This window comes from Vitis vinifera, chromosome 9 (genome assembly GCF_030704535.1).
Source record: "Vitis vinifera cultivar Pinot Noir 40024 chromosome 9, ASM3070453v1".
NCBI classification, from domain to species: Eukaryota; Viridiplantae; Streptophyta; class Magnoliopsida; order Vitales; family Vitaceae; genus Vitis; species Vitis vinifera.
In genome coordinates, this window is record NC_081813.1 from 7310894 (window position 1) to 7599251 (window position 288358).

General features: G+C 33.6%; 12 protein-coding genes and 1 non-coding gene across 27 annotated transcripts; 4 read left to right on the plus strand and 9 right to left on the minus strand.

Moving 5' to 3' along the window:
• Positions 1–13278: 13278 nt before the first annotated feature.
• On the minus strand, positions 13279–13394 carry MIR396A (microRNA MIR396a). The gene has a single exon (NR_127815.1). It is a non-coding gene; the product is annotated as a microRNA MIR396a (primary transcript).
• Positions 13395–34317: 20923 nt separating this feature from the next.
• LOC104880267 (zinc finger BED domain-containing protein DAYSLEEPER) lies at positions 34318–43733 on the plus strand. Its single transcript, XM_010656509.3, has 2 exons — positions 34318–34551; positions 41389–43733. The coding sequence occupies exon 2, from the start codon at positions 41411–41413 to the stop codon at positions 43478–43480; it is 2070 nt and encodes a 689-aa protein (XP_010654811.1). The 5' UTR covers positions 34318–34551; positions 41389–41410; the 3' UTR covers positions 43481–43733.
• A 267-nt stretch (positions 43734–44000) lies between these two features.
• Positions 44001–46741, plus strand: LOC100249083 (putative pentatricopeptide repeat-containing protein At3g15930). The gene has a single exon (XM_002264087.4). It carries the CDS (start codon positions 44448–44450, stop codon positions 46704–46706), a length of 2259 nt encoding a protein of 752 aa, XP_002264123.2. The 5' UTR covers positions 44001–44447; the 3' UTR covers positions 46707–46741.
• Positions 46742–47074: 333 nt separating this feature from the next.
• LOC100266426 (Hus1-like protein) lies at positions 47075–49977 on the minus strand. Of its 2 annotated transcripts, none has more exons than XM_010656510.3 (2): positions 49873–49977; positions 47075–48467 (listed from the first exon to the last, which is right to left on the minus strand). In XM_010656510.3, exon 2 carries the CDS (start codon positions 48428–48430, stop codon positions 47459–47461), a length of 972 nt encoding a protein of 323 aa, XP_010654812.1. In that variant the 5' UTR covers positions 48431–48467; positions 49873–49977; the 3' UTR covers positions 47075–47458. The 2 variants fall into 2 exon arrangements, with proteins under 2 accessions (XP_010654812.1, XP_002263600.1); XM_002263564.4 differs by having other exon boundaries at positions 47075–48472; positions 49873–49975.
• Positions 49978–52999: 3022 nt separating this feature from the next.
• LOC100244087 (protein FAR1-RELATED SEQUENCE 6) lies at positions 53000–57090 on the minus strand. Its single transcript, XM_010656511.3, has 2 exons — positions 56950–57090; positions 53000–55195 (listed from the first exon to the last, which is right to left on the minus strand). Exon 2 carries the CDS (start codon positions 55193–55195, stop codon positions 53195–53197), a length of 2001 nt encoding a protein of 666 aa, XP_010654813.1. The 5' UTR covers positions 56950–57090; the 3' UTR covers positions 53000–53194.
• A 20351-nt stretch (positions 57091–77441) lies between these two features.
• On the minus strand, positions 77442–82987 carry LOC100853055 (protein FAR1-RELATED SEQUENCE 6). Of its 8 annotated transcripts, none has more exons than XR_009466554.1 (5): positions 82615–82903; positions 78566–80583; positions 78372–78435; positions 77860–77955; positions 77442–77778 (listed from the first exon to the last, which is right to left on the minus strand). XR_009466554.1 is itself a non-coding variant. In XM_002263943.4 (3 exons), the coding sequence occupies exon 2, from the start codon at positions 80581–80583 to the stop codon at positions 78568–78570; it is 2016 nt and encodes a 671-aa protein (XP_002263979.1). In that variant the 5' UTR covers positions 82615–82987; the 3' UTR covers positions 77442–78435; positions 78566–78567. The 8 variants fall into 8 exon arrangements, 2 of the variants coding, with proteins under 2 accessions (XP_002263979.1, XP_059595601.1); XR_009466553.1 differs by having other exon boundaries at positions 78186–78435; XR_009466556.1 differs by lacking the exon at positions 77860–77955.
• Positions 82988–103695: 20708 nt separating this feature from the next.
• On the minus strand, positions 103696–108453 carry LOC100249256 (protein FAR1-RELATED SEQUENCE 8). Of its 4 annotated transcripts, none has more exons than XM_010656512.3 (3): positions 108316–108447; positions 108103–108168; positions 103696–106184 (listed from the first exon to the last, which is right to left on the minus strand). In XM_010656512.3, the coding sequence occupies exons 1-3, from the start codon at positions 108382–108384 to the stop codon at positions 104088–104090; spliced, it is 2232 nt and encodes a 743-aa protein (XP_010654814.1). In that variant the 5' UTR covers positions 108385–108447; the 3' UTR covers positions 103696–104087. The 4 variants fall into 4 exon arrangements, with proteins under 4 accessions (XP_010654814.1, XP_010654816.1, XP_059595602.1 ...); XM_010656514.3 differs by lacking the exon at positions 108103–108168 and adding an exon at positions 106416–106637 and having other exon boundaries at positions 108316–108400; XM_059739619.1 differs by lacking the exon at positions 108316–108447 and adding an exon at positions 106416–106637 and having other exon boundaries at positions 108103–108217.
• Positions 108454–114980: 6527 nt separating this feature from the next.
• On the minus strand, positions 114981–169316 carry LOC100263001 (uncharacterized). The gene is made up of 8 exons (XM_059739620.1): positions 169194–169316; positions 155347–155455; positions 149317–149386; positions 148302–148558; positions 136525–136641; positions 124938–124989; positions 117577–118130; positions 114981–115483 (listed from the first exon to the last, which is right to left on the minus strand). The coding sequence occupies exons 2-7, from the start codon at positions 155440–155442 to the stop codon at positions 117592–117594; spliced, it is 1131 nt and encodes a 376-aa protein (XP_059595603.1). The 5' UTR covers positions 155443–155455; positions 169194–169316; the 3' UTR covers positions 114981–115483; positions 117577–117591.
• Positions 169317–172583: 3267 nt separating this feature from the next.
• Positions 172584–187016, plus strand: LOC100250971 (uncharacterized). Its single transcript, XM_002263670.5, has 12 exons — positions 172584–172935; positions 174979–175054; positions 175158–175243; positions 176742–176835; positions 176939–177015; positions 177209–177336; positions 180088–180159; positions 183026–183096; positions 184162–184237; positions 185701–185844; positions 185926–186045; positions 186773–187016. Exons 1-11 carry the CDS (start codon positions 172612–172614, stop codon positions 185963–185965), a joined length of 1188 nt encoding a protein of 395 aa, XP_002263706.2. The 5' UTR covers positions 172584–172611; the 3' UTR covers positions 185966–186045; positions 186773–187016.
• Positions 187017–187765: 749 nt separating this feature from the next.
• Positions 187766–191313, minus strand: LOC100256124 (pentatricopeptide repeat-containing protein At4g14050, mitochondrial). The gene has a single exon (XM_002263637.5). It carries the CDS (start codon positions 191119–191121, stop codon positions 187855–187857), a length of 3267 nt encoding a protein of 1088 aa, XP_002263673.2. The 5' UTR covers positions 191122–191313; the 3' UTR covers positions 187766–187854.
• A 672-nt stretch (positions 191314–191985) lies between these two features.
• On the minus strand, positions 191986–218241 carry LOC100261209 (formamidopyrimidine-DNA glycosylase). Of its 3 annotated transcripts, none has more exons than XM_010656518.2 (10): positions 217722–218241; positions 217319–217370; positions 215314–215371; positions 201476–201544; positions 201249–201374; positions 195414–195464; positions 194425–194502; positions 194220–194319; positions 192761–192795; positions 191986–192672 (listed from the first exon to the last, which is right to left on the minus strand). In XM_010656518.2, the coding sequence occupies exons 1-10, from the start codon at positions 217948–217950 to the stop codon at positions 192241–192243; spliced, it is 1230 nt and encodes a 409-aa protein (XP_010654820.1). In that variant the 5' UTR covers positions 217951–218241; the 3' UTR covers positions 191986–192240. The 3 variants fall into 3 exon arrangements, with proteins under 3 accessions (XP_010654820.1, XP_010654819.1, XP_019077947.1); XM_010656517.3 differs by lacking the exon at positions 194220–194319 and adding an exon at positions 194063–194165 and having other exon boundaries at positions 217722–218220; XM_019222402.2 differs by lacking the exons at positions 194220–194319; positions 195414–195464 and adding an exon at positions 194063–194165 and having other exon boundaries at positions 217722–218235.
• A 27510-nt stretch (positions 218242–245751) lies between these two features.
• Positions 245752–258416, plus strand: LOC100254354 (protein REDUCED CHLOROPLAST COVERAGE 3). Of its 2 annotated transcripts, XM_003632768.4 has the most exons (23): positions 245752–246388; positions 246490–246551; positions 246665–246757; positions 246887–246959; positions 248234–248524; positions 248624–248688; positions 249144–249275; positions 249387–249428; positions 249526–250059; positions 250379–250533; positions 252173–252665; positions 252903–252965; positions 253058–253159; positions 253391–253708; positions 253784–253876; positions 254028–254129; positions 254221–254325; positions 254793–254926; positions 255156–255339; positions 255436–255567; positions 255957–256069; positions 256158–256239; positions 256472–258416. In XM_003632768.4, exons 1-23 carry the CDS (start codon positions 246319–246321, stop codon positions 258140–258142), a joined length of 5109 nt encoding a protein of 1702 aa, XP_003632816.1. In that variant the 5' UTR covers positions 245752–246318; the 3' UTR covers positions 258143–258416. The 2 variants fall into 2 exon arrangements, with proteins under 2 accessions (XP_003632816.1, XP_019077763.1); XM_019222218.2 differs by lacking the exons at positions 245752–246388; positions 246490–246551; positions 246665–246757; positions 246887–246959 and adding an exon at positions 247887–247909.
• An 8181-nt stretch (positions 258417–266597) lies between these two features.
• Positions 266598–267564, minus strand: LOC100244079 (VQ motif-containing protein 11). Its single transcript, XM_010656520.3, has one exon. The coding sequence runs from the start codon at positions 267241–267243 to the stop codon at positions 266683–266685; it is 561 nt and encodes a 186-aa protein (XP_010654822.1). The 5' UTR covers positions 267244–267564; the 3' UTR covers positions 266598–266682.
• Positions 267565–288358: the final 20794 nt, after the last annotated feature.

Consider the following 288358-nt stretch of genomic DNA (forward strand, 5'->3'; position numbering starts at 1 on the left):
TGGATGATTTTGGTGCATAAGTAAAAAATGTAATGCATGAAAATCCTAGTGCACCAACAACCTTACAAAGAGATCTTATGAAGCTTGGGTCTTTGAAAAACACTTCTCTTTGAGATGGTCTTTTTCTTCATGATTTCTTCTTGGCTTGATTTGTCTTTGTGATTGCCACTTTGGAAATCGTCTTGCCTAATCACACTAATCATTAATTCTAAATCTTATTTTGTTATCATCAAAACCCAGATTAACCAAACATTAGTTTCATAATCTTGAAATATCATAATGTTGTCTTTAAAAAGTTTAAGCAATAGAAAATTATGATCAAGAAGTATATAGGAAAACATATAAAGAACTTGATGACTAACAATGATATGGAATTTTGTGGGAAAGAGTTCAATGAGCTTTATAACAATAAAGATATTTTGAGACAGTATATGGTTAGGCATACTCTATAGCAAAATGGTGTTGTTACATAACAAATGAATAAAACTTTTTTAAAAAGAGCATGGTATAACTTTTGAATTCAAGTTTGTCAATGAAATTTTGGGCTTAAGTAATTAATTAAACTTGTTATATTGTAGATAAATCTTCTTGAACTTTTATTAATTATAGAATTCTTGAAGATGGGTAGTTCGGTTCACTTGCTAATTATATAAATTTAAGAAGTTTTTTTTTTTTTTTTTTTGTCCTGCTTATGCTCATTTAAATGAAGATAAGTTAGAACTAAGGATAAAAAAAAGGCATATCTATTCTTAGGATATTCAAATGGGGTAAAAAAAAAAATTACTAGTTTTGATGCTCAAATTCAAAATCCTCCAAATTTCTAATTAGTAAGAATGTAAACTTTGATGAGTTTGCAATCTTAAGTCGTAGGAAGGAACAATTTGGCACTATAAAAAAACCTTATTGTAAGAGAAAATCTACAATTTAAGTCTAAACATTAGGAAACCATAGACAAGAATCTTTTAATAAATTCAATAAGGAAGAGGTGCAATATCTTGATGATAAAAGGACAAAAAAAAAAAAAAACACCATAGGAGAAATAATATAGTTTCACCCATAGACCTAATGAAGAGACAAATTAAACCACGACCTTAAAGATATGCCAATGATAATTTTGTTACTTATGCACTTAAGGTGGCTAACACTAGTAAAAAGATCACTATAGTGGAGAGTCAAGCAAATGAGATTACTTAATTTGTTCTTATATTTAAGCTTAGGGATTGTTTGAACTTAGTTGGTGGCTACAAGATTTAAAGACCAAGGATGTGAAAGCAAAGTGACAAGGGACACTTTTGATTTTGTTTGAATCTTAAGAATTTGAGCCAGGATAGAGATTATTGGAAAGTGTCTTAAATCCTCTTTTGATTATAAGTCTTTGATATTTTCCTATTCGTATATATTCTTGTAGTAAACTTTTCTATTATTACAAAGGAAATATTTTACTATAACAATTATTAGGAGTAAGTATTTTTTATAATTATGCAACTAGTTTCTTATATAAAATATTATTATGTAATCAAGAAGAGTATAGAAAGAGATTTTGCAATAGTTTCTTATATAAAATATTCTTAAATGATCAAGAAGAGTATGGAAAGAGACTTTGATTGAAAGATAATCATTTTATTTTTGTGTGTACGTGTGTAATTGGGGTTTTGAGATTGAGACTTTTAGGATTGTAATCTCCTTCAATAATAATAGAAGTTCTTCATTTTCACTTATGGTTTAGGTCAAATCTTGTTAATAGTTGCATGGTTTAGATGTTTTTTATTTTCATTTTCTTCCTTATTATTATTATTTGTCATGTTTTTGAAGTTTTTCACAATAGACTTTTTATAATCAACATTCTTCTTGGTGTCTTCTTGATTTGGGTTGTCTAATTGAAGTAGTGTCAATGTGAGTCTTGTCTAATGGGGAGGCTAAGTGTCAATTTGAGGTTTGCCTTGAGGCCATTATTATTGAGTTGATCTTTGCTTTCAACATACACTTAATAAATAAAAATATCAAAAAATAATTAACTATATTAATAAATATTAAAGATGGATATAAAGAAACAATAAAAACAATCATTATATCTTTAATATACAAGATTAGAACATGAATGACTGGTGAATAATGAAAGCCTCACTTGCAAATGAGAGTGTGTAACATGACATTCAATAACAAACAAAAAAACAAAAAAAACAAAAAAATGATTGATGTTTTGTAATGAATACATATTGACAACTGCAATAATGAGACAACTAGAATGGGATAAAAAAAAATGGTAGCACTAAAAGCTAAATTGAAAATCAATTCAAATTTAAGCCTCAATGTTTATGAGGTTGGAATACAATTAAGCTTCATTTGGATATAATTAGTATGTTTTATTTTTAAAAATAAAAATTTATATATAAAAAGTATGAACTTTTATGCAAAAATTATGGACTTCCTATAAATCTTTAAAAATTACTTTAATTTTTTTTTAAATTTGTGATAATAAATATTTTTTAATATCTCAATTTTTTTAATTAGATTTTAAAATCATTATATTTTTATATAAGCATTTAATAGTTGTTATCTTTAATATAGAAGTTATTTTTATTTTTTGTTTTAAAAAAAAATATAAAAATATATATCTAATATATATATAGGCTTTTCCGACGATATGATCATAGTTAAGTAATTGGTGTTCTATAAGACCATAATGAAAACACAAATTTTTGTTTTTCTTCTAAAAAAATACGATCTTGATATTTTTTCTTGGAGCATGATTGGTTTCTAAGATCACTTTGACTCTATTACTAATGTATTTTTTGTTCAAAAAATATGTTCATAAATGAATTCCAATATGTATATACAAGATGAGAACATAAATGACCCACTTGCAAATAAGAGTGCATCACATGACATTTAATAACAAACAAAAAAACTTATTAATCTTTTGTAATGAACTTGACTATTGCGGTAATGAAACAACTAAAAAGGAATTGGGTAAAAAAATGCTAGCATTAAAAGCTAAATTAATAATTAATTCAATTTTAAGCCTTAATGTTTATGAGGTTATGACACAATTAAGCTTCATTTGATATACTTCATTTCTTCTATTTTTAAAAATAAAAATCTATATATAGAAAGTATGAACTTTTATGCAATAATTGCAGATTTCCCATATACCCCTAAAAATTACATTAAAATTTTTAAATTTTATGGTAATAAATATTTTTTAATATCTTAATTTTTATAATCATAGTTAAAAATAATTACATTTTTAATTTTTATATAAAAGTTATCTTTTTTTAAAAAAATATAGAAAATAAGAAGTGTGTCCCGTAAATACTAATATATATATATATTTTCTTGTTTTACATTGATGAAACAATTGATAAAAATAAAAATCATAAAAGAAAATTTTGATGACAACTCAACTTAAAATTTAAGCAGAGTCTGCGGTTCAACACAATGGCAACTAAGAGATCTTGAAGTAAACAAAAAATGATAAATAGTTGTTAAAAAGTGGCTCTGTCCATTTTTATTATTATCCATAATATTCAACAAACAAAAAAAATGGTTGGAATATATAAATTTTAAAGAAAAGGTGTGTATATTTCCTTTTATCTATTAAAAAACAATACGAGAAGTAATATAGTAATTTTGAATCTTAGAAATCTAAAAAAAATTGGAATTCAAAAGGTAAAAAAATCCACCAAATTATCTTGCAATTTTCTACAAAAGAAAGATAAGATAGGAGTTAACAAATTAGCAATGTTTGAGTTTGACTTGTGAATGCTAGTTTTGATGGTAGATCTTTTAATTCTTCTCTACGTCAATGTACCATATCTATTGATTGTAGGGGTATTGACCAAGTGTAATTTTAAAAGAATGCATCAATCTATTCTCCGAATGATTGTGGGAGTGAGAACACATCAAAATTCATGCTTGGTGGCTTTTTATATATGACGTAACAAACAAAAACCATCATAACCCCTATGTTTTATCTTCATGGTAAGCTTCAATTTTAGAGAGCTTGATGATTTGGACAAGCTTTTTTTTTTTGTTAGTATGTTTAGGAATTATTTGAAACCATTTTATGATGATTTGTGTGGACATCCTACACGTATGCTCATGGTTGATCAGGCTCATGTACTATGGGTTGAATTAACTTCTCTATGAGTGATAGATGATGAAGGATACCGCAAAGGTTTGTCCATCTCTTTATTCTTACTCATCATGTTGCTCTTCTTCCCCTTGATGCTAATGGTCCTCCTACTATTCTTATTATTGATGCCCTTAATGTTGATGTCCTTACTATTGATGATGATAGTGATGAAGATGTGTTGAACTTTCATTCAATGTTTAATGATAACATAAGAGTAAAAATAATTTGGATTAAATCTATTTAGATCTTTGGGTCCTTTCTTTGGTTATATCACACACACACACACATAGATACCCTTACTATTAATGATGATAGTGATGAAGATATGTTGAACCTTTATTCAATGTTTAATGATATCATAAGACTAAAGATACTTTGGATTAAATCTATTTAGATCTTCAAGAGCTGTCTTTGATTATATAACACACACACACAAGAATAATGTCTTTAAGAAGTTTAAGCAATGGAAAACTATGATCGAGAAGTAGATGGGAAAACAATTAAAAACTTAATAACTAACAATCACATGAAAGTTTGTAGAAAAGAGTTCAATGAGTTTTGTAATGAAGGTATTTTGAGACACCATTTAGTTAGGCATGCTCTATAACAAAATGATATTATATAACAGATGAATAGAATATGAATATATATAAGAATAATGTCTTTAGGAAGCTTAAGTAATGTGTAGACCTTCCATTTTGTCCTACTAGCAAATGTCCTATTACATATTCATTTGGTACTTTACAATAATTCCCTGGTGGCCCATTAGACACCACCTTGAAGACTTTGGTTGAGGTATTTATCTGACCTTATTGTGATTCTAGGCAGCCTTAATCTAGACTTAGGTTTTTTTCCTTCCTTATTAAGCCCATTTAAATACCCTTGGCCCTTTAGGCACCACCTTAGGCCCACTTAGGCACCTTAGGCCCATTTAGACACACTTGGCCTATTAGGCACCACCTTAGGCCCACTTAGGCACCCTAGGCCCATTTAGATACACTTGGCCCATTAGGCACCATCTTAGGTTCACTTAGGCACCCTAAGCTCATTTAGATGCACTTGAGGCCCACTTAGGCACCCTAGGCCCATTTAGATACACTTGGTCCATTATGCACCATCTTAGGCCCACTTAGGCACCCTAGGCCCATTTAAATGCACTTGGACCATTAGGCACCACCTTAAACCCACTTAGGCACCCTAAGCCCATTTAGATGCACTTGGCCCATTAGACACCACCTTAGGCCCACTTAGGCACCTTAGGCCCATTTAGATGCACTTGACCCATTAGGCACCACCTTAGGTCCACTTAGGCACTCTAGGCCCATTTAGATGCACTTGGCCTATTAGGCACCACCTCAGGCCCACTTAGGCTCATCTAGGCACACTCTATCCCACTTAAGCCGTCTTTTAGGTAATTTTGGCATGTTTGCATGGCTGGAATGGATTGCATGTTTGTATGGTTTACATGGTTGCATGGCATTCTTGCATGACTTACATGATACTTGGTTTTTTTTTTTTACTTTAATATATTTGTTTTATTTATTATGTTATTTATTATTTTATTTATTTTTATTTGTTTTATTGATTTTTATTTTATAATTTTTCTAAAATGTCTTTTTATTTATTTATTAAATCTAAAAATTATATGTTTCTATAGGAAACTTACCAAAGGAACGACTAATGGAGAAATGAATAGGAAATTTGGATTTTTTGGAAAGCATGGAAGGTTTACACGACTTCAAATTTGGTATTTGGAAAGGAATGATGGAGAATCTTTTGGTGGAGGATTGAACATGTTGTTTTGGGTTGTTCAAGTTGTCTTTTTTAGGAAGGTTTAAGCATGTCTTTTAAAAGGATTTCAGGCCATATTTTAGAGGGATTTGGGGTGGCATTTAAAGGATATTCAGAGACTGCCACAAAGAAAGAAAGTAAGCACTTTTTTTTGGAAGCTTGAGACCACACCTTGAAGAGAATTTCATCGCATTGTAGAGGATATGATTCGGAAGATGATGGAAAGGATTGGAGGAGATCTTTGAAGGAAGGTTGGAGCGGGTTTGGAAGAAGTGATGTGATTTTTTTTTTAAGGAAAGAGGAATTACCAAAGCTATTGGGCATAGAAAAAAAGGAAAAGGCAGCATGTATGTGGACGGATCTATTCTGGCCTTAGGGGACGCACGTGAAAAATACGGGTCCACACAATGGAAAGTTATGATCAAGAAGTAGATGAAAAAACAATCGAGCACTTAATAACTAACAATCACATGGAAGTTTGTGGGAAAAAGCTCAATGAGTTTTGCAATGAAGGTATTTTGAGACACCAGTTAATTAGGCATATTCTATAATAGAATGCTATTGCATAACATATGAATAAGACTTTTTTAAAGAGAACATGATGTATGTTCTTGAATACAAGAGTGTTTAAGAAATTTTAGGCTTAAGCAATTAGTTCAACTTGTTATCTTGTAAATAAATCTCCTTCAATTTTTATTAATTGTAGAACTCCTAAAGAGGTGTAGTTTGGTTTACCTGCTAATTATATAAATTTAAGAATTTTTTATTATCCTACTTATGCTCATGTGAATGAAGATAAGTCAAAACTAAGAGTAAGAAAATGCATTTATATTGTTTTAGATATACAGATGGTGTAAAAAGATACAAATTTTGATTCTCAAATTCAAAATTCTCCAAATTTCTAATTAGTAAGGATATAAACTTTGATGTGTTTGCAATCTTAAGTCATAGGAAAGAACAATTTGATACCATAAAAGAATGGCGTGAGAGAAAAGGTATAATTTGAGTTTAAAACTTCATAACCCGCCATAGAAAAAAATTTCTTAATAAAGTCAAATAAGGAAGAGGTCTAATATCTTGATGATACAAAAAAAAAAAAAAAAAAAAATACCATAGGAACAACAATATAGTTTCACTCGTAGATAGAATGAAGAGACAAATTAAACCATGACTTTAAAAATATGCTAGTGATTATTTTGTTACTTATGCACTTAAGGTGTCACTAAAGTGGAGAGTCAAGCAAATGTGATTACTTAATTTGTTCTTATATTTAAGCTCAGAGATTGAACTTAGTGACGGCAATATTTAAAAACTAGGGACTACGAGCAAAGTGACATGAAAGTCTTTCAATTTTGTTTGAATCTTAGAAATTTGAGCCAAGGTGGAGACTTAGTTGGTGACTACAGTATTTAAAGGCAAAGGATTGAAAGCAAAGTGACATGAAAGAGTTTGTTTGAAGCTTAGACATTTGAGCCAATGTAGAGATTATTAGAAAGTGTCTCAAATTCTCTTTTGATTATAAGTTTTTGATATTTTTGTATTAGAATATATTCGTGTAGAAAACTTTTCTATTATTACAAAAGAAATATTTTATTATTATTGGAATAAAGCCTTAGAAAACATGATATGATGTAACAGTTTGAAATTCATTAATAAATTTATTTTATTTATATTTCTTGTTTCCTTTCCTATCCCATATGCATTAATTGGTTATTTGAGCATACACACCCATATCACTTATATTACACATAACTTGAATAGATTAGGAGTTGCACAAAGTAAACAAACCATAAGTTTCTTGCAAGATAATAAGTTGTTCATAGTTGGTTCATAGATTTGGACAATCCAGTAGAGACTTTAATGAACCACCTCTTAATTGAAAAGATGACTTGTCTTAATTGTTGAGATGAGTTTCCCATGGTAAGGGCACTAGTGTGTACGGTTTACACATTGGATAAGACATACAGTGAATCATGACATAAGACTATTGATTATCATGATTCACCAAACCACTGTACTACATGGACTCTTAGCATTAAGAGGATATTGAGCTTATGCCAAGATCAATAGGAGGCTTCAACTTATGAGTGAAACTTTAATGTGATCATATATCTTTACGAATTTGGTCACTATTGATGAAGACTGATGACAATAGATATTCTTAATAGAAACATCATGATATCTCATGGAATTGAGACAATTTGTGCTTAAAGTGATCTAAAGGACATGTGATTGAGAAGACTATAGTCATAATATTTCCTTTAATGGAATTTGACATTTATTCTTTAAAGTTAGAATATGTCAATTAATCATATAATAGGTGGATCCATAACTCAAAAATTGGAAAAGTAATCTTGATAGGTTAATAACACTATCTTATTAGGTTATGGACACCAATTCATGGGGAATCCACATACAATAGATAGTAGGACATAGACTCGAGCTTTGCTTTGTTGTAATTTCATATAATACTAGAGCGTGGTTGATTCTTTTTACTGGAATGTTGAATTAACTTCAGAATTGGATTTTGAAGGATTTAATATTTTCTTATGGGTCTCAATGGTCCCTACTCGAACTCATAATTCATGGTAACACATTGTTAGAAAGATTTGGGTTTCAGGTTTATAAGTGTGCATAATGGTGTTTTAGTAAAAGTGCAAGGTTGCATTAGATCTTATGAATTATATTTTTGAATTGGGCTAATTAATTCATTGGAGCTCAATATGGTTAATTAATTAATTAGAACCCAAGTGAATTGAATTAGATGACTCAAGCCTAATTTGAGTTCAAGTCACTTTAACCCACTTAAAACCCTATAAACACCCTCTTAGGGGTTAGGATTTCAAATTTTTGTTTGTCATATTCTAGAGAACCTGCAAAGAAAAACCTTAGCCATCTTCTATGTTTAGATTCGCTCGTAGATTGATTGAATGAACAAACACCGAGTAGACAAGCTTCATAGTGTTTTCTATGATTTTAGAATCTTTCTTAACAACTTCATTGGCTCGAAATCGATTTGGGAACATCCAAATCAAATGTATGTTCTTTCTACCTCTAGATCTAGGTTATTTTATGGTCTTTGATACCAGCTTTTCTATTGCATTAGATCCAAATAAGCTTAAGGTAAATAGCATGCACACTATACAATCCAAGGTTAGGGAATAGAGTGATTCAGAGTTCCTGACAACCATAACATTTTAAAGGAATAAGTATTTTTTATAATTATGCAACTCGTTACTTCTTTGAAATATTCTTATATAATCAAGAAAAGTATAGAAAGAGATTTTGATAGAAAGATAGAGTTATTTTCTTTTTGTATGTATGTGTGTAATTGGGGTTTTGAGATTTGAAAGTTTTAGGATTGCAATCTCCTTCAACAATAATGAAATTTCTTCTTTGTTTTCAATTATAAATAGAGGCTTTAGGTCAAATCATGTTAATCGTATTATGATTTAGATGTTTTCTATTTTCATTATCTTGTATTTTTTTTTTTTCTGTTATTGTTTGTTTTTTTCATATGGTTTTTCACAATAGACTTTTTGTATTCAACATTCTTCTTGATCTCTTCTTGACTTAGTCTTTGGGTTGCCTAACGAGATTAATGTTAATTTGAAGTTTGTCTAATGGGGACTAAGTATTAATTTGGGGTTTGCCTTGAGGTAACTATTATTAAACTTTGGCCATTGCTTGCAACATGCGTTTAATTAATACAATATTAAAGAAAATATTAACCATATTAATAAATAATAAAAAATTGTGATAAAGAAACAATAAGAGCAATAATTATATCTTTAATATACAAGATGAGAACACGAATGACTTGTGAGGAACAAAAGCCCCACTTGTGGATAAGAATGCATTATATGACATTCAATAATGAACAAAAAGATGATTGATCCTTTATAATGAATTCATGTCGATCGTTGCAATGATGAGACAATTAAAAAGGAATCAAGTAAAAAAAGCTAGCATCAAATGTTAAATCGAGAGTCAATTCAAGTTCAAACCTCAATGTTTATGAGGTCTAGACACAATTAAGCTTTGATTGGATATATTTTATATTTTTTGTTTTTAAAAGTAAAATTTTCTATATAAAAATTATAGACTTCTCTTGTATCCTTAAAAAATTATTCTAAATATTTTTAAAATTAGTTATATTTATTTTTTATTTTTAAAAATAAAAAACAAGTGTATCTAAATGGATACTAATATATAATTTTTGTTTTTTTTAATTTGTTATATTGTTTTGCATTGATGAAACAATTGAAAAAGGACTGCATAAAACACTAGTTATCATACCAAGAAAAACTTGATGATGACTCAACTTAAAATCAAGCTAAGCTTATGGTTAAAGAGCATCTTGATGTGGAGAAAGTGATGAAGAATTACCTAAGAGTAGCACTGTCTATTTTCAATGTACTAAAAAAAAAAAAATTTGAAAGGCTTGGGAAAAGGATAAGATTCAACAAACAAAACTTGGTTGGAATTTGTTATTTCTTCAACAATGATGGAACAATAAATGAGGGGATGAGACAAGAATGCAAGTCATCAAACAAGACATGATTTGATAGGCAATTTAATATTTAAATATTAGCCAAAGTTAAAAGAAATGATACATCTATAACTTTTATTTTGATGAGACTAGAAGTTGACCTTAAATCACTTCCATGGGTTAAAAATGTCCCATTAACATGTCCTTATTTGAAATTCATCTTAAATTAAAAATAACTTTTTAGAATTAAAAATCATATGATAAAAACAATTAGACCAAAGTATATAAAAAAAAATTTAATATAAATAATAGGATCAAAGTGTAAAATAATGGAATCATGTGATAAAAGTTTAGACTTAATATAAAACATTGAAACCTAAATACGCATGTAACATAATTTGATTGATTGTATTTTTTTGATGCATATCGAATCAATACAATAATCAAACTTTTAATCATAAAGAACTTTTAAAATTAAAAATTAACACACATTAACCGCTCTTAGTGGCAGAACAACATAGGGCCTAAGAGAAGTAGAGAGAATCCTTTACCAAAAAAGGTTGAAAATTGCATTTTGTCATATATATATATTCATCGCATCTTCTTATACGATAACTTTATTGTTGTCCCTTAAAGTATATTCTCATATGTATTAGAATGCATGATATACATTGTAAGTCCACATCCCACAATTTTAAGCTTTTAAGAAAATTGCATATTTATTTATCCAATTTATTAAGTTCACGTGTAAGTATAAAAATGGAGGTTACTTACGAGAAAGCGTATTGGAGTACAAGATATACATTAAAAAGCCCAAAAATGAAGGCTAACTATGAAGGAGGGTATTAGAGTATATACCATACCTTATAAGTCCAAATCTTAATTACCAATTTAAATTTTTAGAAAAGTTGATTGTCCAACAATATATTTTTTTAGAAAATAACAATTCAATTTTTATTTTTTTTGTCATTTCTTGGTTGACAAATCTTATGATAATGAATTAATCATTTAAAACTTTTTTTTTTTACACCACATTGCATTAGCATGGATAGAGGAAATATTTTCTTTTTTATTTATTAAAGAAAATTTTAAATGTTAAGGAAAATGTGTGTATGTTTTCATTTAACTATTTAAAAAATGCAAGAACAAATATCATTATTTTGAATCTTAGAAATCTCAACTATTTAAAATTCAAAAAATGTGAGAAGAAAAAAAAAAAAAAAAAAGGCACCAAAATCATCTTACAAATATAGAAAAGATTGAACTTAACAAGTTGAGTTCATCCCAAGCTTACCCAAAAAGGAAACATCATGATTGCAGAGGATACGTATGATTTCACCCAATACTTTTTAAGATGTTTACAAGATAAAAATTATAAATAAAAGAAAGTGAAGCATATGATTGGGGAAGAGAGAGAGAGAGAGAGAGAGAGAGAGAGAGAGAGAGAGAGAGAGAGAGAGAGAGAGAGGGAGGAGGAGGGGGGGGGAGACAGAGAACAAAAAAACGAAAAAAAGAAAAAGAAAAAAAAAATGAAGGACCGGTAGGAACAAGTATCATTATTGATGATGGAAAGCAACAGTGTGGCAAGGAATCTTCTCTGCAACTCAACACACTGGCTTTCAGTCTCATCTAAAAATATCTTTTTTCTTCCACTTGTATATTAATTTACCAACCAGAAAGTTTTCTACTAATAGAATATGAATAGTAGAATTATAATCAACAATTATTCCTTGATCCATGAGAGCAACTGCTGAAGAAATTCAGTGGTTTTACAATTTTCTCAAATTTGACATCAACAATTATTCATAGTTTTAAATGGTCATTAGGAGTGGAATGTGATGATATTTTATTGCTAACATAATTACACATTTTCCAGGAAAATACAAAAAAAAAAAAAAAAAAAAAAACCTGCATAAGAAAATTCATCAAGTATATAATTATAATTCAATGGATAAGAAAATTATCATAAATGTTAATGAGATCAAGAAAAGAGTATGTTCCACACTCGCGTCGCTTTGAAGAGGTGCTTCTTCCTAATTCAAGGATCGTCGTAAAGCTCAATTTTTAAAGCGCAAAACAAGCTTAAGCCTTTCTGATCCCAAGTACCTAGATCCAAAGGGTTGGAAGGTCTCATTTCCCTACCAAGTCATAGTTAATAAGTTTTCTCGCTCTTCCGAAAAGATAAGATTTTCGTATTGACTTTACATCCACCAAACAGAGTTTTTGAGTATACTAAGGGTTACCCATATGGACAAAAGATGATGGACCAAATGGTAAAATGATCCTGAATTAATCATTAATTATGAGAATTACACTGATAAATGAATTTCAACCATCCACAAGGAGCAAAGCATGAAACCCCAAATTGTAAAATGACCTGAAAATTCATAATTTTGTACCAAATTCCTAGCAGAAAAATGGTTAGAAATTCAGAAGAAAATGATAATCAGGTATGAATTATTCATAATTATTGGCTTATTTTGCACAGCAAGTAACCAAGAACAACCATCACCAAAGTCCTAGGATCTGCATGCAAAACAACAAAACTATGAACTAATCCACATTGTCAACAAGCCTGAAGATCTCCCACCAAATTGGAAGAAAAAAAAAAAAAATATATATATATATATATATATATATATATATGGGAAAATGATAATATATCAAAATACAAAGAAAAAAAAGGTAGCTAAACTTTAGGTAAAAAAAAAAGGGGAAAAAAACTAAAACTGGTTTGAATTCTTTCAGTAAATATACGTATAGAATCAGCACTATAATAAGCACATGAAATGTCACCAAGAACTGGAGTAATAGATCTGTAAAATTGAGATAGTTATCAAACAAATGAAGAAGTCCTGACTTGCCATGTCCTCCCACAGCTTTCTTGAGCTTCTATTTCACACTCCTTATGAAGAAGATCATCAAACAGGTAGATGGAAAAGTAGTTCAAGAAAGCTGTGGAAAAGCATGACAGGACTTGCCCACTTCACATGGCCTCTCCCTTCCTCTTCTCTTCTCATAAATTACTCCCCACATCTTCAAAACCAAAAGGGTTTCTGAATGAATCAAAGTTTAGAAGAAAAGAGCTGGAGACTTGAATAATTCAGAGAGAGAGAGAGAGGGAGAGAGGGAGGGAGGGAGGGAGGGAGGGAGGGATGGAGAGGGAGAGGGAGAGGGAGAGGGAGAGGAGTAAGGTTGAGAGAGATGGGCATAGAGGCAATGAAAAAGGACCACTCTACACTGCATATATAACATATATTGTGAGTGCAACAGCTTTTATAGAATGATAAGAGAGTGGGGAGGCTGTATGTAGCATTCACCACATTCACAAGGTTCATTTTTACCAGTCTTCCTCCAAGCACAATACACCACAACTTTAGTAGTGGGTGCACCGTGGGATGAGGGTAGATGCCCAGCTTAAGTTGTGTGAAGACAAATACATATACATAAAAATAAAATAAAAAACCAATAATTATGAAAATAAAATAAAATAAAAGAAGAAAATTAGTCAGGAAAATTCTAAAAATACCCCATTCCAGCACATGCATGTGATCACATTACTCTTCTTTTTTAATTAAGGGATGGAGGGGGTTTATATAATTTTATGGCTTGTGTATGGTCCCCCAACCTCTATGTTGCCTCTCTACCTTACACGTTGTATTTTTAATGGAAATCATCTCCTTCATCTAACCATCTTCACAAATAAAATATGTACCACACACCTATCAACTATCAAGTAACTTGAGCAAGTTATTTGTTCTCCTTCATTATAGAAACATTAGGGTTTTTTCTTTTCTTTTTTTAAAGGCTATGTTTTGCTTCTAAAAAGTCTTTAAAAAAAAATATAAAAAATATTAAATGAAATGATTTTCTCATATTTGTTTTATTATAAAAAAAAGAAAAAAAATAAACATAATTAAAATTATATAAAATTTTATGTATTTTTAAATTATATAAAAAATAAAAATAACTCAAATAAATTTTCTGAGAACTAAACATAGCCTAAAAATAAAATTTAATCATAAGATTTTTTTTTTCTTTTATCAATTTTTTTAGAAAAACTGATAGCTTAAATGATCCATATTAAAAGTTTGATTAATTAAAAGTCTCAATTTCAAGTTTCTCCTATTATGTTTCTATAATCAAAGTTGTAAACTCCAAACCCTAATAATGGAGGAGCATATTGGTAAGATTATGCAAAGAAAAGAAAAAGAAAAAGAAAAAAAAACGGAATGGGAAGTGAAAAATCTTATACATTTTCATGATAAGAATGCTAGGTTTGAGAGAGATGAGAGAGTTTGCAATAGTGAAAGGATAGTAACAAGTCATGAGACTCATCTGTTGAATTACCCATATGGTGGGTAGAGAATAGGGTGGGAGCAGGCTACAGGCCATTTGGCCCCACCTAAATTAAACCCTAGCAGCATATCATGGTGGCCACATTTGTAAGGGCTTTGATGGGATTTGCCAGCATACCTAAACCCTAGGCATTTTAATGCTACCAAATTTCACACATGCATTTTTCAAAGGGACATCAATTTAAATTTGTACAATTCAACCGTTGAGACTATATATTTTTTTTCTTCTGTTTTTTTTTTTAAAAATAAAAATCTTGTTATTTGCTTATATTTGAACATAAATATCTTTAATTTATTGTTCATATTACCATAGGTTGTGACACTAAATTCCAATGAAAGAATAAATCCCCCAAAATCAAATATTAAGGCTATGTTTGATTCCCATAAAATATGAAAGAAAATAAAAAATAAATTAAAAGTTAATAAATTATTTTTATTTGCTACTTCAAACTCATTTTACTTATTTTAATTTATTGATATAAAAATTAAATAATTTTAAAATACATAAGTTTCTAACTAGTTTTAATTAATTTGATTTTCTTTTATATTTTTCATAAGCATCCAAATATGAAAAAATAATTTTTCTTGTATATTTTTTTCTTTTTTTAATATTTTCCGGAACAAACATAACCTAAAACATTTTTTTGTGTTACCAAAATAATACTCATAACCTAATTAATAAAAAGCCCTTTCATTAATAACACATGTATTATCTCATCTATTTGAATACACTTTCCATTTTTTGTTTTTAAAATAATAAATAATAAATTTTATAAAAAAAAATTTAAAAAACTTATACTAGATGAAGATGATGATTTTAAAAACTACTTAAAAAATCGAGGTATAAACAAATTTCTATTATCTCAATTTTTGAAAATTTCAAAAATAATTTAAAAAAACATAAAGTAAACTTATATTTTTAATATAAGATGTTATATTTTTCTATAAAAAAATTATAATTTAAAAATAAAAAGACAAAAGTGCATCGAAGTGGAAACTTAGATTTGATTTTCTATTTTTAAAATAAAAAACAGAGTATTTTCACATAACATCTTTTAATTATTATTATTATTTTTTAACTTTTTAAGAACTATTTTAAACAATGGTCATATAAATATGCATAATAATTGAAAGTAATGTTTAAAATATAAAAACATATTCATAATATTTTACTTTTCAAACAAACTTTTATTCTATAAAACATTAAAAAATGGTTTTAAAAATTATTTTTCTAAATTTTATTTTCCAAATAAATGCTAAACATATTAATAAAAAAATAAAAATAAAAAAGTCATTATAACTATCATATTTCGGGTAAATATTGTTTGCTTCGATGAGGTGATTCTTATCGTTGAATTATAAGAATGAATTGTTTGCTTAGCTCATAACCCTTTATGCGGAAGGGAGGAAGCCATGAATGGAAACATTGTATATGAAAGAAGAAGCTAAGAAAGCGTGGGAACGAATCCAATGAAAGAAATGGTGAAGGAGAGAGAGAAAGGCAGAGGCAGAGCATGAGAAATATGGCTTAGGCAGCAGCCCAAAGTTGCATACGAAGAAAAAGGAGCTGTTGTTGTAATAATGGTACGACACTTTGGCTCCATGCATGTGCTGATGGTGCAGTGGAGCCACCCAAACGTGTGGAGAATGAAAAACCCTTCATCAATTCATTGTTTTCCTTTTTCTCTCTCTCTCTTTTTCTCTGATTATCTCAGCCAATTTTTATCGATCATCCCGTTCAAGAAATGTCCACACATGCATCCGCAGTTTGTTGCTTTGGAAAAGGACGCCATTAGTCCACTGCTGCATCATTGCAGACTGTCGTTACTAGTGAATGTATATCATATATATATATATATATATATATATATATATATGATAGAGAGCAGCACGTCAAATGGTAGTGAATATCATATATATATATGATGGAGAGCAGCATGTCAAATGGTTAGGCCTTCTTCAGTAAAGCTATGTTTGGTGCTGGAAAATTTGAGGGAAAATGGGAGGAGAGAAGAAAATACAATGGAAAAATATAAGAAAATAAAAAATGAAGGAAAATAAAAAATAGATTAAAAGTTAATAAATTATTTTTATTTACTATTTTAAACTTATTTTATTTATTTTAGTTCATTGATATAAATATTAAATAATTTAAAAATACATCATTTTTTAACTAGTTTTAATTATATTTAATTTTTTTGATATTTTTTATTGGACAATCAAACATAAAAAAATCATTTTTCTTTATGTTTTTTTTCTTTATTATTTTTTGGGAACCAAATATAACCTAAATGTTTTTGGGTTAAACTAACAATTAGACGGAGTTTCAAGTCAAGTGATCGATCATATAATTAATCAGAACTAGCCATTATGGATAAAATACAATCACAAGTGTCTATTAGACTATATAAACCTCAATCAGTTGAGGTAAAAACTCAATTGCATCAAGACCATTAGTCATTGCTAACAGGAATGCACTTGTCCAACTCAATTGATTTACGTCGATCGAAGCAGCCTTAAACTTGCTCGATAGTACTTTTAGTAGAAGTGTTTTTATTAATTTCTATAGCACTTCAATGAAAAACACTTTTATAAAAATTAGGAAAAGTAATTTTAAAAGTGTTTTTTTTTTTTACAATATATCGTATAATTAAATACAAAAATGTTTTTAATATTAATAAATTACCAAAAAGAACATACAATTTAATTACAAAAAGAAAATATTGTAATAAACCAAAAACTTTTCATTATAAAAGAATATAAAAACATTTAAGAATAATTGTTTTTACAATTACAAGAAATTTAAAAAATGGATTAATAAATAAATATCGCAATTTCTCAAAATAAAACAAATTATTTGACTATATGTTAAATTAAAAATAATAAATTCTTATCACAGAATAACAGGTATAACTACTCAAGATTCAGAAGTTTTCTTAAATTACATTTGTGTAAATTTGAAAGAATCAAATGTTAAAACCTTTCTATATTCATGCCCTAGTGTGGGCTGTTAGGTTATATAAAAAAATAGCATATAATTCAATAAAATCATGCAATTTAATTTTAGTTAGACCTAAGTCTCTCTTAATTTGGATAAGTTATGTTCACTAAGGGGTTGTGTGAAAATATCTAATAATTGATCATTAGTGTTAAAATTTCTAGTGTAATGTTCCTTTTTATGCATGATCACTTCAACAATAATGCTTAATTTTTATGTGTCCTAAAGTATTGAATGAGATTTTGATGTTGTGCTCACATTTGATAAGTTATTCCAAAATCTAGCAAAGTTTATTTCATCCAGAGAATTTGTAGGTAACATAAACTTGGAGCTATGCATTCAACTTTTGTCATCGATAGTGGAACAAAATTTTGCTTCTTATTATGCCATGACACTAGTGAGTAATCACCTAGGAAGTGACAAGTGTCATAAGTGATTTTCCTATCAATTTTACAATTGATAAAATCGATATCCGATTTGTTAAAATTGGTATACTTAAAATATCACAAGCCTAACTCAATTGTATCTTTTAAATATCTAATGATTCTTTAATAGCACTAAGATGACGTTCTTTAGGATATGGTTAAAAATAAGAACACAAGTCAACACTAAACATGATATATGATCTACTAAGAATAATATATAACAAGGAGTCGATCATTACTCCATAAAGAGTTGAGTTAGTGGATTTATCTATCTTATCCTTATCAAGTTTGATAGAGGAGCTCATTGAGATAAACATCGTTTTTAGATTCTCTATCTTTAATCTCTTAAAAACATCTTTGATATACTTAGTGTGATTAATGAAGATTCTCTTATTTGATTTTTTGATTTGCAGTGCAACAAAAATGTTAATTCTCCTATCATATTCATCTCAAACTCACTATTCATGCTCTTAAAGAACTCTTCATATAGAGAAATGTTAGTAACACTAAGAACCCGTTTGATAGTGATTCTAGGAAGTGTTTTTAATATTTTTAATACTTGAAATTTTTTAGAAAGAAATTTTCATGCAATATATTCAATCAAACATATGAAACTTATGCCATAAAAATCATTTCTGAAAAATTTAGGATCATCTACTTACCTCCAGCCATTGTTTCCGAATTGTAGTTGATGAAGTCTTTTTTTTTTTTTTTCAAGCTCTAATCTCTCTTATGAGATGGTGTATTGCTGAAAAAAAACAGTTGAGAGACGAGTTCGGGACCAAGACTATTCTATATATATGTGGCTTCCCATCAAACCACGTTTTTCTTATTTGCCACCACTATGAGTAGTTTATGAAACATGCTCCTTAACCATAGGGAAGTGAGATGGTTGGTGGAGGACGTGGTCAAGGTGTTGGACCACTTCAAAGGATGTGAATGTGTGTGTGAACATGTGTGAACATGTAGCTGATAACATTCTCCCACTTAGTCCACACCTTTAACCTAATGTCCTATCTTAGTCCATCAATTATCCGTATTGAGTAACAAATACATGAATCATGGCGATAAGTCCTCTATATAACGAGTGTTACCTTCCATGTATTACAATGTATTCATTTCTTAACATTATACTTTGTGGCAATATTACTTAATGAATAAACCCTATGTTCATTCTTGGTCCAATGAAGTTGAATTTTCTCAAAATTAAATAAAGATGCACATCAATATGAGAAAACATCATAATAAGAGTTTGTACAATAGAAACTACATAAGAGAACTAGGTCTCATGTTCACTACATGATCCTTGAATTTCAACGATGGCATGTTCTTAGTCAAAGGATCAACAATCATCAATTCAGTGCTAGTGTGCTCAATAACCACTTTCTTTTCTTTAACACGTTCTCTTATGGCTTGATACTTAATGTTGATGTGCTTGCTTCAACTTCCACTTTTATTGTTCTTCGCCATAAAGACTATAGGTGAATTGTCGCAATATATACTCAATGGCCTAGATATTGAATCCATAACTCTAAGCCCGGAAATGAAACTCTTAAGCCATACACCATGTGAAGTAGCCTCAAAACAAGATATAAACTCAGCTTCCATAGTAGAAGTAGCAGTCAAGGTCTGCTTAACACTCGTCCAAGATATAGCTCCACCGGCCAATATAAAAATGTGTCCAGATGTTGATTTACGCTAATCAACATGGCCAGCAAAGTTTGAATCTGAGTAGCCAACAACCTCTAAATTGCTTGTCCATCTGTACATAAGCTTGTAATATTTGGTTCCTTGAAGACATCTCATCACTTTCTTTGCAGTTTTCCAGTGGTCCAAACCTGGGTTACTCTGATATAGTCCTAACATTCCAACAACAAATGCAATGTTAGGCCTTGTGCAAACCTGAGCATACATCAAACTTCCGACTGTAGAAGCATATGGAATGTTCTTCATTTGTTCCCTCTCAAGATCATTTTTTGGGCATTGGTTCAAATTAAACCTATCACCCTTCATTATAAGGGAAACACTAGGTGAACAATCCTTCATCCAAAATCTCTTTAAAACTTTATTGATATAGGTTTCCTAAGACAGGCCTAAGATACCTTGAAATCAGTCTCTATGGATCTTAATGCCAATGACATAAGATGCCTTAACCATATCCTTCATGTCAAAATTTTTAGAGAGGAATTGTTTCACCTCATGAAGTAAACCTTTATCATTGGTTGCAAGTAAGATGTCATCCACGTATAAAACAAGAAAACAAACTTGACTCCCACTGATCTTATGGTATATGCATTGATCCATAACATTTTCTACAAAAACAAATGAAGAAACTATGTTATGGAATTTTAAATACCATTGGCGAGATGCTTGTTTTAAACCGTATATGGATTTCTTGAGCTTGCAAACCAATTGCTCACCATCACTAGAGGGAAATCCTTCAGGTTGTTTCATGTAAACCTCCCCCTCTAGCTCTCCATTAAGAAATTGTTTTCATATCCATTTGTTGCAATTCAAAATCAAAGTGGGCTACTAATGCCAATATAATGCGCAAGGAATATTTCTTAGATACAGGAGAAAAGGTTTCCGTGTAATCGATTCCTTCTTTCTGAGTGAACCTCTTTGCAACAAGCCTGGCCTTGCATCTCTCAATATTGCCTAATGAGTCTTTCTTTGTCTTAAAAACTCATTTACAACCAATGACTTTTGCACCATAAGGCAACTCAACAAGATTTCAAACATCGTTGCACCTCATGGAACTCATCTCATCCTTCATGGCATTGTACCACAATTCTGATTCTTTACAACTCATGGCTTGTGAAACTAATTCAGGATCATTTTCGGCTCCTATACTACAGTAAGATTCTTGTAGATACACTAGATAATCACTAGGAATTGCTAACCTCTTAGTTCTAGTAGACCTTCTTAAGGTTGCACCATTATCTTCTAAAAAAACATGAGGTTCAACTTGTTGTTCAGAAGTGTCAGGCAACTCCTGATCAACTTGATCTATTGAAATGTTGTCAACAGCTTGTGGAACTTCAAAGACTGGTTGAACTTGAGGGGTGTTATAAACAACAAACAATCTATCACTCGAAGTGGAAAGTTGAGACTCTATATGATCAATATCAGAAACTATGTTTCTGAATTGATTGTCCCCACTAACCAAGTCATATTCAAGAAATTTAACATTTCTTGACTCCACAATCCTAGTGCTGTGAGATGGACAGTAAAATTTATACCCCTTAGACTTTCAGCATATCCAATGAAATACCCACTAATAGTCCTTGGGTCTAGTTTCTTCTCTTGTGGATTATAAATTCTTACTTCAGATGAGCATCCCCAAATGCGCATATGTCGCAAACTCGGTTTCCAACATTTCCATAACTCAAATGGCATCTTTGGGACAGCCTTGGTTGGACCTCGATTTAATATATACATTGCTATCTTAAGTGCTTCAGTCCACAGGAATTTAGGAAGTTTTAAGCTGCTAAGCATACTCCTCACCATGTCCAATAAAGTTCGATTTCTTCTTTCTGCTACACCATTTTGGTCTAGAGAACCAGGCATGGTGTATTGGGCAACAATCCCATGCTCTTAAAGAAACTTCGCAAATAGCTCAGGTGCTTGTCCATCTTCCAAGTATCTACAATAATATTCTCCACCTCTATCTGATCTCACGATCTTAATTTGTTTATCACATTGTTTCTCTACTTCTGCCTTGAAAACCTTAAAAGCATTTAATGCTTCATTTTTGTTATGAAGTATGTAGAGATACATGTATCATGAGAAATCATCTATGGAAGAGATGAAATATTTCTGACCATGAGAGTCCATGTCTAGACTACATATATCAGTATGTATGATCTCTGGTATGGCGTAACTCCTAATAGCACCTCTTTTTGACTTATTGGTTTGTTTTTTCTTAATGTAGTCCACACAAGTCTTAAAGTTAGTAAAATCTAGAGTACTAAGTACCCCATCATTTACCAACCTTTTAATTCTATCTATGGAGATATGACCTAATCTTCGGTGCCACAATGTAGAGGAATCTTCATTTATAACACATCTCTTAATGCCAGTTTGGACATGTAATGAATTATGAGTGGTATTATTTTGTAAGAATATGCAATAAAAACCATCAAACAAAATGCCATTCCCAACACAATCAGATTTATAAATCAAACTGAAAGATGTTTCTGAAAAACGAAAGGAATATCCAAACACTACAAGTCTAGAAACTAAAATCAAGTTTCGTGATAAACTTGGTACATAAAAGGTCTTTTGCAATTCCAAAACAAAACCACCATCTAAAGTTAAATAAGATGTCTCTATTGCTTCCACATGTGAGCTCATCTTGTTTCCGGATAAGATGAATTACTCACTTCTCACTGGCTTCCTTAGGTTTTGTATACCCTACAAGGAATTTGAAATGTGGATTATAGATCTAGAATCAATTCACCATGTGTTGGTATTTACATTAACCATATTAAATTCATAACAAACAAATGAGATAGGATTACCTTTCTTCTCAAGCCATTTCTGGAATTTCATACATTTCTTATTCACGTGTCCTTTCTTTTTACAGAAGAAACACTTTTCGTCTTTCTTAATGTCAAATTTGGGAGGAATTTGTTGTTTCCCTTTCTAACTGGCTTGAGATTTTCCTTTCTTTTCTTTCTTTTGCGTCACCATCATGGCACATTCTCCTTGTTCCATTATTAACCTCCCTTCCTCTTAAACACACATGGTCATCAATTCATTGATAGACCACTTATCCTTATGTGAATTGTAAGAGATTTTGAAAGGTCTATACTGAGGCAGAAGAGTGTTAAGGATAAAGTGCACCAAGAAGAATTCATACATTTCTACCTCGAGCTTCTTCAATTGAGCCACTATGTTCCTCATCCCCATGATGTGTTCGCGTACACCTCTTATATCGGTGAGATTCAGGGATGTGAACTTCATAATTAGGGTGTTTGCCAAAGCTTTATCTGAAGTGACGAATTGCTCGTCAATAGCCTTTAGCAATTCGCGGACATTTTCATGTTGCTCGATTGAACCACGTATACCAACACTAATTTTTGTCTTAATGCACATCACACTAAGGCGATTAGATTTCTCCCAACATTCATACAATAGAATTTCATCAAGTGTGCTGGTATCAGCGATCTTATGTGGTTCATCTTTCCTTATGACATAGTCTATGTCCATGCACCCTAATTGAAGAAGAATTCTCTCCTTCCATATCTTAAAGTTATCTCCCCTGAGTTCAAGAACCTCACAATGAATATCAGATATGTTATATAAAACTGCACAAAAAGATTACAAGCTTATTACAATTTGAGGCTTTAATTTAAATTCATGTTTTACCAATGTAGAACACGCTTAGAAATTGAAACTAATTTTATTAAAAATTGTCTGTGGGCTAATTTTTTTTTTTTTTTTTTCAAGCTCTGATATCTCTTATGAAATGGTGTATTATTGGAAAAACAGCCGAGAGACAAGTTCAAGACCAAGATTATTCTATATATCTGTGGCTTCCCATCAAACCACGTTTTTCTGATTTGCCACCACTTTGAGCAGTTTATAAAACATGCTCCTTAATTGTAGGGAAGTGAGATGGCTGGTGGAGGACGTGGCCAAGGTGTTGGACCACTTCAGAGGATGTGAAGGTGTGTGAACATGTCGCTGATAACATTTTTATCATTCAAGTGTTAGAAAGGCTTTCTAAAATCACTCTCAAACATACTCTAAATATTATGTCATCAACATAAATTTGACCTAAGAGCATATCATCATCTTTGGTCACAATGAAAAAAGTTGTAACAATGTTGCCTAATTTAAAATTATTTTTCAATAGAACTTGATTAACCTATTGTACCATGCCCCAAATGCTTGCTTAAGTCAATAGAGTGTCTTTTTGAGTTTAAAAAGTATGATTTGGAAATTTCTTAGGAGATTTACATAAAATTTCTCCATTATATATTTTTTTTAAGAAAACACTCTTAGCATCCATTTGATATAAAATAAAAAATTTACAATGTGCAATGGCTAATAGCATTCTAATGGCTTCTAGTCTAGCAACCCGTACAAAAGCTTTTTCATAATTAATTCCTTCTTATTGGTTGAAACCTTGAGTTTTCTTTGTTTTTTATAATTACTAGTTAGTAAACACGTGCTATGCCCATGAAGTTGCACACAGATAATATCGTTTTCATAACTTAATCATATTTTTGAATATTATGTATGTATAGTCATCATCAAATATTTCATTTTTATATAATAAATTTATTATAGAAAAGTGAAAATTAACATATGCTTTTATTTCTTATAGTCATCTACATTTTTATTTAGTTATTAATTTAACTAAGTTGTTTAAATCAAAATTTATTATGGTAACTCTAAATATCATATTATTTAATTTTTAATAGTTAATTGTGATTTGTATTAATCCTTTAAATTGGTGTCATTGAATGACTTTTTTAATACAAATGTTAAAACTAATTCATTAATATAAATATTAAAATTAAGTTAGTATATGGTATAGGTGAAATTGGCCAAGAAGAAATAAAGCTTCAAAAACTAATAAGTGATTATCAAAATGTGATTTTATTATTTTAAATGAATTAAATTTTTGTGAATTATTTTTTTACATATTTAATGGAATATATATATAAAAGAAAAAATATTTCCTTTAAACATTTTATAAATAATTTAAATTAATTAAAATAATATATTAATTTTCATAATATAATATTAATCAATAAATAATATTTACATATATCAAATATATTATCCAATTATGATATTAATATATAAATTGAAATTAATTATGATAATTTTATAAAGGTAAACTATCAATATTTTAATGTTTAAAAAATAATTTTAATAATTAGGTTGTAGTATTTGGTTTGAAAAACGTTTTTAATTTTTTTATTTTCATTTTCTGTTTTTCCTTTCTTGAAAACATATTTAATTAAGAAACGTGAAAATTATTTTTTAAAAAATAAAATTTTAATTATTTTTATTTTAATTTAAAAAATTATGAAAAAAAATATAAGCAAAATTTTATGTAATTTATATCTTAGTTTGTAAGATTTATTATTATAATGTATAATATGTCTTCTTCTATGATACATGTAATATGATGTCATGTTGTAATAATAATAATAATAACTTTTTTATTATCTTCAAAAAGCAATATTATATATATTATTAAATATAAAATAACTTTTTTTTTATTAAATATAACTTTAATAGAAAACAACATTCTTCAAACTCATTTTAAATTTTTTATTAATTTGATTCCATTGTTAACCAAATTTTGAGAAAAATACATTGTAGAATAAAATTAAATTATAATTTTTTTATTTAAAAAATATGATCACTTTTAGAGATAAAATGAAAGTCATCATGTTGTTGTCAAAGATTTTCTACCACCAAAATAATTTTATCTCTCATTATTTTAGTTTTTCATTCCTAAAACTCTTTTAGGACCAAATAATTTGAGCACTTATTATCATTCTTCCATCTCCAAATATTTTTTGCAATAAAATAATTTTATTATCAATTAAATTTTGTCTCCCAAAATATATTATTCGATTTTGTTCTTTTGTTGGGCTAAAATTTACCGTCGTAACGCACATACTCAAAATATGGTGGACATGATTTTGTACAACTTTTTGTAATAAGCTTATTATTTGTCTCCTAAAACTTTCTTTGGAGACGAAATTTTGTTAAAGAGATGAAATTTTGTTTGTACCAAAAAAAATTGTGTCAAAAATTATAATTTCTTGGGATGGATCCACCTTCTTTTGATGTTCATTCATACAGGGTGAGGTGTCCTTTGTCACATGGTAAGGGTAGTCCTATAAGTTTTCAACTATTTTGATGCCCTACTTGACCATAAAGCTCGACTGTCAAAGAAGGTACAACCAGCCTTACTAGCCATAGGTAAGGAATTTTCATATTCCCAATGGCCCTAGATGGTGAATTCTCCCTTGATATTTGACTACCATGAGAGTAGTGCATCTTGGAACCATAATAACCTATTCATGACAAGATGCAAAGGGTATCAATAAAAAGAACATGAAAACGTTTAAGTGTAATAATAACTTAATTTTTAAGGAAATTCAAACTTGATCAAACCTAACGCAACTAAACTAATAAGCCTACGTGATTATGAGATTATTTGTAATGACTATTTTCTCGTGTAATATTATTCATTTTAGATGCATAATAGATGATATATAGATATATATCTATACACACGAATGAGTAAATCATTACAAAAATAATTAAAATAGTGGCGGAGCCAAAAAAAGGTTTGCGGGGATAAATTATAACATCTCACATCAGATATGAGGAAAGTTTTTGACGTTATATAAGTATGAACTTTTCTTAACCTTATATGCGTTTTTTAAAGTTGTGATGGTTTATTTAACCTTCAAGTGGACAATATCTACACAGTTGTGTGCGGATCATTACAAATGATATTAGAATCAATCATCGACCCTAGTGTGAGGGTTTATTTAGTCTCATTAGAGGTGTTTGTCTATTTGATCTCACAATCTCATAGGACACAACGAACATGTTGTGTTTGCATGAGGGGTGTTTGCAATATCCCACATCTGTAGACACGTTTTAAAGCTATAAGAGTTTATTTGGGGACAATGTCGTTCTATAAACCTAGCTATTAATTTCAGGGAAACAAAAATTAAACAAAATGTATGTATGATCTAGTAGTAATAAAGGACTATTTACATATTCATGAAAAGTAATTTATATAGGATCTATCATGAACTAAAATATAAACAATATAACTAAGAGTCCGTTTGATAATAATTTTAGGAAGTGTCTCTAATATTTTTAATATTTTAAAATTTTTATTTTTTAAATATTAAAAAGATTAGAAACACTTTCTAAAATTAGTATCAAACGTACCCTTTTATATACATCACGTATTGTACATGTTTGATATTGTAGAATTTTCTTTTATTTCATTCATTTTAATAAAATATTTCTAAGTTTTATCTAAACATATATAAAAGTAATTATATAAGGTGACTTAACTTGAAAATCTTTCATCCACCATTTTCATTTATTCCGACCATACATTTTGAATTTTATTTCTTACTTCTCTCGATTTCAAACCCCATCCAACTTTTAAAATTTTCTTTCTAACTACAAAGAATGTTTGGAAGGTTGGAATAAAAAATTGGAAAAGAGAAATGAATTCCATTTCCAATTTAATAATAATTTAGATCATTTTTTAGAATGGAAAAATTTATTGTTATGAAAATAAATTAATAAAATTTATTTTCATTCTCATTTTATGCCTATTCATACTAAAGACATATTAGACACACTTCTTCTTTCTTCTATATAAAAGTCGCATCATCATTTCCTAAAATATTTTCACCACTCCCTTTCTATATATTTTTTAAAATTCTTAAATTTCTCCCATTAATATTCTCTTAATCTTGAAAATATAGAAAATTGGATTTTACATAAATATAAAAAATATCATACAAAAATTTTAGAAAAATAAATTTATACAAAAGTAACATAAAAAATATCATAACGCGCATACTCAAAATATGATCGACATGATTTTATACAACTTTTTATAATAAGCTTATTATTTGTCTCCTAAAACCTTCTTTGGAGACGAAATTTTGTTAAAGAGATGAAATTTTGTTTGTACCAAAAAAATTTGTGTCAAAAATGATAATTTCTTGGGATGGATCCACATTCTTTTGATGTTCATTCATACAAGATGAGGTGTCCTATGTCACATGGTAAGGGTAGTCCTATAAGTTTTCAACTATTTTGATGCCCAACTTGACTATAAAGCTCGACTGTCAAAGACGGTACAACCAGCCTTAGTAGCCATAGGTAGGGGATTTTCAAATTCCCAATGGCCCTAGACTTGATATTTGACCACCATGAGAGAGTAGTGCATTTTGGAACCATAATAACCTATTCATGACAAGATGCAAAGGGTATCAATAATAATAAAAAATGAAAACATTAAATGTAATAATAACTTAATTTTTATAGGAATTTGAAGCTTAATCAAATCTGTCGGAACTAAACTAATAGGATACGTGATTATTGATATTATTTGTAATGACTCATTTTCTATTGTGTAATATTATTCATTCTAAATCCATAATAGATGATATATATATATATATACACGAATAAATAAATCATTATAAAAATAATTAAAGTAGTGGCGGAGCCAAAAAAGGGTTTGAGGGGGATAAATTGTAACATCTCATGTCAGATAAGAGGAAAGTTTTTGACGTTATATAAGTATGAAATTTTCTTAATTCTATAGACGCTTTTTAAAGTTATGATGGTTCATTTAAACTTAAAGCAGACAATATCTACACAGTAGGGTGCAGATCGTTACAAATGATATTAGAGTCAATTTTCAACCCTAGTGTGAGGATTTGTTTAGTCTCATAGGGGGTGTTTGTCTATTTGATCCCGTAATCCCATATGACACAACGAAGATGTTGTGTTTGCATTGGAGTATTTGTAACATCCCATATCTGTAGACAAGTTTTAAAGCTATAAGAATTCATTTGAGGACAAGGTCGTTCCATAAATCAAGCTATTAATTTCAGGGAAACAAAAATTAAACAAAATGTATGTATAATCTAATAGTAATAAAAGACTATTTACATATTCATGAAAAGTGATTTGTATAGGATCTATCCTGAATTAAAATATAAATAATATAATTAAAAGTTCATTTGACAATGATTTTAGGAAATCTCTCTAATATTTTTAATACTTTAAAATTTTTATTTTCTAAGTATTAAAAAAACTAAAAACACTTCCTAAAATTAGTATCAAACATACCCTGTTATATACATTGTACATGTTTGATATTGTAAAATTTTCTTTTATTTCATTCCTTTTAATAAAATATTTTTAAGTTTTATCTAAATATAAATAAAAGTAATTATATAAGATGATTGAAACTTGAAAATCTTTCATCCGCCATTTTCATTTATTACGACCATACATTTTGAATTTTATTTCTTACTTCTCTCGATTTCAAACTCCATCCAACTTCTAAAATTTTCTTTCTACCTACAGAGAATGTTTGGAAGGTTGGAATAAAAAATTGGGAAAGAGAAATGAATTCCATTTCCAATTTAATAATATTTTATATCATTTTTTAGAATGGAAAAATTTATTGTTATGAAAATAAATTTTATTTTTACTAAAATTTATTTCCATTCTCATTTTATGCCTATTCATACTAAAGACATATCAGACACCCTTCTTCATTCTTCCATATAAAAGTCACATCATCATTTCCTAAAATATTTTCACCACTCCCTTTCTATATATTTTTAAAATTCTTAAATTTCTCCCATTAATGTTCTCTTAATCCTGAAAATATAGAAAATTGGATTTTACATAAATATAAAAAATATCATACAAAAATTTTGGAATTTTTTTTATACAAAAGTAACATAAAAAATATCATAACGCCCATACTCAAAATATGATCAACATGATTTTATACAACTTTTTATAATAAGCTTATTATTTGTCTCCTAAAACATTCTTTGGAGACGAAATTTTGTTAAAGAGATGAAATTTTGTTTGTACCAAAAAAAATTGTGTCAAAAATGATAATTTCTTGGGATGGATCCACATTCTTTTGATGTTCATTCATACAGGATGAGGTGTCCTATGTCACATGGTAAGGGTAGTCCTATAAGTTTTCAACTATTTTGATGTCCAACTTGACTATAAAGCTCGACTGTCAAAGACGGTACAACCAGCCCTACTAGCCATAGGTAAGGGATTTTCATATTCCCAATGGCCCTAGGTGGTGCATTCTCCCTTGATATTTGACTACCATGAGAGAGTAGTGCATCTTGGAACTGTAATAACCTATTCATGACAAGATGGAAAGGGTATCAATAAAAAAACATGAAAACGTTAAATGTAATTATAATAACTTAATTTTTAAAGGAAATTCAAACTTGATCAAACCTATGCAACTAAACTAATAAGCCTTCGTGATTATTGATATTATTTATAATGACTCATTTTGTCTTGTGTAATATTATTCACTCTAAATAAATATATATATATATATATATATATATATATGTGTGTGAATAAATGAATTATTATAAAAATAATTAAAGTAATAGTGGAGCCAGAAAAATGGTTTGAGGGGGTAAATTGTAACATCCCATATCGGATAGGGAGAAAGTTCTCAACACTATATAAGTATGAACTCTTTTTAATTCTATAAATGCATTTTAAAACTGTGAGAGCTCTTTTGAACTTAGAGTGGACAATATCTATATAATTGGGTGTGGGCCATTACAAATGGTATTAGAGTCAATTCTCGATTCCCGTGTAAGGGTTTGTTTGGTTCATAGGGGGTATTTATTTATTTGATCCTGCAATCTCATAGTACAGATATTGTGCCTCCATAAGGGTGTTTATGACATCTCATATCTGTATACGTATTTTAAAGCTTTGAGGTCCCCTTTGGACTTAGAACAAACAATATTTACATGGTTGAAAACATGTTATTCCATAAATCTAACTATTAATTTCAAGGGGACAAAAATTAAACAAAATGTGTGTATAATCTAGTGGTAATAAGGGACAACATCTCACATTTGTAGACGTGTTTTAAAATCGTGACTCCCTTTAAGCCTAGAGCAGACAATATTTACACGGTTGAGAACAGATCATTCCATAAATTTAGCTATTAATTTCAAGGGGACAAAAATTAAACAAAATGTGTGTATAATTTAGTGATAATAAGGGACTCTTTACATATTCATGAGAAGTGGTTTGCATTGGATCCATTTAGAACTAAAATATAAATAATATAACTAAGAGTCCATTTGATGATGATTTTAGGAAGTATTTCCAGTAATTTTAACACTTGAAAATTTGTATTTTTCAAGTATTAGAAATGCTAAAAATACTTCTTAAAATCAATATCAAACGTACCCTAATATATATGTGAGGTATTATACACGTTTGATATTGTAGAATTTTCTTTTATTTCATTCCTTTTAATAAAATATTTCTAAGTTTTAGTATGCTAAAAATATATAAAAGTAATTATATAAGATGGCTCAACTTGAAAATCTTTCATCCCCCATATTCATTTATTCTGACCATAGATTTTGAATTTTATTTCTTACTTCTCTCGATTTCAAAATCCATCCAACTTTTTAAATTTTCTTTCTACCCATAGAGAATGTTTGGAAGGTTGGAATAAAAAATGGAAAAGAGAAATGAATTCCATTTCCAATTTAATAATATTTTAGATCATTTTTTAGGATGGAAAAATTTATTATTATGAAAATAAATTTTATTTTTACTAAAATTTATTTCCATTCTCATTTTATGCCTATTCATACTAAAGACATATCAGACACACTTCTTCTTTCTTTTATATAACGCATCATCATTTCCTAAAATATTTTCACCACTCCATTTCTATATATTTTTAAAATTCTTAAATTTCTCCCATTAATGTTCTCTTAATCCTGAAAATATTATAAAAAAATGGATTTTACATAAATATAAAAAATATCATACAAAAATTTTGGAAAAAAAAATTAGGGGGAGAGAAAAAGGGATGTGACAATTCAGCATGAAACTTTTAATATCGATATCACAAAATGAAATTTGTAAATCATGTACGGGTATTTTGATTTCTTCTTTAGAATTTTTTTTTTGGTTTTCTTTTTACGCTATTTTGTGGATAAAAAAAAAATAATAATTATAAATTTTTTGTTAAAAATATAAAAAATAACATGACTATTTTTGTCCTTATTTTTATTTTAGCATGTAATGTACTTACAAAATAACGTTGTCATGCTTCATTTTAGATATGAGAAAAAGATATTGAAACATATAAATATGAATTTTTTTTAACCATGTAGACACAAGTCATGAGGGTCCCCTTTGAGCTCAACACTGAAAATATCTACATGATTGAGTGTAAGTTATTATAAATTGTATCAAAATCGATTTTGGATCTAATGTGACTGCTTGTTTGGCCCCGAGAGTTCCCTTTGAATGCATGTCATTATATGATAACTGTTTTTTTTATATATAAATAGTCTATCTCATAAAAAATATTATAAATAGTATATCTCATAAAAAAATATTTGTAAGCATTGCTCCATAAGTTTGTGCAACTTTTTTGTTTTTGGAGAGTATTTTTTTATAAAAAAAAAAGTTGTTATAAAAATAATAATAAATAATAATAATAAATAATAATAATAAATAGAAAATAAAATAAAATAAAACCAAAAACAAAACAAAAGGGAAAAATTGCCCAAAAAAAAAAAAAAATACTTAGCCATTCTTTGTCTTCGAATGGAATGCTCAAAGCAATAATTTTTTGTGGAGTAATACTTTTTCTTTCAAAATAATTATTTGGAAAATCTGATGCAATTCACACATCCTTCCAATTTTGGGAAAAAATTATGATTTATTTAATAAAAAATTGAAAAATTTTATTAGAAAATGATGTCATTAGATTAATATGAAATTTATTTTAAATGTTTTTGGGGCATTTGATTTGCTTAGGATTCATTTGATCTCATTCTTAAAATTAAAAAAAAATACACAATATAACGAAAAAATTTATCAAATTTAATTATTACATCACTATTTAAAAATAATTTATTTTCAAAACTGATATTGAAAAGTGCTGTCAAACACATTGTCATTTCATTTTCCCTTTTTTTTTTTTTTCTTTTCTAAATTTTATTTTTGGCCCTTTATTGAAAAATGGTGAAAGTGGGTTGGCATCCCCACTACCCAAACTCAGCCAAAGTGGAAATATTAGGATTATGCTTTTCAGATTCATTCACTCAATTGAATACAAGTTATTTTAGGGGTGTGCCCTACCCATCTTTTTCCCATATTGATATCATCCTATCCATTCATGTGCACCAACTTCATCAACCCTAAAAGACCCATCACCCCACCATGGGGCACATCCATAATTTGATCATAAAATCAATAGATTTAATGCCTTTGATTGAACAATATTCCTCTAGTGGGTCACCTTCATTGATGTTTATATGTATATTTTTGGGCATTTGGACCCTAAGACAACCCCCAAACCCATCAATTGCATGGGCTACCAACTCCACTGCCTACCTAGAAAGAGATGTGTGTTCATGGCAAGTTGAACTTCTTTTGGTATTCTTGTCACTTGTCATTTAAAAAAAAAAAAAAAAAAAATTATTAAAGATATATGGATTAAATTCTAATTTTTTTCTTACATTCTTTTTAAAAGTAGAATATCAATATTTTTGGATAAAAATGTGTGATTTTATAATTTTTTAAAAATAAATTAATACGAATATTTTTAATTTTATATCAATTACATCTTAAAGGAATAGAAAAGATGGTACTGCCATCCTTTAATTAAGGAACACTAACCTTAAAAAAATATTAATCCTTCTATATCTCTCCTTTCTTCCAAGTAATCTTATCCATTTTTGAAATTCTTATTGGAATATTCCTCAATATTCTTGATTGATCATTCATAAACTACAAGAAGCAAATCATCGTTAGTCTTCTTTTAAAAGAAATTAAAGAAAAAAATTTAAATTTTTTTTGACTTATACAACAACCTACAAATTAAGATAATATCAAAAAAATAAAATTTAAAATTTTGATATAATATTTTAAAAAATAATTAAAATTAGGATGAAAATAAAATCAATCAGATTTCACATGTATTATTCGTTATATTTAAATTTTATCATAATGTGATTTCATTTATTTATATTTTATTCTATGGGTTAGATTTCATAGTATGAATTGAACGGTTGGGATTGAGAATCTGAGGGGTTTATTATATATATTTTAAAAAAAATATTATTATTGATATTATTTAGGGGAAACCTTATCCTAGACCCACGTGTGTTGTTTTGAAACGCAAAAAGCCATTAAACCCTAGAAGGGCCCACCAAAAAGGACGGTTGTGATTGAAGGGGGAGGGCAAGTGGGCTGTTGGTACGGCCACAAATGGGGAGGAGAATTACAAAGATGGGTCTGATATAAAAATTGGACCTCAGAGTCCATATCCAAATCCACCTCTTATTTCCCTTTCTTGGTTTTTCACCCTTATTTAGCCTCCAAGCCCTAGCCCTCTATGGTCCATTAGGGTTCCCCCCAAAAGCCTCCTAAAGCCCATCAACTTCTTCTTCTTCCTCTTCAACCTCCCCATAACCATTCTGCAACCCAAACCCTAGACTTTGCAGTTGCAGACGGCTTTTCTTTGATTTTTTGATTCCGCAGATCTGGGCTTCACAGTAAGAATTTCTCTCCTTTTTCTCTATTCAGTTTTTTCTTACCGATCTTGTGTTTGGCTTTCACGTTGTTGATTTTCATTTGGATTTGATTATATCTGTTTGTTTTGATTGTGGGTGTTCGTTTTTGTGGATTTGCGATTGTGGTTGTGGCATTGGGGTGTGGGGATTTGGGGTTGGGGAGCCGTAGTTGCAGGGTGAATGGCTAGGGTTTGTGTGAATTTATGTTTAGGTTTAGGTTTTGCTGAGATTTTTGAGGTCTGAACGACTTTTGCTTTGGTCAGGGTACGTGCGGTTATGTAACGCTTTTGGGGCTTTATGCCACGTGGCAGTTGCTCTTCGGAATTGAGACTTCCATGGGATTGCTTGAGAGAAACTGAATGCCAGAAATATGAGATTGCCTTAGTTTTGTGGCAATCTTTCTCTCTACCGAATCAATTAACTTTCAAGTCTTAACCTTGGCGCCAAAGAGTAAAGGGCGAAAAGGGTAAAGGAAAGTGGTTTATTTGGATAACATTTTCTCTCTCATCAATTGACTATTAAGTTTTAAGTTTGGTGCCAAAGAATAAAGAGTGCAAGGGGTAATGGTTGAGTTTGGGTATCAATTTTTCTCTAAACTTAGATCAACTAACTTCAAGTTTGAACCTTGGGGCAGAAGAATAAAAGGCACAAAGGGGTTGAAGAAAAGTAGTTGTGTTTGCATATTGGATGGTAATTGAGTTTTTGAATGCTATTGGCAACTTGCCGTGTGTTTCTTCTATAGACTCAATGGTTGATATGTACCTTATCTAAAGTACAGGTCATTTTTTTGTTGATCTTAACCATGGCACAATGAAAACAAAGAGTGCAAACAATATAGGAAAGTAATTGAGCTTTTGAATGCTATTTTGTATTGTTTCTTTTATAGATTTAGTGGCATACCGTGTAATTTTGTATAAGAGTAGAGGGTATTTTTTAGAGCAGGTTTGATGGTTTTGTCTTACTAAATTGGTGCATATTTATCGATCAAGAGGGATCCATTAAGCCATTGAATCCATCCCACAGCATGTAGTAAAATATGTGAAAAAGATGATATCAGGCACTTGAAACCTTTTGGTTATTATTAAATTTTAGTATTTACATTTCTTTATGTAGCATCAATGGCTATTTGTTTACAATCCTTCTTAGGAAGGTTGACACAGGACAAAATCTGATAATATATGATTGTGTGGAATATTGAGAGTGCAAAACAAGGGAATTGTTTACTCTAGATAAATGTTATATCTACTCTCCCTGTAGGGGAAAAAAGTCTCCAATGTGTTCAGGTCCTTGCTTTAATTTCACCATGTTAGTACCCAAAAAGCTAGGCAGCCTGTTGTTACGTGAACCACGAAGATTACTCCAATGGAATAGATTTTAACCATTTGGTTTGTATATCCCTTTTCTTATTTTGAGACATTTTATTAGAATTCTAAAGTCTAAAACCATTAAATATGTATCTTTTTCTTTGGGAGATTTGGCTTTGTTTTGGTTACCAAGTGTCTGCTGACTGCTTGGCCTTTTTGGCCATGTTACATTCTTTTATCAAAAGAAATCAAATCTTGTGAGGCAGTGGTTCTTGCTTGAAAGCAGTAATCGTGCAAGAAATTGGCATGATTCATTGAGCTGTAACCATTTGATTTCGTGTTCTAAACAATTTCACACATTTTTTACCACTCAAATTTTAGTCAAATGGTTAAAATTATCTAATCATGCCAACTTTTGATTCAAGTGAGGATTTTATGATGATTCATTAGATTGTAGCCATCCATAGTTGAAACAAGAATTCCATGTGACCAAAAGGGCCAGACAGTACATGAACAGTCACGTGCTTCTTGTGACAAAGCCAAATTCTATTTTGACATGCTTACAACATCAGACCAACAAATGGTATAGTTGGATGTTTCCCTTTTTCTTTTTATATGATGAAATTTTAGGGGTATCATATTACCTTACAAGCAAAAGACTTACAAAAATAAATTTGGTCTCTACCATAGTTTTAAAAGACACAAGGTGCACTTAAGGTGCAAAACTTTCCTTCAGCTTAGGCCCAAGGCACAATTCACGGTGTATGCTTGAGTGAAGTAAAACATGACTTAAGATGCATATTAATTTTATAAAATATGATTCAAAGTCTAATCGAATCAATAAAAAATTTAAGATCTCAAACATTTAAAAGAAACATTCAACAAAAAAATAATGAAATTTTCTATGCTTTTACCTATCAAAAAACCAAAAAAGTAATGAAATTATATAAATTTCAATATACAATTAGAAATTTCAAGAATAAAAGTGTTTAAAAAGAAAAAGTAAAGTAGACCATGCGGGCCTCTTTAACAAGGTGCATGTTTTGACAAGCGAGTTGCTACAACTAGGGAGTGGTGCCTTTGGCCTAGTCGAGCTTTAATCATGCCTTTTAAAACTATGGTCTCTACTTGGCTTTACATTGATGTGGAGGAACTCCCTTCTGCTCATTATATGACAGAGTGATTGAGGTCTATTTCTTCTAATTAGACAATTGTATTATATGTTCCTTGGATTATGTCGTATAATCATAAGAATGTCCTTAAATATTTTGTGAAGGGTGAACATGTTTTTCTGGACTTCTGATAAAAAGGGTTGTTCTCTGGACCATCTAAGTTTAGGTTCCTGTACAATAATGTGGAGCCTAGTTTTCTTCTAAGAAGTTTATGCAAAATGAAGACAAGAACATTGTGATATTAATAGATAATCTTGTCTGTCCTGCACTGAAATGACTGGTAGAGTTCCTAAGTTTGTATATTTAAAAACATTTTTGTTTTGGTGGCACCGTGGCAGCAGTATTCGGTGTGGTTTTCATTAGAGAGATTATACTAGACTGGCTACAAGTCCTTGAATATGGTATTTGTGCACAGTCCAGATTTGGTTAGTGGTTCTCTCCAAGAAATGACCTGCAAATAACTGGAAATTATTGGGCTAAATAACCACTTTTCAAAGGGTCAGATGCTAACCAAATACCTAAGATAAATGATTGTTGGACCTAAAATAGATAAGAAATTGTACTACAAAAAAGGCTCAGGTTGCTTTTGTATGGCTATGGTGATGTTACTAAGATCAGCTCCATGGATAGATTCCTGAATCCTTAAAGCAGAACCGTGGTTAAAGATTTCATTAGGTTTTATGTGGCTTTAGGCTTTGGTTGTGCTGGCTCCTTGGCTATGACGCTCATTTTTTGATCTGTTCAAATGATTTAAGATTGTTTGAGAAAAATGAGTCACCTTTTTCTTCCCCATTTGTCAACATTGGAATTTTTCATTGTATATGTGATTGTTACTTCACCTATGTACATTTGATGCAAGTTGCAGTAAGGGAATCAACTGTTCTAGCTTCAGAACATATAGCTCATCAATGATGATATTTATTTCTCCATTCTCATCTTTTTATTTTTACTCCTTTTTTTTTTTTGAGCAAACATGTTAAGAATCACCATCAAGACCATCGTATATGGGAAGTACACAAGGAACTCCTGAATATTGTTCTTAGGGGTGAGCATGCAGAAATATTCATAAAAAGCTGTTAGTGGACTTACCTGGTGTCTTTACACAAAGCTTTTTTAGGATGTAATGGTAACTGTGTTTCTTGGGATTTAGGATGTCACATGCAGTATGTTGAGTTTAAACCATTGCAATATATATAGTGTTTTCTCAACATTGGATTAAAAAAACCATGTTTTACCAGGTTGTGTTAAATTTTCTCCATTGCCTTTTCAGGACAATCCCATGTTAGTTAATTATTTTCTGTCTAGAGTATAAGTGATTCACAATTTAGTAGATTTAGTTAATTATTTTACTAAATCCTTTTTGTTTTGTTCTGAGTTATTATATCATTCTTAGGTCGTTTTTATTCAAAATTTTAGGAGCATATGCCTTGTATGCTGTTTTGACAACAGAAACGCAATTGGTATACTGTTTAGTTGGTTTGTCTAGGCATGTGGCACATAGAACAGGAAGTATAACACAGTTTGGTGCTTGTACTCTAAAATTTAGTGCAATGGAGTTTAGATATATTTAGATCATCTTGATATTTTTTCTGTGGAAGAAAAAAATAGAGAAATCTAGGTTTTCATTTATGGTCATGTGCTAATTAGATGTGGAGTCAATCTTATGATTAGGGATGTCAGTGGGGTGGGTTTGGGATAGCTGGCTCTGTCCTGGGTTTTGGGATAGTTCACTCTATCCTGATCCCAACCTCTAAATCCTTTGTACATTCCCCATTCCTGGATCAAATATAGGTGGCAGGGTGGGTTGGGACCTTGGCAACAGGGGTGGGATGGGCTACTTACCATTACCAAAACTGTGGATGCCATGTTAGGAAAGGCTAGGGTTGATGGTGGAGAGAGCATTTGATTGAAAATATTGATGCTATGATCTCTAGTTGGTTGTCTTCCCATTGTGGGTTGATTTATGCTGGAGAGAGGCTTGGGTTTGAAGTTGTTACACCTGATTTTAGGATTGATCTGCTGCATTCATATGCTAAAGGTATGTTGATGGGCTTCCACTTCTGGGTTGATTTGTTCTGTCCACATCCTCTCATACCTTTATCCCATCATCTTCCTGGATTTGAACAAGATTATGATAATTATTAAGAACCTATTTGTGGACATTTTATGCAGGGAGAGATGCATGGTCATTTTAGCCTGTGAATGGTGTTTTGAGCACATGATGGTTTTGGAATGACGAGAGATTCCCCTTGCTTTGTTTAGGGTTAGGTTTGTGAATGACTAAAGTGATATTTTAATTAATTGAACACATAAGATAAAAGTACATATTTACCTCCAATCCAGGGCAGGGTGGGGTGAGGCGAAGAAAACCCTAGCACAGCCTGAATCTGATGTGGTTTTTTGGAATAATTCCCAAACCTGCCTCTATCCTGAATATGCTGTTCCCAAAACCCTAAAATAGGGGTGGGCAGGGCTGGGTTAGCCGATAACCCTGACCTGTTGCCATCCCTACCTGTAGTTAGTGTTCCTTAATAACCGGTTTCAATGTGCCGTAGTTCATGCTTGTAAAATTTTTTTGGAAGTACAAATTTAAGGAATATAATTTTATTTGGGTTTAATTAAATTTTTTTATAACTGCTACAAAAAGAATAAAAATAAAAATGGGAAATTACTGACTTACCCAAGAAAGAAATTTGCTTTTCTCCTATAGGGTAGGGAGGTATTAGTTTAATCTCTAACCTTTAGGCTAGTGAGAGGTATTAGTATTTAATCATATCCTTGGAGTAACCTTATGGATGTTGTGGCAAGGCCTGTGGAATGAATTGTCCTGCCTTACTGAGGCATAAAGCTGTGTTTGAGCCTCAATGATAAACTCTCACTCATTAAAACATTGCCAAGTACCTCAGTGGACATCTCTACCAGGGTATTACTTGTTTAGGTCATTGCTAAGCTGCAACCCTCGGCAAGTTGGCTAATTGATTACGGCCTTGTGGAATCAAGTGATTAGAGGGAAGTATGGAGAAGCTAGAGGGGGATGGTGCTCGCGGGAAGTGAGAGAGGCTCATGGTTTGGGTTTGTGGAAAGGAATAAGGGCGGATTGGAAGTTGGTGAGTGATAGGTTGGCTTTCATAGTTGGTAATGGGAGAAGGGTGAGTTTTTGGAGGGATAGATGGTGTGGGGAGTCTCCTCTGTGTATGACCTTTCCCTCTCTTTTTGCTTTGATGGTTGAGAAGGAAGCGTGGGTGGTAGATATTTGGGATCCCTTGGCTGAGGGGGGCTGGGGGGGTTGGAACCCCTGCTTTTTAAGAGCGTTCAATGACTGGGAGGTTGAGGAGGCGGAAAGATTTATGGAGAGGATTCAGAGTAAAAGAGTTATTGAGGATGTGGAGGATACGGTGTCCTGGACTGAAACCAAGAGTGGTAAATTCTCAGTCAAGTCTCTCTACATAGCTCTTGAAGCGGGTGGTTCATCTTTGTTTCCTTCAAGCTTTATTTGGAATGTGAATGTGCAGCCCAAGATTAGCTTCTTCGCATGGGAGGCTACGTGGGGCAAAGCCTTAACATTGGATATGGTTCAGAAAAGAGGATGGGCATGACGAATAGATGTTTTATGTGTCTTGAGAAAGAGGAGAACATAAACCATCTTCTTCTTCATTGTTCAAGAACGAGGGCGTTATGGGATCTTCTTTTTGCTTTATTTGGGGTGTCTTGGGTTTTGCCTTTTTCAGTTAGAGAGACCCTTCTAAGTTGGAATGGTTTTTTCCTAGGCAAAAATCGCAAGAAGGCGTGGAGAGCTGCTCCTCTTCACATTTTTTGGACGGTTTGGAAGGAGAGGAATAGATTGGCTTTCAAGGATGAATCGTTGTCAATTCAGAGACTGAAATACTCTTTTATTCTTACTTTATGGGCTGAGGCTAAGTTGTTCATAGACGATTGCCCTTTAACTATAGCTAATTTTATTGATTGGTTGGGTTTTAAGTAGGTTTGTGGTAATCGGTTCTCTTTGTCTTTTGGCCTTTTTTATGGTGGGTGTATAGGTATTGTATACTTAGAGTTGCTATTTTAGCGTCTCTTTTTTAATGAAATTCATTTACTTATCAAAAAAAAAAGTTGGCTAATTGATTACTTCAGAAAATTGTGGTAGTGTGTAGATTCTGACATGTTATGAATTAGAATTTTCAACTTTATCACTAGGATTGCATATTCAGAATTTCAGACTGGAAAGATTGTTAAATGATAAATGGTATTGGAAGTGTTCTGTGTATGCTTTTATGGTTGCTTTTCTGCTAGAGTCATTCTGCTTATTCTTGCTCTCTAAAAGATGTCTTTTCCTTCTAATGCAGGAATTCATCCCTTTCTACAAAGATGGAGGATACCTTTACTCCCAACAATGAGCAAGCCAATTCAGAAATACAGCTTAACAAGCGTAGGAGAAAGAAGTCCATAGTTTGGGAACACTTCACTGTGGAAACTGTTAGTGCTGGATGCACCAGAGCATGCTGTAAGCAGTGTAAGAAGTCATTTGCATATATTACTGGTTCAAAGCTGGCTGGCACCAGCCACCTGAAACGACATATTGCCTTGGGGATCTGCCCAGTTAGTCGCCGCAATCAGGAGAAAAATCAACTAACCCCGTATACACCAGCCTCCCAAGCTGGTTTTACTGGAAATTCTACTGATGCACCTAAACGACGCTACAGAGGAACCCCGGTTTCTGCAAACATCCCTTTTGATCAGGATCGTTGCAATCAGGAGATTGCAAAGATGATCATCATGCATGAGTATCCGCTTCACATTGTGGAGCATTCTGGTTTTATCAATTTTGTTCACACTCTTCAACCCCAATTTAATATGGTTAGCTTCAATTCTATCCAAGGGGATTGTGTGGCTTTGTTTCTGAGGGAAAAGCAAAATCTCTCGAATACCCTTAATGGAATTCCTGGGCGGGTTAGCCTTACTTTGGATATGTGGACTTCTGATGAAAATCTAGGATATGTTTTCCTAACAGGACACTTCATTGATGGTGAGTGGAAGTTGCACCGCCAGATTCTTAATGTTGTAATGGTACCATCTCCTGAATCAGATGATGCCTTTGCGCAAGCTGTTGTGGCTTGCCTTGCAGATTGGAGTCTGGAGAGCAGGTTATTTACCATCACTCTGGATCAATCCTTCTCTAGTGAAACAATGATGGGAAATCTTAGAGGTGTAGTGTCTGTCAAGAACCCACTTATATTCAATGGCCAGTTGTTAATTCGAAATTGTTTTGCTCGTGTTTTGAGTTCTCTTGCACAAGATGCACTAGGGGCAATGACAGATACTGTCAAGAAAATCCGTGAAAGTGTGAAGTATGTAAAAACCTCAGATGCTCATGAAGAAAAGTTCCTGGAGCTGAAACACCAACTTCAAGTCCCTAGCGTAAAGACCCTTTTCATCAATGACTATACAAAATGGAATTCAACGTATCATATGCTAGCTGCTGCATGTGAACTAAAGGAAGTATTTTCATGTCTTGACACTTTTGATCCAGATTACAAGGAAGCCCCATCCATGGATGACTGGAAGCAGGTAGAAACTCTTTGCACATTCTTGAAGCTTCTTTTTGATGCTGCCATTATCTTCACTGGAAAAACATACCCAACTGCTAATACATTCTATCATGAAGTGTGGAAAGTTCAGTTAGAGCTAACAGAGGCAGCTAAGAGCGATGACCCCTTTATTAGTAACCTAACTAAACCTTTGCAAGATAAGTTTGATAGATATTGGAAGGATACTAGCCTTGTCTTAGCAATTGCAGTAGTTATGGATCCAAGGTTCAAAATGAAGCTTGTTGAGTTCAGCTTCAGTAAGATATATGGTGCTGAGGCTGAGATGTGGATCAAGATTGTTGATGAGGGTATTCGAGAGCTTTTTGTTGACTATGTTACACAACCGCCTCTTCTATCTATACAACCTGCTTATGTTGAAGAAGGTACTGAAGTCATCTCCCAGACTTACATGGAAGAAGGCACTGAAGTCATTCCCAAAACAGAGATGACTGACGGAGGACCCCTTCTTTCTGACAGTGACAGGCTCTCAGATTTCGATGTATACATCTCTGAAATTTCGGGTGGCCAGGATATGAGATCAGAATTAGATCAGTATCTTGATGAGTCCCTTATGCCTCGGTCACAAGATTTTGATGTATTGGCTTGGTGGAAACTGAACAAGCTAAAGTATCCGACTCTCTCTAGGATGGCATCTGATATACTGTCAATCCCAATAACGACTGTTGGCCCAGACAATGTGTTTGACACGGTAGGCAGAAAGATTGATAGTTATCGGAGTTCATTGCGGCCTCTGACTCTTGAGGCCCTCATCTGTGCCAAGGACTGGCTCCAGAATGGAGCCACAGAACCAGATATGTCAGTCCCACCAATTGTGAAAATGGAATTTTAAGCTTTGTTTATTTTTCATCTTGTAGCATAGAGAGATACCCTTTTTATCCATGGAGTTCTAGACTTGATATATTTTTCGTCTTGTAGAAATAGGTAGATTTAAGCTCAAGTTTATTTGCCATCCTGTAGAATAGATACCTCATATCCATGATGGAATTTTTATGTGTTGAAAGAGCAACTCATGTCACAATTGTCTAATTCTTTCCTACCATGAGATGTATATCATCCTGCTCCAATTATTGGTTTCTTGTACAGTGGAACTCTCCTGTTAGTTTATTGCCTTTCCTTACCTCAATCTGAAGTTTCTGTTTTTATTTATATAATTTTTGGCTTGCATGTTTTCAGTTTCATCTATATATATATATATATATTAATCAGGGAACATGTTGAGACTTGAGAGTCAAACCAGGAGGAAACTGCCTTGTCTCTCTCTCTCTTTCAATTCTTCTTTCTGATTTTTTAATGAAACTGATTATATGCTTTGTCATTATCTTTCTTAGACAACTATTTCAAACAAATGATTTTAGAAATCTAACCATTTTTCTTTTCATATGTGCCTTGTCTTCATATTCAGCTTGCTTACATTCTTCTTTGATCGACTGTCATTGAGTACTTGAGCACTTTCATGAACATTTTCCAAAAAGAAAGCAGCAGCATTTTTTTTTTTGAATTGAACTGAATCATTTCAAATGATTTTTAATGATTTTTTATTTTTTAAGGTATTTTTAAAAAAATTGTCAAATACCTTTTTATATATATATATATAAGAAAATATTTCAAATATTAGAAAGTGCTTCTAATGTTTTCTAAATCACTTCATGTTACCATAAAAGCTTAAAAAAAAATGGGCACAATTTTGTTAAAAGGAAAAAAAGAATAAATCGGATTCCATGACTTGAAAAATAATAGTAGTATAGAAGAAACATGTCGTGAGGTAGAAGATGAACTAAGTGCTGTACTCTCTTTGTATGCCATTCTCAATTCCATTCAAGACCCACTTCCCATCCTCATCCCTAACCTCCGCATCTTTCCACCCTTCACTTCTTTGCAAAATGATCTCCGCCACCACTCTTTCTCCACCACCCACTCACCTCCCTTCTCTCCCACAAACCCCACCCCTTTCTCTCATCAAAACCTGCAAATCCATGGCCCAACTCAAGCAAATTCACTCCCAAACAATCTGCACTGGCCTCATATCCAACCCCATTGTGCCTGCTCAGATAATTGCCTTCTGTTGCAAGCATGAGCTGGGTGATATGGAATACGCCCGTATGGTGTTCGACACAATGCCTGGACCAAATCACTTTGTTTGGAACAATATGATTAAGGGGTATTCTCGTGTGGGTTGCCCCAATTCTGCGGTTTCAATGTATTGTGAGATGCTAGAGAGGGGTGTCATGCCGGATGAATACACGTATCCGTTTTTGCTCAAACGGTTTACGCGGGATACGGCGGTGAAGTGTGGAAGGGAGTTGCATGATCATATAGTGAAGTTAGGGTTTAGTTCCAATGTGTTTGTACAAAATGCTTTGATTCATTTGTACTCGTTGAGTGGAGAAGTGAGTGTTGCTCGTGGGGTTTTTGATAGGAGTTCAAAGGGTGATGTTGTCACTTGGAATGTGATGATTTCAGGGTATAACAGAAGTAAGCAATTTGATGAGTCAATGAAGCTTTTTGATGAGATGGAGAGGATGAGAGTGTTACCCAGTTCAATTACACTTGTTTCAGTGTTGTCAGCATGCTCCAAGTTGAAGGATTTGAATGTAGGGAAGCGGGTTCATCGGTATGTCAAAGATCTGAAGATTGAGCCTGTCCGTGTATTGGAAAATGCTTTGATTGATATGTATGCAGCTTGTGGTGATATGGATACAGCTCTTGGGATATTTGATAATATGAAGAGTAGGGACGTGATTTCATGGACTGCTATTGTTACCGGGTTCACAAATTTGGGACAAGTTGGTCTAGCTAGGAATTATTTTGATAAAATGCCTGAACGGGACTTCGTCTCATGGACAGCAATGATTGATGGGTACCTTCAGGTGAACCGGTTTAAAGAGGTTTTATCACTTTTTCGTGAGATGCAGGCTGCTAATATAAAGCCGGATGAGTTCACCATGGTCAGCATCCTTACAGCTTGTGCACATCTGGGAGCGCTTGAATTAGGAGAATGGATAAAAGCCTACATTGACAAGAATGAGATCAAGATCGATTCCTTTGTGGGAAATGCTTTGATAGACATGTATTTCAATTGTGGAAACGTAGAAAAAGCAATAAGAATTTTCAATGCAATGCCTCACAGGGACAAGATTTCATGGACGGCCGTGATTTTTGGTCTTGCCATAAATGGATATGGAGAAGAAGCTCTTGATATGTTCTCTCAGATGCTGAAAGCTTCAATCACACCAGATGAGGTGACGTGCATTGGCGTTCTTTGTGCTTGTACCCACAGTGGAATGGTAGATAAGGGGAAAAAGTTCTTTGCCCGAATGACCACGCAACATGGGATTGAACCCAATGTAGCACATTATGGGTGCATGGTTGACCTTCTTGGCCGAGCTGGGCATCTAAAAGAAGCTCATGAGGTGATCAAGAATATGCCAGTAAAACCTAATTCAATCGTCTGGGGATCACTTCTTGGTGCTTGTAGGGTTCATAGAGACGAAGAGATGGCTGAAATGGCAGCTCAACAGATTCTTGAGTTAGAGCCCGAAAATGGGGCTGTCTATGTTCTGTTATGCAATATATATGCAGCCTGCAACAGATGGGAAAAGTTGCATGAAGTAAGAAAATTAATGATGGATAGAGGAATCAAGAAAACCCCTGGTTGCAGTTTGATAGAGATGAACGGTTCTGTTCATGAATTTGTGGCTGGGGACCAGGTTCATCCTCAATCGAAAGAAATCTACTCGAAGTTAGATGAAATGTCGGTAGACTTGAAATTTGCAGGTTACTCGCCGGATACTTCAGAGGTGTTCCTTGATATAGGGGAAGAGGAGAAAGAGAGTGCCGTTTACCGGCACAGTGAGAAGTTGGCTATTGCCTTTGGGTTGATCAGTTCAGGACCTGGGGTCACTATTAGAATTGTGAAGAACCTTAGAATGTGTGTGGATTGTCATTATGTAGCAAAGTTGGTATCGAAGGTGTACAATAGAGAAGTAATTGTTAGGGATCGAACCAGATTCCACCATTTTAGGCATGGCTCATGTTCCTGCAAAGATTATTGGTAAGATTTCTAATAAAACATATTTCGAGTTTGGTAATCTATTCTTGCTTTATGGATCCAAAATCCGAATGTTGTGTTCCCATTGGGTTGGCTTAAGCTTAAGCTCGAGACTGTGATGCAAATACGTTGCTTGAAAGCTGAGGTACTAACATTTTTGGACACCCCACATCAAATAGGATAAGTTCCTAACACTGAATATACAGTGAGCTTCACTTAATGTAAACATGTTCTAAGATTATGAGAGCTTATCTGCAATCAAATGTAAACTGTGCAGAATTATTTGTTTGGTCCATAATGGATATCTGTCTGACATAAGGAAAGAAATTGTTGACACCATCAATGTAATGAACTCCACTTGACCATGTAAACACGTTTTACAACTGTGAAGATCCATTGGCCATTCATCTAACTACATATGAATTGAACTTGTCATTTGAAGAGAGACAATATATTGGGTTGTGCATCTTGTTGACCAACACTTCAATACACTAGCATTTGTAAGGAGAGCCACCAATAAAGAAAATAGGCAAAAGTGGAAAAAAAAATTCCCTACTGCATTTTGATGATCAACACTTCCCACACAACAGAAATGTACAAAGAAGATGAGCCCAAAAAGAAGTTCAATGGGCACCATGTGGAAACTATGGATGCAGAGAGAGTTACCCTGCAACTCAAACCATTAACTAAGCTGTCAAGAAACAACTGACCCTGTCACATTGCAATCAAATGCAGAAAATCTTTATCTGCAACTGGCCCTCAACTTGAGCCAGGGTCGAGAACAGGAAGCCTGCAATGCAAGCTAATTGATTTATCATTTTGCCGCGAACCAGGAATGAAGAACTGGAATATCACTGTCAAGCAAGCGCCCTCTTGGGCAATGCCATAGAAGGCACAATCTGGCTTCGCTAAGTGACACTGAAGACTCTTTGCAAAGTGCTTCATGCTCACTTGCACAGTTTGAGCATCTCCCCTCTGAACTGCCCTCTGGGTCCGTGACTGTGCACTCAAATCTCGATCCTCAGCTGGAACTTCCTCTTGTTCTCCAACAACCAGCAACTTGCGAAACTCGGCACCAAGCGTGATTAAAGTAGTTGAAATCTGTACATGTAGATCCCCATATTTGCTAATGGAGATGTTAAGCAAATCCCCTACATGCTTCATCCGATCCACATAGTTCTGCAACTGGTTCAAATCTGGAACCTGAACCAAAGTTCGAGGCAGATCTTGGGCCATATCAAGTGCAGACTGAAGCTCAAGAACATCAGCCCTAGACAAAGGTTTTGAGATGGGTACATCTTGGATCACTGCAGATTTATAACCTTTGCTCTCAAAGGTGAGGAAGGGCAGTGGTTGGTGAGAATTAGGAGGTAATTTCTTGACCAGCTTGATTTGGAGGCGATTTGAACCAGTGCCAACGTCATCACCACCACCCATTTCAGCATATATACTGACACTACTACGAATGGCACGTTGTAGGAGAGAGAGGTCAATGGTGAAGGCAATGCGGTCATCATTCTGGCTGGAGATTCGGTAGTTATCAAACAGAGCTTCTTTGCGGAACTGGGCAATGGATTGGACACCATCGCCATTGAGGAGGTTGTGAAGGAAGATTGTGTGGTCTCTAGTGAAGTAGAGATGGCATACCTTCCCCATCTTGTCTAGAGCTGGTAGGAACCTCTTTTCTAAGAGGCTGGTACCATTGTCTGTAAGAAAAGCCTTGAACTTCATCTTTGTCTTTCTGGCTCTTTCTCAGGGCTTAGAGATACTGCCCTAGGAAAAAAACAATTATAGAAAGCCAGAGGTTAGGGCATATGCAAGTGGCTCATAGTCTTTGGCACTCTGCAATGTGAATATTCAAGAATTCTGAAATGCTGACTAAAATTTGAATTGTCTATGGAACTCGAAAGGTTGTTGTCGGAGAATATATGACATAAAATCATAATCAATTGAACTACTTTATTAGCTGAAAAATAGTTTGTTGCTATAAATTGCAAAGCATGAAAAACAAAGTTCCATCCCTTCCTGATCGGATGATACCTATTAACTTTCAATGAATTAGCTTCCATGTTTTCATTAATGATCAAGAGGATAACTCAGAAGAGGATATCCAGATTGTCAATGTTGGCTTTGGCAAGGAGGTGACCGGGACTTCACATTGAGAAAACAAAAGAAGAAAACATGATAGAGCAGAAATTTCTTGTAGTATATGGATGCCAACCCATTTCTTTGAGTTCTCAGTGAAAAACCAACCAACAAAGCTAACCCATAAGAAATATATGAAATTATGAGAGCCCTAACAATACAATTCAAGGATACAAGAGAAGAATAGTGTCAAAATTCCCACAGATTATAAATCGGCATGAATTCAGAATCAAACATAGCCTAAGCCCATATGATAGAAAATCTTGTTCCTAGGAGGCTGAATTTATTATTCATTTAATTAGTTAGGGATTTGTGTGCTTGGTTTCTGAGAATACAATGGAAATGAGAATAAAATGTGACATCAAACTTATGTTTTACCTTGTTTTGGGTCATCCCAAGAGATAAAAACTCAGCCTTGTGCTAGGCTTAGTTGAATATTTGTTTTTTTTTCTACCCTTTCTCAGCAGCCTAACAGAGCCCTTTACTGGCACCTCTTATAGATCTCCAATTGTGATACATTTCCTCCATGGAAACAATAATCTAAAACAACTAAACCATAATTGAAGATTTATTTTTATTAAACATAGTTTACGGGGTTCTGTTTCCTGAACTCCCAAACAACCAAAAGAAAGAAAAATCTAAGATTCATAGTTTAGTTTCCTACATTTTCTAGGAAACCAAACAGAGCTTTTCCCTCCATTTGGTTGCTCAGAAAAATGAGGAAAAGGAAAAGGAAAAAAAAAATGAAAATCCTTCGTTCAGCCGGAGAGACCTCTTTCCTCTTCTGAAATACTAGGATTTATAATATCAATCTCTTGTCCTTTCCTCCCTTTTCTCGGCCACCAAAAGGAGATGAAAAGAGAAAAACGAAAAACCCAACTGAAGAAAGCCAAATTGTGGAATTTCCCTGGTCCCAAACAAAGGGAAAACGAAGACCCACATTTAAAACTAATCATGTCTCTTAAAATTTTCAACATTTTCTCGGAAACCAAACATAGGTTCAGAGATTTGAATTACTGGGAACGCACCTTAGATCGCCAAGAACCCGTTTTCGCGGTTCGAGAGCGAAGACCCAAATTGCTCTCATGTCAGGTTGGCGGTAGTAAATAAAAGATGAAAGGGATGAAATAATTCAAAATGGGATAACCATGTTTTTTCTTGAAAAAAAATCCTTTTTTTTTTTACATAAATACTTTTTTTTTCTTTAATATTTACATATAGGCTTTAAAAAGAGAGTTTTTTTAGAAGAAAATAATAAAAATATTTTTGTCTAAATGAGATAAAAAAAAAATGATGAGATGTTAAATTTCAAAAATTAGGTTTTCAAATACCTTTTAATCGATCCTAAATAAAATATGATAAAAGGGTAAATTTGGAAAACACAAATACAAATTTTTAAAATTGAAAAATAAATTAATTAAAAAAAATATATGTAAAAATAATTTTCAAATTAATTAATATTTTATTGCATATAAAACTTTCAACTACTAATATTTTATCAAGTTCAACTTTGGTCGTGTTTTATACTTTACCCCCTCTTATTCACCTCACTTTACCTCCTAAATTTATTTAAAAGTCAATAAATAATTAGTTAAATAAAAAATAATGTTAAAATGCAAAGACAAACATTTATTGCTAAGTTCGAAGTCATCACATTTCATAGTTGCATGTGAAAATTCTCTCCAAAATAAAAAATCAAAACTGATAGTTATTACATTTTGAAGACATATACGAAATTTCACTTCAAAGCTATTAATTCAAAGTTGGTTTTACCTAATTTAATAACTAATGTTTGAATCAAAGTAAAAAAAAAAAAAAAAAATCAATCTTTTTTGTAATTTCAGGTCGGGTTTGTAATTGGGGGTAAAGTGTTGATATTTAATAAGTTTAGAGAGCAAAATATTGGATTTTAAAAGTGTAGGGGTAAAGTGTAAAATACACTAAAGATTGAATTAACCCATCTTAAAAAATGCTTACCTTTTTTATACGAGAGCTAAAAACAAAAAAGTATAGTGTTTATTTGGATAAATAGAAAACAAAAAGTGTGATACAAAAACTTTTAAAAGTTCACATTGAAAAGATAATGATTCCAAAAACTATTTAAAAATAAATAAATTTGACCTCAAATTAAATTTTTTTTTTTCCTTTATGGTAGAGAAAATGCATCTTGATCTAGTCCATTGTCTTCCTTTTCTATATACTAATTATAGCAACCACGAATGTGGGAGGGATCTGAACTCTGAAGCTGGAGGCTCCGAACTACCCATCCAGGTTTGTGAAGTTAAAAGACTGATGAACCTGTTCAAACAGGGAATTACAGGTTTGATTCCCCTGTAATGGGAGCAAGAAACACATTCTATTAAACTTACTCCAAGCCATTCCTCTAGATTGTCCAGCTCCTTATCTAGTGGTGAGATTTTTTCCACACAAGGAGTTCTGCAGAAGACCCAGCCCTCTGCAGTGGGATGGTTCTGATATAGCATGAGAGTACTTAAGCGACCAAATAGCGTCCTACAAATGAAGAAAGTGAATCCCACTGCAATATGGAAATGGGGTATCAAGCACTCTGTGCTACTATAGAGGGCATTGCTACGGCTAGTGAGGATGACAACAGACAAGTCTGGCAACAGCCAGCCCTTTTCTCATCCTCATCTGCAAATAACAAGGGACGACTCCGCCCCGTTTATGTGAACAAGGCGGTAAGGGCAGCTGGGCAGGTCGGAGCTAAGCTCACAATCTCCAGAAATTTTCTCTTATGTAGATATACCAACAGGTTCACCAACTGGTTGAGGTTGTCCAGCCCTATCTAAAGCTTCCATCTCATCCTAACAAACTTAAGAAAAAACCCAATAAGTTACCAGCAAGATTGGCACAAAATGTCCTAACTCAGTTCTTCTAAATATCCCCTAATAAACACCTTAAATTATTTGTCACATCTCCTGAGACGCCGATCTTATTGCCATTTAGCAACCCTGAACTCTACTCAAAACCTCACAGGGGTTTAGGATAGACTTAGTTCAGTAACAAAGGTATTGTTGCATCATGGCCACAAGAAACTGACCTAAAACCCTGGACTCCAAAACAGTGTATCACTTCCACAACCATTATAGTTAATCAAACGACATTTTCAGTAATAATACATCCAGTAGTCAACAGACTTGCTTGCCTTATAGATAATTGAAAGCATGAAGTTCTAACAATAGAAAAAAATAATGTAATTGTCATCATAAACATCATGAGCATCTCTGTCAATGAGAGTCCATTCAACATGAACATAGACTCAAACCTAACAAAATTCAACCAAAAATATAGAACCCCAGATATCAGAATCATCTTAATTTTAACCATAAAGATGAAATAAGAGAGATCCTTTTCAACAGAGGCATCAATAAGATGATACATAATTTTCAAATGCCTAGAAGCTTTTCAGATTGTTAAAAGAACTTTTACACACATGGTTATAAGTCAAGCATTTCAAAGTAGAAAATGTTTTGAGGCATAAAGGCTCTTTAAACTTTATAATATAACCGTCAAACTCTTCCATCTTCAACCATTTGAACAAGGAACCATGTCACTATGAAACCCATTTAGCAGTTTAAATATCTGAACCACTAGAGGGGATAGCTGATCTTCTTTCCTGTGGTTTAACTAAGGGAGAATTTTTTTTTTAAAGAAATGGCAGTGCTGCCCATTGAATAACAAGTTGAAAAAGGTTTCTACTCTCCTGAACGGGGAGCTTTGGAGAACGCCCAAACTTCATGAGGTTTACCAACATTTAGTATGTAGTTCTAAAAATGTTGATTGCACAAAACCTACATCTACAGATGGCAGACTTTGCATTAAATTGCCATGTACAACTATTAGAACTCATCGGAGGTTTTCATTGTTGGACTACAGACTTGCCCCTTGAAATAGCAAAAAATTACTGGGAAGAAAACTATGGCTCAGTGACTCCTATGGTTCAGTGACTCTGAACTTGAAATTGGAATCAACAATAAATGTATAAAGAAATAAGGAAACAAAATTCTATTGGCATTGGTAGATGTGCAGCAATAATGTATTAAATGTGATAAAAGAATAAAAAAACAATCGATAAGTGTAAAAGAATAAAAAAATCTAAAAAAAACAATAATATAAAAATGTACATAGAACAAAGAAATGAACAAGCTATATTTTATAACACTATGACAACTAAATTTATATTACAAGAGCTACCAAGTTGTTAATGACAGCACCACAAGATCTGCATGTATAAACTATATCTAAAACTAAATAAGAGCAAAAAAACATCAAATTATGTGATATCCACAACCGTCAAGCAACATATGTCTAGGACCTTAATTTTATAAGCTACACTGGATGATCTTCTATCAGATGAACCTTGTTCAGTATCTCATCCAATGCCTGTATTGCATCCTTGTAACGATCTTGTGATTTCCTCGCTTCCTCAACAACTTGCACAACACATCTATATAAATGATCATACCTGTGTACTGGGTTATTAATATCGATGCCACTGCAACCATGATCAAGAACATATGTGCGCTTCGTGTCCTTTCTCCATCTTGACAGAATGTATTGAGGTGGGATCTCTTCCATGCCATTCTGGTTAAGCACAGTTAGCGCATGCCTGCATAAATATCCCTTAAAGTTGAATAAACCACAGACACAGAAAACCTCCATTTCAGAGGTGTCAAATGAAACCTCGTAATCTCTTGTCTCCCTCCTGTTTTCCTCAACTTCAACATGTTCTTTGACCATGTATGTTACGATTCGCCCATCAGCATGTATTTGTCTTGTGCTAAAACAAGAGTATATTCCCTCCACCTCTCTTTGGAACTTCTTAAATATGTCGTTTGTGTACAATTTTTCCAGCTGAAACTCAAAATAACATCGTGGCTTTAGCACAAACCTTGAGTTTCTCGACTCCAAATCTGCCAAGGCTTCTTCCTGCTGACTTGTTCGAAGAGCTTGATCATATTTATCAAAAAATTCTTTTAAAGGAGTATGTCTATGCAAATATCCATCAAAAAATGGAGTTACAGCCTCATTTTGCTGGTTAGGAAACATTCCTGCCAAAAATATATCCTTCAAATAAGCTGGAACCCATCGTTTCCGATCTTCATACAATGCCTGAAGCCATTTATGATCCCTAATTCCAAAATGTTGAATCATATCCTCCCAAGTAGCTTCAAACTCATCTGCTCTCAAGGAGTAGTAAACTGCTCTACTCAATGCAACTTTAATCGCTTCAAACTCTAGCAATCCTCCCAGTTTTTCTGGGATTTTTTGCATGATAAGTGATAAACAAAGACAATGTGAAGCTCTAGGGAAAACATCAGCTACAGAAGCTTGCAAGGTTCGACATTGAGCAGTAATGATAGTTTGTGGAGGGCGTCCTAACATACAAGTAAGCCATGCCCTGAACAACCAAATATATGACTCAATTGTCTCACCTGCAACTAAACCACAACCCAATAGAACACGATGTCCATGGTGATTCACTCCAATAAATGACACCAGTGGGACTTCATATTTGAAAGTCAAGCATGTAGTGTCAATTGCAACTACATCACCAAAATATCCAAATGCAACTCTAGACCTTGCATCTGCCCAAAACACATTCCTCAAACATCCTTTCTCATTGAGATCAATTGAGTAAAAAAAATTTGGGTTCATCAACTGTGAGCTGCAGAAGTAATTATGAACAGCTTGTGCATCTCCTTCTTTAAACCTCAATTGATTGGAGTGATCAACATTATTCCCAAATTCTCCTTCATCAACATCTGCATTTCCATCACCATCTGCATCTATGATAACTGTTCGGAACAATCTAATCGTTTGTACTTCTTCTGCAACATCTGACTGCAAAGGTCTCTTGGTCCCTAAACCCAAAGTCTTATGTGATTTATAGAATTTTCCACTTGTTGGACTAATCAAGTGGTTGTGCTCAAGCTCGACTTCAATAATTCTCCACCTTTTGGTCTCCATCAATCTGAATTTTATCATTGCTGGACAACCAGTTCTTGTTTCCGGTCTTGGCCGGTTTGCTTCACTTTTCTTTTTGAAACCTGCACTACTGCAGCTAAGTTTTCCTCTGTATCTTTCTTTACTCTTTCTGTACCATGTATTGCTCACTCTAACCCCAAATCCCTGTTCCTTTGCATAACAATTATAGAAGTAATAAACATCCTCGTAGGACTCAAACTCCATTCCAACAGCAGGAGGCAGGGGATTCTGAATTATGCCAGTTTGACCAACATATTCTGTCATTGCACAATCTCCTTCAATCTCAAATTCATCACCTTCATCATCATATACTGGCTCACTGTTGAGAGAAACTTCATCCATCTGGAACAGACAAGGAACTGTATGTTAATTACCAGAAGGAAAAAAAAAAGGGAAGGAACCAGGTAACCATTAACCAATAAAAATTGCCAGATGGAAAACCACAAAAATGAGAAAATCAAGCAAACCAAATGTTTTTATTAATGGTCTGCATATCCATTTTTTTTTTAATTCCATTTTTAAATTTTGAAATAAAAAAAATTAATTTAGGACATTTCAAAAAAGGAACTTCATTCCCACATGAGTTCATTGATTAGGTGGTTTCTTTAGTTATTGTTTACCCTTTCCATAGTAACCACGTTTTGCACTCAAGCAACTATTAAGTTAACATATGCTTGACCTCACAGAGTTTGCAGAATTACCTATTAACAGAGCACTACCACATTTCTTATCAATATATGCACCCTATGATTGAAGACCAAAACATTTTGCATTACTCAATCATAAAAGGAGTAAGTGCAATAAATGGTCGTTAACCTTCCAGGATATATGACAGCATACAGAAAAAGAGCTTAAATTTGATCACAATAATTAAATGATCATTTTCCCTCCTTTTTTGTCATGATAATTTTCTTTCTTTCTTTCTTTTCTTCTTCATTATTCTTTTAATTTCTTCATCATTCGTTATTTCCTTTCTCCTTCATTAGTGGATAAGACAACAAAGGAGAACAACAAATTAAAAGCAATCCCTTTCATTATGAAGCTAAGAAATTCATTACTTGATCCAACATAAAAACTGAAATTCCTTAGACCAGAGGAATAATCTCAAAAAGGTTTCAACACCTTTATTGTCCAAAGCAGTATACCCAATAAGATTGTTGTCCAAGTTTGCCAACACAATTGAAATAACCCCTTCTGGGCTCCCAGCCACCAATCTCTCTACGATGAGATGCGAGACCATCAAAACCTTCTAACAAATAGTTTTTTTGATGGTTGCTACACAGGAGACTTCATCCATTCCTTTTTTTTTTCTGTTCAGAGTATTATTTTTTGATTTCCTTATTTTATTTTTGAAGTTTTTGGGTTCTCTTTTTTTTTTTTTTTTAAGTAATTAGGGTGTAGATTAAAAAGAGAAGCCCCATTAAAGTGCTCCAAAGTATACAGGGAGTATACATTGGTTGCCTAAAAACGGCACCCCTCAACAAGACCCTATCCGATCCACAAAATCTGCAATGGAAGGGCGGCCATGAGCTGTAAACAATTTGGACAACGTGGTTGATGATGAAACTGAAAGTTTGAAGATTCGGTGTTATGCAAGTTCCTGGACTTAAAAGTATTAACACAACAGAACTTGCATATCATATTTTCTTCAAACTCATTATATCCAAACCCTAAATTTAGATGTTACTTCTCATCGAAAACCCAACCAAAAGAAAGGGAAGGAAGTTCACCAAGAAACTTGACAGAGATGACCATATGAATGTTAATTTTTTTTCTCTACACACTAGATTTGTTCCCGACAGCCACCTTGTTTCCAAATTAACGAGAGCGAGAAAAGAACCTCTAAAATCACTACTTAACTGAGCTTGAAGCAACAATTTGGCTAGTTTGGCTGTTTTTTTTTTTTTAAAAAAAAAAATTCCTTTTGGATACAAGATCGACATAAAACAATGATTACATGCATTCAATCGTTCATATGCTTCAATTTTTTCCAGCGTTTTCTCATGAACCAAACAGAAGGTGACGGTTAAGTCAATTCCAAAAAAAAAAATAAATAAATAAATAAATAAAAAATCAGGAGAGTTCAATTCGATTACCGGATCCGAGAACTTTCCCGTTGTCGCAGTATCGGGAAATGGACTGACAGAGTCGCCGGCGACGGCGCGTGAATTGCGGAGAGAGCGCGTGGTTTTTAAAGAGAAGCCTACTAGTGGTTCTCCTAAGAAAGGGAAAGTATAACAAGAGAAAATATCAGAAATACCCCGTAAAATCTTTTAGTAATTTAACTAACCACCCACTCTATTTTCTGAAATATCAGTTTTGGTCAAGTCGGAAGCTGATAGTTTGCAGTAAGACCCATTTTATTATGAAACTCCCTCCCTTTTGGGCTCCTTTTTGTAATTAGCATACATTAACTACCCCAACTATAAATTAATTTCATCCCACCGAGCATCATTAATTTAAATTAAATCACATTACACCATTGTTGTGTAAAAGGCTATTATTATTGGTATTTATTATTTACACCTCACGAAGGCCCACAGCCCAAAGCCCAATGGGCTATTAGGCTATCGGGCCGGGTTCGACTCCTTTCTGACCCATTCGAACTTGGGCCAACCAAGGTTTCCCGGAAATCCACCATTTTCCTACCAATTTTTCGGATTTCAATTGTTGTCTATCAATGTTTTTAGAACCAAACTGATAATTGAACCAAAAAAGTTACCGATTTCAGACTAACGGTCTAAGGTGATGTCATAAATATATAATTTATATATTATTAGAATTAAAATAATTATAAAAATAAAAATAAAATTATTTATATATTATTTAAAAATTAAAATTTCATTTGAAAATCATAAAAAAAAGTTTAAATTAGAAATTTAAATTAAAACTAGAATTTTAATTTAAAATAAAAAAATTTATTTAAAATTATATTTAAATTAAAATCACAAGTTTTAAAAATCATAAAATTAAAAAATAATAAATATAAAATATAAAATAAAATAAATAATAATGGAGATAAATAAGGTAAACAAAAATAAAAATCTGGAAAGGAAGGGGAAGACCGAAAAGGGTGCCATTAGAAAAATAAAAAATAAAAAATTGGAAGGGTTAGGATTTGGGAAAAATGAAGGGAGGCGGCAAGGGGGTGCTCTGCATGGGAAAGATGGGGGAAGGGTTCGGTGGTGTGTGGGGATGGGGGAGGGAGATAAGAGAAGGTGTTTTTAAGCCTTTTATAGTTATCAAAACAGTGTCGTTTTGATTTCAAAAGCATCAACACAACATCATTTTGATGTTGTTAAAAAAAATAAAAAATAAAATGGTTGAACCGTTCCGTTCAAAGGGAACCGGTTGAATTCATCCAGTTCATTGGTCGAACCGTCAGTGAAACCATATTTTGACCTAATTCATCAGACATAATCGGAATCATCACCAGTCAGAGGTCAAATCGATCGATCTAGTTTTTAAAACCATATTGTCAATACTTAATAAGGAAAAAGGTAAATAAATTAATAACAAAAAAATTTCAAAAATACTTTAAAGAGAAGTTTAAAAAGTTGATAAAATATTTTATGTGAAATCTTATTTAGAATTGATGAATGATTTAATTTTTTTATCAGTTAATAGGTGAAAAATGGTTAAATTTTTTGTCCTTCTAAAATTATTGAATTTTTACCATTTTACAATGAATGCCTTTTAATCTTGGGAGAATTATGTTTTGGGGGTAGATGGGCCCCCAAATTAACAAAAGGTCCATGTAACTCTTTAAATTGAGCCCAAGACCCAATGAAAGTATGGAAATTGAGTTGAAGGATATCATCCTTCAGTATTTCCAAAAATGCCCTTCATTGATTTTGAGAAAAAAATTAATATTTTTGAAAAATACTTTTATTTAATTTAATATTTTTTTAAATAATTTTATTTAATTTAATATTTTAAAAAATATTTAATTTAATATTTTTTAAAATACTTTAATTTAATGTAATATTTTTGAAAAAAAAATTAATTTAATATTTTTGAAAAAAAATTAATTTAATTTAATATTTAAAAAAATATTTAATTTAATATTTTTAAAAACTACTTTTATTTAATTTAGTATTTTTGAAAAAAAAATTATTGAAAAAAAATTATTTAACTTAATTTTATAAAATATTTTATATATGTTCTTAAAGGGTATATTTGTCCATTACTATTTCATATCCTTCAACTCAATTTGAAGAGTTATATCGACCTTTTGTTAATTTGGGGACCCATCTACCCCCAAAACATAATTCTCCCAATAATCTTTCAATTTTATAAAGAATGATTATCAATTAATAGGAGGAAATCTACCAATTATTTTATGGTGATGATTTGGTCATTCGTCCAATTTATTTCATTAAATTGATATCATGATAATTTTTTTTTGAGCAATGTTGTCTGCTTTAAATTCCTTTACCATTATTTTCTCAAAACAAAAAATTAAAATAAAAAAATAACAAAACTCCCATTTTTCCATGGAGCATGTCCTTCTATTTCTTTTTGGTTTGTGTAGGGCCATGAACTAGACCATCCAAGGAAAATTCTACAATACCAAAGTGGGTACCATACCTTTAAGGATTTGTAGTCCTTGAATGAAAACCTTTGACAATGAAGGCAAGACTTAAGCTTGATATTAAAGATGAACTAGGAAAAAAAAGACCTAAAGGGAAAATGAAGTAGAAAAAAGAAGAAGAATACTCGGAGTAAATATTCAAACAAAGTAGGAAGAAGAAGATGATGAGTGAAAGTGTATAACTTGTGGTCAATCCAAAGATGTTGGTGATAGTTCTTAGAGTAGTCTTGTAAGCTTTAAAAAAATGTGAGTATGGTTGATGTTTTAAAAAAGAAAAAATCTCCACTATATATATATATATATATATATATATATATATATATATTTGTGAAAATTTTATGAAAAAAATTGGCATTTTCCTCTTTACACTATCAACTTTACGATCTTAATGAGAAGCATACCCCATATAATTCCTTCCGTAAAGAAAACGGGGAAAGTGAAAGAGAAATTCCAAGATGGAGATGGTGAGTTGAAAATGACATCATTTACCTTAAAATCATAACAAAAAAGAAAAATAAAACATAATAAAAAAAAATGAGTTTAATTAATGGATGAATTTAATAAAATGGGCAATCTAATTATTTTTAAAAAGTTTCAACTTTGATTAATTGAGAGGCCTTGAATTTTGATAACTCCATTTAAAAACTCTCTTTATTTAACATAGTTTGTGTGAGAGTTATTTATGTTGGGAAGGGGTAATAAAGATTGTGTGAATGAGATTTTGAAGATAATAATAGAGGGGTTCATAATTTTCCCACCATTGAAATTTAGAGAGATTTGTGGGGAAGTTAGAGTGGTAATTTTGTTTGTTTTTTCTTTAGCATTCTTTTGCAAGATAGTAATACAAAATTTATTGAAATGTGAAATAGATTTTATTGGAGTTGTTAAGATAGTGTAGTAGTGAAAATATCATTCATTTATTTATTATGTATTAGTTTTATTTCAACTTATCCCTTAGGCATCTTGATTCTTCTCATTATACCCACAACCAATATAAAAGAAACAATAATAATAAGTTATTACATATATTTTTATAAAAACTTCAAGCCTCTAACATATTTAATAGAATTTATTTTACAGTATTTTAAATCATATTATTAAATTAAATTAATGATTTGATTTATTTTTTAGGAGCAAACCTGACAGTGTTGAACTTCCTACAAATCCTAAGAGGTTTATTGGAGCTTGGATACATTTTTAGCAAGGCAAATTAGAAATTTGTAAAGTAGTAATTTTTTTTTTTTTTGTCTTGTTGTTATACTTATGTTTGTTTCAAATTATTGTGTAATAATGATCAATTAGGTACGGTAAAATAAAATAAAGAGGTCAAAATAAATGATGATATAATGAGTAATAATTTTTTTTTGGTTAATATAATTATTTTCTAAATTTGAAATTTCAACTAACTAGCAAATAAATGTGTTAGAATACATGGAATACATTCAATCCAAAGTATATGAAACTTTTGTCATATGAATCATATCTGAAAAGATTTAGGATCATCTACTTACCTCCAACCATTGTTTTCTGAATTTTGTATTGACTAGTTGCTACAAATCTTTGATTTTCCAAACTCTGATCTCTCTTGTGAGATGGTGTATTACTGAAGAAAAAAACAGTAGAGAGACGAGTTCGGGACCAAAACTGATATATAAAGTTGTGGCTTCCCATCAAACCACGTTGTTTTTCATTTGCCACCATTATCAGCAGATTGTGGAACATGTTCCTTAACTGTAGGAAAGTGAGATGATCGGTAGAGGACTTGGTCAAGGTGTTGGACCACTTCAGAGTTGTGTGAACTTGTAGTAGGTAACATTCTCCCACTTGGTCCACACTTTTAACCTAATGACTCACTGTAGTCCATCAATTATCCGCATTAAGTAACAAATACATGAATCATGGCGATAAGTCCTCTATATAACGAGTGCTACCTTCCATATATTATAGTGTATTCATTTCTTAACATATACTTTATGTAGCAATATTACTTAATGAATAAACCTTATGTTCATTCTTGGTCCAATGAAGTTGAATTTCCTCAAAATTAAATAAAAGTGCGCATCAATATGAGAAAACATCATAATAAGAGTTTTACAATAGAAACTACATAAGGGAACTAAGTCCCATGTTCACTACATGATCCTTGAATTTCAACGGTGGCATGCCCTTAGTTAAAGGATCAACAATCATAAATTCAGTGCTAATGTGCTCAATAACCACTTTCTTTTCTTTAACATGTTTTCTTATGGCTAGATACTTAATGTTGATGTGTTTGCTTCGACTTCCACTTTTATTGTTCTTTGCCATAAAGACAGCAGCTGAATTGTTGCAATATATACTCAACGACTTAGATATTGAATCCATAATTCTAAGCTTAGAAATGAAACTCTTAAGCCATACACCATGTAAAGTAGCCTCAAAACAAGATATGAACTCAGCTTCCATAGTAGAAGTAGCAGTCAAGGTCTGCTTAATGCTCCTCCAAGATACAGCTTCACCGACCAATATAAAAATGTATCCAGATGTTGATTTATGCGAATCAACACAACCAACAAAGTCTGAATCTGAGTAGCCAACAACCTCTAAATTGCTTGTCCGTATGTACATAAGCTTGTAATATTTGATTCCTTGAAGATATCTCATCACTTTCTTTACAGCTCTCCAATGGTCCAAACCTGGGTTACTCTGATATCGTCCTAATATTCCAATAGCAAATGCAATGTCAGGCCTTGTGCAGACCTAAGCATACATCAGACTTTCGACTGTAGAAGCATATGGAATGTTCTTCATCTGTTCCCTCTCAAGATTGTTTTTCGGGCATTGGTTCAGATTGAACCTATCAACCTTCACTATAGGGGAAACACTAGGTGAACAATCCTTCATCCAAAATCTCTCTAAAACTTTATTGATATAGGTTTCCTGAGACAAACCTAAGATACCTTGAAATTTGTCTCTATGGATCTTAATGCCAATGACATAAGATGCCTGACTCATATCCTTCATGTCAAAATTTTTAGAGATGAATTGTTTCACCTCATGAAGTAAACCCTTATCATTGGTTGCAAGTAAGATGTCATCCACGTATAAAACAAGAAAACAAACTTTACTCCCATTGACCTTAAGGTATATGCATTGATCCATAACATTTTCTACAAAACCAAATGAAGAAATTATGTTATGGAATTTTAAATACCATTGGCGGGATGCTTGTTTTAAACCGTATATGGATTTCTTAAGCTTGAAAACCAATTGCTCACCATCACTAGAGGGGAATCCTCCAGGTTGTTTCATGTAAACCTCCTCCTCTAGCTCTCTATTAAGAAATGTTGTTTTCACATCTATTTGTTGCAGTTCCAAATCAAAGTGGGCTACTAATGCCAATATAATGTGTAAGGAATCTTTCTTAGATATAGGATAAAAGGTTTTTGTGTAACTGATTCATTCTTTCTGAGTGAACCCCTTTGCAACAAGTTTAGCCTTATATCTCTCAATGTTGCCTAATGAGTCTTTTTTTGTCTAAAAAAATCCATTTACAACCAATGGCTTTTGCACCATTAGGCAACTTAACAAGGTCCCAAACATCATTGCACCTCATGGAACTCATCTCATGCTTCATGGAATTGTGCCACAATTCTAATTCTTTGCAACTCATGGCTTGTGAAAAAAATTCGGGATCATTTTCGACTCCTATATTGTAGTCAGATTCTTGTAGATACACTACATAATCACTAAAGAATTGTTGACCTCTTAGTTTGAGTAGACCTTCTTAAGGTTGCAACATTATCTTCTTGGGAAGTATGAGGTTCAACTTGTTGTTCAGAAGTGTCAGGCAGCTCCTGATCAACATGATCTACTGAAATGTTGTCAACAACTTGTGGAACTTCAATGACTAGTTGAACTTCAACGATTGTTCGTTCTACACCCGTTTGAACTTGAGGGGTGTTATGAACAACAAACAATCTATCACTCGAAGTGGAAAATTGAGACTCTATATGATCAATATCAGAAGCTATGTTTTAGAATTGATCGCTCCCATTGACCAAGTCATATTCAAGAAATTTAGCATTTCTTGATTCCATAATCTTAGTGGTGTGAAATGGACAATAAAATTTGTACTCCTTAGACTTTTCAACATATCTAATGAAATACCCACTTATAGTCCTTGGGTCCAGTTTCTTCTCTTGTGGATTATAAATTCTCACTTCAGATAAGCATCCCCAAACGCGCATATGTCGCAAACTCGGTTTCCAACCTTTCCATAACTCAAATGGCGTCTTTGGGACAACCTTGGTTGGAACTTGGTTTAATATATACACTGTCGTCTTAAGTGCTTCAGTCCACAAGAATCTAGGAAGTTTTGAGCTGCTCAGCATACTCCTCACCATGTCCAATAAAGTTTGGTTTTTTTTTTTCTGCTACACCATTTTGGTCTAGATAACCAGGCATGGTGTATTGGGCAACAATCCCATGCTCTTGAAGAAATTTTGCAAATGGCCTAGGTGTTTGTCCATTTTCCATATATCTACCATAATATTCTCCACATCTATCTGATCTCACGATCTTAATTTGTTTACCATATTGTTTATCTACTTTTGCCTTGAAAACCTTAAAGGCATCTAATGCTTCATTTTTGTTGTGAAGTATGTAGAGATACATGTATCATGAGAAATCATCTATGAAAGAGATGAAGTATTTCTAACCATGAGAGTCTATGTCAAGACTACATATATCAGTATGTATGATCTCTAATAAGGCAGAACTCCTAGTAGCACATTTCTTTGACTTGTTGGTCTACTTTCCCTTAGTGCAGTCCACACAAGTCTCAAAGTCAGTAAAATCTAGAGTACTAAGTACCCCATCATTTACCAACCTTTTGATTCTATCTATGGAGATATGACCTAATCTCTGGTGCCATAATGTAAAGGAATCCTCATTTATAACACATCTCTTAATGCTAGTTTGGACATGTAATGAATTATAAGTGGTATCATTTTGTAAGAATAAGCGATAAAGACCATCAGACAAAATACCATTCCCAACACAATCAGATTTATAAGTCAAACTGAAAGATGTTTCTAAAAAATGAAAGAAATATCCAAACGGTACAAGTCTATAAACTGAAATCAAGTTTCGTGAGAAACTTGGTACATAAAAGATCCTTTGCAATTCCAAAACAAAACCACCATCTAAATTTAAATAACATGTCTCTATTGCTTCCACATGCGAGCCCATCTTGTTTCCAAATAAGATGAATTGCTCACTACTCACTAGCTTTCTTAGGTTTTGCATACCCTGCAAGGAATTTGAAATGTGGATTGTAGATCCAGAATCAATCCACCATGTGTTGGTATTTACATTAACCATATTAGATTCATAACAACCAAATGAGGTAGGGTTACCTTTCTTCTCAAGCCATTTTTAGAATTTCAGACATTTCTTCTTCACGTGTCATTTGTTTTTACAGAAGAAACACTTTTCGTCTTTCTTAATGTCAGATTTAGGAGAAATTTGTTGCTTCCCTTTCTGATTGGCTTGAGATTTTCCTTTCTTTCATTTCTTTTGCGTCACCAGCATAGCACTTTCTCCTTGCTCCATCATTAACCTTTCTTTCTCTTGAACACACATGGTCATCAATTCCTTGATAGACCACTTATCCTTATGTGTGTTGTAAGAGATTTTGAAAGGTCCATACTGAGGCGAAAGAGTGTTAAGGATAAAGTGCACCAAGAAGGATTCAGACATTTCTACCTCGAGTTTCTTCAATTGAGCCACTATGTCCCTCATTTCCATGACTTGTTCACGTACACCTCTTATACCGGTGAGCTTCAAGGATGTGAACATCATAATTAGGGTGCTTGCCAAGGCTTTATTTGAAGTGACGAATTGCTCGTCAATAGCCTTTAGCAATTCGCGGACATTCTCGTGTTGCTCGATTGAACCACGTATACCAACACTATATTTTGTTTTAATATACATCACACTGAGGTGATTAGATTTCTTCTAGCGTTCGTACAGTAGAATTTCATCAAGTGTGCTGGTATCAGTGATTTTATGTGGTTCATCTTTCCTTATGGCATAGTCTATGTCCATGCACCCTAATTGAAGAAAAACTCTCTCCTTCCATATCTTAAAGTTATCTCCCCTGAGTTCGGGAACCTCACAACGAATATCAGATATGCTAGGTAAAACTGCACAAAAAGATTACAAGCTTATTAATATTTGAGGGTTTAATTAAATTCATGTTTTACCAATGTAAAACACGCTTAAAAATTGAATATAATTTTATTAAAAATTGTCTATGGGCTAAATCTTTAATTCAATCAGATTCATTATCTTTATGATAGATTTTATCAAACTATTTTACTGAATTTATAAAATTTATTATGAATATAGTTTGATATCTTCTCTCTATAAGCTTTATGATAAACCATTAAATTAATTCTTTCTAATTCCTATGGGTACATTAGGAAAAATTAATTTTAGCATTTTATCCTCATTAATTATATAAACATAATGAAATCCCTGTGGGGTAAAATCGTTATATTTATATAATTAATTACAATTAATGTCCATTATGTGATCTTTATCCACTTAATATATAATTTTATATAGTTAAGACTGTTGTGGCTATTCCTTAATTATTTAAAATTATATGGTTCACTAGACATTAAAACTATAAGTTATCTAGCACAAATTTAGGCAACAATTGGATGCAATTAAAGCTACAACTTCAATTTATCTAACTCAAATTTAGGCAATATTTCATGCAATTAAAGCTACAAATTTACACATACAAACATATAAATTAGAATAAAATAATTTAATTTGCATGTATAAAAATCACATAATAATTTTTTTTTTATTTTTTTTATTTTTTTTTTAAGTAAAAGAGATTTTAGATTGTGATCGGGTGTCCAAGTCCATATAAAAATACAATCCAAGTCCAATTTTCATATTTATCCCCGTGGCCCAACATTTAATGCCCCTTTATTTTGCAAAATGGGCCACTACTCATGCATTGAGCCTAATGGGCCCAATAGCCATTTGCTTCACTTATTTCTATGGCAAAATGGGCTAGACTTCCCCTCATGGCCCAAATATTTAACTACACCTGCGCCAAACACTCCAAGATCCAATTATTTCGCCACCTGCGTGGACTGTTCCTTCACCGACAACAGTCCAAGCCTTGGACTGCTTGCATCACACGGGCAAGAAGAGCCCTTGCCACACGCAGTGCCATCCAGCCGCCTGTATCACCATGCAACACCGCACCAAAACTCAGTGTGACGCTTCCTTTCTGTGGTGATCACCAGCACATTGTCGTCCTCCACCTGCACCTTGATGTTGCTAGACTACAACCCCGACATGTCGATGATGAAGACATGGGAATTGGGGTACTCTTTGATGTCGGCCGGCGTCACAACCAATGCGCAGGTAAGTGGAGACTGTATGCACCTAATAGACAACACCTCTCTTCACTGACGGCACCGTTCTTCAGAGCGGTGAGCACCGGTTTCAGTGCTACGTGTATGCTGGCATTGCAGCCAGTGAAGAGAGCACCGACTTTAGCGCAATGTTTCTAGGAATGGGTTTTCCATCCCCAACATTTCCTCGTATGGGTCTCACTCGCTTCCGCTGTGCTAGTTTGCTTTGGAAAACATGGAAGCCCTTCTCTCATAACCAGATTTCATGGCTCTGCTTCAAACCCTCTTCATAACTCTGATCTCTCTCTTGAGATGATGTATTATTGAAGAAAAAAACAGCTGAGAGACAAGTTCGAGACCAAAACTGAGTTGTGGCTTCCCATCAAACCATGTTGTTTTTCATTTGCCACCATAATCAGCAGATTGTGGAACATGTTCCTTAACTGTAGGGAAGTGAGATGATCTGGTAGAGGACTTGGTCAAGTGTTGGACCACTTCAGAGTTGTGTGAACGTGTAACATATAACAAAATGAAGTTGAGGAAAAATTTAGGCAAGAAGTGGAATGCACTTTCAAAAGTAGAAAAATAAGACTTCATGGTAAAATCGAAGAAAATTTCAAAATTAACAATATTTGCTTAAAAATGGTGTGAGTCCAAAAGTGAAAGTGTTTTTAATTAATAAAAAGTTTCATTAGTTCTATATTTGTTTAAAATAATATTAACTTAAATTTGTTTACATATCTTTTCAGTTATATCTCTATACACGATGTTACACCCAATCGAGTGCTTAGAATTGTTGAAGAGTTACAACCAAACAAAAAACGAAAATAGAAAATATTGGATTTGGTAGTCTTTTACAACTTCAATGTACCAAAATCGATTATGACTTGTCTTTGGTTGGTAAATAATTTCAATTTGTAGTCTTGTTTGAATTGTATAACACTTGTATAAAATTCTCACCAATTTATGTAAAATTTATCATAGGTTTGAAGGCAAAATAGTTGAAAATTGATACGAACAAATATATCAATAATAAGAATGATTTGTGTAATAAATAGTGAAAGAAATGAGCAACTGTTATTCGTTATGTTAGAAAATGAAATTAGGGAGGATAAAGATAGTAGGAAAGATTTTAAAGTTAGTTTTATATTATGTGTTAAGTGCCTTGTTATGCTTAATAATGAAACTTTTTGTTAAACATTTCTTCTTACATTTTTTGGAAGACGTCGGTTCAATAAAGAAGATGAATTGGGTCAAACTTGTCTTGTCTTATCTTATGCACGAAATCGAAGAGTTTAAGACCAATAAACAAAGTGACATTTCTGGTTGCTTATTGTTTTTTTTTTATTATTATTATTTATGGTAATGTCCTTGTATATAATTTATTTTAAAGTGAATTTGGAATTTGGAATTTGCTACAAAAGGTGAAGTAAACTCTAAGTATATGTTTTTCTAAAATATATATTCTACCACTAAAATATATCATTTCAACAAAAAATTTCACCACTATCTACTTGACCTTGTCCTCATATTGGTGCTTGGGGAGATAATGAGTTATTGTAGATGAAATGAAACTTTTAAAAACTTTCTGGTTATACAAATCTCAATGTAAGCTATATTCACTAATTTGGTTGAATATTTTATTTTATTTTTAGTGATTTTGAATAGGGTTTGTCTTATATGTTCATTAACATATGGTATGTGAAAATATAGGTCATACAAAATGGAGGAGATGATGGAATATAACAAATGAGATGAGAATGGAAGGGGATACAAATGGTGAAAATAAGAAATATGACAAAATGGAAATCCCTCCACATGGAGATGTTCTTAAGCAAGTGTTAGTGTTACAATATTTTTCAACTTGTGTAAATATTAGTGTTAACCCTTATATTATCATGTTATTAACCAACATTCTTATATATCACTAGGTTGATGATGAAAGCTTAATGAATATAGATAAAGCTTTTGAACAATTGAGGACATAAGTATTTGATTTGTGTAACGATGGAAGTAATAGTTGTTGTAAAAGTGTTTTCAATGAATTTAAGGCTAAATACACAACATTCAAACAACTATTTTTTTGCTTCAAGAGAAAAACATTTGAGAGACAAAGGGAAGAAAACAAAAAGTAACATAATTTCATGCGAGAGATCTTTGGAAAAGAAATAAAAAATAAATATTATGTTGACACTTTTTAAATTAACAAGTACTTGAAAAAGAACTTGATTAGAAAAAAAGAAAGACGAATCTCCTACATCATTAGAAAAAACACACCTTGTTTGTGAAGAAATTGTTGATTTATTACCACTTCCAATAAAAAGGCAAAACAATGATAATGGAAAACTATATATAATCATGAGATGTGTATTTTTTTTTTATGACTACTTCTCCATTGCATAATACATACATGTGTATTAATGAGATTTTCCTTCTTAGGAACTATTACAATCACCATGTCTTCTTCTTAGTCACGTAATAAAAACACACACGTCCAATGAGAGAAATTCAAGTAGATTCAAGGTATCCTCAATTGTCCAAGATTTAGTGAAGATGAAAAAGCGTAAACCATGTGAGGGATAATACAACTGCTCATATAACATTTTCTTGTTTGTCAAACATCATATTTTTAGTTACTATTTATCTGTTGTTTTCCATATGGTCAATCCCTTGTCCATTTGAGAAAACATGGTAGATTCACAATCACTCACTATATTCGAATCTCTTGTTAGTGATTATGTTTTCAATAAATCATTGCTAATAACATTTGTAGTGCATTTAACATTTATAAATGCATTTTAATAATTTTAGTTAATGTTCTTTCATATGTCTAAAAAATTTGTATTCTACTATTGTTTTAGTAAGCTTCTTGTCAATTTTGATCATGAACATGGAGTTCAAGGGGAGTTCAAGGGGATTTCAAGTATTTATATTAAAGACAAAATTTGTTAAATGTAGTAAGTATATATTTCATTCATATAAATTTACTATTTCATTACATTTCATAACTGTTATTACACTTATTATGCACCATAGGTGAGCATGCAAGCTTAATATTTTTTAGAGGTAATTCAAAGGGATATGAAGTATAAGATGTTATCTACCGATGACATTTTAGTAAGCTCATTTCTTTGTTGTTGTTCAGGTATATATAAAATATAATATACTAATGTTTATCTTATTTTATATGTTCTGCAAATGATTTTATATAAGAATCATAAACCTATTTTTAATATATAAAGAAAAAATCATATGTTGTGAGTAAATACATTACTGAATTGGATGATTGTAAAAAGGTTAGTAATAATTTCTAAAATCTTATTACATATATCAAACTTAGAGCACATGTAGTTTTTCAGTTGAATAAAGTTTGATAATATAACATTTTTCCTCATTTGCAGCTATACATTCCAATGCATGACAATTGTCATGATCATTGATATTTATGCATAATTAATTTTGAAAAATGTAATATCCAAATTTTTATTCTTTATCATAAAAAAATAGGAACAACTTTCAATATAATATAGTGAAAATAATGATATATTGCACATTTTTTAAACATTATTAACACTTTAAAAATCAAGCAAGTTCAATTCTATCAAACCTTCTTTAAGCTTCATGAATTAGGGAAAGATGTCTTCTAATATCACATTAATTGACCATCTTAAGTTCTAACTCAAGATAATGGGGCAGTTATAATATGTGAATGATTATGGTATTGTTTATTTGAGTTATAATGATCACACTCCTTTATTAAAATATTTTTTATTTATTATATTTTTATTAGGTGGGATTGTGAAATCCATGTGATTAAACACATGTAGACATTAGAGTATTTCGATCCTATGAAGGCCTCTACCATAATAAATTCCTCTGAAATGTATTGGCAAATAGCAATTGATTTAGTGCTACATGAGGAAAATAAAGAAAATGAAAGGATTTTGGCTACTATATGTACAAATACATCCACAAAAGCAATGAGAAGATCACTTCTATGAAATTGGTTTTTCCTTTCATCTTTGTCATTTTCATCTCCATAAATGGTCATTTAATTGCATAGGAAGAATTAGGAACAATGGAAGACCATATAGGGTTTCTCATAAGTAACAATATGTACCAATTGAAGAATCCTCTACCGGTAGACCTTAGGCAATCCACTGGTACACATAGAAAGTGGACTATGACTTGGTTATTCGAGGTTAGTCAAGAATTATCTCCTACCAATTATCAATTCTCAACTTTCTTTTCTTTTATTCTAACAATTATGCAATAGTATTCTCAAGATTAATTATCAAGGTTTTGAAAATCGAACTAGACGGATCAGTTCAATTGGTCAAACCATCGACAAGAAGCTTTTTCGATCAAATCCCCTCCCTTGAATTGTTTAGCTATTGAACTGACCACAAACCACCTAAACCGATGGTTGGACCAGTGAACTGGATGAGCCAAATAGTTCTTCTTACTCATTGTCTTCCAAGCCTCCAACAACTTTCACCTCTAGTTCACTAGAAGGGCGATGTTGGTGACTGGCTAGTGTAGTGAGGTTAGGTGGGATGGTGATAGAAAATGGGTAGTAAGAGAAAGAGATTGTGAGCTACGAGAGAAATGGTGAGATAAAAGAGGAAAATATGGGTATTAGCCAGAGTGGTGTCGATAGTGGTGTCATCGATGATGACCGACGATAGTGGCGATAGTGAGGGTTGATTGTGATGAGGTACGATGGGTGTAATGAGAAAAGAAATAACAAAGAAAATAAAGAGAAGAGAGAATAAGGAAAAAGGAATAAGAGAAATGAGGGTGGCTGCTAAAAAGAAAAGATAGGTCTTGAGACTTATTTTGAATGAACGGTGAGGATTGAAGCCTAAAAATGGAAAGTGTAGATGGTTATCTAAATATGGGTATAAAGGAATGAGCTTGGACATTAGGCCAAAGATGCATAAAAAAAAAAAACCCAAAAAACATAGAAAATTAAAAAGCCTAAAAACCACAATTAGAAATGGGTTTGAGACAATTTTTTATGTTTACAATTATATATATATATTATTTAATAAAATTTACAATATTAATATATTTATATTTATCTTTATCATTTAATTTGACATGTTAAATATAAATAAAATAATATTAAAAAAATTTAATTACATATATTTTAAATTTTTTATAATTAGTTTTTATTTTATATAATATATAAATTATATATTTATGATGTCATCAATTCGACTGTAATGCAACCACTAGTTCGACTAGTGAACTGTGAATCAGTCACTTTTCTGGTTTAATAACCAATCTAGTTTTGAAAGCATTGTTAATCATTAGCCTTAGTTATAACGAAAGAAAACACAAATCCCCATTTTGAATTAACCTAAGTTATTTGAATAAGGAATAATAATAATCATGCACATCATTTTCATATTGAGTATTGTTTAGGTCCACACCATGACATTCTCTTCCAACAATTTCTTCATAATGTTTAAATTGTTGTACTTGCACATTTACACTTTATGGTTATAATCTATACCACCAAGTTCACTACCAATAATTTTAGATTATTATATAAAATACTTATCAAAATGTGAGAATGGTACATTTGACACTTGACTAAAATCCATAAACATGTTAGGTAGGTGATTCCACGTATGTTCCATTCTCATTCCCTGCATTTCCATATTTTAAGTCACATAAATTAAGGTATTCTAAAAGTTTATTAAATCAGAATGGAAGTCAATCGTACATGACTTATAGTCGAAAAGATGTCACATGAACAATTCCATGATTCCATTTGAATATGACATTGGGAGGACAAGTTTGTTTCCTACACCATAAGCATAATGTAATCTAAACCATTATGTTAGTTAGATATCTAACTAGAGATAATTTTTGAAATTTACAAGCAATGGATAAAAGATTTAACACATCATATCGTCATCATTAATAGTACTAGGGATCCTAAATTATGGACACTTTCGAATAATGTGACCCACTTTTTTTCATTAACTACACTGTCTTAATTTTTGAATATATGATGTGATTTTGCTTGGATTTCCTTTAGTTTTTATGATTTGTTGCTAAATTTTTCACTTTCAAATCAATATTATAAAGCTCCTTTATTTCCATTGTTAAACTTTCAATTTTAATTTTTACTTGTAAAAAACAAGTAGAAGATTATGAAACATAGTAAGAGAGTTTTTATAACATAGAACTCAATGAACCATATCGTATCATTTTCATAGGTGGTGACTTCAAATGAGACTTCGCTAACTTTGTTTACCTTTTCAAAGTACATGAACTAGGAACCTCTTTCAAATGTTCAACCTTCATAACAACAATCATGTGAGAGCAAGGGATGTCAATGGACTAAAACATCATGCAAAATCATTTTAATGTTACTATCTCTAGCCAAAATTGGACTTCACATTTAGAGTTTGGGTGTTTAAACTTAGATAATATGTATGATCAAAATGTATCATTGTTTATTACTTCAATGGCAAAGAATAATTTTGTATTCTTCATCTCCTTGTGAAATTTGAGGAACGATTCCTTTGTGAAGACACTAGCAGCATGATTTTCAAATATAGTTCGTTTGGTTGAAAGAACAGGTGAAGAATTGTTAGTCTCAAACTTTACCTTGTCCTCGTTGTGGCTTATTTTTGTTATTGCCTTATCAAATTGTTTTACAAACTCATAAAGCCTCAAATGAATTTTCAAGAATCAATTTAGATAGGAATTCATACTTTCACACCTTTGTGTGCTCCTTATTTCTGGAAAAAAAAAATTCCCACAAACCTTTTTCATTTAGCATAAATCTCCATAACCCAATGATTTTCATGAAAACCTAATTTTCCCACCATATCATGCCAAGTGTTCGAAATCTCAGAGATTCCCTCTCATGAATATGTTCCTTGTAAAAGTTGATGTGAAGTCCTTAATATGCACATTCGTGAATGCATTTCATTGGAAATGTTATGCACACAAACGATAACACCCATCAGGAAGGACTTTTTTTTTTTTTATCATATTGCGCATTGCTTTATCCCCATTAGTTACAATAAAAATAGGTTTCTTGTTCATCATTGCTATAAAAAAATGTTTCCAACATGCATTCATATGTACTAATACTTTCATCAATCAATAGCGCACAACCAAACACCACAATTTGGTGGTGATGATTAACACCAACCAAAACGACAAATTGTTTCTCATATCCATTGGTCCAATATGTTGTATCAAATGCCAACACATCTCCAAAACATGTATAATCCAATCAAAAGGTAAAATTGGCTCAAAACAAGTTTTCTAGCTAACTTTCTTCATCAACATTGAATCGATATAAAAGGAAGGATCTATGTCTGTCTTTCCACACAAGTCAAAGCCTTTTCTACATCATCATCCTTAATTTCAATTCTACACATTGCATCAACATCGTTGTATAGATCTTTTGATGTGAAACCAACATGTCTATGTCCTCCTAATTGTTGCATCATATAATCCATAATTTAGCTAGTTATAACACCAACTTTATGCATTGCATGAAGTTAAGCCTTATTCAAGTTACTTATTACCTAATGAGATCGAAGAAATAATGTATCAATTGCATCAACCAAAGAAATTGTGTATCAAGTTTGCTAGCCAACTTTCTTCATCAACATTGAATCGATATAAAAGGAAGGATCTACGCTTGTCTTTCCACACAAGTAAGTCAAAGCCTTTTCTACATCATCATCCTTAATTTCAATTCTACACATTGCATCAACATGATTGTATAGATCTTTTGATGTGAAACCAACATGTCTATGTCCTCCTAATTGTTGCATCATATAATCCATAATTTAGCTAGTTATAACACCAACTTTATGCATTGCATGAAGTTGAGCCTTATTCAAGTTACTTATTACCTAATGAGATTGAAGAAATTGTGTATCAATTGCATCAACCAAAGGATGATTATGGTCTTTCCTAAACTCTTTAACAATCCATTTTTCTAATTTTCTACTAAAACCAATACAAAAAGCAACTCAACAACCAACTCAAGTCAATGATCTTGGGTCACATTGTCGATTTTCATTTTGAAAACACTTTGCCAATCGATGTCCTTCTTTAGAACATACCCACTTTCAAGAAATGATATCTCAATTCTTGTCTCATTTCAATTCATTTTGTCAAATACTAAATTCGGTCACTTTAGCGAAAATGTTGTAAAATGTTTATGTTTCATCTATACAATTGAACTCTAATTTGCACACTTTTTCATCTGAAATACCATTCAACACCTTCTCATTCAAATTCTATGCATCATGATTAGAAGTTCCACCAATATATGGATCCTCATGAATTTCATCTTTAAGATCGGTTACAAATTCTTTTGTCTTTCTTTTCTCCATGTTCTATAGTATCAAATAAAATTTTCAAAATTAGAAAAGATTACAAGTAGTAATATTACATTAATGACCATGGAAGGTATTTCCATGGTTTTTGGATGGCCACAAAATATTGGCTCTTTAGTTGGTGTAGTAGCTACCAATCGCATTTTAGCTAGAGCAAGCAAATTTTGGCGGTCAACCGATATTGTGACATATAAGAATATTATTTTTAGTGGGTAGCATTATCCATTAAAGATCAAGGATTGTTGTTCGTCCAACCGAGAAGTCACAGGTATATTTAAAAAGGTTTTACTTGTGGCATATAAGGCTTATTTGAAGCATAAAAGATTCATTATCATTTTTGAACTTAAAATGTTTTAAAATGATTTTTCCAAAAAGCAGGGGCCGCTCAAGCAATCAGCCCACTCAAGTGGTACGAACCGCTTAAGCAATCTAATTGAAAAAAAACATTTCCTAAGAAATAGAGGAATCTAAAACTTCCTAAGAAATAGGTCTAAGCGCCTTATATATAAGTTCCAACCAGAAAATAGTCATTAGAGCATATTTCAGAACTTTAATTGATTATTAAAACTTCATTTGATAATGATTTTAGGAAGTGCATTTAATTTAAATAGTGTTTTTGAAAAAAAAAAAAAATAGGTGTATCACAAAATTTAAGAAATATTTTTAAAAATCTAAAAAATCACTTGTAATGTTGGAAAATTACTAGTACTATTGTTTTGAAAAATACCAATATGTGATTTTTCTAAAATCACTTTTAAAGAAAACACTTCTACTAAAAACACTTTGAGTAAAAAATATTGTTAAACACACTATAAGAGTTTGTTTGACAGTAATTTTAAGAAACACTTTTAGCTTAAAAAGTTTTTTTTTTTTTTTTGACAAAAAAAATGAAGTGGTTAGACAAAATTTAGGAAACACTTTTAAAAATCTAAAAAATCACTTATTATGTTGAAAAATCATTTATTCTCCTATAAACACTTTTACTAAAAACACTATCAAACGTACTAATCCATTTGATAGATATTCTAGGAAATACTTTTAGAGTGCGTTTGATAGCGATTATATGAAGTATTTCTGACATTTTTAATACTTGAAGGATGAAAATTTTCAAATATTATAGAGGTTATAAACACTTTCTAAAATCACTACCAAACACACTCTTAATATTTCCAACACTTAAATTTTTTTATCATTCAAATATTAAAAATATTAAAAACGTTTTCTAGAATCACTCTAAAACACACTATAAAGTTTGTTTACTAACCTTTAGTGACATAAGACACTTAGAGTCCGTTCGGTAGTGGTTTTAGAAAACATTTTTAGCATTTCTAACACTTAAATTATGCAAGTTTTTAAGTGTTAAAAATGTCAAAAACACTTTCTAAAATCATTACCAAACAGACTCTTACAAGTAATAAAGACACGGCTATTGGGAAAGGTATAGCCTCAACTGATTGATACGAGACAGCTATTGGGAAAGGAATAGCCTCAACTGATCGAGGTACAGGTCCACCGGTACCGGTAACTCAACCGATTGAGCTGGGAAGCTCAGCCCAAGAACACTGCCAAAAGGGATTTCACGCCACCTTGACCGGTGGATCTGAGTGATTGACCAGTCCCCCGGCCACTTTGAAGTTTTGATGATTTTCAATATTATATCTCAAACCCAAGGGGACAAATTGGCAATGGAACTCCTTACCAGGCTTGAAAAACCGTTTTTAAAAGCACTCCTGACATATTTAGCTTAGGCTTTTCTTCAAAATATTTTTTTATCCAATTTTCTAAAAATACAAAAATGATTTAAGAAATTTGAATGAATCAAGGTGCAAACAAATGGATGCAACAATATAACACGAGCCTAGTGCACCAATCAACGTCACAAAAACATTTCCTAAGAAATCTTTAATCTGCCGTTATCCTCATCATGCGTTGATTAATCTTCGTTTGGGCCTTAACTTGATGAAATACTTTAAAAACTAAAAATTAAGGAACTTTTAAGCACATTAGATTAGATTAACCTTGTTTTGTGTTCATCAAAATACGACCCAAGAAGCCTTGGGCTGACAGACACTATTTATTCCATGAACAAAATAAGCATAGCTTCACAGAATTGCACCTCGTGCTACTGAGTCAAATAGCAAAGCTCCGGAGCATCTGGGCAAAAATATCATTCTCCTGGTTCTAGATACTCACCAAGAACTCACAGTTTATTAAAATGTACCATTGTGCAGAGTATAACAAAATGAATGAATGATGGAGAAGGAAGAGTTACATAATTACACTGCCACCTCTAATCTTAATCTTATCATCAAACACAATCTAACTGCACAAAACCTGCATAATTACCTTGCTATCTCCAACCTCAACCTCATTCTCTCAGCCCTTGGCCCTCAGCCATTACTGAGAAGAAATGGCCTGCCTTCCTCCTGGTTTTTTCCAGTACATCACGTCGATATAGCTTCTGGGTTGGAGAGGAATAAATCTGAAGTTTCTCTGGGCAGAGAGCAAGCACTTCCTTTCCAACTGCAGAAAGGAAAATGTTTAGAGAACCTCAATCTCATTTCCAGACACATGCATTTCAAAAATATAGCATCTGACTCATACTTCCTAGAACAGTTGATTCATTTCTGTTGGCTGATAAACGGTTGAACATAGACCCAAAAGCCACTTCATGTCTCACTGGAAGGTCCGGTACGATAACTTTACCAGAAAAATAACACAAGTAATGGAGTTAGGCAAAAAGAGAGGCAAAGGTGATGACTTTGATAGCTTCAGCTTTCTGAATCAAAACCCAAACCAAAATCATATACATGTGGAGTTTCGAACTCGTGAAATTCAAGCAAAGAGTGCAGAGATTCCAATAAAAATGCACCACACAGAACTTGAAGATATCATGTGTTAGATGCCCCAGAAATCCAAAAGATGCCGACCTCTTTTTATTTTTTAGCTCTTCCTAATCCTTCATCTTTCCGTGTAAAGGCACCAAAACTTTAAACATATCCACCTCGTAGAGTCTCTTTTAGGTATTCATATGCTTCCAGATTTCCATAACATAGCACTGAAACACCATCAAAAAATAATTTGTCCTATGTAATTCTCAAGAATATGGGAAATACCAATTCCTCAGAAGAAAGTGGATGTTTGTTCAACCCAAGTCAAGTTCTTGTCTTCACATTCAACCTGCAAAAGATTAGTTCAATGGAAAAATATTTTTGTATCAGACTACTACACACTGCAAAAGCACAGATTAAAGCAGCCCTCAGTATGAGATTGAATAAAAAGAAATGGATTTAGTTACAGGATCTTGCACCTTCATATTTTAAGTTGTTCAGGCTTTTCTTCAACATTGTGAACTCTATTCAACGACTCATCAAATGCTTGCAATGCAATCTTGTAATGGTCTAGCGAAATTGCCCCTTCCTCCACAACTTGCAAGGCACTTCTATATAACTGATTAAACCATTGCACTCGGTCAGTGCCATCAACATTATTGGAAACATGATCAGGAATATATAAGCGCTTGTAATCCTTTTTCCATCGTGACAAAATGTACTTGGAAGGTATCTCCTCCACCCCATTGAAATTAAGTACACACAATGCATGCCGACACAAATACCCATAAAAATTAAAGCAACTGCAAATGCAACGAACTTCTGCTGCTGCTCTATTGTACAGAACTTCAAAATCCCTGATCTCCCTCCTATTCCCCTCACCTAGAACGCGCTCCTTGACCAGAAATATTATTATCGGTCCATCAACATGCAGCTGCGTTGTACTAAAACAAGAATACATCTCCTCCACCTCGAATTGGAACTTTTTAAATATTTCTCTTGTGTACACCTTGGAGAGTTGCAACTCAAAAAAGCATCGAGTTTTCAAGGTGGGGCCTGAGTTTCTCGACTCAATATCAGCCAGTGCTTCTTCCTTGTGCTTCTTTTGTAGGGCTAATTCATATTTATCAAGAAATTCTTTCAAAGGAGTCTGTTTGTGCACATATCTATCAAAAAAGGGATTCAGGGTCTCACCTGGCTGTGAAGAAGACATTCCAGCAAAATGCGTGTCTTTTAAATAAACTGGAGCCCATCTAGCTCGATCTTCAAACAAAGACCGAAGCCACTCATGATCACTAACTGCAAAGCGCTGAATCAAAAATCCCCATGCTGATTCAAATTCAATCACTTTTAAACTTTCATAAACTGCTTTAATTAGTGCTTTTCTAATTGCATCATAGTTACGCAGTCCACCCAACTTCTCTGGAACCTTTTTCATGATATGTGACAAACCAAAACGATGATGCGATCTTGGAAACACCTCTGCAATTGCATTCTGCAAAGCCTTGCATCTGTCTGTAATAATAGTCTGTGGAGTCCTTCCAGACATACATGTAACCCATGCTTTGAACAGCCAAACATAAGATTCTGATGTCTCACCCGCAAGTAGACCACATCCCAGCAACACAGACTGGCCATGGTGATTTACTCCAACAAGGGCCACAAGTGGGATCTCATATTTGTTTGACAAATATGTGTTGTCAAAAAAAATCACATCACTAAAGTAACCACATGCAGCACGAGACCTAGCATCAATCCAGAACACATTCCTCAAACACCCCTCATCATTTAGATCCATCAAGTAAAAGAAGTTTGGATTCGTCAACTGCATACGGCAGAGATAATTATAAATGGCTTGTGTATCACCTTTTTTAAGGTTCAACTGATTGGGATGATCAGAAAATTTTCTGATTTCTTTCACATTTGAATTTAAGCTGGAATTACCTCCTGCATCAATCACAAGGGCTCGGTACAACTTGATTGTCCGCACTTCTGCATCCGAATTTGACTGCAACTTCCTTTTGGTTCCACTGCCCATCTTCTTCATTGACTTGTAAATTTTTGCACCTAATAAGTGGTTGTGCTCAAGGGTAACTTCGAGAACTCTCCACCTTTTGGAGTCAACTAACCTCATCCTTATCATTGCAGGACAACCAGTTCTTGTTTCCTTCCGTAAGCGATTGACATCTTTAATTCTTTTGAAACCCTGGCTACTGCAACAAAGCACTGCACCATATTTTTCTCTACTATTTCTCTTGAACCATGAATTTTTCACTCTAACACGAAAACCCACCTCCTTGGCATAGCAATTATAATAGTTGTAAGCATCATCATATGATTCAAATTCCATACCCACAGCAGGTGCGACAAATTCTTTCCTTCCTTGAGTCAAACCATTTTGAACAACTAATTCTGTTTTCTCACCATCTCTTTCTTTCTCAGTTTCATTGCCTTCACCACTGGGCACTTGCTCACTGCTGAGAGAGATTTCTTCCATCTGAATTAAAAACCAAACACCACAAATAAATAAGTCTACAGAAAACGGTTCTGAGCACAAATTAGAAAGATGATGGAGAGTAAGAAGCAACTCACAAACCAAAACCTTTGTCCCAATATACAAATTTTCAAGGCATAAGATCACCTTTTCAGTCAAAATATCTCATCGTATAACATGATGTTGTCCCTTCAAATCATAATATGAAATCATAATTGCCAACCCAAACGTTTTAGTTCTGGTTCTACATATTTTCATTAATTATTACATATGGTTCTAGTCAAGGGTGTGGCAAGGCTTTTGGTAAAATATGCTTATATGATTTTTTTTCCATTAGAAACAAAATAGTATTAAATATGGATAAAGAAATACATAAGAATAAGGAATCCTCCCCAAATTTACAACAAACTAATAAAAAATTATTAAAAGTTCCAATATACTAAGGAGACCTATACATCAGTATAGTACCACATGCAAATATATACTTCTATGTAAATATCATATTTGTACTGAATGGATCCAGAAACCACTTTCAAAACCCCACTTCAAGAAATCTTTATGAAAACCATAGCCTAGGTTGCACTCATGTGAGGACTTAACCTAAAACCTCAAGCAAAATGCCAGGAAGGAACATGTCCATATGCTAGTTTTTCATGTTGTGCTGGTTCCACTAACTCAAAAGCGAAAACAAATGAGGTTTGAATTGGTTATTATAAAGATCTGAGGCTGTTTCCTTTCCATGCCATTTCCCAATAATCAAATTCAACACAAGGGGCATTTCACAATAGTTTAACTTAAATGGAACATACCCCATCAGTCATTTTATTTAGATACATCTTACACCAGTGGTGATAAAGATTCCAAACCCAGAAAAGCATACATCCTACATAGCAGTTTAGCAGTATGGTATGTAAGCTTGAGGCTCGGCTCAGTATATGATTCAGAAGGGCAAACTCAAGAAAAAACAACTTCTAGCTTAACTTTTATTAATGAGCAGCATCAGCACAATAATCCTGAGTGTCAGCCTGCATTCCAAACTCCCAACCCATCCATTAAACTCATAGAACCGCTTGTAAGTCTCACAGGCACAAGCCTGAAACTACACAAAAGGAGGTGACAGCTAAATACTATTGGTCCAGACACCCAGTGGTCATCCACCTCAAAATTTTATATAAGTTCCTACATCCTGTCCCTTTTCCAGTCAGTTTATGTAACTTCACCTTTTTTCTTTCTGCTTTTATTTTTAATATATATTAGTTAGGCTAACAGGTAGTATTTCTTCCATTAAAGAATCATCCAGATCTTCCATAACAAATTTGCAATGAAAGTGGTAAAATTTCCGACCTAATTCAAATAGACTTAAGCCATTTTATGCAATATTTACAAAAATAAGCCGTTTATACACCAAGTTTCATAGGAGAAGCATTTTGGAAAATCTAGCATTAAATTTGATTTTATTATCCCTTTTTATTTATTACGTTTTTTGTTCTGCATTCAATTGGGAAAACAGAAAGACAAAAAACCCTTTCTTCATTCAATAGAAAACACACCATCAACAATCAATTGTTCTTTCTCTTCTTTTGCCTCCTGTTAGTCATCAGTCTATTTCACACAGCAATCTTCTAAGAAGGCTTCACTAAACTCTCCTATTGTGAGCTGCACAATTTCACAGGACCAAGAAGGCCGTTGAATCCTCGAGAACAGTTGTCAGAGGGCGCAGACAGCTTTGAGGAATTGCAGAATTATGTAATTCTTCATCTATCACATGAATCAGTTAAGGAGACTTCTCAAATCTTTATTAAACCAAAATAACCTAAAACATGAAAGGGCTCAAAAATCTCTTTCCTTTTCTATTACTTTCCTCCGTTTTCTTATCAAACAAACAAAGAATTCACCACCCAAACTACAAAATCGAATAAAATTTCGCGTCAAAACGCGAACCCTAGAAAAGAAAAAGAGCATGAATAAATAAATCGATACGAAGGAAAAATCTACAAAATTGAGAGAAATTATGTAAGTTGAAGAGGAATTTACTGTGATTCTGAAGATAGGATCCAGATACGAGGATCCGTCAACGAGAGATTTCACGGTGGCACCGGAATCGGAGTCCGAGGTGGAGCAGGGGCCGGAGAGTGGTGGGGGTGCGATGTTGGAAGCACGTGGCCAGCCGGAGGATTTTTTTGGATTCGAGCTCTGGCTAGAGTTAGTCCAGTGGCATGGCCTTTGTGATTTTGCCACGTCAGCATCAAATTAAACGTCGTATCACTTATACTTTTCGCCTCCCATATTGATTTTCCATGTCATCAAAATAAATATTTGGGGGACTTCATTTAGGCAACGGGAAAGGGGAAATAAATAAGAATTGTGGAGAAAAAGGAGAAAATAAAAATACTCCAAAGAAAGAGAAGGAAAACAAAAATAAAAAGAACGAAAAAATGAAAATAAAAATTAAATAGGGCGAAATAATTTTTTTTTTTAAGATATTAAAAAAATTGAAATTAAAATTATTTTAATGGTAAACAATACAGTTATCATTTTATGATATTTAAGGCCTTTTGAGCATGTTTTTTAAAATTTGTTTCTAAAAATTATTTTTAAATTTTTTTTAACTTAAAACTCGTTTTTAAAAACAAATTTCAGAAAACATGATCAAATAAGATCATATTTTCTTTTGATTTTTAAAAAGTGATGGAAACAACTTATATTTATTCTCTAAAAATTATTTTCTATTTTATTTTATTTTTAAAATATAACTATCAAACAATATTAAAAAAATTTTAAAAACAGTTTTCTATTTTTAAAAATAAAAAACAAATTTTAAATCATACAACCTAATTTTAATTGAATTAGGAAATGAAAAGTTGATTGATTATTTTTTGTTTATTTATATTCAAAATAGGAGCTATAAACGTTTTTTTTTAAAATAAAAAAATAAAAAATATTAATAAATTCTAGATAATAATAAAATTAGAAAAACGAGGGAATAAATTAAATAAGGGAAATCATGTAACCATACATCAACTACAAAAAATATGAGATTTTGAAACTTTACTTTTTCCTTTTTAATTTTGGTGTAAAATGGGAAAAAATATTGTCTATTCATGCACTCCAATAGTGCTTTCAAATTTGTTCCACAATTATAAAGGACAAAGTACACACCAATTTAATACCACATATTGACAACTACATATGTGTAGACCCCCTCAGGAGTAGGGTTCCCTTTTTTTTCCTAACCATCTCAAGGATGAGCCGTTGGGGCGGCGAGAGAGGACTAATGCGTGGGCTGCTTTGGGCGGCCAGATGGGACGGAGAAGGGGTTGCTTTGGGCGACTAGAGGGGACTTACGGAGATAGCTGCAGAGGAGGACGAAAGAGGGAGGCTGGAATTTGAGAGTGGCGTCTGAAAACAGAGCGAGAAAACTAAGTGGAAAAATACGTGGGAGAAAAACAAAGATTGAGAGAAAAAAAGAAAGAGAGTCGGGTGGAGATCTTCGATTCTGGACTGAGGGACTTTTAGTTGGGAGAAAAACAAAGAAAATAAGGATTTTTCAGGGGCTTTTAGGGGAGGATTTTGGGGAGCTGGAGTGAGAGCTGAAGAGGGAACGAACTGGTGTTGTGGAGAAGAAGGTAGCGAAATACTGGAAATCAAGCATCAAGTGTAGGTATACTTCATCTTCTTCCATTTTTGCATTATTTTCTTCCATCACTTGTTGACATTTGAAATTCATTTTGATGATTAAGGATGGTTGTTGGGTTTCTTCTATTTCTTTTCATTTCCATATATAGAAAAGGCATTTAAGCTGAGTTATTCAAATTTTAGTCGATAGTAGGTAATCTGGATTTTAGTGGCAACTTTTTATCATCTTCCTAGTTTTCTATCAAGGAGAATGAATGAGAGAGATGGCCTGGAGCGCTGCTACACAAACCTCACAGCCAAACCTCGCCTTCATAAAAAAATAAAAAAATAGAAGAAGGAAAAGAGGAAGAGGTGGCAGAAAATATGATCAAAGCGATGTTTCCATGTGCTCTAGTTCAAGACTCTGCACTGCAGCAGATAAGCTAGTTTGTGCGCATCTAGACCTTTCGTTATTGATATTCCTCATGGGTATGTTGAAAATGGGGGCAACATGTGTGAAATGAAGGCTCTCGGAGCCATTAATGGTTTTTCTTGCTTGGGAATATTTTATGGCAATAAAGTCAATGGAGGACTTTTGGTGGGCCATCCATGGGGCACATATGCCCATACACCTTTTTTAAGCCTTTATGCTCACACGTTTTCACCATTTTTCTTTTAAATTAACTTTCAAAAATTATGGATCTTGAGTGACTTCAATCTTCAAATTAATTTTTCAAAAATTACAATTTCCAAATTCAATTTTTTTTTAAGGATTCCATTTTCAAATAAATTCCCAAAATTTAATTTTTAAATTTAATTTTTTAAAACCTCGATTTTTAAGTCTAATTTTCAAAACCTTAATCTTCCAAAATTATAATTCTTAAATTTAATTTTCAAAAATCCAATTCTCAATTAATTTCCAAAATTCCAATTTTTTTCAAATAATTTCCAAAATTCCAATTTCCACATTTATTTATTTAATAATTATTATTTCCGTTATTATTATTATTTTATTTATTTATTTATTTTTAAAATTCCATCTTTAAATACTTCTTCAAAATTCCAATTTCCAAATTCAATTCCCAATTTCCGAAATTCCAATTTTCCAATTTCCAAATTTAATTTCAAATTTCCAAAATTCCAATGTTCACATTTATTTATTTAATAATTATTATTTTCATTATTATTATTATTATTATTATTATTTATTTATTTATTTTTAAAATTCCATCTTTAAATACTTCTTCAAAATTTCGATTTCCAAATTCAATTCCCAATTTCTGAAATTCCAATTTTCCAATTTCAAAATTTAATTTGCAATTTCCAAAATTCTAATGTTCACACTTATTTATTTAATTATTATTATTTTCGTTATTATTATTATTTTATTTATTTATTTATTTTTAAAATTTCATCTTTAAATACTTCTTCAAAATGCTGATTTCCAAATTCAATTCTCAATATCCGAAATTCCAATTTTCCAATTTTTGAATTTAATTTACAATTTCCAAAATTCCAATGTTCACATTTATTTATTTAATAATTATTATTTTCGTTATTATTATTATTTTATTTTATTTATTTATTTATTTTTAAAATTCCATCTTTAAATAATTCTTCAACATTTCGATTTCCAAATTTAATTCCCAATTTCCGAAATTCCAATTTTTCAATTTTCAATTTCCAAAATTCCAATTTTCACATTTATATATTCAATCATTATTATTATTTTTGTTATTATTATTTTATTTATTTATTTATTTATTTCTAAAATCCCATCTTTAAATAATTCTTCAAAATTCCGATTTCCAAATTTAATTCCCAATTTCCGAAATTCCAATTTTCCAATTTCCGAATTTAATTTCTAATTTCCAAAATTTCAATTTTCACATTTATTTATTTATTTATTTATTTATTTATTTATTATTATTATTATTATTATTATTATTATTATTATTTAAAAACTCCATCTTCAAATAATTTTCAAGATTCCCATTTTCATAGTTCCAATTCTCAAATAATTTTCAAAATTCTAATTTCTTTCAAATTTAATTTCCAAAATTCCAATTCTTAAATTTACTTTTCAAAACTCCAATTCTCAAATAATTTGCTAATTTCTTTCAAATTTAATTTTCAAAGTTCCAATTCCTTAATTTAATTCTCAAAACTCTAATTCTCAAATAATTTTAAAATTTTCAATTTCTTTCAAATTTAATTTCCAAAATTCTAATTCTTAAATTTAATTCCCAGGACTCTAATTTTCAAATAATTTTCGAGACTCCAATTGTCAAATAAATTTCAAAAATCCAGTTTTCTCTCAAATAGTTTTAATTCCACTCGATTCTCAAATAATCTTCTGTTTTTCTTGATTTTATATAAGCACGAATGCAAATTTTCATAATTTCAGAATAATGGAATTTGTGAGACTAATTCGTGCAAGATAGATTTGGCTTTGGTGGGGGCCCCACATACAAGTTTTCTCTTCTAATTGTCAATTGTTATGCTTGATGAGTATTGTCTGATCTTTGCCTTGCTTTTTGATATGCATGTGATGATTTTATATTTGAGCTAACCTTGTTTCCATGATAACGCACTATTAATTGTTGCTAAGGTAAGCTCTCACTCCTACTTCATTTATTTATTCGTTCTTACACTTGATTTGTTTCGTTATTCAATCATTGTATTGGTGTCCATTGATCTCCCAGTTAATTGTCATGCTTGCTTCACCCTACTTAGTAGAGACCCGTTTTTAGGGACTTAGAGGGGTGCTTCAGTCTCTTCACCATACCTTCCTAATAAGTAACCTAACCCCCGGACCCGACTGGAGTTTTCACAGACCTGTTTTTCCACGTCAAGAGTCACACTTGGGGTTTTTCTTTCTTATTTTATTTTCCCTTTAAAAATAAAACAAAAATAAGTGGCGACTCCAAGTCTTTTCCAAAAAAAAAAAAATCATATTTCGCATTATATAAATAAAAAACGAGTTCGTCATCGAGTGGGAAAGCATCGAGCAAAAATGCGGGGTCCACAAAATGGCGACTCCACTGGGGATGCTAAAGGGTCAAGCTTGAACTTAAGATGAGGCAAATGTGGCGTTTGATGGGTCGATCAGTGGGTACTTATCTCTTGATTACACATTAAGAGCTCTTGATATCATTGGATGCATATTTGGTTATCATATTCATTTGGGACATTGACATCCTGATTATGATGATTGATTATCTTGTTTATCTTATATTATGACTTTGATCTTGTCATGATTGTTTCGCTCACCTCACATGTATAGACTTATTGTTGTATATCATTTGACTTGACGTGTTGATTTCCTTGCTTGTATATTGTCTTGATCATCTTTGAGCATACTGTCTTTATCACTTTTTGTCTTGGTTTTTGTATTCTTGTCATAACTTGTGTGTGGTCATGGATGATATATATGTGTTTTGCTTGATTGCTTGTTGCATGACTACCCTTCTTCTATGTGATTGCATGTCGTTTGTCCGTGTGAGCCACATATCTATCCCCTTACCTCCAACCCTCTGGTTTTCGATCATATTTTTCATTTCGACTCTCACTTTTATAAGTGTGAGGCCTAGTGTGTGCTTGTTTCTCTGACTGAGCTAGAGGTTAGGAGTAGGGTCTAGCGACGGACTATATCGATGTTTGGGAGCATTTTGGAGGAGATCGACACATTGATGCTGATTAGAGTCCGATCGTTGAAGACCTGTATAGCCCGGAACTAGGTTTCATGGATATTTATGCGACCCGTATGTTTTCACTTCTGCTTTAGCTTCATAGGGGTTTCGGATGCACCCATACCACTCACTGTGCACTCTAGTCAATCATTGAGTGTTGAGAGTTTTGAGAGATTTCACCGTAGGAAACCCCTTATTATGTCGAGGTAATGCATGAGTGGAGGTGATGACCACCTTGCATGGAAGCGCCCTGTCTCTTCGGAGGCGTGCAGAGGGTTGCGTACCGTTGGAGGGTATGATCGTTTCTACTAGGGATCTTTTAAAGTCCACCTATCTCCTTTTAGAGCCACCTTGACCTTGTAGGTTGAGTCTTAGACCTTTCAATCAGGATTTCCTTTCCTAACACGTGGGTGCATCTGTGGGTTTTCAGAGCCGGTTCAGTAGTGATAGGTTTAGTTACCTTCGTAGTAGTCTCTTATATATCTGCTCAGGATTGGATATCAGTTTGATTACTTTCAGGTTACCTTTCGGCATATTTGATAGACTCTCCTTGTGGAACTTCCCTTGCCTCATATCTTATCTAGTATTTCCACTATTGTAGGAACATTGATACGTTCGATCTGGGTTCGACTTCTTGGATCTGAGTTGGGGGCAAATTAATCAGAGCATCTGACCCATCAGACCAGAGATCAGATCAAAGATATATGGATTCATAGATAGTTACCGTTGACCAGTTTGTTGCGGCCATGGCTTCAATTCAGGAGGCTATAGCTAGCCTCGGTCTAAGGATAGATGGGCAGCAGGCCTACGAGGTCCCGCCTCAGGATGGCCCCCAGTATGACCCTACAGTGCCACCACCCCCTCCACCCAATCAGTCAGCACCTCAAGCTATACCTTTCACTCTGCGTAGCCAGACCAAGGTTGCCCCGCCTCCTGTCTCGTGCCCACCTCGACCTCAGAGGACCCACATGCTCGCATGGATAGGCTTGAGCAGAGGTTGAGGTAGTTGAGGACTTCAGACAGAGCTGTTACTTGGGAGGATTTTGATGGAGCACCACTAACCAGTTTATTGGTCAAGTTCAAGATGCCAGAGATAGAGCAATACACAGAGATTGGATGTCCCCGCATCTATTTTCCCATTAAAAATAAAACAAAAATAAGTGGCGACTCTAAGCCTTTTCTAAAAAAAAAAAAAAAATCATATTTCGCATTAAATAAATAAAAAATGAGTTTCGCCATCGAGTGGGAACGTATCGAGCTAAAATGCGGGGTCCACAATGTGTCATTTATTTTTATTATTTCTCTCACATCAATATATCTTCCTTACCACTTGTCATGTTCCCATTTTTTTTCTTCTCCTGGCATCATAATCCATTATCACCTATTATAGTTTTTATTATTATTTCTCTCTTTTTCATTTATATTCTTTTTAATATGCTCGTGTATTTTCACATAAAACTTCTTTAATTTTAATTTATTTTTACTCTCTAATTTCTCTATATTTATTGACTTTAATTATTTTTTTGACATATTAAACTTAAAATGATAATATATAATAAATAATTAATATAACAAATTAAATGAAAACAAAATATATATAATGGACAAAAATGAAAATAGTATCCCACAAATAATAATGATTTTAAATATTAATTATAATAATACATTTTATAAATTAAGGTTTAAATTTAAAAATTCCATTTTATTATTTAGAAGTTTATGATATAAGATTTTTTATATTAATACTAAACAAAATATTTATTTATTTTGTAAATTCTATCACATGTAAAAGTAAAAATATCATTGTAATACTAATTTATTATTTACATTATTTTTCTTTTCACTTTCATTTTAAATTTATCATATCAAAATTACAATAAGTGATGGTGCTTTTATCATTTTTCTTATGATTTTAAATTGATTGTGAATCTAACCTTTTTTTGGTTAAAATCTTTAATTTTTAATTAAAATAAAATATAAAAGAAAATATATTTTTCATAAAAAAAATAGGTACATCCTTAAAAAAAAAAAGGTAAATTAATCCTTAGGAGAACCGACTATCATACTTATCATGGTGTATATATTCCTTTGGAACCCTTGATAAGTTGGAGGTCTTTGCCCACCCCAAAAAGAACTTTGGGATCCTAGGTATATCCATTCTTAAAGGAACCAAGACCCCTATTTTCATTTTCATGGTTCATATATTCCTTTGGGGACCCTTGAGAAAGAATTAGAGGTTATTCCCCACCCTAAAATGGACATCGAAACCCAAGGTTCATCCTAAAGACAATTTGGTACATCATTTATAAAATTTGGTACATATTTCATAAAATTTGGCACATCCTTAAAACAATTTTGTACATTCAATCCATGAGTTACCAGGACCTCTATATTATTACCCATGGTTCGTTTATTTCTTTAGGGATCTTTAAGAAGTAATTAGAAGTCGTTCCCTACTCTGAAACAAACTTTGCAACCCTAGATACACCCTTAAGGAAATTTGGTGCATCGTTAAGAAATTTTGGTACATCCAATCCTCAGGTTATCAAGACCCCTATCTATCTTCCCATGATCCATATTATCCTTTGAGGACCCTTAGGTAGTGATTGAAAGTCATTCCCCACATCAAAACGAACTTTGGAACTTTTGGTACATCCTTTACAAAATTTGGTACATCCTTAAAAATATTTGGTACATACTTGAGCTATTGAAACCTCTATCTTATTACCCATGATCCGTTTATTCCTTTAGGGATCTTTGGGAAGTGATTGGAGATCATTCCCTACTCCAAAATGGACTTTGGAACCCTAGGTACATCATTGAAAAAATTTGATACATCCAATCCTTGAGTTAACGGAACACTTATCTCCATTTCCATAGTCCACTTCTTCCTATGGAGACCCTCAGGAAGTTATTGAAGGTCGTTCCCTACCTCATAACAAACTTTGGCAACATTGGTACATCTTTTACAAAATTTGGTACATCCTTCACAAAATTTGGTACATTATGAAGGATGTACCAAATTTTGCGAAGGATGTACCAAGGGTTCCAAAGTGCATTCTGAGGTGGGGATCAGCCCCCAATCACTTCCTTACGGGTTCCAAAATGAAATCATGGACCATCCATGTTCAGACGAGGAACCTAGAAGCAACATGATCGAATGTACGAATTTTAATGAAGGATGTACCAAGGGTTCCAAACTGCATTCCGATGTGGGGATCGGCCCCAAATCACTTCCTTATGGGTTTCAAAATGAAATCATGGACCATCCATGTTCAGATAAGGGTCTTAAAAGCAATAGGATCGGATGCACAAAATTTAATTAAGGATGTACCAAATTTTGTGAAGGATGTACCAAGGGTACCAAAATGAGTTCCGGGTGGGGATCGACCCCCAATCACTTCCTTATGGGTTCCAAAATGAAATGATGGACCATCCATGTTCAGATGGGGGGTCCTAGAAGCGATAGGATCGGATATACCAAATTTTGTAAAGGATGTACCAAGGGTTCCAAAGTGTGTTCCGAAGTAAGGATCGGCCCCCAATCACTTTTTTATGGGTTTCTAAATGAAATTATGGACCATCCATGTTTAGATGGGAGTCCCAGAAGCGATAGGATCGGATGTACCAAATTTAATGAAGGACATACCAAATTTTGTGAAGGATGTACCAAGGATTCCAAAGTACGTTCCGAGGTGGGAATCGACCCCCCAAAAGCTTCCTTATGGATTGAAAACTGAAATCATGGATCATCCTTGTTCCAATTGGGTTCCCATAAGCAATAGGATCGGATGTACCAAATTTTGTTAAGGATGTACCAAGTTTTGGGAATGATGTATCAAGGGTTGCAAAGTGCGTTCCAAGGTGGAGATCGGCCCCTAATCACTTTCTTATGTGTTTCTAAATGAAATTATGGATCATCCATATTCATATGGGGGTCCCTGAAGTGATAGGATATGAAAAAGAAGGAAAAACAGAGCAAGGCTCTGTATATTCTATATATTTATATATCTATATCCCGTCGGATTACATGATTCTATATTACATTATTCTATATGATGCCCTAAGAACAAGCTCCCGAGAGCTATATATAAAGAAAATTACAAAACAAAATATCTGAGGTTATTCACCCCTTTTCCAAACTTAATAACTAAGGAATCTTATGGTTGGTGGATTACAAGGAGAATAATGGAAATTTATACAAAAATATCTGAAGAAAAATATCCAAAAGTGTCAGTCACAACTATCGGGAAGCTTTAGGAGAACACCCGTGCACTGTGCAAAATGGTTGCAAAATTCTCGTAGCAAAAGGCTGATTTCACAACCGTGCAAAAATCTTCCTTCAGCTTGGAGTGATCTTCTTGCAATGACTGTAACTCCTTCGTTTCAACTCCGAATCGTGCACCGTTTGAAGCATTGGATTTTTTACTTCCTGAGATTTGAAATGGTATATAACATGTAGAAAATGGACTTCGGGAAGTGCTCCAAAAGTGGCTGAAATGACTGTCATCAAGAATACTTCATGGCAGATTTCTCTTTGCTTCCCCTCCTTGCATTCCGGATTTGCTTATGGCAAAGGACTTCAAAGCTTTGACTCTTCATGTTTCTGAGCTTTCCATTGCTTTGCCATGGATTCCAAAGAACTCTCCTCAATCTTGGATTGCTTTGGTGATAAAAAAACTATCAAAACTCCAAAACTTAACACAATTTGATTAGAATTGATTGCAAGGGTCCTTAACATGCCAATTGAGTTAAAAGGTAATAACTACTACTCAAAAGTGTTTAAAAGAGTTAATTACAAGCTATGAAATAGCACTTTTTGAGTAGTAATCAGATATGATGTACCAAATTTAGTGAAGGATGTACCAAATTTTGTGAAGGATGTACCAAATATTTTGAAGGATGTACCAAGGGTTCCAAAGTGCGTTATGAGGTGGGGATCGGTCCCCAATCACTTCCTTATGGGTTCCAAAATGAAATTATGAACCATCCATGTTCAGATGGGGGTCCCGAAAGCGATAAGATCGGATGTACCAAATTTTGTGAATGATGTACCAATGGTTCCAAAGTGCATTCTGAGTTGGCCCCCAATCACTTTCTTATGGGTTTCTAAATGAAATTATTGACCATCCATTTTCAGATGGGGGTCTTGGAAGCAATAGGATCGGATGTACCAAATTTAATGAAGGATGTACCAAAGGTTCCAAAGTGCGTTTCGAGGTTGGGATCAGCCCCCAATCACTTTCTTATGGGTTTCTAAATGAAATTATGGACCATCCATGTTCAGATGGGGATCCTGAAAGCGATAGGATCGGATGTACCAAATTTAATGAAGGATGTACCAAATTTTGTGAAGGATGTACCAAGGATTTCAAAGTGCGTTCTAAGGTGGGAATTGGCCCCCAAATACTTCCTTATGGCTTTCTAAATGAAATTATGGACCATCCATGTTCAGATAGGGGTCCTGGAAGTGATAGGATCAGATGTACCAAATTTAATAAAAGATGTACCAAATTTTGTGAAGGATGTACCAAGGGTTCCAAAGTGTGTTCCGAGGTGGGGATTGGCCCCCAATCACTTTCTTATGGATTTCTAAATGAATTATGGACCATCCATGTTCAAATGGGGGTCCCGAAAGTGATTGGATCGAATGTACCAAATTTTATGAAGGATGTACCAAGGGTTCCAAAGTGCGTTCCGAGGTGGGGATCGGCCCCCAAACACTTCCTTATGGGTTTCAAAATAAAATTATGGACCATCCATGTTTGAATGGGGGTCCTGAAAGCGATAGGAACAAATGTACCAAATTTAATGAGGGATGTACCAAGGGTTCCAAAGTGCTTTCCAATGTAGGGATCGACCCCCAATCACTTTTTTATGGGTTTCTAAATGAAATTATGAATCATTCATGTTCAGATGGGGGTCCCAAAAAGGATAGATCGAATGTACCAAATTTAATGAAGAATGTACCAAATTTTATGAATGATGTACCAAGAGTTCCAAAGTACGTTTCGAGGTAGGGATCGGCCCCCAATCACTTTCTTATGGGTTTCTAAATGAAATTATGGACCATCCATGTTCAGATGGGGGTCCCTGAAACAATAAAATTGAATGTACCAAATTTAATGAAGGATGTACCAAATTTTGTAAAAGATGTACCGAGAGTTCCAAAGTGCGTTCCGATATGGGGATCGACTCCCAAACACTTCCTTATGGGTTCCAAAATGAAATTATGGACCGTTCATGTTCAGATGGGGTTCCCGAAAGCGATAGGATCGGATGTACCAAATTTAATAAAAGATGTACCAAATTTAATGAAGAATGTACCAAATCTTGCGAATGAAGTACGAAGGGTTCCAAAGTGCGTTTCGTGATGAGGATCAGTCCCCAATCACTTTCTTATGGGTTTCGAAATGAAATTATGGACCATTCATGTTTAAATGGGGGTCTTAGAAGCGATAGGATCGGATGTACCAAAATTTGTGAAGGATGTACCGAGGGTTCCAAAGTGCATTCCGAGGTGGGGATCAGCTCCCAAACACTTCCTTATGGGTTCCAAAATGAAATTATGGACTATCCATATTTAGATGGAGTTCCTAGAAGCGATAGGATCGAATGTACCAAATTTAATGAATGATGAACCAAATTTTGTGAAGGATGTACCAAGGGTTCCAAAGTACGTTTTGAGGTGGGGATCAACCCCAATCACTTTCTTATGAGTTTTAAATGAAATTATGGACCATCCATGTTCAGATGGGGCTCCCGGAAGCGATAGGATAGGATGTACCAAATTTAATGAATGATGTACCAAATTTTGTGAAGGATGTACCAAGGGTTCCAAAGTACGTTTCGAGGTGGGATCGCCCCCAATCACTTTCTTATGAGTTTTTAAATGAAATTATGGGTCATCCATGTTCAGATGGGGCTCCTGGAAGCGATAGGATCGGATGTACCAAATTTTTGTGAAGGATGTGTCAAATCGTTGAGGTGGGGATTGGCTTCATGTTATGTGAGGAGTCGGTAAAAGGGAAGTTGACCCATTAACACCTTGGGAAGACATTCGAGCATTTACATTGTACCCTTAGATCAATGGAATTTTTTTTATACAATAACATTAGTTTGATATGTTATGTGCAGAAGGCAATCTAGGGGTGCACCTTCCATTTGAAAGGCATGTCTATGTGTGAATGACATTATATTACTATGCTACATGCAGAAGGCAAAGTAGGGGTGCACCCTTCGTTGCATAGGCATGCCCATGGGTATGATAACATTATTTTGATATACTATACGCAGTATGCAAACTAGGGGCACACTTTTGATTTTAGAGGCATGCTTATTGCTGAAACCATTATATTGGTAGGCTATGTGCACTAGTCAAGAGCACAACCTTCATGGAAGACACATGAATGTGGGTGAAAAACTTATTTTTGTTAAGCTATGTGTAGTAGGAAAAAGATAGGCATGACTCTCTATCAGAGGCATGCCTTTAGGATGACTAGATTTGAGGTGTGGGTTGGGCAGTAAGGCAAATAAAGGCATGTTGATAGCTTGAAAGGTTGGCCCTTGACATTCATATGAAATAAGGGATGGAAATGATTGCTTGTTGATTTAAAATCATAGATTTTTTTTAAGGATTTTTTTTTAAATATTTATCATTTAAAAAAAATTTAATTGTTCATTTTTATTTTTTTATTTTAAATCTATATTGTCATTTTATTTTATGTTATATTTTTATTTTTAACTACTTTTTTTATTTAGCTCATTATAGGAAACTAGCTAGTATATTTTGTTTCATTCACATAAATTTCAATCTATATTATAAAATGGTACTAGTTGAATCTCTATAACAAAAATTTGGTACATCTAATCCTTGAGCTACTAGGACCCCTATCTTATTACCCATGGTCTATTAATTCCTTTAAGGATCTTTGGAAAGTGATTGAAGGTTGTTTCCTACTCTAAAACAGACTTTGAAACCCTAGGTACATTCTTAAGAAAATTTGATACATCCAATCCTTGAGCTAACGGCACACTTAACATTCTTCCCATGGTTCATTTATTTCTTTGGACAACCTTAGAAAGTGATTGGAGGTTGTTCCCCACTTCAGAACGGACATTGGCCCTTTTGGTACATCATTTACAAAATTTGGTACATCCTTAAAAAAATTTGGTACATCCAATCCTTGAGCTATCAAAACCGCTATCTTATTACCCATGGTTTGTTTATTCCTTTAGGGATCTTTGAGAAGTGATTGGAGATCGTTCCCTACTTCGAAACAGACTTCAGAACCTTTGGTACATCCTTCATAAAATTTAGTACATCATTTATTAAATTTGGTACATTCGATCCCATCGCTTTCAGGACCCCCATCTGAACATAGATGGTCCATAATTTCATTTTGGAACCCGTAAGGAAGTGATTGGGGACCGATCCCCACCTCAAAACGCACTTTAGAACCCTTGGTACATCCTTCAAAACATTTGGTACATTCTTCACAAAATTTGGTACATCTTTCACTAAATTTGGTACATCCGATCCTATCATTTCTGGAACCCCTATCTGAATATGGATGGTTAATAATTTCATTTAGAAACATATAATAAAGTGATTGGGGGTTGATCCCCACCTCGAAACGCACTTTGGAACCCTTGGTACATCCTTAACAAAATTTGGTACATCCTATCCTATTGCTTATGGGGGCCCAATTGGAACAAAGTTGGTCCATGATTTCATTTTGGAACCCATAAGGAAGTTTTTGGGGGCCGATCCCCATCTCGGAACACACTTTGGAACCCTTGGTACATCCTTCACAAAATTTTGTACATCCTTCATTAAATTTGACACATCCGATCCTATCACTTCTAGGAGCCCCATTAGAGCATGGATGGTCCATAATTTCATTAAGAAACCCATAACGAAGTGTTTGGGGGCCGATCCCCACCTCGGAACGCACTTTGGAACCCTTGGTACATCCTTCACAAAATTTGGTACATTCTTCATTAAATTTAGTACATCTGATTCTATCACTTCCGAGACCCCCATCTGAACATGGATCGTCCATAATTTCATTTAGAAACCCATAAGGAAGTGTTTGGGGACTGATCCCCACCTCGGAACAAACTTTGGAACCCTTGGTACATCCTTCATTAAATTTGGTACATCTGATCGTATTGTTTTTGGGACCCCCATTTGAACATGGATGGTCCATGATTTCATTTTGGAACCCATAAAGAAGTGATTGGGGGTTGATCCCTACCTTAGAACTCACTTTGTAACGTTTGGTACATCTTTCACAAAATTTGGTACATCCTTCACAAAATTTGGTACATTCGATCCTATTATTTTCAGGTCCCCCATCTAAACATGGATGGTCCATAATTTCATTTAGAAACCCATAATAAAGTTATTAGTGGCCGATCCCCACCTCGGAACACACTTTGGAACCCTTGGTACATCCTTCACAAAATTTGGTACATTCTTCATTAAATTTAGCACATCCTTCATTAAATTTGATACATCATTCATTAAATTTGGTACGTTCGATCTTATTGTTTCAAGACCCCCATCTAAACATGGATGATCCATGATTTCATTTTGGAACCCATAAGGAAGTGATTGGGGGCTGATCCCTACCTTGGAACGCACTTTGGAACGCTTGGTACATCCTTCACAAAATTTATTACATCCTTCATTAATTTGGTACATGCGATCTTATTGTTTCTGGGACCCCCATTTGAATATGGATGGTCCATCATTTCATTTATAAACCCATAAGAAAGTGATTGGGGGTCGATCCCTACCTCGAAACGCACTTTGGAACCCTTGGTACATCCTTCACAAAATTTGGTACATCCTTCATTAAATTTGGTACATCTAATCCTATCCCTTCCGGGACCCCCATCTAAACATGGATGGTCCATAATTTCATTTAGAAACCCATAAGAAAGTGATTGGGGATCGATCCCCACCTCGGAAGGCACTTTGCAACCCTTGGTACAACCTTCACAAAATTTGGTACATCCTTCATTAAATTTGGTACATCCGATCCTATCGCTTCCAGGACCCCCATTCAAACATGGATGGTCCATAATTTCATTTTGAAACCCATAAAGAAGTGTTCGAGGGCCGATCCCCACCTTGGAACGCACATTGGAACCCTTGGTACATCCTTCACAAAATTTGGTACATCCGATCCTATCGCTTCCATGACCCCCATCTAAACATGGATGGTCCATAATTTCATTTAGAAACCCATAAGAAAGTGATTGGGGGTTGATGCCAACCTCATAACGCACTTTGGAACCCTCGGTACATCCTTCACAAAATTTGGTACATCTTTCATTAAATTTGGTACATCCGATCCTATCGCTTTCGGGACCCTCATCTGAACATGGATGGTCAATAATTTCATTTAGAAACCCATAAGGAAGTGTTTGGGGGTGGATCCCCACCTTGGAACGCACATTGGAACCCTTGGTACATCCTTCAGTAAATTTGGTACATCCGATCTGATCGCTTTCAGGACCCCCATCTGAACATGGATGGTCCATAATTTCATTTAGAAACCCATAATAAAGTGATTGGGGGTCAATCCCCACCTCGGAACGCACTTTTGAACCCTTGGTACATCCTTCACAAAATTTGGTATATCCTATCCTATCGCTTCCGGGACCCCCATTTGAACATGGATGGTCCATAATTTCATTTAGAAACTCATAAGAAAGTGATTGGGAGACGATTCCTATCTTAGAACACACTTTGGAACCCTTGGTACGTCCTTCACAAAATTTGGTACATACTTCATTAAATTTTGTACATCTGATCTTATCGCTTCCGAGACGACCATCTGAACATGGATGATCTATAATTTCATTTAGAAACCCATAAATAAGTGTTTGGGGGCCGATCCCCACCTCATAATGCACTTTGGAACCCTTGGTACATCCTTCACAAAATTTGGTACATCCTTCATTAAATTTGGTACATCTGATTTTGTTGTTTCTAGGACCCCTATCTGAACATGGATGGTCCATAATTTCATTTTGGAACCCATAAGGAAATGATTGGGGTTCTATCCCTACCTTGGAGCGCACTTTGGAACGCTTGGTACATCCTTCACAAAATTTGGTACATCCGATCCTATTGTTTCGGGTCCCCCATCTGAACATGGATGGTCCATGATTTCATTTTGGAACCCATAAGGAAGTGCTTGGGGGCCGATCCCCACCGCAGAACGCACTTTGAAACCCTTGATACATCCTTCACAAAATTTGGTACGTCCTTCATTAAATTTGATACATCTGATCCTATTATTTTCGGGACCCCCATCTGAACATGGATGGTCCATGATTTCATTTTGGAACCCATAGGGAAGTGATCAGGAGTCGATCCCCACCTCGGAATGCGCTTTGGAACCCTTGGTACATCCTTCACAATATTTGGTACATCCTTCATAATGTACCAAATTTTGTGAAGGATGTACCAAATTTTGTAAATGGTATACCAAATTTTGTAAAGGATGTACCAATGTTGCCAAAGTCGATTATGAGGTGGGGAATGACCTTCAATAACTTCCTAAGGGTCTCCAAAGGAAGAAATGGACTATGAAAATGGAGATAAGTGTTCCGTTAACTCAAGGATTGGATGTATCAAATTTTCTCAATGATGTATCTAGGGTTCCAAAGTCCATTTCGGAGTAGGGAACGATCTCCAATCACTTCCCAAAGATCCCTAAAGGAATAAACGGACCATGGGTAATAAGATAGAGGTTTCAATAGCTCAAGTATGTACCAAATATTTTTAAGGATGTACCAAATTTTGTAAAGGATGTACCAAGAGTGCCAAAGTTCGTTCCGATGTGGGAAATGACCTTCAATCACTACCTAAGGGTCCTCAAAGGATAATATGGACCATGGGAAGATAGATAGGGGTCTCGATAGCCTGAGGATTGGATGTACTAGAATTTCTTAACAATGCACCAAATTTCCTTAAGGATGTACCTAGGGATCCAAAGTTCGTTTTGGAGTAGGGAACGACCTCTAATTACTTCCTAAAAATCCTTAAAGAAATAAACGAACCACGGGTAATAATATAGAGGTCTTGGTAGCTCATGGATTGGATGTACAAAATTGTTTTAAGGATGTGCCAAATTTTATGAAATATGTACCAAATTTTATAAATGATGTACCAAATTGTCTTTAAGATGTACCTTGGTTTCAATGTTCGTTTTAAGGTAGGGAATAACCTCTAATTCTTTCTCAAGGGTTCCCAAATGAATATATGAACCATGAAAATGAAAATAAGGGTCTTGGTTCCTCTAAGAATGGATATACCTAGGATCCCAAAATTCTTTTTGGGGTGGGCAAAGACCTCTAATTACTTATCGAGGGTCCCAAAGGAATATATACACCATGATAAGTATGATAGTCGGTTCTCCTAAGCATTAATTTACCTTTTTTTTTAAAAAAAAGATGTACCTATTTTTTATGAAATTAATATAAAAGGTTAAGTACAATTTTTTATGAAAAATATATTTTCTTTTAATTAAAAATTAAATACTTTAACCAAAAAAAGGTTAGATCCACAATCAATTTAAAATCATAAGAAAAATGATAAAAGCACCATCACTTATTGTGATTTTGATATGATAAATTTAAAATGAAAATTAAAAGAAAAATAATGTAAATAATAAAATAGTATTACAATGATATTTTTACTTTTACATGTGATAGAATTTACAAAATAAATAAATCTTTTGTTTAATATTAATATAAAAAATCTTATATCATAAACTTCTAAATAATAAAATGGAAATTTTAAATTTAAACCTTAATTTATAAAATGTATTATTATAATTAATATTTAAAATCATTATTATTTGTGGGATAATATTTTCATTTTTGTCCATTATATATTTTGTTTTTATTTAATTTGTTACATTAATTATTAATTATATATTATCAATTTAAGTTTAATATGTCAAAAAAATAATTAAAATCAATAAATATAGACAAATTAGAGAAATAAATTAAAATTAAATAAGTTTTATGAGAAAATGCACGAGCATATTGAAAAGAATATAAAGGAAAAAAAGAAAAACAATAATAAATACTATAATAGGTGACAATGGATTATGGTAGCAGGAGAGGAAAAAAAAAAGTGGAAACGTGACAAGTGGTAAGGAAGATATATTGATGTGAGAAAAATAATAAAAATAAATTACGCATGTACTTGTTAATAAGTGATATTTATTAAAGGGACAATTGTGTTTTCAACCCATATAGGCTTGATAATTAAGGTAAGGTCCTCCAACCACCCATAATTGATTATAAGGATATGAGATAGTAATTGACAAAAAAGTCCACTTGATTCATTTTTTGTTTTTATTCTACCACTCTTCACATGCCACTATTCTTTCTTATTTAACCATTTTTGAATTTTTCATTATTTTTTAAACTTTTTTATAAATAATTGAAAAATCAACATTATTTTTTATTTTTAAATTATAAATAAACAAAAATTATATTAATGATTCAAAGACTATATTGGAAAATACTTTCTAAAAAAATATTAATTTAAATAAATAAAAATTATATTTTACATTTATTTTTATCTTTTACATTTTAGAAGTAAATAATTTAATGATTAAAATACTATTTAAAATAAATATATTCACTATTTTAATTTTTTATACTAAAAAGAATTTTAAAGTTTTTTTTTTACTATTATAAAATAAAAAGTTTAATTTTTTTTAATCCTCTTTTTTGCTTATTTTAATAACTTTTTGAATATGACTTTTAGTAATAAGTTATATGAAATGTTACAAATTTGTTTATTAAGGATTTTTTTTTAATGATTTGAATTAATTGAAAATTTATTAAAATAAGAAAAAGAAAAAGAAAGAAAGAGGATGGATGAAAAGTTTTTATTTTAAGTACTCAATTAAAATGTTTTCATATGACCTAACTTTAGAAGTGGATTATATCAATACATAGTAGAGATTAAATTTTTCTTATATAAAAGGGTTGAAATGTATATTTACTTATTTTAGATGAAAACAAGTAGTTAAAAATTATATAGATTATATTTGAGTTTGGTTTTAAAATATTTTTCTAGTTTTTATTTTTTATTTTCTATATTGTCTCTTTTTGAAAATATGTTTAATTAAAAAATAAAAACTATTTTTTAAAATGAAAATTGAAGACCTTGTTTAGTACTATTTTTTTTATATGAAAATAAAATAATAATAAATTTTATTTATTCATTTATACAGTACAATTGTATTACACTAACTGTACAAAGAAAGTGTACTAAATGTACAAAGGTGTACAAGGCTACCCTTTGTGAAATATTATAATCGATTATGAGTCATTCCTTTATTTTTCTTATCACTCACGAATTGTACACATATGTTATGCACTTTATTTAATTCCAGCATGGAAATTCTTATATTTTCCCCAATAATAATATTTGGAGAAAAAAAAATTGACCTTAAATCATCTACCATCTTCTCAACTAAATCATTGGAAATATGGTTAAACACTTCTACGTGAACACATAACTTAGAAGTGATATAAAATTTGTGTCATTATATAAGGGTATTACACTAACTGTACAAGGGAAATGTACTAATTGTACAAAGGTGTACAAGATTACCATTTGTAAATGATTTTAATTGATTCTAAACTACTTTTTTATTTTCCTTGCCACCCAAGGACTGTATACCTATGTTATGTACTTTATTTAACTTTCATATGAAAATTCCAATATTTTTCCCAATAATGATATTTGGGGAAAAAAAATTAACCCTAAGTAATTAGTTTTAAAATTAAAAATATTTGTTGTAATTATAGTTTTGAAGATTTCATGATTTTTATCTTATTACTTTGAAAAAATTGCTTTAATAAGAAAGTATTTATTTTAATGGTTTTAAATATTTAAATCTTTATTCAAAAATATTTAGGATTAGTGTGGAGAGCAATTAGGTAATTTTGGAATGGAGAAATTTTGAATATTTTTGAAGACTTTAATTCGGTCAATTACCCTATTTACACTTTCAAAATTATTTTTGAAAAAATAATAAACACCATGTGTCTAATTTGCAAGTTAGAAAAAAAAATTAATAATTTTTTATAAGGTATTTAAAAAGTATTTATTATATGTTCTATAAATTTGAAAAAATATAATATTTGATGATATCTAATTTACAAGTTAGAGTAAACAAATAATACTAATATTTTATGAGGTGTTTAAAAATTATTTGATATATATGAGAAATAATATAAGTTTGAAATAAAGAATGATATTTATTATATATTATGAAAGTTTTCAATGTATTTAAAAAATATTTATTATATATTATGTAAGTTTGAAAAAAAGAATAATATTTGATGAGGTATTTAAAAGTTATTCACTTCAAAAATACATTTGGTAATAATAATTTTTAACCATTTTTCATATTTGATGAAAAAAAAAATGATTCAAGTTGGTTCCACTATTAAATAGGTGAGAGAAGACAAAAAGAGTCAAAGAGAGAATGAGAAAGGTGATTTGATTGGTTAGTTTTTTCATTTAATAGTCAAATGTATTTTAGGAATTTTTTAATGACAATATCCTTACTCTTAATTTCCACCCTTTTATTGGGTGTTGGGCTTAAATATAAACTTATATGGACCATACATACATTAATTTTTGGGCCCTGGCCCAAAACACAATTTTCCCTTTATTAAATTGGTGTGTACTTTATCCTTTACTTTGAAACAAATTTGAAAGCACTATTGGAATGTATGAATAGACAATAAGAGAGATCAAAAGAAAAGAATATTTCAACTGCATATGACCAGTTCAGCCTTACAGAAAGGCTTGCACCACGGCTAATTTACAAGGCCTCATGTACAAAAAAACACCTTCAACGAAGATGAACAGGCTGTAAGGACAAAAGCAAAAGGCAGTTTCTGGGCACGCATGGGCTGTGCTTCACTGAAATGATTCTGGAATTGCAGGTCCCAGTAAGAAATTCCTCTGTTCTGTAATGCCTACAATGACTGTAGGGCAAAACCTGAACCCATCACCTTCCCAAAAACTTTCAAAATCATTTCACTGAAGCACCCTGAAGCTCGCCCAGTGAGCTTCGCAGACAAAAGACTGAAACAACAATCGATGCTATCATGAATTTACAGCTTAATATAGAAATTTAATCATACATGCTTGTCTGCTGCAAGTCGAACCTTATTCAAAGATTCTTTAAATGCTTGCCAAGCGACCATGTAGTGATCTTGAGATGTCATACCTTCCTCGACAACTTGTAATGCTCGTCTGTACAGGTGATCAAACCACTGAACTGGGTTCGTGATATCAACATTGTTGGAGCCAAGATCTGGTATGTATAGACGTTTGAAATCTTTCCTCCATCGTGACAGGATATATTGAAGTGGGATTTCTTCCAGACCATTGTAGTTGAGTACACACATTGCATGTCGGCATAGATAACCTTTGAAGTTAAAACAACTGCAAATGCATCGAACCTCAGCTCCTGCTTTATCATACATAACTTCAAAGTTTCTAACTTCCCTCATATTTACATCACCTTCACGTTCTTTGACTATGTATGTGACTATGGGCCCATTAACATGGAGCTGTGTTATGCTAATACAAGAAGACATCATCTCAATCTCGCCTTGGAATTTCTCAAATATCTCTTTTGTGTATACATTAGAGAGCTGTAACTCATAAAAGCATCTTGTTTTCAATGTGGGGGTTGAATCTCTGGACTCAAAATCATCAACAGCTTCCTTTTGATGCCCTTTTTGTAGAATAAACTCGTACATGTCTAAAAATTCTTTCAAAGAAGTCTGTTCATGCACATAACCATTGAAAAATGAGCTCATGGACTCACCCTGTTGAAAGGTGGACAACCCAGCGAAAAATGTGTCTTTTGAGTAGACTGGAGCCCATCTTTCTCGATCTTCGTACAAAGTTCGAAGGCATTCATGACTCCTGATTCCAAAACGCTGGATCATATCTTCCCAAGCCAGTTCAAACTCATCAATTTTTACAGAGTCATAAACTGTTCTATTCAATGCTGTTCGAAATGGTTCATTTTCCTGCAAGTCTCCCAATTTCTCAAGAATTCTCTGCATGACATGTGACAAGCAAAGACGATGGTGTGCCCTGGGAAACACCTCAGCAATTGCACTCTGCAAGGCCTTACACTGGTCTGTAATGATAGTTTGTGGAGGGCGTCCTGACATACATGTAAGCCAGGCCCTAAATAACCAGATGTATGTCTCTGGTGTCTCATCCGCCAGCAACCCACAACCCAGTAAAACAGGCTGCCCGTGGTGATTTCCTCCAACAAATGCCAAGAGTGGAATTTCATATTTGTTTGACAAGCACACTGTGTCAAATGCAACCACATCGCCAAAGTACCCGTAGGCAGCCCTAGACCTAGAATCAATCCAAAACACATTCCTCAAATGCCCATCATCACTGAGATCCATCAAGTAGAAAAAATTTGGATTTGTTAGCTGCACCCGACAAAAATAATTATAAATGACTTGTGCATCTCCCTTTTTAAGGTTCAAGCGCTTGGGCTGATCCGTATGATTATTAATTTCCCTTTCACTAGAACTTGAGTTTCCATAGCTCATTGCATCTAAGGCGGGTGTTCGATACAACTTGATTGTTCGTACTTCTACATCAAGTGTCGGCTCCACCTTCCTTTTGGCCCCAGCATCCATCTTCTTATGTGACTTGGAATTTTGAGCCCTTTCGGGATCAAATAAATGGTTGTGTTCTAGCTTCACTTCGTCCACCCTCCACCTGTTTGATTCCACTAACCTCAACCTTATCATTGCCAGACAACCAGTTCTCGTTTCCTTCCTTCGACTATTTGCTTCTTTAATTGTTTTAAAACCCTCACAATTGCAACAGAGTACTGCACCACGCTTCTCTTTGCTATTACGTTTTGTCCATGAGGATTTCACCCTGATAGCAAATCCCAGTTCTTTAGCATAGCAATTATAATAGTTATATGCATCATCATATGACTCGAACTCCATCCCAACAACTGGTGGGAGATAATTCTTCCCTTGAGACATGCCATTCTCTCCATCAACTATTCTTGTATCAAAATCTGTGACATTTTCATGGTCATTGCCTTCAATCTCAAATACTTGCTCACAATCATTGTCAAGATCATTTCCTTCATTCTCAAGCACTTGTTCACACTCATTCTCAAGGTCATTGCCCTCATTATCAAGCAGTTGCTCACTGTTTTCAGAACCTTCCTCCATCTGGAATAGAAAAGAAAAAAATATCATCAATCCCAGAAAAGGATAGCATTAATAGGATGAAGCAATAAAAAAAAAAGCCACAGAAACAAGATATATGAACCAACTTGCTAGCCTTCACAACTTTTTAATAATATTTTGCACAGAAAGTAGAAGACGAAAGCTGTTCAGATAGATCTTTAAGGCAGCTTGGGGACAGACCAGCTAAAATCTTAGAGGCAGTCCAATGCTCACCATATACTACATTGATGATTTACTAGCACGTGCAACCATACAAACAATCTATGGTGGCTGGTCACTCGGATGTGATGTTACAACAAAATTCTGTGCACTCACTCAGGCATCCATATGAATTGGACCAATACCAACCACTCATGCTGGCCTTTGCTGAGATTGGACCCATCTGTGACAGAAGTTGACTGAAGGAGAAACTGGGTTTAGGCATTCCATCACAGGCTGCCCATAGAAGAAGTATCACTCAAACTTAAATCATCATTTATTGACTTAACCCCTACAGAAAAGGATTATTAAAACCTAAATTGATAACCAATTTCTAAAATAGAGGATAATTAAGGTGTCATTTGGATACACTTTTTTTTTTTGGTTTTTAAAGTTAGAAAATGATAGTAACTCATATACAAAATGAAAGAACCTTTTTTATACTTATCTTAAAAAGGTAGTGACTTTTAAAAACTATTAAAAAAATTGAGGCATTAAAAAAAATTTACTATCTTAAATTTTAAAAAAAATTAACAATAATTTTTAAAGGCATAAGTCCATACTTTTTATATAAGAGTCACCCTATTTTATATAGAAGTTCCTGCTATTTCTAATTTTATAAAAAGAAAACAGGGAGTTTATTCAGACGGGCACTAAATGTGCCAAGTGGACTAGCATTCCTAAAGAAAAGGAGCCATGTAGAAGCCCTGGAACACCTGTAATGCATTCAAAAATGTTATATGAACTTTACAATGTGTTAGAATCAATGTTTGTGTGTTTCCTTTCTGGTCATTGCAGTTCTCTAAGCTTCATTTTATTATTTGTACTATCTTGGGAAGGATCTATGATTCTAAGTCTTTCAATGCTACTCTTATTTCAATTCTTCTACTTCATGCCAAGATATAACAGCCCCTTTTTCATAGAAATTAAATTTAAAAATAATTAGGCATTGACAGACAACCTAATAGACTTACCCTTTATTTGGTTCTTGGAAAATTTAAAGGGAAATGCAGGAAAAGAAAGTAGAGAGGATAAATAGAAGCAAAACAAAGTGAAGGAAAATAAAAAAAAATATACATATTTAAAGTTAATAAATTATTTTTATTTGTTTCTTCAAACTCATCTCACTTAATTTTATTAATTTTAATCGTATTTGACTTTTTGTTTTGCATTTAATCAACCAAATACCAAAAAACCATTTTCCCTAACATTTCCTTTTTTCTTTCATTAGTACTTTCTGGCTATGAAACATAGCCTTAAATTTCACTGCATTGAATACAAACACTGCACTTGTGCAAGAAGAAATCGCTTTTCCCCTTAACATCACAAGTTTGGGTAGCAGAAAAAACGAAAGGAAATGAAAATGATTCAAGTTACTTAAAATTAGATTACTTTCTCAAGCCACAACGTTTTCCTTTCCTTCCCTCATTCTCTCCTGGGAACAGCAGTGCCATAGTGCACCTACTTAATCTGGATTAAAAACTATCAGTTTTTTTTTTTTTTTTTACAGACAATTTTTTCTCATCAGAACTCAAATGCACCGTTTGGTTGCTGAGAAAGTGTAGGAAAAGAAAGAAAATTAAAATTTTGAATTTTAAATTGCTCAAAATGAGCCAATGCAGCTGTTGAGCTTAATTTAGTCAATTTGTTAATTATCTTGGAAATTAAACCAACCAAAAAATAAAACATAAAAAGTTCAAACCTTCTCATCTATTCTGTTTTCTTCTCTCTGCTTTTCCCAGCAGCCAAACAGACGGTATGCTGTTTTCTACTCATCAGAGTTTACCGAAATTGAAAATGGTATCAAAAAGTAAACCCTAAAATAGAGTGTACAGAGTAATGATAATCTCACACATAGAAACAGGAAATTTGGGAAACAGTAGGGAAAAACCAGAAGAGATCAGGAAGGGCTTACAGTGATTTCGAGATTTGGGTTTGGCGAAAGCGGATCGTCGCTCGGAGAAAAGGTGCTATCGTCGGTCATGGTGGCATAGAGGTTCACACGCCTTCTGTCAACGTAAGAGAGGTTAGTTTACCCTAAGCTGCTGCACTACTTTTTTTTTCAGTTTGAGTCCTTGCATTTTGTTATATTTACACAATGGGTTTTCTAAATTTTAAATAGCCCAACCAAGACAAATTTTTTTTTTTTTAACCGAATGAAAATTAATAGAATTTTAATATTAAAATTAATTAAAATTAAACATAAAAAAGTTATATTTAATAAATGATTAACTTTTTCAATTTTTTATCACTCATATAAAAAAGTGGTGATTTATTATATTAAAAAAGAGTTAATATAAATTAAATGTAAATATTTTATTTATATGTAATTATCTCTTACCATGTAATTAAATTATTAAGAAAAAGTGAATGAAATAATATTAGCTAATAAAGAACTTTTATTTTTGTCTAGTTGTGTCATATAATAAAAGGCGGTACACCCGAAAAAAAAAACACTTCAATATCCTATTTATGCAACAGATAATTAAGCATTATTTATCGTCATATTCTTAGTTTTAACATTTATATATATATATATATTGATTAACTAAAATAAAATTATTATAAAAGATTAATTTTAATTATTGTGTATTTTATATAATAATCAAATATAAAATAAATATAATTTTATAAATAAAATTATCAATATTTTTAAAATAAAAAATACTTATACATGTATCATTATTTCTATTATATCATTGAATACATCCTTAGATAAATTTCTATAAAATGTACTTTTAAATTATGAATATTATTATTAAATGTCACACATTATGTCATACATATATCGATTTATTTAATAAAATAACCTCAAAATGTCTATTATTACTTTTTATATCATTCTTAGAAAAAAAATTAAAAATTTTCATGAGTTTTAATCAATTTCCATCTCACCGATAATTTATGTTAGAATATCCTCCAATACTTCCTAATATATCTCGACATATCAATAAAATCAAATTATCAATATATTTGTAAAAACTGATATTTTCATCCTTAGTTCTAATAACATATTTGTAAAAATTGATATTTTCATCCTTAATTCTAATATAGGCTTGGAGTTGGTAGTAATCCCAAGCTACTTCAAATTGTCCATGAAGTTTTAGCTTAACCAGACCCGAGGTTCAAAACACTTGATCAATTTGGAAATGAGGTAAACTAAAAAGTATTATATTACCTGATTCAATCAAACAAGAATTTCATTCATCATTTTATTTCAATATTTACTAAAAATATGATATTAATATATGGAATATTGAATGCATAACTTATACTCTTTCTAGATGTGAAGAGAGGATTCAGTGATCCGGCGACAATCACAACTAGATCACAAATGGTCCTTAGCGAGTGTTATTTGTTAAAAGAAAATTAAATTTATTATTATTATTATAGATTTATAATGTAAGTATTCATACCATCATCAATTTGGTTGTAGTTGAATAGTAGTTCATGTATGAAAACCATACGTGTACATTAAGGAAGTTGGTCATCAAAGTTTTATAACAAACTGCACCATTTTCCACCTATGAGAGAAATTAGAGTATATTCACTCTCATCCACACAAAAGAGCAAAATCATTCAGCTTAACCCCAACTTTTCAGTGGAGGTGGATAAAGAAGAGGAGAATCAAATACTCCAATGGATCATGTCTTTACACTTAGATGATGAATTCAGAAATCTTGATCTGTGAGTTACCACTCATGCTCAAGAATTAGGTGTTGATGTTGAATGAGTGTCGTTCGAAAAGGTTCATAGCGAGAGTTTCAACAAAGACATAGTGGATTCATTTTAGGAGGCATTAAATTCCCAATCTTCGATTAATTCCATAAGTGTTGGACAAAGTAGTAGACGTAACACTATTGATACTTCTACTTCTGATTATAATGTTTTAAAAAGAGGTGGAATTGATGATGAAGGTGATGATAATGCAGGAAATGATGGAGGGGATGTTAGGCAACAACAACAAAGTCAATATCCAAGAGCTTATTCACTTAAGAAGACAATTTCACGTACTGCACACAAAATAAAGACAATGACTCTAGAAGATTTGGTCTAGGTGTAGGAGCTATTAGGAAGCTGTATAAAGGAAGAGAACTGAGGATGACACCATTTAACGAGAACTAATTTTCAACTAGTTTTGAGTCCAATGTATAAAAGACGCAATTTAGTAACTCATTGAATGAGACCAATATTTATCCTCCTTATATGATGGGTTATAGTCAACTTCCTCAAAATTATGTGATAGGTTTAAGTTTAACCAATGAAAACTATGGTATGTCTAACTATTCTCCTTCTACACAAATGTTATACCACATTCCATATCAAATGTAAGGAAGATTTGAAATAATCATATAAGTGCACCTCCAATATCCCATCCATGTAAAGGTAGCGGAGATGACTCAAGATATCAATGCATGACATGTTGAGAATTTTTAATTGATACTATCGAGACTTCGATGAGTTGTTACCAATATTGCCTCCAATAAGATGAAAATCTTTCATGAGGTAGCAAGGAAGACTCAAGATACCAATGTCTGACATGTTCAGATTTTTAAATTGATACTATTGAGACTCAATGAGTTGGTACCAATATTGTCTCCAACAAAATGGAAATCCTTCATCGAACAATTCCATTGAACCACATCGATTATCATTTGAGTACTAAACAGTCATTATAATGTAATATATACGAAATATTAATATTTAATAAGATCAAACCTTTAATGTAACTTAATAATGAATGTACACTTACAAAATTCATATTTCTTATTGATCAACGCAATATAATTAAATTTAATATTACAAATTGTATCATACATATATCGATTTATTTAATAAAATAACTTCAAAATATCTATTATACTTTTTATATCATTTTTAAGATTTTTTCCAACATTTCCATAAGTTTTGATCAATTTTTATTTCATCGATATTTTGTGTCAAAATATCCATTTATATTCATAAAACAAGTTGATGACATATTTGTCGAAACCAATATTTTTACCTTAACCTGAAATCATGTTTTCATACTTGGAAAATTGATCAACATGAGCCTATATGCCACCTATGGAGGTTGATGAAAAAATCCAATCTAACATGACTAAAATGAGAAGCAGGGTATCATATATTTGCTATTTGTAATTACAATAAGCTTCCTAAAAGCTAGCTAGCTACACTGTTCAAAGAGGAGAATATGTCTCCATCATTTTTTGTTTTAACAAAGGAATTAAGCTTTGGTAAGAAGTTTTTTGCTACTATAAGTAGTAGGATAGCATCTGGATCTCCTATAAGATGAAATTAAAACCAAGGAAATCATCTCAACTTCCTAGTGATTGGCAAAGCACCAAGAATTCTTTAGCCAACTCCCCATATGCAGTTTGTATTACAATAAAGGGCATGCTCCTCATATATTGAAGTCCAAATCTGAAGCCAATATGAGCATTTTTCACCCCCTCAATCTACTTAAAATCAAATGAAGTGGAAACAAAATTATTGAAAACTTAGAATGCAAGTCAATAAAATCTTCCAAGAACACGGTTGCCATCAGATCAGTTCAGGTGATGCTAACCTTTTGTGCCCATTTTCATTATCCATAAGAATGCTCATTGCTCATTACATCTTGACCTGCTAATTGCCTTCTTCGGATCCACAGGGGAATTTCTAAGCCACTACTAGTGCAACTCTAGAGAGCATGAAATTGCCACATCTCCTTCATCTCAACATCTTAAAGAAGGGAAACCATAAAGGATAAGAGTACTTGAATTGTTTATGTGTGTTGTACAATTCAAACCAAAAAATTATCAACAGATGTCTATATATAGATATGATCCCATAAAAATGCATGTTGGGGACAATGAAATTGAATTGAATAAAGTCAAACAAGCCCATGAATGAGAGTGCATCCATTCCATTTGCATTATTTCTCCTTATCATCTTAAATGCACAAAAAGGAATTTTTAATTGATATAGGGCAATATATTCACTATATGAAGTGCAGCAACTGCTAAAATAAATAAATAAATAGAAATAAATAAATAAATAGAAATAAAAATTTAAAAAAAATTCTGCAGTAACAGAAAGTTCTAGCACCACTGAACTGTCTTTCTTCTTTTCAATAGAGGCATCAATGAATTCCTGCAGTAAATATTAAATAAGGAAATAAGAAATGAACAAGTATGGTCTATATCAAATGCTAAATAGACAACTAATGATTTATTCATCATTGCTAATTTTCTAGATACAAGTTGATTGGTCAATGGACATTGAGCAAGAGCCTTCTAAAGGGATATCCTTTCAGCATGACTCCTCTTCTTGTTGCAAAGTGAAGACACTCCTCTTTTTGTTTGTTGGGACTTGCAGAAAAGTGGGGAAAGGCTACGTAAAAAAATAAGATAAACATCCATATTTTTCTCTTAAGAACCTAAAGTTCATTAGTTCCAAGGGTGTTAGTCCATCCTTATTCCTAAAAGAGATAAAGTATTTTATTCTTCTTTAACGTAGTATGGATCGATATTATGGGCACTAGCCTCACTTTCTCCCACATGCCTACCTTTATTGCATCTTTCCCTTGATAAATTTATCCCCACACATCAAATGATAACATGGAGCCTGAAAGCCTTACTGTGCATAATAGAATGGATATGAATATAGACAAAAGTGACTTTCTGTATCTTCTATTATGCCATTATCATTTTCAAAAACCATAAAAGTTGACAAAAGGAGTAATGGCAAGAATAAGGAAAGTAGATAGGATTGGTCAAGGGAACGTTTGATCATACATTTGAATAAAAATATATTAAACAAGCACCTAATAGAAGGTGGCATATTCAACATACAGATTAATCATACAAGAAACAAACAACAGAAGAAAAAAAAACCCATTGTCCCCAAAAGATGGCTCAACCCAACCCAAACCTATTAATAAAATCTAGAAATAAAAGAATTCCATCCCCAAGAGATATATCTCATAATGAGGAGATTTCAAAAAGATAACTTTAAGACATAGGCCTGGTCGCTCTATTATAAAAAAATCCTTCAATTCGACCTTTTAAATAAGCTCCAAAAAGATACTCAAAGAGGCCACTTTTCACACTCTCCAGTTGCATCCTTGAAGTTTCCTTTGCAACTCAACAGTCTCCTTCACTCAAGAATGAACAAGAAAGCAGTTAGCAACTTCTCTTCTTGTTTGTCAGCCCCCACCAAAGCAAAAGATGATTAAGAGTAAAGCTATTTTCCCAAGCAAAGAGCATTATATTTGCAGGCACAGAGCCAGAAAGGAGGAAGAACTAAAAGAAAAGGGTTGTGTAAAAGGGATTTAGTAGTGAAACCACAATTTAAACCAACCTATCTCCTTCCTTTCCTCTCTAACCCCCAAAATCCTGAATATAATAAAGGACTCAGCTATCTCAAACTTCCAGTCAGCTAACTCAGATTTCCAATCAGCACAGCTGTTTTTCACCAAATTGGCAGCAATACTGAACAGACTCGGAAACTAATCCTTCAAAGTAGACTCTGTCATTGCCATATATACAATGGTAAAAGAGGGCAGACTACCTACAGGATAAACAACCAAAATGAACTTGAAAGATCCTCACTGATACATGGTTTACAAAATTTTCAATGTTGGTATTCTAGGGTTTCTCCACCTCTGGGACCTTTCTCAATTATCAGTTTCAGGAATGAACCTTCCATTGCCGTTGCAGACAGTCTCTGCGCATCTGAGAGATAGGAATTGGAGGGACATGATTTTCAAACTTTGGGTCCCGCCGACCAGACTCCAGCGGGCCATACGGACCATCGTGCTGGCCCAGCCCATGCAAGCCCAATTGGCAGCCTAGCATGGCTCCTTAACCCGTTGGCCATTGCATCCTGTGCCAATGGACTTGTTAGATAATAATAATAAATAATAATTTTGATCTTTTTTTTTTTAAATGTGATCTTAATGACTATCATAAGGGGTGCAACTTGGGTAAACTTGCCCGTACTCAACCCAACATTGGGGTGGGATTGGACAATCATTTTCAATACTCAAGTTGAGCTTGTGTTAGGTTTTTTCAATCCGAACTTAATTTAGGTTGGATTTGGGCTAAAGTTTGGACAACCCGAGCCTAACCTGAACCAGATTTAATGTTTTTTTTTATAATATCCATAATTTATCTTATCATATATAATAATACTCATTTTTGTTTTCCATTTTAAAAAAATATATCAAATTATATTATATCGTATGTTTTTTATTATTTTTAAATAATATATAAATTTATATTGATTTTTTTATTATTATCTTGAAATTTTATCATATATTAAAATAATATTATAAATAGATTTTTAATCATGCATCCCTACCAATCCAAGTCTAACTTGAACAACCCAAACTCAACCTAAACTTAAAAAAATGAGGTTAAACTGAACTTGGATTGCGTACCTCGAGTTAGAGTTCAAGTTCAAGTTTATTATTTCTTAATTCGAGTTAGGCTCAAGTCAATTATTAACTCGACCAACCATCCAAATTGCAGCCCTAACTATCACCGATAAAATAGCCAAATGGTAATACTAGTTAAATGCATTGCATATACACCATTTTTATTAATATTATTTTTATTGAAAGCACTATTAATAATCCAAGCTTCACTGCAAAAAAAAAATAAAAAAAAATGAGTAATAAACTTAAGTCTTATTTGTGTACCAGCAGAGTAGAGTAGCAGCCAGGGGCAGCATTGACGTAAAAAATTCTTTTGGTCAGAGAATAGGGATAATGCATATGTAGTTTATGTACATTAGAAGACATGAATAGGCAGACAAACACATTGATTAAGAGCGCCTTACAAAAAAAAAAAACAAAGAAAAAGAAAAGGCCACAACTGAAAACAATCTATACAAGGAAAGGTTTTGACCCCCAAGGGATGATCCCAGCCCAATAAAAAATTTGAATTTCTGTTGCTGTGGTCTTCCATGAGCACCAAAACGCGCATAGGGGTCATGTTCCATTTCCATATTCTTCTTCGTCTTTTCTGCAGTTCCGACTGACTTTGGGAATAACCACCAAAAGTCAGTATATGGAAGGAGAATACATACCATTTCACCTGATGAAATAGAATAAGCAAAAAAAATTATGGATGGTAATATTCTAAATTTCTAATAGGCAAAGCTTATATATGCGAAGGAAAAAAGCTTTAAATTTTTCATGTCTACCTTTAACTGGTGCTCAGACTGTATAACCAAGCATTTTCCCATTCACACCAGTTGAAAGGATACGCTACACGGTGAAAGCTACTACTACATGTTTAAATACCACAATCAAAAAATCAGTTTACATGATCTTCGCTCTCTATGTCCAATTTGCAGGCTGGCTTAGCCTTTGAATTTTTTTTAATTTTTTTTTATAACCAAGGAACCTTCAGTGGCAAAGCCCTTAGAACTCTTCATGGGGATCCAAACTTTGGGGTGTTGACCACCCCACAGTAACCAACACCAGAAAAATTCAAGGTGTCATCAGTGGCAGGATTCAAACCTATGACCATGTACCAATTACTGGGACTACATTTCCCAGTGTTCACCCTGACCAACTGGATTGCCCTGGCAAATAACCACAGTAGCAGTCAAAACAGCACTAGAAATCTAGCTGCCATTCACAGAAGCAAACTGTGAATCAGAGCATTTTCTTATCACATTCCGAAACCTGTTTGCCAGGATAGGTCTAAAGTCTTTTATATTATAGATCTCTTTTTTCCAAAAGCAACTCAACAAAAAATGGAGAGCATTAAAACTTCTCTAGAAGAAAAACAGATACATGGAAGCCCCTAAGAAAATTCGTCACCTTGCCCTCTTGACCATCAAAAAGCTAAGCCCAATCCATCTTAAACTGACTAATGAAATTACGTCTCCATGGGCATTAGCAAGTGCACATAAAAATCTAAGTCCTATTTGTTAACTATTCTCCAAAATAGGTTTCTGTTTTTTAGGGGGAAAAAAAAAGGACAAAAGAAATCAGTTTGGCAATCAGAAAACAGAAAATATATTTTAATTATAATCAGTTGTTTTATGAGGGTCATTTTGAGATATAATGGGACAAATATGAAAAATTATTGAAAATAAAAGTTGAAAACATTTCAAGTCTCCAAATAGACCTTTGTTCTAGAAAACATCAGAGAATTTTTTCTGAAAAACTGTTCTCAAAAACTATTTTTGAGAAAGGTTTTCGAAAATGTTCCCAAACAGACCCCTAGTCTCCAATCCCCTTCCTGAGACCAGGGGACTTTAATTTCTGCCTCCAACATGTCTCCTCCAAATTCACATGGTGAAACCCCAACATTGCTAGATCTTCCACCAAAAGATTCCCCCACAAATCTCCCCATCCTAAAATTTGATCTCCTCAAGAGATTGAGCTTTAGAACTGCCACATCTTAAATAGTTCCCAATTACACTTTTCAAGAACTTCAATCTGGGCCATCATCTTTCTGGAACTAAGAGACTTAGAGATGCGTGGAAATCTGTAGTCAACCTCCCAATCTTTTGATCATGCTCTATACTCACCCATCAAGCCACATTTTTCAAATCTAAGCAGGGTTTTAGAAGAGCACAAACTGCAACAATCAAGGAGGGCAAGCCTAGGGTTGAAAAGCCTCCCTAACCTTCTACCCAGATAAAAGCACATCACCTAGTAAGTCCATCAGTTTGAACTCCTCTAGAAAAAATGAAAACCCTCTAATAGTAGCATAGTCCCCAAACAGTTATTCCTTTTTGAGGAAGCAATCAACAACAGTCACCTCCAATTGACCACAATTCATTCCATAACCCCCAAAATGAAGCTAAGAGGCCCATAGACACCAGAAAAAAAAAACCCACACAGAGCCGTCATCATTACATCTAAAATGACATGACATTGAAAAAGCATCCACTTCTGGTCCAATAATTCCAAGATCCTCATCCCATAATACCACAATGCCCCCTGCAGAGTCCTGGGCATCCAAAGTGCCCCAACCCTAGAACAACTCCACCCCATACTCCGAACCACTCCCTCATACATACATAACACTTTAGTTTCCAGCTGACAAACCGAGTGCAGTTTTTTGCCAAAAAGCTCTGCACAAACTTTATTATGCCCCTAACCACATGTTCTGCCATGATTTCTATTCACTTGGTCAAATAAAATGTCTCAAGATGATTAAGTTTGTACCTTCTTTTGAAGCACTCATTTAGGTGTGGAAGGTGCACGGTGTTCCAGAAACTTCCACGGAGGCTGCAGAGCATTTGGCAAAGGAATCCCATGTTCAAGTATGCCCTTAACCCACTTAACCTTGTTTGCAAGTTCCTCCAGATCCAAAATTGCGGCTTCTAGTGTGTCAGAGTGCATGGAATTCAGAGCAATGCTTCCATCAGTTCCCATCTTCCTTGAGGACCCACTATTACCGCATCGATCTCTTCCACCAATGGTCCTTTCTTCTGAAGTATGTCCAACATGTGAAGTTGAAACACTATCTGAGGAACTGGTTTTTCCAATGCACATATCCCCTTTGTGCAAGTCCATTTTTGTTTTGAGTGTCTGCTTCCTCTTTTTGGAGTCAGCAATGTTAAGAGGTTGCTCAGTCATTTCTTTTTCTGGAGAATGCTCTGATCCATCAGGAGGTGGTGACGAGCAATCTGAAATATGAGAAGAGAAGGATGGGTTGAACTTAACCGATGACCCAGCCCTACCCTGTGAATCTGTTCTTCCTTCATTTTCAGCAGGAACTGCACCAACAATGATTCCAATGTCAAGCAAGTAAAGCTCATTTATGAAATCATGTAACTATCTAAAATAAAAAGTAACATAGCAGGAAAAACAGGAAAAACAGAGACAGAGCTAGCTAAAGATAGTGATTATGACTAACTTTTATTTCAAAAAACACATTATGGTAGAAGTAGATATCTAAGATCAAGAAGTAACATGAGCATAATAATGCATCAATATGACAGACCCTATGAAGAGTAAATGTTTAGAAAATCAGGTATTATTTTAGTTCCATCATGTAATCTACAGGTCAACCAACAAACTAAAACCTCCACATGATTCTTAATATTATGAGCTTTGTAAGGAATCTAGGAATATTGTTTATCCTTAATTTAAATATTAATATTTGTCTATTTATTATTAGTTTGAATTAGAGTAGGAGATAGAGTTTGAATTAGAGTAGGAGATAGTGTTTGAATTAGAGTGAAATTCAAATGTATTTGTATATAAATATTCTTCATCGTCAATGAGAATATAATAATAATATTTTCTCTATCTTTTTCTTTCTCAATATGGTATCAAAGCTAGAAGAAAAGATGCTAGAAGATCCATTATGATGAACTTTGAGTCACCAAGGGCTAGAACAAAATTTGATAGTTCTGCCCTTGTTACTAAGGAGTTTGATCAAGAAGGAGAAAAAAGGAATTCTAAGAAGGGTGATAGACCATGTTGTGACCACTGTAAGAAACCCTAGTGTTGAACTACCAATCTTTATAGCTTAAGCTTACAGGATTTTGGTTCAATATGCCTTTCCTGCTCCTTAACACCCTCTCTCACGTGTGGCCCCATACCCGCATGTGGAGAGACATAATTTGGATTTATATCCAACAAACAAATAAGGGAAATGCAAATTGCGGAGAGGTGGCTAGAACCCATGACCTTCCACCAAACCAAGCTCTAATATTATGCTGAACTACCAATTTTCCCAAAATCTTAAGCTTGCAAGATTATGGCTCTTGCATAACATGCTCCTTAACACCTGGCATACTTATGATACTTGCTAGAAGATTCACGGCAAGCCATCAAACTGAAAGAAGAAACCTGGCAGGGAGAGTCGTGTCTACCAAGTCGGAAGCGATAAAAAGGGGCAACAACCTTCCTTAGAAACATCTCCTTTTACTAAGGATCAAATAGAGCATTTGTACAAACTTCTTAATCTCAGGTCTCTTTAAATCAATTCCCTTCTTGTTCCTTAGCCCAAAAAGGTAATCATCTTCCTACAACCCTTGTTAGCTTTGATTCAAATAGTCAATGGATCATAGATTCTGGTGCAACCAATCATGACCGATTCTTTAAATCTGTTTTCTTCTTATAGTCCATATGTAGGAAACACAAAAATAAAAATAGCAGATAGATCACTTTTGGCTATTGTTAGAAAAAGATCTATCAAAATCTCCTCACTTCTTACACTCCAAAATTTTCTTCATGTTCATAATTTATCTTGTAATTTATTGTTTGTTAGTAAATTAACCTCTTATTTAAAGTGTCAAGCTAATTTTTTCTCATCTCGACATGAATTCCAAGATTTGAACTCGGGAAAGATAATTGTTAGTGTTAGACAAAGTGGAGGACTTTATTTCTTTGAAGATGAAATCAAACTAGATAGACAAGCTCAGAATACTTGTTTTGAATCTGTTTTAGTAACTAATGAAAATAAAATAATGTTATGGTATTTTAGGTTCGAACATCTCAATTTTCAATATTTGAAACATCTATTTCCAAAACTGTTTATTAATAAAGATCCATCTTCATTCCATTGTGAAATTTGTGAACTTACAAAGCATCATCGTGCATTTTTCCTTCACAACCCTATAAAGCCTCTAAACCCTTTTCTATAATGCATAATGATGTTTGGGGATATTCTAGGGTTGACACTTTTTCAGGAAAAGAGTGATTTAACACCTTTATAGATGATCACACAAGGGTTTCTTGGGTGTATTTGCTAAAAGAAAAATCAAAAGTAGCATAAGTGTTTAAAATTTTTCACAAAATGGTTAAAACATAATTTCAAACAAATATTCAAATTTTCATAACTAATAATGGAAAAGAAAACTTTAATCAATTGTTGGGAAACTACTTTCTAGAAAATGGCATAATACATCAAAGTTCTTGTGTTGATACACCTCAATAAAATGGAGTGATAGAAGGAAAGAATAGACATCTTTTAGAAGTTGCTAGATCACTTTTCTTTTCAACAAAAGTTCCTAAATATCTTTGGGGTGAAGCTATTTTAACCGCCACCTATTTGATCAATAAGATGCCTACTAGGGTTTTAAAATATCAAACACCGCTTGATTTTTTCAATGTGTTTTCCTACTTCATGGATTTCAACAAATTTACCTTTGAAAATTTTTTATTGCACTGCATTCATTCATGTTCATAATCATAACCATGGAAAATTTGATCTTAGAGCATCCAAATGCATATTTGTTCAATATTCTTCAACACAAAAAGGGTATGAATGCTTTGATCCATGTACCAAAAGAATGTTTGTAACAATGGATGTCGCTTTTTTTTAAACTAAACCTTATTTTAGTCATGATCATCCTTAGGGGGAGAATAAAAGTGTAGATTTTGTTCCTAGTGAGGTGTTTGAGTTAAACCAACCATTGTTAGTTCAACAATAGTTAGAAACTCTAGGAAAATTCCTAGAAAAATCTCCAGAAAAAACAAAAAAACAACCACCCATGCTTGATGACTCAATTGGTAGTAGAAAAACTTAAGGAACAAATGATCTAGCTATTGAAAATGTTGGACAACCCACCTTAATGCCAACACATGATCAGGATCATGAAAATACTAAATTCAATGAAAATACAAGTAAAAACAATCAAGAGCTTCGCATCTACTCAAGGAGAAATTGTATTCAAAGGATGGAAGAACCTATTTTTACAAGGCCATGAATCTATCTCGAAAACAAATCTAATCTCACCACTTGAGAAATGTAAGCCTCCATCTAAACCATGTTCTTCTTCCAATATTAATCATGAAGAGTCTCTTAGTGATCTTGAGGTCCCTATTGCATTTTGAAAAGGTATTAAGTCTTGTACTCAACATCCTATGTCTAATTTCATGTCTTATAAGAATTTGTCATCTTCCATGGTCGCATTTACCTCTCAACTTTCTAGTGTAGAAATTCTGAAGAATGTGGAGAATGCTCTAAAAATTCCAGAGTGGAAGGAGGTTGTTCTTGAGGAAATGAGGGCCCTTGAGAAGAATAAGACTTGGGAGGTGGTAACTCTACCTAAAGGGAAGACTACTGTTGGCTAAAAGTGGGTGTTCACTACCAAATATAATTCCGATGGTTCTCTACAAAGGTATAAGGCACGCCTTGTTGCTAAGGGATTTACATAAACATATGGGATTGACTACTCAACAACTTTTTCTCTCGTTGCAAAATTAAATACAGTCAAAGTTGTTTTATCAATTGTTGCAAATTTGAATTGGCCACTACAACAACTGGATGTTAAAAATATCTTTCTCAATGGAGACCTAAAGAAAGAAGTGTACATAGATCTACCCCTTACTTTGATAAAAGGGTGGGTTAGCTCAAAGGTTTGTAAACTACAAAAGTCATTATGTGGCCTTAAGCAATCTCCTCAAACTTAGTTTGAGAGGCTCACCCGCTTTATGAAGAAAATAGGCTTTTGTAAAGGACAAACAAATCACACCTATTTTTGAAATACTCTCTAAAAGGTAAAGTTATAGTTTTAATGGTTTATGTGGAGTGACATTATTTTAACTGAAGATAATATGGTTGAGATGAATCATTTGAAGAAGTGCCTAGCTGCTGAATTTGAAATTAAAGATCTTGAAGCCTTGAGATAATTTTTTGGAATGGATGTAGCACGGTCAAAGAAGGGAATTGTTGTTTTACAATGAAAATATATTCTTGATTTCCTAAAGGAGACATGAATGAGTGGTTATAGACCTTCAGATACCGCTGTAGATCCCAATGTAAAACTTGGAAAGGTAGAAATTGGGGTTCCGATAGATACTACAAGGTACCAAAAATTGGTCAATAAGTTGATTTACCTATCTCACACTCAACCAAATATTGCCTTTGCAATTAGTGTGGTAAGTCAATATATGCATTCACCTTTGAAGTGCATTTCGAAGTAGTTTGTAGAATTTTAAGATGCTTGAAGAATACACCAGGAAAAGGACTATTTTGTAAGAAGAATGAGCAGCGAGAAGTTGAAGTATACACAAAGGCAAACTGGGTTGGTTCAATAACTGATAGGAGATCACCCTCAAGGTATTGCACATTTATCTAGGGAAATTTGGTCACTTGGAGGAGTGAAAAACAAAGCATGGTAGCCAGTAGTAGTGCAAAGGCAAAATTTAGAACAATGACACACGGGATTTGTGAAGTGTTGTGGCTTAGGCATGTCCTAAAAGAGTTGAGACAACCAATAAGCTACCTTTGAAGCTTTTTTGGGATAATAAAGCTGTAATTAGTATTGCACATAATCTAGTTCAGTATGATAGGACTAAACATGTGGAGATTGATAGACATTTTATAAAGGAAAAACTTGAAGCTAGTATTATATGCACATCATTTGTTCCAACTACCTAGCAACTAGCTCACATCCTAACCAAGGGACTTTTTTTTTTTTTTTTGATAGGAAACAACAAAGGGATATATTGATAGAAAAAAGAAGTATAAGAGAAGGATGAGGAATCCTCCCACCAAAGAAAACTAAACTACAAGAATACAAAATCAAGAAAATACAATGAAAAAACGAACAAACCCTCTAGATTAGACCAGCCCAAAGGAATCACATGCCGCTAACCAATCAAGTTGTAACACATTAAGGGGAGTCCCCTTAAAAACCTTGGAGCCCAAAGAGAAGCAAGGAAATGAATTGAATCCCAAAGATTCTCTTAATTCCTTACTTTATCCTAAAAAATCCTCGCATTTCTTTCCCGCCACACAACCCAAATTAAAACAATGCACGCAACGTACCACAAAACTATCCCTCTCTTAGATAAACCAAAACCATTGTAATTGATGGACAACATGTCGGAAATGCTCCTAGGGGGAACCCAATCCGTCTTGGCTAACTGAAATAATCTGTGTCACAACCCCATCGTCAAAGAACAATGTAGGAAAAGATGATTTGCTGATTCTCCATGCCTCATGCACAACTTACAAATATCAGGACTAAGAGCTTTGTAGGGTCTTCTCAATTGTAGCAAGTCATTAGCATTTACCTTCTTGTGTGCCACTAACCAAACAAAGGACTTGACTTTGAAAGGGACTTGAGAATTCCAAATGAACTTAGTAGGGAAAACTGGAGGAGAACCAGAACAATGGGATAAGGCAAGAAAGAAATATTTGACTGTAAAAAGCCCTGAAGAAGATAAAGACCAGGATCTCGCATCTGAAACCGAAGATGACAAATGCAAACAATCAAGTGACCGCATGAGGCCTTCTAACCAAGGGAGTTCATAGACCAATTGTTGAACATCTAACAAACAAGTTAGGCATGATGGATATCTATGCACCAAATTGAGGGATAGTGTCGAGAATCTAGGAATATCGTTTATCCTTCATAGAATATAGAGTTTTAATTAGAGCAGAAGTTGACTATTAGTTTAAATTAGAGTAGGAGATAGAGTTTGAATTAAAGTAGAAGTCTATTGTTTATTTGAATTAGAGTAGGAGATAGAGTTTGAATTAGAGTAGAATTCAAATATATTTGTATATAAATATTCGTCATCATCAATGAGAATATAATAATCATATTTTCTCTATCTTCTTCTTTCTCAATAAGCTTTTTTATCAGGATCTTATTTTTTGAATAATTTTTTAGCATTTTATGAGTGGTTGTGTGATGAATCATATACATGATTGTATGCTTTTTTGTTTGTTAGCTCTGATCATATTGAATTAATGTTGTTACCAAGTAACATGGACAAAACTAGTTTTAACGTCACTTGGTAACAAAATTAATTCAATATATAATATCCTCCATAACCGTTTCAACTTGACTAAAAAGTTACACCTTCTCACACATCTTAAATAATCAAGTTGCAAATAAAACCAAGGATCGGATCCTTGCTTATAAGCAAAGATGTAGTTTAACTAGATACTTATTGCTTTTGAAAAATTGGATTCACAATCATTCCTTTGAAAATAATTATGGATATTTTACTAGTTGTCGACATTGATCACAAACTATGCCAACTTTTGCCAATCACAACAGCTCCATGCATCACCAAAGGGCCTTGCACAGCATCCAATCTTTCAAGGGCATCCATCCTTGTTTTCACAGTAGAATGACAGCTATAAGCACAAATAGCTGGCATATAATTTGAAGTTGTAACTAGATCTCCACATAAGTTACAACAGTAACAGGACCAATTGCACATGACCTACCTTTATCTCTTATCCAAATTGAATGTTCATATCAAAAAATAACCACATCAAAGGATTGGAAAGCAAAGATAAGGAAAAGTGAAAGGCAGCCTTCAAGAATAACTTCCCTATGAAGTAATTAATCTCGGTTGCCACGTTCTCTTAAACCCTTTACATAGGACTAGAGATTTGAGCTCGTGTCAAAGTTTATCAAGAAAGTAGAATAACTCCAAGAACAAGTTGTGTAGCTTTTTATTGCCCACAATTTATTTTATTCAGTTTTAGAAAGCCCACTCACTAGTCGATCTAGGTAAAAACTAATGAAGATAAATAAAACTAGATTGTGGAAGGGAAATATTTTCTTAAAAAGAATGCAGAAGCAAGATCCTGGAGCTAATCTCACCATAATTCACTGGCTTAACTAATTGAGCACAACAACGGCCAGTTTCACTCTCCTGCAGCCACCAAAGAGTGCAAACAATTAAGCAATGAAAAGAAGAAGCATCTATGCACAAGATTAAGGTATCTGAGCCATACAAGAACAGAAGAATCATAGATGTCCACTGGAGTCATGAAATTAAGTTTCATAAGCTACAAAATGGTAATAGAGCAAAAATAATTACTATAAGGTGAATTGTTAATTTATCCATCAGAAAAAAGTTATCAGATGCATCTTTTAAAATGAATATGTGATGATAATCCATCAAAAACACTTTTGTTTCCAACTTTCAATGTGCAATAGTGAAAAACTAGAGTATGTAGTATATAAACAATTATTGTTTACATGAGCTTAAACTTATTGCCCACATGATTGAATAATATAGGTATTCAAACATGAACTACCTCACTGAGGACCGTATCCTCCTAAACGAATAAGAGAGACACCAAGGTCCTTCCCTTGCTAAAGAAACACATGAAATAACTACTATAAAATTCTCTTCCAGTAGAGATTCCTAACCCCTGCTATGCAAAGTTTTTAAAGGCGAAAGCGTAAGGCGAGGTGTTTTTGTGTTCGTGAGGCGAGGCGTAAGTTTTTTGAGCCTCACATTATATAATTAATTAATATTTTTAAATATATAAAATAAAATAGCATAAATAGAAACATGAAAACAATTCATTAGAATCATAAAAAAAAAAAAGCATACTAGTACCCTACTTTCACAAAAAAACCATAACAAAGTCATAAAATAGATTCTAGATTCAACTATACTAATAGTTTCAAACTTTAACAAAAAACCATAACTAAGTCATGAAATAGAAAATAGAGTCAACCATAATAATAATTCTAAACTTTTACAAAAAATCCATAACTAAGTCATGAAATAACAACTAGAGTCAATTGTTTCAACTTAAATCCTCATCTCCAAGGTCATCATCATCCTCATCCAATGTATCAATAGTAGGAAAATGTCCACTATCATGTATCCCCATTTCATGTAAATCTTCATCTTCATCAATTGGTGTCAAATTCAACTCCTTTTCTTTGCCTTTGCCTCCACTTGTACCTAGCATAAAGAATTAATTAAGTGTAAATATTATAAGTTTTTTTATTAAATTTAATCAAATTTATGACTTCAATTTTTGAGTACTTACTTGGTACTTCATTATGTTTCCTTTTGTAGGAATGTGAAGAAACCATGTGATCCGATGATGTTTCAGTCTCTTGGGAGTTGGATGACACAGCTCTAATGACATCAACACTGAATAAATCATTATCTTGAAGCCAACAAAGATCAAGGGGGAGGAGGGGATCTTCTTTCTCCACAATCCATTCATCATCTGAATCAATCTCCTCTACCAAAATCGGATCAACATTTTGTTTCCTTTGTAGACTTCGCTCTCTCAATCTAGTGTCGTATCTTACATACACCAGAGCATTCAACCTTTGATGTTCAAGTCTATTTCTTTTTTTTTTGTATGGATCTACAAATAATAAAAGAAACAAATTTATGTGTTAAAATGAAATAAGGTTCTCTAACATTGAAATAGAAATATATGTATAAAAATTTACAAAAATAGAAGTATTACCGACTCAAATGTGCTCCAATTTCTTTCACATCCCGAAGCACTACAAGTAAGGCTAAGGACTCGAATAGCAAACTTTTGCAACTCCGGTGTTAAACCCCCAAAACGCATCCACCAACTTGTAGGACTTCTTAATGTTCGAGAATCAATTGCAATACGACTCCCAAATTCACCCATTGCTTGGTCATATGAGTCCAACTGAATGTCAAATTTTAAACGTTCTTGATAATCCAACATCCTATCCATGCATTCAAATAATCCCTTCCTCACCTCATCAGCATTAGAGAACTTATCTCCATACCGCAATTGAGGATTAAGCTAATAACCCGCTGCATGTAAAGGTCAATGAAGTTGCGGAGTCCATCTTGCATCAATTTTTCTCAAAATTGGGTCATATTTTCTCTCCACACCCCGACAATTAAATGCAATTGTTGAAAGAGAGAGAGAGAGAAAGGAGAAAAACCTTAATTCTCATTCATGTAATGTCTACTTACAATTGAGAGATATATATATACAAGGCTAGGAGTCCTAACTACCATACATGTGACCTATATTAACAAGGAAAGATAATATACTATAAATACATTATATTCAACACTCCCCCTCAAGCTGGAGCATATACGTCATATGCACCAAGCTTGTTACAAATATATTTAATCCTAGGACCTCTGAGAGATTTAGTGAAGATGTCTGCTAGTTGATCATTTGAATTGACAAAACTTGTAGCAACACATCCTGATGCGATCTTCTCTCTAATGAAATGACAGTCAACTTCAATATGCTTGGTCCTTTCATGAAAGACTGGATTGGATGCAATATGTAATGCGGCCTGGTTATCACAGATGAGTTTCATCTGTTCATCCTTTCCAAATCTCAACTCCTGAAGAAGATGTCTCAACCATATGAGTTCACATGTTGCCAAAGCCATAGCTCGATACTCGGCTTCAGCGCTAGATCTGGCCACTACATCTTGTTTCTTACTCTTCCAAGATATTAGATTACCTCCAATAAAAACACAGTACCCTGAAGTGGAACGTCTATCTGTGGGTGAGCCAGCCCAATCTGCATCTGTGTAACCAACAACTTGAGTATGACCTCTGTTCTCGTACAATACACCTTGGCCTGGTGTACTTTTGATATATCGAAGAATACGGATTACGGCATCCCAATGGCTATCACATGGTGACTGTAGGAATTGACTAACAACACTCACAGGAAAAGAAATGTCTGGACGAGTAATGGTGAGATAGTTCAATTTACCTACGAGCCGTCGATATCTCCCGGGGTCTCCTAAAGGCTCCCCCTGTCCTGGTACAAGTTTGACATTCGGATCCATAGGTGTGTCTACCGGTTTACAGTCTAACATACCGGTTTCTTCCAGGATGTCTAAAGCATACTTCCTTTGGGAAAGGACCACACCAGAACTGGATTGAGCTATCTCAATTCCCAAGAAATACTTGAGTTTCCCCAAGTCTTTGGTCTGAAAGTGGGTAAAAAGATGTTGCTTTAGTTTCTGAATACCATCCTGATCACTGCCTGTAATGACGATGTCGTCCACATAAACAACCAGATAAATACACTGCCCCAAGGAGTTATGATGATAAAAAACTGAATGGTCTGCTGTACTGCGAAGCATGCCAAACTCTTGAACAACAGAACTAAAACGGCTAAACCATGCTCGAGGAGATTGTTTCAAGCCATATAGAGAACGGCGTAACCTGCACACTAAACCAGACTCCCCCTGAGCAACAAAACCAGGAGGTTGCTCCATATAAACTTCCTCGGCAAGATCACCATGAAGGAAGGCATTTTTAATATCCAACTGATAAAGAGGCCAAGAACACATAGCAGCCATGGAGAGAAGCAAGCGGACAGAAGCAATCTTGGCAACAGGTGAGAATGTGTCACCATAATCAGAACCATAAACTTGAGTATAGCCTTTAGCAACTAAGCGGGCCTTAAGGCGATCAACCTGACCATCAGGACCAACCTTAACTGCATAGACCCAACGACAACCAACTGTAGATTTACCAGAGGGTAAAACAACAAGATCCCAAGTGCCATTAGAGTGCAGAGCAGCCATTTCATCCACCATTGCCTGTCGCCAGCTTGGATGGGAAAGAGCTTCATGGGTGCTCTTTGGAAGAGAAACAGAGGATATAGCAGAAACAAAAGCAGAATAGGGTGAAGATAATCGATGATAACTCAAAAAATTGTAAATAGGATGAGGATTACGAGTAGAGCGGGTACCTTTCCGAACAGCAATGGGTAAGTCATTAGGAGAAGGCAGAGCCGGGGCAGGTGAAGCCGAAGGGATAGGAAGTGAGTCAGCAGGTGCCTCAGGAAAAGGGAGAGGAGCAACGACACGAGGGCGACGATGATAAACCTGAAGTGGTCGAGGGGGCATAGCATCAGGTGGGGAGACAATGGGAATGGGCAAGACTTCAGAAACAGGAAGAGACTCAGAAGTGGTGGAAAAGAATGGTGAGTCCTCAAAGAAGGTGACATCAGCGGAGATAAAGTATCGATGAGTCTCAAGGGAATAACAACGATAACCCTTCTGAAGTCTGGAATATCCCAAGAAGAGGCACTTCATGGCTTTGGCGGAAAGCTTGTCCTGTCCAGGAGTGAGAATATGAACAAAGCAAGTACAACCAAAGACACGAGGAGGAAGGAAATAAAGTGGTTGGTCAGGGAAAAGAAGGGAGTGAGGAATCTGATCGTGTAAGACAGAGGAGGGCATACGATTAATCAAATAACAAGCGGTAAGAACAGCGTCCCCCCAAAAACGAAAAGGAACGTGACTATGGAGGAGGAGAGTACGAGCTGTCTCAACAAGATGTCGATTCTTGCGTTCAGCTACCCCATTTTGTTGAGGAGTATGAGCACAAGAAGACTGATGAAGAATCCCATGATGAGACATAAACGAAGTAAATTGGGCTGAAAAATATTCCCTGGCATTGTCACTGCGTAACACACGAATAGAAATATTGAACTGGGTTTGGATTTCAGTATAAAATTTCTGGAAAATAGAGAATAACTCAGCTCGATTTTTCATTAAAAATAACCAAGTACATCGAGAATAGTCATCAATGAAAGTGACAAAATACTGAAATCCTAAAGTAGACGCAGTCCGACAAGGACCCCAAACATCAGTGTGGACAAGCTCAAAAGGAGACTTTGCCCGATTATTCAAACGCTTTGGGAACGAGACACGAGTATGTTTCCCAAGCTGACATGACTCACACGGAAGCGACGACAAAGTGGAAAAACGAGGAACCATCTTCTGGAACTTGGAGAGACTAGGGTGGCCCAGACGATTGTGAATGAGGAGAGGAGCATCAGTGGAAATGCAAACTGCAGGAGATGAATCTGAGGTGAGGTGATAGAGGCCTTGAGACTCACGTCCTATGCCAATCGTCTTCCCCGTACTCCGGTCCTGCAAGGTCACAAATTTATCAGAAAAGGTAATAGAACAATTAAGAGTACGAGTGATTTTGCTGATGGAAATAAGATTAAAAGGACATTCAGGAGTATAAAGGACAGAAGTGAGAGGTAGAGAAGGCAGAGGAAGGGCCAAACCAATACCTTTAGCCACAGTTTGAGAACCATTAGCTAAGGTAACAGTAGGTAAATCAGAGGTAGTAGTAATAGAGGAGAAAAGATCCTTATTACCAGATAGGTGATCAGATGCTCCAGAATCTAGAATCCAGGGTCCAAGAGAAGATGTGTGGGTAAGGCAGGCAGAGGCATTACCAGGCTGGGCAACAGAGGCAATAGAAGCCTGAGATGTCTGAGATGCGGAGGAGCTCGGAGGCTGAGGCAGCGGAGAATCAGAGGACTGGGCCATATGGGCAGTGCGAGGAGGTCTTCCATGTAACTGATAGCAACGATCGCGAGTGTGGCCAAGTTTATTGCAATAGGTGCAATGAGGACGTTGGCCTCTACCTCGGGTACCACTGCGTCCTCCTCGAGAGGTAGTTTGAGAAACTAACACAGAAGAATCTGAAGCGCTATCAGATGGCAAAGTCTGAGTGGACGAGATACGGAGGAGGCGAGCAAACACATCATCCAAGGACGGAACTGATGAACTACCAAGTATCTGATCACGAATAGGCTCAAGATCCGGACGGAGGCCAATAAGAGTAAGGTCCATAAAGAACTTGTCAAGCTGTGTTTGTTGAGCCCCAACATCAGGAGTAAGAGGCATCACAGTCAAGAACTGCTCCTTAAGAGAGGCAATCTGACCAATATAAGTAGAGAGATCCAAGTCCTGTTGGCTGAGATGGACAATAGCAGAAGCCACCTTATAAAGACGCTGGATATCATTCGTGTATAATCCTTTGGCCTGAGTCCAAAATTTAAAACAAGTTTTATAGGCCTGAAGATGAAGAAGAATCCGGGGATCAACCGATTGCCATAATACACTACATAACTGTGCATCTATCTTCCTCCACTGTACGCGGTCAACCTCAGGGATATCTGCCTCCTGGGTAACCAAGTGATCCTCATATCCTTGACCCATAAACCAAAGTTCAACAGAGGCAGACCAGGAAAGATAATTTTCACTGCCAACCAATTTCTCTGAGGTAATCATAGGAGATCCAGAGATAACAGAGGTAAAGATCTGATTTTTGGTGGTCATATTCACGTATTTGGATCGAAGAGAGCCCTAATACGGCTTCAGATTGCGGCGTGGCACCACCGAAAAAGGGAGATGGCCTCAGATCGCGACGTGGTACCACCAGAAAGGTAGAAGAACACTTCCCAAGGCACGTGCAGGGATTGGGGTGGAGAGAAAGTAGCCGGAACTTCGCCGGAAAGGCTGTTTGGAGGGCTTACGGAGACAAAAATCCCCAAAAGAGGTACGTGTAGGGCTCGGATGGGAGAACCAGGTAGGTAGGGATGCTGGTCGGCGGCAGGCGAGGCTGGAGGAGGAGGCGCGTCGCCGGAAAAGGCCTCACGCGCCCTCACGCGCCGGTGCGTGAGATGGAGTCGCCGGCCGGAAAATGGCGCGTGGACGGCGCGTGGATCCTCTTTTGATGCCGGTGCCTTCACAAAAGTTGGAGATCTCCTCCAAGCGCTCCTTCTGGTATGGTCAGTGTCGGAAAAATAGGTCGCCGGGAAGTTCGCCGGAAAATTTCGCCGGCGGTGAGTGGTTTCTAACGATGATCCGACTGATCGGAAAGTGTTGGGAGATGGGGAGGGTGACCGGAAAGAAACACAGTCACCGGAAGGTTTCCCAGAGTTGATGACACGGGAAACAGGAAAGAATTAGGTTTTCTTCCTTGGCTCTGATACCATGTTGAAAGAGAGAGAGAGAGAAAGGAGAAAAACCTTAATTCTCATTCATGTAATGTCTACTTACAATTGAGAGATATATATATACAAGGCTAAGAGTCCTAACTACCATACATGTGACCTATATTAACAAGGAAAGATAATATACTATAAATACATTATATTCAACAGCAATCTTCTCCTTAGCTGAATCCATCAACTCATAAACATAACCCATGGCTGGTCTTTCCTCTGAATCAACCTCTCTCAAGACACTAACTAATGGAATAGTGGTCTTTATGTAAAAAGCAACTTGAGGCCAAAAATTTGGATCAAACAACACTGTACTTCGAGTTTTCACACCTTCTATCTTTTTAGCCCATGTGCTTGAACACCATTTTTCTGAGGAGAACATTGCTATAAGAGTTTGCTTTTGCTTATAAAGACTTTGGAGAGTAAGAAATGCAGTAGCAAATCGTGTAATTGCTGGACGAAGAAGTTCATGATTTTTTGTAAATGTTCTCATCAAGCTAAGAACCCAAGTATGCCCATATATGAACTTCACTACTTGCCTAGCTCAAGATAGTGTAGTAGCATGAACATTTAGCTTTCCAATATCCTCCAACATCAAATCAATACAATGAGCAACACAAGGAGTCCACCACAATTTTCTCCTTTTTTCATAAGCCTCATTCCAGCATTCACATAATTAGAGGTATTATCAGTGATGACTTGCACAACATTCTCCTCTCCAATTTCTTCAACCACCTCATCAAGATATTTGAACATCAATTCCCCATTTTTTATTGTATCAGAAGCATCAATTGATTTCATAAACCAAGTTCCAGCAGGACGATTCACCAAAAAATTGATAAGACACCTACTCTTTCCATCTATCCAACCATCTGACATAATTGAACATCCATACTGTTTCCAAGATTTTTTGTGATCTTCCATTATGATACTTAGGTCATTCACCTCTTCTTTAAGAATCCATGTCCTCAATTCATGCGTAGATGGAGGCTTAAACCCGGGCCCAAAATTTGCAACAGCATCTATCATAGGAAACCAATAAGGATCATTCACAGTGTTGAATGGGAGACCTTTTGAATACATAAACCTACCAATTTTTCTACACACTTCCTTCCTTTCTTCTTGCTTCCACTTTGAATTCAAAGTAGTTTGTCTAGGTTGTGAAGTGGTAAATTTATCCATGGGTCCCCTAGGAATAGGTTCCCCACTCCCACTTACACTCCCATTCCCACTCCCACTCCCTAATGTCCCTATTGTTTTAGACAAGGCACTTTCATGCATTGAAGTTGGACCCATACCAATTTCTTGGAGCAATTCATTTCTTTTCGTTTTTTGATCCTTAAAATTGGTCAATGCCTCTTTGCATTTCAATCTAGCATCTTCACTAACCTTGTTGCATGGTTTCATACCATGATGAGTTCCGGTTAAGTGATGCTTGAGTCTATTCACCCCTCCTATGCATCTTTGATTGCAAAATTTACATCTTAAATATTGCTCCCCGGCAACTTCAATAACATACTTCCACACAAAATCTTTTCTTGAATTTTTTGAATCGGAGGAACTCATTCTAAAAGAAAAAAACACCAATAATAATATTCAAATTTCTATATAACAATATAATTGACTAAAAAATAATAACAAGACATAATTGAAAGGAATTTAAAAATGAAATTCAAAATTTAATTGGTTTTAATTTTAAAAAACCAATATTTTTTTTTAGAGGAATTTAAAAATTATACACATAAATTTTAATTGGAATTTAATAATGAAATAAAGAAAATTTGGGTGAAAAATAAAATTAAACCAAAAATAAAAAAATAATTTTAAGCAGCCAATTTACTGGAATATTTAGAAAATAAAAATGGTTTGGGTGAAAAATAAAATTAAACCATAAATATAAAAATAATTTTAAGCAAAGGATTTACTGGAATATTTACAAAATAGAAATGGATGAAGGAGAAACGGCTGGCTGAGAGTCTAAGACTGAGAGCTAGTCAAAATTATTGGCTTGAGGGGTCAAATGATTTAAATATATATATATATATATATATATATATATATATATATATATATATATATATATATATATATATATATATATATATATATATATATATGCATATATTTTGGATGAAGAGCCATTTGATTAAAAAAAAAAAATTGATGAAGTGGGAGACCCCGACTGCCAAGAGAGAGCTAGCCTCTGTGTCAATTTGTCGACTGCCATGGAAGATGGAGAAAACCATGGCAGATGGAGAAAAAAATGAAGAGATGAAGCCGAGAGGGGGAAGCATCGGAGACGAAGAAAAGGAGATCGCGACACACCTGGAGATGAATGAGAGGGATCACCGCCAGAGAAGATGCTCTGCGATTGGTCGTCGCCAGAGAAGATGCTCTATGATTGGTCGCCGCCTAAGGTTGAGCCCTCCGTCGCCGCTTCAGGTAAGGTTTCCTTTTGGATTTTTTCTCTCAATTTCTGTATGCCTTCAATCGGGACTCGGGTTTTGCTTTAGGGATCAGTTAGGGTTTTTTTTTTTTAATTTCTTCTTGGCCACATCAACTTCTACAACGCATGCGCCTTCTTCTCGGAGCGTAAAAGGCGCGATCAAAGCACGCCTCAGACACGCCACACTGGAAAAGGCGTACGCCTTTCTTGCGTTGCATTTTATTATTTACGCGTCAGGGCGTTTTTGCCCCGCCTCGCCCTAAGGCATGCTTCAAGGCGCGCCTAAGATACGCCTTTGAAAACTTTGCTGCTATGTAAGCCTTTCAAATTCAATGGCCATCCTGAATCCTGCGAGTTTGAAGAAAGCATACACCACCTAACCCAATGGTTTTTCAAAAACATCCCCAATGCCAAATCAACCCAGTTTCCCCAAAGCACAGCCATGACTTGAGCTTAAACTTTTCTATGGGAGGATTAGCCCAAATCAACCCAGTTTCCCCAAAGCACAGCTATGACTTGAGCTTAAACTTTTCTATGGGAGGATTAGCCCACCAACACTAAGCATCTCCCATCTTCTCTTATCTGAAAAAGCTAAAGAGATGAGACTGAGCAGAAGTCCTGAAAAACAAAAATACTGAAGGAGATTATAGAAGCATGAATCTACCCTATATATCACCCCACCTACTCCTAATCCTCACATGTCCTGTTTCCCTGTCCAGCCAAATCACCCATAGCAAAGCAAGGGGAACACTTGATTATGGTATTGTGCCTCTTTCAACCCTACCAAATCCATCAAAAGAGTTACAGAAAGACTACCAATACCCTTAGGGGTTGCCCAATGAAAAACTTAACAGGAAAATAAGGCTCAACAATAGCTGAAAAGAAACATAGGAATGAAGAAACAGATGGTCAACTAATTCTCCATGGACCACACATAAAACACCTCTTCCGAGGCTGATGACCTTGTAATGCCTTTGAATTTGAAGCAACTGCTTAGTCTTCACCTTCTTAACGTCTATCAGCCACATGGCTTTGACCTTAAAGGGAGCTTTTGTCCACCTAATAGATTTAACCAGAAGAAAAGCAGTTGGATTTACACTAGACATAAGGAATTAAAGCAAAAATCTAGAAATAAACATGCCTCCTCTATCTAGTGCCCATATGTTTCATTAGAATCCAAATTAGAAAAGGAACAAGTCCAAATATTGGGTAGGGAAGCAAATTTAGTAATTTCTCTATCATGAATTTCTCCAAAAAATTGAATCTCCAACTGAGAGAAAGAGAACGGGCATGACTTGAGTTAATGATAGCCATAGAAGAATTTCTTTGGTTGCGAGGGGTGAAATGATCCTGTTACCAAAAGGCTTTCCTAGAAATATATTCTTGAACCATTTCTAACAATGTATCTAACATGAAGAGAAAACAGAAGTGCTAAGAAATGGCTTTCCAAGGAAAATGATGAGGAAGATCAGAGCATCCTATTCATTTATCTGCAACCTATATTTACTTTTTAATGACAAAGTGCCTCAAAGAATTATACTCTATTGGAAACCATCACAGCCACTGAGCAAGTATAGCCCTATTCCTCAAAGAGACCTCAATTCCTAACCCATCCTCAAGATCAAATTTACACACATTCCACCAGGTTCCTATGACCCAACCAAAAAACCTACATAGAATCTGAAAGATACAAGCAATGAGATATTATTCCATTAATTACCTTTCAATACTCCAACGAAAAGATATATATATATATATTTTGTTATCAGAACAAAGGGATTAGAATCAAATAATATATAAATGTAAAACATATGAACAGTTGATCAAGGCCAACCAGAATAAAAATAAACAGATAAGAAGCAAACAGAAACAAATAAAATAGACTATATGCCTGAGACTGCACAGTTTTGATAACAAAAAATGGGAAGAAAAAACTACGCAATAAAAGCAAAATTTTGAGTTTCAAAACACATTTTTTTGTAGTAAGATGTTCCCCCCTATTATTAGTTAACAGTAATACTGTAACACTCTTATTCTATCCCTGAAGCGATATCCAAACAATAGATTGGTTCTAAGATAAAACAATACTGATTCTACAAAAAATAAAAATAAATAATTAAATACATGAAAAGATAACTTCATAGGATTATTGACGTTAAAAGGAGAACAGAAAGAAGATGCAAATGAAGGAGTAAAAGGAACCCACCATAGGACTAGGTACTCTCCAACCATATGATGGGGACCAATCTAAAGATGGTCGTAGGTCCTTGCAGAAAACTTCATATGACAAGCCTTCACCATTAGGAGGCGGCAGCAAGTCGATCTAGAAAAACAAGAAAAGAAAAAATTAAGTTGCACATAGCAAAGAACTTGTTCTCAAGTTTTTTAATCAGTAGAAAGCATTATGCATAATGTTGCAAATAGACAGGGATAAGTCCTATGCACAAACTCTATAAAGTATTTTTGTTTATCCTTGATCACTAGACTCAACATAGGTGGTCCAAGCAAAGTCTATCAAGAAATCTCCACTTTCATCTAACATAGTCTTTCTTGTTGGTCTGTGCACATCAACAATAATTTACTATAAAGAAAGTGACTAATTCCTAATTGTGTATTTTGGATGTCACTTATCAAGGAGATCTATAGAGTTCAAGGAGTTTCCTTCAGCACCATTTGGCAAGAATGAAGTTCAGTATGCCTCCCTATTAGGAAAGTGGACTTACAGGCTTTGTGGGTTCCTTCGCCAATCGGTGTTTGGAAGCTTAATTTCCAGGGACACTTCACAGGTACTAAGGATTAGATAAGTATTAGAGGACATACTCAATATCGTAAGGGTGAACATTCGAGCTTTTCAAAGAAAACCAGGTTTTATTAAGGTAGAAATACTTGTTTTCCTTGAGATTGCATAGTTGCAATTAGGTAGGATGTCATCAATCTATCACAAATATAATCATTGAAGTAGATGATATGGATCTTTGTTGGTGATTAGGTTGCTTTTTTCTCTTGAAAGCTTAGATCAACTAATCGATACATGAATAGGCTGGTCGAGAGAAGAGCCCATCCTCTTGTTGAATTTGTTGGGGGTCTCATGCTTCTTTGAGTTTTGATGCTCTCCTCCAAAGCAAAAGACTTTTTACAGCAAAGTCGTTTGTTTTTCCTTTTCATTTTATACTCTTGTACATTTTTTACATTTTCTGAAGGATTTCCGATCCTTTTTCCAATATAATGCCAAGAGAGAAGCCTCTTCTGTAGTTGATTTAGTAGGGATCTCATGCTTCTTTTGAGTTTTGATGCTTTGTTTCCTTATGCGTGAAAAATAAAAGATTACTACTTCCTTTTACCAAATAGAATACAAGTATTGTTTCTTATCCATTTATGATGTAAGTTCATAGGGTTTGACCTTTTCTATTTTACATGGAGCCATTCTCCTTGATTACTTGTGGTGGTTTTTTTAAGCATCAATCTATTTTTTTTATTTTGACGCTGAGCTTGTACAATTACAGCATAGTTCAACTCAACCCAACTCAAAAAAGCCAGTTGTAAATTCTTCCTCGCCATTCAGCTCTATCTAAAGTACATATTCTTCACCAAGTCATATAACACCGTCCTTATGAAAAGCATTCACCACCTTGGATACCAGACCATAGTAAATGACTTTTCCTTATCTTGTCCTTAATTGGTCCCTTTCACTTTCTTTAACATGCATCCTTTTTTTATTCTATCTATTCTTGTATAGACACTAATCCATCTCAGCAGCTTTATTTCAAACAACAATCATTTTCTAGACGATGTTTCTATGCATGTTAAACAATTTTCTGGTATTTCTAGATTAGGGCAGAAGAATATGCAACAACATTCACAGAGAGACAGAGAGCGGTGGCAAAAATTCTATCAATATCATGGTAATTTATTTACTAATATTTTCAAAAGTTTGACATCTTTTCTTCCTTTTTTTTCTGATAAAAAACAAACACATTTTCATTAAAAATGAGGTACAAAAGAAGGATGAGAAATCCTTCCCTACAATACAAAAGCTGATCAAAATAGAGGAAAAATAATACTCCCCATAATACATCAAAACAACTCAATATTGCTATTTTAACCCTTTGGATCTACTTGAAGATATCCAATCAAGTTGAATTATGTTGAGGGAAATGTCTTGGGAAGTTGTAGTAGTAGAAGCCCAAAATGATGAATAGAAGTAGACTAGATCTCATCATTTTGGTAGACCTCCACTTGTTCCTCCAAGATCAGTGTTTCTTTCCCTCCAAACCATTCAAATCCATGAAAGAAAGTGATTTTTCATATCACTTTGCCTCTAGGAGTATTCCTCAAACCCTTAAAAAGAAATAGTCAACATGTCACTAACATATCTAGGAGGAACCCAAGCCAAACTAGCTAGTCTGAATAGTTTGTGCCATAACTCCAAAGTCGTCGCATAATGTAAAAACATGTGATCTATCAATTCTCCACTACCCATACATAGAGAGCAAACATTTGGGCCAAGGGCTTGTATCATTATGTTATGTAATGTTGTCTTGTATCATTATGTTATGTACCTAAGTTTCAGAATTACTATATAACATGAATGCCATATTGAATGAATCACTAAAATTTGTTGGTTAGGTAGTTAAACTTGTGGAAAGTCAACCTCTAGATTTTGGTTCACTTGATTCTGGACTGATTGGTAAAATATAAATGTCCCAGAAACAAGTTTTTCTCCTTGATTTCCAAATTATGATTTAGGAATTGTATAGCTGCAAATCTTCCTTTCCTAGGTTGTTCCCATTGTATTTTTGTAAATGATATATTGTACAATTTATAAGACAAAATAAAAAAAAATATTCAGAATTTACACAACATGATATCAAAGCACACTCAAGATATATGGGCATCCTCTCGCCAGCAGTTGGGTTTTTTCCCATGTAAATCATAGGTGTGGTTCTCTGCACCACTATTAACCCTGCCGGTTGGCCTTCATTACTGGCATGGGTTTGTCATTTTTGTTTGGTTTTCACCTTCATTTCTGACACACGAGTTTGATATCTCTCTAACTTAATTATTATTTAATGGAAGAATGTCAGAGATGACTCAAGATGTTGGCTTTGACCTAGCCACTAGTCAATCTCAAACTCAAGGTGTTACAGAAAATCCTTTTGCATATATAACCCCACTCATAACGTAAATCAACAAAGTTTCCTGCAATGGTCACAATTTGTTAAGATTTCTATGAAAGGAAAAGGGAAGATTGGATTCTTAGATGGCTCATTGCAAGCACCGAAGACTAATGATCTTGCATATGAAGCTTGGGATCATGAGAATTCTATGGCTTTGTCTTGGCTTATTAACTCAGTGGATCCAGACATAGCCAGGCTTTTCTCTACTTATCCACTGGAGAATTGTGGGTGGTTGATATGGAGACCTATTCGAATTTGGGAAATGCAACTCAATTGTATGATCTTAAATGTCAAACACATGAGACAAATGGTGGAAATACAGCAACAGCATACTATAATATAATGAATTGGTTATGGCAAGAGTTCAATCTCAATTATGATAGAGATTGGAATTGAGAACTGATGCTGACAAGTCCAAGGAGATGCAGAAAAAAGAACAGGTCTTTGAACCTCTAGCTGGTTTAAAATCATATTAGATCAAGTACATAGACAAGTTCTCAACAAAGAACCTCTTCAGCTACTTAGAGTGGTATACCTTTGTTAGAAGGGACAAATTGGAAGAAGGGTGATGGTGGGAAGAACTAAATATTGAGAATTCAATCTTCATTTCTACTGTGTCATATGCTTCTATTTAGGCAAGTGAGCAGAAAATACAAATAAGAACAGGGATGAAAAAGAGAACCTGCTGTGTGAGCATTGCCATGAGTCGAGACATACAAAGAACACCTATTGAAAACTACATGGCAAGCCACAAAATTGGAGGACAGGTGACAAGTTTGTTGGACATAATAGTAGAAGCTTGCAAACTGCAGCAGAAAATGCTCCAAATAGTTTAGGCCCTATTTGGTAATTGTTTTTTAAAACAGTTTTTTGTTTTCTAAAACAAAAATCAAAATACATTTGACAACCAAAAAACATAAAATAGTTTTTTGTTTTTAAAAATAAAAAACCTAGTTCTTTTCATATAACATTTTTTAGTTGTTTTCACTTGTTTTTTTATGGCTATTTTAAAAAATAATTATACAAATATGGAAAATGATTAAAAATAAAACGCTACATATAAAAGTTATTTTAAAACATATTTAAAAATATAGAAAATAAGTTAAAAACATAGAAAATAAGTTAAAAACATTTGATGTTCCTAAACAAACTTTTTTCTGCATAACATCATAGAACAATTTTCAAAAACTGTTTTTCAGAACTATTTTTAAAAACACTTCCCAAATAGAGTCATAGCTATTAGTGTACAAAAACAAGAATCAAATCTCTTCACCAAAGAACAGTCGAAACACCTACAAAGGTTTATACAAGTCAAGCACACTTCTCTTCTAACCCTTCTTCCTCATCCAAACTAGTTCAAATAGGCAATTTTTAAACAGTTTTGAATGTCACCTCGAGATTCTATCCCTTATGTTGATGTATCAATTTAGACTGACAATTTTATTCTATTACATATTGATTAGATGCGACATACTTCCTTGAGTCTTATTACTTCAATTTTATTTTCGGATTGCTTCAAACTCAACTTTAGACTCATTCAATCAATTTCTTTTGAAGCATGCATGCATTTAAGGATTAGTAAAACTTTTGGAATGACTAAATACAAAAAGGTAGGATGGAAATTACTTTGTATTTCCTATTTGGTTTCTAACTGTAAAACACGTTTTTGGAATGTTTTAAAATCGAGAAACTCTTCAAAATTAATTCCTAGGGTTTTTTTTTTTAAGTATATATAGGTTATTTTTTTATTGAAAATTTGAGGGCTTCAAAACTCTAGAGAATATAGTCATTCTTTGAGCTTGTACCTCAATCTTTCAAACCTTTTAAGATCCTTCTTGAAAACACCTATCGACCATAACAAAGGTCAAAAATTCACACTATGTAAACTTTGGTAAGAGCTTCAAGGGATCCATTAAAGTGCACAAGTAGGTGTTTTGTCAAGGACATGGAAAAGGAATATAGGTGTTGATGGTATAAAACCCTAGTGAGTAGATGCATCCGATCAAGTAAAACTAACACCATTTGCTCATATTTTGGTGAATTATTCAACAAGTCAAGAGATCAGTCATGGTTTCTCACACCTAAGGATGTTAGATGGTTTTTCCATGTTGTAAGGCTGTGGAAAGCAATTAAGAAGCTTGGGCCCCTCGTTAGGTCTAAACTTTCCTTTGTGGTGGGTAATGGACAGAGGGTGAGCTTTTGGAAGGACAAATGGTGTGGAACTACACCTTTGTGTGATTCTTTCCCCTCTTTATTTGCCTTAGCTACTCCCAAAGAGGCTTGGGTGAAAGATGTTTGGATTGTTTCACAAAGTAGGGAAATGGGAGGAGTTGGAGCCCTCGCTTCTCTAGGCCTTTCAATGATTGGGAGATGGATGAGGTGGAGAGGCTACTATTATGTTTGTGTGGGAAGAGAGTGAATTTGGATGAGGAGGATAGGGTGCAGTGATTGGAATTGAAGGACAGAAACTTCCCGGTAAAGTCTCTTTACAAAGCCTTAGAACCGGACTCATCAGTTTTTTTCCCAATAAAGATAATTCAGAACTCTTGTGTGCAATAAAAAATAAGCTTCTTTGCTTGGGAAGCTTTGTGGGAAAGTTCTAAGTTTGGACCAAATTCAGAAGAGGGGCTAGGCTTTAGCAAATAGATGTTATTTTTGCCAAGTGCATGAAGAATCCATTGACCATCTTCTTCTCCATTGCGAAAAGACAAGGGATGTGTGGAAGTTGTTCTTTACTTTGTTTGGAGTGTCTTGGGTGTTTCCTTCCTTGGTTATGGAAACCCACTTGGATTAGAATGGGTCTTTTATGGGTAAAAAGCGTAGGACAATTTGGAAAGCAAGCCCTTTATGCTTGTTTTGGTCATTTTGGAAGGTAAGGAATAGAATTGCCTTTGAAGATGGTGTGTTGTCCATCCAAAGGCTGAAAACTTCTTTTGTTTACTTACTTTGGTCTAAACAATGGTCCTTCGACATTAATGGATTTCATTGATTGGGTAGGTTCCTATTGAGGGAGAGGTTGTTTTTTGTATATCTTGTTGGACAGTTTTTTGTTTTAGCTCTAAAGGGGTGAGCGTCTCTTTCCTATACAACTTGGGCCGTTAATTTAGCGCCTCTTCGTAATACAATACTTTTACTTATCAAAAAAAAAAAATGGTTTTTCCATGTTATATCTTGTATTTATTACGCATTTGGAAATCTTGTGCATAGGATCAATAATATATTGATTGTAATTGGATAATTGGAATAAAAAAAATTAAATTTGGGGTTAATTGCTTGGACTACCTATTCTCCCCCCTCCCTTATAGGTAGTTTCATGTATCAAGACAAAATTTCTTTCATCTTAGATCATAGATTCAAGTAGAACAAATCATGTGTTGTGCATCAAGTTTATTTTCTAGTTATGTTATTTGTTTAGGTAGAAAGTTAAGATCGTTGTTGATTCTTTTTCTACTATTATTGGAAAGGGTTCTATTACTATTTTTAAACCCTGACCTTAAATTCAGTGTTGCATGTTCCTCACCTAGCTTATAATCTTTTTTCAATTAGAAAATTGACGGAGGATCTTAATTATGCGGCTAAATTTTTTCCTACTCATTAGGAATTTTAAGGCTTGTTTACTCATTGGCAATGCTAGAGAGGTGAACTCTATTACTTCAAGAAGGACCTAGATATTTTTGGATGTTTGTCTCAAGCTACTGATATTGGTGCTTTTCCATGTTGCAAAGATGAAATTAAATTAAATTGCGGCATCATGGATTAGGACATCCAAGTTCTCCAAATTTGAACGTTTTGTAGAATAAAAAGGTTACTTATTTTCAATGTGAATTGTGTAAATTGTCTAAACATTATTATACTTATTTTTCTATCCAAACTTACAAACAATTTGAACATTTTTCACTCGTACATAGTGATATTTAGCGTCCTTCACATGCGACCAACATATCAACGGCAAAGTGGTTTCTGACTTTTATAAATGATCATACCTATGTATGTTAGGTCTACCTTATCCAAGAAAAATCCGAAACAACCATAGTGTTCCAAACCCTTCACAAAATGATTCAAAACTAATATCAAGCTACACTTTAAGTTATTCCAATGGATAATGGAGGGTAACTTTTTTTTCCTACCTTGGTTACTTACTTGAGTGAGAATGGGATTGTTCATCAAACATCTTATGTTGATACCCCCAAACAAAATGGGATAGCTAAGAGGAAAAATAAACATTTACTTAACATTGCTCGGACTTTGTTATTTACCATGGGAGCACCAAAATATTTGTCAAGAGAAGTTTTCCTAATAGCCTCTTATCTCAACAACAGAATACCTACCCAAATCCTTATACTCTCTTAAACTCACTTTTCCAACATCCCACCTAGTCAACATTCTTCTACCAAATGCTTATAGTGGTACAACATTTGTTCATTTCCAAAAGCATCATCAAGATAAGTTTGATCCTAGTCCACTTAAGTGCGTCTTCCTTGGCTATTTTCCCACTCAAAAAGGATATAAACATTTTCATCCTCTAAGAAAGATTTTGTTACTATGGATGTCATTTTCTTTGAGTCACAATCCTATTTCACCCAAAGCCTCTCCTTAAGGGAATAGCAATAGTGTACAAAATCATTTTTGGGATGGTGAGGTGTTACCAAGACTTGTTGCTAATCCTTTTCCTACATTATAGCCACCTTCCACCTTGCTTATGGCCAAAAGTAACCTAGAAAAAACTTCATCTGTTGATCAGCTACTTATGGTGGGGAAGGAAACTGAAAAACCCAATGAGTTGCAAGTGTATTCTCAAAGAGATAGGTCTAAGAAAAATGGTAAATCTTTTGATCTGAACATGGTGCTTTTAGAAAACATATGTAATCTTGGGAGCTAATGACTCTTTGCTTTGCTAGAGAGCTATTGAATGCAAATGGATGTTTGCTTTGAAGTATAAGGTAAATAGATCAATTGAAAGATATAAGGCAAGACTTGTAGCAAATGGGCTTTCCAAAAAACCTATGGAATTGACCATCAAAAAACATTTGCCCTGGTTGCTAAGATGTATTCAATCAAGATACTGTTATCTCTTGCTGCAAATCTAGAATAACCACTACTTTAATTAGATGTAAAAAATGCATTTCTTCATGGTGAAATGAAGAAAGTACATGAATCCCCTACCAAGTTTTAAGCAGATATACAGAAATGGAAAGGTTTGTGAGCTTAAAAAATCCTTTTATGGTTTCAAGCGGTTGCTTAGAGCCAAGTCCGAAAAATTTACATAATTTCTTTTCAGATATGGGTACAATCAAAATCAAGATGACCATACCATAGCTTTTAGACACTCTAAGGATGGAAGGAGAACTATTCTTATAGTGTAAGCACATAACATATCTTGAATGAAAACAATACACATGAGATGGAAAATTTGAAGCAATTTTGAGCTAAAGAGTTTAAGACCAAGGATCTTGGTTTTTGGTAATCAAGGTTGCAAGATCACAAAAAGAGGTTGGCATGATGGGGTGTAAACCTAGTGATACTCTGATTGAGGGAAACCATAGGCTAAGAGCTCATGTTGAGAGCAAACAAGTTGAGAAAGGTCGATATCATGGATTAGTTAGGAAGCTAATCTGATTAACTTATATGAGACCTGACACTATTTTTGCAATCAATGTAGTTAGCCAATTTATGTGCTCACCAAATGAAGCTCATATCAAGGTAGTCTTTGAAATTTTGAAAAACTTAAAAGGCACACATGGGAAAGGCCTTCTGTTCTCCAAGAAAGATCGAGTTTTTTTTTTTTAGTTTTTTATTTTTGGATAATTGAGGAACCTTCCATGGCTAAGCCCTTAGGACTCTCTATGGGGACCCAAACCTTGGGGTGCTGACCACACCTGCAATAACCAGCACTGGGTAATCCAAGAAAGATCGCGTATTAGTAAAGGCTTGTACAAATGCAGGTTGGGATGGATCCATTGATAATAGGAGGTCTACTTCAAGGAATTACATATTCAAAATGGAGGAAATCCAATGACTTGGAAAAGAAAAAGGCAAGTAGTCGTAGCTAGGTCAAGTGTTAAAGCTAAGTTTTGAGCAATTGCACAAGGAATTTGTGAATTACCATGGCGAAAAATTCTTCTAGCAGATTTGAGGATGAAAAAAGTGAATCTTATGAAGCTAAATTGTGACAAGGAGACAAGTATTAGTATTGTTCATAACCTAATCTAATATAATGGAATCAAACATGTTGAAATTAATAGACACTTCATCAAGGAAAAATTAAAGAGTGGTTCGATTTGTAATCCATTCATGACAACATAGGAACACTTAGCAAAAGTTCTCACAAAAGGATTGTCATAACAAGTGTTTCAATCTTTAATAAGCAAAGTTTGGTATGATAAAAATCTTTGAACCAACTTAAAAGGGAGTGTGAAAAGTCAACATCTAGATTCTAATTTACTTACTTCATTCTATGATTTTTTTTGTTTTTTTTTTTCATCAGAAACAAACATATTCATTAAAATGGATTAAATGAACAAGTGAATGATGAGAAATCCTTCCTAAATTTACAAAATCTGATAACAAATAGAGATGGAGAAACCTTCTCAAGTACAAATCAAAAGCGTGCCACGAGAGACAATACAAAGAAAAGCATCTCAACATTCCTTTGGGTTTCATACAACTCCAACAAAAAGTCTCAAAGCATTCCTCCGCAATTTTTTATTTTAATCCTTTCAATCTACATGACAAATTCCAATCAAGGTGAACAACATTAAGAGGAATGCCCTTGAAAGTTACGGTAGTAGAGGCCCAAAAAGACAAATAGTTAGAGGCTCAAAAAGACAAATAGAATTAACTTAGGTCTCATATCATCTCTAAGGTCCTTCACTTGTCCTCAAATAGCCTTGCGTTTCTTTCCTACCAAACTAACCAAATTGATGTAACACAAGTGATTTACCATAGAACTTTGCCTCTAATAACACTCCCTAAACCTCTAAAGAAAACAATCATCGTCTCATTGATACTTCTAAGAGGGACCCAATCCAATTTAGCTAATCCAAATAGCTTGTGTCATAGCTCCAAAGTCATCAGACAATGTAAAAAAGGTGATCAATGATTTTCCACCTCTCATACACAAAGCATAATGATTAGGAGTGATGGATTTGAAAGGTCTTCTTACCTGAAGCAAGTCATTATTGTTAACCCTCTTATTAGCAATTAACCAAGCAAATGTCTAGACCTTTAATGAGGCTTTTGAGTTCCATATGAATTTTGCTGGAGAGAGAAGATTTGGAGTTAACTGAGTGGATAAGGCCAAGAAGAACAATATTATTATAAATAAGCTTGAAGACGATAATGACTAAACTCTCACATCTAGGGAAGACCATGAGAGGTTCACACAAGTAAGAATGAACAATAAGACTCTCAAGATACTCCATCTCCGAGTCAATGAAGTTTTGCCAAAAGTCAAAGTTCCAAGCAAAAGGGGAAGAGGAGCCAAGGATAGATGATACAAGAGACTAATTGACACAACTCTACAAAGATTAGGAAATTAGGAACTAGAGGTCAATGCGCCCCCCCACACACACACACCGAAAACCAATGTTTTAAAAACCGGACCGGACCAGCCGGTCCAACCGGTTCAACCGTCGACCGGTCACATTTCCGGTCCGGTCCACTCTATTAAACCGTTTAACTATTGGACCGGTTACAAATCGCCTGAACCAGCAGTCGAACCGGTGAATCGGTAGAACCGAACGGTTCTAAACGAACCGAACAGTCCATATTGGCCCATCATTTTCCAAGCCCATTGTATAAAAAATTAAAAGCTATAGGCCAAAAACCATACTGGGCCATGTCTTTAGCATGACAAAGCCCACACCCAAACCATTTAAGTAGGCTCAGTCTTGAGCCCACAAGGTGGGCATGCTGTAGCTTTCAATGAGGATACCTTTTATAGGCATCCTTTGCACCCTTATTTCTCTCACAATCCGATGTGGGATTGCAAACTAATATGATAATATCAATGAAAAAAATTTAACAAATGCAACAAGAGGAATTGATGCTGGGACCTTAGGTTTTGTAAGTAAACTAGGACACCACTCGGCTACACGTGATTTGTTATTTAATATGCCAAACAAAACAATATATATTGGATTTTAATTTTTTTTATAATATTAAATAAAAATAATATAATATTTTTAAAAATGATAAAATTAATTAAATTTTTCATTTTTAATATATTCACATTTAAATATTGTACACATTTCATTTAATATGATTTAATTTGATAATATCAAATATATAAAATAATATTATTGATTTTTAATTTATTCATATATATTTTAAAATTTTTATAATTATTTTTAATTTTAATAATATATAAATTACATATTTATGACGTCATCGGTTCGACCGCGGTTCGACCACCGATTCAACAGGTGAACCGTGAACCGGTAACTTTTCCGGTTCAATGACCGGTCCGGTTCTGAAAACATTGCCGAAAACAGATCTTCACCCTTTTAACCCACAAAAAAACAAGTATGACCGAAGAAATCCTGGAAAACCTGAGTAGTGACCTTCCAATGGCAACAATGCAACCACCTAAGTAAACTGTTGAAGTCAAATGTGAGAAATTATACCAAATGATAGGATTTGTATATATAGTAGTAGTCCATTTGACAAATAGCATAGAATCTTCTACAAAAATTTTAGAAAAAAAATTTCAACCATATCTGAGACCAAGGGAACAATCATAATAATAAGCTCACATCAACACACTCCATAATTAGGGCAAACAACTAGATCAGCTAAGGAATATTACCTTAACTTTGTCATAACCCAATAGTTGTGTAACTCTTCCAGACCAATAACAACCATCAGTCCACCAATCTACCTCATCCCCCACCTTCCAGACATCATTGACTAAAACTATCACTTCTGTGATCGTATTGATGTCTGGCTTTTGACTTACATGATAGATGGGTGGAAAGCAAGGGCGTAACATCAATTGCCTTCTTTTCTCCTTCGACTTGCTCTTAGAAATTGGGGGCTTTTGATATAACTTTGTCCAATTTAATTCTGCACAAATGCATTAAAAAGAAATGTGCACATCATGCAATACTAGAAATGACAAAATTTCACATAAATAGGAGTATAGTACTCACCCATCCAAGTAGTCCTAGCACTATAATTTTAGGAAGGAAAAAACTACCACCTTTTATATTAATCGAGTATTTGAAAGGAAAATATTAAGGCGTTATTTGGATATACTTCTTTTCCTATTTTTAAAAAACAAAATATGATAGTCACTCATATATAAAATACACGAACTTTTTAAGACTTGTCTTAAAAAGATAATGATTTTTAAAAACTATTTAAAAAATTGAGACATTAAAAAATTTTAATTGAGATCAAATTATAAAAGTAAATTTTAAGGACATAATGTAAGTTCATACTTTTTATATAAGAGTCATTATATTTTATATAAAATTTATTACTAATTTCTATTTTCAAAATAGAAAATAAGAAGTGCATCCAAACAAGCACTAAATTTTCCACCTTTTTTCTGCTCACTAACTAAAATTTTATTAAGCAAGCACAAGCATACAACTTTTTAACAGTTCAATATAAAATACATCAACTATATGGCAGCAGAATTTTATGCACTAAAATTATCAAAGTACCATATATTATGCTTTGATAAATCTCGAGCAAGTATAACCTAAACAAGATAAATCATTAGGATATGCTAAATTTATTACAATTATAACCTACAAAAGATAATTCATCAATGCAAAGCAACAACTAGAGAAGACAAAACCATATAGCATGCTTACTTTCATCAGGAAAATCGATATACTCCAAGACATGGCCAATGTGACCTTTTCTCAAGCTGATCTCCTTTATCTGATGAAAAACATTTGACATAATGGTGGGAAAATTTCTGGTGTTAGCAAAAGATTATCCCCAAATCAAATCACCAGTAATAAAACTCACAAAGAAACAACCACAACCTCAAACATAAAAATGAGAGGATAAGTTAGATCTTTCATTAAACAAAAACCACTATGACACTAGGCATCCTGCAAGGACATGCCACATAGCATTGGACTTGGTGATTGGTAAAAGCGGGTGCCATCCAAATCTAATCTAGTCCAGTAAAGCAAATGAGAATATAAGACTGTGAATTGGGGCTTGACATGGGAAAAGAAGTCCTAGAGAAGAATCAAATGAAGGAGGTGGCAGCATATTAGAGAAAGAGAACAGTTAAAAAAGGATAAAACCAATATGTACTCTATCAATAAGCCTAATTTCAATGTCGATCAGAATGGACCCATGTAATTAATTCCGGGAATCCGTCCAGTGACCATGTTTCATTCCGATCACCTTTTCCATCTCCCAAAGCTTTCCGGTCAGCCATATCGTGGTCAAAAAACCCTCATCACCGTCAACATTTTTCCGACGATATTTTCCGGAGACTTTTCCGGTGACTTTTTTTCCCAACGATATTTTCCAACACCGACCCCATCATCAGGAGCGCAAAGAGGATATCTGCAATTTTTCTCAAAGCACCGGAGCCAAAAACCGATCCACGTGCCTCCCACGCGCCATTTTTCTCCGGCAGCCTGAATCCCACGCGCTGGAGCGTGAGGGCGCGTGGCCCACTTTCTGGTGCCAAGCTTCTACCAGCAAGCTCGTCCAGCGCCGTCTTGCACTTCTAAGCCTCTGTCAGTCATCTCCGAACCCTGCTTCTCCATTTTTTTGGCATTTTAGCCTCCACGGGTCTTCTTTTAGCCTCCGACGGCAACTCCCTTCCTTGGCCGAGACCTGTGTGTGCCTTGGGAAGGCCTCTTCTTCATCTCCAGTCACTTTTCTCCTTTGTTTGGGTCCCGACATACCAAGTTCTTCTTCCACAACTGTGATCCAACCTCCCTTTAGGGCTTTTTTCGATCCAAACGTGATTCAATCTCAAGTGAAGTGGATATGGCGACTAAAAATCCTATTTTTACATCCGTCATCTCTGGATCTCCTACTATCACATCGGAAAAATTGACTAGTAGTGATTATGATGCCTATCTCCGATATCAAGCAACCACATCAGCTTTTGTTGCTTCTGTTGCCCAGACCGGTAATGTCTCTATCTGCTTCACTCAGTCTCCTTCTCTTGGCCCATGGATTCTAGATTCTGGAGCATTTGATCATATCTTTGGTAATAAACACATTTTCTCCTCCATTACTACTACCTCTGCCTTACCTACTGGTACTTTAGCTAATGGTTCCCAAACTATGGCTAAAGGTATTGGTTTGGCTCATCCTCTCCCTTCCCTACCTCTTCATTCTGTCTTTCATGCCCCTGAGTGCCCTTTTAATCTTATTTCCATCAACAAAATAACTCGCACTCTTGACTATTCTATCAATTTTTATGATAAATTTGTGATCTTGCAGGACCGGAGTACGGGGAAGACGATTGGCATAGGGCGTGAGTCTCAAGGCCTCTATCACCTCACATCACCTTCATCTCCTGCAGCTTGCATTTCCACCGATGCTCCTCTTCTCATTCACAATCGTCTGGGTCATCCTAGTCTCCCCAAGTTCTAGAAGATGGTCCCTCGTTTTTCCACTTTGTCGTCGTTTGCGTGTGAGTCGTGTCACCTTGGGAAACATACTCGTGTCTCGTTCCCAAAGCATTTGAATAATCGGGCAAAGTCTCCTTTTGAACTTGTCCACACTGATGTTTGAGGTCCGTGTCGGACCGTGTCTACTTTAGGATTTCAGTATTTTGTCACTTTCATTGATAACTATTCAAGATGTACTTGGTTATTTTTAATGAAAAATCGAGCTGAGTTATTCTCTATTTTCCAGAAATTTTATGCTGAAATCCAAACACAATTCAATGTTTCTATTCGAGTGTTACGCAGTGACAATGCTCGGGAATATTTTTCTACACCCTTTACTTCTTTTATGTCCCAACATGGAATCCTCCATCAGTCGTCTTATGCTCATACTGCTCAACAAAATGGGGTTGCTGAACGTAAAAATCGACATCTTGTTGAGACAGCTCGTACCCTCCTTCTCCATAGTCATGTTCCTTTTCGTTTTTGGGGGGATGCTGTTCTTATAGCCAGTTACTTGATTAATCGTATGCCCTCATCTATATTACATGACCAAATCTCTCATTCCCTCCTTTTTCCTACTCAACCTCTTTATTTCCTTCCTCCTCATGTCTTTGGCTGTACCTGTTTTGTTCATACTCTCAAACCTGGACAGGACAAGCTCTCCGCCAAGACTACGAAATGCATCTTCTTGGGATACTCTCGACTTCAGAAGGGTTATCGTTGTTATTCCCCTGACACTCATCGTTATTTTCTCTCCGCTAATGTCACCTTCTTTGAGGACTCTCCATTCTTCTCATCCTCTGAATCTCCTCCCATTTCTGAAGTATTGCCACTTCCCTATATATCCCCCCCTTCATATGCGCTCTCTCGTCCTTTTCAGGTTTATCATCGTCGACATCGTGTTGTTGCTCCTCCTCTCTCTTCAGCTAAGGTACCTGATGACTCACCTTCTGTCCCACCGATTTCTCCTACCCCGGCCTTGTCATCTACTGACCATTTGCCTATTGCTCTTCGGAAAGGTAATCGATCTACTCGTAATCCTCATCCTATTTATAATTTTTTGAGCTATCATCGATTATTTTCATCCTATTCTGCCTTTGTCTCTACTTTATCCTCTGTTTCTCTTCCTAAGAGCACTAGTGAGGCACTTTCTCATCCTGGGTGGTGACAGGCAATGGTTGATGAAATGGTTGCTCTGCACTCCAATGGCACATGGGATCTTGTTTCTTTACCTCCTAGTAAATCTATAGTTGGATGTCGTTGGGTCTACACTGTTAAAGTTGGTCCTGATAGTCAGGTTGATCGCCTTAAGGCCCGAGATTTATGGTTGTGACTATGGTGACACCTTCTCTCCTGTTGCCAAGATTGCTTCTGTTCGCTTATTTCTCTCCATGGCAACTATGTGTCATTGGCCTCTTTATCAGTTGGATATTAAGAATGCTTTCCTTCATGGTGAACTTCTCAAGGAAGTGTATATGGAGCAACCACCTGGTTTTGTTGCTCAGGAGGATTCTGGTTTAGTGTGCAAGTTACGCCACTCTCTATATGGCTTGAAACAGTCTCCTCAGGCATGGTTTAGGCATTTTAGTTCAGTTGTTCAAGAGTTTGGAATGCTTCGGAGTGAAGCAGATCATTCAGTTTTCTATCATCATAACTCTTTGAGCCAGTGCATCTATTTGGTAGTTTATGTGGATGACATTGTCATTACAGGCAGTGATCAAGAGGGTATCCAAAGACTAAAGCAACACCTTTTCAACCACTTTCAAACTAAAGACTTGGGCAAACTCAAGTACTTTCTGGGACTTGAAATAGCTCAATCCAATTCAAGTGTGGTTATGTCACAAAGGAAGTATGCCTTATCTCAATGCGCTTGTCTCCCTCCGCTGTAGATTCAAGGGTTTGGTCTTTATCCTCCTTTAGCTTATTCTCAGTAAAATCTTTCTTTTTGGTCTTGTCCCATTCCTGAAATCCAATCCCATTCTTTTTGGCTAATTTTGTTCAGAAATCAAAAGCCCCTCAAAGGTTAAGGTCTTTCCTTGGTTAGTGGTGCATAAGAAGGTAAATACCAATGACTTGCTATAGGTGAGAAGACCCTACAAAACTTTATATAAAGGAAGTGGAGAATCGATCAACCATCTTTTTCAACATTGTCCATTAACTTTGGGGCTTTGGCATAAGCTCTTCAATTTAGCCAATGGTTTGGTGTTGCCCAAGAATATTGGAGACATGATGATGATTATCTCTTTTAAAGGATTGGGAAATTCAATCTAAAGCAAGACTCTTTGGCAAATCGTTTGCCTGACTATTCTTTAGATTGTGTAATAAGAGAGAAATGCTAGGATTTTTTAGGAAAAGTGGAGCACGGAAGGGACATTGTGGAATCTACTTCATTTTTACTCCTCTCTTTGGGCCTCTTGTACTGTCACTTTTAGAGGAGTTCCACTTAATGTTATTCAACTAAGTTGGCTTTCGTTTTATAGTTCAAAAGGGGTGGATAACGTTGAGAGGAGTTGATTTCAGTTTCTGAGTTATTTTGTGCATACCTGTATGTATAGTGGAGGAGTCTACTCTTACTTTCATCAAGTTTTGTATTTTGTGAGAAGGATTTCTCATCCTTCTCTACAACTTTTATCAATATGAATCAGAACTGAAATTAGATAGCATATCTAAAGTTTTCCAAATTCATCCAAGGGATGCCCAACAAAAGTCCACTCTTTTCAAAGCCATATATGTGTGTTTTGAACATGACACAGCTCCATTGTAGAAGTTTCTATAATGCAAAATTCAAAAAGTAGAAGATCAAAGCAATTATATGCTAGGGCAGATAAGTAAGAGTAACTAAAACTAACTTAAGGTTGCCATTTCTATTAATGCACCGTTGTCCATAAATTTTTATATAATGTGATTTTTTGGGCTTTTTGTTCTAAGGTTTTTAAGGGGATTCCTCTTAACATGTTACAACTTGATTGGTTAGCGGCGTGTAACTAGAGTGTCTACTTTTCTCTTTTTGTACTTTCTTATATTTGATTTCTTGTAGTCTTGTTTTTCTTTGTTGGGAGGATTCCTCATCCTTCTATTTGTACCTTCTTTTTATCAATATATTCCTTTGTCGTTTCCTATCAAAAAAAAAATATAATTTCAGTGAGCTTCAAAAGCATTCTATTACTTTAGTAGTCTGTAACATCCAAATCTATGAGGCCTTGTTTTCAAAGAATTCTTGCTAGTTTACTGCTAAGGTGTTCATGCACCCCTCTTTTTGGAAAGCAACTTGGGAGAAGATCCTAACTAATGAAAACCAGCTCAAGTGGAGGGGATGGTCTTTGGCAAATAGGTGTAGCTTAAATAAGGCCAGTAAGGATCGGCAAACATATCTTAATTCATTATGATAAAACACAGATGCTTTGGGATTTGTTGCTCTTTTTTGAGTTGGTATGGTTGCAATTTACGGAAGTGACACATGAAAGTTGGAAAATGGTTCCCCATGCCTGTTTTTCAGTACTTGGAGAGTAGAGTGGCACAAGGTTGAAAGAATAGGAGCTTTCTGATCCAAAATTAAAAGAGACTTTTCTCAAGTCCCCCTTGGATTGGTCTACAATTCCCTTAAGGCTTGTAAATTTCTCTTTGTTGGATTTTGTGAATAGCTTGGATTTGGATCAGGATGTAGCCTCCCTGCCTTCTTTTTTTTTCCACCCTGGGGTACTCTTTATATACTTTGCGTGCACATGGGTTTCACCCCTTTTGTTAGGTGCTCTTTAATCTATTTATTATCAAAAGAAAGCCCCCATAGTGAAGAGTAATTCCAACTGGAGAAAGAGAGAAAAATGCATTTTATGCATAATATTCCTGATGAAGTAAGCACCTTTGGAAGTGGATCTATTTTACAGTTGGCAAAGGTATACCACATATTAGAAGGATTATGAAAAAAATCGAAGTTTTGATCATCAACAAGCATTAATGTTCTTTCATAGGCAACGAATGGGACTTAGTGCAACACTCTAGAAACAATACAAGACGGAAATAACAAATAAAAAAATAAAAAAAGGAAGTAAAAATAGAAAATAAAAGATAAAATCATAGATCGAGCTTCATCTTCATTTGTTCCTAGTTTGTGAACCAGAAGAACTTGGTTACATGTACATACAACTTAGACATAGATTTTAAACTCCTGCATTGATAATATCATAGTATAACATATAGTTTCAGAACAAAGACTCACAGAATATCAAACGTTAGTGAGCATAACATAGATACCTTGCATCGGAACCATGCACCACGAAAACCTTGAAGAAAAGATCTAGCTTCAGCAAATTGCCCAACTTTAAAAGGTAGATGATCATGCTTGTCCATGATGACCTGTGACCTGTCAAACAAAATATATCGCCAGAACACACAGATTTCTATATTTAGAAGCTACTTCATAAAAGAAGAAATTAAAAAGAATAAATGAAGAAATTAAAAAAAAAATGAAGATTTTATAATCGGTTCTTGACAAATATTTCTCCACCCTCCTCCCTTTTTTTTTTTTTTTTTTTTTTATGAATGGTAGGTTTTATTAAGAAAAGAAAGGGAGATGGGAAGGCCATCCCACAAGATCAACAAAACACTACAGACAAAAATTAGCACTAGAACACCAAGAATAACAAACTTAAAACTCCAATCATTTTAAAAGAGATAATTTATTTTAACATGGTTACTGTTTATTCACTGAAGACATTTTTCAAAACAGAATAGTTTTTTGATGTTTCAAAAGCTCCCATAAATTGATAGATAGGACAATCAAGACAAGGAGTCCTTCAAACAGAAAGAGAAAAGAAACTCCTATCCATCATTGTAAATAAAAAATAAAATAAACAAATAAAGAAAAGCAAACAACCCCTCCATAAACAGACAAAAATCCATAGTAGGGGAATAAATCCTCCTTTCACCAGAAAGTCCATTTCCTTGGTAGCATCCTACAACACTCGCGAAATCAAAGCAAACTATAATCCTCCACCTCTAAAGGGTGCATCTCCATAGATCCATAATGGCATAACCCTTTTCCTGACCTACTAAATGACCATCAAGGCATAACCTTCCACTATATCAATTCCCCAACCTTTCAAACATAGCCACAATCTCCACCTTCACAACAATCCATCTCTATTAACTTTGTATAAGCCAGGATCATGTCCCATCAAAACAAGAACCTAGATGGTGCCTACATAAATATTAGTAGAAACAACTCCACTATATAGATTATGAAAGGCACGATATGGCTAAAAGCAATCTCTCAGAGTATGGTTTAGGAGATTTATTTTTTTTAGATAGATAAAGAAAAGATGTATATAAAGAAAAAAGGAGACACCAAAAACAATGCCCTCGGAGTATACAGGAAGTATATAAAAGAAGCCAAAAGGCTCAAACCAGAGGGGGAGAGATAGAAACAAAAAACATCACCTGTCCTTACTTAGAGCCTAACCAATCAATGAAGGTTACAAGCGTAAAACGGTTCAAAACTATAGACACCCTAATCCAAGCCCAAAGGTTACATACAAAAGAATTTTTCAATCTTTGGAGTAAAAGCTCCTCATTACCAAATGCTAACATATTTCTTTCCTTCCATACTGTCCAAAATATACATAAAAGGGTCATTTGTCAAGCCTTTTTACGAGCTTTACCCACAAATGACTCATGTCACCTAAGAAGAGTTTCCTTCACTGAACAAGAAAAAATCAAAGACACACCAAAGAGGAAGAAAAGAAGATTCCAAAAAGCCCGAGTCTTTGCACAAAGAAGAAGAAGGTGATCCACCGTCTCTACTTCAAAGAGGCATAGAAAACACTTATTTGCCAAAAAGTGCCCCCTCCTTTGAAGTTGATCCAAAGTTAAGACTTTCCCCCAAGAAGCCTCCCAAGTAAAGAAAGTCACCTTAGAAGGCACACTCGCTCTCCAAATACTACCACTAGGGAACAAAGAAGAATCTTCGGGCTCCAAGATAGAATAAAGAGACTTGACCAAAAAGGTCCCACACCTCAAAGTTGTCAAAATCACTCTATCTTCCACATCCCTGTGCACCCTAAAAGCTTGGATCTTTTGCAGAAAACGCACCACCAACTCTACCTCCCAATCATTAAAGGCCCTTGAGAAAAGAGGGCCCATCCACCCCCATCACCATCAGGGTTCCAAACATCCACCACCCAAGCTTATACATAGAAATGGTAAATAAGGAAGGGAAGGACTCACAAAGTGGCTCATCTCCACACCACTTGTCCATACAGAATCTCACTCCCAGCCATTACCCACTTGGTAGGCCAACCTACCCCAACCTACCACTCAAATAATTTCACTCCTTCCTAATTGCTTTCCACAATCCCACATCATACCTCTCACTCACTTCGTGGGAGCACCACCCCCATCCTCTTCACCATACTTGTGACTGATGACTTGCTTCCAAAAGGCCCCTCTTTCATTGGCAAACCGTCAATTCCACTTGCTTAAGAGAGTTATATTCATCAAAGAGAGATTTCTCACACCCAAACCACATTTCCTTTTCTCTAAGCAAACTGTGTTCCACCTAAGAAGATGCGGTTTCTGCACAAGAGCTCCACCACCCCAAAGAAAATCCCTCTGAATCTTCTCCAATCTCAACCTCACTTGTCTTGGCATGCAAAAAAGGGACATGAAATAGATAGGCATGCTCGACAAAGTGTTTCGAATTAGAGTGAGTCTCCCTCCTCTTGAGATATATTGTCTCTTCCACATTGCTAGCCTTTTTCAAAATCTCTCTTCAACGCCATCCCACACCGACACTGATTTGAAGGGGGCCCCCAAAGGAAGATCCAAATAGCAGGAAGGGAGACCATCCACTTTACACCCCAACCCCAAGGTCAAGTTCTCTATATTATGCACCCTACCCATCGGAATTAACTCACTTTTCTCGAGATTGATTCTCAAATATGAGCAAGCCTCAAACCACATGAGAAGCCAACTTAGATAAGTCATCTGGTCTTGAGACGCCTCACAAAACACAAAAGTATCATCAACAAATAACAAGTGCGACATCAGAATCCCCTCACCACTCCTACCTCTTACCGTCCAACCGGATGAGTAGCCCCCATTAATAGCCCTCCTCAATGGACAACTAAACACCTCCATGGCTATCACAAAAAAATAAGGTGAGAGGGGATCTCCTTGTCTCAATCCCCTTGAACTTTGGAAAAAACCAAAAGAACCATTTACTAAAATAGAAAACTTCACAATAGAGATGCACCATTTTATTCATTTAATCCATTTCTCCCTAAAGCCCATATTTCTAAGCACTGCAAACAAGAACTTCCAATTCACATGATCATACGCGTTCTCTATATCCAACTTGCCGATACACCACCTTCATTGCTTTTCAACCTTGAGTCCACGGCCTCATTTGCAATCAAAATTGTGTCTAAAATCTGTCTACCCTCCACAAAGGCATTTTGGGACTTTGAAATCACTTTACCCATTACCTTTTTAAGTCTATTAGCCAACTCCTTGGCCAGCAACTTATAAAGGTCGCCCACAAGACTAATCAGCCTAGAATCTTTCAAGTCTTCTACACCTCCCTTCTTAGGAACAAGAACCAAGAAAGTAGCATTCAAAGACTTTACAAATCTGCCCCCCTCATGGAAGTCTCTAAAAAAACCCAAAACCTCTACCTTTACAACTTCCCAACAAAAAAGCCAAAACGCCATAGTGAAGCCATCCGGACCTGGAGCTTTTTCCTTGCCTAGATCTGAGAGAGTTGCAAACACCTCTTCTTCCGAAAAAGGAAGCTCCACCCTCTCAACCTCACTGCTATCTAGCCCCACAAAGGTCAACCCATCAATACAGGGACGCCACCCCCCTTATTTTGAATAGAGGTTATGAAACATCCCAACCACACAAGCTTTTAAATCATTCTCCTTGGTATGCCAACAACCATTCACTTTCACCTTGGACAACCAATTTCTTCTACTATGAGCATTGGCCATCCTGTGGAAGAATCTAGTGTTATTATCTCCCTCCTTCAACCACACTTTCCTTGACTTTTGTCTCCAAGAGATTTCTTCCCCCAAAACCCAAGTCTTATAAGACTCCCTAGCCTCATTTCCGGCTTCACATTCTTCCAGATTCAGGGCTGAAATTTTCTCCTTCTCGTCCCAATACACAACCTGGCTGAAAGCTTCTCTCTTTTTAGCCTCACTGAAACCGAACACTTCTTTATTCCAAATCTTCAAGGCAGCTTTTAAGGCTCTCAATTTGCGTCTAAAAAAAAGTTGAGCCCTAGTAAAATTAAAGCTCCTCCACCAATTCTTAACCTGATCTTTGAACCCCTCCTCCTCCAACCACATGTTCTCAAATCTAAAAGGAGAGGGTCCCCTCCTCATACCTCCTCCATCTAGCAGAATGGGAAAGTGATCAGAAACTAGTCTGGGTAAAACACCCTGCACAGACCCATTAAACAGGTTGTCCTAGCTATCTATCACTAGAAACCGATCAAGCCTGGATTGGGATTGGTTATTCAGCCCACCTCTCCAAGTAAATGGACCCCCCTGCAAAGGAATGTCTCTCAGCTCCAAATCCTCTAACACTTCTGAAAATCTCCTCATTGTTGCAGATAACCCTCCTCCCTACTACGTTCCCCTGGAAATCTTATCCTATTGAAATCCCCACCTACACACCAAGGGTTGCTCCATAAGCCTCTTATTGCTCCAAGCTCTTCCCAAAAGTCCTCTCTTTCCCTTCTGCACACTGGACCATACACACCAGTATACACCCACACAACCCGATCCTCACAGTTCTTGAAATGGCACGAAATTGAGTATTCCCCTTCTTCCAAGTCAACCAACTCAAACACCCTATTATCCCAAAACACCAAAATGCCACCAGTTGCACCCCTTGAATTGAACTCCAATCTAAATGTCTTCCCACCCCAAGGCTACGCACAAGCCTAGTAGTCATTTCTGTAATTTTGGTTTCCTACAAACAAACCACGTCCATCATTTGAGATTTTATCACTGACTTTATTATCTTCCTTTTATCTCTGTCATTTGCCCCTCTCACATTCCAGGATAATATTCTTATCTTCATTTGCACCCCAACATAGAAGCCCATGTAGAATTACCCAATCTGGTATCAACCCTAGCTTTTTTATAGCTCACTGTCCACTCCAACTTCTTGAGTTCCCTAACAGATTTTGAAGACAGTGATTTCGTCTTTCTAGACGCTCCATCATGCCCCTTCAGATCAATTCTCCCCTTCATCCTCCTCAAAAGGTACAAAATTTCCTCTTCAAAACCTTTCGTCAGCATACCAAGGCATCATCGACTGAACTTCGTGAGACAGCTAGAGTTCCACCCTTCGTCCTACCCCCCCCCCCCCCCCCTCCCTCTTCCAATTGAAAATCAATCATCTCCACCAATGGCCTCGCAAAAACCGACCCAACCAGGACAATTGCAAGTTCAATCGCACCATTGATGCCTACCGAAACACAAGGAAGCTCTTTCCGGCCATGGAGGACCAAATTATCTTCAGATGGCACTACTCGCAAAGGATCCCAGTCCATAGCCACTGCCACTGCACCTACCGACCCATTAGAAGCCCCCTCTGGCACCAACAAAGCTTCGTTGAGCCCCAAGAAAAGAGTAGAAGAATAATCTCCCCAAAACCCCAAAGAAAAAAGAGAGGGAGTGAGAAACGGGGTACCTGGAGGCTTCATCCATCAACACCTTGTCGATGAGCATCGGTCAACCTAAGAGCGACCCCCCGGCGTTGAAGTCTTCATCGGCCAGCACCACCTGCTCCATTCCCATTGCCCCCACGATGGTTTCTAGGGGAGCCCCAAGGGAAAAGAGCCGCCCAAAAAGGAAAACAAGGGGATGGGCCTCTTTTAACTTGGGCCCAATACGCCCCTTAAAGCTCTTAGCCAGGCCCATACCCACAAAACTGAAGGGGTTAGAGCCCACAGCCCAGGCCGCTCCACCCGTGGGCTTTTCTTGAACCCACTCACTTGAGCCCAAAACCACTTTACCCTTTTTCTCCGCACTGCCAGTTGTCCTAAACCTAGGCTTAAGAAAATCTAAGTCCAAAACAGTACCCTTAGCCGACCTACATGCTGCACCAACTGCACTCCTATTCCTTCTTCCATACTCAAACTGCTCCTCTAACCCCAAATTCTGAACCACAGGTTGAGTCTCCCACACGCTTTCACCAGCGCGTGAGCCACCCACAACTTTGTCCCTAATCTCCCGTCCTGCACTTTTACAAAACTCAGACCGAGGCACGACCTGAGAAACCCATGGAGGGGTTTCCCACTAAAGATGAAACGTAAAACAAGTGAGACTGGCCACCACCTACGGTGACCCTGGTAGATCCTTCTCGGTGGCTCTCACCAAGATACGTGCCCATTGCAGCTGAGAAAAAAGAGTTGTTTCCTCATCTACAACTACAAAACCCCCACATCTCTCCTTAATCCTTTTGAAAACCTCTCTGCTCCAAAAATGAAGAGGGAGTCCTACAATCCTCACCCAAACTTCCTTAGCATGGCTCCCATTCCAAAAACACCCCACTTCAGGTCCCCATCTTTGCAAATGAAACTCTCTCTCTTAAACCATTTGTTGCCCCTTAAAAGCACCATATCAGCCTCACATTTATTCTCAAACTCTAACGGCAAAAGGGCCCCACCCACCAACTTGGAGATTTTTAACCCCTCCCCTCAAAGCCCATCTTGCATGCACCCACCCCTTCAAGGATGACAGAAGAGGAACTGAGTCTGAACTGTCACCAAAACAACCAACCAAGGAGCGACTGAACTGCTCTTCCATGCAAAAAAGTTCTCGATCCCTTAAATGCACCTATAAAGACTCTCCTAGTTCCCCTGTCTTCACCCTCATGACATCTGCATAGGTTCCTTTCACTTTCTCTTTGAAACTACCCCTAACCTTTTCAAAGTTGGGATCACCAGGAAAAATTTGCTCATTCCTGGAGTGGATACTCCTAGGGTCCTCAACTTCTTAGCCAACAAGAACCACCCCTCAACTAAACCTTTGCCCTTTAGAAAAACAAGACAATACTTTTTAGCTTCCACATCTTGCACAAAGTAGAGTAAAAACCTACCAACTTCATTTGATCAACACTCCAGCCTGAACTTTCTTCCCCCATCTTCCCAAACTTTTAGACACCTTGAACTTGACTCTCCTCTACACCAAGCTTCCACACCTTCCAACAGGTTGCTCAAACTCCTTTCTCCAAACCTTATCCAAGAGGAAAAGCCTTTGCTCCTTTCCAGAATAATCCCTCTAGGTTTACCTCGGACTACTTTAATGGAGATATCAAAGGTCTTGGATTCCACTGCAAACCAACATTTACCACCTCTCCAAACTTGTAGTGTTTTCTAGAGAAACACTTAGAGGTGATTCTTCTAAAAACACTTCCAGAGAAAATCTTCTACTAAAAACACTTCGAATAAAAATACTGTCAAATGCACTCTTAATACTATAATGTAGAACAACCTATGCTTGCTTAGGAATTGGATGTTATGTTATTTACGGATCTTCAACTCATCATTTACACAAAGCTCAAATTTCCCAATGGAAATGAAGCAATCTGATATATTCATGGCAACTGAAGGCACAAATCCATTCTATAAGATGGAAGCTTACTAAACAAATTGGAGTGATTGCCAAAGATTGGAAACAACACAAATGGTTAAAAATGTGATTTTTTTTTTTTTTTCCTGAATCCTAAAATCCTAAAAATGTATCTATGCATAAAATGAAGCCATTCAAATGAGCGAAAACATGAAATGGATTTGGTTTAAAACATGATAGCATTCTTCAACTTCAATTCGTTGTTACTTTTTCTCAGATGTCCTTGTTGTAACTTTTATTCTAATAGACCTCTCTCTCTCTATCTTTTCCTTTTCATTCTGCAGCATGAGTCTTTTATATGAACACTTGACAACAATGTATTGGAAGAAATTCGCAACTTCAAGAAGTGCTTAATAATGATGTTTGCAAAACAAGAGAAGGATCCAATGTTTCTTGAAAGAGTGATGGGTCTCACATAACAACACCATCATTGTTTGGTTGAATGCATCCCCTTGCCCTAAGAAACAGCTAAACAAGCTCCTCTTTATTTTAGAAATGTTAGTTTTATGTTAATCTCCTTTAATATGTCAATTAGTCAATTATTCTGCTTGCCTGTTGATTTGTGATGTCCTTTATAATCATAATATCCAACAAGTGTTGAAATTTTCCTAGTTCATTCATTTGAAAACCCCTTATTTTGGTGAAACAACAAAGATTACATTAAGAATGTAAATTGCATACAACAAAATATGTGGGAGATTCCATATGGGCCAGCAATAGTTATATGCTTTGGGTAAGCCTTCTATGGTTTAGTATGTTTATTAAATTTTGTTTTGCCTTGACAATTCTAAGGCACATTCTCATTTCCTATGCTCATGTAGATCCCCTTCTACAGAAAATAGGATAATTAATATCACTGTTACTAATAATTTAGTGCTTCTTATTGTAAGGTGGCCTTGGGTGAACTAGATATCAAAGTTAAAGAGATGTTTGAAACCATTGTTAACTTGTTTATTGCTTTACTCCTCGATTTAGTCATTTCTTCATCCTAGCAAGTCTCTAGTATATATTTGATTTAGTCTTGCGTGTGTGGGTGTGTGTGTTTATCTTTTATTTTTTCTTATTTTTTTATTTGGCTTTGTACAAGTTTCTGACAGAAGTTCACTCCAGGCAATTGATGAAGCTGAAGAGTGGAGCCAGCATAATGCGAAGAAGCTTATTGATACAAGTGAGAAGAGATAGCGAGGTTCAATCCCCAAAGACTTCCATACTTTCATGTAGAGTTTGGTCTAAACAAGGGATTTGTTCATGTTATTGATGATAAATAAAAAATAAAAAAATAAAAAAAATAAAAAAACACTTCAAAAGAAACCTTGGCCTTGATGTTATAAGAGGTATGATATGTTTACCAGAGGAAGACATGTACTGTCATCAGAGGCATGAATCAGTGGAGGCACAAAAGCAAGCTGTCACAAATTTTGCCCAGGATTGGGAGCCTTTTGACTGGACCAAACAGCTTGATTGAGAACATGAGCCATACATGGTTCTGGGAATCATGGCTTTGCAGTGGGGAAATGATTTTGCATATGTACAAGTGCTTTTATAAATGTTTGAGGTAATTTTTTTATTTTGTTTCTGGTTTTCAGTTGATGAAGGGAAATTTGGATGAAACAAAGTATAAATTTATATTGTAGATTTTCCCAATTACTATTATTCAAAAATAGGGAATTTAGGATTCAAATAGTAAGGTGTTGTTTGTTTTGCATTTCTAAAAACAAAAAATGATGGGTATTTTTATATAAAATACAAGAACTCTTTCAGACTTAGCTTATAAAGATGACTTTTAAATAACATATCAATAATAATTATAATTATTTTTATACATTGAATTTAGTATATAAATTTAATTAATATTATAATACATATATTTATAATACTTTTATTATTTAAATATATTATTAGTTAAAATATTATTAAAAAATAAGAAACCATGTAGTATCAATTTTTTTGGGGAAAACAATTTTCCCAAGATTCATCATCTCTTCAAGAAAAAAATTTTGCTTGAATTTTCTTTATTTTTTAAACTTTTTAGAAATCAGCTTTTCAAGAAACCATTTAGGCTTCTTTTTTTCTTTTTTTTTAATAGGTGGCTTTATTTTTAAATTCTTAGAAATCGTCTTTTGAAGAGATGATTTTTGCCTATAATTTTTTTAAAAAAACGCCTTTTCAAGAGATGATTTTTGCTTTAATCAAGTTATATGACAACTTTTTTTTCTTAGTTAGCAAAAATTATGGTAGATTTGGAAATATTTTTTCTACTACCGTATTTTACAAATTATTTATCGTATAATTTTCAAAACCCCGGAATAAGGGCTTAACATGATAACATTTCGCATCTTAAAATTAATCAAAAGTAAAAGAAAAAGAAAAAGGAAACAATGGGATTTGAACAAAATGGGAAGCAGTTTAAGACATAAGAGAACATGAAATAAAGACTAGAGAGGTAAAGAGAGCGAGTGAGAAAGAGAGAGTGAGAGGATGTGCGTGTTAGAGAGTTCCAAGTTCCAACATGGTGTAGTTGGAATTTCAGTCCCACAAGACTCACAAAATCCATGGTACACAACACTGAAAAACACACAATGCTCTTCATATAAAACGACTTTTATAACTGCCTTCTCCATTTAAAGCTCACGCATTCCCAAACATACGCTCTTTTCTTCACATCTAACCCCTTGGTCTTTGGCCACACCATGCCATCCAAGGTGATTTCCATTTTATTTATCAATTTTTTATTGTTTATTTGATCTCTTTATTTTTTTTGATAGGAGTTTATTTGATCTCTTTATTGTTTCATGATTTCAATTCGCCTTTTCGGTATTTGGTGATTAGCCCAAATCTGCAAGCCATGTTTGTTTTGCTTGGTTGAAGTTGAATTTTTTTTAGCTTTGGGTACAAATTTAGGAAAAATATTGTATATATATTTGTGTGATTTTTCGGGTGTTTTGGTGTAGAAGAAATAGAATAGAGAAAATGAGACTAGGCTAGGGTTTTTGGAGATGTCTTTTTTCAGGAGTTTGCTTGGCTTTTCTTTAGCCTAGCTCCTCCAAGATTCAAGGTTACGTTGGGCGGCATAATTGGTGGCAAGTCTTCAGGGTTGATTTTTTAAGGTAGTATTTTATTTTAATGTTCCTTTCCATTCTTAGGTAATCCATGCTTATGTGATCTTGTTAAGTTTGTTTTATTTCCTTTGTGTTGTTCTTCAATGTTTTCATTAAGCATTTTGCAAGGAGCAACACTATGTTTTTTAAAATTATAGACCATGCCCTTATATTGGATGGAGGGACCATTTGAAGATTCTATGGAAGCATAAGAATCAAACTAGAAGTTGATGAGACAAATGATTAAAGTACTAGCAATATATAAAAATTAGATATAAACTTTAAGGAATTGTTATATAAACAATAATGCATCTGAGTTAAAACCTTATTAAAAGAAAATAATTTTAATAAGTAGATGATGTGTGGGCAAAAATCTTTGGAAGGATCAGATATTTGAAAATTAGGTGTCATGAATTCATTTCTTGAAATGCAAATTACTTTTGCACATTATAAGAAGAGAAATGTAAATCAAATTTACTAACTTTAGAAATTTCTTTAATTTATCCCATAAAAAGTTGGTAGATGAGATACTATAAGAACATTAGAAATATTTATAATACCAAGACAATGTTAAATATCAAAGATATTATAGAAAAAGATGTTTCCCACATTTTTTTTTTTTTTTGGTGATAACTAAATGAGATGTTTTGAAATGAGCACCTTTTTTGACAAGTAAATGAGATGTTTTGAGGCAAGCACCAAAAGGGTATGCAACCCATGTACTCGAGATGTATATAAGAAATAAAGAAATGACCAAAAAAAAAAAAGGATTTGTAACACCTCAAAGACCATCCAAAACATCAATAAGTTATTAGTTTTTATTTCTAATTAGTTTCTATTTAGTGTAAGGAATAAAGGATCCTTAGGATTAGTTTCTATTTTATTTAGTATCTATTTAGTGGCCTGTATAAAATATGGAGAGTGTAATGGGAAAGACATGAAAAAATAAATCAATAAGAACAATTTATTCTCTCAATTTTGCATCTTCTCTTTGGGTCATAAGAATTGGTACCAAAGCACAGTCTTGGCACCGATCATGGTAAAAGGGACTAGAGTGCAAGAATAATGTAGACTTGGAGATACTGTTAAATAATTGAAGGACTCGTCAAGTAAACAAGTAGCCATCTTATCAGAACAGTTGAAGATGATCACAGCCATAAACTTGAAATTCAAAAACATAACTCCCAGAATAGAGGAGTCAAGTAATGGGGACAGTGTTTCAATCAATAGAAGCAGGACAAACTATCACTCACATGGTACAAACTACTTTCAAACCAGGTTTTCCAAACTCAATTTTCCAAATTTTGAAAGTGAGAATCCTAGTGGATGGATTTACAAATGTGATAAATTTTTTAAAATTAATGGAATCGAGGATTAGGAGAAGGTAGGATTCATTTCCTTACATTTAGAAGGAAAGACCTTGGAATGGTCTCAAGGAACGAGGCTAGTAACAAGAAAATCAATTGGACACAGTTTTCTATAGATGTTGTTTCTAGGTTTGGCCCTAGTGTTTATAGCAACCGGCAAATAACCAAATTGAAATAGGTTTCTACGGTCAAGCATACCAAGAGCAGTTTGAAACTTTGATGGCCAGAACTAGTAAGTTGTCAGAGGAATTTTTTGTTTAGTGTTTCATTAGTGGCTTGAAAGAGGTAATTAAAAATCAAGTCATCATGTTTCAACTAAACACACTAAGCCAAACCACTGGGTTAGCCTTGTTGCTGAAAGAGACAATGAAGGTAATTCTCAAGGAAGTCAAGAACTCTAATGGAAGTGGGGGGAGTATAGTGAACTCTACGAGAATATTTGTTTCAACATCTCATAAAGCCATGAGGATCCGTGGCAACATCAAGAAGAAGGTCGTCACCATACTAATTGACTCAGGAAGCACTCGTAACTTCCTTGATCTCATAGCAGCCAAAAGAAAAGGATGCTCAATACAAACTACCAACCCCATGAAGTTGGTAGTGGTGGATGGAACTAGAATTAGTAGTAATGCAATTTGTAGGCAATTGACATGGAACATGCAAGGGAAGGAATTTCAGGCAAAATTGAGGCTCACACCTTTGGGTGGGTGTGATGTGGCATTGGGAATTTAATGGCTAGCTGAATTGGGACCCATATTGTGGGATTTCAAGAATTTTATAATGGAATTTATTATTGATGGAAGGAAATTCATGTTGAGAGGTGCAACTAAAGTTCCCACCAAGTTAGTTTCAACAAATCGGATTCAAAAGGATTTAAGGTGTATGTCTCAAGCATCTATAGTTCAAATTTTATCTATGCAAGGGGATGAGGAAAATATAGTTGAAGAGGAACAACAGGGCAGTTGTTCAATGGCTCAGACACTAGTCCAACTCATTTCCAGAGAACGCAACATAGGAAGATGCTTACAAGATTCAACAAAAGTTTCCACAGTCTCAACCTTGAGGACAAGGCTTCTTTTGATGGCGAAGGGAATGTTACGACCCGATTGAGGGATTCTTAAGATCCCTCAACCTTTAGTTTTTATTTCTAATTAGTTTCTATTTAGTTTAGGGAATAAAGGATCATTATGATTAGTTTCTATTTCTATTTAGTAACCTATATAAAATCGGGAGAGTGTAATGGAAGAGACATGGAAAAATAATCTCAATAAAAACAATTTATACTCGCAATTTTGCATATTCTCCTTGGGTCATAAGATTCAAACAAATAATTTGTACAAAAAAATTTTAGCAATGATTATGACTAATCGAAACCACTGAAGATTCTATCATTGTGTCATTCCAAATACACCAGGATAAGCATTGTGGAACTTACTCACGATTCTTTTATTGTGGCCATTCCAGATACACCAAAATAAGCAAGTAGGTCTTCAAGTTAGCTTCTCTCTTTAAAATATGTAAGAAAGTGTAAAAATGCAGATAGTGTGATCTGGATTGAAAACTATCGGTTTTGTTTTTTACAGACATATTTTTCTCATCAGAACTCTAATGCACCGTTTGGTTGCTGAGAAAGCATAGGAAAAGAAAGAAAATTAAAATTTGAATTTTAAATTGTTCAAAATGAGCCCAATGCAGGTGTTAGAGCTTAATTTAGTCAATTTGTTAATTATCTTGGAAACTAAACCAACGTATAAATAAAACATAAAAAGTTCAAATTTTCTCATCTATTCTGTTTTCTTTTCTCTGCTTTTTCCAGCAACCAAACAGAGGGTAAGCACTTTTCTACTCATCAGAGTGTACCGAATTTGAAAATGGTATCAACGAGTAAACCCTAAAACATAATGTACGGAGTAATGGTAGTCTTTCGCGCATAGAAACCGGAAATTTCGGAAACAGAAGGTAAAAACCAGAAGAGATGAGGAAGGGCTTACAGAGATTTCGAGATTAGGGTTTGGCGAAAGCGGATCGTTGCTCGGAGAAAAGGTGTTACCGTCGGTCATGGTGGCGTAGAGGTTCACGCGCCTTGTATTTTGTCATATTTACATATTGAGCTTTTAAAATTTTAAAAAGCCCAATCAAGACTTTTTTTTCTTTTTTTCTTTTTTTACCGAATGAAAATAATTGAGATTTCTATATTAAAATTTTTCCATAAAAAAATTAACGATAAATTTTGAATTTTTACATTCACATAAAACATTTGAAAATTAAAATTAAAATAAATAAAATTTATTAAAACTTTGAATATAAAATACATATGACTCAAATTATATCATAATTTAATAAATTATTAACTTTTTATCTTTTTTAATCACTCGTGGAGTGTTAATTAAATATAAATACATAGTTAATATGAATTCAATGTAAAATATATATTTTGTTTGTCCAAGTCATTTAATAGTGACTTTATTTGAATGGTTTAATAAATTTGGTTTTGTAGGTTATTGAATTATTTAAACTATCTAATTTGCTTTAGGGGCGACAATTTGTGTTGGTGAATCATATTTGTGTCGTATCAAAGTCTAGACATCTTATTATATAGGTCAATCCAAACTCGACACAAATAATAATCGTGTCAAAAACATAAATTGAAATACTATCTTATTATTAGACAAGTAACACATCATATAACATATTTAACAATCAAATCTTCTTATTTAATAATTATGTTGAGTTGGTTTTTGCATATGTCAATTTGATTAATGTTTTTCATAAAACATATTTATGAATCAATTTAATTAAAAATATAATTAAAAGAAGTTAAATATGTATTAAATAGTTTAAATATATAATGAAGTTAATAACAAGATTATTAAATATGTCTATTCAAGTTAAATTCGTGTTATACGAATTGAGTTAAAAATTATTTATTTATTAAATGAGTTATACAAATCAACACAAATTTGAACTAAACTCATTATACTTAATCAAAATCTGCAAAAGACGTATTAGATTTGTATTGTGTTAATAAATTGTGTCAAACTTTGTCACCCCTAATTTGATGAAAAGTACTGCATGCTTGGTAATTTATTATTACAAGCTAATTATAATATTTTTTATTTATTTAAGAGTATTGTCCAATATTTCAGTATTGATTCCTTAGTAGGTAATGATAGTATGATATCACATTCCATGATCAAATATATAATTAGATAAAAAAAAAAAACTGATGGTGAATAGGGGTGTAAGTAATATTGAAATAATTGAAAAATTGACTTGAAACAACCAAAAATTGATTTGTTTCAATTTTCAAAAATAAGAGAAATTCGATTCAATTTGAGAATTTTAAAAATCGATTTTATCGATTCGATTTTTTTTTTTTTTTTGTCTCTTAATGATAAAAACCGAATCAAATCATTATTTTAAAACTTATATATAATTGTTTGATATTTGATATATATTTTTTTATATTATATTTTATTAAAGTACTTTATTATTTTTATATTATGATAAAAATAATTCTATATTATTTATGAAAATAATTGAGATTTCTATATTAAAAATTTTCCATAAAAAAAATTAATGATAAATTTTGAATTTTTACATTCACATAAAATATTTGAAAATAAAAATTAAAATAAATAATATTAAACACTCAAAATTTATTAAAACTTTGAATATAAAATACATATGACTCAAATTATATAATAATTAAAATATATTTTAATAAATTATTAACTTTTTCTCTTTTTTATCACTCGTGAGTGGCGATTTGTTGTATTAAGAGATGGTTAATATTAATTAAATATAAATACTTAGTTAATATGAATTCAATGTAAAGTATATATATTTTGGTTTGTCCAAGTCATTTAATAGTGACTTTATTTGGATGGTTTAATAAATTTGGCTTGGTAGATTATTGAATTATTTAAACTATCTCATTTGCTTTAGGACGACAATTTGTGTTGGTGAATCATATTTGTGTCGTGTCAAAGTCTAGACATCTTATTATATAGGTCAATTCAAACTCAACACAAATAATAATCGTGTCAAAAACATAAATTAAAATACTATCTTATTATTAGACAAATAACACATCATATAACATATTTAATATATTTAACAATCAAATCTTCTTATTTAATAATTATGTTGAGTTGGTTTTTGTATATGTCAATTTGATTCATGTTTTTCATAAAACGTGTTTATAAATCAATTTAATTAAAAATAAAATTAAAATAAGTTAAATATGTATTAAATAGTTTAAATATATAATTAAGTTAATAGCAATATTATTAAATATGTCTATTAAAGTCAAATTCGTGCTATATAGATTGATTCAAAAATTACTTATTTATTAAACAAGTTATACAAATCAATACAAATTTAACCTAAATCCATTATACTTAATCAAAATCGGCAAAAGACGTGTTAGATTCGTGTTGTGTTAATAAATTGTGTCAAACTTTGTCACCCCTAATTTTATTAAAAGTACCGTATGCTTGGTAATTTATTATTACATGCTAATTATAAGATTTTTTTATATTCAGGAGCAGTGTCTTATATTTCAGTATTAATTCATTAGTAGATAATGATTGTATGATATCACATTCCATCATCAAATATATAATTAGATAAAAAAAAAAAAACTGATGGTGAATAGGGGTGTAAGTATTATTGAAATAATTGATAAATTGACTTGAATCAACAAAAAATCGATATATTTCAATTTTCAAAAATAAAATAAGGTTGATTCAATTTGAGAATTTAAAAAATCGATTTTGTTGATTCCATTTTTTTTTTTTGTCTTTTAATGATAAAAACCGAATCAAACCATTATTTTAAAACTTATATATAATTATTTGATATTTGATATATATATTTTTATATTAGATTTTATTAAAGTATTTTATTATTTTTATATTATAATCAAAATAATTTTAAATATATTTAATATATTTTTAACATCAAATTAAAGTTGATTTCAATTAATTTTAAAAACAGATTAGACCGGGGCTTAATATAAATTTAAATTATCAGGATTTTGGTTCAAAACAAATACAAATCTCCAATTAGGTTTAACATTAAAAAAAATTTTTAAATTGAATCAAAACCAATTAACAAAAATCAAATTAAATCTATCACAAAAAATTTGATTTAGTTTGATTTTTTCACTTCAAATTTGATTGATTCGGTTTTTACCTTTAAACCGATTCGGTTCATTTTTTATCAAAAAAAAAAAAAAACGACCGAATTCACTTATCTACACCCGTGTTGGTGAATGTGAAAAATTGGAAGTCAAAAGAAAACTATGCCACGGTGGAGAGTGGAAGAGAGCATGTAAGCCTCCAAAACTCCCTCGTCCACAAACTCTCAAGTAATATAAATACAAATAAAATTAAAAGGAGTGAAATGTGGTGGTGTCCGTTCAGTTCAAACTCTCAGCCAATGGCTTCCTCTTTCCCCTCTCCTCTCCTCAATCTCCAACTCTCTTCTTCTTCTCTCTCAAATTCCACCGCCGTCGGCGCTATCACCACCGGCGTCTGCTGGAGAAGTGGTGGAAGAAGAAGTAGAGGGAGAACAGTGATAGCTAATGCTACGGAGAAGGAGGAACAAGGCAAGGACTCGCCGGCTTTCAACCCATTTGGGTTCGTCACCGACAACCCCTCCAGCCGCTCCGCCATTCAGCTTCCCGAGAGTCCCGCCGAGGACGGCAATGTCGGCCAAATGCTCTACGTGAGACCACTTTACTTTCTATGACTTTGGGTGGTCTTCATTGTTTTTTTCTGATGTAAATTTTGTAGGTTGTCTTGTTTCTTCATTTTTTTTATGAATTCACTGGATTATCTGCTTAAGATGTGTAATTCAGTTCTTCTATACCATCTTTTTGGATTTTCTTTTTTGCCCAATTTCCTGAATTGTGTGCTTAAGCTGTGCAATTCTGGCTTCCAAATGTGCTCTTTCGTGAATGTTAGAGGCTTCTTTATTCCATTATTGAATCCCCAAATTGTGTTCTTGAATTTAAGTCTCAACCTGTTTGGGCAGTATTCATTGCTTTCTTTTTATATGGTGCTTGTGAGAATTTGTAGAGTGTTTTCCTTTATTTTATTTTATTTTTTTATATTTTATTTTTCTATTTTGGTTTGATTTTTTAGAGTAATTAATGAAAATTTAGTGTTCCATATTTTTTTTTACTTCATAATTTTAATATCAATTTCTCATTTCCTTTTTACTTGATTTCTTTGCCAATTAATACCTGTACCTTTTCTAAACCCAAGTTTGGTTGACTGATGACATCATACTGATGAATTAAGCATTAAAATGGTTCACAAATTGGTTGTTTGTAATGAAAATATCAGGAATATCGTGAGGAAATCCAACATGAATTTGAGATAAGAAAAGCAATGCATGTTAAGAAAATAAGAAAGTTGCATTGTTATTCCATAATTGTATGGGAATTTACTAAATAGCTCGGGATAGTCACTAATTGTTTACTTTCCCTGATAAATTCAGGTTTCATGCATTTGGTTAAACATTTCTGATAACTTTAGAAAATTTAGGAATAAATCAAGAAATTTTGTTACTTCCACACAGTTTCTTATGAAATTCTATGTTTTCCGGGAGAAATTGATAAATCCCTAATGTCTCTTTTATTTGATTTATAAATTTATGTAAACTTTTCACTCCTTGGTAATTTGCTAGAATCATATTCAAAATTTTTTATTTTTAAAATTTTCAGGATTTTTTCTCCACACTGAAAATTGAAATAAAGGCCATCAATCCAGTGCCATAAATTGATAAAATGTTGCCTTTTTTGAATTACCAATTTTCCTAAAAGCTTAAGCTTGCAGGATTTAAGCTCAATATACATATCATTTTTCTTAACAACCTTAATGACCAACTATACATCAAAATTTTATCTTCTTTGTTTTGATAATGGATTTCGTTGCATTTAATTTGTTCTGCAGTTTATTCATTAATCAGGAATACAGTTTTTCATATCTCAGAATCCCGAATATTTTTGTACATGACTTATTGTGCAACGATTCTTGGGCCCCTCACATTCTGCCCATTGGATCGAGAGTAATGACCTTTATGCTTAATAGCAATTGTTCTATCTCAAAGGAATAAAGTTATCAAACAGATAACATAAAATATGAAATAATTAATTCAACATACTTTGAACATTAATGTATCATATAGTTGCATGAAATGTAAGTGCCAACACATATCATAGTGCCACCTCCTTTGACTTGGATATATGACATATCCCTCAAATTTTATTAAGCTGTTCATGTATCATATTACTCATAGTAAAGCTAGATTCAGTAAATCTATTTCTAGTTGGTTTTATTTCACGGATTTTTACATGTAACTTATTGCTTTTTCATCCATGATTTTCATTGTTTTCCTTTTTATGTTTCTTAGATCTTTGGACTAAAACTCGTGTTTGTTTTTTTAATTATAGTTTCCACTTATTTGTATGTGTAAAATTCTAGGTAAACAAATTGTGGAGTTAATTTGAGAAGGAGAGTTTGAAGACATAACACTGACTAAACAACATTTATTCATGCAGTGCTACCATTGTCATGGTTGCTGCCATATGATAGTTATTTATTTTGAACCCCTTATATTATTCTTGATTAACATCATCACCAGTAGTGGTTCAGGAATATGTTATTGCAAATATATTTGTATTGTGTAATATTATGATTAAGAGATCAATCTTAATGTCTCCTATCACCAAAAATTAATAATGTTCATGCATTCTAATTCTAGAGGATAGAAGACAAGGGAAAGGAGTATGGTTCTTACATCAGGTCTGGGGAGTTTGTATGGTTTGTGAGGGAAACAGGTAAATGTTTTAATAACATTGTCGATTGCTTTTTTCTTTTCACCATAAATTCGAAAAGTAATTTTTTTCATTAAGTTAGCTGACAAGTAAATTTGGTTTACAGGGTCTCCTGATAGCCGGAGAGGAACCATCATATTCCTTCATGGGGCTCCAACACAGTCTTATAGCTATCGAGTTGTTATGTCCCAGGTTTTGTAGGGGGATGTTTGTTTACTATATCATATCATAGCTCTTGTTTTAATGACCTCAAGGATTCTAAATAACATTTGCCTTTTATACATGTAAGATTTCTTTGTAGAAGCATAAATAATTCTATATGTTTAGTAAAGAAAAGGACATTGACTATATTTGAATTAATGAATAGCTAATTGCCAGCACCAAACAGACAATATTTGAGTTATGAGTAGCTAAGGGCCAACTGTCTATGTACTGTTGCGTGAAGATGTGGGGGAATGTCTCTGTTTATCTTGTCTTCATAGCTTATATTTTTATTCACCGAGTATATATGCCCTTACATATAAAATAGACTATTCAATTAGACCATCCAGTTTTCTTATCTGATCACTTGTTGCTATTATGTACTCTGCTACTCTTGCATTTGAAAGCTAAAGCCTTGATGTTCATCATTAGCCATGTATTAGTTTTAGGTTTGCTTAAATTTCCGAGAACTGCACCCTAGCAGACTGTTTCATGATCATTTCAAACCCAGGACATGCGCTTGACAACCTTATTCTATTCTCCTACTCAATGTTTTAGGATGGAAGTTTTATCACTGTGTCACCATATGCATGTCCTGTAGGCTTGCTGGAGCTCTCACTGTCTGCAGGGTGTCAAACCTGAAACCTTCAAGGACTTATCCTCCTGGGGGGGTATACTTTTTTTTGAGCCGCAAAAGCAGACTGAGGCCCGCACCTTTTTGCCTTGGGCTTTCTTCTTTTCTGTTGTTCAAAGATCTCTCCGAATCTCATTGATTCTTTTTTTTTTTTGATTATTTTTAGCCAGCCGGGAAAGAAAAAGACAGGAATTAAGGATTGAATTAGGATAGGAATTCGATCTGTCAAAGCTTAACATGTTTGCTTGGAAACTTTTTTACCATGCATTACCTTTGCAATTGCAATCTGTCTCCAACATTGCCTCCCATTTATTCTATTATGAGATGGCAAATGAGCAACTTCTCTTTTTCCGTCTGTGGCTTTTCCAAATGAATCACCAGTCATTTCATCGAATTTCTTATTCAGTTCTTTCAGAATTATTTGCATCTTTTTTGGAACCTATAGTTTACAGCATGTAACACTATAGATGTATTTAAAGACGAATTACATGAGGACTCTTGGTTTCCTTCTCCTTATACCAAGCAATATTGGTTTTTGATATTAGGATTCAGGCTTCCTTGAGGCTTGACATAAGGTAACCTGTGAATCTGTGATTACTTTTCTGAGTTCCTATACTGTTCTTTTGTGTATAAGCTGAAATGGGAATGCATTCATTCCAAGAGAGAAGCAAAAATTAATTTCTCATGAAAAGCTATCAAATATGGTTGTTACAAATCCAACAATATGTACAGACCATTCAATCTAGGTATACAGGGATGCCTACTAGTATGCATAATGGATTTACCTATTTCTGTTGTCCTTTATTAATTGTTGCTACCATTGTCTAAATAAAACTGTTTTGTTTTCTTGAATAGATGTCAGATGTTGGGTTTCACTGTTTTGCACCTGATTGGATAGGCTTTGGTTTCAGTGAGAAGCCATATTCAGGATATGGATTTGACTACACAGGTCTTTTATTTTTCATATAGTAATCTTAATTATGTTATCAGTTGTATTATTTTTTGTTATATAACGCTCAACTTTATGAAGTTTTCTCTTCTTACTGTATCAGAAAAGGAGTTCCATGATGAATTCGATAAATTGCTTGATGTGTTGGAGGTCAAATCGCCATTTTTACTTGTAGTTCAGGTTAGAATGTAAGACTGGAGATTTATGAGTAGTGTTTACAATGCAATCTATATGTGAGCCATCTGTACAGCTGGTTTTGCACTATATGGTTTGTTAAAAATTTAGATGCCATATAAAGTAGTGATTGAAACTATGTCACAAATATTATTTTAATGTAGATATCTGATATGTTCTGTTCACATTTGTCTTGCAGGGATTTCTTGTAGGCTCATTTGGATTGACTTGGGCCTTGAAAAATCCAAGCAGGATATCAAAGCTTGCTATTCTGAACAGTCCATTGACAGCTTCATCTCCGGTTCCAGGACTGTTTCAGAAGTTAAGGTTTGGTATTTATGATATCCACTGATGAAATGCTTATACTTTTTTTTTTTGATACGTAAATAAGAATTGTATTAAAAGAAAGAAAGTATACACGTCGTATACGAAGAAAAAAGGACAAAAAGGTTCGTAGACACAAAAACCTGCTACCGCACCCTATCGTGAGCCTACCCAATCCACAAAGTTTAACAGTGATAAAGATCCACCCTCAATGTACAATCTAACCCAATCCCAAAATAGATACAAAAAAGAATTTTTAATTGTTTGATCCGTGCTTTCAAAGTTGTCAAAAGCCCTCCGATTTTTCTCCCGCCATAAAGCCCAAAACTGATGAAATGCTTATACTTTGTCATTAGTGAATATTCTTTATACTACACAAAGTCAAACTCTTCTCCACGATGCCCAAGTTTTTGGCTAATTTACACATTAGTGCATTACATATAAGGGATTCTCTGGTTAAAACTGCTAATGTATTTTAATATTCTTGTCTCTGCTTTTTATTTTTAGAACAACTTATGTGAGATATTTGTGTGATGAGCCAAGTGAATTATCAGCTCCTGATAAGTCTTTCAGTTGAAAAACTGTTACTGCCACACAAGTGTGAACTATCAATCATTATGCAAAACCATATTCAGATTTGGGTTAATTAGAAAGTAGAAATAGTAGAAAATTGACACAAGAGTATAGGAAAGAGACTGCAAGAATTTTATGTGGTTCACTCATTTATCAGTCTACTTCCATGGGCAAGTGGATAAGCAATCTTCATTACAAATGGAGATCACAGGAACATGGCTTCCCCCAAATCTAATTAAACAAATTTTGAAGTGATTTCTTGAAGGAACACCAAGCTAAAACTCAAAGAATCCCAAAAACTAAATAAAAATTTCAAAAATCTCACGTCCAATGCTTGTAGTTGCAATCCCAAGTCCCAAGAAGGCAAGGTGTCGCTCCTTCAATTCCTACAGGAAACCTTTCCTGTTAATTGAAAAATAGAAGAAAACTCTAAGAAAAGAAACTGAACTAGATTGGGACTTGAGATCAACCCTAATAAAAACAAGTGATACCTTATTGTTGCTACTAACTTATTTGGAAGTATAAACTTTTGATTAACCTGAATCCTTAATTGTGCTTTTTGCCTACTAACACTTGTTCGCATAATATAATTACAAGTTTTTTTCTTTCTTATCGTGCTTATGATGATGGCATAAAGAACATCATAGAAAGCTTGAATATTGTGGATTAGTTGAAGAACCAACCTGTATCCGATTTCTCGGCATAATTTTTACAACAAATCAAACTAAATTTACAGTTGTACACTTATCCCTAAATTTAAAATATACAACAACTTATCCCTAAAAAATAATAACAAATTATCCTTAAAAAATAGGTAGCAACCATATTAGAATTTGTCTTATTTGATTGAGATTCTCAACAGAAGGTCATCAGTTTCGACAAGGTCATGAGTTTGAACCTCATCACATGTTTATTTCACTCAATTTATTGAGCCTTTATGTAAGCCTAAAGAAGGCTGCTCATGACACAAGGTGTTAGGGGCCTTTGGGCTAAAACCTAAATTAACTTGATAAACAATGTTAGCCCACTATTTAACAATTTAAGCTCTTAGGAAAATTGGTTAACTATATTAACTATTTAATGATAAATGATTACCTTATCATCTGTTTATTTTACACATGATTTACTTAATCTATCTTATTACTTTGCACATTATTTTCTTAATATGTGTTTTAAAGATAAAACCAATTCACTTTTCTTTTATTCCCCTCTCTTTTCTATCCATGAATTAATGGTTATTTGTACTTTTGTATTATTGGCATGTTGAAGCTTATACCTTAATATCTCTCTCTCTTTGATGGATACTGTACTCTCTCCTCTTCCTCCTTCCTCTCATGCTATTACTAAATTACTCACATAAATCTTGCTTGGGTGCCTTCAATTCCATTTCCATCCATATTGATTGACATGACTCGTGATTATTCAAGATGCTTTCTACATTCAAGGATTCTTCTTGTGTGGCAAAAGATAAGTTTGCTTTGTGTTGAGTAATCAAATTTCTTAAAAACTTAAGCTATTAGAATTTGAACCCACAGCATATATCATACTTTAACACCCCAATGTGCAACTCTATGTAGGAGGCATAAACATGGGTATCTACAGACTAATTCAATTTGTGATTAATAGATAATTAGACATATAAATAGATGGGGAGAATATTTTAACTTGAGATGTCTAGTTAACCAGTGCTTTAACACCAAGTTGAGTAATTAATTTTCCTAAAAACTTAAGTTGTTATGATTTGAGTCCATAATGTATATCATGCTCTCACAATGTGTATAATGAAATAAGAAACAATTGATTGATGAATCTAGGCATAGGTTTTTATATCTTTTTCCATTAAAATTAGTGATTATCTTGATAGTATTTAGTTTAACCTTTTACTGACATTATTGTGTTTGATTGTGAAACTATATAGAAGGCATATAGTAGTCAAATCATACCTTTTTTGTGAAATGATGTATAATGCAATATCATTTCCTTTATCTTCTTTCATTTTTTTTAAATTGTTTCATTTCTTTGTTTTCTTTTATGGTTGACTAATACCCTTTCTTTCACTCTATATTATGAACATTAACTAAAAGCTTGCCTATGAACTTCTTTTTTCTTTAATTTTTTGGAACTTATCAACACTATCATGTTTCTTTATTTGATTGAATTAATTTTTCTTTGTATAATCAGAATTCCTCTTTACGGTGAATTTACATGCCAGAATGCTGTTATGGCAGAGCGTTTCATTGAAGCAGGTAGCGCGTATGTATCCAATTACATCTAGTACTTTGAGAAGTTTCTAGATTTAGGCTTGCATTTTAATCTTTGATCATAAAATAATTTATTATTGTTGGACTTTATGACTGTTTTGTTGCTAGCTATCCCAATCAATAATGGAAGCTTAGAATGTTCTACAAGGTTACATTAATTTAATCTTGTTTTCTTTTATAAAGCTATAAGGAAAATATATTCTTGGTAGATTTCTAAATCTGAAATATCATCCTCTTTTGCTTCTTATAATGGTGAAGGTCACAATTAGGGATATCAATAGGGTGGGTTTGGAGTCTTATCCTTATCTTGACTTTGTCTTGATTATTTAAACCTATTTCTATTTTTGCCTAAAATAAAAACTTTAGATGAGATGAGATGGGTCAAGCAAGCATGGGAATTTCCATACCCACCCCACCCTGTCCTATTTAATATTTTTATTAATTTTTAAAATTATAAATAAATAAATATTATAATTTTTTATAATTTATTTTTATGAGAAGTAAATTTATTTTTTATTTTGTATTTACCTAAACTCAACTTGTTTTTTATTTTTTTATTTTAAATTCCTAAACCTGCCTCTAACCTGTTTAGATGTCTTCCAAACTCGTCCTATTAGGGGCGAGGTAGCGTGAATCCTTGAAAATACCTAATCCCATTGTCATCCCTAGTCACAATGTCCTTTATGCATTAGTGAAAAGTGTTGTACATAACTATCAAAGATAAAATGAGATGTTATTGTTACCAGAGTTATTAACTCGAACAATGGATCATGCATCAAACCTTTTTTTTTTTTCCGTCATATTATAGCATATTGTATCTTATACCAATACCATTCATATAAGTATATGTCTATCTAATTTTTCATTGTGAAGCATTAGTTAAAGTTGTATCCCATATTTCTTTAATAGTGCATCAAATATGGTTAAAAATATTCATAAAATATTATTAACAAAATAGTATGACATCAACACAAAAAAATACGATACCAATACTAAACAATTAGGTAATAGTTTATACATATGTAAAGTAATATATAACTAATTTCATAAAAGATAATAGGATTAAAGGACTAATCTATGTCTATGTCATACTATGTGAAAACATTAAATACTAGAGTTTTGAAAAGTTGAATTTAACAAAATATGAGTTTGATGCATATTTTTATCATAAAGTCCACAAAAATAAACATTTTTGCTTTTTCAGATATGATTTTTAGTCTCAAATTCTATCTAGGTATGTGTACTTATATGTGTTGTGGATATGCATGTCTTTGTGTCATCTTCAAAATTCCGAATTTTCATGTTTGTCATCATTTTTTTCCCATTGAAAAAAAAGTTAATATATTAAGTAAAAGTTTTTAATCATCAATTATCATCATTTTCAATGTCAATATTCTATTTTTTTTTTTTGGTAGACATTAACATTCAAATTATTCAAATAATATCTTCCCCAATAGTCTTTGACAACAAGAACGAAATTTGTCATATAGAATTATTTTACCTTTCTTTGCCTTTTATGATCAATTTCCACCTTTACAGTACATTTTAAACAATTAATATAAGAATTCTTTTAAGACGAAATATTTTGAATTTGAGTTTTCTTAAAAATTATTAAAAATAGTTGAAGGTGTATATATTTTTGTATTGTGTATCATATCATGCATGTATCATAAGATACAATTAAGATAAAATATGGTTTGCGATATGCATCGATTTCTATTAAAAATGTATTGTATCATAAGTTTTTAATAACTATGTTTGTTACTAGTTAGGACACAAGCCATAATGTTCTTGGGTTTGTAGTTTCTTGGGAGTGCACTTTTACTATTTCATGAACTGATAGTGCTATGGTCTATTTTTGAATGATTACATAGAAAACTAACATCCTGCACACATCACTCATCTCAGCTCCACTTGTTTTGTTTTCGTTTTTCTTTTAAAAGGAAATAGGATTCAGGCATATAATCATCATGACTGCTTTCACCTTTTTACATACTAAAGAAACAAAAATGAGAAGGAAGTGATTGTCATCACCCTTTCTTCGTTTATGAATCTTAGTGTTGTAGAAAAAGAAGAAATGTTGGGATTTTTGCAGGCTCTCTTACATATATATTGATGAGTGAAGGTAACAATGCATTTCATGCATTAGAAGATCAATATGTATTTCATGCATTAGTGGAAAAGTGTGTTACCTAACAATCATAGATAGACCAAGAGGTTAGTATTAATGGTTGGGGAATGGGCCATAATTTTCTTGAGTCAGCACTTTCTTGGATGTGCACTTTTACTGCATGAACTGAAAGTGCTAGGGTTCATTGTCACATGATTACATAGATAAAAACTAACACCATGCATACACCACTTGTCTCAGCTCAAATTGTCTTTTAAAAGGAAATAAGAATGAGGCATATAATCATCATGATTGTCATCACCTTTATCACCTGCCTAAAAAAAAAAAAAAAAAAAAAGTGATGTTATCGCCCTTGCTTGGTTTACAAAGTTTAGCATTGTAGAAACAGAAGAATGTTGGGAATTTTGCATATTATATATATTATATATATTGTTGGAGTGCGTTTATCAATTGTTTTGTGAAATTATTGAACTTACTATAAAACATATCAGTCTTGGGCTGGAAAAATAATGTTTTGAGAGTTTTCTGGAGTGATTCCTCAATCTCCTCATCCATTGCACCAAATGCTTTCCCTTTCTGATCTCTTTTACTTCATTATGCAAATATATTGTCTTTACGTTCTACTATTCTGTAGTTCTTTCTTTCAGAGGAGAAGACTTCTACCTACTAATTCATAGGTGCCATCTCTGCTCTTCTTTGTGGATAACCTCTCTTTTTTCCTTGACAGTTATGTTCTAAAGCTGGAAAAGGCTGATGTGTATCGATTACCATATTTGTCAAGCAGTGGACCTGGATTTGGTTCGTATTTCACTTTTGCTTTAAGTACCCTAACACATGAAAGCCCTGGGCTTACTCACAAGGACCAAGGAACTGCATTATTAGCTCTTGTCATTTAGTAGACGTTAAAAGAAATGGAACTAGATTCAGTTGTCATTAGCTCATTGTTAGCCTCTAATTATCTAATTATAATATCATGAGGAGGCTGTTTTCGAATCGGTCGCTTTGCTCATCATTCAGGAAAGTCAAATCATATTATATGTTAGAGTTATTTGCCAAGCACAAAAGAGGAAGTCTGTTAACATTACTAGAGGACCAAAAATTTTCCAGTAGGTTCAAGAGAGTGCTGGATTGTGGCAGCCAAATTAGCCTGCCACTTATCCAATTTAGAAGAGAAACAAGGGGGGTTGGCAGCATGGGTTGTAATATTAACAAACGAACTTAAAAAAGGGAGAGGAGATGGTGTTTCTCGTTATATAAATAGGAACTATCCCACTTAACCATTAGATTCATGCAAGGATGATTCTCTGGAAAGTTTACCCCCACCACTAACCTAGAATAAAGCAATCTTGATTCCTGAAATGCTTAATAAAGGATTAAACTGTTTATGCATTTGCAAAAGCTTTGGGTACAGTTAGAAACTTTACTTGGCAAGCTAGGCATGGTGAACCCAAGTTCACCAGATTGTTGACAAGTGTTTCTGAGGCACTTATTATCGGTGACATGTAAAACTATTAGGTTTGCTAGTTTGATGGGCAAAACTTACTACTTAAAGGGACAGTTTTAATTCTTTGGATTCTCACTGATAGGCAAAATGGCAGTGGAGGAAAGAGATTCTTGAAACCTAGAATTCCCACCTTCTCTTTATCATTCAACAAATATCATCATCAAGAATTGCATGTGAGGACTTTGACTATTTTGTGCTTAAGAAAGCATTGGTTTTTAAAGCTACATTTTAAATGAGTGAAAATATTGGAATAAAATAATGCCTTTCCTTGATTGAAAACTAATTAGATCATGCATAATGACAGATGTGAGAAAAACTAAGATTTGCATTATTAGAAAAAATTTTACATTGTATTTCAGCTCTGCTTGAAGCTGCAAGGAAAGCAAACTTCAAAGATATAGCAAGCCAAGTAGCTGCTGGATTTGCATCTGGAAGGTATATCATTTTAGTAAACTTGCGCCTATCAGAAAAAGAAAAATATTTTAATGAAATGGAAAATCATCTTCTTACATGTTAGTACCAGTGTAAATGTTGTTAAACATATACATTTATTCTCTGTTGGATTAGCAATAAAGTGCTAAAATGGAAATTTCAGCCATTTAAGTTATTCTTGACACAATCATCACTCTTTGAATGGGCTGCTGGAATATAAATAAATTGCTTCTCTGACATAACCTTGAGTGATTATGGTACGTGCAGTAGATCTTGAGTTGTACAGATTTGTAGAGAATCTATGTCAACCTTGTGGGAGTTTTGGATTTCTATGGGCTGAAAAATAAGAGGTTGATAATATGGACTATCTTTCATTTTTTTAATTTTTTTTTATTTTTAAGGCATACAGTAAGCATAAGAATTTCCTTAGGAAGTAAAATGAAGCTGGGAGGAGAACAGGTGGCATAGTGTTTTACAAGGATTCCAGCACAATAAAATCTTCTAGGGAAAAGAAAAATGTAAAAAAAAAAAAAACTAACTGCTAGGTGATATGGATTATTATTATTTTTTTTCCAGAAGTTCACTCTGAATCATGGCATGGCAAAGTGTTCTTTTTTTTCATCATACAACAAAGATATGTATATGTTTGTGTTATATGGTTCAGCTATTTGATTATTAACAATCTATGTCCACCTTAATACTACATCTTGCTGCACTGGTTTACTAGATAAAAAATTACAACCTTTCCATCATCATAAAAATTATAAAAGCAGTACACTTGAGATTTAAAGCTCCACAGAAATGCTTATTTATGAAGCAATTCATGTGGTTCAGTGTCATCTGAGATGTGAAAACATTTTTCCTTGTGTCTGAGTAATTATTGGTAAAATGCTGGTAGATGTTGCAAATTGGCAGGTATCTGCAATCGGTACCTTTGCTGAGGTGACATGCATCTTCTAGCTGCTGTTTTGAGTGTATTTGAATACCTGCCCAATTGTATATTATTTTGTTTTCTTTGGTTCTAATTTCCATTTATTTTGTATTGTAAATTCAAAACCTTATGCCTCCATTGCTATTCAATTCTGATGTTATTGTCATTGCATGATTCATGGGGTGGGATTTGGTATTTCTATATTAGCTATTTTTTATTGGTTGAGCATATAATTTGGAGTGTGCTTCATGGGCTTGACCGAAGCTGAATTGCTTGGCAATCCTATGCCCATGACCAAGAAATGAAAGTAATTTAATGGGGGATATATTGCAGTTGTGTAGATACAGCCATATAAACCGCTTCCAGTATCCATATGGAAGGGTTCACATTAGCTTGATGATGATCAATTTCTGTTTCAAAGTTTGAACAGCATATTTTGTGTATTTTCAAAATTCACCTGTAAACTATTCTTCATGCTGCTGACCTCGCCTTTTATTTTACCATGAATTATGAATGAATGACTTTGGGAATTCAGGTGGGATAAACCAATACTAGTTGCATGGGGAATATCAGACAAGTATCTGCCTCAATCAGTGGCAGAAGAGTTTCAAAAGGGAAACCCTGATTATATAAAACTTAAGTTGATAGAAGGTGCTGGTCATATGCCACAGGAGGACTGGTAATTCACTTCTGAATTGCATTTATGTTAGTTAAGCTTACTTTTGCCTTTTAACTTTTTAACAGTATACTGTTTTGGCAGGCCTGAGAAAGTTGTTGATGCTTTGAGAGCATTCTTTTAAATTCAATGCATGTCAACTGTGTTACCTCAATGTGGGTCGTTCCATTGTTAGAATTGAAGCACAGAACTATTCTTGTGAAGGTAAGGAATGCTTGCTCCCCATAAGTGTAATACTGTCATTCCTATCATTCGTGCCTCAGTGCTTTATCTTAATCAACAGAATGCATCTCTTAATAAATAACTTTCAAATGCTTTTAGACTAAACTATGCGATCTTTAAGGAATACCTCTTTCAGGACTGGGGGGAAGGAATAAATCATCACTTCTGCCTGTTCCATCCATATCAAAAGTGTTGGTATGAATGTTCAATCTATACACACTAAAAGACACTAAGAGGAAGTTCTCTCTGATGATCCTAATTATTTCAATTCTTTCATTCCTTTTTTTTTTCTTTCCCACGGAAAACCCAGTCCTTCTATGATATTACCAATATATAATTGAAGAAAATGGATCAAGTAATGCACAGGGACATCATCACAGCTGCTATTCTCAGGGACACATCGTATGTAAATGATGGAAAACAGGGACATATTTGTGGGACCCAAAACAAAATTCCCCCTCAACCAAACTCCTCCCCATCCACACACATGTATGTTGCCCTAATACACACACACCCCTGTGGCCTTTAAATCTCTTTATATTTCAATAGTTATGTTAATACATATGGTGTAGTGGTAGTATTGATGCATTATCTTTTAATTCACACAAATTGGATTCATTTGAACAAATGATAGCTGTTTAATGCTTAAGGATTCTTCTGCAACATGAGTTGCTAGATGTATAATTAGTTTGTTTTTGAATGCCTGCAGAACAAAGTAGCAGGATATACAATAGGCACTGCACAAAGGATCCTGGACTTAGTTTGGCAATACATGTGTAAAGTATGTGAAAGTTCTTGAAATAAGTTTCATCTGTATAAATCACATGGCTAACATTTTGAATCAAATTTAACATTTTTTTTTTGCCCATTTATCAAATTCTCATGTGTAAGCTGAGGTCTTAACAACCTTAGAATTGGATGAATGTACTTTCTAGCTTTGAGGTGCCCTAGAAGTTCCCATGTTGAAAACTTCTATTTCTTTTTAATTTCTCGTTTAAGATGAACCTGGTTTTCAGTCACTGGGACTAGTGTAAACAAAACAGGAATTTGCTCTTTTCTAATTTGTAAATGTTCCCACCTAATTGATTTGCATTCCCACCAATTGGGGGTCAACCAATTTTTTCAGTTTCTACAAGTTGGATACTCATAAGATGATTCAGATCTTTCAAGAACATCAAATAACCTAGAAAGGTGGCTACATTATGAAGTATGAATGCCCAACACTGACTTTGTTCACAAACATCGGTAGAATGCTAATGCAGCTGTTGAACTGTAGAACTGTGTGAGTCTTAAATGCATTTTTCAATAATGCTTTGTATTTTACAAGATTTTTCTGATATTTCTCTTCATAAAAGGTATATGCATCATCAACATTGTTATGATTTTCTACTCACGTTGAAGTTAAATGTAGGAGAGGATGCATATCTGAAGGGGCTTTCTCCAAGAGTTGTTTTGTAAAGCTTCCTGACTCCCAGTAAACTCTTAGCAAATGTTACCCAAACTAATGAAAAGATGTTCAAAACCCCCTACAGCTTACTCTGAGTAAACCTTGTACACCAAATTCTAAGCCATTGACCTCTCCCAAAGCCTATACCCAAAGGGGAACAGGAACCATTTTCAGGTTTTCCCTTTTTCTTCTTCTTGAAATAAATGGTTAAATTGTCCTCTCAAAAACTGGCTGAAATACCATGAAAACAATTACTGAAGAGCACAATGGTATGTTCTATTATAATTTGCAGCCATATAATCCATTTATCAAAACTGTAGTAATACACATTTTACAAGCATATGCTACCAGTAATCCCCACAAGAACATTTTCCATTTTCAAAATGATGAAACCGGTTTGTATCCCTTGCAATGATCCGGCGGCCTGTGATCTTGGAAATGAACTTGGTTGCAGTGTGACAATCACCACAGATTCGAAGGTTTTTGAAAACTCGGATTGTGGATTTCTTAGGTAAGCTAATGAGGCCCAAACTAAGTGCCAATCGTTCACTGTGTTGCAGCAAATACTCTTCTTCTTCCTCCTCCTTAATATCCTTGACATTTTGAAGAATAAAGCTAGTGTCTGGGATATATCCCAAACCCTTACTTTGCAAGGTCAAGTGTCTTAAATTATTGTAGATTTCCTCTGTTTTGGGATGCGTCTTTGATCCAGCATGAAAAATCTGAATCTCACTGTTAATCTCAATCCAGCTAACACCTGGGTCTTTCTTCACCCCTTTCATTTTCATCATTTGCCTTATATCTTCAACCTCCTTCCATCTTCCTGCTGCAGCATAGATGTTGGACATTATAACATAGGGCCCTGGATTTTGTGGGTCTAATTCAAAAAGGCGTTGAGCTGCAAGCCTCCCCATATCCATGTCCTTGTGTACTCTGCAAGCTCCCAATAGGGCACCCCATGTGGATACCTCTGGCTCAATTGGCATTTTCTCAACAAATTCCTTGGCATCCTCCAGTCGTCCAGCACGACCAAGAAGATCAACCATACAAGTGTAATGCTCTGCCTTTGCTTCAATGTTGTAATCCTCTTGCATGGAGGTGAAAATTCTCAAGCCTTCCTCTACCAATCCAGTGTGACTGCAAGCTGAAAGTATAGCCAGGAAGGTGACTTCATTTGGATACATCCCTTTTTTTGGCATTTCCTCATAAAGAATAAGGGCTTCTTTGCTGCATCCATGCTTTGAGTAACCACTAATCATTGCATTCCAAGAGACGATGTTTTTCCCATTCATATTGTCAAACACTGTTCTCGCTTTCGTTATGGCCCCACATTTTGAGTACATGTCAACCAAGGCAGTCTCAAGAACTACTGAACAATTTACAAATCCCTTCTTGATAATAAGGCTGTGAAGTTGGTCCCCATGTTCAAGGGCTGGAAGGCTAGAACATAAGTTGACAATAGTCACCATTGTTAAGACATCATATTCAATATCACTTTCCAGCATTTCTAGAAAGTGATTGAAGCTTTCCTTTTTCAACCCTTTGTTTGCATAACCTGCAAGAATAGAATTCCATAAGGCCGTGTTTCTCTGTTCCATCTGATCAAACAAATTTTTGGCATCATTCGCTCTCCCAGAGTTCACAAATGCAGAAACCATTACATTGTTGAGGATGACATCTTTCTTTATTGTCTGATCATAAACTTTCCATGCATAATCCATTGACCCACACTTTGCATACATATCAACAAGCACTACTTGTAGGATCCCTTCCTCTTCCATGGTGTTTCTTACTATAAAATTGTGGAGCTCTCTCCCTTTTTGAGAGTCAGAAAGACTTACACATGAGGAGAGCATGCTAGATAGAGAAAAACAATCTGGTTTTATTCCATTGAGCTGCATTTGTTTGAAAAGTCGTAAAGCTTCCTGAGTTTCGCCATTTTGCTGATACCCCTCAATCATCGAATTCCATGAGTAGGCATTCCTTTCTGCCATCCGATTGAAGATCTCCTTAGCATAGTTCAATCTTCCACACTCTGAATACATGTGAACCAATTCAGTTTCTACAATTATATTCTTTGTGATATTTGCTCTAATAAGGTGTGCATGGATTTGCCTCCCTTGATTATCGTTCCGTTGATTGGCACAAAGGGTCAATAGAGTAGTGAATGTAAATTGATCAGGTTGAATACCATCCTCTGATTGCATATCATGATAAAGTTCGAGTGCTTCTTCCGCTTTACCCTCTTGAACATACCCTGCAAGTAGAGCATTATATGAAACTTCATTCCTCTCCAACAAACTCCTAAAAACCTGGTGAGCTTCTTCTACCATCCCACATTTTGAGTACATATCCACTAATGCACTCCCCAGAATGATGTCAGAATTGAGTAGATTCCTGACTAAATGGCCATGCAATTCACGACCCTTTCCAATGTCAGCCAAACCAGCAGAAGCCATGAGAATGCTTCCTAAGTTGAACCTATTGCTCTTATAACCCGACTCCTGCATTCTCAAGAACAACACCAGAGCATCATTAAAATGTCCAAACTGTGCTTCTGCTGATATAATCGAGTTCCAAGTAACTTGATTCCTCTCTCCCATTTCATCAAAAACCTTCAAACAACTCTCTTCATCATCACATTTTGCATACATATCAATAAGAGCATTACCCACAAAAGTGTCACCCTTAAATCCACAGGCAATCAACTTAGAATGCACTTGCTTCCCTCCGTCTCTAGATCTCAAGGCACCACAAACCCTTAATGCAGAAGCAAAAGTGAAATTATCCGGGCACACACCAATCTTCAGCATCCTGTCAAAGATTCCCCAAGCCTCCTCCCAACTCAATATCTTAACATACCCTGCAATGACTGCATTCCAAGTAACTACACTGGTTCCCTCAATCTCATCCAATGAAGTGACTGCATCATCCATCCAACCAAACCTAGCATACCCATCAACCAGCGCCCCGCCCACGAACAAATTACAATTCAAGCCTGCCTTAACAACCGAACTCTGCAGCTGCCGAACCCCACCCATGTCTTCCATGGCAATGCACGCCTTGATCACACTTGGAAACGTAAACTTATCTGAAAAATTCCCTGAACCTCGCATTCTACCATACAACCTCAACACTTCCATATAATCATCGACCCGTGCATACGCAAGGATCATGGTATTCCAAGCCGTCAAGTTTCGTTCAGGCATTTCTTCAAACAGTTTCCGCGCGTAACACAAATCATCTAAACACCCACTTCTAGCATAAAGCATAAGAATTTTAGTCATTAAATAGGCATCTGGGTTATACCCATTAGAGATCATCTGGGTATGGATTGATTTTCCGCGCTGGAACGAGTTGGAATCAATGCAGTCCTGGATGAGGGAAGAGTAAGGTAATGGGTTGACGTCGGAGGCGGGTTTAGTGTGAATTGAAGTGGGTTTTGGAGAATCTGGGCCATTGAATTTGAGTTTGATGGTGGTGGTAGTATGGCCGAAATGGGCTGAGAAGGACTTGGAGTTGGGGTTAGGAAGGAGAAAGAAATGGCGGGAATAGTGACAGTTAAAGTGGTTGAGAGATGGTTGAAAGAGGTAGTTAATGGATAGGTTCATGTTTGTTTGTTTTAAGACATTCGACTAAATGGAAGGTGGCGCGTTGTATTGGGACTCCTCTGATCCACCCATCAATATCTTACATTTTGGGCCATGTTACTGTGAGAAATGATTTAACACATGATTTTACAGGGTTTTGATGGACATTCCCAAAAAAGCTCAATATGTATTCAATTGAATATTAAGCATGTAAATTCAGCCAAGTCCAATCTAAAAATATTAGACTTGCCTCTTTTCAAAATAACACATCTAACACCTAATACACTTTCTTTTTTTCCTTTTCTTTTTCTTCTTTTTATCCAAAAGCTCTTACATTAGTAAAAAACTTTGCACTATTTTTGCATTTTTATTACTTTACATACTACTAAACAATTTAAAGTGAAACAAGGAAAAAGGTTTAAGGCTAAAGCAAGTGCAGTAAGAAATTGTTCAAAGAGATTTTAGAATGCAACACTCTTTTCTACACAAGCATTTCCTCCCCTAAAGAAGCAATTGCAATCGGAAAAAGTGTTTCTATGCACTCGTATGAAAAAAAATAAAAATAAAAAATCATAAATTAAAAACCTAAAGTTTATAAAATACAAATTTCAAGTAGCTATAAAAAAAAAATAATTAACATTTTATGCACTTTTTGATCAAAAGTTCTACCTTTGACAATTTAAGTACTACCTTTAATGATATAAGCACTACCCGTAACCATCCTAAGTACTACATTTAACCAAAATGAGTACATAAAACTTAAATTACTTTTAGAGAAGTCCTATTTTATAATTATTTTCATACGAGTGTATGAAAACTCCTTAGAAATGCAGTAATCTCCATGACTCAATCCCCAAATATGAGCTCCTCAGAATAAGGCAAAATGGCAAAATGGCAAAATGCACTTACATTCAAAGGAAAAAAAGGAAAAGAAAAAATTAAACAGTTTGGTTCCAACCACATATTGCATTTATACAGGCCATCAGCGCCAAAAGACGGTTAAAACAAAAGCGGGATTCATGCAGTGTAGAATTCCAAAAGAAAAAAATAAGCTGTAATATGGCCAGGACCTGAATAACCGAAAATATTACTTCCCTGTTCCATAACATGGAACAAGGGTGCAGGTATCCAATTAGCAACCTACTTCACTTTTTTCTTCATTGGCTTACCTTTATGACTCTTTTCCACTTTCTTCTTGGTTGTCTTCTCCACCTTGGTTTGCTTATTCTTGGTCACCCTCTTTGCCTTCTTTTGATCACCATCCTTGTCTTCATCATCATCATCATCATCATTGTTGTCATCGTTATCATCACTATCATTGTCACTTTCCTCAACCTTCCTTTTTGCTGGGGGCTTTTTACCTCCACCTTTGGGATTCTGCCCTTTCTTTGATTTAGCTCTTTTAGTGTTTTTCTCTTCCTCACTGGCTGGTTCATCAAGAGCATCATCATCATCATCATCTTCATCATTCTCTTCCTTTTTTCTCATGGGTGTTTGTTTTCTTGGTTTAACAGATGCTTTTGCAGCTTGAGTTCCACTTAGCTTTTGCAGCTCTGGAACATAGGCTGTTGTCTAAGACCAAAAACACAGGCTGTTTGAAGCAACTACTTCATATAACAGTTTGAATCACATAAGAGACTGCATTTTTAGAAAGACATACCCTGCCACCGGCACTGATGAAATCAATTTTCTTCCCTGACATCAGATGAAAACCTGTTAGCTTTTTATATGGGTCATCAATTTATGACATCTAAAGAGAGATAGGAGGATTGGGCTTAGGAGAAAAATATAGAAGATAAGATCTACTAATCCATGGCTCATGAATCCTACTGCTTATTTTTATCTATCATACATACTTGCATGGAATTATGGAAACCACAAGCAACAAGAGGATCTTTGTGTGTGTGTGTGTGTGAGAGAGAGAGAGAGAGAGAGGCCCCTGTTCACTGGAAGGTAAAAGTCTCCAGAGCAAATGTGCGGTTTTGACTCTTGAGAATAAACACAAAGCAAAAAGCTGGAGGTTCAGCTGTAGCCAACACACTTATAGGTTGTTGCTAGCTGAGATAGAGAGTATAGAGGTAAAACTCTCAAGTGTACATATGCAGGCTCAACTCCTGAGAATGGACAGTTTGTGGAAAATGCTGGAGGTTAAGCCGCCTCCAACTCACTTCTCCTGAGATATAAGTTATCAGTACTACACAAATGGGACGAACCATAGTCTTTGCCCATGGGTGCTTATAAATCATGTCCACTTTCTCTATTTTCCATTTTATATTACAACCAATTCTGTTAATCCCTGCACTTAGCCGTCTCTCCTTGTTCACCTTTCGTAACATACCCATTTTCTTCCTTGCAACCTTACCATTGACCAATCCACCACCATTTCTCATTCCTAACTTTCCCAAACTATGCATCTATATTTCTGCATGATTATATGGTACTAAGGGCTGCACCTAGAACCTTCTGAGATGAATAAAAAACTCATGGTCATAGCAAGAACCAGATTCACTGAATGTCTAAAAACATGCGGATGATCTTTTTTATCAAAAATGAGGAAACCAGATGGGTAGCAGGATATATTGTAGATGCTTCAAATTTCACATTGGTCTCAAGATATCTCCAAACTAGCAGGCAAAAATCCACTCAAAACAACTGAAAAGGTATTCAAAATCATGCAACTAATAGCTGGCATCAAAGTGCATGCTGCAGTGTGAAAGCCACTTTGTTCGAGTTTGCTGTGATCATTTCATCAAGGAAAATTGCATCAAGTTAATGAGCGGATAGCGATCTCCATCTTGAACAAAAATACATGAGAAATATCACAGATGGCATGATATATTCCTATCATGTTTGATGTTTCACACATCAACTCAGGCATGGCAACTAATATTAATTTGAAGTAAAAACAGATGAATCAAATGTTATGTTGTACAGGACTATCACATGAGGTCAGGAGCCAAACCATCGACAAAAGCCTTGCCAGGCTTCTTTTCGCGGGAATGGAAAATCCAATTACTAGGAAACTGACTACTATCTGCCCCAACTTCCATTGCTTTCTCAATGACCTGTAAAATCAATTGCTTTTGTTAAAATGATCACAAGTATAGTAACCATCTTACCATTTACTTTTCCAGGCTTTTTTCCCCAGCGAAAATGAAACAACCATTCAAGTGGAAATAAGCTGCATTCAGCATCAACTTCAACAGCATATTGAATAACCTACAAGTATTTTCCTCTATACTTTCCATAAAGCATGTTATTTTTAACAAAACAGAAGTTCAAGTCCCGCAAGCAAATAGTCCAAATAGAAAGAAACTCGCCTACCTGTTTGATGCACTGATGCAAAGTTTCACAGCTTTCTCTGGTTAAGCTAGAAGCTACTTGCAATGGATGAATTCTTGCCTGCAGGGATGGAAATAATCATTAGTTACTCCATCATTGAACATAGACAAGATCACCGATATGAAGCTCCAGAATCGATAATGCTGTCAAACCTAAAATCTAGATTCACTTGAAACAGCATCAAATGAAGCAGAAATTTTTAGGTTTAAAGGAAAAGCTGAAAGAAAAAATGCAACCTAAAACCCAACTAATTTGGGCCAGCAGGGCCAAATCATCTATTATAACAAATGCCTATAACTTATTTTCTTACTGCACTGTTTTTGCCTTCATCTTATACTTGTAACGTGACTAACGTCTTCATCCTGAAACAACCCAATCCTTACAGGTGCAGTAGTTGGTCTCTGTTTGACATGACTGAACTATCCAAAAAGAGTTCCCCTTCATAATGTCCTCAGTTGATGCTAATTCCTGCTTTCCAAAAATGCATCCACTTCTAATTCTACCTTTTCTTGTATTCTCTTTGAACTTTCCTAATAATATCTCAAATTCAGATATCCTAACCTTCCCCCTCATGCCCCCTGCATGAAAAGAAAAATTGAAAAGAAAATATTATACCAAATTGAGACTCTCACAAAGCTTCCCATCTCTATGGCATAAAACCCTGCAGATCCAATCCTCGTTCTAGGTAGCATCAAGCTAATCAAATACTAAAAGAGATCAAAACAGCTAACTCCAGCAATTTATGATCCATCCCTCATCTTTCTCCAAGTTTGATGAAAAGGAGAAAAAGGTGCAGATTTTTTTTTATTTTTGAATAGGCAAACAAAAAGATACAGAAATATGCACAGAGTTCTTTATAGAATAGAGATTCCACTAGGGAGTTGCCTTTGTCCATATGCAAATATCATCCTACAGTTCTAAACCATAAAAAAAGTTAAAGGATAAGGTTGAGAAAAAAAGAGTAGACTGACATGGTAAAGCACTTCATCAGCTAACCAATTGCCAATGCCTGCAATATAACTCTGCAAAGTTGAAGCCAATTACAATGTTAATTTTTACACCAACGACAAGCAAATAGCGTTTGAAACAGTATTTGAATATAGAGTTAGATATTTATGATGACAACATATAGTTCATACTGCAAGGCAATCTAGAAATTAACTTCAAAAGCCCAAAACACTTTTTAGTACACTAATGAGGTAAATGGCATTGGAAGGAAACATAAAGTAATATAATATAATCAGCATCTTAAGCCACATCCATTCCTTGAACTAAGGCAAGTAATGATGGAGGGTATCTTACAGGATCTACAGTACTTCCTTTTCTTTTTTGGTTTATCATGAATCCCCAAGACTTTTGAGTACTCTTTTAACAGGTGACAACAAATAAGCCAGTCACTATGTATATGAATGCTACTTTTACAAGTAGTGGTAAACAAGTCCTTCCACCAAAAAGTTTAAAGGCGATCAACAGTGGCAGTTCGACTTCAATAAGTTGTGAGATTCTAATAATGCAATTTATTACCCTTCAAGGGAAGTCTCCTAGAATTTTGCTTGTTCTTTTACTATTGCAGTGTGAGTAGAAATACATAACTGAACTTAAGTAAAAGCACATCATAATTAATTGGGGTGGGGTACAAATTCAAAATAACCTATTTACCCTTTATCAAGGGAGAAAATTTTCCTGTTACTTAACATTTATTATTCTCATTGCCTCAACATACATTATATATCCTTTGGGGCCTTCCTCTGGTCACTGTAGAGCCTTCATCTTGGACCATTTTTCTGTTAGTTAATATTGACTCTTGTCATTACCTTTACACAGATGGATACATCCTTTTGGGCATTGCTCTTGTTGGTCTAGAGCCTTCATCTCAGATCACAGTGTTCCTCAACTATGTACCACAGCTACTTTCAAATAGGACCTTATTCAATCAAACACAACAGTTGCTGGTATGCCAGGACACATGTCAGACACTTCCCTGACATGACCTAGAAATTTTAAAACAAATTTCTTTACATTGCACAAATGGCTGAAAAAGCTCAAACAAGCAAGTGAAACATCATTACATAGAGATAGACAGACATTCATTACAAACATTTAGTCAGAGAGTCATTGTGATTTGCGAAAAGCTCAGACACTATATTTGTGTTCTGCTGTGTCATGTCCATGTCCCACGTTTTTGTCCATGTAAAATAGTTGCAAATTATCAAATAAAAAGCCTTTATTCTTTGAGGTATATCTTTTTCTCTCTCTACTTCTCTCTCTCTTTTTTTTTTCCCTCTCTTGTTCTTTTTTTATTTTTTGGTGGGGTGGAGGGGAAGGGGATGCTTGGGTTGGGATTATATGAATCAAACAAGGTAACTTAGCCCCTTGGTCTTTTTGCCAAGAAAACATATGAACAACTTCTATTGCTATTAGCTTGATGATGGAGAGGAATTTTATTAATTTCAAAAAATAATATGAAAAATTCTTACTCTAATAAAACTTTATCACTAAATAATAAGAACTCTAAAATAAATAACGACATAAAAACATTATCACTTCCTGTATTTATGCCTAGCATAAGTGCGTCATTTAACATCTTTATCTCTATCATTTACCCACAATTGAAAAAAAATCTACTCTAGTCAGTTATGTTGCAAATATTGCTCCAAAAGATCAAGATCAAGTTGATGGAACTCAATGACAATAATTCAATTATCATCAATAGAATGATGACCCTCCCATCGAACAAGGAGGCATTGACAACCCCCAGATGGAGAAATAACATACTGATATGCCAATACATCGACAATTACATCGGTTGGCACCAATGAAGTAGAAGCATGATGAACTGAATTACAGGATTGCCCTATAAAAACAGAAGAAGGCAAAACTAGGGGGTTGAATATGCCTTGGTAAGGAAATAGATCTGCCACTTTGAAAATTGGGCTTCTATTTATACATGATGGCAAATCAAGCAAATATGCATTAGATCTAAGCCTTCTAATGATAGGGAATGGGCTAAGTGGGTGGGCATGAAGTTTCTTGGTCAAATTTATAGGGTAATGTTCAGGACAAATATGAACTAGAGCATAATCACCCTCTTTGAACTCTTTATACTTGTGATATGCTGCATATGCATCAGTAGTAAGTTTATAATCTGCATTATTGAAAGCAATTTTCTATCATATCTCGGCATGTAAGTCACAAATATGGTCATCAAAGGTCTAGGCGGAATAAGAAGGACAATAATCAGTATACAAAGGAACAAGATTAATGGGATGGCATGGTGAAGAATCATCAACAACTTCAAAAGAACTTTTTCTTGTGGACTGAGTAACTGAATTATTGTAAGCAAACTCAACTATGGGTAGAACAAAATCCCAATTAAAAGGTTTCTCACAAACTGGACACCAAAGCAAGTCACTTGGACTATAATTAACTACTTTTGTCTAACTAACTATTTGAAGAAGAATACTTCAAAGTGGTTCCAAACAATTTCCAAAAATAGCTAACAAACTTGGCACACCTATCAAACACTATGGTTGAAGGTACATCATGTAATCTCACAATTTTATTCAAAAACAACTTTGACACATGGGAAATATCAGAGCACTCTTGGAACATTAGACAAAATGAACATCTTAAAATATCCGTCCACAACTACCAAAATGGAATCATGACTTCTAGCAGTCCTGGGACAAAGTCCATGTTAAGATGACACCAAGGTGTATGTGGCACACGTGGTGGAGTGTACAAACCTGTGTTTTGCTTCTTAGCCTTACCTAACTGACAGGTACGAAATTGGGCTACTATTCTAGCACATCCATTTTCAATGAAGGCCAATAAAACCTATCTTCAACTAGAGCTATGGACTAATCCTTACCAAAATCTCAAACTAGGCCTCCAATGGATAGTTTCTAACTAAGAACTCTCCAAGTGAAATACGAGTAATGCACAATTTTGAAAAGATAACCATCTCAAAGAAAAAAGTTGACATGATTTCTATTGTGGCTATCTAAGAGGTCCTTAAAAATAGGTATCAAAATTTGGACAAGTGGGGTTACCCATCCTTAATTTGTTCAAAATTCACTACTTTATTACTTAGAGTGGAGGATAGTGACAACACGGCTAAGGGCCTCAGAGACCTTATTTTCTATACTAGAACAATGTTTGAGAATGACTGTGTAGTCTTGAATGAAATCAACCCACTCAACATGTCTTTCACTCAACATATGTTAGGAACTAAGGTATCTAAGGGCTTGATGGTCAAAATAAAGGATAAACTCCTTTGGTAACATATGGTATCGTCAATGATGAAGAAACTGCACCACCACATCAAACTCCTTGTCATACGTAGAATACTATTGTTTTACCTCATTAAGTTTCTCACTAAAGTAGGCAACCTTATTTTCTGTCCTAGAATGATGTTTGAGAATGAGAGTGTAGTCTTGGAGGAATGCAACCCACTCAACATGTCTTTTACTCAAATTATGTTAGGAATTAAGGAATCTAAGGGCTTGATGGTCAGAATAAAAGATAAACTCCTTTGGTGACAAATAGTATCGCCAATGATGAAGAAACTGCACCACAACATAAAACTCCTTATCATATGTAGAATACTATTGTTTTGCCTCATTAAGTTTCTCACTAGAGTAGGCTAAAAGAGGACCATCTTGACTTAAAACATCATATACCTACCGAGAAGCATGACAAACTATGCCAAAAACTAAAAGATCACGATGTTACAAAACATGAGTCTCAATCATCTTCTGTTTAATCACAAAGAAAGCATTATGGGTTGCATAATCAAAGAGGGGGATTATTTTATGGTTTGCATTTGTCTTGAGCATTACCCTAAAAATTCTATCAAGAAACTCCTTGCCCACTCACTTGGCCCATTCCTTATCCTCGAAGGCTTGGATCTAATACATATTTGCTTGATTTGTCATTGCACATAACTATAAGTCCAATTCTCAATGAGGTAAATTTATTTCCTTTTCAAGGTATATTTGAGCCTTCAATTTTGCATTCTTTTGTTTCCACAGGGCAATCCTCTTGATGCCTTGTGCTCCTTCTACTTCATTGCCTTCAACTAATGTAATTGTGGATGTATCAACAAATCAATATGTTATTTCTCCATTTGGAGATGGTTAATGCTTCCTTGTTCAATGAAAAGATCATCCTTCTATTGATGATACTTGGATTACTAACGAGGAATTTTGTCAACTTGATCCTGATCTTTTAGAGCAATATCTACAACATAACACACCAAAGTCAAGTTATTTTCAATTGTGGGGAAATGATTGAGATATAGATATTAAATTACCCACTTATGTTAGAAGTAGATATAAGAAGTAATGATATTTTTATTTTGTTATTTATTTTAAGGTTAATATTATTTAGTGACAATAAAAAGATCGTGGGGTTAAGGTGTCAAAGGGAGGGCAAAAATCCATGTCCTCTTCGCGTCTTGAGAAGGAAATCTGAAGGCTTGAGTGCTCAATCAATTACAATAGTGATCCATCCACAATAAAAAGATTGGGGAGGGAGGTGGGGACTTAGCGATAGGAGTCTCTGTAGGCCACTGGTGGTAAATTTGTTCTACTAGGGGTTCTTTGTTTGTTTCGGGAAGGGTTTTATTCTCTTTTTTGGTTTTTGCTAAGGGGTTTCCAGCCCTTGTGGGAGCTGGGTGTTAGTGGGAAGGTGGGTTTGAATCTTTCTCTTCTCTTTTCTTGCTTGCCTCCGGGCCATATTTGTATACCCCATGTGTACTTTGTTGCGCCTTTAATATATTAAGCTTATTTACCTATAAATATATATATTATTTAGTGACAAATTTTTTATTAGAGTTAGAATTTTTTATATTGTTATTAGAATTATTTTCCTACTCAAGTTAGGATTGTCTATCTATATATAAGTCTAATGACATTAAATATTTTACACGTTTGATTAATAATATTTATAATTATTTACAATTTCTCTTTTCAATTTCTATTCCTCTCCTCTATATTTGTTTCTCTCTACTATTTTACATTAATCACTTATCACATGTAACTACATAATTTCTTAAAACCATTCTAATTTTATGTTTCTCCATATGAAAGTTTGAAGTCAACAACCATATTTGCTCAACCTTTTCCGCTCCGTAGAGATGAAACAAAGCATAATCTTAGGAAGCACCCAACAATAATATGATATAGCTTAGTGGTCTTTTCTTTTGTTGGTCTTTTGGTTCTTCCCCTTTCTACATGTTAATTTTTATGTAGCATATGTGCCAAGTTGTGCCTCACTTTTGATGCCTTCGATGTACTGGTTTTACTTTTCAACCAAAAACCAAAAAAAGAAAAAAAAAAGAAAAAAGAAAAAAAAAGGTTTTTTGGCTTATTTTTCTGATGTTAAATGAATGCAGCATGTGTGTCTGTGCCCTCTCTTTATGTCTAAATAAATAAACAAGTCTTTCAAGAAATTAACTACCAAGATTTCCATCCAAATTCATTGATCATAGATGCCCATTTTCCAAAATCTTATAATATAATGGAGATCTAATGTAAATAGAAGTTAATCCACAATAAATAAATAAAAAAACAACAACATTATCACATGATAAAACATGATATTAAAGCACAAAATGCTGGTGCATCAACATTCACTTTTTTTTTTAAAAAAAATGGTCAAGAAATAATTGGGACTATTAATCCAAGCATATATTTTTTGAGTTGCCATCTCTTAAATTAGACGAGTCAACACCCTATCAACCACATTGGAGGATGTCTAAATCATTATAGAGTAAGGATGGAAATGAGAAAATTAGCTTTAACCTGATCAAGTAGTAAAGCCTTAATTGCAATCTTCTTCTTGCTCAAGGATTTGATAAATTCATCTATTGTCATTGGCTCCAATAGGGCATCCGGGCCAAGCTCTGATATTGGGGGCACAGAAGCTGGCTGTACCAACAAAATTGTTGTGACAAAATAAATTAGGGACATATAATTTGGAGTACAAAAATATGAAAATTTGTGTAAATAGACAAAAGATATTGCAGTACATCTTCGAGCAAGCGAACTTTAGCAAATCGCCTTTTATCTGTGAAAGATAGCTCCAAACCATCATCTAGCTGTAGAATTGAACATGCAATTTCGTTATAATCATTGATAAATAGACAAAAAAAAAAAAAAAAAAAAGATATATCCATTCATCATTGTCCCTTCCTATGTGTGGGGTACTGTATTGACATAGCTAGGGAAAAAAAGCAAGATTTCATTGAGACAAAGTTGATAATACACGACCCATAGATCATGTGCGGATGCTCCATAAATGCCATATTTGTGAACGAAACACATTCAGAAGCCCACCACCTAGTTACAAATTTCACTAAGAAAATAACCAAGAGTGTATGAATCCATATCCTCTATGAGACCTTATATTTGGATCTTTTATTTTTATAAATTGGGCTTTCCTACTTGCAGTTTTAGAGAAAATGGGGTTTGACCAAAAGTTGATCGGTTGGGATACAATTTGGTACTCAATCCTCATGAATGGTACTCCTACTAGCTTCTTTAAAAGTTCTAGGGATTTTGAAGTGCAGGGATGCTCTTTCTCTTTATTTATTCACTGTGGTGATGGAGGCTCTTAGTTGTCTTCTAAAGAGAGTGAGTGAGGGAGGGAGGTTTTCTTCTTGGGTTCTACAAGGAAAATCAATAAAGAGGGGTGCTGAACATAGGGTGGCGTGAATGGTCTAAAAGAGTAGCAGTTTCTCAATTAAATCCTATTAATTTTGGATGGAGCATGAGAGATTAGACCTTTTCCAACGGATGTTATTTGGAATCCATGATTCAAATATAAGTGAGTTGTTTTTCCTAGGAAGCAATTTGGAAAGAAATTTTGACCATGGATAAGTCGAAGAGAGGATGGGCTTTGGTGAAAAATTCCTTATCCACAAGATTGTACAATCATACATATTGTACTCCACAACTTAAACATGTACAAATTGCCATAACCTTCTATCCAAAGGCAAAATTGAGTTAAAACCCTTTTCATGACAAACACAATTCAAAGAATAAACTATAAAAACTTTGTCCCATAACAAAGTTCCCAAACTTCTATTCAAATGCCATATCCATGGATTGCACTCAACAACAATAATTCAGTTGCAGATGCGTCAGAACCCCAAATTATGCTTGAGCATTGAACAGAAATGCCATGTTCCTCTGAAACTTCAGTTAACTAATTTGACTCCATCAAATATAACAAAGCCAAAAAGGAAATTTCATTTGAAAGAACAGATCCACATTACGCTGACAATATAGCATTAACATTCTCTACCAGCAATTTACATGGATAACTAATTTAAGGATACTTTGATAACTCAAACCTTGAAAAGTAAGACACTGCTATGATGGGGACACAATATTAAATGAACAAAATAAAACATAAATTTTTCTCATAATCACATTATCTACAACAAATTAATTTTCAATTTATTAATTTAAACTAGATAATAATAGAATAAGCTTCTTATTAAATTTATCACCGAGTCTCAATTATCATTCTATGAGAGCTAATAAAAGAGAATGTTGCACATACATTGACAAGCAAAGTAAAAAGGCATGCACGCGTTGTATAAGTCAAGAAGTAATAAGATGAACCAATGAAAAACATGTTAATTAACCATTATTGTTTATAATACAAGAAACTATATCCATAAATTAATATTTCCTTTTGCTCCATTGCCGACAACTAAAAGACCAACTCAAATATAAGAAATTATTATTATTTTCTATAGTATATGATAAAAGCTTGGATACACTTTTGTTATGACTGTTTTTTAACGTTATTTTCTTTAAATGACTGTTTTTCAAACTTATTTTCTTTAGATATTTACTAATCTGTTATTCCTCTTAAAGTATTGTTCATTGATTGACCCATTAAGAATGACATTCCTATAATTTCACCCCAACTCTAACCCCTTTTCCTACAAAAAATAAAACTGCTTTTTTGGGAATACACAAGCATAGGCATTGGTGTAGGTGAAGTTGTAGAGGCCAGACAAGGAGATTGATGGAAGTGGTGGAAGCAGCAGGCACCACGAGGGTTTTGGGGTTGAAGAGGAAGGGGTTGGTGATGGCTAGGTCTTGAGGGAAGAGGCAGAGGAGTGGGGATTGGTGGTTGTTTTGGCGGAGGGAGATTAGGGCCTTGGAAGCGGGCACCATACTAGGGATTTGGGGCTAAAGAGAAAAGAGTTGGTGATGGCAAGGTCTTGAGGGAATAGGTAAAGGAGTTGGGATTGGTGGTTTTTTTTTTATCAAAAACAAAACAAATATATTAAATAAGAAAAGAAACATGAGAAGGATGAGGAATCTTCCCCATGATTTTTTTTTTTTGATAAGTAAAAGCAATTGTATTAAGAAAGCCTGAAGTACACCTGAAAGTATACACGAAGTATACAAGGCAACAAGGCCAAAGGGAGAAGAAAAAAGCAAAAAAATCCCTTACTTACAACCCAATTAATCAATGAAATCGAAAATGGACCATGAAGTACAGTCTACATGCACCCTAACCCAATCCGAAAACATGTACAAAAAAGACCATAAAATAGCTTGATCCGCTAATTTAGTATCTTCAAAGATTCTTCTATTTCTTTCCTTCCATAAAGTCCAAAATAAACATAAAAGGGGCTGCATTCCACGCCTTTTTTCTTTTCTTTCCAACAAAGGTGTCGTTCCAACCAAGAATGGTTTCCTTGATAGAATTGGGCAAAACCCAATGAACACCAAAAAGAGCAAAAATAAGGTGCCAAATCATAGCTACCTTGGGACAATGAATAAGCACATGATTTGCTGATTCTTCATCCGCTTTACACAAATAGCACCTACTTGGGAAGACCCAACCCCTCCTTTTTAGTTGATCCATAGTTAGAATTCTTCCCCAAATAGCATCCCAAGCAAAAAAGTTGACTCTCTTTGGAACCTAAGGATTCCAAACTAAGCTTGAAGGGAACTCTCTACCGATGCATGGAACTAGGGATGAGAAGAAAGACTTAACTGTAAAGAAACCTTTCTTTGAAACTCTCCAAAACATGACATCCTCATCACCCCTTCTAAGCGCATGACCATGTAACCTATTGAAAAAAGTTTCCACCTCTTCCATCTCCCAATCATTGTTAAGTCTTGTGAATATAGGGTTCCAATGACCCAAATTCCCGAACTGATCCCATAACTGAGCTACCCAAGCATCCCTGGAGGAGGCAAGAGAGTACAAACTTGGAAAAGCCTCTTCCAAAGAATCCTCTCCACACCACCTATCCTTCCAAAACCGCACTCTTCTACCATCCCCCACCTTAAAAGCCACCCTTTTACTAAACTCCATCCACCCGTTCCTAATCGCCTTCCAAAGCCCCACTCCATGACTCGCCCTTGAAGCGCTAGAACACCAACGTCCTTCTTCCTCTCCAAATTCCTTACAATCACTTGTTTCCATAAAGAATCTTGCTCCAAAGCAAATCTCCAACACCATTTTCCAAGAAGAGCCTTATTAAGCCTAGAAAGGTTTCTGATACCTAAGCCCCCATCCTTTTTCTCCAGGCAAACAATAGACCAATTCACCAAATGCGGCTTACTTTGAGAAGCTCCTCCCCCCCCCAAATGAAGTCTCTTTGAATCTTTTCCAACCTTAGGCTCACCTTGCGAGGAATGATAAATAACGACATAAAGTAAATTGGGATGCTAGAAAGAGTGCTCTTTACCAAAGTCAACCTTCCTCCTTTGGACAAATACTGTCTCTTCCACAAAGCAAGCCGTTTTTGAAATCTCTCTTCCACTACATCCCAAACCCGAGATGATTTGAAAGCAGCTCCCAAAGGTAGACCCAAATAACAAGAGGGAAGAGAACCCACTTTGCAGCCCAACACCCTAGCCAAGTCCTCAAAATTAGGAACCACCCCCATTGGAAACATCTCACTTTTCTGAAGATTGATTTTTAGCTCGGAAATTGCTTCAAACCACATAAAAGGCCAACTTAAGACCTCCACATGCTCCTTGCTTGCATCACAAAAAACTAGTGTGTCATCAGCAAAATAAAAGATGAGAAACAACCACACCCTCACCTCCTCTCCCACAAGCCATGAAACCCTCAAGAAAGCCTCCTTGTAAAGCCCTCTTCAATATAGAAGACAACACCTCCATTGCTAAAATGAAAAGGAAAGGAGAAAGAGGATCTCCCTGTCTTAGGCCTCTAGAACTTTGGAAAAAGCCTACAAGAGAACCATTAAGCAAGATTGAGAAACGGGTTGAAGAAATACACCACCTCAACCAATTCACCCATTTAGTCCCAAACCCCATCTTATCCAAGATTGCTAATAAAAAACCCCAATTCATATGATCATACGTTTTTTTTCAATATCCATCTTGCAAATAATACCACCCTTTGCACTTTTTAGTCTTGAATCTAAGGCCTCATTTGCTATAAGGACAACATCCAAAATTTGTCTATCTTCCACAAAGGCATGTTGGGAGTTCGAAATCACATTTCCCACCATTCTCTTCAATCTATTAGCCAGAATTTTAGCTAGAATCTTGTAAAGACGGGGACCAGGCTTATAGGACGAAAATCCTTCAAATTATCTGTACCCCCTTTCTTAGGAATGAGAACAATAAAGGTGGAATTTAATCTTCTTTCAAAACGGCCAAAACTGTGAAATTTAGCAAAAAATCCCATTACTTTGTGTTTGACTATGTCCCAACAAAATTGCCAAAAAGCCGATGTAAACCCATCCGGTCCAGGGGCTTTATCCCCATTCAAACCAAAGACTGTAGTCTAGACCTCTTCCACAGAAAAGGCCTCCTCGAGGAGCCCCGCCTCAACACTATCCAAGGAAGAAAAAGGCAGTCCCGAAATACTTGGTCTCCAATCCCCTTTTTTTGACAAAATATTATGGAACGCATTAACCACCCCTTCCTTTATCTCAGTCTCCTCAGTCAACTTCCTACCATCCACTGTAATAGAAGATAGAAAATTCTTTCTTCTTCAAGCATTAGCCATCCTGTGAAAAAACTTTGAATTTTTATCACCTTCTTTCAACCACAATTCTCTTGACTTTTGCCTCCAAGAGATCTCTTCCAAGACTGCCCACTTACTGAACTCCTCCACTGCCCGTCTTCTGGCCTCACAATCCTCTAAAGAGAGACCACAGTCTCTTTCCTTGGCGTCCCAGAAACCCATTTGACTAAGAGTGATGTTTTTATTCAAAGAGACATTTCCAAACACATCTCTATTCCACACTTTTAGATCCTGCTTCAGAGCCTTTAACTTACAAGCAAGAATGTGACTATAGGATCCGCTGAAATTGTAGCAAGTCCACCACTTCCTGACCAAGTCTTTGAACCCCTCCACTTTCAACCACATATTTTCGAAGCGAAAAAGGGTTTTTCTGCCTCTAATTCCTCCTCCATCTAGCAAAATAGGAGAATGATCAAAAGTGGGTTTAGGCAACAAGCTTTGAGAAAGGTTGCAAAAGTAACTCTCCCAGTCCTCTGAGAATAAAAAATGATCGAGTCTAGAAGCTGATCTATTATTTAAACCGCCACACCAAGTGTAAGAGCCCCCAACGAGAGGCAGATCCCTCAACTGCAACTCATCAATTACCTCTAAAAAACGCCTCATTGCCGAAGACAAATTCAAGCAATTTCTCATTTCGTTGGGCGGTCTAACCACATTGAAATCACCACCGACGCACCAAGGATCACTCCACAAACCCCTAATATCCCCAAGTTCAGACCACAGGAATTCTCTCTCAGAATAATGGACTGACCCATAAACACCAGAAAAAATCCAAATGAAATTGTCATCGCAATTTTTGAACCAACACAATATGGAATATTGCCCTGTTTCCATCTCAAGAAGCTCCAACACTCTACAGTCCTAGAAAACTAAGATGCCCTCTGCCTATCCTCTGGACTGCACACTTCCCCAATTCATGAATCTACCAAAACCCAAACTTCTCACTACCAAATCCGACATGAGTTAGCATTTTGTCTCCTGCAAACAAACTAGGACTGCCCTTTGCAACCTTAAAAATGCTTTCACTACCTTTCTTTTATCCTTATCATTTATTCCCCTGACATTCCAAGAGAGAATTCTAATTAACATCAACACTTCTTGAACACTCCCCAAGAAATTTCCCACTCCTTTTTCTTGAACCTGAGGGGGACCCATACTTAAAGGAGCACTCTAGCTTTCATAACTCTCTCTCGACTCTGGACCTAAGAAAGGGATTCTTTTTTCCTCCTTACACAAAATCTTTGCCCCATAGTCAAGATTTCATTTTCGAAGCCATCCACCGGCAACCCCACGAACCTACTGAACGATAGCAATCTTCCAAAAGTCTCATCAGAGAAGGCGTCCTCGATTGCACCTTCCTTGCTTTCGTTACCCCGAAACACACAAGGTGAGAGGGCCACTGAACCTCCGAGCCATCTAGTTGGGCAATACACAAAGGCCCTGGCTCCAAAGCATTACCATCCATCGAAAAGCCATCCGAGTCCTCCCAACAAACCAAGGGTCCCAAGATTTTAGCGTTGTAGGGCAAAGAAGAAGGAGAGGGAGTAGAAGAGAATAACTTGTCCCCCCCCCCCCCCCCGAGAGAAAGGACAGAGGGAATTTGACCTGGAAAGCGAGCGGCCTCCTCCATCAACGCGTCATTCGTGGCGTCTAAACTCAAGGCATCAAAAACAAGAGGAGTTCGCTGCTCAAGAGCAAGCTTGACATCTTCCACAGAAAGTTGGGACTCGCGAGGTTTGCCTTCATCTCCCTGTAATGAAACCAGTCTCTACGAGATCACAGAGGCCCTTTCAAAAAAGGGAAGGATGTGGGCCGGTCCTTCCAACCTCCTAAACGAGCCCTCTGAGCCCACTAAGGCTCCTTGGGCTTTAGTCAAACAATCCATCTCATTCCTCTATCTTGACTCTGGAAAAAGGCCCATCCCAATAACTTGGCCCAAATCCTTGTTCTGGACAAAGGCCCCTAAAGACCTCTCCTTCACACTTGGGCCAACCCCAAGCTGTTGGGTCGTTTCCCCACCTGAAGATAGGCCCAACTCTGTCTTTTCAAACAGTGGCTCAGAACCACCCCTCTACAGTGCAGGATCAGAAGACCAGAGCTGTGTCACGTCACCAGCTCCCCTACATTGCTCCAAATGCGACACACAGGCTAGACCTTTTTCCTTTGAGAAAGTGGCCAACTCCATTCTTGCCCTCGCGCGTGAAGCACACTTCGAGTCATCCTTAACCTTCAGCTTATGGCCACCTCTGCATGGTTTCACCACCGAAACCCGAGGGGACAACTCCCACCATAAAGGAATGGAAAAACAACGTTCTTGCACCACAACCTGCAAGCTACTAGGAGTGTTCTCACCAACTATTCTCACCAAAATCCTCGCCCAGTTTAAATTCCGACACCCAACAGTGTCCTTATCAACCGCTACAAAACTCCCATGAGCATCGCCAAACTGTTTGAAAAAGGCATTGTCCCAAAGAAAGAGGGGAAGGCCTAACAATCTTACCCACACTTCACCCACCTCCACACCTTCTCTGACACAACCAGCCTCAGGGACCCATTTATCTAGCCAAAGCCTTTTCCTCCTATAAAAGTAAGGTCCTTCTAAGAGAATCCGCTCCGCCTCCGAGCAGAGTTCAAACTCAAAGAGAATGAGAGAGTCTCCAAGAAAAGCAAGGTGAATCTCCCCTTTCAATCTCCAGAAGGCCTTGGCCCAAATTAGGGAAGACAGAGAAATGAGCTCCCCTTCTCCCCATTTCTCCACAAGATAGTCCCTTAAATCCTGTAGTTTGCTGAAAGAGTTTATCCCCCCAATCTGGAGCCACACTTTCTCTCCTACTCCCCTGCGACCAAGCTTGGTTGCTTCAGCATAAGACAAACCTCTAACAAGACTATTAGTCAAACCTTGAGAGGAGACAACCATTTCAGGTACTTTAGGGCTAACAAAAGGAGGCACAATCCCAAGACTTCTGAGTTTATTGGCTAGCAAGACCCACCCTCCCACCATCCCTCTTCCTTCAGGGAACACAAGGGAAAACCTTCATCCTTCCGTAGAGCGGACAGAGCAAAGTAAAAAGCGACCAGCTGAATTCCTCCTTAGTGCCAAGCAGAAACTTCTTCCTCCTTCTAACCACGTCTTAGAGACCTTCTTCCTTTCAGCAATGTTGCAAAAGTCCTCTACCCCTTCCAGTAACTGGGATAGGCTTTTAGCACCAAATTTAATCCACTCCACAAAGCCTCTTCCCCTCTCCATGATCGTACCCACTAACCTCCCTCCTGCTTGATCAATCGAAATCTCAAAGGATTTCGATTCTATCGCGAACCAACACCTACTTTCAGACACCTTCATCCTTCTGCTTCTTATCGTACCCACTAACCTTCCTCCCACTTTCACCAACTCAATATCCAGTCTTCACATTCTATCCCCTCCCCATGATGTACAAACCTGATCAAAAGAACTAAGTAAACCTCCACTAACCAAGGAAGGCTATACAAAAGGTACAAAAGGCCTATACAAGCATAACATCTCTTGACCCTATAGTCTCAACCCTAGGGTGTACATATCGAAAGTCAATTAAGCTAAATTACACTCAAAGGATAGGGTTTAAAAATGTCTGTACAATGAGCCCAAAAAGAAACATAGAAACGAAGCTGATCTCGCATCATCTTCGGCGTCTTCCAAATGTCCTCGAAAATCCTAGCATTCCTCTCTCTCCACACAATCCACAACACAGAGAGGCACACGATCCTTCAAAGAGTTTTGCCTCTAATAGAATTCTTAAAACGCTTGAAAGAAATCACCATCATATCACAAATATTGTCTGGCCGAACCCACTCCATCTTAATGTGTGAAAAAATTCTATGTCACAATCCCAAAGTAATCAAACAATGCAAAAAGAGATGATCAATAGTCTCTCTGCTCCTACAAAGGATACACTAATCAGGGCTAAGGGTTTTGAAAGGCCTTCTCAACTGTAGCATGTCATTGGTATTTACTTTCTTATGTGCCACTAACCATGCAAAGGCCTTGACCTTAGAGGGGACTTTTGATTTCCACAAAAAATTAGCTGGGTAGAAAGGAACAAAATTTGAGACATTGGATAAGGCTGAAAAAAATGATTTTAAGGCCATGTAAACGATTTTACTAAGAAAAAACCCTAAGAGGATTGGTGGTTGTTTTGGCAAAGGGAAATTAAGGCCTTGGAGGGCAAGAATAGTTTCCATGATTTGTAGATGGATTTGAGGGAAGCAAGGCATGAGCATGGAATCATGGAGAGAATTATTGCCGACCCGTCATTTGAAAGCTTGGAATTAAGGTTACATTTAGGGTTAGGGCTAGGGTTTCATCAAGGGGTGGTGATGAAGATGAAAATATGTAACAAGTTGGGAGTAGTCTGAAAATTGCAAAAAAGAAAATATAATAAAAAAATAACAATACAATAATAAGTATTTTCTACTTAATAAATTTTATATAGAATGATAGTTTAATGGTATACTAAATTATTTATTATATTTTGAAAACAAAGTAAGCACTACCATAATAATTTCCAACAACATGGAGAAGAAAAACAATTAACAGAGAAGAAAATAAATAAATCATAGGGTATGAGATAATTACACTTATTTGGATAAAAATAATATATTTTTGAAAAATAGAAAATCCCATTCATATGCTCTATTCCATTTTTATTTTTTAAATAAAAATGAAAATCGATATTTATCAAATGCAAATATTAATAATTGTAAAATTAATATTTACCAAATATATAAGATTGAGATATAAACCTTTTCTAATCTAAAATCTTAATTTTATTTTAAATGAAAAGGTACATATGACATAATAAAATTTGCACACATAAATTTAAATTAAAGAATGAGAAAATATCAAGTTTATATTTAGTATATTCTTCTACCTTTTTTTTTTTGGTGTTTATAACTGCCTCCACTTCTATATCTAGCTTTGATACATTTTGTAAAAGATTGTGATTGAAATATAATTTCTTTTTATTTTAATTTTATAAGAGCTAGAAATCCCATCTAAATATGATTATTATTTTAATTTTCTAAAATTCTAGGAATTTTGTGTCCAAGAAATCCATTAAAATAGGATTAATAATTTTTTTATTTCTTGAAATTTTAGGAAAAAATCTTGTCAAACAAATCCTATGTAATTAAGTCATACTCACCATCATACGCTCCAATGAGTAATAATGTATGCTTGTTTATTAAATAATAAAAAATTAATCATGTATATTTATATTAATTATGATTAAATACTTTAATAAAAAATTCAATTACTTTTTATTTGATATCTAGATTTTTTATTATAGAATAAACATACGCATAGAGTTGTCATGATGTTGTAATATATTTTTAAACATAAATACTTCACTACTTAAAAATTTAACAATTTTGTTTCATTTTTATTAAATTATATTTATATTAAATAATTTAAAAAATGATATAATATTAACTTTAGTGGCTAGGCTCCTTTCATTGGTGGCTTAATCCTAGTGGTGTACATACCGAAAGCCAACTAAGTTGAATGATGTTTAAAGGAATGCCTTTAAAATCATTAGTACAAGAGGCCCACAAAGAAGTAAATAAATGAAATAATTCTCATAATGTTTCAAATGTCCTCCATTTATCCTCAAAGATCCTAACATTTCTCTCTCGCCACACCATCCAAATCAAAGTGAGACAAGCAATCCTCAAAAGTGTCTTGCCTTTTAGTTGAATTCCCAAAACCCATAAAAGAAATATTCATCATATCACAACAACTCCTAGGCTAAACCCACATCATCCCTCCCTATATAAAAGGTCGATGCCACAAACCCAAAGTGAACGGACAATGTAGAGATAGGTGGTCGCTCATCTCTCCACTCCCCCTTACATAGTATACACCAATCTGGACTAAGGGCTTTGGAAGGTCTTCTCAATTGAAGCATGTCATTGGTATTTACCTTCTTGTGTGCCACTATCCAAACAAAGGCCTTGACCTTCAATAAGACTTTTGATTTCCAAATAAATTTAGTTGGATGGAAAGGAACTAAATCTGATAATTTTGAGGGTAATAATATTTGTACCCCTTCTTGTTGGTGAATAACCAATGAATACACATTTAAAAGCTCAAGGATCAAGTTTGCCACAACTTTGAGCATGAATATGGACAAAGGAGACACATCTAACCACTTTAAGTGGGATCTAACTCATGAAAATGAGGAAAGAATTCAAAAAGAATATTTATTAGGACTTTTTTTCCCAATACTTTAGAAGATAACCAACTGATTAAGTAAGACACAATTAATACTACTTTCCCTAATAGGATTTAGGCACATTTGTTTTCAAAACATAGGGCATGGGTTACCTTAGAAGATGGTGAATTTTTCTTTCTTCAACTCCATTTTGTTGTGTAGCATCTATATACAATGACTCGTGTTTTATTCCTTCTCTCTCAAGGTAACAAGATAGAACTTGGTTAAAGAATTCATTCTTATTGTCAAATCCGATAGTCTTTATTTGAACACCAAATTGGGTACTAATTATCTTGTGAAAAGTAGATAAAACAAAACTAACATCAAATTTGATTTTCAAAAAGTATAACCAAGTGACATGAGAACAATCATCAATAAAGGAAACAAACCAATGAGCTTCAATGATATTTATAATTTGAGAGGCTCCCCAAACATCAATATAAATAAATGTAAAGGGATATGATAATCTATTATTTCTCCAACGAAAAGGAACTCGATGATGTTTTTCTAATTGACAAACTTGACAATGAAAGTCAATTAACATCCAAATTCCAAAATAACAAATGAAGCATATACTTTAACAAAAGAAAAGACAGATGTCCAAAACGTAAATGATGTAGCCAAATTTAGACTTTATTGGATGAAAAACTTGAAAGATGATATAAATATATGTGACCACTTTTGTTGTCACTTCCAACTTCAAGATAGTAGAGCCCTCCTATTCCCTAGCATGACTAATCATCCTCCCTATATCCAAGTCTTAAAAAACACAGTAGGATGAGAAAAATGTTACTTTGCAATTTATATCTATGATAACTTGATGAATTGACAAAAGATTTACTAAAAGTTTAGGAACATGTGATGCGGACTTTAAGGAAAGAGATGGGGTAATGGTAATAGTCCCTTGCTGGCCATAGTAGCTAAACTATCATCAGCTACTTTTATTTTTTGGTTTCTAGAATGTAGGTTCTAGCATGAGAAATGATGAGAGTTATAGATCATGCGGTTGGTAGCACTTGAGTCTATAACCTATTTTTCGTGCCAACAATCTTTTGAACATTAAAAGAACTAGTCATGGAGTACTTACCTGATTTGGACAATGAGCATGATGCATTGGGCTTGTCTAGTAAAGTAAGGAAACTCCAAAGTCTTTCAATCTCTACCTTTTTGAGTCCCTCAAACTTAGAACTGTTTGAATTCTCATGGCAGGGTTTCTCCTCCAAAAGTGTGATGGTTGTTTGGCTTCCTTGCTGTTTGGATGTCTACTATTTCGGTTTCCACCATTCTTGTCAAGGAACTGTGGTTTACCATGCAATTTCTAGCACATCTCCTTTGTATGACTTGGTTTTATTGCAATGAATGTATGCCTACTACAGCTTTGAGAGCTCAAAATAGCAAGAGCAGACCTTTTACTTACTAAAGTGTCCAACACTACACTTCGTCTCCCTTCTTCAGCCCTTATAATTGAGAATACCTCATTCAAGGATATCAATGATTCTTTCCCAAGTACTTGAACACATACTTGATCATATTCCATGTTAAGTTCAACCAAATATTTAAATATTCACTATCTTTCAATAAGCTTAAGAAACATAGCAACATCCTCAGTATCCTTCATTTTAAGATTGTAATAGTAGTCTGGTTTAAATCACAATCACTTCATAACATTATAGTAGTCAATTATAAATAAGGTACCGTACTTTGTAGAGTGAATCTTGGTCTTTATCTCGTAGTTTGAACATCTTACACTATCAAATAAGTCTGTTCCACTCTCCCCTAGAATTCCTTTGTCATAGTCAGGAACATACACATTCTGCTGATTTCAGATTGCATCATGTTCCATAGCCAAGGCATGATCATTGAGTCCTCATCCTAGATGGCAAACTTGGGATCATCTTCACTCAGTGTTGATACACTAAAGTGGTTGAACTTGCCTTTTTCCTTTGATAACGTGCACACATGCTGAGACCATATCAGATAGTTTCAGGCGATAAGCTTGAATGAGGGCTAAAGGTTTGGCATTGTCTGGTAGGTGGTTGCAACTAGAATGCAGGATTTGAGGTCGGATTTTCTTAGGTTTCATTTTCTGAGCTTTTCAACATAGTGGGTAGCAAAATAGAGACAAAACTTAATAAATATTGGTGTGATTGCTGATGCAAAAAACTGTTGAATTATAACAAAGATTTGGAAATTATCATCAATAAAGAAGGCTGCTAAGAGGAGAGGAAAAAAAATGGTAAAGGCAATGACGGCCGCTTTAGGCAGAGAATAATGGCAATGAAAGCCACTGGAAATCAGCGATAATGAAGATCGCAAGTTAAAAATTAGAAAAGAACCTATAGACCTTGAACAGACTTTGATACCATTTTTTTCAAGATCTATAACGTACAATCCTACAAAATTAGGAAACTAAATTACACAAAATAACAAAGTTGACTAATAATCCTTTATCCTACAAATTAGGCAAATGAAACAGAAAAGGATATGACCATATAATCTTGAAAATCAGGGAATTAATTTCCTAGTAATTTCAATCAGATTGTCAACGCCATAGATTTAGGAAAAGAGCAACAATGCTTACTTCAATAAATAACTTGGAATATTTGGATGGCCACTCATCAGTATCCTTGACAGCAGACCTGTAATCAAGACTCTTTACGTTATTATGACCCATAATTGCAAACTGTTTTATAGAGGAGAATACACTCAATAAGCATCAGATATGAAAAAGTTAAATCCATCACAAGTCATATTTTGAATAACAAAGAAAAAGATTTTGATGAATCAAAATTCAGTAAAACAATAAAATTTACATTGAGCACTTCTCGCCAATCATCTTGTTTTATTGATCTTATACTGCCAAGAAGAGACTACTATTTGCCATACCACAACTTTTCACTCCTTTGCTTTGTTTTTCGTTAGTTTCATGTTAATCATATCTAGTTATCAATCTTAACCATTTATCACTGCCTTCAACCTCTTGACAACCAATTACCTAACATTTCCACTGGAAAATTCTCCCTAGCAAGAACTTATCCTGCATCTCATTGCCAAAGATCACACACTAATCTCACAAAACATAATATTACCATTAGATGGTGGAACAATCAAGTTTCACCCATATTAATCTCCTTGTCACTTCTTTCTATCCTTTGTTCTATCATGCAAACTTTTCAACCCATGGCCAGCCTTCCGTGATCCCAATTTTATCCCTAAACCCTACCCCTAATCACAAACCTTAGTATTACCTTTACTATCTTAGTGCAAAACCCTTATTTTCCCTTGCCTTCCAAGAATACTATCAAGCTTTTTCTTATTTTCAGCCCATAAAATTCTAAAAACATGGCCAATTTGGCCGTTACTAAAACCATATACCCTGCTTTCACCTTCTTATCCATTATAAACCCTAAAAATCACAACAATAACCAACTGTAATTTATTAAAGGCAGCTTTACTTGATCTTTAAAGGGTTTGTCCTAATCAAGGATGTTTACAAAGAAATTAGAGCAGTGTGCAATCATAGATATATTTTATAGCATAGATCATAGAGTATTTACGATACAACATGTTGAGAACATAACGTGAAATGAATAAATCAGAGAGAGGTATATTAGTAATTGACCTAACCTTCAAGATTATTGCAAGAAATGGTTGTACGTAGACTATAACCTACCTTTTTCTGCCTGGAAGTCTAAGAAGTTAGTGTTGCAACAACCAGTGGCCCAGATGGAATCTAAAAGAAATGCACTCGTGATAAGTTAAAGGTAGTAACCACTGACATTAGGATGGAGGAAAGCTTTTCTAGGATGGTTTGACCATTAATAGCAAAGACCAATGAATTCACCAATATGAAGTGACTCAGTTCAAATGCAAGTCAGCAAAGCACAAAAGGACAACAAAAAAGAATTTCAGCTAAAGATGGCTTGAAAAGACATGATCACCAAGAATGCAAAAGAGGATAAGATCCTAAACCAACATGACTGTCAAAATTAAAATATAGACTTCTCCGATAAAAGTAGTCAGGCTTAGGACTAAAAATTAATATGAGTAACATAGATACTTTTTCCCTTTGGTGCAGATTTTTTCAAGCCCATTGAAAAAATGTTTTCAATGCAGGGAGGCTTCCTTCAATCCATAAGATTTTCTAGTGTCAAAAATCAACAACCATGAACAATCAAGCATGACATGAGGGGTGTGCAAAGATTATTAACCAATGGCAATAGAAGCATAAAAAAAAAAAGGGAGCAACCTAGAAGAGATTTTTTAAAAACTCCCATAATTCCAAGCAGGCAACAAGGGAAGCTGAAGCACAGTGATAATAGAATAAACTAAATCATTACCATTACACCTTACAACAATTTTTTAGATCATAAATAGCAAGAAATTTATCGGAATTCTGAATAGAACTATTAATTCATACGATGATCAAATTAAACTACATTATACCACCTATCCATATTTCAAACCAATTTTTAGGGACACCCTCAAGATGCTAATTGGATGACAACAAGATAGCATCCAGAAATATCCATGGACGCATTTTGTTGAAATTCCATGAACATGCACAAGAACCCATGGAAACTCACCTCTTATATTTTGTAACTGCAACACCCTTTATATATACAGCACCCGCCATTCCTGAAACACATCAAAGATCATTTTCTACAAGTAATAATACATTATCTGGTACGTTACACTTTAAAATTATAACATGGAAAATCAGTAAAATCGCATATTTCCATGAACGGTGGTCTGTCCCTCCATTGTCAGTCATGGAGTTTCAATCTTCACACCAGTTTCTAGAACCGTGAAATCAGCAAAACCACTTAAATAAAGCTAAATACATCTATATTAAAAAAAAAAAATCCGCATTTCGCAATAGAACTTCATTTAACGATCAAAGGCCCAAATTCTCACATGGGTCCACTGTTCCACAATAAACCCTAAACTAAAAAACCCACATTTTCTCATCTAGGGTTGGAGCCGTACCGAACTGGAAGGAAGGAAAAGGAGGGGAATCGAGCTGGAGCCACATGTTTTTGCCCTTTCTGTGGGCAGAGACAATGGTTTTACCGAGAAGAGAGGCTTCAAAATCTGAAGGAGAGACTCCATCGATGACCTTTGAGTCATTAGCGATCACAGCTTTCGTGATCTTCTTGCCCACACAGTGCTCTTCGACGGCTCTTCTCGCGGCTTCTACCTCCGGAAGTTCAGGCATGGTGGTTTTTTTTTTTGGCGCGCTTTTGTGGGCTCACTCTGAGAGCTGTCTGTCAGGTTTGCAGCGTTTGGAAGATAAGAAAATAGGGAGGAATTTGGGGTTTAACTTGGGTTTAACGCGGGGTTGGGCTTGGGTTTCTTGGGTTAGGTTGTGAATTGGGTCCAGAATCACATGAAATGGGCATCTGATTCTTTTAGAAAAAAATTCCATTTTAAAGATTTGAGCCCAACTGTTCTTGAACAGAAAACCTTTTTCTGATTAGACAGTTTTGCTCAGAGTTGTATCAACAATTCATGAATTCTCAAGTTTTTCACAACCAGCCTCTTCCAAAGAGGATTTAGGCTACCAGCAATACTCTTTTCTTCCCTCTAAGTTCATCAAACAAACAATATCTACTAATGCTTGAATATTAGAACAGATGGCTTACCCATCTACCTTCTTATAAGCTACACACAACCTTCATCTTCCAAGAAATTTAAGATTTAGAAAACCTTTTTTTAAAAAAAATTAATTTTTATTTTCTATTTTTTCATTTTTTGAAAATGTATTTGGTTAAAAAAAAGTGAAAATTAATTTTTAAAAATAATATTTGTAAAATCATGTTTGGTTTTTTGTTTTCACTAACCAAAAAATTGTGAAAAAAAATATGATTAATCAAATAAATTAATCTAATATAAAAATATATCCATTTATAATAATACTTAATCTAGTAAATGAACAAAATTATACAATATTTAATTTTCAATATATATATATATGAAATAATGGTTTATAAATATTTATAATATTTATATTGATGGTGGGTCACACAAGTATGAAAATAGAAAAAATTATCATTCAAACATGTTTTCAAGTTTGATTTCTCTTTTTATTTAGAAAATAATTGAAATAAATAAATATGACATAATCTTATCACCTAAAAAGACTCTGTGGCACTCACAATCTAGAAAGATTAGGGCAGATGGTTCATCCCCTCTACCTATTTGTAAGTTGAGTATCACTCACAACCTATAGAATTCCAGGAATATTATAGGATGAGGCCTTGACAAAAGTTCTCAAACAATTTTTTTAACACTAGGAAGGGAGAGAATAAAAGAAAGTCAGAAATTATATTTAAGAAACAATAGTTTTCTAACTTAAAACAATACCTCTGACAAGTTTTGTGTTTGTTGAATATGAATTTTTGATTGATTATGAAAATGTATTATTTCAATTATTTTTTTATAGAATATTTTAAAAAAATTTACATCATACATCATCTTCACAAAAAATAATAATTTTTCATATTTGAATTCTCAAAATATTCATTATTAATATCATTTTGATGCATAATATAAAATGTGATTTTGTTATGCCTTTTTCAATTAAATGGGCCAACATAAAATAAGGTTTTTACTCTTGACAATAGGAATGACAATTAAGTGAGTTTTTTCAAATACTCATCTCATCTTGCCCTTAATTGGACAAGTTTAAAATTTAAATAAATGAGTTTTGAGATTTTTTTTTTCAAACACAGAATGGATTCGAGGTGGGTTCAAGTATTGCCTTATCTCGTCCAACTTCGATTATATATAAAATTAATTAATTTAATTTTTATTTTCTTATTTTTAATATATAGATAATTTCAAAATAATAATAATAAATATTTTTCAATAAAATAAGTTATAAAAAAATATAATAATTTAATTATTTATAAAATACATTTTATTTTAATGTAATTTAAAATTTTAAAAAATACTAAAAAAAAAAAGTTAAACAAGGTGTTAGTGGGTATGAGATAAGGATGAGAATTATTTTCAATAAATGGGGTGAGGTTGGAATTGGGGCAACCCATCCCATTGCCAAAGTCTCTCTCTCGTTTCTTTTCGTTCTCGTTTTCTTAACTTTTAAATTATATAGGTGCTTTTTGGTTTCTTCTTCTTATTAGAATTATAATTAATTAATTAAAGAAGACGAAATACTTTCAAATTTGTAAAGTAACATTTCAAGCATTTGAAAAATAATTCACTTTTTATATAAATATCTTTTAATATTTGGATGATTTTGTGTAAGATTTTGAAGACAATTTTACCTTTATAAGAAAATATGAAGGTTTTATATATATATATATATATATATATATATATATTATAAATGAGTTATTTTTTATAGTAAAATTTGTGGAGGGTTGATTTGTAAATTTGGAATTATCCCTTTTAATCCAATAACCCTTGTTATTATAAGAATAAATAATTACATAATTACATAATCAATTTCATAAGTGGGCTTTGTGCTTCCCACTCTCTTTTCTTCTTTTCCATATAGCTCGGGAGAATTCTATGATACCATGTGGATAGGCACTGAGGAATTAATTTGGACTCTCGGATGTGTTACATGGCATCCTGATAATTTGTATTCATGTCAATATCCCATTAGAAAATATACGGAGGTATGGTATCAATAAGTTGTTTTTTTATTGTGTGTTTTTTGTAATCTTATTAAAAATTTCTTATTATCCAAATTACAAGTAAAATATTGATTTTCGAAAAATACTAATAAAAGAAAAGAATTTCAAGAAAAATAATTTTCTCATGTTTAATTTTTTTATAAAAAAAATATGAAAAAAATCAAATATAATTAAATTTAATTAAAAATTTTAATATTTTAAAATTATTAAATTTTCATATAATGAAAATAAATTTTAAGAAATAAATTAAATAATTTATTAATTTTAAATTTATTTTTTTTATTTTATTTTCTTCCACTTTTCCTTTATCTTTTCTCTTAAATTTTCTCTAACCAAACATAGTTATGACCTCCCATTTCTTTTTCTTTTTTCTCTTTATTTTTTGTTTTTTTTCTGGAGAAGGCACAAAATTTAATTTCGTTAGTTCCCAAAGTCATGGGATCAAATCACCTTTAAAAAAGACATTGAAAACTAAACCCCACATCACTTCCACATCACTTCCACACCTGCCTAATTGAAGTCATTCTCAAAGCCTATCATTTTAAAAGTCTTTCCTTATTATTATTATTATTATTTTATAGGGATAATTACCCTTGGTTAGGTTAGAAAAACATATGATCGAGAATGATGGGTATATTTAATAATTCTTCTTAAGGGTAGGGTGACATTATGATATGATAATTCTTCTAAATGCCTTATTTTATTTGTGAAAAGCAATAGCAAAAAAGAAAAATATTCTTTAACCCAACTGCAGCTTGTTCGGTATTGAAGAAAAAAAAAAAGGAAAAGAGGAAAAAACTCCAGCACTTTATGTTATGATTTGAAACTATCTTCATAAAGCTTGTATTTTTGTGTGAATCTAGCAAAAAATCCATTAAAAGTAAAAAAAAAAAAATTAAAATTAAAATGTCAAAAAAACAAAAATACGTTAGTTTATGCAAATAAATAAATAATTTAAAATTTGGATTGAAGGAACAAACTGTTAATAATTTTAACAATGTAGCTCTAAAATATTAGATCTGAAATATTGAAGGAGGTTTTGATAAAGAAATTATATTTTTTGTATAAAATGTTATTTAAATTTATTTTTTGAATTTTTTTATATTATTTTGGTCATATTGAAGATGTGTTTTTATTTTTAATTTATTTTCCGAGTGGGTTGTTTGATATGATTATTATTAATTTCCATTGAAAAGGTTTGCACTTTAGTTTTGTTGTTGAGACTTGTTTGACATGATAGAAGAACAAATTTTCTCAGTTGTTTCATGTTTGTTTTGAACCACGTTGTTTGAGTATTTATGAACATATTTGGATTTTCATTGAAAATTGAAAATTATAATCAATTGAGACATATTTTATATAATAAAGAATAATATTTATTGTATATTAGACATGTATATGCCAAAAAACCCACAACTGCCTAGTTTCATAAGAAATTTAAAATTTTCAAAATTTTACCTTATCGTAATAATGTATCGTAATGCTATTGTATTTATATTATAATTGTAGTATATTTTTATATTTTTATATTAAAAAAACCCACAACTGCCCAGTTTCATAAGAAATTTGAAATTTTCAAAATTTTACCTTATCGTAATGTTATTGTATTTATATTGTAATTGTAGTGTATTTTTATTCTACATTTATATTTTTATATAAAAAATTGATTTTATAGAATTTTTTTTTATACATCAACAACTTTATGAATTGAAATTACAATAGTGTATTTTTGTTGTCTTTTTATAATTTTGGCTTGCAAGGATGCTTTATGATAAAAATACAACATAATAACCTAGAAATGCTAGTTCAGTAAAAAAAGAATTTAATATTTTGTCATTTTGGTATATTGTAATGTATCCTAATATGAATATTTTTTTCATCATAACTATATTGCATTTGTATTGTATTTATACTTTTTAATTGTCAGGAAAAAAAATATGCTTCTCAATTGATAAATGGACTTGAGAAATTCAAGGTAAATTGGTCTAATAAAAATGTAAGGCCTTCATAAGAATTATCAAATCTATCCACCTTTTTAGTAATTTTTTTTTCCAACCTAAGGTAAATCTCTCTATTTTATGTATATATATATAAAAGGAAAAAAGTGATTTTATTGCATGGAAAGTAATTTTTGGGAAGCAGACATCGCTTTTTTGGCCGGTGATAATACGATTTGTATGCAAGTAGAAATATATTAATTTAATTATGGTGAAGATTTATTTTAAGTCATCAAATAATCAAACATTATAAAATTTTATTTAGAAATAAATAAAAATCTAAAATGCTAACTGGGCATCATTTTACAGTTGTAATAAAAATCAAATTGTTTGTTTTTTTAATATTTAATTTCTATTAAATATTAAAAAATAAAAAAAACCAATATATTTTTTTTAGTATTTAAAAAAATTAAATATATTGACTTTTTTATTTAGTAAAAAATTTTAAGACTTAAATAATAAGTTAACAAAAAATTAAAAAAAAATCTAAAATTTGAAAATATATTACCCAACACCACCTCAATCTCAGATTGAAGGAAAATAGAAAAGAAAACTGAATCAAGCATTAGAAAGAATTAATTTTTTTTCTCACATTTAATATTTTTTTTATATAAAAATCTAAAATACTATTCGGACATCATTTTAAAGTTGTAATATTAGGAGGTATTTGTTTTTTTTTACTTAATTCAAAATAAAACTTAAAAGTAGATAATAGTATTAAAAATTAAATTGTTTACTTTTTTAAATATTTTATTTCTATTAAATATTAAAAAATAAATAAAAAATAATATATTCCTTTTAGTTTTAAAAATATTAAATATATTGGCTTTTTTATTTAATAAAAAATTAAGAAATAAATAATAAGTTAACAAAAAATAAATAAATAATTTAAAATTTGAAAGTATATCACAGTAAAAAGTTAAAAAAAAAACAAATATCATCTACCAAAGAAAAATATAAAAAAAAAATTAAATCTAGAAAAAAAGAATTAGAAAGAAATGATTTTTTTTTTCATCATTTAATTTTCATTTTTTTTATCATCCACCACTTTTCTATATTTGGGACCCTAAAATTTTCTAAAAAATATGTACTTAAAAAGCTTGTGGACAAGAGAAAATTTAGGGTTAGGTAGCAGTCGTAGTTAAACAGGGTGACATGAGAGAATTGTGAGAATCATTCATGAACCATGTGATGCACACCATCTCAATGTTTATCCCATTTTATAATTGTAGAGGGTTGAAGAAGAGACGCATATATATGTTGTTTTCTTAGCTTTAGTCATCTCAAAGGTTGGTCCAAAAAACACACTCTATTCGCTCTTTGACAACATTTGGAAAAAAAAAAAAAACAAAAAACAAAACAAAAGACCCTTTTCATGAATGGCTTAGTTTTTGTCCTTACCTCCTCATTTTCCACATTTATATGGTAGGAGGGTGTTTTCATAATAATACAAAGATGATGGCTCTTACGTGAGTGATCAAGAGTGTCCACTATAACGATGGCGGTAAGTAAGATAACATATTTAGTTTTAAGTCGGAGCAAATGCCATTTATTCAATATTCTTAAAAAATAAAAGATAAAACACAAAAGTCAAAAGAGTGGGGAAAATAATTTGGGATTTAATTTTTTTTTTCATATTTATTATTATTTTTTTTCTCGTTCACTAAAATTTTCCATGGTCTAAATAAGACATCATATTCCAACAAGACCCAAAAATGATTTTTGAGGATCCCTCAAAAGTTACGTTGGTTGCTTTTTCAACCCAATTCTCAAAAGTTTGGGGCACCAATGTTGATTATGACTTTAAGGTTGGGGGTCGGTTTATTGCAACGTGCCTAAAAGTACGCTAATAATACCACCAAATATTTTGAGAGTCATCTAACACTAAGAAAAAACTTTGTTTGAATTAGAAACTTTCACTAGTGATTGTGCAAATATTCATGCTAGAGTCGCAAAAGGAAACTAACTATTCGGGCTGTCATGAACTATAAATAATTGAATCACGATGCAAAGAGCACGAATTTGACATATTTTTGTAGATCCTTCTCTTGATTTTCTCGCATAATCGTTGGGGAAAAAAAATGGATGAGTTTTGTTTCAGCTGGTGAACAGTGGTTGTCTTCTTCCTTAGTTTTTTCATACTCCATGACAGGACATCAGCACAAATCGGTAATAAAGACAAGGAGTGGTTTCAATTTTGGTTGTTGCTTGTCCACATTTCACCCATGTTAGTGCCCAAATGCCTCGTCCTATAGCCTAACTCAAGATGGGCCGGTTTCATTTATATAAATCTATTTTCATTTCCATCTAATTTTAGGTCGGTTTCGTTTATATAAATCCATTCTCATTTTCGTCTAATTTTAGGTCGGTTTCGTTTATATAAATTCATTCTCATTTCTATCCCAATAAAAAATTAGATGGAACAGGACGGGATAGGACAAGTATAATAACTTCACATGTTTGTCATGTCATATTCCATTTTAGTTTTTAAATTTTTTTAAAATTATATTAAATATAAATATATTTTATAATCAAATTGATATTATAAATTTTATAACTTATTTTTTTTACAAGTGAACTTGCTATAATTCTATATACATATTAAAAACGAAAAATAAAAAAAAAAATTAAAATGCAATATCTAACTCTGTCCTAAACTCAACTTGATTTCCAAAAAATCTCAAACCTAACTCTAATATATGTATTTTCATTCTAAATTTAGATCAAAGTAAAATGAAACTAAAAAAAACCTAACCGATTATCATTTGACAATTTGTCACGAGAAAGGTGACCACATGAACCAAGTTCCTCATTTACAAGCTTTAAATAAAGCTCAATAATTGAGCCACTCACTCTCAACCAAGAGTAGAGGAAAGTAAAATCAAGCCATACGAGTAGCTTTCATGGCAACACAACTTGTGAAGTAGTGCCAAAGATGATTTGAAAAGCATCACTCCACAAGTGTATATGAAAGGTGGGTTAGGCCAATGGATAAGGTGGCTTATTGATTGGGACCATGGTTCGGAGATAGAGGCATCCCAAAACTTATACAAATTTTAATTAATATAATAAAACCTTTTGTAAAAGGATTATTTGATTAAAAGCTACATTAAAAATACAAGTTCGAAAACATAATATTCATTTTCTTAAAACATGAAATATAATATTTTTTTAAACAAAAATACCCTCCAACAATTTTTTAATAAAATTGTTTTTCCAAATACGGGTATTGTCCTATCTCTTTTAATCAAATATTTAAATAGAAATTCCTAAGCATATGAAATAAATTATATATCATATTGTAGAAATTTTATGTTTACCATTTAATTTTATGTTTGATTTTAGAAAATTAGTCACAAAAAAAAAACAAAAATATCAAAGAAAACTATTTTTTTTATTTTTTTTATTTTACAAAATATACAAGAAAATAAAATACAATTAAAATTAATTAAAAATCATAAAATTTTAAATTATTTAATCTTTATATAGAATAATTAAAACAAGTTAAAAGAGTTTGAAGTTGTATATATAAATACTTTATTTAATTTAAATCAATTTTTTATTTTTTATTTATTTTTTCTACTTCTCATTTCTAAGTTTTTTCTATATCAAAATTTCTAAAACCAAAGGTGCACTTAATAATTGAAATCCAATTGAAAATAGGATTCAAAATGGAAAATTTTGTGGAAATTTAAGAAATTGTCACATTTTTGGACTTGAATGCCTAAAAATAAATGTTAACTAATTCATAAAACTCAAATTTGCTTTCAAAACATATCACCGTCCAAAAAGTAAAGATATAATACCTTGGTTGTATCTTTCATGTATGTGTATATATATAAATATAAAAAGAGAGCCTATAGTGCGTATTAAAAGATTACCATCATGATAATGACCAACACTTAAGTAAGGAACTAATAAATATAATCAATGTATCCATGCAACATCGTAGATATTTTCAAGGTCAACGTGATTTGATTATATATAAAATTAATAAAATTTAATAAATTTCTTTTATATTTTCTTTAAACATACATAAAATTAAATTTTTAAGTGTATTTTTCATAAAAAAAACCTTAAACTGCAGAAAAACCAAATAATAAGATGCGATATGCAAAAACTAACACAAGAATTCAATCATCAGTGTAATAAGAGAAAACAAACATATTATTTATGTGATTTGATCAATTTAATCTATATCTACAAAAGGAAGGGGACTTGGATGATGCACTATTATTGAAAAATTATACCCTCAAAACTCTTATATGAATCGAGCTTTTATGTACACATCTCACCATACAACAATAACAAATATCTCCGTAAGAAGAAAATAATTAATCTCATCTCCTTTAACACTTTTTTTTTCCCTCTTGGCTATTCTCACCCCTCTATCACACTAAAAAAAAAATTTCACACATGTTCCTGAAACGTTAGAGAAAAATGTTATAACTCATAATAAAGGTACATACCCACCCAATCAAATTTATCACATGTGAGTCACATAACAAAAATAAAGTAGAGAAACTTAACAAAAAATTATTTGTTTATTTATAAATTATATTTATTTTAGTATAATTAAAATTTTTAAAAATAATTGAAAATTTGTAAATGCAATGAAATGGGGTAGGATAAGAATTTCCCATGCTTAACTTGATTTGCACAGATTTAGGGTTAAGATTGGAATAAAAATTTATTTAGATCACGGACATTGGAATAAAAAATGAGAATAAGAAATTTTTTGGTTTTAAAATGGAAATAAAATTTATTGCGATTTTTTATAAGCATTTTTTTTTTTTTTTTTTGGTGAATGCCAACTATATTATTTAACTTTTATTTGAACATTCGTTATCAAGAAATAAGGAAGGCAGGGCCGTAGTGTTTGGTCACGTTAATAAATTAAAGTTTTTCTAAAATTTATTACTTTTTCCAATGAATTAAATTTCATTTCTAGTGTTATGACATCCTTTATTTGATTTTTTTATTAAAAAATGAAAAGATGGAAAAAAAAAAAAAACCTTTTGAAGTGGCTTCCACTTCGCTAATTCTCATTCCTTCTCTATTAAATCAACGAATAGATTAAATTTTAACAATTAAAAATAAATAAATAAATAAAAGCAATTGTTATTCAAGTTGCTATACTTTAATTAAGGTTGCTTTACATGCGATACTTAGATCAATCAAACCAACTCTCATACGAGTTCCGACGATTCATTCATCTTATCGTAAATTAAAGTCACTTTTGATTTTGAAATATTTTGTTTATTAATCATTCCAAATTCTTTAATTATTATGTAAGGACCATTTCTTTCATGAGTACATTCATCTACTTCGACAAATACAGATCCACCCTCATGAGTTTTGTTTATACTGTTGATTAATTCCATGGTTTTACCCATTCCAACTCCTTCGAATAGTCTAATCCCCCCTTATTTCAAAAATAGATAATTTTGTATCTAATTGTATAAAGGTGGGCACAAATCTATGAATTAATAGATATTATGTGAATATCTACACGACCTAAATTATTAACAAGCTCTCTAAATACGTTCAAAATTCGTCTGAGAGTCACTCTATCAATTGAAGCACTTAGAGGAGCTCCCATATCAATCACTTCCATTCTTGTCATTATACCATTTGTAGCACTCATAGTCATAGTTCTAACTCGATTATTTTCTAATAATTATGATACCTCACGGGTCATATTAATTTGTCGACCGACAATATCTTGATTCTTAACTACCAGCGCATTGTAAGTATTAGACATCTTGCTCAGGGGAAAAACTATATCTACAATCGAACCAATGATTTGAGTAATACGCCCCAAGTTTTTTTTCAAGCATGGGAACCCCAAGACTAGAAGTGATAAAATTTATTCTCATAATAATAATAATAAAATCAAATTAAACAATTTTTTTTGCGAAATTAGATGCCACATATTAAATTTTTTATATATATTTTTTCTATATCATTTGAAGTAAAATAAAATTAAGCTCTAGTGCTCTCTCTTAATTTACTAATTATGCACTAATAATATATATCAAATTTATATCAATATCAATGAGATTATCGGGTATATCTTATTAATTTCTTTACCAAACCAATTCAATATGATACTTGTGCTCATTGATTATGGGTCCTTTTTGTCGATCGACAAATCATGCCCTCTCGATTTATGGACCACCGACAATTGAAAGATTTAGTTGTTTCCTAGTCAATTCAATTTTATAACAAACTAATTAAATATGGATATAAGACGAGGATTTTATGGATTTGATATAAGTTTTTTTGCCTTCTATATTTCTATTTTGAGGGAAATTTGCTAATTATATTATCCTACATTAATTTTGTGTTAGATTTGTGGATTTATGCTTCTTAAAATGATTTTTTTTGTACACATGATTTTGATTTGAATAATATTATTTAAGAAAAACATTTTTTTTAAATTAATATTTTATAAAATGTTTATAAAGGCTCGATACTTTTAAAATCATCTTTTTTTTAAAAACAAATTTACATACAAAAATTGTCTTTTCAAAATGGAATTTTAGTATGACCACAATTATAAATTTATACTAAAATCATGTTTTCAAAATACAATTTTGATCGGACTATTTTAATGATAAAAATCATCTTTTTAAAAAACAATTTTAATATATATATACAAATATTTTTTTAAAAAAATATTTATAAAAGCACGATACTTCTAAAATTATCTTTTCAAAATGAAATTATAATACGAGCACAATTATAAATTTGTACTAAATCATGTTTTCAAAATACTATTTTGATTTGAATAGTTTTTAAGATAAAAAAAATCATGTTTTCAAAAGAGGGTTTTAATATAAATACAATTTATAAATTAATATGGAAATTGTTTTTTCAAAAAGATAATTTTTATTTCTTAAAATAAATTCATAAGTATCATTATTTTTGGAATTTTTTTTAAATACATGTAATTTTGCCAAAAAGCATGCTAGCTAAAGATTATTCTTATGAAACTTATGATAAGATGATGTATATATATATATAATTAAAAAATAAATAAAAAGAACTTGTCATTTTGTGTGTAAATAAATATAAGTCTAACATACTCTTAGATTAGGATGCTACACCAGTCAAACTCTTTTTTTTTTTTTTTAATTAATATAATGAGCTATTTTAATTCCTTTGAAAAGTAATAACGATTATTTTACTAGGGAGATATTTTTTTTTCCCCCTAAATATCACATTTATTAGAAGTCACTATCAAGAAAGGGGACAGGAAGAGGCTTCACTGTCTCTCCATGCTAATAAAATGAAGTTATTCTAAAATTTATTGCCTTATTCAATGAATCAAAATTTCATTTTCAAGCCAAAGTTATACCTATGACATCCTCTATTTATTTTTTATTAAAAAATGACAAAAATGAAAGGAAAAAACACTGGAAATCTCTTTCCCTGTCTTCCTCAATTACACAAAACAATGGATTAAAAACCAAAACAAAAAAATAAAAACAAACAAAACACAGAAACAATTAAAAGAAATATTTTTTCTAAAAATATTTTTAGAAGAATCATATATGAAATGTTTTTCTCGAAAGTATTGTAAATAATTTTTTGACTTTCAAAAATGTTTTTTTTTAAATTTTTTTGTTAAAAGTATGATTTTTCTTCAAAACACTTTTTGGGTTAGAAGTGTTTTTTAAAAACATTGTCAAATGAATTTTAAGAGTTTGAAAAATGTTTTTAAAATTAATTCTAAAGAAGAGTTTTTAAGAACAATTTTTGAAAATGGTTAATTAGTGTTTTGTAATTTAAGAACTTGATCTGTTTTTAATCTATTGTCTATGTTTTAAAATAAATTTTATTTATAATGGTTGATTTTTAATTATTCTCCAAATTTAAATGATTATTTTTAAAACAATTTCGAAAAAATAAATACTCTATTTCATATTTTTAAGAATAGAATATTATTTTCTATTTTTTAGTTTTCAAAAATATTTTCCTATTTTTTTTATTCTTAAAATCATAAATTGTATTTTAAAATAGTTTTCAAACATATCCAGTATCTTAATCAAGGATGTCTTGAATGCCCTAGATTCAAATTTCCATTCATCTTTTGTCTATCATTAAAGGTAAATTGAATTAAGCTCTAGTTTTTATCTCTTTATTTACCAATCAACTTAAATCTTAAGACTTTTAAGTGATGAATTAACAACATTTATTAACTTTATTTGAGCTTTAGTAAGAACATGCATGTCATCTATTGAAACTTGATAAATTGAGGAAATTACAAGACTTAAATACCATATTATTAAGTTACCAATTATCCTAAAACTTAAAACTTTAAGTAGTGAATTAAAAATGCATATCAAACTAAGTCAAGTTCAATTAAATAAAAGTCGAGTCAAGTGAAAGCAGATTGACTAATGTCTTAGTTTATTTGTTTTGATCACTTCTTAATCGAACCAAATTTAATATGCTTACAAAATGATACTTAAAGGTTCATTTATCACGGTTCTTTCTTTATTGGCATAATTTTCTTTTATTAGTAATTTATTAAAATTCCTAAACATATAATAATTGCATGCCAAGCTATGAAAGGGTACAGAAGTGATGAGTCCAAAAATTTCAAAATTTTTGTGTCTTTATTTTTGTTCCTTTTGATTGGTTTATATCAAAAGAAGTAGCTCAACATCCTTGTCAAGGGATTTATTGAACACCAACTATTAAAAAAGTTAGTTGTGACATTAAATTTTTTAGGTTGTAAAAGGAAAAATATATTTATTTGCTATAAATATGAAAATAAGGGCTTTTATGTAAAATTTGCGAAAAATGTCTATTGATTCTTAGATAGACGAAGGTTGGAGATTTCCTAAAAATATAAGGCTTGATAAATGAAATCAAAATTTCATATCTAGAGATAAAATTCGTAACATCTGTCTCATGTTTGATTTATCATGAAAAATATAAAATCAAATATAATTAAAATTAGTTAAAAACTTATTAATTTTTTTTCTTCTTTTACTTCTATTTTTTCTTTTCAATTTCTTTGGCTTACATTTTGAGAAAATTTTATTAGAATCATATGGTAAGACTTGCAAAAAGTTGGTTTTTTTTAAATTAAAAAAATATTAAAAGTAGAAAAAAATAATCAAAATGTAATAAAAAAATTCAATTAATTTGTATTTTATATTAATAGTGGTAAAAGTGATGGCAGGAATATAAAATTTTTTGAGATTGAAATTATTAAGAGTCAGTTTAAATATATTTCTTGTTTTCTATTTTTTTAAATAGAAAATTATTATTATTTCTATGTAAGATGTAAGAATTTGTAAAGGTTTATATTAATAAAAATAATAATAAGGATTTTTAAAAAAATTTAAACATTTGAGGTACTAAAAAAAAATTTACTTCTTTAAATTTTAAAACTTTTAAAAGTAATTTTGAAGGATATAATATAATTCTATACCTTTTGTATAAAAGTTTCTACTTTTTACGGTAGAAATCTTTATTAATTTGGATTTTAAGCGGTGTGTTTGTACAAAAGTTTCGATTTCAATTATTTGGCTAGCTAGGTATTTTTAAAGATTTTAAATTGGAAAAAAAGAATTAAAGTGTTAAATTGATATGCATTGCACTTAGATTTTTTTGTTGAAAATTATATGATGAAATTTGGACCATCCAATAAGGATTTAAAGAAATGAGATAAGAGTATATTTAAATGGGATCAATATGAAAACTTAAATCAAAATACAAAAGGGAATACGGGACTTCATGTGTGATATAACAAATAACAATTAAGTAAAAAGTTACAAAATTCAAATTATATACTTAATATTAATTGCAGTGTCTCACATAATTCAAATAATGAATGAGGAAGAGTCATATATGAAGAACTTTTACAACATGTTATTGAGATTTTTTTTATTGAGAAGAGTAAGCCTAATAAATAAGTAAAACCGAGACCAACTGGTGGGTTGTGTGTGCGCGCCACAATAGACTTGAACCCGATAATATCGGGTGGAGAGTGAGACTATAACAGTATGGTATTACAATTTATCTCTAATACTTACGTGAAAGTTTGTTTAATTTCGTGATAAAAATATCTATTTGTTTAACCTAACAATCTCATATAATACAATGAAGATGTTACGTCTATATGGGAGGTGACTGTGTTAGACATGAGAGAAAGTTTATAATTAACGTTATATATGTATAAACTTCTTTTGACCTTATAGATACGATTGGATGCAGATTTGATTGTGATAAAATTCAAGTTATATATATAATTTGTAAAAAGGTAAAAGATCACCTACTACTCACGGGGAAAACCTCCATAATGTGACACATGGCTTTTTTTCTCTCATTCTCTTTTAACTTTTTAATTTGATATATATTACAATTTATATCTTTTATTTACTAATATTAAATTAAATAATTTTAGCCATAAAGCAACACATGACTTCCTTTTTTATTCTCTTTTTTTTTTTTCACTTTTTCATTATATAGATATAGTACAATTGATATCTTTTAATTACTATTAAATTAAATCATTTTAACTTTATATCAAATTAAATAATTTTGATTTATTTTACTAGTCCAATTTTTTTATAATTTTAATTATTTAAATAAAAAATGTTCAAATAAAATATAAAATAATATTCATGATATGCATCCTCATTCACACGTGATGTAACACACTTATTTTGTTCCTGGAATTTACATTTCTAGCCCCAATTTTATATTCGCTAGCCATCCTTGAATATGGGACGTACAAGTGGTCGGAGGGGTTTGACTCGTCAAAAAAACAAAATATATATGTGACATGAAATCAAATGCTGTATGCAGCTGTCACACCTTTCCAATCCTGGCCATTGTTCACAACCGTCTTCCACGTGTCCATGGGGTCACCTATGGTTGAGTAGTGACCACTTTTTATTTAGTAATATATATTATATAATTTTTTATAATTAAAAATTTCTTTTTATTTATTTTATTATTTTTTGAAACGTGATATGACTTAATTAAAATGATTAAAAAATGTTCAGAGTGCTGCTCTCCATTATTTGGTTGCAGTTTTTGAATAATTGTGTTTCTTTTTCTAGCCAGCCAAAGAGGTTTTTGTCGTTTTGTAGAGGGCACAAAATCTGGGAGGCCCAGGTAGATTCTTCATTCTCCTGTTTAAATTTTCTTGTTTGTATTGGTGAAAGAGATTCTTATGTTACTTAATGGGTTCACAGACTCGTGCCCTGTTTGATAAAGCTGTTAACTTTGGGGAAGAGCTCTTTTAAGAATAGTATGAATAGAAAATTGTGATTATACAAGTATGTGAAATTTTTTAAAGAAATAGAAATTAGGGCCTGTTTGGAACGGTGTTTTACAACAGTTTTCTATTCTTCAAAATAAAAAAACACAAAAAACATGTTTGAATATTTGATAATAAAAAAATATTTTTTATTATTAAAAATAGAAAATAAAATATTTTTAGATAATATCTTGTAATTATTTTTTATTATTTTCATAAGTTTTCAGAGGGGTTATTTTAAAAAATAATTATACATATATATAAAATGATTAAAAATAAAATATTAGATATAAATATTATATTTAAAAATATTAAAAACATTTTAAGTTTTCAAACAACTTTTTGTTATACAAAAATCAAATAATAATTTTTAAAAATTATTCTTCAGAATTGTTTTTTAAAACAGTTACTCAACAAACTCTTATAATTTGTTAACACTATTTTTAGAATGGTTTTCTGTAGTCCATAACAAAAAAACATTTGATAATTAAAATTTATTTTTTGTTTTCTATTTTGAAAAATAGAAAATATAATAATGCTTTTTGAAAAATTTTCAGTTAGCTTAAACTCTTTTTTAAGTAAAAAATAAATAAAAACAAAATTACTAGATCAAAAACAGAAGTTTTTGTTAAAGCTTAAAAGGACTTTGAGCTATAAATTCAAATAGAGTCTTCATGTTTAAAAAAACTTTACTATATTAATATTATAGTGTGAAAATTATTACTGATAGTAATTTTAAAAAGTATTTTTAATTAAAAAATGTTTTAAAAAAAATATAAAGTGTTTAACAAATTTTATGAACTATTTTTAAAAATCTGAAAAATCATAAATGGTTTTTGAAGTAATAGGTGATTCTTCCAAAGATATTTTTAGAGAAAATATTTTCATTAAAAATATTTCAAGTAAAAACACTGTCAAACAACTTTTAGAACATGTTTAATAATAATTCTATTTGAAGTGTTTTTAGTGAAAATGTTTTCTTAAGAAGTGTTTTTAAAAGAATTACCTATAAAATGTTCCTTCAAAAAAATATTACAAGTGATTTTTTTAATATTATAAGTGATTTTTTAAAGTTTTAAAAATATTTATTAAATTTTACTAAACACGAATATGTTTAACAGTAATTTAAAAAAATATTTTTAATATTTAAAAGATAAAAGTTTTAAGTGTCACGTTCTATAATCACTTTTTTAGGTCAATTAAAACACTTTTTAGATAAAAAAAAAATCGAGTCAATTAAAATATTAAAAACACTATTCAAAATTGCCGTTAATTTTTAAGGATTTTCGAGTCAATTTTTTTTTCAAAGTTATGTTATTAGCATCAATTTGAGTATATATATATTTTTTTTTTCTCGAAAAATTGACCCAATTGTGAAGACGTGACGTTTAATTTGATTTTAAGTAATCACGTTAATCTTTTTCTACTCAACAAGTGAAAGAGCATTGCTTTTGAAATCATAAAAATTAGAAAATTGAAATGACATATAACATTAATTAGAACTTCGAATAACGTAGCATTTTTAGGTCGAAGCAGGTGTGCAATAATTATTCTACACATAAAATAACATATCTTATAATTTTTATCATAATAAACAAATATTAATATGTAGGGTCCAAAAATTGATTCAACCAATACTCAAAAGCTCACTCCTATGTATCGCACAACCATTTGCCCATGGATCATTGGACATATCTATGAAAACAAGAATGAAATCATAGACTTGGATTTACAAAATAATTTGTATATTCAACGTTCCACATTATCATAACATAGTTCACAAAATAATAATAGTGGTAGAATGGTACAAATTTAGTGATTTCATGGTCCATTAGCCATCATGAATTAACTCCTCTTTTGTTTCTTTTTGGTGACTATGACTTATGATCATGTAAGCTCACGATCAAAAATAGGACAGGTGGCTCAACTTCTAATATAGAAGGAAAAAAAAATTATAAATTAATGTTATTTTGGAAGTGACACGTGGCAATTAGTATTATTACATGAGGGGTGTCTTTTCAAGAATGTGAGTGGAACAAAATTCTTACAAAAATGATGAGTTTAGTATTTTTTACGAGAATGATTTTTTAAATATGATAATAAAAATATTCAAATTTGTCGGCATAATACATGGCATTCGTGTGTTCGGCAGCATGTAGAATTTACCTCGAAGCAAATCGATAATAACAAAGGAGTTTAGGATTGTTGTCGAGCAAGTTGTGATAAATGTTGGTCTAAGGTATATAGAAGAGTACGTTAAACTTTTTATTTTATCACTATTCACTCTCATGATAATATTTGGTTGCTTTTTAAAATAAAGTTTTTTTTTTCTTCATTTCATTTTTGTTGGTCACCTCTTTTGAATTTGATATAAAATATTTTGAAGGATCATTAAAAAATAAGTAAAAGATATCATATATTTAGGAATAGTTTGATCATATTTTCTTAAATTTGTTTTTAAAAACTGTTTTTAAGTTAAGAAATAAAAAACAGTTTTTAAAAATAAATTTAAGAAACACATGGTCAAAAGAACTTTAATAAACTTGCTTAATAATAATAATAATTTTATGTAAAAGATAAATAATAGAATATATGTTTTTTTTTAAAGTATATAAAAACAATTATTACTTGTTTTTTAAAAGTTATTATCTATTTTACTTTATTTGTAAAAACTGAAAATAAAGTGCAATAATCAAACAATATTATGAATTTTTAAAAATTATTTTCTATTTTTAAAAATAAAAAACAATTTTTAAAAATTCCACCAAGCAGACTCTTAGTTTATCAATAGTACGAAGTTTAAAAATTAAGTTTAGTTTTTGAAAATTCAACTATCGTAATTGATTTTCAAATATTTCATAATTCAAATTCTAAAAAAATTGAGAGCTTTAACCCAAAATAGTACATTTTAAAAAAATATTCCAAAAAATAAACCTGTTTCCAAAATAATCCCCAATCTAGTGAGTTGATGTCATATAAATTGCTATGTCATAAAATCATAGTTGGTGATTACGGTTTTATTTTTCTAAAATGGTTAGAAACCGTAATCATCAACCACAGTTTTAACTTTAATTTTAAAGCCGTAGTTGGTGATTATGGTTTTGAGTTTTTTTAAAAATTGTCAAAGTTGTAGTTACCAACTGCGGTTTTAACTTTATATATATATTTATATATAACTTTAATTTTTTAAATAAAAATATTATATTACTTTGATTTTAAATATACTTATTTCATTATTTAAAAAATAATAATATATGAAATTAAATAATTGATATTTTTAATTTGATATAAAAATATATATTTTTAATTTTATTAAAATAATAGGCACTATATTTAATATAAATATATTTAGTTAATTATATTTAAATATAAATAAAATATAATAAATTATGAAAGCCTATTAAAAAAACAAATAATATAAATTATTATATTAATTAATATTTTTTTATATACTATATGTAAGTGGTATATAAGTTCAATTAAGTTTATTATATTTTAATTTAAGTTCATGATATCATATCGATATAATAATAAATTATTTATATATTTAAATAAAAATCTGATCAATTTTAAACTTAAATTAAACTTTTATATATATATATTCAATATCCAGATGGAGAAGGAGAACTCGTTTTTTCCAAATCTTTCAGACATTCTAACAACCCTAGAGTTTCTGTTTATGAACCCTCTAGAGTTTCAAGCTCTTCCATCCCAGTTAGAACCACTAGGGAAGAAGAAAGATCCAGTTCAGGAAACCCTAAGAACATTAAGCTGACAGGTGTTAGAAGTCACATCAACGTGGCTAGACCATTTTACAGTGAAGAAAATGAGTCTACTCAGGAATCCCAACAGGATGAGTCCCCTGTTATGTCTCCTACCTATTCTCAGATGATTAGCACTATAAGCCTAAGTGATGAGGACTTTGAGATCAACAAGGATCTCTTAAGAAATGACTTCTATTCTGAAGTCAATAAGCAAAGAAATGATTGGTTCTTTAGCACTGTCCCTAAGGTCATTAGAACCATTTACCAAGAAGAATTATATGCTTACTTAAGACAAGAAAAGAAAAATATTAAGTTTTGGATTTGGTTTGAACTCTTCAAACAAAAGGATTATCCAGATTATCCTTATAAGCGTGTTAATAACACTAAGAGCACTAAGTCCTTTGAATTTTCTAAGGAGTTCCAAGAAAATCCCCAAATCAACCAGGCTTTTGTTGATTGGATTAATCAGAAGATTAAGGATGATCTTGTTGCCCCTTTGACTGTTCAGCCTGATAAGAGAATCAATATGGTTAAAGGTGATATTAGTTCAGAAGAAGAAGCTGATGAACTAATTAAGATGTTTGAGGAACCCCATAATCAAATTATTAACAACTTGGAAGCCTTTAAGACTAGGAATTACTATCCTAGACCTACTTTTCCTAACATGCAGTTTGAGGAAAGAAATCAGTATACTCAAGCCTCATACACCAGTGGTACTATCTATGAATGGAACATAGATGGTATGACCGAGTATAACATACTCACTAAGCTTCAAGAAATGACCATGGTAAGTACAGCCTATAAATTAAACAATAGACTGCCAGATCATGCTGTAGCTCAGACCATTGTTGCTGGGTTTACAGGTCAGCTTAAGGGTTGGTGGGATAATTATCTCACTTTTGATGATAGGAATAGTATCCTTAAAGCCTATAGGATTAATGAGAGTAATGAAGTTGTTAAGGACGAAGATGGCCAAAATATTGAGGATGCAGTGGCTACTCTAATCTACTCAATATCCAAGCACTTCATTGGAGATCCTGCAAAAATTAAGGATAAAACTGCAGATCTCTTAACCAACCTTAAGTGTCCCAAGCTTCATGATTTTAGGTGGTATAAGGAAGTCTTCCTAACAAAAGTCATGTTAAGATCAGATTGTAACCAGTCTCTTTGGAAAGAAAAGTTCATCTCAGGATTACCCAAGTTTTTCTCTGAGAGAATTAGGATCAAGATAAGGGAACAGTATAATGGTCAAATCCCTTATGATAAGCTAACCTATGGTGAGATTATAAGCATTGTCACAGCTGAAGGGATTAAGTTGTGCAATGACTTCAAGCTTAAGCAACAAATGAAGAATGAACAAAAAATCTACAAGAATGAATTTGGATCATTCTGTAGCCAGTTTGGTTTCAGCCAAAAAGAAACTATGCCTCCCTCTAAGCAAAAACCAAGCAGGAAGCCTAGCAAAGATAAGTTTTACCATAGTAAGAGAGGTACCTATGACAACTATAGGATGAATGATACTAAGCAGTCAAGGCACGTCCAAAGAAGGGTCAACAAAGATACCCAAAAAAAGGTAGAAACTCCTTTAGATGTCAAGCCAATTATCTGTTTTAAATGTGGCAAAGTTGGTCATTATAAGAAAGATTGTAGAGTTAAGCAAAAGATTAATAACTTAAGTGTCTCAGATGACCTAAAAAATATGCTTTGTAAGGCAATGTTAAGCTCCTCAGATTCTGAATCAAGGACTGATTCAGATAATGAAGATGATATTAATCAACTAGATAGTAGTGGCGATGTTTCTAGCCAGTCTTCTAGTGACCAAGATGTTTGTATTAAGGGTAATTGTAATTGCCATCCTAAAACCATAAATGTCATAAGCCAAGATCAGGAATTCATCCTAGATACTTTAAGAAAAGTTGAAGATGAAAAGACTAAGCAAAATCTTTATGAAGTTTTTAAGAAATCTGTTTTTAAGGTAGAAGCCAAGAAGACTGTTAATCCTTATAACCTTAACGATATCTTAAATAGGTTTGACCAGCAGTCTCCCAAGGATGTCAACATTAAGGAACTTCATGAAGAAGTTAAGCAGCATAAAAAGGAGATTAAGGAGTTAAGACAATTCATAAGTCTAGGTCTCTCTGATCTCCAAGATCAAATCAATAGAATTGGCAACCAAGAAATCCATATGGATATTCCAGAATCTTCTCATGTTAATGATAATGAGACAGATACTTTTTTGAATATTGTGAGTAGGGTTATCTTCCAGAGGTGGGAAGTCTCCCTTACTATAGTAGTCAAAGATAAATTTGTCTTTGATATTATTGCTTTGATTGATTCAGGAGCAGCTGAAAATTGCCTTCAAGAAGGTCTTGTACCTATTCCTTTATGCGAAGAGACTAGTCAGTCTCTATTTGGAGCCAATGGCAAAAGACTTGCCATTAAGTATAAATTAACAGATGTTCATATCCGTAACCATGACGTCTGTATTAAGCAAACCTTTATCCTTGTTAAGGATCTTAATGAAAAAGCCCTTCTAGGAATACCCTTCTTAAGCTCTATTTATCCCTTGTGGGTAGATAACCAAGGTATAAGAACTAAGCTTTTTGATAAGGAAATTCTTTTTGAATTTGCTAATCCAACTATAAGCATCACTCCTTTTAACCAAGAAATTAACCTTGTTGGGTTAGATGTCCCAAGTAAGCTAATAGGCAACCAGTTCATGCATAATGACATTTTAAGCATTTCTTTATGCATTTCAAAATTTCAAATTGGGATTTTGAATCAAGAATTTTTATTAAAAATTATTTTCAAAGATTTTGAAAAAATTAAATATATAACTTTTAAGTATGATTTAATTAACTGGTATATTATTTTAAAATCTAAGTTTCAAAGTTACTTTATTAAAGGAGATTATTTCAACCCTAATCAGCTATCTTGTGAATTTTGTAGGGTTCATGAGATCATGGTCCCTAAAAAAAGTCAAAACCGTAGTCACCAACTATACCTTTAAACTTAAAGTTAAAACCGTAAATAAAACTGTAGTCACCAACTACGATTTTATGACATGACAGTTTATATGACTTAGACGCATTAAATTGGACATGATTTTGGAAACAAGTTTAGTTTTTGGAATTTTTTTTTAAAATATACTATTTTGGGTCGAAGCTCAAAAATTGACATCCTCAAAGGTATCATAGAATTTAATACCATCAATAATTTAAGGTTTCTTTTTCTTCTTCATGTTTTTATTAATGTTCCACCTAAATTTGAATCATAAAACTAATTCTTGTGTACAAGAAGTATCCACCCTCAAATCACTCCATAGGTAAGTCAAAATCAAGACATCTTATTCAAGTCATGATCATAATCCACGAAACACATGGGGCTAAGTTACTGTTTCTTAGGCAAAGCATTTTCTAAGTGCATCACGCAATTACAATTGTTGAGTGATACTTTTTATGTCATTTTTATTTTTATGGTAGATTACAAATTGTGTTAACATGATAGGTACAAGTATGGCTTGATTTTAGGGGTTGGAGCAAGGGATATTTTAGGGATTAATTATTGAAATTGACTAGAGAGATTTGAAAATGAGAATAGTTGGATCATAGAGTAGGTTTCTTGTGACAAATTCATAGAAGTTAATGTACCATGAGTTCCATGTGGGCAAGCAACATGAGCACCATGTAGGCAAGCAAAATTGAATTGTGAAAACACCACTTGTTTCTATTATCAATTTTGTGTTCAAATACCATTCTATTGCCTATCACAAAAAATATAATAAAAAATAAAAAATAAAAAATCTCAATTGCATCTCAAAAAAGAAAAAAAAGACAAAAAAAAAAAAAAAATTGTTCTTAGAATATAAGACTATTATACAAAAAATTGAGACTTGTCTTATTCTCTCTTGAAATATACTTTTCAAAATTTTTAAAATTAGAGGGAGTAAACTCATTTTATTTCTTAAAATTTTAAAAATTAAAAAAAATGTTTTTAAAAACATAAGTATCTACTTTTTGTATAAGATGTGAAATTTTTATTTTTTAAAAACATAAAATAATTGAAATTTCCTGCTTTTTTTAGCTAATTCTTTATTTTACTTTTATACCATTTGAAATTAAAAAAAATGGAAAATAAAATAAAATAATTTGTAAAATTAGGGTGATTTAGAGTTCATTGAAAATAGGTAGGGTTTGTTTGGTAACTATTTTATAAAACAGTTCTTAAAAATAGTTTTTGATAATAGTTTTTGAAAACTGTTATGTTATGTGATGTTTTATAAAATAAAAGTTTAATTAAAAACCCAAAATGTGTTTAAGTTTTTAATATTTTTAAATATATTATAAAAGTAATATTTATGTTTAGTGCTTTATTTTTAATTATTTTACACTTTTGTATAATTAATTTTTAAAACATCTACAAGAAAACAAATGAAAACGACTTTAACATGAAAGTTAAGAAAATGTTGTTTATTATAAATGTGATATCTCATATTGGATATGAGAGAAAATTTCTAGTACTATATAAGTATAAACTCCTCTTAATCCTATTGACGTGTTTTAAAGTCGTAAAAATCCATTTAGATCTAGAGTGAACAATATCTGCAGTTGGACATGAGTTCTTACAATAGAAGTTATATTTTAATATTATTTGAAAATTATCAATTTGTATTTGATTTTAAATTATTACTTTGATTTTAAATTCTTAATTAAAGTTAATAATAAAAAGTTATTTCAAATCATCCAAAAGATAATTTCAAGTACCGCTAAATTAAATTAAATCCTTACAGAAAAGAAAGAAAAAGACTAATTATCATTTGAATGATATAAATTTTTAAATGATAAGTTTTTTAAACAAATTATTCAAATAAATATAAAAACTTTATTGAACTTAAAATAAGCTTTCGATCTCTTAAAGCCAATCCAAATAAGAAGTAGAACACCACTTCTTTGATTTAAAAAGTAAGGAAAATAAAAAAGAGTTTAATCCTATAAAATACAAATACTTTAAAGTAATGCCATTTTAATTTGGATTATGAAGAACTTGGATCTTTCTTGTCTTGCAAGTCACCCTCAAATGTTCCTATATCAAAGTCCGAATCCAACCATCGGAGGATGTTCAAATTCACCTAATGAGTGTCGTTCCAACAATATTCATTTCTACATTAAAGCAAATTTATTGTGATAGAAGAAGATGCTTATTTTATTTTAATTGCTTTAAAATATATTTTTTCTTGTTATTATTTTCTTTTATTAATTAATATCGTATTAATTATAGTAATTAAATGTCCATTTCATAGTATTAATTTCTTCAACAACCCAAATTATATTTGGGTATAAGGAGGCAGTTGGATGTTTCTGTTGAATATTTGATTTTCAAACAAGAATTATACAACATAAAAACAGTGGAATATTCTTAATTCTTATTATTTTTTAAAATTACATACCATGAATATTGTTTTAATAATCAATTGATTTATAAATATTTTTTTTAATAAAATAACATGAAGATCCAAATTGAGAGGAACATAATTTATTTTCCTTTAATATTTATTTCATTCATTATAAAATAATATTTAGTATTATCTTAAAATTTTACATTGTTTGGATACGTTTCTTATTTATTTTTTTGTTTTCCAAAATAGAAAATAATAGTTTTATTTATTTATTTATAAAATAAAAAAACCCTTTAAGACTTACTTACATTTTAAAATTATATAAAAAATTGAGATATTAAAAAAATGTAATTACCTCAAGTTTTAAAAATTTAAAAATTAAATTAATAAAATTGCTATATTCTATATAAAAGTTAATATTATTTTATATTTTTAAAAATAGAAACTTTTATTGAAATATACCTTTAATATTTATTTAATTTATTATAAAATATTTTTTTAGTATTATCTTAAAATTTTAACGTTGTTTGGATATATTTCTTGTTTTTTTTTCAAAATAGAAAATAATAGTTTTTTTTTATTTATAAAATACAAAAACCCTTTAAAACTTACTTACATTTTAAAATTATATAAAAAATTGAGATATTAAAAAAAATTTAATTACCTCAAGATTTTTAAATTTTAAAATTAAATTAGTAAAATTGCTATATTCTATATAGAAGTTAATATTATTTTCTATTTTTAAAATATAAATTTTGTATTGAAATATACCTTTAATATTTATTTAATTTATTATAAAATATTTTTTAGTATTATCTTAAATTTTTAATGTTGTTTGGATATATTTTTATTTTTATTTTTTTTTGTTTTCCAAAATAGAAAATAATAGTTTTTTATTTATAAAATACAAAAACCCTTTAAGATTTACTTACATTTTAAAATTATATACAAAATTGTGGTACTAAAATTTTTTAATTACCTCAAGTTTTTAAAATTTTAAAATTAAATTAGTAAAATTGCTATATTCTATATGGAAGTTAATATTATTTTATATTTTTAAAAACAGAAAATAATAGTAACGTTGACGATAATTCTGAGATGCTTAAGGTGAAAAAATGATACATGTTAAAAAATAATTAAAAATCCATATATTAAAAAAAATTAAATATTTTAAAATTACTTTTTTAAGGATATAAGTTAAGTATATACTTTTCTTGTAAGTTTTTTTTTTAAATTTTTTATAAAGAAGTTTATGTTTTTAAAAACAAAAAATAGAAATTATATTAGAAGAATCATTAATCTTTTATTTTTTAATTAAATAACAAATACTCAACCATAATATAATTTCTTGAAAAAGAAAAGATTTGACACTTTCCTAAATTATAGATTTAGCCATCTGTCACATACCATAACCTTGTAAGAAGGATGGAATTTTAGAAAATATTTAGATCCATCCAATTTAAAAAAAAATCTTTTTATTTAAAAGAAAAATGATTTGTTTAATATCAACTAAATTTTTTCTTGTGTCTTAGTCAACTTTGATTTGATTTGAAGTAAAGGGTTTCAAAATTTTCAAGCTCCTTTTTTTTTTCCTTTTTTTTTTTTTGAGCACTTTCTTAATTTGCTAGAAGTCTAGAACTTGGGATTGTTGAGATAAACTAAAATACTAATTATAACATAACTATTGGTTTCTTCACCAAATCAATTTACTATAATAAGAAGAAATAATTTATTGCTATGCAATAGTGCTTTCTAGATTCCTCTTGTGCCACCCACTACTTAAAAATTTGCCCCCCCTTTTTTTTTTAAATATTACAAAATTTTGGGGAGTTTCTTTCGTCCAAATTTGATATGTGCCTATTATATCAAATTAATTTCAAATTTGATGCATTTACACAATAATGGAAGTATTTTTGAAAAATATTTATATCCCAAATCTAAGATGATTAGTCTTTTAAAAAGATTTCCAAACGGATAGATTATGTAAAAAGTCAAATTTTATTACCTTTTTAACAGTTGAGTTTAACGTATTCTATCTTATACAAATAATTTTGAAATTTTAATAAACTTTAGGTTATGTTTGGTTTCTAAAAAAAAAAAATATTAAGAAATATAATTTTTTTATATTTGGTTATCTTATGGAAAATACAAAAGAAAATAAGATATGATTAAAATTAGTTAGTAATTTATATATATTTAAATTATTTATTTTTATATTAAAAAAGTTAAAATAAGTGAAATGAGTTTAAAATAACATATAAAAATAAGTTATCGATTTTAAATTTATTTTTTTCTTTGTACTTCTTAAATTTTTTTTTGGTGAACCGAACAAAACCTTAATGAAAATATTATTTAAAAGGAATCATTGGTGTAGTATTACGATTCAAATTTAATAGCTCAATCGTTCAAAGTTATGTTCATAAATATGTTTTTGTAATCAAATAATCGAAAGATAATTAAAGTAGCGTTTTAATGTATCTTCCTTGAAGTTAAAGTGAGTAAATAAAAAATAGGAAATAAAGTGATAGAAAGAAAGAAAAAGGGAGAGGATTTAAGGATTCATTTTTGTATCTTAAGTCACAATTCCAAAATTTTGGAGCCTAATTCTTTTGGATTTTTTTTTTTTTGATAAAAAGCAGAGATTTTGATGCTAGTAAATAAAAATACAAGCACATGTGGCCATGAAAAATGTGACAAAAGGTTGGGAGGATTGGGGAAAAAAAGGAAAAAAAGAAATAAAATAAGTGAAAAAAAAGGGATGTTCAAAAGTTCCAAATTAGCATTCTAAGAAACACCAACGAAGTGGTGGGCAAATCTAGGGGTGCCAACACGTGATAAAACAAAAAGCCTCGGCCATGCTCATTACACCGCCACTTGTCAACAAACAGTCCCCTATTTCTCATTCGCCCCCACTCTCTCCTGTCATTTGTCCTCTCTCTCCCTCTCTCTCTCTCTCTCTCTCTCTCTCTCTCTCTTTAAACTCTCTCTCACGCTTAAACACCCACATCACATGTCTCATGTCATGTAGGGAGAGAGAAGAGAGAGAGTGTTTGTGTAATCAGGTGAGCAGCAAGGAGAGGTCAGGATTTGCTACAAATCCGCAATTGGGTAAACCCCCCAAACCCCCCACCCTTATCCTATCTACTTCTCCTCGGCTCTCTGTACTTGTTTCTTCACTTCCCAGCTCCTTTTCTTTCTTTTCTCTTTTCTCTTCTCTTCTCTTCTCTTCTCTTTCATTTTCTGTTTTCCCCCTTTGCTTGGTTCACCACTGATTTCTCTCCAAGTACTGCCATTTCAAGCCCTTTCCGTTTTATCTCACCCTGTGCATGCTCACCATTTTGCTTCAATCAGTGGCCATGTACCAGTGGTTTTTCTCCATTTAGCTGCTTTGTTTCAACATTCTGCAATGTTTTTTTGAACTGGGTATTCAGTTTTTTCTCCAAATATAGCCATTTCATAGTAAAAAAAACATAATCAAAATGGCTCCAAGGTCAGGTAGAGGCAAAGGAAATAAGGGTAAAACAGAGAAGAAGAAGAAGGAGGAAAAAGGTAAGAATTCCCACATAGTGCATAAAGAAATCTCAGGTTTAAAGGCCTTTCTTCTGATTTCCCTTTTGGGTAATTTTGCTTAAACTATTTTTGATTTGCAGTTGTGCCCAGTGTTCTTGACATAACTGTCATCACCCCATATGAATCACAAGTCATACTCAAGGTAATTTGATGATACATATTTTTTTTAAATCTAAAAAAAAAAAAGGAAAAGAAAATTATCATTCTCCACATTTCGCTAAAATTAATATGTGATTAATGTGTTTCTCTCTGAAGGGCATCTCAACTGATAAAATACTTGATGTGAAAAAGCTGCTAGCTGTCAATGTGGAAACATGTCATCTCACCAACTATTCTTTATCTCATGAGGCAAGCTTCAAAATTTTCTTCCCAAATTTGTTGAACTAAAAACACAATTCCCCTCCCAACCACCCCCCCCTTTTTTTTTTTTTACATTTATTATTAATTTAATCAACAAAATTAATTTTGTGTAATCAGGTTAAGGGACAGAGATTGAATGATAAAGTAGAGGTTGTATCTCTGAAGCCATGCTTGCTGAGGATGGTTGAAGGTGGGTCACACTTTCCATAGTTTTATACACCAGTAGGCCAGTATTCACCACTGTGTGGGCCTCTCCATGTTCATTGGAAATGCTACTTCCAAGCATCTCTTTATTGATTCCATGAGAAATGCTTTTTTTATTCCATTTTAATATTTTTTTTCATATAAAAATAAGCATTAATTGTTTTATATATTCCTGATTTCCACAAACCCTAAATTATTTTTATTCTTAAAAGAAGTGCCAATAATTTTTTTGAGGAAGAAACACTTTATTTGAGTAATAAAAATACCATACCGTTTTGTATTTTATTTATTGAATAATTGATTGACTAAGTGGAAAATAGTTAGGTTGGTAGCCTCCACTATTCTGAAATATTGTTGTACCTTGAAATCAAAAGGAGAGTCAGAGATGATGCAATTTTGGAGAAGTTAAAAATTTAAAATTCAAAGATCATATCATCATGAAGACTTTTTTTTTAAATTTATACCCTAACATCAATTTTATAATATGATTAAATAATAATAATAATAATAATAATAATAATAATAATAATAATAATAATAATAATAATAATTATTATTATTATTATTATTATTATTTATTTTTCATTTATTTTTTAATATAATGGAGTTGGAGGATGGTTTTCTTTTATAGCTGACCTAATAAAATTCATTTATTGATGCACACACATAAGACATGAAACAACAGTAGTTTGGAATCTTTTGAATAGTTTATTTATTCATTTTTTTGGTGCTTACCAGTACTGGTAAAGATATTTTAAAAACCAGAATCAGAGTAACAAAATCCATGAAAGCTGCATATTGTTATTGTTGTTTTACTATCAAATAGGGGAAAAAAAAAAAAAGAGAATAAGAATCTGAGAGGGAAAGTGAATTCCAAATCTTTTTCCATGAAAATAAATTTGTGACCAGTGAATGCATAAGTTGAATGGACAAAAGGTTAGTTGTTTGTTGTAAGCTTCAAACTCTGACTTACTGCTCATACCTACTTTTCCAAAAGTTGATTTAATTTCTTAAATTTATGTTGGTTATGCTCATTGTTTTTTTTTTCTTTTAAAAAACAAACTCATAGTACTACTAAGATCAAATTCAATCTCATTTTCAATCTTGATGTTTAATCTAATCTTTTCTCTCAATGTTTAACATTATATGCTGTTATGAAAATTTATTGTATTTTGAAAAAATAACTCTCTGATAATTGAAATGAATTACATTGATGTCCAAGAATTATTAATTATCTACACAAATGCCATCATCTTTCAGAGGACTATACAGAGGAAGCCCATGCAGTAGCACATGTACGTAGGCTCATGGACATAGTTGCATGCACCACCTTCTTCAGCAAACCCAGGAACACCAGATCACCACCTGCAGCCACAGAAGCTCGGAGCAGGAAGACCTGGAACCAGAACCTGGATGGCGAGCTCAGAAGCGGGTCTGCGGTGGAGCCTTCTATCTCAGAGAGATATGACATGGCTGCCATTCACCCCAACCCAAAACTCTCTGATTTCTATGAGTTCTTTGCTTTGTCTCACCTCTCTCCCCCTATTCTAAGTGGGTTTTGCTCTGTTTTTGGTTTGGTTTTTTGTTGGTCATGGAAATGGGGTGTGTATGGTGTTAATGGGGTTCTGTGATTTGGAATTGTGTTTGCAGATTTGAGAAGAAGCGACAGGAAAGATGGAGGAGAGAAGCAAGAGAGTGACTATTTTGAGATTCAGGTGCTTTTCTCCCCTTTGTGTCCATGTGTAAAATTTCACAAAACTTTGCTCATAATCAATTTTAATTTAGTAATGAATTTTTAGCATTTTACACAAATTTTGTAGAACATGATAAAATTTCCAATTTTCTCTTTTTTAGACAGAAAATCAAAGTTTCAAGACATTTTTTCCTAATCTTTATCATGGTTTCTTTTTATTGCAGAAGCTTTAAGATACATCAATATTTTCCTAATTTTTGTTATTTTTTTATCATGGAAATCGGTTTTCTTCCATAATCAAGAAATTAAGATAATTGGTTTTCTTCCCAATTCCACATAGGACTCATAAGGCATGTTGATCACCAGCATAATGGCAGCATAGATCAGTAGTACTAATTTTTTTCTTCATTATCAGTTCATTTTACTTCTTTCCTTAAACGATATTTTGTAGTGTTTAGTAATTGTTAATGCATACAGATTAAGATCTGCAACGGCAAGCTAATACAAGTGGCTGCTTCAGTGAAAGGGTTCTGCACCAGGGGAAAGCAATTTTTACAAAGCCACTCCCTGGTGGATCTTCTGCAACAGCTCAGCCGAGCTTTTGCCAATGTGGGTGCTTCGAGCTTTTCCTTTATATACTGCTTTGAGATACTCTAATTTCATACGCATACTTGCATTTCTGTGGTGTAACTAATTTGTGTGATCCTGTGATAAATTCAGGCATATGAATCCTTAATGAAAGCTTTTGTAGAGCACAATAAGGTAATATTCTTTATTGACAAAATTTTTTTCTAGTGTAAATTAGTTCTGTTGGAACTACAAATCTCTAAGTTCTTGCTGTATCATTTTCTTCTTCCAGTTTGGTAATCTTCCATATGGATTTCGTGCAAACACATGGCTGGTCCCTCCATCTATTGCTGAAAATCCTTCAAGTTTCCCATCCCTACCATCAGAGGATGAGTGTTGGGGAGGCAATGGTGGGGGCCAGGGAAGAAATGGTAAACATGATCTTCGGCCATGGGCAACGGATTTTGCAATATTGGCTAGTCTTCCTTGCAAAACTGAGGAGGAGAGGGTGGTCCGAGACAGGAAGGCTTTTTTGCTTCATAATCTATTTGTTGATGTTTCTATCGTTAAAGCTGTTTCATCAATTCGCCATGTCATGGATTCTAATGTGAATTCAAAAGACACATCAAACTGTTCTTCAGGCTCAATCATGCACAAGGATCATGTGGGGGACTTGTGTATTACAGTAAAGTGGGATTCAGCAGATGCAAGGTCGAAGTCTGAAGGGAAAGTTAATGGCAGTTACTCACCTGGCATGTCTGCTAAAGAAATTGCTCAAAGGAATTTACTTAAAGGTGTGACTGCAGATGAAAGTGTAGTTGTTCATGTAAGTAACATTCTACCTCTGCTAGCTCCAAGGTTCTGTTTCTTTATTTGATAGGAAAAAATGTCACTACAATCGGGAAAACTGTTTTGAAAGTTTAGTAGGTTTACTTGGCTTCCCATTTCAGCTTGCTTCTTTTATTAAGATTTAGCCTCTTGATTGCCCTACATTCTGTTGCAGTAAGCATCATTGCTTTTTTAGCTATCTTTAAAAGGTTATTTTGATAGATATTTGTTCCGTGCTGTAGACCGGATTTTCTAGAGGCATAGATTTACGATCTCTGTCATAAATATGACTGAACAACATAGGAAGCTTTTTGCAGGATACTTCCTCATTGGGTGTCGTCATTGTAAGACACTGTGGATACACTGCAACTGTACAAGTTGCTGGTGATGTGCAGAAGGGAAAACTCATGGCTCAAGATATTGAAATTGATGATCAACCAGATGGGGGAGCCAATTCTCTCAATGTTAACAGGTTTGAATCTGTAATCTAGCATTTTGCACCCAAAACAGAACTCATACATATTATGTGATTCTGTAGATGGTATAAGCACTCTGTAGTTTGTAGAGAGGGGTGTTGCTGCTGTTCCACTGAGATAAAAATCTCTGAACCATGGGCTTTTAGTGTGAAATATTTTGAAGAAAATTTGTAATCCGCTGATCTTCCAATCATATATTTGATCAGTAAAATGAAGAAGCAAAACACAAGTCCATTTTGGAGATACCTCTCCTCTAATGGCATGTTTGGAAATCGAGTTAGTTCTTCTTCCCCTGTTAAGAGGATGAAGATTCACCCTTCATGTTATCATGCATTTAATTTTATTTGCACCGCATTGTCCTTGTTTTATTGAGTTGTAGTGCCAGCGAAAGCTTTGATGCCAACAATATTAGTTTAAGAACACAAAGATAAAACAATTACATATACGGTACACGAGGTTTTAACGTGGTTCGGCCAACTATGCCTACGTCCACGGATGAGAGATAATGATTCCACTATACAATAGAAAATATTACAGAGGACAGAACCAAATATAACTATTGGGTTCTCGAAACATCCCATGTTTCCCCACTTCTTGTATCCATACCTTACTACGAGCCCTCTCGCTCCACCGGGTACCTCCCGTTTTTTCTCACATCTCTATCCACCTTGTATAGTCTCTACAGGCCCATCTCCATCTCATAACTTTTTCCCCTCATGACCTAAAATATTTATAGAGATATTTCTAACAACCTTCCTTATTCTATAAGGAAGTCTAGTATTACAATAATATATCATCCTAGAAATATTCTATATAATATTCTTTACAAAAAAGGAATCTATACTAATTAGGAATTTGGGACACTTCCTAATAATCTCCACCTTGGACCAAATTCTATGAAGTTAATCTTCAATCTCTCCATGACACAAACCTTTTTGTATCATATCACCACGAAAGAGCAATCGACTCCACTTTCAGTGAAAATTCCTTTTATTTTCATCTTGTGTGCTTTGTGATCTTTTACTCTTCCAGAAATCTTCAATCCAAGCTCTGATACCAGTTGTAGTGCCAGCGAAAGCTTTGATGCCAACAATAGTAGTTCAAGAACACAAAGATAAAACAATTACATATACGGTACACGAGGTTTTAACGTGGTTCGGCCAACCATGCCTACGTCCACGAATGAGAGATAATGATTCCATTATACAATAGAGAATATTACAGAGGACATAACCAAATACAATTATTGGGTTCTCGAAACATCTCATGTTTCCCCACTCTTTGTATCCATACCTTACTACGAGCCCTCTCGCTTCACCGGGTACCTCCTGTTCTTCCTCACATCTTTGTCCACCTTGTATAGTCTCTACAGACCCATCTTCATTTCATAACTTTTTCCCCTCATGACCTAGAATATTTATAGAGATATTTCTAACAACCTTCCTTATTCTATAAGGAAGTCTAATATTACAATAATATATCAACCTATAAATATTCTTTACAAAAAAGGAATCTATACTAATTAGGAATTTGGGACACTTCCTAACATATTGTAGCACGTAGGATTCAGATGTATGCTTGCTTTTAGTTTCTTTTAGCATCTCCATGGACTCATTAGGTTTTAATCTTATACAGTTTACGGGTTCTGCTTCACAAGTCATGTAGTGCTGAATCCACTGGAGGATGTCACTCACCTCAGGCCACTGTGGATGATCAAGAAACTTCTAGATGTCTGATCCGGAGTGTAATTGAACAGAGCTTGGCTAAGTTAGAAGAGGAGCCTGCTGTTTCTGAAAGGTCTATCAGATGGGAACTCGGATCTTGTTGGGTGCAGCATCTACAGAAACAGGAAACTCCAGCTGATAACAGTTCTAAAGACCGCAAGGATGAAAATGGGACTGAACTTGCTGTCAAAGGTCTTGGGAAGCGATTTAAACTGTTGAAGAAGAGGGAAAAGAAACTGACTATGAGTGGCACAGATGTTAAGGAAGGAAATGATTCTCGGCCCAGCAGCATAAATGGTGGAATAGATGGAGGGGAGTCCAACAGTGAGGCTGAATTGAAGAAATTAATTAGCAAGGAAGCCTACTTGCGTTTGAAAGAAACGGGAACTGGTCTTCATCTAAAGGTTTCTTGGACACTCTTTTCAATAACCAAAAAATTTTTATTGACTAATATTATTGATTAATAGAACCGAGAAAAGAATTTCAATAGGTTAGTATACAAATTAACTTTTATTACAAGATAATTTTAGGGATGCATCATTCACTAGATAGCATTGGATTCTTAATGTGATTATGATTATGGGTAGTTGTGGGAGTGCTTTTCAAGATACTAATTGTTTTAAGTTTGCTTCTTGAAACAGTCTGCCGACAAACTTATTGAGATGGCACACAAGTATTATGATGAAATCGCTTTACCAAAGCTGGTAAGATTCTTTTTATCCTGTCATTTGTATTAGATAAAAAACTAGGGGTCTTATGTGCTGCTTTTTATGGATGCCATATCTTATTTGTTTAGGTGACGGACTTTGGATCACTTGAGCTTTCTCCTGTTGATGGCCGCACGCTAACGGATTTTATGCATTTAAGAGGACTACAGATGCGCTCTTTGGGTCGTGTGGTTAGAAACTAATTCCTCTCTATATAAAAAACCTATCCTTTTGCTATCTGAAGCTAAATTAACAGGACAAGTTGTCTTAATCAGGAATTTTCCTCTGGAAATCTAATTTTTTGGTGCAACTTGTAGTGTTTGTTAACTCATCATATACTTCACTTCTGTAAAGGCTTTTAGTTATTTATATGTGAAAGTCAAGAATTTATTGTTTGATTCTAATCACTCTTGATAAACCAGGTGGAACTTGCTGAGAAACTTCCTCACATACAGTCACTCTGTATTCATGAGATGGTTACTCGAGCATTCAAGCATGTACTCAAAGCAGTTGTTCGTTCTGTTGAGAATGTTGCAGATTTGCCTGCAGCAATAGCATCATCCTTAAATTTCTTGCTGGGATGCTGCACCATGGAAGACAGTGACCAAAACTCGAGACATGAAAATGTTGTCAAATTACAGTGGTTAAAAACTTTTCTTACCAGAAGATTCGGTTGGACACTAAAAGATGAGTTTAAACACTTGAGGAAGTTCTCAATTCTTCGAGGACTTTGCCAAAAGGTATGATGCCTCTTTGACTGCTTCTAGCTATTTATCTTGTTCAATACATTATTTTACTAAAAATTATTTTGGCAGGTTGGGTTGGAGTTGGTTCCAAGAGATTATGACATGGAATGCCCAAACCCCTTCAGGAAACATGACATTATCAGCATGGTTCCTGTGTGTAAGGTAGGAATCCATTCTCTCACCCTCCCTCCCTCCCTCCCTCCCTCCTTCCCTCCCTGCCCTTCCTGAGAATTTTGGTGTTGAGTTGATTTCCTTCTTGGTAAGCCAGCTATTAACGGCTTCAAAACAACCTGGATGTTTAAATTATGTACAGCATGTAGGGTGCTCTTCTGCAGATGGTCGGACTTTATTGGAGTCATCGAAGATTGCGCTTGATAAAGGAAAGCTAGAGGATGCTGTTAACTATGGAACAAAGGTACCAAAATCATTCAATATGTATTAAATGTGAATTCTTTGTCTAAATAGAAATTCATGGATCCTTTTTATTGTATTCCTCTCACTTGAAGGCACTGGCAAAGATGATAGCTGTATGTGGTCCATATCATCGAACCACTGCAAGTGCTTACAGTCTTCTAGCAGTTGTTCTTTACCACACTGGGGATTTTAATCAGGTAATACAATCTTTCTTGGTGGCACATGAACTTTAGTTTCAAGAATTTGAGTTGAGATTATTCCTTGAAGCAGAGATATTTGTCTTAACAGTTAAAATAATCTATTGAAAAGAGTGTGATGGGATATAGGGTAATGAAAATTCAAATTAATACCTAACTATCAAATTGAAGTCATTAAAAAATAAGGATCACAGATTAGGAAAGTTCAACTTCTTGTCTTCAGAATAAACCAAATACTCCTTTTCAAGGCTAAAATAGCTTGTGCATGTTCAAAGGCTGAGGCAATCAGTACTTTTTGTTGATCATTCTAAAATGCTTCCAACTCATGAATATTGTGTCTACTGATACACTCACATTTGAAATTTCTTTTCCAGCTGCTTGGTCTCGTTGGTTTTCTGTGTTGTATGTCTGCAAGTGACTGGTCCAGTTGCTTTATTCTCTAAACTTAAATTTTCTTCCTTGTCTAGGCAACTATATATCAACAGAAGGCTTTGGATATCAATGAGAGGGAACTTGGGCTTGACCATCCTGATACAATGAAAAGCTATGGAGATCTTTCAGTTTTTTACTATCGTCTCCAACACATTGAATTGGCTCTGAAGTAAGCTAGAAGTGGCTGGCCTTCTGTTCTAGCTTTCAAAACTTAACATTTTAAAGTTTCTCGTAAATAGTTACTTAAAAAGAGTGAAGTTCAATTTCAACTAACATTTTCCTGAATCTGTTGTTTTATTCTGGAGCATTCTCATTCATTCTCCTAGCATGGCATCTTATGGTGTTGATCATATTTCTTTTCATCGAATCGCTTGATCATCCCTAAGCATTATTGGCAGGTATGTCAACCGCGCTTTATATCTTCTTCAGTTTACATGTGGACTGTCTCACCCCAACACAGCTGCAACATATATTAATGTGGCTATGATGGAAGAGGGCATGGGAAATGTTCATGTTGCTCTCAGATACTTGCATGAAGCACTTAAGTGCAATCAAAGATTACTAGGAGTGGATCACATACAGGTTTTTCTCTCTCTCCATCCCTCTCTCACTCTCTCTCTTAGTGTAAGTTTGATGTATTGGGAGCTAAATTTTGTATTTGAACTTCTCATCCTGCAGACTGCTGCCAGCTATCATGCCATAGCCATAGCACTGTCTCTGATGGAAGCATATTCTCTCAGTGTGCAACATGAGCAGACTACACTCCAGATACTCCAAGCAAAACTTGGGCCAGAGGATCTCCGTACTCAGGTACCAAGATTTTCCTAATCTTGACATTTAGTTAGTTCCTTGTCTCTGAAATAATATTTTAATTGCAAAGAATATAGCCCCTTAAATTATGAGTACTGTAAAAAATTGACCATTGCTTCATTTTTCTTGAGTTACTTGACCACAATAAAATGATGTCACATGCATTGTTGTTTATCTTATAAAATCCTTTCTGATCTCGTCATCTGGTTAGGCACCTATGATTGCTAGCTTTCTTGACCTCATGTGAGAAGTATTTTGAAATGTGTTAGATTGTTGCTGATTGTCCTTTATGCGACCAATTGAGCTAAGGGCATGTTTAGCTAATACAATGTCACTATAGATACATAAAATGGAGTCATCAATTGACGGGCGTGTGTGTTCTCATGCAGGATGCTGCTGCATGGCTTGAATATTTTGAATCAAAAGCTTTAGAGCAGCAAGAAGCAGCAAGAAATGGAACTCCAAAGCCAGATGCATCTATTGCAAGCAAAGGCCACCTTAGGTATTGATATGGTATTCCCATATTACTTGGTTTTTATGCTGTGTGACTATTTCTTGGAACTCCAAAACCTTTGACCCTTTTTTTGCAGTGTATCAGATCTCCTTGATTACATTAGTCCGGATCAAGATTCAAAGGGGGGAGATGCCCAGAGAAAACAGCGGCGTGCAAAGGTAGTTACTTATCTTACTCTCTTTGTTTTTTCACTCATATGGACCAAATTCTGTAGCATTTGGTCCTAATGCTTTTGTGCTGTTGGGATAACCCATTTAACAATACCACTAAGAGTATTGTTAAACCCTGAACTTAGCTAACACTTCCAAACTGAAGAAAATGTGATTGATGGAAACTTAATCATGCATTCTAGCGAGCATTGCTGAAGATTTTGTGTGCTGTTTCTATCAGGTGGTGCATGTTAGTGATAAGTTCCATCAAGCTCAGACTGATGCAATGACCAAGGACATTGTTCTTCATGATAACAGAGAGAAAACTACAGCTGTGGTAGAAGAAAATACTGAAGAAATGAAGTTGGACACAGTTCCTCCCAAAGAACCAACAGACAATGGTAACACTAGAACCGAGCAGACAGTTACATTAATTGAAAGTATCCAAGAAACAATCTCAGATGAGGGATGGCAAGAAGCCAATTCAAAGGGGCGTTCTGGAAACATTTCTAGTCGGAGAATTTCCAGGAGAAGGCCAGAGCTTGCTAAGCTAAACGTGAGCAGGTCTGAGTACTCTAATTTTAGAGAGAGCAGCCACAGACGGGAAATCAATACATCTGCCCAAAGAACAACCCCCAAAACTGTTTCAACTCATTCAGCTCCATTGAAGCAACGAAAGGTTATTAGCCCATGTTCTGGAGAGGATTTGAATAAACCGCAGGCGAAAACTCCAGTTTCCAAAATTTCCTCAGCACCGGCAACTCTCACTGCCATGGCTTCAAAATCTGTATCTTACAAGGAAGTTGCTGTGGCACCTCCAGGTACGATATTAAAACCATTACTGGAGAAGGTGGAAGAAAAAACTGAAGAGAAAACTGAAATCCAGATGTCTAACACTCTTGAGACATCAAAGGGGGAAGAAAGCGACAAGGTCATGGTAGAAGTAGAAGAAGCAGTACCAGATGATGAAGACACAAAAGGTAGTGCCGATGGAAGTGTAACTGAGTCAGAGAAACCTGCCTCAGAACCTGAAGAAGTGTCCTCTCCAGATGATCAGGAAAAGCCCATGGAAACAAATGGGAGTAAGCTTTCAGCTGCAGCTCCACCGTTCAATCCAGGTGCACACTCTCTGATTCACACCCTAAGCTCAGCTGCTGTCACTAGTGTTTATGATGTAACAGCCAGCCAAGGCATGCTTGCTGAGCCTATGGAACTCCCTCCTGTTGCTGCAAGAGTTCCTTGTGGACCAAGATCACCCCTCTATTATCGAACAAATAACTCTTTCCGCATCAAAAACGGATATTTGAAATACCAAAACCCTGTCATCGGACGAAGCGGATTTGGGCCTTCAAGAATCATGAACCCACATGCACCAGAGTTTGTTCCTAGAAGAGCTTGGCAAACAAAAACTGCAAATGCAGATTCACAAGCTCCACCTGAGTTGGATTCTTTTGTTGAAACCAATAAAGAGCTTCCCACAGAAGAGGAGAATCTTGATAAGAAGGCCACCAATAAAGCCAAAGATGGAAGGAAAAAGAGTACCTCTGATTCGGAGAAGTCGGAGCTGGCAAGGCAGATACTGCTTAGCTTCATTGTAAAGTCAGTCCAGCATAACCTGGATCCTCCAAGTGAGGCTGCAGTCAATGAGAAGCACGAATACACTGGAAGTTCTTCAGAAGCCATTGCAAACGACACTGCAATTATAACAATCCTTTACGGGAATGAGGGGAAAACCAACTTAGTGTCTGAATCCAGTGACAGTCAGCAGGCAAAACCAGATGTAAATGCGAACAAGAACGGTGATGGTGAGGGATTTACAGTAGTCACAAAGCGGAGAAGAAATAGGCAACATTTCACAAACGGAGTAAATGGGCTGTACAATCAGCAATCAATCTGCGCTTCGGTCCGCTGACAAGAACTGAAAATGAGTAAAATGAGAGAGGTGTTATCTTGTTCATCAAGCAGTTGTAGTGTGATAGAAGCATCTTTGGATCCCATTTCAACAGTGTAAAAAATGGTTGAGAAATAAATGATAGAAGGGAAGTTGCAGGTATCATATGAGAGTTGGAACTCTACATGTAGGGAAGCCCACTTCGGATGTTCTAATAATCCATGTAGAAATTGTTGTTTTCTCTTGTTTAGAGATTTTGTTTGATCAATGAAAGGCTAAGTGCCTCTTTCAATAATTTCCTCCTTTTTCTCTTTGTTTTTGTTTGTTTTGTTTAGTTATGCACGTCCTTTTGGGAGGTATTTCACTTATGTTCAATCAAAACTTGATGAGAAAGGTGTTATATCTTAATATTGCATGTTACTTAAGAGTATGACAATAATTTTAAAAATTGTTTTTAATTTTTTTAATATTCGAATATTTTTATCGTTCAAATGTTACAAATACTAGAAACATTTTTTAAAATTAATGCCAAACACATTCTTAATTCGGTTTAGAAACTATAACACATTTTATAATCTTTTGATTGAAAATAGGTTTGTAAGAATTTATTTGAAAATGGAATGTTTTCTTAGAACATATTTAACTATTTTTAAGTTGTTTTTACTTATTTTCAATAAATTGTTTTTAAAAATTATTATATAAATATGGAAAATAATTGAAAATAAAATATCATATATAAAAATTATTTGGAAAAAATATTTGAAAACTCAAAAAATTGAATGGAAATATTCTAAATTCTCAAATAGACATTTTTGTTATAAAAAACATCATAAATTTATTTTTGAAAATTGTTGTTAAAATCTGTTTTTTGATAATTGTTTTCGAAATTGTTCTGCCTAGGTTAGAATGGAAAATAAATTTGACATACTATCATTTTTTGGCATCATTTAAACACAAATATTCTTATTAATTTTGTGTAAAAATAACTATCTCTTTTAAAACTTATTTGTAAATAATTGAGATAGTAAATGATATTTATATAAATAATGGGTTACTTTTCAAGAAAAATATGAGAAGAGTTAGATCCATAATTTGAGAATTATTTCATCCCTTTTAGTCAAATATATAGTTATATAATTTTTCTTTACATCGTTGAAGATTTGATGTCAATGTATAATTTTATAAAGGTTTTTAGGAAATTCCAATTTTCATTTGTGAGTGTAATAGAATATTTGATAAGATCTATAATTTACACAATAAAATTATGTTTAGAGCACGTTTAGTCATGTGATTTAAAAATAATTTTCTGTTTTTACAAATTCTTAATACTATTTGTTGTTGTTATTTAGCAATAAATTTTTAAAATAAAGTGAAATAGTGAATAGTTTTTAGAAAATAAGTAAATGTAATTTTCACTTCTGTTTTAAAAAGAAAAAAAAATATAAAAAAAAATAAAATTGAATATGATATCATTCATTTTTTCTCTTCAAAATTTACAAAATCTTCAAATATTATATTATTTTAAATTACATGTACTTTTTAAAATTTCTTTTAATTTTTCATCAAGTAAATAAATTTCAAATTAAATTATCCTTGATACATGAAATTTATTAATTTTAAAATTAATTTGAAACTCAAAAACTAATTTAATTAATACTAAAAAGTTATGAAACTTAATAGCATTAGTAAGTCATAAACTGAAATTTATTTTAAATGTTACACATGATTTTTTTTTTTTTGTTTATTTCTCCTTATAAGATTTTAGATTTTTTAATTTTTTTTAAATAATAAAAAGAAATCATCTCTTAAAAAGACGATTTTAACCTATAATTTTGTTTTTTCAAAGAACTTTTAGAATTATTATTCCAAAAGACAATTTTTACCTATAATTTTTTTTGAAAAGAAAATAAATGTCCTTCAAAACATCATTTTTATTTTTCTCTTTCTCAATTCACAAAAACTACATTAGATTTAAAAATATTTTTTCTAATACGGTAATTTACGAATTATTTTCTTAAACCACCATATACTTTTAAAAAATCCCTTGAATCACATATTAATTTATAGAAATTCTTTTTCATGGACACTAACCATGAATTTAAGTATTAAAACTCACTGTAGGTATCAAAATTGCATACGAGAATCAGTAACCACACATAAGACATAAGATCAAGTACTATTGCTATAGAGAGTTCTAACACCACACCATCATAATTCGGATTTTGGGTGGCCCAAAAGTCAAACTCGCTGTCCTAGAGTCAAAGGTTTGTCCATGTGGGTTAGTTAAGTTGTCCAAAGATAGCAATCAATTAGTCAACCTCTTATTTAATTTTAAAAAAATTAATTTAAAAAAATTTAAGATTTCCATTTTAATGTTTGGTTAAAGTTTAGAATTTGAAACTCTACCAACTTTTTTTACCATAACATTTGATCATCTTAGGATATAGTCCAGAATTAATGTAAATTTACTTTACAACCCCTTATTGGGTGTATTTATAAATAGAAAAAAAAAAAAGAAATGAAAATAAGTTGTCCACTTTCCCTTTCTCCTCATGCTCTATAATTGGAATAATAAAAAAGTCCCAAACCCTCCCTTGGTGCAATTAATATTTTTCCATATTTTTTGGTTAATTAAACACAAAAAATATATAGATGGATCCAAACCTTGTCCACCCTCCACTATCACTCAAAACAACACCACTGTACCAAATCCTGCTCACAATACCTGGATTAGACAAGACCAATTGATCCTTAATGCTTTAGTTGGATATCTTTCTCCCACAATTATTCCGTTCATTGCTAGAGCCAAAACATCAGCAGAAGCTTGGTTGATCCTAGCAAACACATATGCCAAGCCATCTCGAGGGCGCATCAAGCAGGTAAAGAATCAAATTAAAAATCTAACCAAGGGGTCTCAAATTGTTACAGAGTTTCTTCAATTGGTGAAGTGTCGGGCTGATGAACTTGCTGTTCTTGGGGCATCAATGAATGAAGATGACCGAACAGACAAAATTCTTAATGGTCTTGGGGATGACTATAAAGAGCTTATACGTGCAGTTCAAGCCTGCGATACCATGATCATGTTCTATGAGCTCCACGAAAAGCTTCTAAATTTTGAAGCGTCTCTTCAAGGTGCAAAATCTGAACCCTCTCATTTTCCAGCCTCAGCAAATCCTGCAAATCGTAACACTACAAGTTGGCGTCCATCTTTCAACTTTGGTAATACCAACAATAATTGGCGTCCATCAACACACTCTGGTAACAACAGAACAGATTGGCGTCCTTCACCTAATACCAACAATCGCTCCCCCGCATTTCCTAATGCTGGACAAAACTCTTCTCGTAGCCAACGACCTCCTTCTTGACCTTATCTTGGTTATTGCCAGATATGTGGAATACAGGGGCACACTGCCAAGAGATGTCCCTTTTTTCGCTTGGTGCCAAATCAACCCAATACAACTCCAGTTGCACCAATGAACAACACTCTGACACCATGGCAACCTCGAGCTCATTTTGCAGCCAACACTACTCCCACCACTTCGCAATGGCTACTGGACAGTGGTGCTTCTCATCATGTCACTGCCGACCTGAGTAATCTATCTCTCCACACACCTTACACTAGTTCCGATGACATTATGATTGGCGATGGATCAAGTCTTCCTATAACTCACATTGGTTCTACATAGTTTACCACTTATAACACATCATTTAAATTAGACAATGTTTTGTGTGTCCCTAGCATGAGAAAGAATCTAATTTCCATTTCTCAATTTTGTACGTCTAACAATGTCTCTGTTGAATTCTTACCATCATCTTTTCATGTGAAAGAACTTCGCACGGGGGCAATCCTTTTGAAGGGTCACACGAAGGATGGGGTGTATGAATGACCGGTTTCCTCTTCCCCAACAACTCCATTAGTAGCCTTTTCTAGTGTCAAAACTTCTTCCTCTGAGTGGCATCATAGATTAGGTCATCTTGCTTTTCCCATTTTAAAACACATTGTTTCACATTATCAATTAGACTTGTCTTCCTCTCTTATCTCTGATTTTTTGTGTAATGCTTGTCACTGCAATAAAAACCATAAATTACCTTTCTCTACATCTACTGTTGTCTCCTTTCAACCACTTGAAATTATTTTCTCTGATGTGTGGACTTCCCCTGTTATCTCCCATAACGGTTTTAAATATTATGTCATATTTGTTGATCACTTCACTAAATACATATGGTTTTATCCCCTTCAACAGAAATCTGAAGTTAAAGATGTGTTTATCAGATTTAAAGCCATTGTGGAAACACACTTTCAAAAGAAAATTCATACACTTTATTCCGATAATGGTGGTGAATACTTGGCTCTTCAAACTTTTCTTACTACCCATGGGATGACTCACCTTACTACTACACCATACACTCCTGAACACAATGGGTACTTTGAAAGATGTCATCGTCACATTGTCGAAACATGTCTCACTCTTCTCTCTCATGCATCATTTCCTTTAACTTTTTGGACTCATGCTTTTGCCACTGCTGTTTACCTAATAAATAGTATGCCCATTTCTACACTAAATCTATCATCTCCTTATGAAAACATTTTTGGCTCTCCCCCAAACTACTCTAAACTTGGGATTTTCGATTGTTTGTGCTACCCATGGTTACGTCCCTATTCATCTCACAAACTTGAGTCTCATTCCAAGCCTTGTATTTTTCTCGGCTATTCTCTTACTCAAAGTGCTTATTTGTGCTATCATTCTCCCACATCTAGAATGTATGTCTCTCGTCATGTCAAATTTGTTGAGTCTGTCTTCCCCTCTCTTTCTTTATCCATGCCATCTGCTTGTCCACAACCCGACACTATCTCCACATGGATTCCTCCCATCATCACATTTCCAACCAACCAGGCTTCCACTGGGACATTCAACCCATCATCTGCAGTTCAACCTCAAGGACAACCCTCATGTGATGCTTCATTCCTTGCTACCAACACAACCCCACACATATCACATGAGTCTACTATTCAACCAACCATCTCTCTGCCTTCACCCGATATCCAACCAACCACCTCCATGCTTTCACCCAACACCCAACCAAACACATTTATCCCTGTCCATAACACAACTTCACAACCACCACCCATACATTCAATGACCACTAGAGCCAAAAACAACATTCGAAAACCAATCCAGAAACTTAATCTCTCCACACAACTCTCTCACCCTTGTGATGTAGAACCAACCACTGTGACCCAAGCTCTCAAAGATCCAAAATGGCGTCGAGCCATGTCTGAAGAATATAATGCTCTTGTTTGAAATGGGACATGGGAGCTTGTCCCATCAGATTCTAGTCACAATATAGTTGGATGTAAGTGAATTTTTTGAACTAAACGTCACTCTGATGGTTCTGTTAATAGGCACAAAGCACGTTTGGTTGCGAAAGGTTTTCATCAGCGATTAGGAATTGACTATCATGACACTTTCAGTCCTGTGGTGAAGCCTACTATAGTCTGTTTAGTTCTTAGCCTTACTATGAGTCGTGGTTGGCCTCTACGACAACTGGATGTAAACAATACCTTTTTGCAAGGTCATTTCTCTGAAGATGTTTATATGTCCCAACCTCCAGGTTTTGTTGATTTAGATAATCCAACTCATGTTAGCAAGCTTCGGAAATCAATTTATGGGCTTAAAAAAGCTCCACGAGCATGGTACCACGAGCTTCGCAAATTTCTTATTGCTTTAGGTTTTCACAATTCTCATGCCGATACATCTCTTTTTGTTCTAAACACTGGTGGTAACCTTCTCTATCTTCTGGTTTATGTGGATGACATCATTCTTATTGGTAATGATGATACTATGGTTCACAAGTTTATGCAGCTGCTTGCTCACCAATTTTCTCTAAAAGATATGGGGCACTTATCATATTTTCTTGGTGTGGAAGTTATTCCAAATGATCATGGTATACTCCTCTCTCAACGAAGTTACATTGTTGATCTTCTTACTTGCACAAAAATGATGGATGCTAAACCAGTACATACTCCATTACCTACCAGTCCTCCCATTACATTGCACTCAGGTTCTCCTCTTAAGGATCCCATAGAGTATAGAACAATTGTTGGCAGCTTACAATACTTACCGATCACACGGCCATACATTGCCTTTGTTGTTAACAAGCTTTCTCAATACATGCATCAGCCGACTACAGAACATTGGATCCTTGTGAAACGTCTCCTGTGCTATCTATGTGGTTCCTCTAGTGATGGCATTTAGCTTTACCATGACTCCCCCCTCTCTTTACATGCCTTTGCTGATGCAAGCCCGCTTTCTCTACATGCCTTTTCCGATTCTGACTGGGCTGTAAACAAGGATGATTTCACATCTACTAGTGCCTATGTTGTTTACATTGGCCGTAATCCTATCTCATGGAGTTCCAAGAAGCAAAGAACAGTTGCTAGATCCTCCACGGAGGTTGAATATAGGTCGGTAGCTGCCACAGCTGTAGAGCTTAACTGAGTTAGTTCTCTCTTGACAAAACTGGGTGTTGTTCTTCCTCAATCCCCTGTGATTTATTGTGATAATATTAGGGCCACCAACTTGTGCTCAAACCCAGTTTTTCACTCCAGGATGAAGCATGTTGCCATTGATTTTCATTTTATTCGTGAGCAAGTTCAAAATGGCACTTTACGTGTTTCTCATGTTTCAAGTGATGACTAGCTTGCTGATGCCCTTACCAAACCTCTTCCCAAGTCTCGGTTTCTTTCACTTAAATCCAAGATTGGTCTCGTCACACGACCCCAATCTTGAGGGGGCATATTAGAGATGTCTCTCGATTCCTTCTCATAAATTGTTGTAACTGCTTTAGTTTGTTGAATTTTTGAATTTGTATTTTAAGTTACAACTGTACACTTATCTTTAGGGATACGTTTCCAATCTGTTACAATCTTTTGTATTTATATCTGCTATTTTAATGAGAAGTTGTGTGTGGCATATTCCCTTTCCTTTGTTCCTCTGTTTCTCTCATTATTATAATTACATGTTTATTTCAAGGGTCATGCCAACAACCAAAATTGAAAGGAGGCATGATCCCTCCAAAAGAATTTTTTATTAAATTATTTTAATATAATCTATAATTTAATAAATAAATAAAATACTTATATGCATAATAATATTTTATTTTTATTAATATTTCTTTTGTATATGTAACATTCATATTCCTTTTCTACCACATCATAGGTCTTTTCTACTATATCATAGGTCCATAAGCTCCTTTATATGATTTCATTTTCTAGCTTGGCTTCGATTTTGTAGAAACAACTTCTCTTAAATTTTAAGTTCTTCATTTGGAGGAAAATTTCTATACACAAGTCATTAGGACTCTTTATTGGGACCCAACCCTCGAGGTGTTAACATCCCGTGACAATTTCGGGTAAATTCAAAATATCACGAGTGATAGAATTTGAACCTAGATCCATGTGCCATTTACTAGAATCACACCTTTGACCATAAGAGTTATCTTGACGAGTTCAATTTCTCTATTTTTGAGCTCAATTTTTTATTTAAAAAAAAAGCCAACAAAATTTTGTATTTGATTAAGAAAATAAAAACAAAAAATAACCTAAACAAACAGAGCCTTAGGAAAATATTATTAATTATTTTCTTACATAACAATGATGTTTTTGGCATCATTTTCCATCGGAGCAATCATGTTTTCGGTTGTGGTAAACAAGCCAATGATGTGAAAAACCAAAAAAGGAAGATGGTGGGTAATTCCATAAAGAAAAAGTTAAAAAAGAAAAAAAAAAAAAAGAGAAAAAAAAGGGAAAATGTTTCCCACTGTCGTTTGGATACAAATTTCTGGCTAAGACTGTTTGGGAGGATAGAAAAAGTAAGTCATTTTGTCCTTTTCTTGTAGCACTTTAAAGGCATGCCCACTTCTCTGTCTTTTCAATACTAAAATTCCAACTTTTTCCTCCAAAGTCAACATTCCCACTATTCCAATTCCATTTTCGATTCCCATGTAAAACATTTTACCACCCCTTATCTACCCATCCAAACATCACAGCTAGAAAAGAAAAAGCTAAACTATGGTATAGCTATGGTACTACCATTACCAATGTGAGCATTTAATCTCGTCCGTCAATGTCTCTGACTTTACTACCAACAGCCAGGATGTCCCAATAATTTTGAATCTTTAAAACACCAGAACAGCATCCGAGGACTCAGACTGCCGGCATTGATAGCGGTCACTACAATAATGTCAAAGTCCTGCCAACATTGTATTAAATGCTCAAGGACAAATCCAAGCCGTTGGTTTGACAATGACCCCTCTAGAGTAGTCAGCTAGATGTCAATAAATCCAACGGCTGCTGCTATCCCGATATGAAAAAATTAAAAAATTTGAAAATAAAGAAAATACAATCACCACAACAAATCCACGCGTAGGAAAGCGCGTTTGAAACACGCACAAGCAATAAGAACAAGCCGTAGCATTCTCAGAGAAAGTGATGAAATTTCATTGAAAAAAAAAAATACAATTGAATTTGGTTGATCTTGGAGAAACAAGAATTTGATAATTTAAGAGGAAGAAGAAGAATGATCTCTGGGTGAATGGAGAGGAAACAGAGGAAGAAGCTCAGGCTCAGAAGTTCTAGGCGTGGAAAGTGGACTGGGGTGCAAGTAGAAGCCCTTCTCGGCAATGGCTCTTTCTTCCTCTTCCACAGGCGAGCGTGGGGTCCTGGGACTAAACAGCTCCAACGGCGACACCGGCGACACCATCATCATCTCGCCACCAAGCCCGACAAAGCCTCTATGCCTGACAGAAGAAGGAGATGGAGCTGTTGAAGATGGAGCAATGGCGTTGCCGAGCTTGATCTCGAGTTTTCTGACGCTCTGTCTTCGCTCGTGGAGTTTGAAGGGCGGTCGCCGGGGACCCATGTCGGCGGAGGTGGGCCTGGGGGCGGCAAGGCGTGTAGGGAGGGTGACAGGGAGTTTAGGGGAGGCGGAGTCCGGAGAGGCGCCCGTGAGGTGCTGGACGACAGCGCGGAAATTGGACGGGTCGGCTTGGACGAAGGTGGTGTTGTTGGAGGAGGAAGAGTGGTCGTGGGCGAAGGGTGGTGAGGCGAGGTTGGAGGCCATGGGAGACTGAGAAACAAAGCATCAAATGTGAGGCTTTTAAGAGCAAACGGGGGGAGAGAGAGAGAGATGGTTTGAGGTGAAAATATCAATAATGATGGTATAGCCGGTGGCTCTGCTTTATGGGGCACTGTGCATGAGATGTCAGGTATCCACAGTGAGAGAGAGATGAGAAACTCAAAGAGGTAAATATAACAGTGTTGCTTCGTCCACTCTATCCTGCACTCTGTAATTCTGTCTAATGGGGGGTATTATTAGCTTTTGGACTAACTACTGTTTGATCATTACACGTTCCTTTTTGGACTTCAGCCTCTTGTCTTTTGAAAATATATGCTTTGATCACAAGAGTAGTACTATTGATGTATTCACCGAAACCATTAAGGAAAAAAGGGTCTGAATCCCCATAATTTTCAATGTTCATGGAATAACAGCTATGATTTACGTTGACTTGCAACACAAAAGCTTCGATAATGAAAGCCAATAGTAATAATTATGAGTTGAAAGGCAAAGAGAGTAAGTGGAAGCAGTCATAATGAGGAAGAAGTGGGTTTGAAATTTGCAAAAAGGGGAGATGCAGTATGAGAAATGAACTGGCAATGAACAATGAATGCCCTCAAACCTCTCATTTCTAGGCTGTTTCTCCCTTTCCTTCCTCTGATTGTAAGTGGTCAACTTGTTTTCTCTTTCACTCCCTTCCTTGGCGTGAGGGAAATGCACTTTGACATTGGAAAGTAAAAACAAAGAGGGAAAAGCTTTCATCAATCCCACTTCTCTTTTTCTCATGTACTTTTTGGATTTGCTTGTTGAAGTATGATTGCTTTACAGTTTCATCTTGCTTTATTTCTTATTTCATGGGAGTTGTGTTTGTTATCTTGTGAGGGCTTTCTTGGGGATGACACAATCCAATCATGCACTCCTGGAAGGCATTTTTTCTTCAAGAATTGGATTGGCCGTGTAAAAAAGGCACCATTAATAATGATAATGGCTGACATGCTTCATAGACTCTTTATAAGTCACATATTTTATAAAACATTTTCAAACAAAATGTCATGGTACCCACTCTGCCCAACTTCATATTTGTACCATTGAACTTTATAATTACATTTCTATTGTTAAATTAAGGTGACAAGAAAGAACTTAAGTTAAAAAACAAAATTAAAATATATTAGTGTATTTTGTTAGTTGGTAATTAATTTTTTTCTTATTAATTAGAAGTGATTTTCTTCCTTGGGTTTTATCCATCTCAAAACAACTTCTGAGTTAATTGAATTAAAATTTGGGTTGTTTGGGGTTGTAAATTTTAAGGTAAATAAATATTTATGATTGATGAAACTTTTGGAATCACTAATACAAGAAATTAGGAAAAAGATTATTTTATGTTTCCTAATTTGGTTTTTACTGTGTTTTTAATTCCAAAAATTATTTTTGGCAAATTTTAAAATTATGTTTATCTCTAAAATTGGTTTTTAATTGATTTTAAAAAGGATTTTAGGAATGTTTTAAAATTAGGAAACTCTTCATAATTAAATATTAGAGTTTTATAAATATAAATAGAAATATTTTATAAAAATGTGTTAACTTTATGAATCCAAAGTATTGCTATTAATCATAAAAAACTTGAACCTCGATTTCTTTAATCCTTCAAAAATTTATCTTTTTTGAATATTTACGTGAAAGAAATTAAGATGTACTAAATAAAAATCCGATGGGATGAAATTCAATTAATTGAATGTGACCTTGAATTAATTAGTTGAAATAATGAGGGGAGATGAAATGAGAATCTTGACTCATTAATGATTCTATTCTTCAGATTGAAGTTTCTTTTCCTTCACTTATGTTTTATTTATTTATTTTAATCTCGAAAATATTTTGAATTCTATAAATTAAATTATTTTAATTTTCTCTATAGCCCGGTGAATATTTTTTCTTACTCTATTATACCTAGATTACTTAATTCCTTTCTTATTTTTGAAAAATCATAATTTTAAAAGTTTTTAGGTATTCCAGGAAGTGTTGAAAGTACTCAATCATGTTTTTTTTTGGGGAATTGAGGGAATTATTTGAAATTCCTTGTGACCATGGGGAATTTTAGGTTTTTAGATTCTTTGAGCTTCCTTTTGATCATAGGGAATTTAGGATTTACTTTGAACTTTCTCGTGACCATAAATTATATATTAGAAAGTTGGGTCAGTAGAATTTAAAGCTTCATGAAATTATAGGTTTTTTAATGTATTAGGTTGAGAGAGAGAGAGAATATTTTGTTGTTAATATATCATGAACAACTAATAACAAGTTTCAATTCCTAAACTAGAACTCATAGGAGAGACTTCATGCTCCTATTCAGCTTGTCAAATCCTCTCAACTAATAACTATTGTTTGATCAAAGACATCATTCTTTTGAAAGTTAATTTACAAGTCTTCATTCATTGTTTGAAATATGAGAGGAAACTCTTAATATTGGTCCTAATAGATATGAACAAGGCCTAACAATATCTATTTAATAAAAAGATAACAAAAGATAATTTCAATTAAAACATAAATGTACATATATTCCTAAGACTAATACACGTCCTTATCATTTTATTTTTTATTTCTATAAATAAGAGGGTTGACAAATTGAATAGGGAGATATTTTCTACATATCGACTAACATGAGTAGTAGGGTCCTTACATCAAGCATGCTCATTGTAGTTATTTTTTATAGGTCTCAAACATCTTGTTCCTAGGAGCTCTAAATTATTTTTATAAGTTTTTAGACTCATCACAAAGCAGATCTAGAGAGTTTCATAATTTTGGGAACTCTTTTTAATTAGTAAGAAAAATTAAGAAATTGAATGGTATTTTAGTAGGCTCTATTTTGGGGAAAATCTAAGACTAATTGACATTGAGGCTTAGTTGATGGTCTTAGAGACAATTTGATTTAGTTATTAATTTTCAAGGTATGGACTCAAAGGCTTAAGTTTTACTTGAGTACGACTTCCTTTGCCTAGTTTCTTATTCTTAGAATGTTCATAGATTTTCATTTAGGGTTGTTCGAGTGAGATTAGATTAGCAAACTTTAAGTCTTAAATTCTTTTTGGTTTGAGACTTGTAGAGCTATAAGTTTCATTGCTATCTATTGTTAGGAGAGGACATGAATCTTGACGAGCCATTTTTCTATGAGTTTTGTTGCACCTTTGATTGTGACTCGTATTGTGAGTAATTGTATGGTGAATGCTTTTCAAATTTCTTTAAAAGAGAATATCTTTGATCTATTCTTAATATTTCCCTATTTTGTTAAATGCATGAAATATGTTGAAACGATTGTTTAGTCAAAGATTTTTTTTTTGGAAGTGTTGATATATTTAATTGTTATTATTATGTGATATGTGATATGATTATTGAAATGATAAGCGTGTGATTATTTTAATTTTGTGATACTCGAATCATATCAAGAGTGAATGGGATAAATTGGTAGTCGATTGACTTAGTGGGTGTTTAGTAAAACTTAATATTTATTATTTAATGATTAACTTTAAGTTAAATTGTTCTTTAGTTATTCATTTAAAATTTATTACTTATTTTGTATTTAAGTATTAAGGTTATTTGAAAAAATCAACTTAAAATCGATACATTTACCCTTATTAATTTTAACCTATATTTATTTTCATTAATTTTAAGCAATAAATTTATTTATAAAACATCTATATTTTTGTAGATATATAAGATAACCATAGAATATTTACTATAAAAAATGAGTTATGGATGTAGAATTATAATTCTAAAATATACACTTATGAGTGTGGGTAAATAAGACAAAAATGATTTGAGATTAAGAGTAAAGTTAATTATTTTGACTTAAGACTTCAAGTTAAAAATAACTTTAAGTTGCAATATTAAGTTATTTTATCAAACATGCTTAATTTACTTAACGACTTAAATTAAGTTATTAAGTTGATTTATCAAACACCCCACTAGTAATATGTTGAAAATGGAGAGAATCCATAACAGATAATGTGTATGTATTTGTGTTGAGAGTAGAAGGGCACTACAACAATGGACTTGCAAGTGATTTGGTCACAATATGATTTTGATGAGAATATTTTATTGTCTTTAAAATATTGTTATATGAAATGCCAGACTATGTTAGTAAATAATATGCTATGTTAGTAGAAATGAAAGCTTGTTTTATAATGCATTGACCATCCTAAGACATGTACCTAATTATCATTAGTAGTTAGACATGTATTCCCCTTTTTTTTTATTTTTTTTTCTTTTTAAATAAATTCTAGTGGTACTTTGGCTTAAGACTTAATTTTTGTTACACTTACTACTTTTGGTTTTAGTCATATTTCGTTTTATTAGTATTTTTATTTTGTGTTACAATTTTATTTAGTTTCTCTATATTCTCTTTTGGATGGTGATTTCACTTCAAATTTTAATTCAAATTAGGCTTATTGTCATCTTAGCAAGCCTTTTCTAGGCGAGTTGTTATAGAAAATTAAACAAACCTCTCCTAAGGTTTGCCTAGTTACATAGACTTTCTTTTCTATTTTCATATATTATATTGACCTCCCTTGTTAGATATTGGTTTTTACGATTACTAAGAATAATGCTTCTTAATTGTTATTAATGATAATGCAAAGTGATATAGCTGCTCTTAGTTAAATCAAATCATAATGACAACATTTTTGTCTTCTTTCTTCTATTTTCTTCTTCTTCCTCTATCATACATGCTAATTTGCAAAATATTATTATTGGAGAACTATGTGAGTCGTTGCCTTATTTAGGTACTGGTGTATATTTGGCAAGAATATATTTAGGTACTGGTGTATATTTGGCAAGAATATATTTAGGCTGATTTAGTGTGATTACGATTGTAATATGTGATCCTTGTAATTCCTTTATATACTGATGTACTCTGCACCAATGAATTATGATGAAATATACTTTTCTTCTCAATCATATTTTCTTCTTGGTATCAGAGCGAAAATTTGATCCTTTGTTCTGCTTTTTATTAACATGGCAGGCAACAACAGTGGTGAAGGCTTTGTCAAAGATCTGATTACGACTCCTTCTGGTTTTGTTGCTGATGGTGAATCAAACACATCTCAAAGGTTGTGTTCGGTGTTGCTGAATGAATTTAACTATTTACCTTGGTCAAGAGCTGTTACAATTGCTCTTGGTGGAAGATCCAAGTTAGGATTCATCAATGGAAAGGAGAAGGCTCCTGTTTTTGATTCACCCGAATATGAGATTTGGTTATCAAAGGACCAGCTTGTCATGTCTTGGATTCTTAATTCCATGGAGCGCAATATAGCTGAGATTTTCAGTTATTCTGAATCTTCTCTAGATCTCTGGGAAGCCCTTCGAGACATGTATGGAAATCAGAACAATTCGGCACGAATTTTTCAAATTCAACAAGAAGTTAATGCTCTTCGACAAGATGGAAGGCCATTCGTGAGTTTGCTTGGCAATTTTAAGAGTCTGTGGAGCGAATTGGAGGTCTACAGGCCTCATACTGTTGATCCAGTTGTTCTAAAGGAAAGAACAGAAGAAGACAGAGTTTTTCAGGTGCTGGCCAGTCTCGGTTCGGAGTTTGAGGATCTCAGATGTCATATTCTAATGAGTCCAGAATTGCCCTCCTTGAAGAGTGTCTGTTCAACTATTCAACGTGAAGAAGTCCGTAGAAAGGTGATGATTCGTGAAACTGTGACTAATTCCTCAGACACACGAGCCTACATTGCTCATAAAAATTATGAAGGTAAATCCATCAAAGGAAAACGATTGGATCTTAAGTGTGAACACTGTAATGCACCTGGGCATACATCAGATCGTTGTTGGGTTCTCCATCCAGAACTCAAACCAAAATTCACAAAGGACAAGAGGGGTGGTGATCACAAATGTGGTTTCAACCACAAGGCTAATGTTGCAGCTCAAACAACTGATTCTTTTTTTTCTAATCCCATGGCACTCTTGAAGGATTTTACAACCTATCTACAAGAGAAACGCGGTCAGGAATCTCTCAATGAGGCTGCTGGTCAGGATCAAGACAAGCCGACAGCACTGTTGTCTAAATTTGCTGGATTTCTTGCTGATTCCAATCCAGAAAACAGCCAAGGTATCTTCACAGCTTTCACCACTGCACTAGAAATTAGTAATTTTCATGATTTATGGGTAGTTGATTCAGGTGCCTCAAATCATATGTCAAATAAGTTAACCAATCTATATAACTTCCGTCCTTGCTCTAGTTCTACCTTTGTTTCAGTAGCAGATGGTAAAGATGTTCCTGTTCAGGGTAAGGGAAAAACTAAGTTGGTTTCTAAAACCATAGAATCAGAAGTCCTCTATGTTCCTTCATTTCCTGTGCAATTACTTTCGGTTCAGCAATTAACCTCCACTCTTAACTGTGATGTTTTATTTACATCTGACAAGGTTTTGTTCCAGGACCGTATTACAAAGAAGACGATTGGTGAGGGTTTTCAGTTACATGGGCTTTTTTATTTTTCCTCTGATGATCGACTTTGCAAGGGTTTCCAAGCTTCTTTTTCTTCTACAAATAAACATTCATTATGGCATCAACGTCTAGGCCATCCTTCCGAGTCAGTCTTTAACAAAATTCATCCTAGTCTTCCAAAGGGAACTGATGGCTGTGATATTTGTCATTATTCAAAGTCTACAAGACTTCCTTTCAATTTATCTTTGTCTAAATCATCTGAGATGTTTGAGCTTGTTCACTCAGATGTGTGGGGACCTTTTTCTTTGTCTATTGATGGTTTTAAATACTTTGTGACTTTCATTGATGATTTTTCAAAGGTCACTTGGGTTTATTTATTGAAATCAAAGAGTGAAGTTTTTGAATGTTTCAAGGACTTTCATAGATTGGTGATAACTCATTTTTCGGCTCATATTAAAACCTTGCGAACTGATAATGGCACTGAATATACCTCACATAACATGAAAAATTACTTAATTTCACATGGTATAGTGCATCAAACAAGCTGTGTTAACACACCCCAACAAAATAGAGTAGCAGAGCGAAAAAATCGTGATCTGTTAGAAAAGACTCGGGCTATAATGATGCAAATGAATGTTCCAAAACATTTTTGGTCATATGGAGTTCTTACTGCTACATATCTAATTAATCGCTTACCCAGTCGAGTACTGGACTTTCTTTGTCCTCTTGAAGTTTTACAGCAGAAGAAACCAGATTTATCTCATCTCAAGGTTTTTGGCTGCACCTGCTTTGTGCATTTATCGGCAACTCAACGAAGAGATAAGCTCGATCCCAGGGCTGTAAAATGTGTATTCCTGGGATATTCTCAAACACAAAAGGGCTATCGATGCTATGACACTACAGCCAAGAGACTTTTTGTCTCAAGAGATGTTCAATTTGTAGAAACTAGTCCCATCTTTGAAAATTCCAATCAAGGGGAGATATTATCTGACTTTGTTCCACTGCCAGAGGTTGCTGCAAATATTGAACAACAATCTATTGCACCTACAATACAGCATCCAACTGAAGCATCTGTTGAAAGTACTATAAATCAAGTTGTTCAAGAATCAGCTCCCAACATTGATATATCTGAACAGACCACTCTTCCTCGACGCAACCCTCCACGGGAACGTCATCCGCCGGCCAAATTTCGCGATTATATTGCAGCTGCTGTCAGGTATCCTCCTGAAAAATTCTTGAGTTATCAAAACTTATCTACTTCACATTTGGCTTATCTTACAGCAATCTCAAGTGTCCATGAACCCAAGAATTTTCATGAGGCTAACTCTCAACCCATGTGGAGAAAATCTATGGATGATGAATTGAAAGCTCTAGAAGAAACTAACACCTGGAATATTGTGCATCTTCCACCTGGAAAACATGTGGTTGGATGTCGCTGGGTGTACCGATTCAAGTTCAATCCTGATGGATCAATTGAAAGACCTAAGTCTCGTGTTGTTGCTCAAGGATTCACACAACATTTTGGTGTAGATTATAAGGAGACATTTGCTCCTGTTGCCAAAATGTCCACTGTCAAGGTTTTGTTATCTGTTGCTGCAAATCATGGCTGGTCTTTATCACAAATGGATGTAAAGAATGCTTTTTTGCACGGCGAACTTGAAGAAGAGGTGTACATGAAAATTCCTCCAGGACACCCTCTGTGTGGAGATCCTTCTCGTGTGTGTAAGCTAAACAAGTCAATTTACGGACTGAAACAGAGTCCTCGAGCATGGCATGCCAAGTTAAGTTCTACTCTGGAAGATCTTGGCTTTACAAGAAGTTCTGCAGATTCCTCGTTATATGTTCAAACTGGACAAACTGAAAAGTTAATGGTGCTTATTTATGTGGATGATCTCATTATAACTGGGAGTAATGCTGATTCTATTGCTGCACTGAAGAAGAAACTCCAAGGTAAATTTCCTGTTAAGGATCTCGGCCCACTCAAGTATTTTCTTGGCATTGAGGTTGCGACTTCTCGCAAAGGCTTATTTCTTAATCAGCGAAAATACACTATAGATTTGCTTCGTGATTCTAATATGCTCAATTCCAAACCCGCCAACACTCCTTTTGATAGTAAACTCCAGCTTGATAAATTGGGGGATCCTCTTGATTCTCCAAATTACTATCAAAAGCTTGTTGGGAAGCTTATTTATTTAACAATCACTAGACCTGACATTTCCTTCGCTGTGAGTTTGGTTAGTCAGTATATGCATGCACCAACAGTTGTTCACTTGTGTATGGTGAAAAGGATTTTGAGATATTTGAAGAAAACAATTGGGCGTGGCATTGTAATGAGAAGAACTGGGCACACTGACATCATTGGGTTCTCGGATTCAGATTGGGCAGGCAATACAATTGATAGACGATCCACTACGGGCTATTGTATGTTTGTTGGAGGGAATCTGGTGTCTTGGAAAAGTAAAAAGCAACCTGTTGTAGCACGTTCAAGTGCTGAAGCTGAATACCGTGCAATGGCGGCAGCATCATGTGAGATGGTGTGGCTTAAAAACCTGCTGACAGATCTTGGATTTTCTCCTACTAGTCCGATGAAATTGTTCTGCGACAATCAAGCAGCTATGCACATCGCCGCCAATCCTGTTTTTCATGAAAGAACAAAACATATTGAAGTAGATTGTCACTTCATTCGGCAACAAGTTCAGTCCAAGGTGATCCAAACACACTATATCAGATCCAGTGATCAGCTTGCAGATGCCTTCACTAAAGTTCTTTCTTCTACTGTTTTTCATCGCCTTATGTTCAAGCTTGGCTCCATTGATCCATTGGCGCCAGCTTGAGGGGGAGTATTGGAGAACTATGTGAGTCGTTGCCTTATTTAGGTACTGGTGTATATTTGGCAAGAATATATTTAGGTACTGGTGTATATTTGGCAAGAATATATTTAGGCTGATTTAGTGTGATTACGATTGTAATATGTGATCCTTGTAATTCCTTTATATACTGATGTACTCTGCACCAATGAATTATGATGAAATATACTTTTCTTCTCAATCATATTTTCTTCTATTATATCCATTATTTAAATGAAAAATTTTGAAATAAAATAAAAATATTCCTTATTTGATATTATAGAAACCTAATTTAAATAAAATATTTTGAAATAAATTAGATAAAAAAACTTGTCATCGTTTTAATATCCTTTCAAAAAACCCTGACCCCAATCAAATTTTGAAGAATAATTAAATATTTCAATTCTCATTTTGTCTCAATATCACCTTTGCTAATCAACCTATCCAATCTCAAATCAAACTCAAATTGTGGTCAAACTCTGACAAGAAAAAAATCTACTTAAGACTGAATAAGAAAACTTGTGGAAAGAGTCTCATGAAGAAGGTGCATGGAACCCTAAGTTCAAAAATTTCTTCTAAAATAAAATTAAAAAAAAGAAAGATATTCAATGTTAAAGGACTTTTAAGAGAAATCAAAATTTGAAAATGAATGTTGATACTTGTGATAGATTCCACGTTCATGAACAAATCACCATTGCACCACTTATTTTCAATTCACACTTCAATTTACTACCCATAGAAACTTTCATCAAATTTTCCATAAAACAAACAAAGACCCCTAACCCCCAAATATTTTAATTCTTAAAAATACATAATTTCATCAATTTTTGAAACCCTCATTTTAACACAAATTAATTTTTTCACAAATTATTAAAAGAATAAAAACCAAAATTAAGAAGAGGTTGTCATTATTATTCTTTCAAAGTCACCACAAAATAAATTATAATAAATATAGAAAATAAAATAATATGACGATGAAGATGATGCTTAGAAAGTTAGAATGAGGAAGATAATATCATTTAGATGATTGAGGTTAAGATGAGGACTAGATAAGGAAAGTGACATCAATTGCCTAATTATTTGGGGTTTTAGAGATACAAAATGAGGGAGATGACTAAAATTATGGTTTAATTATTTTTGGTTTAGGATTATTAAGTTATTTTAAGGAATTAATTAATTAATTTATAAATTAATTTAAAGTTAATTATAATAATTATTGATTCATAGTTTAATTTAAAGCTAATTTGAATAAAAAATGAAAAACTGAAAGTGGGAACACCTAGAGAGGGGAGAGAGAAAGAGAGAGAGAGAGAGAGAGAGAGAGAGAGAGAGAGAGAGAGAGAGAGGTGTGTGAATGGGTGATTTAAAAAATTTCAATAAAGATTTATATGTTATATCAATTTTTTTTACCCTGTGAGATGTTAGGGATAACCTTTTCTATCAATCTTAGGCAATTCCAACAAAATATCAAATATAAAAGATAAAAACAATAAGACACACGATTTTTATATGGAAAATCCTCACACTAATTGTGACGATAAAAATCACGAGGTCTAAGACCTATTAATTTAAATGCACTAGATGAAATCAAGTTACACAGATTTACTTGACTGCTTTACCCTAAAGATTTACTCTTCAGTAGGTAGAACTTGATTCATGTCCACAACACAACAACCCTCGATTGCTTCAGTGGATCACTTCAGCCTCCCTGAATGGATGAAAGTCTTCAAAATAATATTCAAAGAACAAATCCTTGAATGAGAAATCAAGAATGGTGTGGCAATCTAGGTTTTGTCTCTAGGGGTCCTTTTTAGAGAATAAAGTCTCTCAATGATCTATCTCCAATCTCTTCAAGATCTCTAACCCTCAAGGGGTTATAAGGGAGGCATTTGTAGGCAAAAGTTTGAAGAGTTTCGATTTTGGAAGGTTTCTTAATTGAAATTTCATGAAAAACTTGGTAGAATCAACATGATTGCTCGAGCCAACTCACCCATTGCTTGAGCGCCTCAAGCACTTGAGTGGTATGGCTCGCTTGAGCGGTCCTGAGCGTTTGAGCAGTCTTCATTGCTTGAGCGCCCTAGGTCACTTAGGTAGTCTTGCTCTATTTCAAAAATCAATTTTAAAATCTTTTTAAGTTCAAAACAAAATTAATATTTTTTTAATACCTCAACATAGCCTAATTTGACATAAGTCAAACCTCTTTAAACATACTTGTGACTTCTCAATTGGATAAACAACAACCCTTGATCTTCAATGAAAAGTGAGTCACTAACTAGAAAGACTTCTATAACCAAACATTACAAAGAACAAAATTGCCAACATATAGGCAAGACTTACTGTCTTAACAATCTTCCCATTTGACAATTTTGTGACAAAAAATCGTTACATAAACCCACCTGAACTCTCATAACTGAGTTTACATAACACACTTTAATGCTCAATTAAAACTAAATTAAGGAAAAACTTTGTATCAGTTTATAGTACTTATCTTCCAACCCTGTAACCTACACACATACAAAAAACTATACTACAGGTAAAGTAGTATGAGAGATAAAGTAATGTTGAGAAAACAAAACAGGATAGTTGGAGGTTTTGCTTGATGACTTGTGCAACAAATTTTTGTAGAGACACTAAGGCACAAAACAAAACTTGAGAAGAATATAGATACACACAAATCAAGCAAACACAATAGAAGCTTGATAAGACACAATAGATCAATAATAATGCTTAGAAGTCTATCTCCAACCAGAAAATGGGCAGTGAAAACCATGGAAAGAAGCTTCTATGACTCAGAATAATTCTAGAGTGATAAACAGTTTAAACATAAATATCTTATAAGAAACATTTGTGTCAGGTATCTCTTTAAACCATCTAAGTTATGTTTTCATCAGTTGATCTGGTTTTCTCCAATTTCTCAAGTTTAATTTCCTCTAATATTTCAATAATTTCCCTTAATGAATAAATGAATGAATTGAATTAAAGAATTCAAAATTTTTAACTCATAGTAACTTCCCTTAAATTACAAGAAGTTTCTTTATTTTTTATTTTTTATTTTCACAAAAATGGCAAAGCATAGAATCATAAACATGGGAAAACACATAAGAGATAAATAGAAAAATGAGCATCATATATATAATGATTCTGGATATAAAGATATGCAATCAATACAAGAATTCAAATCAAGTATACAAAAACATAAATAATTGAACATTCATGCATTAGGTGGCGGTAGAGGGATAGAGATCGAAGCGCCCTGAGAATGGATACAGGAAATGATGTACTTAAGTTATCCCCTAATCTCTCGGAGTTGGAGATCTTAAGAGTGCATCTTCTGATGTAGTCGGGCCATGGAATCTAGAGCCTCATGGGTGTTGGGTCTATGGAAGTAAAAGCCTTGTGTGTAGCTCGGGAGGAACTCACATAACCTCAACTAGAGCGAGTCCTTGTAGCAGGCTCTAAATAGTCTGTCTCTAGAACTCCACCCTATTCCATAGCTCAAAGCTTGTCCTCTTAGACAACTGCCTCTGCATGCTGGCCTGCATCATGTGGTTCATAAGTTGGAAGAGCCATCAGATTGTATACATGAATGTAGTGCTTGGCCTAGGAACTCCCATCCAAAAATGCATGGGTAGCCTAGACCCCTAGTGCAGGATCAATCTTAAATCCCATATCCTCGAGTATCTGTGTGATGAGGAGGGTAAATGGGAGAGTGCCTCCTCTAAAGGATAAACCATGAAGGGGAGTGATTGTATCCAGATGACCTATCCAATGTCAAATTGTTGGCTTGAGAGAATGACGTAAATAAATTGAGCAGATGGTTGACGGATTTGGGTGTAGTGTGTAGATGGGTAGAAGGAGTAAGTGAAGAATGTGGCAAACAACCATGTTAGCTTGGAGAAGCCAACAATCGGGATATAAGAAGGAAAGGGGCAAGGACCGCTATAAAGAGAAGTTAGAATGGTGTCAAGATCTTCTCGGGTGAGAGCCTGAACCTCTGGGGAAAGCGAAAGAATGAGAGCCTCAAGTCGCGACATGTTAAGGACACGTTGAATGGAATGGGAGGAAATAAGGAAAAACTGACCATACATGGTCACCTGAAAGGTGATTCCGACCATAATATAATGCATGCTCTCATAGAACATGTGAACAAGATGGGGATAAGAAGTCCTTTAGTTAGAAAACAGAGTTTCCTAACCCTACTCTTGAATGATGGTAGGGAGGACAGTGTCTTGAAAATCTTAGAGGTTAATGGCTTGCTCAGCCTCGATATGCCGATATGTGAAAGAAGCGTAATAATGGTCTCGTGCCACCTGGAAGTGAAAACGCTCAACCAGAAGTGCATCTAGGTTAAAAAGACCCTGGATCGGGATGCCTTAGACGGTTTCAGGTGACCTAGGAGAGGTCACCTCCCTCTGACATCTATGACTAGCCATATCTAAGGTATATAATATGAAAAAACAAAAGCTAAAGAAAAACTAAAGAAAATCCAGAGAAAAGCTAAATCACTAGAAATGCTAAACTCAATGTGTAGAACAATACTATACAAATGGAAATAAAAAATATGAAGCAAACTGACCTCAGAAGACAAAATGACGGTAACCTAGAGGGCTCGAAGAGGAATAGGAAAGTTTGAAATGAATATGGCGCGTTGGATGACCTTTATATAGCCTATAGTGTTGGGCTTTGTGGAGCCTAATTTTGTTTGATCCGATTTGACGACCCGACCCGAATAATATTACATGGTTTTTTAATGGGAGATTTACTGAGGCTTGTCCATGGAGCGAAGGCTTGGGCCGATTTTTGGGCCATTTTAGCCCATTGTGGAATTGCATTTTGTAATTAGAGTTTTTTAGTGTGGTGTTGTTGTTGTGTTATATATATAGAGAAAATATTGTAGCCGCTATGGTTGCACTTTCTATTCTTCCCTGATAATAGTAATATCCCTGCAACTCCGTGGACATAGGCAAATTGCCGAACCATGTAAATACTGTCTTGTGCGTGTGATTGTTTTTCTTTGGCGTGTGTTTTCTCTATTTTTTTTGTTTCTCACATGTTGGGAATTCGGATTTATTCCCTTCAATTGGTATCAGAGCTTAGGGTTAGGTTTGAGTGGGAACAATGACAGAGGAAGCAGGAAAGACGTCTGGAATAGAAAAGTTTGATGGCACAGACTTTGCATATTGGAGGATGTAGATTGAAGATTATCTCTATGGGAGGAAATTGCATCTGCCTCTTTTGAGGACAAAACCTAAGAGTATGAAGGCTGAGGAATGGGCGCTTCTTGACAGATAGGTTCTAGGAGTTATTAGGTTAACTCTGTCTAGGTCTGTTGCACACAATGTTGTAAATGAGAAGACCACAACACATCTGATGAAGGCTTTGTCCGGTATGTATGAAAAGTCGTCCGCAAACAATAAGGTGCATCTGATGAAGAAATTGTTCAATTTGAAGATGACAAAGAATGCATCAGTAGCACAACATCTGAATGAATTTAATACAATCACAAATCAATTTTTGTTTGTAGAAATTGATTTTGATGATGAGATTTGTGCTCTGATCGTCTTGGCTTCTTTGCCAAATAGTTGGAAGACAATGAAGATGACAGTAAGCAATTCTATGGGAAATGAAAAGCTCAAGTACAATGATATACGAGATTTAATTTTGGCTGAGGAGATTCACCGAAGAGATGCAGACAAAACCTCAGGATCTGGTTCTGCCCTAAACCTTGAGACAAGAGGCAGGGGTAATGATAGAAATTCAAATCGGGGTAGATCAAAATCCAAAAATTCTAATCGGAATAGAAGCAAATCTAGATTAGGCCAACAAGTACAATGTTGGAACTATGGGAAAACAGGTCACTTTAGAAGGCAATGCAAAAGTCCTAAGAAGAAGAATGAAGATGATTCTACTAATGCTGTAACAGGAGAGATACAAGATGCATTACTTCTTGTAGTATACAGTCCACTTGATGATTGGGTTTTTGATTCAGGAGCTTCGTTTCATACCACTCCACACCAAGAAATCATATAGAATTATGCTGCAGGTGATTTTGGTAAGGGGTATTTGGCTAATGGTTCAGCCTAGGATTGATTACTACTCAAAAAGTGCTATTTCATAGCTTGTAATTAACTCTTTTATACACTTTTGAGTAGTAGTTATTGCCTTTTAACCCAATTAACATGTTAAGGACCCTTGCAATCAATTCTAATCAATTTGTGTTAAGTTTTGGTGTTTTGATAGCTTTTTGATCACCAAAGCAATCCAAGAATGAGGGAGAGCTGTATATAGTTCATGGCAAAGCTTTTGGAAGCTCAAATTCATGAAGAACCAAGCTTTTGAGCTTCATAGTCCTTTGCCTTAGTCGTTCAAAGTATGCAAGGAAAGAACAACGAAGAGAGGAAAAACAGAGTGAAGAAAATAGAGGACAGCAGCTGCAGTTTTCTTTCACACTTTTGGAGCACTTCCCGAAGTCCATTTTCAACATGCTATATACCATTTCAAAGCTCATGAAGTCAACAATCCAATGCTCCAAACGATGCGCAATTTGGAGTTGAAATGAAGGAGTTACAATCATTTCAAGCCGATCACTCCAAGCTGAAGGAAGAATTTTGCATAGCGCTGCGAAATCACCATTTTGTTGCAAGATGATTTCGCAGCCTTTTTGTACAGTGCTATGTTTCCCCCCTGAAGTTTCCCATCACGATGGAAGCCGAATACCACAAGCTGAAAGACCACTTCGCAGCGTTGCGAAATCAGCCGTTTGCTGCGAAGTGATTTCGCAGCCCTTTTTGTGCATCTACGAAATCTCGCAGACCTCGTTTTCACCTGCGAAATGGTCCTTAGTGCTTCCCGATATTTGCGACCGACACTTTGAGATATTTTTCTTCAGATATTTTTGTATAAATTTCCATTCTTCTCCTTGTAATCCACCAACCATAAGATTTCTTAGTTAGGAAGGTTGGAAAAACATCTCTATATATATTCTCTTGCATCCACTGTAATAGGGAGATAGGCATCATGTAATCCAATACAGATATAGATAGATATATAAATATATTGAATATACAGAGCCTTGCTCTGTTTTTCCTTCTCTTTCATTTTCATTTTCTTTTTCTTTCTAGCTAACCAAACTCTGAGGATTTTTCCTCAGAGGATGAGAGGCTAGGCTCTTCGTCTCTTGGAGCTAAGGTAACTGGGTAAGTTTCCACATGCATAAATTGGATGTTTTGTTCTTTTAGTTTTTAATGAAGAGAAAGTGTGACCCGTTAATGGTTTTTATCTTTTTAGTTAACTTAAAACGCCTTTAAATCACCTGGGCCAACACTTGATAAGGCAAGTGATCTCCGTCCATGGAGATTCACTAGTTTATCTCTTGCGAGCCTTTGGGAGGTGGTTTGAAGGTAGGATTTTCTAGAATAGCCAACACTTGGTAAGCTTTTGGACTCCAAGGAGACATCCATTAGTTATCTCTTGCGAGCTTTTGACGGGTAATCCAAGGTTAAAGATCACCTTGAATGGCAAGTGCTAGGTGAGAGGTATGAGCTATTGCAAGGTGCATCAGTGAAAGAGATTTAGTGTTTGAACCCATTAAAAGGAAACATCTGTACAACACCGGTTGGAGAAGGAACTATATGTTAATTCTCTAATGCAAGGAAAAGAAACAAGTGACCGGAACTCTCCTTTTTGTATGATGAACCTGAGCCTAGTGATCTGAAACTCCAAGAAACACTTTTCTTTGTAAGTAAAATCAGTTACTATTTTTGGTTAGTTTAAAACCAAACCTTTTTCTTTCAAACATCTTTATGTTTTCTTTTAAAGCTAACCTTGAAATGAAAAGGCACCAATTCAACTTTGAATTAATATCATTTGTGAAGTGAAAACCCATCCTAGTGAACGATCCTAGAGCCATTATGCTATAGTAGATTTGTCTTTGCTATCCTAGTTCATGGTGTAATAGGTTATAAATTTTGTTGATTACTCCCTTAATCAAGGAGTACCAGCTGGACATGAATCAGCTGAGACACCAATTGGGCACGAATCAGGGATGTTGTGGGTCTAGGAGACGTCCGGATATCGTTGCTCAATGGGTCTGTTTGGTTATTGGAGAAGGTTCGACATATTCCTGACTTGAGGAGAAATCTGATTTCTGTTGGATAACTTGATGATGAAGGACATGCAATACTATTTATTGGTGGTACTTGGAAGATTACAAAGGGAGCTAGGGTATTGGCTTGTGGAAAGAAGGCTGGTACTCTGTATATGATCTCATGTCCAAGAGACACAATTGCAGTTGCTGATGCAAGTATTGATACAAGCCTATGGCACCGCAGACTTGGTCACATGAGTGAGAAAATGATGAAGATGCTGTTGTCAAAAGGAAAACTACCAGAATTGAAGTCCATTGACTTTGACATGTGTGAAAGTTGCATCTTAGGAAAGCAAAAAAATGTGAGCTTCTTGAAAACTGGTAGGACACCGAAGGATGAAAAATTGGAACTAGTACACACTGATTTATGGGGGCCTTCTCCGGTTGCATCCTTTGGAGGTTCAAGGTACTACATCACTTTTATTGATGACTCAAGCAGAAATGTATGGGTTTATTTTCTGAAAAATAAATATGATGTATTTGAAACTTTTAAGAAGTGGAAGGCCATGGTTGAGACATAAACAAGTTTGAAAGTAAAATGTTTAAGGTCAGATAATGGAAGAGAGTACATAGATGGAGGGTTTAGTGAGTATTGTGCTGCACAGGGAATTAGGATGGAGAAGACCATTCTTAGGACACCATAGCAGAATGGCGTGGCTGAGCGCATGAACAGAACTCTCAATTAGCGTGCTAGAAGTATGAGGTTGCATGTTGGACTACCAAAAACTTTTTGGGCTGATGCTATTAACACTGTAGCTTACCTGATAAACTGAGGACCATCAGTTCCCATGGAGTTCAGACTTCCTGAGGAGGTTTGGAGTGGTAAAGAGGTAAAGTTTTCACATTTAAAGGTTTTTGGTTGTGTTTCTTATGTTCATATTGATTCTTATGCTCGTAGTAAACTTGATGCAAAGTCTAAAATATGTTTTTTCATTGGCTATGGTGATGAGAAATTTAGCTATATGTTTTGGGATGAACAAAACAAGAAAATCATCAGAAGTAGAAATGTGACATTTAATGAACAAGTTATGTACAAGGACAAGTCAACTGTAGTGTCAGATGTTATAGAGATAGATCAAAAGAAATCTGAGTTTGTCAACTTAGATGAATTGACTGAAAGTACTGTCCAAAAAAAAGGGTGAAGAAGATAAAGAGAATGTAAATTCACAGGTAGATCTGAGTACACCTGTAGCTGAAGTTCGCAGATCTTCCAAGAACATTAGACCCCCACAGCGTTATTCACCTGTTTTAAATTATCTCATGTTGACTGATGGTGGTGAGCCAGAGTGTTATGATGAAGCCTTGCAAGATGAGAATTCAAGCAAGTGGGAGTTAGCCATGAAGGATGAGATGGATTCCTTGTTGGGGAATCAGACATGGGAACTGAATGAATTTCCAGTAGGAAAGAAGGTTTTGCACAACAAGTGGGTATACAAAATAAAGAATGAGCATGAATGATAGCAAACGTTACAAGGCCAGATTAGTTGTTATAGGGTTCCAGCAGAGGGAGGACATTGACTACACAAAGATATTTTCTCCAGTTGTGAAGATGTCAACAATCAGACTTGTACTAGGAATGGTGGCTGCAGAAAACTTACATCTTGAGCAGTTAGATGTGAAGACTACATTCCTTCATGGTGACTTGGAGGAAGACCTTTACATGATTAAGCCAGAATGGTTCATTGTTCAGGGACAAGAGAATCTAGTATGCAAACTGAGAAAAAGCTTGTATGGCCTTAAACAAACTCCTAGACAATGGTACAAGAAGTTTGACAATTTTATGCATAGAATTGGGTTCAAGAGATGTGAACTTGATCACTGTTGCTATGTTAAGTATTTTGACAATTCTTACATCATATTACTGTTGTATGTGGATGATATGCTTATTGCAGGGTCTGACATTGAGAAGATTAATAATCTGAAGAAGCAATCGTCCAAACAATTTGCAATGAAGGATTTGATAGCTGCAAAGCAAATCCTTGGTATGAGAATCATTAGAGACAAGACTAATGGTACATTGAAGCTTTCACAGTCAGAGTATGTGAAGAAAGTTCTCAGCAGGTTCAACATGAATGAAGCTGAACCAGTGAGCACACCTTTGGGTAGTCATTTCAAACTAAGCAAAGAACAATCATTGAAGACAGAAGAAGAAAGAGACCATATGAGCAAGGTGCCCTATGCCTCAGCTATTGGCAGCTTGATGTATGCTATGGTGTGTACAAGGCCAGACATTGCACACGCAGTGGGAGTTGTGAGCAGATTCATGAGTAGGCTTGGAAAACAGCATTAGGAGGCAATCAAGTGGATTTTAAGATATCTGAAGGGTTCATTAGATACATGTCTTTGCTTCACAGGTGCAAGTTTGAAATTGCAGGGTTATGTAGATGCTAATTTTGCTGGTGATATTGATAGTAGAAAGAGTACTACTAGGTTTGTTTTTACTCTAGGTGTTATAACTATATCATGGGCTTCAAATCTATAGAAGATTGTTACTTTGTCTACTACAGAAGCTGAGTATGTTGCAGCAACTGAAGCTGGAAAGGAGATGATTTGGATACATGGTTTCTTAGATGAATTGGGTAAGAAGCAGGAGATGAGCATTCTACACAGTGACAGTTAGAGTGCAATTTTTCTTGCCAAAAATTCGGCTTTTCATTCAAAGTCAAAGCATATACAAACAAAATACCACTTTATCCGTTACCTTGTTGAAGATAAATTGGTAATACTTGAGAAGATTTGTGGATCTAAGAACCCAACAGACATGTTGACTAAGGGTGTCACTATTGAGAAGTTGAAGTTGTGCGCAGCTTCAATTGGTCTTCTAGCTTGAGGACAGGAGGATGATTGCAGGGATGAGGGATTGTTTCTTGGAGGATAGTGGTTTGATGTGGGTGATTGAACTAGTCTCCAACTAAGAGATTTGTCGGGCTTTGTGGAGCCTAGTTTTGTTTGATCCGATTTGACGACCCGATCCGAATAATATTGCGTGGTTTTTTAATGGGAGATTTACTGAGGCTTGTCCATGGAGCGAAGGCTTAGGTTGATTTTTGGGCCCGTTTAGCCCATTGTGTAACCGTCTTTTGTAATTAGGGGTTTTTAGTGTGGTGTGGTTGCCGTTTTATAGAGAGAAAATATTGTAGCCACTATGGTTGCACTCTGTATTCTTCCCTAATAATAGTGATATCCCTGCAACTCCGTGGACGTAGGCAAATTGCCGAATCACGTAAATACTGTCTTGTGCGTGTGATTGTTTTTCTTTGGCGTGTGTTTTCTCTATTTTTTTTTTTGTTTATCATAGGTTGGGAATTCGACTTTATTCCCTTCATATAGGAGTGCTTGATGCAGATTATCACTCGAGCGTCATGACTAACTTAAATCAAATTATTTATTAATATGGAAATATTTTAAAAGTTTCAAAGGAAGTATTCAATTTAGAACATTTTTAGAAATTTTTTGAAAGAAACAAAAATAAAGCGTGAAATATTATGTGTTAAAGGTGTTAGAAGACAAAAATAAAGCCTTAAACATTCCAAAAAAATAAAAAGAAAAAGAAAAAGAGAGAGATTATATAAGGTTTTGATCACATCTAATAGAAACTAATATTTAGCAACATATCACCAAGCACTATCTTATCAGAAAGCTCTAACATGTTGGAAATTTATGTAAGGTTCCATAACAACTAACAACTTT

Coding starts and splice junctions, on each gene's coding strand:
- LOC100250971 (XM_002263670.5), top strand. CDS start 172,612: ATGTGGTGGTGTCCGTTCAGTTCAAACTCTCAGCCAATGGCTTCCTCT. Junction 175,055..175,157: donor ATGGTTTGTGAGGGAAACAG/GTAAATGTTTTA, acceptor TTTGGTTTACAG/GGTCTCCTGATAGCCGGAGA. Junction 176,836..176,938: donor ATATGGATTTGACTACACAG/GTCTTTTATTTT, acceptor TTACTGTATCAG/AAAAGGAGTTCCATGATGAA.
- LOC100266426 (XM_010656510.3), bottom strand. CDS start 48,430: ATGAAGTTCAAGGCTTTTCTTACAGACAATGGTACCAGCCTCTTAGAA.
- LOC104880267 (XM_010656509.3), top strand. CDS start 41,411: ATGGAGGATACCTTTACTCCCAACAATGAGCAAGCCAATTCAGAAATA.
- LOC100249256 (XM_010656512.3), bottom strand. CDS start 108,384: ATGACCGACGATAGCACCTTTTCTCCGAGCGACGATCCGCTTTCGCCA. Junction 108,169..108,315: donor ACCCAAATCTCGAAATCACT/GTAAGCCCTTCC, acceptor TCTGATGAGTAG/AAAACAGCATACCGTCTGTT. Junction 106,185..108,102: donor AAAACAGAATAGATGAGAAG/GTTTGAACTTTT, acceptor TTTCTATTCCAG/ATGGAGGAAGGTTCTGAAAA.
- LOC100249083 (XM_002264087.4), top strand. CDS start 44,448: ATGCCATTCTCAATTCCATTCAAGACCCACTTCCCATCCTCATCCCTA.
- LOC100256124 (XM_002263637.5), bottom strand. CDS start 191,121: ATGAACCTATCCATTAACTACCTCTTTCAACCATCTCTCAACCACTTT.
- LOC100244079 (XM_010656520.3), bottom strand. CDS start 267,243: ATGGCCTCCAACCTCGCCTCACCACCCTTCGCCCACGACCACTCTTCC.
- LOC100261209 (XM_010656517.3), bottom strand. CDS start 217,950: ATGCCTGAACTTCCGGAGGTAGAAGCCGCGAGAAGAGCCGTCGAAGAG. Junction 194,503..195,413: donor CTGATGAAGTGCTTTACCAT/GTCAGTCTACTC, acceptor CCATCCCTGCAG/GCAAGAATTCATCCATTGCA. Junction 194,166..194,424: donor TGCATCAGTGCATCAAACAG/GTAGGCGAGTTT, acceptor TTGATTTTACAG/GTCATTGAGAAAGCAATGGA.
- LOC100263001 (XM_059739620.1), bottom strand. CDS start 155,442: ATGGACAAGCATGATCATCTACCTTTTAAAGTTGGGCAATTTGCTGAA. Junction 136,642..148,301: donor TGGGTTATGACAAAGTTAAG/GTAATATTCCTT, acceptor TTGTTTTTCTAG/ATCGACTTGCTGCCGCCTCC. Junction 118,131..124,937: donor AGTTAAGCCAGTGAATTATG/GTGAGATTAGCT, acceptor TTGTTGGTGCAG/TTCCTGCTGAAAATGAAGGA.
- LOC100254354 (XM_003632768.4), top strand. CDS start 246,319: ATGGCTCCAAGGTCAGGTAGAGGCAAAGGAAATAAGGGTAAAACAGAG. Junction 246,758..246,886: donor ACTATTCTTTATCTCATGAG/GCAAGCTTCAAA, acceptor TTGTGTAATCAG/GTTAAGGGACAGAGATTGAA. Junction 250,534..252,172: donor AATTCTCTCAATGTTAACAG/GTTTGAATCTGT, acceptor AATCTTATACAG/TTTACGGGTTCTGCTTCACA.
- LOC100853055 (XM_002263943.4), bottom strand. CDS start 80,583: ATGGAAGAAATCTCTCTCAGCAGTGAGCAAGTGCCCAGTGGTGAAGGC.
- LOC100244087 (XM_010656511.3), bottom strand. CDS start 55,195: ATGGATGAAGTTTCTCTCAACAGTGAGCCAGTATATGATGATGAAGGT.